At 37.6% G+C, this 243,793-nt stretch overlaps 1 protein-coding gene and 3 pseudogenes across 1 annotated transcript; 3 read left to right on the plus strand and 1 right to left on the minus strand.

Moving 5' to 3' along the window:
* Positions 1-22,442: 22,442 nt before the first annotated feature.
* Positions 22,443-22,543, plus strand: LOC128626227 (uncharacterized; annotated as a pseudogene).
* Positions 22,544-88,507: 65,964 nt separating this feature from the next.
* On the plus strand, positions 88,508-88,585 carry LOC119047168 (uncharacterized; annotated as a pseudogene).
* Positions 88,586-119,201: 30,616 nt separating this feature from the next.
* LOC119047165 (TIP41-like protein) lies at positions 119,202-120,112 on the minus strand (annotated as a pseudogene).
* A 10,722-nt stretch (positions 120,113-130,834) lies between these two features.
* ALG13 (ALG13 UDP-N-acetylglucosaminyltransferase subunit) lies at positions 130,835-238,101 on the plus strand. The gene is given in 30 exon segments (XM_037142524.2): positions 130,835-130,985; positions 131,943-132,105; positions 132,922-133,060; positions 168,859-168,884; positions 168,887-169,011; positions 169,013-169,071; positions 169,073-169,226; positions 169,728-169,811; positions 172,109-172,159; positions 172,885-172,931; positions 174,358-174,430; positions 181,084-181,165; positions 181,353-181,515; positions 185,200-185,275; positions 186,257-186,365; positions 187,635-187,699; positions 188,030-188,130; positions 190,428-190,555; positions 191,476-191,725; positions 192,148-192,261; positions 192,450-192,606; positions 193,655-193,775; positions 196,520-196,552; positions 196,657-196,712; positions 200,189-200,260; positions 201,463-201,628; positions 213,076-213,297; positions 214,155-214,195; positions 215,798-215,978; positions 237,061-238,101. Coding segments are annotated over 30 exon segments (3,405 nt in total). The 5' UTR covers positions 130,835-130,904; the 3' UTR covers positions 237,327-238,101.
* The last annotated feature ends 5,692 nt before the right edge of the window (positions 238,102-243,793 follow it).

Here is a 243,793-nt window from a genome sequence, read left to right on the forward strand (position 1 = left end):
ATGGCTTAAAGATCCCACTTGAGGTTTATGAAATATGATTTTACCATAAAACAGATAAAACATACTAGAGATTTTTAAAGGAGACATATCACTGAAGTCCAATCAGAAAAACCAAACTATTTGAAAGCTATATGAAATAGAGGGAATTTAATACAAGGAATTAATAATGCAGGTGATAGAAGACAAATGGAGATAGTGAAGCAACCTAAATATTACTAAAAGCAGAAAGCTAGCACCAATCTTAGAAATTGAGAAACAATGGAATGAGGCAATGTTACCAGAGCCTGGAAGCTGGACCACTCACTAGTCCCTAGAATTATGGAAGGGACTGCATGGTGGGAGATAAAGCCACAAAAGGGGCTATCTTGTAAAATCTGGGACCTTAAAAGGGTTATCTGACAGGAGCTACAACCATGAAGGGAAAAAATTTTGAACCATTTTTGGTAAAACTTGCTGTGATTGATTAATGCTGCCTTTTATCCTGAAGGGGATAATGGAGACACACCATATATATTTTTCGCTATGGACACAGATCTGTGTAGCATGGAAATATAAAGTGTTAGTATAAGACCTAGCTGGGGGCAGAATTTCTTCGAGAAAGAAAGTTGTATTTATCTGGCAATACACTATAATAGGCCATTTTGATTGTGGAAATATAACTGTCAGAGTATATAAGGGGGGACCTCCCCAAAGTGGAATGTATTTATAAAGATTCTGTATTTATTCTTACATGTTTGAACTTCAGTCACCTTCAAAGTACTCTCTACATTTTCCACTGCCCAAAATAATTTTTAACTTGTAGTTTTGATGTCTTCTAGTACTTCTGCCATTTTCTGTTTCACCTCTTCCATATCAGCAAAATGTTTCCTTTAAGAACTTTTTTCATCCAGGGAAACAAAAAAAGTCACTTAGGAAAAGATTAAGTGAATAGGCAGGGAGGGGCATGGGGGTCATGCCATATTTGGTCAAAAACTGCTGAATAGAATACTCAGTGCAGTGTGGGCAGGTGTGCTCATAAATCATGCATCATGAAATGGGCAAACACATTGAAAGAGTCTTCAGAAACATTCACTGAAGCCACAGGCAGCCTCTCACAACAACACCAGCTAGTGCACTGATACAGATGGGTTCCTGGAATACTTACCTAGCAGGGGAAACCTGTACTACCAGGGGCTTGCCCTCCAGATTATACTTCCAGGTTTATTTGGGTCCACCTCCCATGTAGCTGGCTTGGACTAGAAGCAAGAAAAAGATAAATAAAGTAAAACATAAAAATGAACATATATTCTAACGGTTGTCATACATGAACTAGAAATGAGAAGTTAACAGTACAAAGTAGACAGGGCACCTGGCAACATGGCAGGAGGCTGGAGGCCAACCAAATGAGATAACCAGTGAAGATTCTTCCCTCAGAAGTACTTTGAAGAACAGCAATGTTTAATGTTCAATTTTAAGACTTGCTCTGATGCTCTAAAATATAACTTTCTCCCATGTCCCCAAACTTTCATTAAAATCTACAACCCATGTTGCCTGGAGATATTAGTACTTTGCTAAGTGAAGGGACTATGATGGTGTATTTCATGGTGGCATGGTATAGAAAATGGACTACACACAGAAGACAAAACACAGATCAAAAATGGGAAATTTGACAAAGCAGGAACTTGGATGCAAAGGTAAAGAAAAGAAATATGAGACTCTTCTTTATCCCCAACATGAAATCCTAAAACTTATTAGGTGCCTGGAGACATGATAATTACACATCTAGATCAAATCTTTCAAAATTTAACATTTTAAACGATCAGAATATCCAATACTTATTTACCAATCTAATACATGTATAGGTTATGCTGAAATCTTCTAGCTAGTGCTAACATTAATTATACTCTAGAGTTCTAATTTGTGGGTAGATAATGTTCCAAAGAATAAAAGATATTGATTTCAAACTTTTGAACAATTTCCACAATGAAGTTGTAGAGAGTTAATTTGTGTAGTTTGAAAGGACAGAGAACTAAGACCAAAAGAGAGAAACTAAAAGGAGAAGCATTCATACACAGAGTGTTAGCTCATTGTGTTTCTAGTAAGAGGTTACCCCAAATAGATGAAAGTTTCTTGTAGAGTAAAATATTATTAAAACAGTTCAAGCAGAGGCTGATGGCCATATCCATCAGAGATGATGATGATAATTATCATCAACATATTTTTAAGTCATTATGTGTTAAGATCTATGCTTAATATTCTTTATGTTTTCTTATTTAAACTTAACAAAACCCTACAAAGTGGGTATTGTTATTATTCTCATTTTACCTATAAGAATATTGAGGCTTAGAAATGTAAAATAACTTGCCCAGATCACACAGCTAATGAGTGACACAGAACTGTGATTCTAACCCATAACCAACTTACTTCACAACCCATATCCTACTGTATGTATAAATATGTGTATATACTATACGATCTGTGTGCATTTGTTTGTCTGTGCATATATACATCTCCATGCACAAAACACTAGGAAAAGAAATGCTTTAACCCATGGGAAAAGATGAATAAAATATAGCCCTCTCAAAAGAAAAAAAACAACAAATTTTGAAATTGATACAAACTGAGAGAAGGTTTATAAAATTTTCATTGACGAGACATGTGAAGTAACAAAGTCCTATGAATTTGACCAAGGAAGAGAGGGAGACATATCCTGGAAACTATGAATGAAATGTATTGAAATGTCAACTACCTCAACTGTAATCTAACTGGACCATCTATCTGCTTAATCAGATAAAAAAGAGATCTACATGGCATCTCAAAAAAGAGAGACAAAGAATTGGTCATTGTTTACAAAGCAACCACATTACTTCTTTAAATTATTAAATGTTTTAAGTCTACAAAAAATGCAAAGAAAATTTTAAAAGATAAACCATTTTACCTTTAAACCATCACAAGCCTTTGACAAAACTCAACATTTTAGCATATATTAGCATCAGATTTTTAGGAAACAAAAACATTATAGGCAGACTTGAAGCCCTGTGTACATCTCCTTTCTGAATGTTGTAGTATGAGAGAATGTGCCTATGAAACCTATTCTTCTGCTGTAGAGTTAACTGCTGAGAACCAAAACCATCTACCCCTGCTCTGATTTTTCCCAATGAGGACTGAAATTACCTATCCTCCCCAACCTATAACCTACTCTCTACATTAATGACAATTCTTCCAGGTGATTCTTGTCCAAGCAAATGGCTTGATTGCTCATCAAAATAACTTCCCAAAAGACTCCTCAACTTTTTAATGGAAAGTCAACAATCAGTTTATGTCCTAACATTTCTTGGATACCTGTCCTCAAAATCCTCCCATTGCTGTTTTCAAAAACCACAACCCTTACCCAAAACTTAATCAAGACCCCACATTGTAAGACCCACTTCAGACCAAACTTTCAATTATCAATAAATTCTGACCTTGCTTTTATCCCTCTGAGATACTACCAAAGCTCAGAGGAGGTGCTATTCTCCCTTAACATGGTAAGCAAATAAACTCAGCACATTTCTTTTTATTATATTTGAGGAACCAGCTTTCACTACTACTTTCAATTTGTTATTCATCATTACAACATATGATTTAATTTGCTTTACTAAATATGTATGTATCCATAATTGTATGTAATATTGTTTTGCAATGCAAGATTTTAAACAATATAAATATATCATAATATATATATATATCCTTCTGCAGCTTAAAATTATAATGGTTATTAAGCATGTGACATTTATCATTTTCACCATTGTATTACCTTACATAAATGTACTACAGTTGTCCTATTTATTTTCTTAGGTGGATATTTTGTCTGATATTAACAGAGCTATACCTGCTTTCTTTTGGTTAATATTTTCCAACTATATACATCCTTTTACTTAAAGTATGTGTGTCCTTATTTTATGTATGTACCTTATAAATATAATACTGTTGGATTTGGCTTTCTTATTCTCTTTAAAATCTGTGTGCTTTAATTGGTGTGTTCAGCCTATTTATATTTACTGGAATTACCAATATATTTGGATTTATTATTATCATCTTTTTTTGTTATTTCTCTCAGTTTTTGTTTGTTTTCTCCTATATTTTATTTAGTTGCTTAATATTTTAATTCCCTTTTTATTCCCACTACTGATTTGAAAATTAAGTATTCTATCCTTTTTAGTGATTAAACTTAATATATTAAAATATTTTATAATGCCCTGGCTGGTGTATCTCAATGGATTGAGCGCGGGCCTGTGAACCAGACAATCGCGGTTCAATTCCCAGTCAGGGCACATGCCTGGGTTGCAGCCCAGTTCCCTGCAGGCCAGTTCCCAGCAGGGGACGCACAAAAGGCAACCATACATTGATGTTTCTCTCCCTCTCTCCTTCCCTTCCCCTCTAAAGATAAATAAATAAAATATTTAAAAATTTTTTATAATAATGTGAAAGATAAAGTTCATTAGCATGTCTAATTTTCTCTTTCATAATACAAGAACTGAACTATAGAATTCTTTAAATTAATAATTTTCCTCTCATCTTCTACATTACTTTTTTAGCATCTTATTTCCATTTTTGTTTTACTTTAATTTCTGTTTAAATTAAAATAATATATAATAAATCTTAAAATCCTGTTTCTTACTGCTCCTGTCAACTAAAGGACATTTTTATTGAGGATCTAGGGTCACAAGGGTAAGGCATAAGGTGGTCCTGAGTTCCAAGGATGTGGAGGAGGGGACTTATTTAACTTTCTTGGGGCACAAGTTGTTGGTGTGGCCACACTCCTTCTTGTGTCAGTTGACAGGACAGGGGATGTAGGTGGGGAAAAAAAACTTGCAGTGTACTTGTGGGCAAGCTGGCAGAGGGAGGATTCCATGATGCAACCCTGCAGACCAAGCACTAAGTGCAGGGTGGATGTTTTCTGAATGTTGTAGTATGAGAGAGCGTGGCTATCCTCCACCTGTTTGCCTATGAAAACCAGACACTGATGGTCAAGCAGGATACCCTCCTTGTCTTGGATTTTAGTTTTGACATTCACAATGGTGCCACTGGGCTCAACCTCGAGAACGATGGTATTGCCAGTCAGGGTCTTTCCAAAGATCTGCATCTCTGCATCTACTGGGGAGGCTGCACCACTGCTTCCTCAAGTATCTTAAAATTTTTTAAATATCATACTGAGTAAAATATCTTAGGCAAATGGTATATATTTTATGATCACACTTATATTAATTTCTACAACTATGTAATTCAATGGTAGTTACCAGCTACAGGTGGCTACTAGGTAGGCATTTGATATATGATTAGTGCAAACTGAGACATACTATAAATGTAATTTGCACACTGGATTTCAAAGTCATAATATAAAAACAGCATTAAAATGAAAAAAGAACCAACCATATGGGAAAACATATTTGCCAATGATACCTCACACAAGGGTTTTATTGCCAACGTATATAAAGAACTCACACAACTCCAGTCTAAGAAGACAAGCAACTCAAATAAAAAATGGGCAAAGGACTGGAACAGACACTTCTCCAAGTAGGACATACAGAGGGTCCAAAGACATATGAAAGGATGCTCAGTATCACTACCTATTAGAGAGATGCAAATTAAAACCACAATGAGATACCAACTCACACCATTGAGAATGGCCATCATAAACAAAGCAACAAACAACAAATGTTGGAGAGGGTGTGGAGAAAAGTGAATCCTACTACACTGTTGGCGGGATTGCAGACTTGTACAACCACTGTGGAAAACAGTTATGGAATTTCCTCAGAAAACTAAAAATAGATCTTCCTTTTGACCCAGGAATTCCACTGCTAGGATTATATCCTAAGAACCCTGAAACATCAATCCAAAAGAACCTATGCACTCCATTGTTCACAGCAGAACAATTTACAACAGCCAAGGGCTGGAAGCAACCCAAGTACCCATCAGTAAATGAATGAATAAAAAAACTGTGGTATATCTATACAATGGAATTTTATGCAGCAGAAAGAAAGGAGGAGTTCCTACCCTCTGTGACAACATGGATGGAACTGGAGAGCATTATGCTAAGTGAAATAAGCCAGATGATGAAAGACAAATACCATGTGATCTCACCATTAAGAGGAACCTAATCAACAAAATGAACAAGCAAGCAAATTATAGCCAAGACATTGAAATTGAGAACAGGCTGACAGTGATCAGGGAGAAGGGAGGGGATAGAGGGGGAAAAGGGTAAAGGGTTTACAGGAACAATTATAAATGACATATGGACAACAACAAAGGGGGTGGATATGGAGAAGGGAGGCCGGGAGGGCTGGGATGGTGGGGAGGGGTGGAGAAAGAGGCAAAAAATGTACTTGAAAAACAATTTTAAAATTGTAGTAATAAAAAAATAATAATGTAAATATTTCATTGATAATTTTTATACTGATTACATGTTGAAAATGATAATATTTTTGATATATTGGATTAAATAAATGCATTATTTAAATTAGCCATTTGTTTGTTTTACATTTTCTACCACAAATAATAGAAAATTTTAAATTACACATATGGCTCCATTTTTACTTACATTGTATTTCTATTTAACAATACTATTCTAGAAATAAAACTCTATGGTAAAAAAAAAACATCAGACAAGGGCTTGATCTTCAAAATATATGAAGAACTCATTTGACTTAACACCAGTGAGACAAATAATCTAGTGAAAAAATGGGCAAAGGACCTAAATAAACACTTCTCCAAGGAGGACATAGAGAGGGCCCATAGACATATGAAAAGATGCTCAGCATCACGAGCCATCAGAGAAATGCAAATTAAAACCACGAAGAGATATCACTTCACATATGTCAGAATAGCCATCATTAATAAATCAACAAACAGCAAGTGCTGGTGAGGATGTGGAGAAAAGAGAACCCTAATGCACTGTTGGTGGTAATGCGGACTGGTTCTGCCACTGTGGAAAACAGTATGGAATTTCCTCAAAGAAACTAAAAATGAAACTGCCTGTTGACCCAGTAATTCCACTGCTGGGAATATACCCTAAGAATCTCAAGTCACCAATTGAAAAGGACTTATGCACCCCTGTGTTCATAGCAACACTATATATAATAGCCAAGTACTGGAAGCATGCTAAGTGTCTAGCAGTAAATGAGTGGGTCAAAAAACTATGGTACAATTACACAATAGAATACTACACAGCAGGAAGAAAGAAGGAACTCGTACCCTTCATGACAGCATGAATAGAACTGGAGACTGTTATGCTAAGTGAAATATGTCAGTTGGTTAAAGACCAATATCTTATGAAATCACTTATGAGGAATCTAATGATCAAAATAAACTAATAAACAAAATAGAACCACAGGAATAGAAACATAGAACAGACTGACAGTGACCAGAGGGGAGGGGCGTGGACAATGGTGGAAAGAAGGGAAAGGGTGTAATCCAAAAACATTTGTGAATGACCCACAGGCATGGACAACAGTGTGTGAATTGACTGTATGGAATGGGCATAGGAGGGCAAAGAAGGAAAAAATTGAGACAACTGTTAATAGAATAACAGAAAATGATAAAAAAGAAAGTGATATTTTAAACATATTAAACAAAAGAATCTAAACAGATTTGGAGAGATGAGGGTGGAGGATCACCTGGGAAAGTCAGGAAGAAATTACTTATGGTGATAAATATGATTATAGAGTTTAGCATTATGCAACTTATTAAACCGTAATTAATGATATGCATGCTAAAGTGTTCTGGGTGAATTATATTTATATTTTCAATTTATTTTGAAATGCATAAAAAATTAGGGTAGTTCGATATATGGATAAAAGAATGAATAAATAGACAGTTGTGGGTAAAAGCAACTATTGTAAACTGGTAACTAAAGAATCTAGAGAGTAGGTATATAGTTGCATAGTGTATAATGCTTCCTATTTTTTTATATTTGAAATGATGAATGATATTATACATGTAGATAATTTTAAAAGTTAAGCACACAAAACAATGGTTTTTAAAACACTGGCCACCAGGCAATTAAGTGCACTAATTTGTAGATATGAAAAATAAATAAAGTGATGCTTTTGATTGACCTAGCTTTAAGAAACAGGTATTGAGGCAAAGGCCAGTGGACTGTCTTGGTTGAAAATATGGAGCACAGTCTTTAAGAGATTAATGCAACTAGAGTTAATAGGGAAGAAATGAAACCCCAGAGACCTGCAGAGGTCTCCTCTCAGGTATTCAGCAGAGTACCTATCAAGTACATGTGTGTAAAAAATCTATCTGAGACCAGAAAGAATATATAAAAGAATGAACAGTGCCTGATACAGAGGACCAGAAATAATGCCTATTTTCACCAGTCAGACTGCAAAAACTCACAATTCACAGGTCTGGCCTTACTGGTAGGTAAATCTAGCCCTACACTGAGGTCTGCTTTGGACTTCGCTACGCAATAAAGATAAAACCTGAAAGGATCAAACTATTTCAAATTAAGTTAACTGCATACAAGAACAAAGCTCACAAACAATGACAGGAATACAAGTATATCCAATATTTCCAAAAATAAAATTCACAATTCTGACATCTAGTCAAAGATTATCAGGTACTAGGAGAAAAAATTAATCAGAACTAACCTATAACTCACAGATACAAGAATTAACATGTAAATGCACTAAAACACTTATTATAACTATATTCTGTATCTTCAAGAAGTTAAATAGACATATGAAGAAGACCCAAATTGAACTTCTACAGATAAAAACTACAATTTAGGAGAGGAAAAATTCACTGGATGGGATTAAATGCAGACTGGGTATTACAGAAGAAAAAATAAGTAAACTTGAACTCATAGCAATAGAAACTATACAAAATAAAACACAGAAAGAAGAATACCAAAAATAACATACTTCATTAATTATAACTGTTTGACAACTATGAGTAGCCTCATATATGAGCAATTGGAATGTTGGAAGGGAGTTGGGAACAGAAAATGTTTGAAAAAAATGGCTGAAACTTTACAACACTAATGAAAATATAAGCTCACTTATCCATAAAGCTCAATAAAGCCCCAAGCACAAGAAGTACAAAGAAAACTGCAGTGAGACACATCATAACCAAACCACTGATAAAGAGAAAATCTTAAAAGCAACTACATTTGTTGCATATAGAGGACTAAAAATAATAGCATTATATTTCTTGTCAGAAACAATGTTATAGAAAAGAGAGTGGACATCTTTCAAGTTCTGAAAGAAAAAAAAAACTGTCAACCTAAAATCCTATATATGGCAATATATATTTCAAAAAAAATAGTCATTTTCAGACATATAAAAATCAAAAAAGATCATCACCAGCAGGCTTGCACTATAAGAAACATTAAAAGATGTCCTTCAAGGAGAAAGAAAATGATACCAGAAGGAAATATTGATTTAAACAAAGAGCAAGAAGAAGAGCACCAGAGTTGGTTATATGGGTAAATATAGAAGACTTTTCCTTTTATTTCAATCTCTTCATTTAAAAAAAATAGATTTTATTTATTTATTTATTTTTAGAGAGAGGGAAAGGGAAGAAGAAAAAGAGTTAGAGAAACATCAATGTGTGGTTTCCTCTCACGTGGCCGCCACTAGGGACCTGGCCTGCAACCCAGGCATGTGCCCTGACTGGGAATCGAACTGGAGGAGACCCTTTGGTTCACAGCCCATGCCCAATCCACTGAACTACACCAGACAGGGCCTCAGTCTCTTTGAAAAAGTAGTGCAAACAAGAATAATAATAATGCACTCTGAGATTTAGAGCACACATAAAGGTAAAGAGTATGACAACAATACCATAAATGCTGAGAGGGAAGAAATGCAAAATCACAATAGTAAGATTCGGATGCTATATGTGAAGTGGTATAATAATACCACTTGAAGGTATACTATCACAAGTTAAATGTGCATATAACCTTACAGTACTGCAACTCACCTTTCAAACCAGCTTGACTCATCCCTGTTAACCAAGTCTATCACTTTTCTTGATTTTCTACCCCTCATAGTTATTTACTATTTCCTCTTTGCAATCTCAATGGTTATAATTGCTTATATTCTTGCATTTAATCACTGCATTGTGATTCATTCATTTGCATATATGTGAACTCCTTGAGGGAAAACATTCATCTTTACATCTTCAGTGACTAGCGCAGAACCTGGCACAGAATATATGTTCAGTAATACTGGATGGCTATATGGCTAAATATTATATTCTTTGTCTCATACTTCAATTCCTCTGGTTCCTATAGCTGAATTTCCTCAGTGGGAAGATCTAATTCCATACTCTGGACCACCTACTCTGTTCCAACCAGATGCAGTTAATTCTGGTTACCTCCAACTGGGTCCTGAACTATATGAAAGACCTACAGATACTGTTTGTATTTTACTTGCCATTACTGGAAGAGAGTGTAGACTAGTTTAAGTTGAGAGGTTGCATTTAGTAAACAGGTGGTTCATAAGAAAGCCTGAATATTGTTCTTTATGTATTCATTTACTAAATATTGTCCTTTGTGTATTCATTTACTTAGCAAACATTTTCCTAACTGTACTTCACATGCATGGAGAATAAAAGGTCCACATAATAACAAGCTCAATGGGGGCCTTCATGGCTGGCCTTACACACTCAGAGACCTAAAGTAACCATATACGATAGTCTGAAATTAAAACTTCCTAACTGAAAATGAGTCATGGTGAGTAATCATGTCCTAGGTTGGTATCTTCCTTGACAATGGTTAATCTTTGCTTTAACTGAGCATATCTATTGCCTTTTTGCATCTACAATAACGTACCTTTGGAATGTCTGAGAAATTCACTTTTTCCAGACCTCTCAGGGAAAAATCTCCCACCAGAGCAGAGACCACAGAACCATTCATTATCTTGTTCTCCCAAATACCAGCTCAATAGGCTGTAAATGTTGATTGTTAACCATCTTATACCTACCAATATAAGAGAAGTATGTGTCTCCCACTTTATTCTTTTTTTAGAGCGGGGGTGGGGGGAGTTAGGAAGAAAGAGAGGGAAAAAAACCAATGTGAGAGAGAAACTTTGATCACTTCCCTCTCATATGCACTGTGACTGGGGACCTAAACCACAACCTAGGCATGTGCCCTGACCAGAAATCAAAAATGCAACCTTTAGCTTGGGGGATGATGTCCAACCAACTAAGCTACTCAGGTCAGGGCTCCATTTTATTCTTTACTCTATCTCAGGTATGTCCCTCCTTTTCTTTCACCTGCTTCCTTAATCTACCACTAATGAATTTCATGTTACTCTCTTATATCTCCTCCTTTGATTGTAATGTATAAAATAAGATATAAAACTATCTTCTTTAGAGCACTTTCTCAATTTGTTGAGATTTTTCTTCCCAGCAGTTGTCATCACTTTGGCTCAAATGAGCTCATAAAATTTTTCTACAGGTTTGGAAGTTTTTATGCTCACATATGTTGAATTCTGAAAATGTCTGATTAAGTAGAACCTAAATTAGTGGTATTTTACATTACATGAGGAAAATAGAGATAATAATATATTGAATAATAATAATAAATATTATTCTAGAATAAATATTTAGAATAAATAAATATTTATTCTAAATAATAAATTTAGAACAAAACAAATGCTTCCCTCCAGGATATATAACCACATAGAAATTTCATTTCTTTAATTCAAACTTTTCTTTTTTCTTTCCTTTGATTCAAACAGGCCTCATTCAGCACCCTGACTCACCTGCTTCCTTCTCCCTTGCAAGTCTACTCCTTTAATCATCAAGCCCTCAAGACAATGAGGTTCTGATCAGTATCAAATAATCTATGAAAAAATCCTTGGTCTATGGACCCCAGAGACAGTTCTCAAGTAAAGATAACATCTATGCCTCAGTTATATTTCAGTTCCAGACCCAGCAAAGTGGTGACACCAGAGGAAGCAATGCCATGGCTGAAATCAGGGCCAGAGGCACTGATCACCCACCCTACCCTAGTGATGACCTATCTGCAGATACTGTGATCCCAACCATGACCCCAACTCCCTTAGTCACCATGAATAAAAATTTTCCCCTGAATAACCCACCCCCTAGAAGTTACCCAGAAGCCATATCTTTTTTGAGCATTGGTGCTGGGGTCCAGGTCTCAGAGCATTGGTGCTTGGCAGGTCTCAGAGTCCCCAAAGGTTGGACGGCACAGGCAACAAATGAAGATCCAGACACCCGGTTGGATGCTGGAGAACAGCCAGCCTCAGTGGGTCTGACCGAACTCTCAGAGCTGTGACAGTTGATTTAAGCTTTATTTTTATAGAGATTGTAACATAACACATATATGGCATGACCAATTAAGCAGAAAAGATTAATGCAAAAAAAGTACAGGAAATTCCATAGATCAAGTTATGTTAAACAAAGGTTATTTTGACCAGGAGAGTCATTAATTAGACAATTAGAACTAGCTGTATAAACAGAGCTTTAGATGTCTTATTATTTATTAAAGTTCTTATAATTAGGCATGGGGCAATTATTTCTATGTGCTTAGTTTGTAATAATTAATTAGCTTGTCCTGCTTCTTTTATCTGTCTAATTCAACTTGATATATATTTTTGACCAAGGTAGAAAAGGGGCTGTTACTCCATCAACTTTTAGATGTTCAGGGGCTACTTCATTAAGGGGGACTTTGTTCTTTGGCCAAGAAATTATTTTGTATAACTTCATTGGAATTATGCAGATCATTGGGCCTGAAATGCAGGTGTCTAAAAATCCCACCACCTATTAATTGCAAAAACAAACATGCAAGGAGAGATAGACAGGAAATCCAGCCATGGTTGCCTCTGCTGTGTAGATGCATCTCATCCATCCCAACTGTGTCAAGGGATGGCTGCTGGCCGGCTCCTAACACATTGACTCACCTCTCTCCAGACATGGGCAACATTCTGAAAATAAACCCTTAATTTCTTTGCAGCAAGCTCCTGTTCCTGTCTTAATTGGGCTTTGATGCATGCAGGCAAGTGGACCCATTAGTCCTATAGCACATATACTCCTAATACCACTTTATAATCTTCTTCATTATCTAATAGGAATTTAGGTTTGAATGTTTCCATTTATTTTTAATCAAAGTTTTTTCATTTTGTTTGACAATTTATTAATCAGAATATGTGCTATTGATATCACAGTAGGTTGTTATGGAAATAGTGGAGATGTCACAACTCAGTGTTATAGCACCATTTTGAAGAAAGAATAAATTAAAATGTAGGTAATAAAGAAAAACTTGCTTTGATTCAAATACATACAATAATTAGAAAAAGGACAATATGGAAATTTTTAAAAAGCTCTTTATGCTGATGACTATTTCTTCAAAATTTAATGGAAGGAGTTTTCAAGACAGCTATGCACATTTATGTTGGATTCATGTATATAATCAATCAAAACAAGGTAGTTACACAGTAATAACTGATGTGGTAATGATGAGATTCTGAAGCCAGTAAATGAATATGCATCACTGGCTTTTCATATATAAATTTTATTACTAACAGAGCATTAATGTTTAGTTACATTTCTATATAACACTGTGGTTAATAGGAGTATCATGAGAAAATGATAGAAAAGCTCCCTACATTGCATTTGGAAATTTACAAGAAACAAAAAAAATCCAGATTTAAATTACAGCAACAGATCTTCCTTATCTGGGTACTAAAAAACAGTTCAGCATGAGAATGTGACTAACAGATTTGTATCTAATCTACAATTCAGTTATAATTCTCTGATGGATATTGATGTTTCCTTTACTCCAAGATAAAAATGCACAATTTTTTTAGTAGACATTGTCCCCCAAAGAGCAAGTAGGCTGGGGCCATATATGAGATTCCATCAACTTGGCTAACACTGCTTGACCCACCTTGGTGATCCCCAGGGTATCCGCCCCACCCAATTTACAGGCCCACCCAAGCTGATTTTCCATAAAAATATTTGGTCTTAGCTCCCAAATCCTACCAAACAAGCAATGGTTGACCTAAGTAAATCCTAACAGATTAGACAGCCAGATTGGATTCACAGCTTGGCTTTGCCTGGGAATCTCCAAACCCAACACAAGTAGAAGCCATCTCAGATTACTTCTCAGCTCAGGCAGGGTACCCTGGACAAAATACAGGTGGGGGCTGACCTTGGCCTGTACCACCCAGGAAACTCCAGAGCCCATGGACTCAGTGGACAACTACAGACCACATAAGACCACCACCACCCTGCCCCTGCACAGCAGACCCTTCAAGAAGGATGGTGGCTGGAAGTCAGTGGTAACGGCCAATCCTTACCGCTGACTTGCCTGGATAAATCCTTCCCATTGATCTCCCAACAGCAACCAAAGCTCAACTATAAGAGGAGGTTGTTCAGCCCACAAGAAGGGCACACCTCAATTACCCAGCTTGGGTGATAGGAGAGGCTGTACCAGTGGACCCTACAAGACACCTAGTACATGAAGCTACACTACCATGACATAGAGTCAAAGCAGCTCTACCTCAGACATAGAAACAAAACACAGGGAGGCTGCCAAAATGAGGAGACAAAGAAACATGGCCCAAATGAAAGCATAGATTGAAACTTCAGAAAAAGAGCTAAACAAAATGGAGATAAGCAAACTATCAGATGCAGAGCTCAAAACACTGGTTATAAGGATGCTCAAGGAACTTAGTGAGGACCTCAGCAGCATAGAAAAGACCTTGCGCAAAATGAAGATACACTAATTGAAATAAGAACAATTTACAGCAGGGGTGTACAAACTTTTGGTGCCCCTACACCACACTGGAAGAATAGTTGTCTTGGGCCACACATTAAATATACTGTGACATGTAATCACCAAAGTATCTCATAAGGTTTTAAGTAAACTTACAATTTTGTGTTGGGCCACATTCACAGCCATCCTGGGCTGCATGTAGCCTGTGGGCCACAGGTTGGACACCCCTGATTTACAGGAAATCAACAGTAGAGTAGATGAAGCAGAGATTAAAATAATTGATTTGGAACATAAGGAAGAAAAAACAACAACAACAACCATGCAGAACAAGAAGGAAGAATCCAAAACAATGAGGATAGTATAAACAACTTCTGGAACAAATTCAAGAGGTCCAACATTTGTATCACAGAGGTGATAGAAGGAGAAGAGAAAGAGGAAGAAATTGGAAATCTATCTAAAAAACAGTGAGAGAAAACTTTCCTAATTTGGTGAAAGCAACAGACATGAAAGTCCAGGAAGCACAGAAAGTCCCAATTACAATGGATGCAAAAAGGCCCACTCTAAGACACGTCATTATTAAAAGACCAGAGGTTAAAGATAAAAAGAGACTCTTCAAAGCAACAAAAGAAAAGAAGTTAGTTACTGGAATGTTGCCAAATGGGAGGGGGGAGGGGGATAATGGGTGAAGAGGTGAGGGGATTAAGAAGTACAAATAGGTAGTTACAGGATAGCCATAGTGATGTAAAGTACAGGATAGGAAATGGAGTAGCCAAAGAACTTATAGGCATGACCCATGGACATGGACAATGGTAGGGGGGTTGCCTGGAGAAGTGGGGGACAAAGTGGGAAAAATCAGGACAACTATAATAGCATAATCAATAAAATATATTTTAAAAAAAGAAACAGATGTTCTTTGAAAACATATTTACTCAACTATGCATTAATCAGAATCTTGGTGACAGAATGCATGAAATAAATGATTGTTAAATTGAAGATGACATTCAGTTTTACGTGTATCTCTTTCTTACATCTCTAGTATATATATGTATGTATATATGCATATATGTATGTACATATATAATTTGAATAAAATATATTTTATACTTTAATATATAATTTTTGAAATAATCATAGACTCACAGAAGTCTACAAAAGAAAAGCTATCATGAGCACTCATATAAAGTTTTAGTATGAATGTAAATGTTCATTTCTCTGGGATAAATTTCCAGGAGTGTAATTTCTGGGTTGTAAATTGTAGGTTTAGTTTTGTAAAAACTGCCAAACTGTTTTCTAGAATTACTATACCATTTTACTTTCCTACTGGCAACATATTTGATATTTAATTGTTCTGCATATTCGCCAACATTTGATGTTATCAGTATTTTTTTTCATGTAGTTATTCCGATATGTGTGTAGTGATATCTGATTTGTAGTTTTAATTTGCATTTATTTGATGGTTAATGTTAAACATTTTTTTCTTGTGTATATTTGCCATCTGTATATCTTCTTCAGTGAAATGTCTCTTCATGTATCTTGCCTATTTTTCAACTGTTGAGTTTTGGAAGTTCTTTAAATATCCTGGATATTGTAGTAGCTCTTAGTAAGATATGTGGTTGGTAAATATTTTCTCAAATTCTGTAGTTTATCTTTTTCATCCCTCTTAACAGTTTCTTTTGCAGGGCAGACATTTTAAATTTTCATGGGACAATTTACCAATTTTTCCCCTTATGGATCATGTTTTTGCTGTGAAATCTAAGAGTTATTTGCCTAGTGGTAGTCCCCAAAGGTTTTCTACCATGTTTTCATTTTGTGTGTGTGTGTGTGTGTGTTTTAGGGAGGAGATTTCTCATCTTATGCTTTATGTTTTTTATTATTGTACAATTACAGTTGTCCTAATTTTCCCCTCTTACTCTACCCCATCTTACCCACCCCATCTCCCACCTTCAATCCCCCCCATTATTTTTGTCCATGTGTCCTTTACACATGTTCCTTGACAACCCTTCCCCTTTTTTGTCCTGTTATCCTCCTCCCCTGTCTCCTCAGGTCACTGTCAGTTTGTTCTTTATTTCCATGTCTCTGGTTCTATTTTGCTCCCTCGTTTGTTTTGTTGACTAGGTTCCACTTTTAGGTGAGATCATATGATGTTTGTCTTTCATCACCTGGATTATGTATTTCACTTAGCATCATACTCTCCAGTTTTATCCATGCTTTTGCAAAGAGTAGGAGTTCCTTCTTCCTTTCTGGTGTGTAATATTCCATTGTGTAAATGTAGTACCATTTTTTTTTACAATAACCAAGAGCTGGAAACAGGCTAAGTGCCCATCAGTAAGTGAGTGAATCTACCATGCTTCAAACTAAAAATTGTATAGTTTTGCATTTCACATTTAAACTGGTGTTTATTTTGACTTAATTTTCATATATGGTATGATGATTATGTGAAGGAATTTTTATTTGCCTGTAGATGTCCAATTGCTTTAGCACCATTTGTTTAAAAGGCTATTCGTCCCCCATTGAATTAATTTAGCTCCCTTGTCAACAATTAATTGGATATACTTGTGTGTTTTTATTTCTGGGTTTTTATTCTGTTCCACTGATTTATGTGTCTACACTTCTACCAATGCCATACAGTCTTAATTATGGATAATATGTTGTAAGACCTAGCATTAGAGTGAGAGATTTTTTCCATATGTATATACTGAAAATTGCTCTTTTATAGTAATATCGCTTTGGTGTGAGTTACTACTTGTCTCTAATGTGGGTCATCAATGTGCAAAGAATTATGATACAATAAATATACTTTATTGGTAAATAAATAAATATATTATTGTATTTATAACAAAAATAACATTAATTAGTAAAAATACATTTAAACTATATGAGAGAAATAATTTAATATTCATCCTTGATGGACTGATATAATGGGAAGAGTTTTGTTCTAAGAGTCAGGATACCTAGGTTTCATATCTAGTTTTAACACTGATGAGCTATATTACTTTAAGTATGTCTCTCTGTAACCAGGCAGCCTGGGATCCAGCACCTTGCCACATGTACAAGCATAACAGAAAGATTTGTGAAGAAAGAAAGAGGTTTTTATTAATAAGGTACCCTATTTGTTGTGGGGGTGCCGAAAGCATTCCTGCTCCAAGCCAACCTCCTCTGCAAAGCACAGAAATTCTCATGTTTCCAGAATGACTGAAATCCAAATCCGTGCCCAGAAGTTTCCCTTCATTTTTTGTCTGTCCTTTTGGAGCTCAGGATGGCTACACAAACTGGTCTCCATCCTCAGGCTCTCTCCCTCCATCTCTCTCTGGTACACACTTGTGAATTTTAGTGTTACTGTAACAGGATGCAGCCGGGGGGGGGGCCTTCCTGAAGAGGAATTTGTAATGGGGTCTAGAACTTAAGGTGTCCAGGAAATATTAAAAATACAGGATGTCCTCATCCCCACAAGTGTGAACTGGGTGATGGGACACATGGAATAGGGCCATTGAGACTTGGGCTCATTTTGTAACATTACCATCACCTCACAGCAGCGCTCTCTCTACCCTGAGGTTTGCGATATGCTGCCAGATCAGTCCAGACATAGTCATGCAGGTGAAATTTCATCCGAGGGGCCCTGACACTCAAAGCTGCCTGAGTTCCTGGGGCTGAAAAACAGTCCCAGCTCATACCTCCATGTATGAGGGACTGTTCCTCTTCCATTCTTTGATCACACCAGCCTCTCATGGTCAAAGAATAGAAGCAGTCCAGGAACTGTGCAGTGTTTTTCACAGTATCCCAAGGGCTGGTGCCCAGTGATACACGTCCTAGCACTAAACTCTGCCTCTGCAAGCTGGCTTCTGACTGTTTTAGGCCTAAGTCCTGAGCAGTCCTGGCAGATGCTGGCCCCACAAGTGCTTCCCAACTGGGGGTGTGGGACAAGGAACAAAGCAAGACTTCTCCAAGCTTTGTTTTAAAGTCTCCTCCCCAAATTAGTGACCAGCTTTTCCACCTATGTAGGCCAATGTTGGCCATTTTTGTCACAGTTTTCCCCTCTTCCAGTTATCATTCTGTGGAAGGGAGCAGAAGTTTCCTAGCTGTGCACAGGTGCACAAGTGTCTTGGCCTGGGGTGGGACATCAGTCTCCTGCTGCAGCTTGCTGACCTCCACCATACACGTGTGTTTTAACGTTTTTGGCCCCATACAGCTTCAGTACATGCTCCCTCCATCTGGATCAGGAGCTGCTCCCTGATGGAGAGCTGCTGGAACCACACACACTGACTGTTTACTGTTATTACAGGTAATAGCCTTCGGCCTTGAAGCCCCTCCCCTGCTGGATCATACCGTTCAATTACTGGGGAAATGTGTGCTGGTTTGTTTACAGTTGCCTCAGTCTGCTGCATTAGCATTTCTCCCTACCTTGGCCCTTCTTCCCTTCTGTGTGGAAGTGCAGCCTCTGTGCCTTTTCGGGGTCCCCCTAAATCGAGGTCTCCCCCACTCACCAGCTATCTGACCTGACTCACTCTGCTATAATACTCTCTTAACCTGTAAAAGTCTAAGTTTCCTCATCTGTAAAATGTGTAGAAAGTAGATAGTCCCTACAATATTTTCTAAAAAGATGAAAAAATTTGAGTTCATTTAGTCTACATAAATCATATACGCAAACACCACATTTCATAATCCTGGAGGCATCATTCACACTGTATTCTATGACAGGTGTCACATAAATTCAAGCCTGAGAGACTGTAACCTACTTTTGTAAATGAAGTTTTATTGAAACACTGCCATACTTCTTCATTTACAGATTGTCTATTAGAGCATTCTCCAATATAATGGCAGATCTGATTAGCTGCAATGAAGACTATATAGTCAAGAGAGTAAAAAATATTTGCTTTACAAAAATTTGTCAAATTTTGGTCTATATAAATGCTGTTTCCTGGATGTGTACAATTAAGGTTGACCTAATTACAAGTATATCTTGGAGATACAAGGGACAAGTTCCATTCACCACAATAAAGCATGTACTGATGGGGGAATTCAAGAGTTGGAAAAAAATATTTTCAGGTAACAGTTAATAAGCTTAATAATGAATGCATGTAAAATGCTATTGTTTCAGGAACTGAACCCACCCTGACACCAGACCACAAGCAATTTGACCCTTGTGCCCCAAGGGGATTGCAAGCAATCAAGATGGTATCCAAGGCATTGTGTTACTCAGAGAGACATCCTGCTGCCCAGGACACAAAGAATGACCCAGAACACAAATGCACAAGACACACATGAAGAATCAGCAGGTCAAAGGATGAAAGGATGCTAGGAAAATTGCTGGACTACAGCTTTTACCTGATTGAACATTTTTTTGAGTTCCAAATTGACTTTTTCTGAGTTCCAAACCCCTCACCTACACTTTTTCTTCCTTATAAAAAAGACTGGCTTGGAATAAAAAGTAAGATGATCTTTTACGGTACATAACCCGCCATCTTATTAGATCACTGGACATCTGAATAAAATGCTCCCAAAGATTCAATCTTTGCATCTACTTATTGGTTCTGGTGCTGACAAGCAGCATGAATGCTGATTTATCCAATTTCAGTATCTCAATAAAGTGAGTTCTAATATTTTTGCTTGTGGGGGGGGTCTTGCCCACAATTTGTAAAAAAAAAAAAAATGCAACCTATGTAAAACGCAATAAAGCAGAACACAATAAAATGAAATATGCCTATATTTGTATATCTATAAATAAGTGAGAAAGCACTGATTTGACAAGAATTAAACTCTTTTGTATTATTAATTTAGTACTAGTTAAAAATAATCAAGGCAGCAAAGATAACATTCCTAATTTTAGTGACATCATTATCATATTAATATACAGTAGCTAAGCCTTTTCAAATAGTAGAAGTGTAGCCTAGAAGAAGTAGGCCTTGCTGTCCTATTAATTTACTGAAAGACCTAGGTGGCCCTAGGAGGAGTAGAAAATCACCAGGTAGGAAACTGTACTGTGGGAAGCTGCCTGCTGACCCTATCCAGATGCTCAGGCAAGATGGGGGTCTGGGGTTAGCCATCTGGTGTGACAGGATGCAGCTTTAACCTGAGCCTGACAAGATGTATCAAGAACAATAGTTAGCACAAATGGCATCCAGTAACCAGCTCTAGCCAATTAGACTCTGACATCCCAAACAGTTACCCTTTGTGGGTTTTTATGCTTAAAAACCCTGACCTAAGAACAACCAGGCAAGTCCCAACTTCCCTTGGTTGGCTCCACTTCCTCTCTTATCCCCTCCCCCCCCAATAAATGCTGCTCCTTGGCTCACTGCATTCATATGGTTTCTTGAGCAACTCCACTCTAAAATTTACTTGTTTCTTATCATTCACATGCCTTTCATGTCAAAAATTATCTGAGCACCAATAAGCACCATCAGATGTAATGTGTGCTGCCAGGTAAGAAATGAATAAGACAAGATATTTGTCCTCATGAAACTCACAACTCAAAACCTACTTGGGGGGAAAGGGAATAAACCAGAGAAAAAGCCAACACAAGACACATTGTAAAAAGATACATAAAAGGGGGTCAGTGGGGCTATAGAAACATTAGGGTTATGTTTTCCTTCATTTCGTAGCTTCAATAGCTTGATCATGTGATTACATAGTATAGAAAGACAGTTTTCCTTGATCTTCTTAGGGTTGCTGGATGCATCTGAAAATTAAACTAGCAAAGACAGATTAACAGGAGAAAAACATACAAGTTTTTGAAATTTTTTCATATACACAGGAGCCTTCACAAGAGAATAGGGACCCAAAGTGATCAGAGCAGGAAGATTTTATGTCTTTTACACAAAGAATCAATTTGTGAAGCACTGACAAAACAAAAGAGTTTGGGCTAGAATAGTCAATGGTGAAGAAGTAACTAGGAAAAAAAAGGTTTAGTTTAACAAAAAAAAAAAAGGTTTGTTTATACAGATTTCTCTGGTGCCATTTCTTGGCTGATTAGAATCTGTCTCTAGTAACAGGTGTATTCAACTCTAAATCATTTTTATGTCAAAGTGGTATATTTTGGGGTTATGTATTCTATTTTCCTTCAACATTGTAACACTATTTGTGTTGTTACTAAGCTTGTACTAGAATAGCTCCTTTAGGGCATGCTTTGTATGAGTTCATAGAAACTTAAAAGTGTAACCGGAAAACACACTGGTGTTTGGGCTGCCTGTCACTACCAAAACCCAATAAGCAATGACACAGATTGAATCTTTATCAGTGCTTTATTCAAATGGCGAGGGATCTAAGAAGATGTGGGTTCATACCCTAACGGACCATCTTCCCTTCTCAGGAAAGACCTTTTATAAGGGGGGGGGGAGAATAAACAAGGTGCTGTGAGGGCTTTGAGATTCAGGAGCTGCAACATTCCTGTCCTGGGCAGTTAGCTGCTTCCAGAGCATGGTGGTCATCTGCTCTCCCTGGAATATAAAGGCCCAGATGCCTTAACTTGTCCCCAAGTGGTATTCTCTAGCAGTGCCCGAGGAGGTTGGCTGTTTTCCCAGGAACCAGGATGGGCCTTATCTGTAGTTTGTGGGGAAAAAAAGCTTTAACATACACATTATTACTAGATTTATAAATTTTTACCTTAAGCTAAAATTTTCCAGGTCTTAAGTCCCCTTAATCAAAAAGATTATGCACTCTTGGCTCTTTTGAATTCCAGAGTTTTTAGTTATATTACACTAGAATGTCTGGCCTACATGGATAAAAAAAAATTATTACAGTGCTCACTTCAGCAGCACATATATTAAAATTGGAACAATATAGAGATTAGCATGGTCTCTGCGCAAGAATGACACACAAATTCATGATTTCCATATTTTTTCAAGAGGAACACAAAGAGGCTAACTTCAAGGCCCATTATAATTAAAATGGCAAAATTCCAATACAAAGAGAGAATCTTAAAGGCAGTAAAGGAGAAAAAGAAAGTAACATACAAGGGAGCCCCGATAAGGTTAGCTGCTGACTTCTCAATGGAAACACTCCAAGCCAGAAGACAAATAGCAAGAAATGTCCCAAGCAATGAGAACCAGAGGCCTGTAATCAAGGCTACTTTACCCAGCAAAACTCTAAATCAAGATAGAAGGCCAAATAAAGAGCTTCCAAGACAAAAGAAGTCTAAAAGCATAAACCTCCACAAAACCAGCTCTGCAACAAATACTAAAAGGACTGCTTTAAGGAAAGAAAAGAAAAGAGAGAGACAGAGAGGAACAAAGGTACAAAAATGGCAATGAATAAGTACCTATCAATAGCGACCAGAGGGGAGAGGGAAGGGAATTTAAGGGGAAAAATGGGGAGGGATTTTGAAGAACAAGTATGAAAGACACAGGGATGAGGTCTGTGGGGGGGGGGATGGGAGGGAGGTGGGGAGACGGGGTGGAGGGGGGGTTGGGATGGGAGAAATTGACAAAAAAAACTGTACTTGAAAAATAACTAAATAAAATTTTTTAATGTAAAAAAATACAGAGAGAAATAAATTGAACACGTTTAATAATAATAATAATAATAATAATAATAATAATAACCTTAAACATGAATGGATTAAATGCCCCAATCAAAAGACATAGAATAGGCCCTGGCTGGTGTAGCTCAGTGGATTGAGCACGGGCCTGCGAACCAGACAATCGCGGTTCGATTCCCAGTCAGGGCACATGCCAGGGTTGCAGGCAGGTTCCCTGCAGGCCAGTTCCCAGCAGGGGACGCACGAAAGGCAACCATAGATTGATGTTTCTCTCCCTCTCTCCTTCCCTTCCCCTCTAAAGATAAATAAATAAAATCTTAAAAAAAAAAGACATAGAATAGCTGAATGGATAAGAAAGCATGACCCACACATATGCTGCCTATTAGAGACCCTACTCAGGACAAAAGAACTACACAGACTGAAAGTGAAAGTGAAAGGCTGGGAAAAAAATTTCCAAGCAAATGGACAGGGGAAAAAAAACTGGGGTAGCAATACTCATATCAGACAAAATAGACTTCAAAAAAAGGACCATAAAGACAGACCCAGAAGGTCACTTCATAATACTCAAGGGAAGAATCCACCAAGAAGACATAAACATTTTAAATATATATGTACACAACATAGTAGCAAACAAATATATAAAAAAAATCTTAGAGGACTTCAAGAAAGATATTGACAGTAACATAATTATAGATGTGGATTTTAACACTGCACTGTCAAAAATGGACAGATCTTCCAAACAAAATATCCCCAAAGATATTGTGGCATTGAACAACATCCTAGATGAAATGGACTTAACTGATATATATATAGAGAGCCCTTCATCCCAAAGAAGCTAAATACACATTCTTTTCAAATGCACATGAAACACTTTCAAGGGCAGACCACATGATAGGACACAAAACAAGCCTCAACAAATTTAAGAAAATTGAAATTATACCAAGCATTTTCTCTGACCACAGGAACTGAAACTGGAAACCATCCCCAAGGGAAAAAACCCAAACGACTCAAAATTATGGACATTGAATAGCATGCTATTCACAATGTCCATATAACACTGCTTAATGTGGACAATGTTTAATAGCATTGTCCATAGCATGCTATTAAACAATGAATGGGTCAGGAATGAAATTAGGGAAGAAATAAAAAAGTTTCTGGAAACAAATGAAAAGGAACTAAAGGCAACCCAAAACTTATGGGACACAGCAAAGGCAATCCTGAGAAGGAAGTTCATAGCAATACAGGCCTACCTAAAGAAGATAGAAACATTTCAAACAAACAACCTAACCCTACAAGAACTCAAGAAACAACAACAAAGACAATCCAGAGTAAGTAGAAGGAAGGAAATAACCAGGATCAGAGAAGAATTAACTGACATAGAGACTGAAAGCACAATTCTAAGGATCAATAAATCCAGGAGCTGGTTTTTTGAAAAGATAAAAAAAATCAACAAGCTTTTAAGTAGGCTCATCAAGAAAAGAAGAGAGAGGACACAAATAAACACAATCAGAAATGAAAGAGGAGAGATTACAACTGATACCACAGAAATACAAAGGATCGTAAGAAATTACTATGAAGAACTGTATGCCAAGAAACTTGAAAACCTAGGTGAAATGGACAAAATTCTAGAAAAAATACCATCTTCCAAAACTCAATGAACAAGAAGCAGAAAGTCTGAACAGATCAATAACAGCAGATGAAATTGAAGCAGTAATCAAAAAACTCCCAGCACACAAAAGCCCTGGACCAGATGGTTTCACAGGAGAAGTCTACAAAGCATTTAAGGAAGAGCTAACCCCTATCCTTCACAGACTATTCCAAAAAATTCAAAATGATAAAAGACTCCCAAAGTTTTTATGAAGCCAGCATCATCCTAATTCCAAAACCAGATAGAGACACAACAAAGAAAGAAAACTTCAGGCCAATATTGCTGATGAACATAGACACTAAAATCCTGAACAAAATATTGGCAAACCACATCCAACAATACATTAAAAAAATCATACACTGTGACTATGTGGGATTCATCGCAGGGATGCAAGAATGGCAAAATATTAACAATCAGTAAATGTAATACATCACATAAACAAAAGCAAAGACAAAAATCACACAATCATATCAATAGATGTGGAAAACGCATTGGATAAGTTACAGCACCCATTTATGATAAAAACACTCAGCAAAGTAGGAATAGAGGGAGTATTCTTCAACATAATAAATGCCATATATGAGAGACCTACAGCCAACATCATACTCAATAGGCAAAAACTAAAAGCTTTTCCACTAAGATCAGGAACAAGACAAGGTTGTCCACTTTCACCACTTCTATTCAATATAGTTTTGGAACTTTTAGCCACAGTGATCAGACAAGAAAAGGAAATAAAAGGAATCCAAATCAGAAAGAAAGAAACAAAACTGTCATTGTTTGCAGTCCACATAATAGTGTACATGGAAAACCCTATAAACTCCATCCAAAAACTCCTCGACCTAATAAATGAATTTGGCATAACAGCAGAATATGAAGTCAATATCCAGAAATCAAAGGCATTTTTGTATACCAACAATGAAACAGCAGAAGCAGAAATCAAGAAAAAAGTCCCATTTGATACAGCATCAACAAAAATAAAATTCCTAGGAATAAATCTACCAAGGAGGTAAAAGTCCTGTGCTCAGAAAACCACACAACACTGAAGAAACAAATCAAGGAAGACACAAACAAATGAAAACATATACCGTGTTCATGGATCAGAAGAATTAACATCATCAAAATATCCATACTACCCAAAGCAATACACAGATTCAATGCAATACCTATTAAAGTACCAATGGCATATTTCACAGACATAGAACAGACCCTTCAAATTTTATGTGGAACCATAAACGACCCCAAATAGCAGCTGAAATTTGGAGAAAGAAGAGCAAAGTAGGAGGGATCACAATACCTGATACCAAACTGTACTACAAGGCCACTGAAATTAAAACAGCCTGGTACTGGCATAAAAACAGACACACGGACCAGTGGAATAGAACAGAGAGCCCGGAAATAAACCGAAGTCTCTATGGCCAATTAATATTTGACAAAGGGGGGGGCAACATAAAATGGAGTAAAAATAGCCTGTTCAACAAATGGTGTTAGGAGAACTGGACAGCTACGTGCAAAAAAAAAGAAAAAAAAGAAAGAAACTCGAGCAAAAACTTACACCATACACCAAAATAAATTCAAGGTTGATAAAAGACTTAAATATATGCCCTAACATCATTAAAGTCCCAGAGGAGAACACAGGCAGGAAAAGTTCAGATATTTCATGCAGCAACATTTTTACAGATATGTTTCCTAGAGCAAGGGACATAAAGGAAAGAATAAACAAATGGGGACTTCCGCCAAGATGGAGGCATAGGTGGAGACGCGGTGCCTTCTCACACAACCAAGTTTAGAGACAACTAAATATTAGCAACAGAAAACACAGCCAGAACACAGAAAATTGAACTTTTCGGAAGTCTGTTAACAACAAATTCTTCAGCCTGACTGGTAAGGGGCGAAACCACCAGCTGGTGGAGCGGGGTTGCACAGGAAAACCTGGTCAGACAGACTCAGGTGCACAGAATCCAGGCACAGGTTTGGACCTAGAGAGAGACCCACCGAGCAACCGAGGGGAAACAGCGAGGGAGGAGGGCTGCAGGTTGACTGTGGTTGCGCATTTGTGCGTGGATAGACAAGCGAGGGAGTGGGCGATTGGACCGGGACCCAGGGGGTCCCCACAGCAAGTGGCAGCGGTGGGCGCCGCCATTTCCCCCGCTCTGACCCCACCTCCACATACAGCATCATAACCCAGCAACTCTGAGTGGCCTGACCCTGGGGAACCACCTAAGACTCTGCTCCTCACCCAGCGGCGCTAAAGAGCAGAGGGGTCCGCCATTTCCCCGCTCTGACCCCGCCCCCACATACAGAGTCACAACCCAGCAACCTGGGAGTCCAAGGTTCAGCTCCTCACATTTAAAGGGCACGAACAGACCAAAAATGGCTCAAGAAGATCTCAAAGCCCCAGAGCCTATAAATCTAAGCCATGAAGAAATAGCAAAACTCTCAGATGCACAGTTTAAAACACTGGTGATCAGGATCCTCACAGAACTGGTTGATTATAGCCACAAATTAGACAAACATATGAAGGCAAAACTAATTGAAATGAATGGAATTGCACAGGAAACCAATGGTGATGAAAAGGAAACTGGGACTCAAATCAATGGAGTGGACCAGAAGGAAGAAAATAATGGCCAAACAGAAAAGAGTGAAGAAACAAGAATTCAAAAAATGAGGAGAGTCTTAGGAACCTCCAGGATATCTTTAAACGCTCCAACATCCGAATTATAGGGGTACCAGAAAGGGGAAAGGAACAGCCACCAGTGGAAAACTTATTTGAACAAATAATAAAGGAGAATTTCCCCAATCTGGCAAAGGAAATAGACTTCCAGGAAATCCAGGAAGCTCAAAGAGTCCCAAAGAAGTTGGACCCAAGAAGAAACACACCAAGGCACATCATCATTACATTAGCCAAGATTAAAATGAAGAAGAGAATCCTAGAAGCAGCAAGAGATAAGGGGACAGTCACCTACAAAGGAGTTCCCATCAGACTGTCAGTGGATTTCTCAAAAGAGACCTTACAGGCAAGAAGGGGCTGGAAAGAGGTATTCCAAGTCATGAAATCTAAAGACCTACAACCAAGATTGCTCTATCCAGCAAAACTTTCATTTAGAATGGAAGGACAGATAAAGTGCTTCTCAGATAAGATCAAATTCAAGGAGTTCATCATCACCAAGCCCTTATTATATGAAATGTTAAAGGGACTTACCTAAGAAAAAGAAGTTAAAAAAACATGAACAGTGAAAGGACAGCAAACTCACAGTTATTAACAACCACACCTAAAACAAAAGCAAACTAAAAGGACAGCTATATCAGGAGTGGAAACATAGAAATGAAGATCTCAAGGAGGGTTAGCTACAGGGTAGTGGGAGGAGAAGGGGGGAGAAGGTACAGAAAATAAGTAGCATAGACAATAGATAGAAAATAGATGGGGGGCAAGAATAGTATGGGAAATACAGAATCTAAAGAACTTGAGACACATGGTCATAAACTAAAGGGGGGTAATGGGGACGGGGAGGTAGGGTGGAGGGGAATGAAGGGGGGAATAAAACAACTGTAATGGCATAATCAATAAAAAATAAATAAATTTAAAAAAAGAATAAACAAAGGGATATCATCAAAATTAAAAGCTTCTGCCCCAGCTAAAGAAAACAGTATTAAAATAAAAAGAGAACAAACTATATGGAAAAAAATTTGCCAATAATACCTCAGACAAGGGTTTAATCTCCAAAATATACAAAGAACTTACACAACTCCACTCTAGTATTACAAGCAAACCAATAAAAAATTTGGCAGAGGACTTGAATAGACACTTCTCCAAGGAGGACATACAGAGGATCCAGAGACACATGAAAAGATGCTCTGTATCGCTACCTATTAGAGAGATGCAAATTAAAACCACAATGAGATACCCCTTCACACCAGTCAGAATGGCCATCATAAACAAAGCAACAAAGAACAAATGTTGGAGAGGTCATGGGGAAAAGGGGACCCTAGTTCACTGTTGGTGGGATTGCAATCTGGTACAACCACTATGGAAAACAGTATGTAATTTTCTCAGAAAACAAAAAATGGGACAGCCTTTTGACCCAGCAATTCCACTGCTAGGATTATATCCTAAGAACCCTGTAACACCAATCCAAAAGAACCTATGCTCCGCAATGTTCATAGCAGTGCAATTTACAATAGCCAAGTGTTGGAAGCAACGTAGGTGCCCATCAGTAAATGAACAGATCAAAAAACTATGGTGCATTTACAGAAAGGAATTCTATGCAGCAGAAAGAAATAAGGAGCTCCTACCTTTTGCAACAACATGGATGGAACTGGAAAGCATTATGCTACGTGAAGTAAGCCAGGCAGTGAAAGACATATACCATATGATCTCACCTTTAATAGGAACGTAAACACCAAAACAAACAAACAAGCAAAATATAACCAAAGACACTGAAATAGAGAACAGGCTAACATTGACCAGAGGCGAGAGGGGAGGGAATTTCAGGGGGATAGGGGGTTTACAGAAACAAGTATAAAGGACACATGGAGAAAAACTAGAGGGGGTGGAAATGGTTCAGAGGTGGGGAGGACTGTCGGGAGGCAGTCGCTGGGCTGAGACTAAAATATAGAAACCTATACTTTAACAACAATTAAAATAAAATTTTTAAAAAGATAGAATTTTCTCCTTGTCTGATAGTCCCTTCTTCAATTTTTGTTTTTCTCATTGCCTTTATTGAAGCATGTCCTTTAACAGCTTCTGTTACTTTGTTCTTGTTTATCAAGATCATAGCTGTGGTGTACTGGGACATGTCTGACTGGAGAACAATAACCATCACTTGTTTTCCACCTTTGTAGTCCTTAATCAGTTTTAATCTCATTTCCAGAACAATCATTTGATGTGGCCACTTAGCAGTGGATTTTTGTATGTTCAGGGGTCATGACAAACAAAACGATAGGAGATTAAATCGAGTGCAAGAGACAATGATGCCATCAAGAGATGCAGTAAACCGGAAATGTATGAAACTGCTGGCAGCATGACACAACATACTGTTTCACAACAAACTATTTTTTAAATATTTAATTTATTTATTTTTAGAGAGAAGGGAGGGAGGGAGAAAGAGGAGAGAAACATTCATGTATGATTGGTTGACTCTCACAAGCCCCCAGCTGGGGATCTGCCCCTTAATCTAGGCATGTGCCCTGACTGGGAATTGAACCAGCGACCCTTTGTTTCACAGGTCAGCACTCAATCCACTGAGCCACATCAGGCAGGACAACCAACTATTTTTATAAGTATAAAGATTATACTCTAAAATATCTATTAAAAAGTATAGTAGGGGGGAGTTTGGCAAGATGGTGGGTAGGTGGACACTAACCTCACCCACTCACAAGAATGCATGAAATATACACCTATATTTAGAGCAAATTCACCTGATAGACTATGAGACAATTAAGCAACACTCGCACAACAAATAAGAGAGAGTGCCTCCATGGAATAGGTAGGGGCATCATGACAGCTCTCTAGGAGCTGAGGAAACACTCCAACCCTGAAGGAACTTGTGAGTGCCATTGTTTACATTTCCTCTGAAACTGTACAGCTAGCAGGAATTCTATCCAGGTTCTCTGACTGATCTGCAGGGCAATGTAGCATGTCTGCAGCCACCCCTACTGGAGATAGATGCACCAGAAACAGGATGCTATAGCTTGCATACAAGGAGCCCCTTCATTCAAAGATGGATCCAGCAGGTATGGCAGGATACTGCTTCCTGCTCCCACTGGCCTGAGCACACAAGGGACTCCCCAGCCTAAAGAGATTGCAGAACCAATGGAACATTACAGTACCTTCCTTCTGGGCTGCCAACTCCAGAGAAAGTCCAGAGATAATGGGGTGCTACTGATAATGGGGTGCTGAGTGATCTATTTTTAGATCACTCTGAATAACTATTCTCAAAAAGTCAACAAATAACTTGTGTTGGTGAGGATATGGAGAAATGGGAACACTTGTGCACTGTTAATGGGACTGAAAACTGATGCAGCCCTTATAAAAAACAGAATAGAGGTTCCTGGAGAAACAAAAACAAAAACAAAGTATATTATTTGACCCAGCAATTCCGCTTCTGGTGTTTATCTAAGGAAAATAAGAAAACTAATTTGAAGAGATATATGCACCCCTGTATTCATCTCAGCATTATTTACAATAGTCAAGATAGGGAAGCAACTCTAGTGTCTATCAATTAATTAATGGATAAAGAACAAGTGGTATATACTCGTATATACAATTGGATATTACACAGCAACAAAGAAATAAAAATCTTGCTGTTTGCAACAAGATGGATGGGTCTAGGGTATTATGTTAAGTGAAATATGTCAGGTAGAAAAAGACAAATACTATATGGTTTCACTTACATATGGAATCTAAAAGCGAAACAAAACAAATACATTCTCATAGAAACAGAATCCAAAGGGATATTTACTAGAAGGGAGCAAGTTGGAGGATAGGTGAAAATGGGCAGGGGAATATGGTCAACAATAGTGTAATAAGGTTACACAGTGACATATGATTACTAGAATTGATGGGGTGATCAAATCACACTGTAAGGTACAAAAATGTTGAATCACTACATTGTATACCAGAAACTTATATAACCAGTATTATTATATACCAACTATACTTAAATAAAAATAAGTTTTAACAAGGATGAGATAGTAAATACCCAAACCAGTACATAGTAATTTATTATAATTATCAGGTATTACATACTGTATTATTATGTATTATATGCTATACTTTTATATGATGGGCAGCACAACACTCTAGTTTACAGTAGCATTAACACAAGCACATGAGTAATGCATTGTGCTACAATGTTAAAAAGACTATGACATCACTAGGTGATGAAGATTGTTTAGCTACATCATAATCTTTTCTAAACACATTTTATTTATTATTTTTAGATGGAGAAGAAGGGAGGGAGAAAGAGTGTATGAGAAACATTGATATGTGAAACATCAAACAGAGACCTGGCCTGCAACCAAAGCATGTGCCCTGACTAGAAATCAAACCAGCAAGCTTTTGGTTTGGGGGACAAGGCCCAATCCACTTAGTCACACCAGTCAGGGTGATCCTTTGCAATCTTATGAGACCATTGTCATATATGCAATCCATTATTGGCCAAAAGCTTATTATGTGGTGCACAACTGTACTTAGGAAACTCTAAGGGTTTTAGGAGCTCTTTGCCAGAAGAAGGGATGGAGACCAAATATAGGTTTTTTATTATAAATTATGATATCACCAGTTGTTTCTACCTTTTCTAATTGTAAATAATGCTGAAAAGAACAGTGGCATAAAAATATGAGTCCCTACTTTCAACTTCTTTAGGTATACAACTAGGAATGGAATTGCTTAATTATAAAGTAATTCTATGTTCAGCTTTGTAAGGAACCACCAAATTGCTTTCAACAGCACTTATACCATTTTGCACTCCTATCAACAATTTACCAGGATTCCAATTTCTCCACATTTCTGCCAACGTATTTAATTTCATTAAAAAGTTATAGCCATCTGCCCTGGCTGGTGTAGCTCAGTGGATTGAGCACGGGCCTGTGAACCAGACAATCGCAGTTCGATTCCCAGTCAGTGCACATGCCGGGGTTGTAGGCTGGTTCCCTGCAGGCCAGTTCCCAGCAGGGGACCCATGAAAGGCAACCATACATTGTTTCTCTCCCTTTTTTCTTCCCTTCCCCTCTAAAGATAAATAAATAAATAAAAATAAAATCTTTTAAAAAAATTATAGCCATCCTAGAAGGTGTAAAGTGGTATCTCACTGTGAGTTTGATATGCATTTCTCTAATTGCTACCTTTCAGTTTTATCTAAATGTACAGGATTATATACATATACATACATATACATATACATATACATATATACATGTATATGTGTGTGTGTGTGTATATATATATATATATATATATATATATATATATATATAATGTTGAGTCCACTTGATCTAATGCATTGTTCACTTCCACAATATCTTTGTTGATATTTTGTCTGGAAGATTTATCCATTTTCAACAGTGGGGCATTAAAATCTCCTAGTATAAGTGTTTTGCTGTCTATATCTTTCCTGAAGTCATCCAAGATTTTCCTTATATATTTGGGTGCTCCTACGTTGGGTATATATATGTTTATAATATTTAAGTCTTCTTGATGGATTTTTTCCTTGAGGATTATGAAGTGTCCTCCTGGGTTTCTTTTTATAGCCTTTGCTTTGAAGTCTATTTTCTCAGATATAAGTATTTCTATCCTGGCTTTTTTTCCTGTCCATTTGCTTGGTATATTTTTTTCTCCAACCCTTCACTTTCAGTCTGTTCGTATGTGGGTCTCCTGTTGGCACCATATGTATGGGTCATGTTTTCTTACCCATTCAACTCCCCTATATCTTTTGAGTGGAGCATCTAATCCATTTACATTTAAGGTTGTTATTGATAGGTACTTATTCATTGACATTATTCTCTCTTTGTACCTTTGTTCCTCTCTCTCTCTTTCACTGTTTTTCTTCCTCTTCTTAAAGCAATACCTTTAGCATATCTTACAATGATGGTTTGATGGAAGTGTATTACTTCAGTCTTCTATTCTTTGGGAAGCTCCTTGTTTAATCTTCCATTTTAATTGACAGCCTTGCTGGATAGAGTAGTCTTGGTTGCAGGTCTTTGTTTTTCATTACTTGGAATATTGTGTGCCATTTCTTTGTGACTTATAATGTTTCAGGTGAGGAGTTAGCTGCTAGGCTTTTTGAGATTCCCTTGTATGTAACTTCTTGATTCTCCCTTGCTGCCTTTAAGATTCTCTGTTTTTGAATGTTGCCATTTTAATTATGATGTACCTTTCAGTAGGTCTTTGGGTTCCTCTTGAGTGGGACTGTCTGCGTTTCCTGGATTTGTGTGACTTCTCTCTTCAAATTAGAGAAGTTTTCCATCATTACTTTTTCAAACAGTTTTCCTATCCTTTGCTCCTCTTCTTCTCCTTCTGGTATCCCTATGATATGGATATTATTACATTTCATGTTGTCCTACATTTCCCTTAACCACTTTATGTTATTTTTTAGTCTTTTCTCTTTTTACTGCTCTTTTTGGGAGTTTCTTCTATTTTGTCCTCCAGCTCACTGATTTGATTTTCAGCTTCATTGATCCTGCTTTTGATTCATTGTATTATGTTCTTCAATTCAGAAATTGTATTTTTCATTTCCTCTTAGTCCTTTTTTATTGCTTCTATGTCCATTTTTATGTTGATATACTTTGCAGTAAGTTCCTCGTTGCTTCCCTGTAGTTTTTTGCAATTCACACTGAGCCCATTGAGCTTACTTATAACCAGTGTTTTGAACTCAATATCTGATAGTTGACTTGCCTCTATTTCATTTAGCATTCTTTCTGAGGATTCCTCCTTTCCTTTTAATTGGGGATTGTTTATTTGTCCACCAATTATTTGTCAAACTCTTCTTGTTTGCGTCTGCATCTTAAATTTATCTATCTTTACTGCCTGACTTTGTGGTGTGAACTTCTATGGTAGGAGATTTGTGAGATTCAGTGGTGCAGTCTCCTTGATCATGTGAACTTGATGCTCTTGGGATGCCCTTTATGCCTTTTGTGCTGTTCTCTGGATATAATTAGGTTTTTATTGTTGTTTGGTCTTTATTGGTGGGTTCTTCTCTGCTGCTGGTTGACTGAGGGTCACTTCACCACTATATCTTGTGTGCTTTTGTGCAGGTGCTGCCAGGAAAAAAACCCACAAAGCCCAGGGTATAAACACACATCTTCAAAAATATCTACTTCCCACAATCCCACTATCAACAATAAATGAACCAGTATTAATATGGGTGTAAAGATATTAGGACTATTATAAGAAAGGATAGGGGATATGAGATGACTTACTGAAAGACAAATGATTCTGAGAGGGTAGAAGGAGGAGCACCAATAAAAGTTGAGAGTTGGAGCATTGGAAAGAAAGAAAGAAAGTAAAATTTATATCATGGATATAAAAGGGAATGAAGAATATGGAATGGGGTATGAGAAGAAAAGCATATAGTATTAGGTTTAAACAGTATTAAAATAATACAAAATAAAATAAAGTGAGAGAGAAAAAAAGGAGGAAAATTGTAAATAATTAATGAAAATGTAGGAGCCAATTTTGAGGGAAAGCTCCACCACAGTGCTATCAACAACAAATAAGTTAAAACTAATATAGATGGTATGGGAATGAGAGAGAAAAAAGAAACAAAGAAAAGTCTAAGATGTTTAGAGAAATGGGAAATGATTTTGAAATGATAGAGGGGGAGGGAATACTAAGAGTGAGGAACAAAAACCAGGCTAAGTGAGGGAAAAATTAAAATTTTGGATTTAAGAAAAAAAGAAAAATTAAAAAGCAGGATAAAAGAAAAATAGAAGAAAGACAAAAACAGGCTAAGATGGCAAAATTAAAATTTTAGATGAAAAAAGAATAGAAGGGACCAATAAAATTTGATATTTGAAATACAGAATTAGTGAAGTTCTAGAGATAAAATTGAAAAATCAATGCAACAATAACTACCCTATCCACAACCAACTAACAAAGTGTATTAAACGTGGATAGACAACATGGGTACTTTAAGAGCAGGGAAAAAGTATTTGAGATGACCCTTGACAAGAAAATTGGTTTTGTGTGTCTGGAGTGAGGAAAAATGATAAGAAACAAGTTGTATCAAGAGAGAAAACAAAATTTGAAATGAAAATAAAGCAAGGAAAGAGAAAGGTAAAATGGGCTAGGAGGAGAGAGGGGAAAATATGTGAATTGAAATACACTATAGTATAAAATCTAGTGACTTAATATATACAAAGTTGCTGGACAAGAAATGAATGTTAAAAATCTATGCAGGAAAATAAATATCACAAATCACGGAGACTGCTTGGCTTTCATTTTGGTAGCCTCTTGTGTTTACCACTGTTTTTTTTTTCCTCCTGACTCTACCTCTGGTGATGTCAGATGTTGACCTTGTCTGACCTTAGGAAGCCTATTCCATACTTCCATGGATCTGCTGTCCCTGACTGTCTCCTTCAGTTGTTAATCTGGTCACTGTGAACTTATCAGTCAGGTTTAAGTAGCATAGGGGAGGGCAGAATCCCTCCTTGGGTGGAGGCTATTATTTTCCCTCAGACTGCTCCTGCTCAGAGGGGAGTGGTCTGTCTGAACCAGTTGGTGGCTGCAGTACCGGTGTTGGCACTGGGATTCCAGTGGCTACTCTCTCAGTTCACTCCCCAAGGCCTCTGTCCCCAGTCTCTCTAGTCCACTCTGCCCCCCCTTTTTTTTTTTGCCAGGCATCTACTGTCTGTGGCTATCTCCTTCAGTCAATAATCTAGACACTCCGCACTCAGTAGTCAGACTGAAGCACCACAGGGCCAGGGAAAAGACCCTCCTGGGGTCAAGGCTATTGTTTCCCTTCAGGTTGCTGCTGCCCAGAGGGGAGTGGTCTGCCTGAGCATGAAGGTTGCTGCCATCTGGTGGATGACTCAGCACTGAGACCCCGGCATCAACTCTCTCACTTCTCTCCCCAAAGCCTCAGTCCTTAGTCTCTTCTCAGGCATCACCAGTTCACTCTGCTCCCACCAGAACCCAGGGTAAGTGGCTGCAAATAAAAATTTGTGTGTTGGCCCTTTAAAGGTCTCTGGAATCTCTAGCCATCCGTCTCTACAACCCTGAAGCTTTTTACTGCTGGTTGTTATCTGTGTATTTTGGGGGCTCTGGTGTTCTATGATGGGAATCCTAGCTTAGAGTTTAGACCCCATTCTTTTTAGGAGGATCCAACCAGCCACTTAATTATCCTTCTGGCGCTGCTGCCTGTGGGCACTCAGCCAGTCCTCTTGAGTTTCTACTGCACTCCTCACCAGACAGGTTGTACAGAAGCTGGTTCTTCTGTCTATCTGAAGTTATATAGCTTCCCTCCGGTTGTTTCTCAGTTGTTTGTTCTATGTGGTTTCTCCACAATTGAGTTGTAATTCCAGATTGGCCCTGAGAGTTTAGAGTGAGTTCCATTCACTCCTCTGCCATATTCTCCTCCATATTTTAAATTTTCACCAGTAACTTTATTAATTTGAATATTTTGAGTATGTCAGCTGTCTCCCATTTGGTATAATGTTGGTTGTTATCAATTCATGTCACAAGTTAATTGCTATCCACTTCAACTGATTTACCTGACCACAGAGCATTGTCCAGTGATAAATCACCCCATTTAGTAACTTTAAAAGCTTAACACTATACTACATGAGGTACCAATTTTGAAAAGGAAGAAAGAGAACTACTTTCAGATATTTAAGGACTAATATTTTCTATTTATAATTTTAACACATTTAGTCAACCTCCCATACACTATGATAGATTATTTTCTGCAAAACTGCCTACCTTTACATTACTATGAGTTTTGGATGACTGGCAGAGTTATTATAAATCAGGAAGTATCAGTATGGCTATTTGTGGAAAAAAAAAAAGAAAACTGATAAATTCTTCACTAATTATTTGAGATAGAGCTTATAAATCATCATTTAGTCATTCAATCATTCAACACATATTTAAGTAATAGCTGCAATAATTCAGGAACAGAACTGGGCTATATGGATACAAAAATAATGAGACTTTGCCCATCTCCTAAAAGAGCTCACAACCTAGTAGAAAAAAGAGATGAGGATATTAACCATCACTGTGCAACATCATACAAAACTGACCTAAAAGAACAATGAAAGAATGGTAAATTCAGCCATTTTCCTGGCTTAATTGATTCACACCTGTAACCAATACTGGAATAATTTTAATCTATAATGGAATTATTTTCATATGGGAACAGTTTTGTAAAACTCTGAACTAGGTAGTGTTTCATTTAAGAAAAATAAAAATTTATATTACTACTAGGGTAGTTTAATTGTATACATAATTTTTGAAAAGAATAATTGAAAAATGAATTGTTGTAGAGGGCATATAAACTTAAATAAGGAGCATAATATTTTAGACAACTTTCTTAAGATATATATAATTCATATACCATAAAGTTCACCTTTTTAAATATTTTTAAGTATGGTCACAAGACTGTGCAACTATCACCATTAACTCCAGAATCTTTTTATTACCTCCCTAAAAGAAACCTCATACTTATTAGCAATCACTTCTAATTTTTCTCCAAAGTTCCATTCCCAGCCCTAAGCAATAACTAGTCAACTTTATGTCTTATGGACTTTCCCATTCAGGACATTTCATAAAATGGAATCATGTATATGGTCTTTATGTCTGGTTTCTTTCACTTAGTATAATGTTTTCAAATCATCTATGACAGAATGAATTGGTATTCATTGTTTTCATGGCTATATAATATTCCATTGTATGGGTATACCACCTCTGGTTTGCCTATTCATTGTTTTATGGACACTTGGGTTGTTTCCAATTTGAGGCTATTGTGAATAAGGCTACTATAAACATTTTTGTACAAATTTTTTTAATTTTTTTATTGATTATGCTGTTACAGTTGTTCTATTCCCCCCTTCATTCCCCTCCACCCTACCCCCTTTCCCCACCATTACCCCCCTTTAGTTTATGACCATGTGTCTCAAGTCCTTTAGATTCTATATTTCCCATGCTATTCTTGCCCCCCCATCTATTTTCTATCTACTGTCTATGCTACTTATTTTCTGTACCTTCTCCACCCTTCTCCTCCTCCCACTCCCCTGTTGCTAACCCTCCTTGAGATCTTCATTTCTATGTTTCCACTCCTGATATAGCTGTCCTTTTAGTTTGCTTTTGATTTAGGTGTGGTTGTTAATAACTGTGAGTTTGCTGTCCTTTCACTGTTCATGTTTCTTTAACTTCTTTTTCTTAGATAAGTCCCTTTAACATTTCATATAATAAGGGCTTGGTGATGATGAACTCCTTGAATTTGATCTTATCTGAGAAGCACCTTATCTGTCCTTCCATTCTAAATGAAAGTTTTGCTGGATAGAGCAATCTTGGTTGTAGGTCTTTGGATTTCATGACTTGGAATACCTCTTTCCAGCCCCTTCTTGCCTGTAAGGTCTCTTTTGAGAAATCTGCTGACAGTCTGATGGGGACTCCTTTGTAGGTGACTGTCCCCTTATCTCTTGCTGCTTCTAGGATTCTCTCCTTCATTTTAATCTTGGCTAATGTAATGATGATGTGCCTTGGTGTGTTTTTTCTTGAGTCCAACTTCTTTGGGACTCTCTGAGCTTCCTGGATTTCCTGGAAGTCTATTTCCTTTGCCAAATTGGGGAAATTCTCCTTTATTATTTGTTCAAATAAGTTTTCCACTGGTGGCTGTGCCTTTCCCCCTTCTGGTACCCCTATCATTTGGATGTTGGAGCATTTAAAGATGTCCTGGAAATTCCTAAGACTCTCCTCATTTCTTTGAATTCTTGCTTCTTGACTCTTTTCTGTTTGGCCGTTATTTGCTTTCTTCTGGTCCACTCCATTGATTTGAGTCCCAGTTTCCTTTTCATTGCTATTGGTGTCCTGTGCAATTCCATTCATTTCAATTAGTTTCGCCTTCATATATTTGTCTAATTTGTCGGTATAATCAACCAGTTCTGTGAGGATCCTGATGACCAGTGTTTTAAACTGTGCATCTGAGAGTTTTGCTATTTCTTCATTGCTTAGATCTGTGGGCTTTGGGGCTTTGAGATCTTCTTGCGACATTTTTGGTCTGTTCTGGCCCTTTAAGTGTGAGAAGCGGCGCCTTGGACTCTCAGGTTGCTGGGTTGTGACTCTGTATGTGGGGGCATGGTCAGAGCGGGGAAATGGCGACCCGCTCTGCTGTTTCTCACAGCTGGGTGAGGATTAGCGTCTTAGGTGGTTCACCTGGGCCAGGCCACTCAGAGTCGCTGGGTTATGACGCTGTATGCGGAGGTGGGGTCAGAGCGGGGAAATGGCAGTGTCCTCCACTGCTGCTTGCTGTGGGAACCCACCGGGCTCCGGTCCAACCGCCCACTCCCTCGCCTGTCCACCCGCGCACAAATGCGTGACCACAGTCAACACACAGCACCCCTCCCCTGCTGTCTCCCCCGCGGTCGCTCGCCTGATGGCTCGCTCGGTCGCTCCCTAGGTCCAACCCTGCGCCTGGATTCTGCGCGTCTGGATTCCACGCCTGAGTCCGGCTGACCGAGACCTCCTGTGCAATCCCGCTTCACCAGCCGCTGGTTTCGCCCTTACCGGTCAGGCTGAAGAATTTGTTGTTAACGGACTTCCGAAAAGTTCAATTTTCCGTGTTCTGGCTGTGTTTTCTGTTGCTAATATTTAGTTGCCTCTAAACTTGGTTGTGTGAGAAGGCACGGCAAATCCACCTATGCCTCCATCTTGGCGGAAGTCCCATTTTTGTACAAATTTTTGTGTTGACATATGACTTTGGTTCTCGGGTATATACTAAGGAATAGAATGACTGGGTCATGTGATAACTCTATATTTAACTTTTTGAGGAGTAGGCATACTATTTTCCACAATGGCTGTACCATATTATAGTCCCACCACTAGTAATTTCTCCACATCCTCAATTCTTTTAATTGAGGTATAACTTATATATAACATTGTATTAGTTTCAGGTGTACAACATAATTATTCAATACTTGTATACATTGTGAAATAATCATCACTATAAGTCTATTTAACAACCATTACCATAGATAGTTACAAAAAATTTCTTGTGCTAACTCTAAGATCTATTCTGTAGCAACTTTCAAATATGCAATACAGTATAGTCACTAACTATAGTCACTATGCCATATATTATATCTGCATGAGTTATTTATTTTATAACTGGAAGTTTGTACCTTTTGAACATCTTTACCCATTTTGCCCTCTCCACTCCCCCACAATCACCAATCTGTTCTCTGTATCTATAAGCTTGGTTTGTTTGTTTTTAGATTCCACATATAAGTGAGATTATATACTTGTCTTTGTCTGATTTATTTCACTTAGCCTAATGTCCTCAATGTCCATCCAACTTGTTGCAAACGGCAGAATTTCCTTTTTTATGGCTAAATAATAATCCATTTTCTTTATCCATTCATGTATCAATGAACATTTAAGTTGTTTCCATATATGGCTATTGTAAATAATGCTGCAACAAACATGGGGATGAATATATATTTCCAATTTAGTGCTTTTGTTTCTTTTGGATATATACCCAGAAGTGGAATTGCTAAGTCATATGGCAGTTCTATTTTTAATTTTTTTAGGTATCTCCATTCTGTTTTCCACAGTGGCTACAAAAATTCACATTCTCATTTTGGTTTTAAACTGTATTTACCTGATTACTAATGATGGTGAGCATCTTTATTTATGGTTATCAGTTATTTGTATGTCTTCTTTAGAAAAATGTTTACTCAGACACATTGCCCATTTTTATTTGGGTTTTTTCTCTTGTTATTGAGTTTTAAGAGTTATTTATACATTCTAGATGTAAGTCCCTTAAAATACATATGATTTAAAATTGTTTTCTCCAATTCTGTGGATTGTCTTTTTACATTCTTGATCATATCCTTTCTACTGGGTTGGCCAAAAAGTCCATTTAGTTTTTTCCATAAAATAAAATACACATTTTTCATTTTCACCAATAACTAATGATTTTGGATATTTTGAGTATATTATCTATTCCTGCATGGTATAACATTAATTGTTCTCAATTAATGTCTCAATTTGATCTCTGTCAACTTCAACTGTTCTAGCCCACTGTGGAGCATCATCCAGTGCAAAATCTCTAGCATGAAACTTTTCAAACCACTTTTGACACATTTGATCAGTCACACTACATTCTCCATACACTGCCCAAATCTTTCTTGCTTTTCAGTTGCATTTTTACCTTTCTTGAAATAATAAAGCATAATATGCCAACAATGTTGCATATTTTATTTCATCATCCATATTAAAATGGCGACACAAAAGTTCCCCAATATTGATAAGTTTTTTAATGCAAACTGATGTAACAGCTGCCACAGTACAATCTAACAAAATAGTTCCAAATGACATTAAAGACAACTAAGCACTACTAGAGCCATCTTATGGAAAAAAACAAATGAACTTTTTGACCAATTCAATAGTACAAAATTTTTCATGTTGATTTAGTCTAATTAAGCTATTATTTTCTTTTGCCACTTGTATTTTTTAGTGTCATACCCAAGAAACCATTGCTTAACAGAAGATAACAGCACAATTTTTTAACAACAGGTCAAATACAAACAAGTACTCAAAACAATGGTACCTTCACAACTCCCTTGGTTGCTGGCTGCCTCAGTATCATTACTCACATTTATTTAGAACTTTTACCCTTTCCAAAGTACTTTTTATTTTACCTGAAAACTCAACCTAGCATTTAATCCAACAAAATATCACAGAGCTAATACATGTGAGGTGCTCTGTTTGGTCTCTATGATGCAAGGATGATTAAAACACTATCCCTAAGAAATTGAATACCTACCTACAGTATATTTTGCATAAGTATAATCAAAGAGTCAATATATAGGGTGCTATTAGAATATGGCTGAGGCAATTCTACTTGGGGTGGTGAGGGGAGTCAGGGAAGATTTCCTAAAAATGTTCAGCCAGTCAATCAACAGATAGTTAATGAGCATTTATTTTGTGGCAGATATTGTCCTAGATTCCAGGAATGTAGTAGTAAAAAATTGGATATGGTTGTAGTTTTCAGGGAGCTGACAGTATACAGAAGATATGGTGGCCTGTGAAATAAGAAGAGTATTTCAGTTTTAAAGGGTTTTACCATAAACAGAAAAGAATGTGCAACAACAACAAAAAAGCAGATATGGCCCACAAAGGCCTAAAATATTTATTATTTGTTTTTGTTTTTTTACAGAGAAAGTTTGCTGTTTCTTAATCTAGAGCAGTGTTTATCAAGTTTGGCTACATATTCAAATCACTTGGGAAGCCTTAAAAATTTACAAATGCATGGGTCCCAAGTTGAGATTCTGACTTAATTGGTCTATTGTCAGCCAGAGCTCCAGAATTCTTAAAAGCCCATGATTGATTTCAATGTGTACTAAATATTGAAAACCATTGTTTTAAGTCAATACTGTCAGATAAAGTTGTTTACAATGATAAAATGTTTGATATCTGCACTGATTTACATGGTAGCCACTAATCATATAATTGAATGCAGGTGAGGCTGCCTACTTCTATGAAAGCCAACACTTGAGAGGCAGGTGCTGATGTAAAGGAAAGTGTTTTATTTGCAGATGCTGGCCACCTGAAAGATGGGGGATTTATGTTACAAAGCCCATCTTCCCCTCTCAGTGGAGGCAGAAGTTTTTATAAGGAGGGAGAGGGGAAGAGAACAAACAGATCAAGGGAGGAGGTTGCAAAGTTCTCTATGTGCTGACCAGCACAGTCCCTTACGATTAGGCAGGTGATGGTCTGCTGTGCATCATCCTGGATTCATATCATCCTTATTTTATGTCATTCTGGCTCCATGATCGAAGGTCAGCAAATCTCACAGAGCTGGGATGCCTGAAGGTTGGGGTCTGTATCTTTTTAAACAAGTTCCTAGGATTCTTATACAAAAATAGTGTTCATGGACAAGCTACCTATTAGTTGAACTCAGCATTTCCAGAAACTATGTCAAAAGAATGGAGGGGTGGGTTACAATTTCCCATTAAAATTTTCCACTGTTACAGTCATATGTGGTTATGAGCACTTGAAATTTGGGTACAGTGACTGAAAAAGTGTAATCTAAATTTTATTTAATATTAATCAACTTAAATAGACATATATGGCTAGTGACTACTGTATTATATATAGCAGCTCTGGAGGGAAGGTTGATATTAAAAGATCAAATAATAGAAACATTGGACTTCCTCCAAGATGGAGGCATAGGTGGAGACGTCATGGTTTCTCACACAACCAAGTTTAGAGACAACAAAATATTAGCAACAGAAAACACAGCCAGAACACAGAAAATTGAACCTTTCGGAAATGATAACAATGAATTCTTCAGCCTGACCGGTAAGAGGGGCGAAACTAGCAGCTGGCGGAGCAGGGTTACACAGGAAAACTCAGTCAAATGAACTCAGGCACGTGGAACCCAGGCGCAGGGTTGGAAGGGCTAGACCTAGTGAGTGATCCAGCAAGCGAATGCAGGGAACTAGCAAGGGAGCAGGGCCGAGATTTGACTGTGGTCACGCATTCATGTGCAGATAGACCAGCAAAGGAGTGGGCAGTTAGACAGGACCCAGCAGGCCCCAGCGGTCAGTGGCAGAAGAGGGCGCCACCATTTCCCTGCTCCGACCCCGCCTCCACATACAGAGTCATAACCCAGCCACCTGAGTGACCCTGCCCTGGTGAACAACCTAAGACTCTGCTCGTGACCCAGCAGCGCAACACAGCAGAGGGGGTCGCCATTTCCTCGCTCTGAACACGCCCCCACATACAGAGTCACAACCCAGTGACCTGGGAGTCCAAGGCTCCGCTCCTCATACTTAACGGACGCGTACAGACCAAAAATGGCTCAAGAAGATCTCAAAGCCCCAGAGCCTATAAATCTAAGCCATGAAGAAATAGCAAAACTCTCAGATGCACAGTTTAAAACACTGGTGATCAGGATGCTCACAGATCTGATTGATTATAACCACAAATTAGAGGAACATATGAAGGCTAAACTAGTGGAAATGAATGGAATTGCACAGGAAACCCATAGCAATGAAAAGGAAATTGGGACTCAAATCAATGGAGTGGACCAGAAGAAAGCAAATAATGGCCAAACAGAAAAGAGTGAAGAAGCAAGAATTCAAAAAAATGAGGAGAGTCTTAGGAACCTCCAGGATATCTTTAAACATTCCAACATCCGAATTATAGGGGTACCAGAAGGGGGAAAGGAACAGCCACCAGTGGAAAACTTATTTGAACAAATAATAAAGGAGAATTTCCCCAATCTGGCAAAGGAAATAGACTTCCAGGAAATGCAGAAAGCTCAGAGAGTCCCAAAGAAGTTGGACCCAAGAAAAAAAACACCAAGGCACATCATCATTACATTAGCCAAGATTAAAATGAAGAAGAGAATCCTAGAAGCAGCAAGAGATAAGGGGACAGTCACCTACAAAGGAGTCCCCATCAGACTGTCAGTGGATTTCTCAAAAGAGACCTTACAGGAAAGAAGGAGCTGGAAAGAGGTATTCCAAGTCATGAAATCCAAAGACCTACAACCAAGATTGCTCTATCCAGCAAAACTTTCATTTAAAATGGAAGGACAGATAAAGTGCTTCTCAGATAAGATCAAATTCAAGGAGTTCATCATCACCAAGCCCTTATTATATGAAATGTTAAAGGGACTTACCTAAGAAAAAGAAGTTAAAAAAACATGAACAGTGAAAGGACAGCAAACTCACAGTTATTAACAACCACACCTAAAACAAAAGCAAACTAAAAGGACAGCTATATCAGGAGTGGAAACATAGAAATGAAGATCTCAAGGAGGGTTAGCAACAGGGTAGTGGGAGGAGGAGAAGGGTGGAGAAGGTACAGAAAATAAGTAGCATAGATGGTAGATAGAAAATAGATGGTTAAGGCCTGGCTGGTGTAGCTCAGTGGATTGAGCACGGGCCTGTGAACCAGACAATCGCAGTTCGATTCCCAGTCAGGGCACATGCCAGGGTTGCATGCTGGTTCCCTGTAGGCCAGTTCCCAGCAGGGGACGCACGAAAGGCAACCATACATTGATGTTTCTCTCCCTCTCCTTCCCTTCCCCTCTTAAGATAAATAAATAAAATTAAAAAAAAAGAAAATATATGGGGGTCAAGAATAGTATGGGAAATATAGAATCTAAAGAACTTGAGACACATGGTCATAAACTAAAGGGGGGTAATGGTGGTGATGGGGGGGTAGGGTGGAGGGGAATGAAGGGGGAATAGAACAACTATAATGGCATAATCAATTAAAAAATAAAATTTAATTAAAAAAACAAATGATAAAAACATTAGATAAAGTAACATTTACTGAGAGGTTGGATGTGCTAGGTACTGTTTTATGCTTTACATGTAAAAACTTTGATCCTCACAATAACCCAGTGAGTTATGTATCATTATCATATCCATTTCTCAAATGAAGAAACTGAGAAATGAAGAGGTTAAATAATTTGCCCAAAGACACAACATTTCTAAGTGGTAGAACTAAGATTAGAACTCAAGTCCCTAGGCTCCAAAATTCATGCTATTAATAATTTCACAAAGCTATTATTTAGTTAAACAATAACAAGTGCACAGTGCATAACTATTATAGCTAAAGAGTAATGTAAATAGCTGCAACTATAATTATAAAATCCAGAGAAGTAGGTAGTTGATATAAAGAAATAATGTTCTAGGACTTCCTCCAAGATGGAGGCATAGGTGGAAACACTGTGCCTTTTCACACAACCAACTTTAAAAACAACAAAGTTTTAGCAACAAAAATGCAGCCAAACCACAGAAAATTGAACTATACAGAAGTCGGACAACAACGAACCATTCAGCCAAACTGATAAGAAGGACAGAGCCAGCAGCAGAGCGGGGTCAGGCAGGAAATATCCACCAGACCAACCCAGGCGCGCAACCCAGGCAGCTGTGGGTGGATCCCAGGTGTGGAGCAACAGCGGGCGGACCCACTGAGGGTGCAAGGCAGCGGACCCACTGAGGGCTGACCACAGTCACACATTTGCTCACAGATAAACCAGTGAAGGAGTGAACAGTGAGACGGACTATGCAGGCCCAAACAGCTGGAAGCAGCAGAGGGGACTGCTATTGTCCCTCTATGACCCTGCCCCCATATACAGTGTAACAAACCAGGGACCTGAGTGGCCCTGCCCTGGTGAACAACTAAGGCTCCTCTCCTCATATGTAACAGGTGCAGACAGACCAAAACATGGCTCAAGAAGAACTCAAAGCTCCAGACACCATAAATCTAAGCCAACAAGAAATTGCCAAACTATCAGAGGCACAGTTCAAAACATTGTGATCAGGATGCTCACAGAACTGGTTGATTTTAGCCACAAATTAGAGGAACATATGAAGGCTAAACTAATTGAAATGAAGGGAATTGCACAGGAAACCAATAGTGATGGAAAGGAAACTGGGACTCAAATCAAAGGAGTGGACCAGAAGGAAAAAAAATGACCAAACAGAAAAGGGTGAAGAAACAAGAATTCAAAAAAATGAGGAGAGACTTAGGAACCTCCAGGACATCTTTAAACGTTCCAACATCTGAATTATAGGGGTACCAGAAGGGGAAGAGGAACAGCAACAAATTGAAAACTTATTTGAACAAATAATAAAGGAGAACTTCCCCAATCTGGCAAAGGAAAGAGACTTCCAGGAAATCCAGGAAGCTCAGAGAGTCCCAGAGAAGTTGGACCCAAGAAGAAACACACCAAGGTACATCATCATTACATTAGCCAAGATTAAAATGAAAGAGAGAATCCTAGAAGCAGCAAGAGCTAAGGGGACAGTCACCTACAAAGGAGTCCCCATCAGACTGTCAGTGGATTTCTCAAAAGAAACCTTACAGGCAAAAAGGTGCTGGAACTAAGTATTCCAAGTCATGAAATCCAAAGACCTACAACCAAGATTGCTCTATCCAGCAAAGCTTTCATTTAGAATGGAAAGGCAGATAAAGTGCTTCTCAGATAAGATCAAGTTCAAGGAGTTCGTCATCAACAAGCCCTTATTATATGAAATGTTAAAGGGACTTATCTAGGAAAAAGAATGTGAAAAATATGAACAGTAAAAGGACAGCAAACTCACAGTTATTAACAACCACACCTAAAACAAAAGCAAACTAAGAGGACAGCTAGATCAGGAGCGAACCATAAAAATGAAGATCACATGGAGGGTTAGCAACAAGGGAGTGGGAGGAGGAGAAGGGGGGAGAAGGTACAAAGAATAAGTAGCATAGACGGTAGATAGAAAATAGATAGGGGGAGGGCAAGAATAATAGGGGGAATATAGAATCTAAAAAACATGAGACATGTGGTCATAAATTAAAGGGGAGAATCGTGGGGGAGGGGGTGTGCAGAGTGGAGGGGAATGAAGGAATGGAATAGAACAACTATAATAGCATAATCAATAAAATATATTTTTTAAAAATAAATATAATAAAAAGTTACTTTTAAAAAAATAATGTTCTAGCACACATGAGTTTGTAGATGGTGAATCATTCCCATGATAGAAAATAATCTAGAATAAACTACAGTCCAAAACCTATGTTGAGAGCACTGTAAAAATAAGAGTGATTTAGAGATTTTCAAGTCCAACATCTATTATATAAAGGACAAGGAGAAGCCTTTGGGAACTTTGGCATAATTAATGGGGAGCTGTATCCTGAGCAACTTGGATAATTATGCCTCTGGGGGCCAGTTCTTACACAATGCTTTAGCCTAGGTACAAATTTTGCTGCTGCCTTTTGCTCAGAATAAGTGGAAGTAGTAGTTAGTTGCCATACCTAAATGATAAATTACTGACACACCGCATGCAGCAGCAAGTTATGTTTCTTCCCCACAATTATCACAGGCTTTACTTTACAAAAACAACATCTATAAACTAACTAATAAAATATCTCAACGATAAGCACACAAGCAAGAAGCACCAATTAATATCAGGAAAACAGACATGATGTAAGAAACTTACCAAAATTAATAAACAAATCAATATCAAAAGAGAATTAATGTAGCAAATGGCAAAAGACTTTAAAATGAGTAATGTTCTCAGAAGACTATGAGAATTTATCAAATCCATAAACAAGGAAAATGCTGATGTAAAACAAAACCAATTGTAGGTTTTGGAAACTACATCAATAAAAGATAAAATACAGCATACAATAGGTATATGTAATAGTCTCATGGGACAGCAAAAAAGAAATATTGTGTTATAAAATCAAACCAAAAGATTCTAACAGTGGTGAAAGAAAAAAATATAAATTTTGAGAAAGCAATAAGAAACATGGATGACAGATCTAGAAGTTCAATAGCCATGTGGCAGAATTCCAAGAGAAGAGAACATAAAGAAGAGAGAGGAGGATGTTAATAAATCAATAATAAAAGGTGATTTCTCAGAAATGATAAAAATACTATTCTTCAGAGGGAAAGTGACCATTAAGTGATAAATAAGGTACACAAGAGAAGACTCATGTAGATGTATTGTGGTGAAATTACTAAATATTAAGGCTTAAAAAATGATGGAAATTCTGAAAGCTTCCATAAAAATATATTAGATAAAAGAAACAGCAAAAAGAAAAAAAAATAAAGTGTGTAGTTAAGTCTAAGTTGTAGATGCATAATATCAAAATATTTTTTAAATTATTTGGAAATAAAATTTTAGGAAATATCCAATTGGAGACAACAGAAAAGAAATTGTAAAGTTGCTAAAGTTATTGTCTAATACAAGGGAAAATATGAGTTCTGATTACAGTGGCCTTGTAATACAGTTTGATATCAGGTATTGTGATCCCCCCTACTTTGTTCTTCTTTCTCAAAAGAGCAGCTGCTATTCGAGCTCGTTTATGGTTCCATATAAATTTTCGAAGTGTTTGTTCTATGTCTGTGAAATATGCCATTGGTACTTTAATAGGTATTGCATTGAATCTGTATATTGCTTTGGGTAGTATGGACATTTTGATAATGTTAATTCTTCCAATCCATGAACAAGGTATATGTCTCCATTTGTTTGTGTCTTCCTTGATTTCGTTCTTCAGGGCTGTGTAGTTTTCTGCATACAGGTTTTTTACCTCCTTGGTTAGGTTTATTCCCAGATATTTTATTTTTCTTTTTGCTATATCAAATGGGATTTTTCTCTTTATTTCTGCTTCTGCTGATTCACTGTTGGTATACAAAAATGCCTTTGATTTCTGGATATTGACTTTATAGCCAGCTGTTTTGCCAAACTCATCAATTAGTTTGAGGAGTTTTTGGGTAGAGTCTATAGGATTTTCCATGTACACTATCATGTCATCTGCAAACAGTGACAGTTTTGTTTCCTCCTTTCCTATTTGGATGCCTTTTATTTCCTTTTCTTGCCTGATCGCTGTGGCTAAAACTTCCAATACTATATTGAATAGAAGTGGTGAAAGTGGACAACCTTGTCTTGTTCCTGATCTTAGTGGAAAAGCTTTTAGTTTTTTCCCATTGAGTATGATATTGGCTGTAGGTCTCTCATATATGGCCTTTATTATTTTGAGAAATGCTCCTTGTATTCCCACTTTGCTGAGTGTTTTTATCATAAATGGGTGTTGTACCTTATCGAAAGCTTTTTCTGCATCTATTGATATGATCATGTGATTTTTGACTTTGCTTTTGTTTATATGATGTATTACATTTACTGATTTGCGAATATTGAACCATCCTTGCATTCCTGGAATGAATCCTACTTGATCATGGTGTATGATCTTTTTGATATATTGTTGGATGCGATTTGCCAATATTTTGTTGAGGATTTTAGCATCTATGTTCATCAGCGATATTGGCCTGAAGTTTTCTTTCTTTGTTGTGTCTCTATCTGGTTTTGGAATTAAGATGATGCTGGCTTCATAAAAAGAATTTGGGAGTTTTCCATTCTTCTGAATTTTTTGAAATAGTCTGTGGAGAATAGGGGTTAGCTCTTCCTTAAATGCTTTGTAGAATTCTCCTGTGAAACCAATCAACCCAACTCTCTACAGTCAATTAATATTCGACAAAGGGGGCAGTAACATAAAATGGAGTAAAGATAGCCTCTTCAACAAATGGTGTTGGGAGAACTGGACAGCTACATGCAAAAAAATGAAACTTGAGCACAGACTTACACCATACACCAAAATAAATTCAAGGTGGATAAAAGACTTAAATGTAAGTCATAACACCATTAAAGTCCTAGAGGAGAACATTGGCAAGAAAATCTCAGATATTTCACGCAGCAACTTCTTTACTGATATGTCCCCTAGAGCAAGGAATGTAAAGGAAAGAATAAATAAATGGGATCTCATCAAAATAAAAAGCTTCTGCATGGCTAAAGAAAACAGTATTAAATTAGCAAGACAACCAACTGTATGGGAAAACATATTTGCCAATGATACCTCAGACAAAGGTTTAATCTCTAAAATATACAAAGAACTTACACGACTCCACTCTAAGAAGACACCCAACCCAATTAGAAAATGGGAAAAGGACTTGAACAAACACTTCTCAAAGGAGGACATACAGAACATTCAGAGACACATGAAGAGATGCTCAATATCATTAGCTATCAGAGAGATGCAAATTAAAACCACAATGAGATACCACTTTACACCAGTCAGGATGGCTATCATAAACAAAGCAACAAACAACAAATGTTGGAGGGGTTGTGGGGAAACGGGGTCCTTAGTTCACTGTTGGTGGGAGTGCAGACTGGTACAACCATTATGGAAAACAGTATGGATTTTTCTCAGAAAAATAAAAATCGACCTGCCTTTTGACCCAGCAATTCCACTGCTAGGATTATATCCAAAGAATCCTAAAACATCAATATCAAAGAACCTATGCACCACAATGTTCATAGCAGCACAATTTATAATAGCCAAGAGTTGGAAGCAACCTAGGTGCCCATCAGTAAATGAATGGATCCAAAAATTGTGGTACATATACACAATGGAATTCTATGCTGCAGAGAGAAAGAAGGAGCTACTACCCTTTGCAACAACATGGATGGAACTGGAAAGCATTATGCTGAGTGAAATAGGCCAGGTGCTGAAAGACAAATACCATATGATCTCACCTTTAACAGGAAGCTAAACAACAAAACAAACAAGTAAGCAGAAAAAAAGAACCCAAAAAAACAAAGACACTGAAATAGAGAACAAGGGGATAGTGACCAGAGGGGAGAAGGAAGGGAAGTTAAGGGGAAAAAGGGGGAGGGATTTGGAGGAACAAATAGGAAGGACACAGGGACGAGAACTAAGGGGGGGGGGAGGAAATGGGAAGGAGGTGGGGAGCAAGGGGCAGGGGAGGCTGGGATGGGAAAAATAGACAAAAAACTGTACTTGAAAAATAACTAAATAAAATTAAAAAAAAAAAAGAAAATATGAGTTCTAATGAAATCTAGATTTTTATTTTTAAAAAATATATAATGTAAAAAACAATATATATATATATATATATAGTGAGTTAAGGATACCAACTAGATATATAGAAAGAACATATTCACCTTAGAAACTACAGGAACCAAAGTAAAACAACAAGTTAAATCATCAATCCAACTAAAAGAAAAAATAAACAAGAAAAATGAGAAATAGAAAACATAAAATAAGATGGCAGTACTAAGTCCAAATTTACAATAAATATTAATAGGATAAATTACTGTACTAAGAAACAACTATAAAAATTTTAAAATGGCCCTGGCTGGTGTAGCTCAGTGGATTGAGTGCGGGCCTGCGAACCAGATTGCGCTTGATTCCTAGTCAGGGCACATGCCTGGGTTGCAGACCAGTTCCCTGCAGGCCAGTTCCCAACAGGGGACGCACGAAAGGCAACTATACATTGATGTTTCTCTCCCTCTCCCCTTCCCCTCTAAAGATAAATAAATAAAATATTTATAAATAAATAAATAAATAAATAAATAAATAAATAAATAATGTAAAAATGTTAATTATCAAATAATCTGAATATTACAAAAACTTCCCAAAAGAGTTAAATGATTCAGGTACAGCATTCATCTAGATTCCCAAATGTTAACAAATAAACACTTTCATTTTCTGTCTCTAACATTCCCCTGAAATGTTTCAGAGTAAGTTGCAGACAGGATGTTCTTTCACAATATTACAAAGTTCCAGCTATTGAGACAAAAGGTGAAATTTGAATAAAGTCTACATAGGAGATAATGTTGTACCCGTGTTAATTTCTTGATTTTGATTATTGTATGGTCTACAATTAATATGTAAGAGCCTTATTTCTGCAACTTATCTTCTCCATGATTTTCTGAGAAATTCTTTAATTTCTGGCACCACAGAATATTTCAGAATCATCTTGTACTTCCTATGACTTAGCACTGAAATCATTAATTTCTCCAAAAGCCCTTGTTCTTTTATCAGAAAATGATATTTAAAAACCAAAATCTGGGCACTGAGTGTGCTCATTGATACCAGAATATATGAAGTCTGTACAGAAATGTAATATGAAAAATAGAGACATTTCTAGAAAAAGATACAAGAAACATTGTACATAGGACAATGATTCCTCAGACCCCTTCAAAGTAGTCACCTTGGTATCTTACACAGTTCTCCTAATTGCCATCAGCCGTCCTGTTGCATTTTCCTCAATCTCATGGATGGTTTGAAATCTCTTCCCTTTCAAAGGTGATTTTAGTTTTTGGAAAAGCCAGAAGTCGCAGGGCACCAAACCTGGGCTGTAGGGGTTGCTGGATCACTTAGGTAATTTGATGTTTCACAAAAAACCTGCCATGGGATGTGATGCATGAGTGGGTGCATTGTCATGAGGAAGCTGCCAAACACCAGTTGCCCATAGCTGCTGCCTTCTGAATCATCTAAATAGTTTCCACAGAGAAATATTCAAGCTTAATGCAAAATTTGATGCAGATTTGTTGTTCTACTCAGTCATTTTGAATGTGACAGAAACATAGTACCCATGCTCATTCAATGGCATCTACCACCCCCACTGACTAACTAGTACAGTGAAGTCATCATTGTTCATGCACATGCATTACAGTCCACACTCCTTGGCTGCCAGGTTACATCAATGCCGGGTAAACCATTCTCATTATATTAACAATGGTTGGACTTTTTCAGGACTTATATTCAGAGAAGTTATGTATCACTCTTACATATTTCTTCTACTCTTCCTCCATATTGCCCCCTTTCTACCTTGTCCCCAACCAACTCCTGTAGATAATCAATCTCATTTGTTTCTAGTTTATATTTTCATGTTTGTTTTTTGCACAAATGACCTGATACAGCTATATTTTTTATTTCTCCCCTTTCCTTATGTAAAAGGTAGGATACAGTTTTGCACTGTTTTTTTTTTTTTCACTTAATATATTCTGGAAATCACTCAATGTCAGTTCATAAAGGTCTTCCTTATCCTCTTTTGTATCTGCATAGTATTTCATTGTGTGAAGTACTATACTTAGTTAAGCACTTTCTTGCATGAGGACTTTGGTTGTTTTCAGTATTTTGAAATCATAATGCTTAATGAATAACTTTATGCATATATATTCTATATTGTTGTAAGTCTATTTTCAGGGTGAATTCCTAGGGATAGGATAGTTTTTTTGTAATGACAAATACATATGTAGTTTTGTTAGTTATCTCCAAATATCTCTCCAAAAAGATTTTAGCACTTTGCACTTCTACCAGCAGTATATGAGAGAAACTGTTACCCCACAGCCTTGCTAAGAGAATTTGTTGGCATAGTTTTAATTTTCACCATAAGATGGGAATTCTAGACCATCTATACACTTATGATTCATTAAGAGAGAACCACTGAAATAAATAAAATTGAAAATAAAGAAATAGAAAAAGCTATACTAGACAAATGTAAAGAAAATAAAGCTTATTTATCAATGTTAATGTCACATAAAATAGAATTCAAGGTAAATAAATTTAATAGGACAAAGTAGAATATGCCATGGTTTTATCCACCAAGAAAACAAAATAGTAATGAATCTTTAGGTTTCTAACAAGAGAGCTTTAAAATATAAGCAAAATCTAGCAGAAATGTAAGGAGAAATGTACAAAATCACTATCACAGTAGGAGACTTTAATAAACTTTTAATAATGATCAAAAAAGATCAAGTAGAAAAATAGGAGAAGGTGTCTTGAGTGGGTTACCTATCAATCAGACTTTGAAACAAGGACTGGGTATGGGCGGTTTCTTTGGGAAGTGGTCCCAAGAATCACTTCCAAAGAAACAGGGTGCAACTGCTGTGAGCAACTAGAGATCATTTCTGCTAGGACCTCTCTGAGCAACTGTATGGAACAGACTTCATAATGCCTCTCCACAAAATAGAGAAGCAGGAGCATTTATGTACTGACTTTTATCCTCCTTTGGTGAGAGTTCTCCATCCTTGGGGCATCAACTTCTCACACTTTTAGGTTGCACCAGTACACAGTTTAGCAATCTTCTGTACCTCCCAAGAAAATAAGAGCATGGAGATATCATGACTTGTGGGGGTGGACTCTGCCAATAGACCCCTCGGGCTGCTGTGGATGAGAATAATTCTACCCAGACATAATCAGCTTGGGGAGGAAAGGTAGCTAATCTCTCAAAGGAGAAGGGCCTTGAGCCTGTTCCTCAATGCACTTTTATTAAGTTTAATTTGCATAGGAATACAGGGTATAAAGCTCATCAGTCACTGTCAGACAGTAATGATCAAACAATAGATAACATTCAAAGAACTATGAGGTCTTATTCTGAGTCAGGGTCAGATAGCCAAAGGGCCACAAGACTTTGGGAAACTCATTTTATGCTTGGACCCTTATTTAATTTGAGGGTATTCTTAGCAAAGCAGCTTTCACAGGATTTTATGCATTCTTTCTTAGGCCTGATTGCCCTGGGGAACTGTCCCTTTCAGCACAGGACTCCACCACCCTCTGGCATTGTTTTAGGCTTAAATCATGTGGGGGAAGTAAGGCAGCCAAGAGATTAGGAAACTTCTTACAGATAGAATGAGGACTCAGGCCATGACAAAGCTGAGGGGTGAAGGTCCATCACCCCTTTTCTATCATCCCCTAAGTCCTTCCCTGATGGCCCTTTAGCCACCATGCCTGTCTTAGGTAGTCCCTCCCTTGAGAAATCTTACCTGTCATTGGCTAACTGGTCATCAGCCTGAGGCCAAGCAGGGTGAGGTAAAGGAGGCAGATGCTGTGTCCCTGCCAGGAGGATAAATTTTGTTTCCTTAGTGGGTTATGGTCCTAAGGACTTTTTACTCAGCCTTAAGCATGGGGGATTACAGCTTCTGAAACCAGGCAGGGTGGCTCTCAACCATGACTCATGCTTGATTCCAGATATTTGCAAAGATACATTGGACTTCTACCAAGAAGACCTGAAATTAGGTAGGTTCAAAGATATTTCATGGTATATAAGCACCTGTCATAGTAGGATTATTGAAGGTTTAAAGGATACAAGTAATTTCATATGGTGTGTGGTGGGCTTGTTGTTTGTAAGGTAGGATAAAACTCTATCTGACAAAACTTGTATACCAGACTTTAAAAGTAAATTTTATCACTTTGCAATGGGAGCTATTTCAGGTTTTAAGCCTGGGAATGGCAGTCAGATTGTGCTTCAGTATGTAACTTTTTAAAGGTACAGGATGGTTTTGAGGAAGGAATGGATAGGGCCAGTCTAATCAGTCTATTGCAATAGTCCAGAGGACTGAGGTGAGTAGGATTTGGCTCAGGACAATGAGAAGGGGAAAAAAATGCAAGATAACTAGGAGCATAAAATACCAGAAAGAGAGTTGGGAGAAGAGATGGTAGACGTTGTCGAGGACCTCCACTTGTGGGGTCCACGGCATTGTAGCTGAAACAAAAGAAATTCACATGGACTACCAAATCCTGTGGGGAAAAAGGGTGAGTGACCTCTCTCAAGGGGGAGTGAAAGCCTCAGCCCTTGTATCAATGAGCTTTTATTGTCTTACTGGGTACATTACATGAAGGTCCTCATTAACTATGCACAGGTTCACTTTAGGTGGTTACTTTATACAGAAAACAAAGGAGAGGATGCCAGTAATCACATCTTAGAAGAGGGATATTTGCAAAGGAAAAGGCAAAAGTGGTTAAACCGGTTACACTGGTCCTTGGAAGGTCTGGCATGGTTTTTAGGAAGTTACTTTGCAGTAAATGTTTGCCACTGGGGTCTGGGCCCATGCCACACAGAATGGTCTCCTACAGAGGTAATCATCTAAATTTGGAACATTTTGAGTCTGTCTTTACAGAATTCTAATGAGATAAATAGGAGGTGAAACCATACAGAAACTTCGTTTTTTAATAGAATCTTTTCTCCTTTATTTCCTTTTGATTCAAACAGGCCTCATTCAGATCCATGACTTAACCTGCTCCCTTCTCCCTTGCAAGTCTACTCCTTTAATCATCAAGCCCTCATGACAATAAGGTTCTAATCAGCATCAAATAATCTTAGGAACAAAGCCTCAGGTCTATTGATCCCAGAGACAGACTTTTGGTCAAATTAGTCATAACATCTATGCCTCAGTTTTGTTTCAGCTCCAGACCCAGAAAAGTGATGACACCAGAGAAAGTAATGTCATAGCTGACATCATGGCCAGATGCACTGATCATATACCTCCTACCCTAGCGCTGACCAGTCAGTAGAGACCATGACCATGACCCTGACCACGACCCCTAACTTCATTAGTCGCCATGATTAATGCTTTTTCCCCTGTACAACCCATCCCCTAGAAGTCATCCAGGAGTCAGGTCTTTGATCATTAACTCTAGGCATGGACCACTTCCTCAAGTAATAAACCCTTACTTTCTTTGCTAGAAGCTATTTGTGTCTTATTGGTCTTTGATGCACACAAGCAAACAGACTCCTTTAGTCTGGTAATAGAGAGACATAATGTTGTGACAATTTAAGAAAGCTATGGCCCCTGTATGAGGTTGTGACTTGCCCAAAATTACAGAGCTATTTAGTTTCAGACTGAAAACTAGAACAGACTTCTAGTCTTGAGTTCTCTCATTCTAGCAGTATGTCAAAACAAGCAATTGATGCTGCTGCTGAACAGCAGTTGGGGTCCTGCTGCCCATCTCCACCCTCTAGGCAAAATTCCAGAGGCAAATGTTTAGTGGTAAAGAAAAGGAGTCTTTATTCAAAAGCTTCACAATTTTGGAATAACAGCTTTCCATGTGCATTAGTCATTTAAGCTTATCAATTAAGGCTAAACTCCAACACCTGAGTTCTATAATTTCCCCTTATTAGTTTTAATTATCTTATTTCTATAGGGTTAATTTACAAACTAAAACAACTTAAGATAAACAAGCTACACAATTTTGGAAGAATGGCAGGCTTCTGCCTCAGAGGTTGTCTCCTTTAGAAAATCCAAAGAACAAACCTACCAACCTAAGCCAGACCAGCCTGACACTAGGCTGTGTATGGAGTCTCCTTCCATTCAAAATATTATCTGTTGGGAAATGCAGGCAGCTACAGCACCATCATCCAGGCATTCCTAGAGGAAGAAGAGAGACAGAGCCATGGAGAGCCTATGCCCACCTGTCCAAGAGCCCTTCTTCTATTCCAAATCTTCTTGCCCATAATTCCATGCACTCTGGGGGCATTCAGCTTTGCAGCCAATCCCATCCTAGACTGTTTACCATTGCCTCAGCAAACTCCTCCTAAGGCCACTCCCTAGTTCTCCCCAGTGATCCGATCAGATTACTTTGTATCAATTCCATATTTAACACTTCTTGAACTTTGTGTTCTTACAAAGGCTAATGGATGAATGTCTCATTCTTCTGTAGCCACTTCCTGCTGGCCATGGACATAGTACTACTTATCTCCTGGCCCAGAGATCTGTAAGAGAAAGGGGGTCTGGGGTGGAGGGAGGCCTTCACACAAGGGAAAAGGATATTGCAAAGTCCAGATCAGTTGGCTGTTTCTGGGAAGTGGCATACACAATGTCCAAATGATGGCAAAGTTGGCATCCTTGTTGTACTATATAGGTCAGAAATTTGTCAAGAGTTAGAAGACACAATTAGAACCATAACCACTAAATAACAACAGTATGGACCAATTTTTAAATGTCTCTGTTAATAAAAAGATGCTTTCTTGGAGGAAAGTGTGCAAAGCATGTCATACCTGTCTGAAGCCCTTTTTCCCACTGTACCTAATTCAAGGTCAGGGAAAATATTCTAGGATTCTTTAACACATTCTGCACCCTTTCTTTCCAAACCATTAGGGCAGAAAAGGAAACCAGTTTTAAAATGAGTCCCACAGACCACCCCATACTTCATCAACCCAACCACTTAATCCAGTCAAACCACTGAACCTCAGGAGGCTGCAATGAAGATGGGCTTTTCAAATGAGGCCTATATTGTGTCAACGAACATGTAGGTAATGAGATCATAGGCATAAGCCCCATGAAAAGAGAAGTGAGGACACACAATTTAATTCATACAACAAATCCCAAATCAGAGTCTGCAAGACTGTCTTTTGAGAAGACATCCAGTTGCAAGACCTTTGCTGGAATGACATTAAACAGTGACAATCTGACAAAACTTTCCTGCCTATAAATTGAACATTTCTGATGATGTTACATTACAACTTCAACTTCCAAGTGAAAAGAATCTTTTAAAGACAGCTGTATTAAAGTCTTATTTCCACTATTGAGCATTGTGACTTTCCTCGTTACATGAATTTTCACCTTAAGCTTACCCTCATTGTCCTAAAAGAAACTGAATTAAGTACAGTTTTAATTTTGCCTCTTTGTTTGCATAAATACAAGAGTATCAATTGACCACAGGATATTTAAGTCTGCTTTGCTAGAATTCAAACAAGCAACCTTTAGATTGAGTTTTAGTTTGCCCTTCAGGGAACACAAGCCAAGCCACACTCATGCCACCTGGCTTTTCCTGCAGTATCTATCATCCTTAAGTCCTTGAGGTTCCTATCGTTGTCTTGAGGTACCTCCTAGCATTCTTACAGGAAAGCAACCTTTGTTCCTTCCCTAGAAAGACTACCATGAACTACACAAACAAACAAAATACCAAGTCATTTTTCCAGTGGGCTTTCTTTAGCTTTTAATGTCAATCTTGGTTCCTCAAGGTTTTCTGGTAACAACCAGATTCCAGTCATGTGCTCTTCAGGCATGACATTCCAGTCAAAGTCTTTATTAAAAACACCAATGGCAACCAGACTTGCTGGTTTTATTCAAAGAAACATTATGTCATCATTCATTCCTTCACAATGCCAAATTCTTGAGGGATCAGGTAGGGAGAAAAATACAAAACATGAAGAAAAATCATTGTACTTCTAATATCCCCCTAAAATTGCATTTCCATGCCTTATACTTTTCATTGTTTACTCTCCATGTTATATGAAGTTTTAACTCTCCCTAGGAAACCTCAATTTTCTTTCAGGACATAAACAAAGCAAAATCCAGAACAAAGAAAGACTTCCAATGGAAGAATGAGGACTGGAATTAGCCTTAGAATCTTTTCTTCTTTCTCACTGGTTCAATTAATGGTTCACACAGATGACCTTTCCTAGGTCCCAAATGGTTCTAAGCCTCACTGGTAGAGGCACTCTTTCACCTACCACTGTGTCCACTGTTCCCTTGGCAGAGACATAACCTCTCACCACTGGGTCTCATGGCGGAGACATGCTCTCTTGCCCCAATCCAGATTCCAATGGCATTAAATGACCCTTCTAATGCCCAAATGGCAAAGGCATTCTCTCCAACGAGCTTCACAGAAGATCTCTCCTAGGTCCTAATGGTCAAAAGCAGAGGCAGAGGATTCACAATATACCAAAAAGGCAAAGTTCAAACCATGTCCCTATTTGATCAGAAAACAAGCAAGGAAACAAAGAGAGCAAAGAATAGCCATACCCATGAGTGAGGTTCCTTTCCTCAAGTTTAACATTCACATTTCTATATATATTCACTCATTCAGAAATAAAAGTAACTTACTTTCATTCTTCATTTTTTCCTCACAATATAAAAGACCATACTTTAACTTAGTATCTGGCAGCTGAGAGTCTATAGTTTTCCAAGCATATGAATAAAATGAAAGAAATATTGTCACCCTGTATTGGGGGTCACTATTCATTTCCAGAAGAGGAAATGCAAATCTCCTTCCAGAATGTAGGTCCAGCTTTCCCTTTCAGTATCAACCATAGCACAAGGGTATGTGATCAACACTTTTATCACCATCTATTGGTAAAAACTATTTTACCCATTGCAAACAGTAACTGATTTATTAAAAATTGTTTTGTAAAAAAGCTTATATTATGTTATACTATAAAAATTTTTGGACTGAAGATGCCGGTGAGAGTAGGTGGAAGCTGTGAGCACCAGAATACCTGCTGGAAGAGGAAACCAACCAAAAAAGTACCACCAACTGATAACAACAGAAGAAGGTGAAGGAGGGAGTGGAAACCCTACTAACTCAACCCAGGATGTATCTGGAAGTACAACTAAATGGTGGAGAAATTACCCAGAAAAAACAACTAAACAAGACCAAGAGAGAATCCTCAAAACCTTCTTCACACAGAAGAACCAGCTTCAACACAACCTGCGGACACCTGCAAAAAAAAAATAAAAGAGGTAGTAAACAGAGTGACCCTCAGTTAACTGGCTGGCAGGAAGGACCCAACAACAATAAAAATGAAGACAATCACAGAGCCAACATAAATGACAGTTCAAGACCAGTGAGCTTTGGAGATCAAGGAGACAGCGCCACTGAATCTCAAAGGTATTCTATCACAGAAGTTCACACCATAAACCTAGGGAGGCAGAACAGATAAATTTAAGAAACAGAGGATAACACAAAGACGCTCACAAACAGTAGGGAGACAAAGAAGCAATCCCCAAATGATAGAAAAAGAGGAAGTCTCAGAAAGAATGCTAAATGAAATAGATGCAAGTCAACTATCAGATATTGAGTTCAAAGCAATAATTATTAGGAAGCTCAATGAGCTCACAGAGAATTATGAAAAACTAAAGGGGAATTACAATTAACTCACTGCAAACTACATCAACACACAAAATGAAATAGAAATTATCAAAAAGGGCCTAGAGAAAATGAAGAATACAATTTTGAAATGCAGAACACAGTAGAAGGAATCAAAAGCATGCTAGATAAAGCTGAGGATCCGATGAGTGAGTTGGAGGACACCAAAGAAAAAACACCCAGAATGAGCAAGAAAAGGAAAAGGGGCTCAGAAAGAATGAATGGGGGTTAAGGGAAATGCAGGACAACGTGGAATGTAATAATATCTATATAAAAGGGATACCAGAAAGAGAGAATAAGAGCAAGAGATAAAAACCTATTTCAAAAAAAGTAATGATGGAAAGCTTCCAAAATTTGATGAGAGAAAAAGCCACACAAATGCAGGAAATACAGAGTCCCAATCAGAAGGAACACTAAGAGGCCAACTTCAAGACAAGTCATAATTAAAATGGCAAAATTCCAAGATAAAGAGAGAATCTTAAAGGCAGCAAGGTAAAAAAGGAAGTAACATACAAGGGAGCTCCAATAAGACTGGCAGCTGATTTCTCAATGGAAACACTCCAGGCCAGAAGGGAATGGAAAAAAATATTCAAGTAATGAAAACCATAGGCCTGCAACAAAGAATACTTTATCCAGCAAGGATCTCAACTAAAATTGAAGGCCAAATAAGGAGTTTTCCAGACTAAAGAAGCTTCAAAGAATATACCTCCTCTAAATCACCTCTACAGCAGATATTATAGGGTTTGCTTTAAGAACTGAAAGAAAAAAAAAGGTACAAAAAATGGCAATGAATAATTAACAATCAGTAATAACCTTAACCATAAATGGATTAAATGTCCCAATCAAAAGACACAGGATAGCACAATGGAAAAGAAAACATGACCCACGCATATGCTGCTTACAGGAGATCTGCCTAAAAACAAAAGATCTACACAGACTGAAAATGAAGTGTTGGAAACAAATATTCCAAGCAACTGGACAGGAAAAAAAAAATCCTGGGTACCAATACTCATACAAGACAAAATAGACTTCAAAAAAAGAGCCATAAAAAAGACCCAGAAGGTCACTTCATAATACTCAAAGGAATAATCCATCAAGAAAATATAAAAATAGTAAGTATATATGCACCCAATATAGGAGCACCCAAATACATAAAGAAATTCTTGAAGGACTTCAATAAAGATATTGACAGAAACACAATTGCAATAAAAGACTTTAACACCCTACTGTCAAAAATAGACAGATCTTCCCCCAAAAAATCAACAAAGATATTCTGGCATGGAGCAATGCCTTAGATCAAATGGACTTAACTGATTTATATAGAGCATTTCATCCCAAAGAAGCCAAATACACATTCTTTTCAAACACACATGGAACATTTTCAAAGATAGACCACATGATAGGACACAAAACAAGCCTCAACAAATTCAACAATGAACAAACCCTGAAGGAAAAAAATAAAAAAACACTCAAAATCATGAAGATGAATGGCATGCTATTAAACAACAAATGGGTCAAGAATGAAATTAGGGAAATCAAAAAGTTTCTGGAAACAAATGAAAAGGAACTCATGACAACCCAAAACCTATGGGACACAGCAAAGACAGTCCTGAGAGGAAAGTTCATAGCAATACAAACCTACCTAAAAAAGATAGAAACATGTCAAACAACAACCTAACCCTGCACCTGCAAGAACTCAATGAACAATAAAAAAAGAACCCAGAGCAAGTAGAAGGAAGGAAACAACTAAGATAAGAGCAGAGTTAAATGACATAGAGACTAAAAGCACAATTCTAAGGATCAATTAATCCAGGAGCTGGTTTTTTGAAAAGATAAACAAAATCGACAAGCTTTTAAGTAGGCTCATCAAGAAAAGAAGAGAGAGGACCCAAATAAACACAATCAGAAATGAAAGAGGAGAGATTACAACTGACACCACAGAAATACAAAGGATCATAAAAAATTACTATGAGGAACTATATGCCAAGAAATTGGAAAACCTACATGAAATGGACAACTTTCAACAAAAATATAATCTTCCAAAACTCAATGAACAAGAAGCAGAGAGACTGAACAGACCAATAACACCTGGTGAAATCGAAACAGTAATCAAAAAGCTTCTGACAAACAAAAGCCCTGGACCAGATGGCTTCACAGGAGAATTCTACAAAGCATTAAAGGAAGACCTAACCACTATTCTCCACAGATTATTTCAAAAAATTCAAGAATAGAAAAGACTCCCAAACTCTCTTTATGAAGCTAGCATTATCCTAATCACAAAACCTGATAAAGACATAACAAAGAAAGAAAACTTTGGGCTAACATTGCTGATGAACAGAGATACTAAAATCCTCAACAAAATACTGGCAAACTGCATTCAGCAATACATTAAAAAGATCATACACCAAGTGGGATTCATCCCAGGGATGCAAGGATGGTACTATATTCGTAAATCAATAAAGGTAATACATCACATAAACAAAAGCAAAGACAAAAATAATATGAACTTGTCAATACATGTGGAAAAAGTACTTGATGAGGTACAACACCCATTTATGATAAAAACGCTCAGCAAAGTGGGAATAGAAAGAGCATTCCTCACTATAATAAAGGCTATATATGAGAGACTACAGCTAACATCGTACTTGACAGTCACAAACAAATATTTTTATTTTTATTTTATTGATTATGCCATTGCGGTTGTTCTATTCCCCCCTTCATTCCCATCCACCCTGCACCCCCTCACCCCCACCATTCCACCCCTTTAGTTTATGGCCATGTTTCTCAAGTTCTTTAGATTCTATATTTCCCCTACTATTCATGCTCTCCCCCTATTTTCTACTTACCGTCTATGCTACTTATTTTCTGTACCTTCTCCCCCTTCTCCTCCTCCCACCCTCCTGTTGCTAACCCTCCATGACATCTTCATTTCTATGTTTCCGCTCCTAATCTAGCTGTCCTTTTAGTTTGCTTTTGTTTTAGATGTGGTTGTTAATAACTGTGAGTTTGCTGTCCTATCACTGTTCATCTTTTTTATCTTCTTTTTCATAGATAAGTCCCTTTAACATTTCATATAATAAGGGTGTGGTGATGGTGAACTCCTTGAATTTGATCTTATCTGAGAAGCACTTTATCTGTCCTTCCATTCTAAATGAAAGTTTTGCTGGATAGAGCAATCTTGGTTGTAGGTCTTTGGATTTCATGACTTGGAATACTTATTTCCAGCCCCTTCTTGCCTGTAAGGTTTCTTTTGAGAAATCAGCTAACAGTCTGATGGGAACTCCTTTGTAGGTGACTGTCCCCTTATCTCTTGCTGCTTCTAGGATTCTCTCCTTCATTTTAATCTTGGCTAATGTAATGATGATGTGCCTTGGTGTGTTTCTTCTTGAGTCCAACTTCTTTGGGACTCTTTGAGCTTCCTGGATTTCCTGGAAGTCTATTTGCTTTGCCAGATTGGGGAAATTCTCCTTTATTATTTGTTCAAATAAGTTTTCCACTGGTGGCTGTTCCTTTCCCCCTTCTGGTACCCCTATAATTCGGATGTTGGAGCATTTAAAGATGTCCTGGAGGTTCCTAAGTCTCTCCTCATTTTTTTGAATTCTTGTTTCTTCACCCTTTTCTGTTTGGTCATTTTTTCCTTCCTTCTGGTTCACTCCCTTGATTTGAGTCCTGGTTTCCTTTTCATCACCACTGGTTTCCTGTGCAATTCCCTTCATTTCAATTAGTTTAGCCTTCATATATTCCTCTAATTTGTGACTAAAATCAACAAGTTCTGTGAGCATCCTGATCACCAGTGTTTTGAACTGTGCATGTGAAAGTTTTACTATTTCTTCATCACTTAGTGTTATGGGTTCTGGGGCTTTGAGATCTTCCTGGGCCATTTTTGGTCTGTTCAGGCCCATTTAGTAGGAGGACCAGAGCCTTTAGGTGTTCACCCGGACGGGGCCGCCCACGTTGGTAGATTGTGATGCTGTATGTGGGGGCGGGGTCAGAGCGGGGAAACGGAGGTTTCCTCTGCTGCCTCCTGCAGCTGGGGCCTACTCGGTTGTGTCTCACTGCCCACTCCCTCGCTGGTCTATCTGCACAGGAATGTGCAACCACAGTCAACCTGCCACCCTGCTCCCTTGCTGGGTCGCCAGTCGGTCGCTCACTGGGTCGCTCACTGGGTCTGCCCATTGCAACCCCACCCCTGAGATCCAAGCGCTCAAGTCCGTCTGACCGAGTTTTCCTGTGCAACCCTGCTCCTCCAGCTGCTGGCTTCGCCCCTCTTACTGGTCAGGCTGAAGAATTCATTGTTATCAGATTTCTGAAAAGTTTAATTTTCTGCGTTCTGGCTGTGTTTTCTATTGCTAATATTTTGTTGTCTCTAAACTTGGTTGTGTGAGAAAGCAAGGCATCTCCACTTATGCTTCCATCTTGGTGGAAGTCCCACTAAAATCTTTTTCACTAAGATCAGGAACAAAACAAGGTTGTTCACTTTCACCACTTCTATTCAATATAGTATTGGAAGTTTTAGCCACAGCGATCAGGCAAGAAAAGAAAATAAAAGGCATCCAAATCAGAAAGGAGGAAACAAAGCTGTCATTGTTTGCAGATGACATGATAGTGTACATGGAAAATCCTATAGACTCTACCTCAAAAGTGCTTGACATAATAAATGAATTTGGCAAAACAGCAAGATACAAAGTCAATATCCAGAAATCAAAGGCATTTTTGTACACTAACAGTGAAACAGCAGAAGCAGAAATCAAGAAAAAAGAAAAGAAAAAAGATATAGCAAAAAGAAAAATAAAATATCTGGGAATAAACCTAGCCAAGAAGGTAAAAGACCTATATACAAAAAACTACACAACACTGATTAAATAAATGAAGGAAGAAACAAACAAATGGGAACATATACTGTGTTCATGGATTGGAAGAATTAACATCATCAAAATGTCCATACTACCCAAAGCAATTTATAGATTCAATGCAATACCTATTAAAGTACCAATGGCATATTTTTTTGATATTTATTTATCTTTAGAAGTGAAGGGAAGGAGAGAGGGAGAGAAATATCAATGTTTGGTTGCCTCTCATGAGTTCCCTGCTGGGAACTGGCCTGCAACCCAGGTATGTACCCTGACTGGGAATTGAACCACGATCCTCTGCTTCGAAGGCCTGTGCTCAATCCACTGACCTATGCCAGCCAGGGCCCGATGGCATATTTCACATACATAGAACAAACACTTCAGAAACTTATATGTAACTATAAATGACCCCAAATAGCAGCTGCAATTTTGAGAAAGAACAAAGTAGGAGGGATCTCAATACCTGATACCAAACTGTATTATAAGGCCACTGTAATCAAAACAGCCTGGTACTGGCACAAAAATAGGCACATAGACCAATGGAACAGAACAGAAAGCCCAGAAATCAATCCAACTCTCTACAGTCAATTAATATTTGACAAAGGGGGCAGTAACATAAAATATTGTAAAACTAGACTCTTCAACAAATGGTGTTGTGAGAACTGGACAGCTACATGCAAAAAAATGAAACTTGAGCACTGATTTACACTATACACCAAAATAAGTTCAAGGTGGATAAAAGACTTAAATACAAGCTGTGACACCATTAAAGTCCTAGAGGAGAACATTGGCAGGAAAATCTCAGGTATTTCATGCAGCAACATTTTTACTGGTATGTCCCCTAGAGCAAGGGACATAAAGGAAAGAATAAACAAATGGGATATCATCAAAATTAAAAGCTTCTGCATGGCTAAAGAAAACAGTATTAAAATAAAAAGAGAACCAACCATATGGGAAAACATATTTGCCAATGGTACCTCACACAAGGGTTTACTCTCCAAAATATACAAAGAACTTACACGACTCCACTCTAAGAAGACAACCAACCCAATTAAAAAGTGGGCAAAGGACTTGAACAGACACTTCTCCAAGGAGGACATACAGAGGATCCAGAGACACATGAAAAGATGCTTAATATCGCTAGCTGTAGGACAGATGCAAATTAAAATCACAATGAAATACCCCTTCACACCAGTCAGAATGGCCATCATAAAGAAAGCAACAAAGAACAAATATTGGAGAGGTCGTGGGGAAAAGGGGACCCTAGTTCACTGTTGGTGGGATTGCAAACTGGTACAACCACTTTGGAAAACAGTATGGAATTTTCTCAGAAAACTAAAAATGGAACTGCCTTTTGACCCAGCAATTCCACTGCTAGGATTATATCTTAAGAACCATGAAACAGCAATCCAAAAGAACATATGCATCCCAATGTTCATAGCAGGACAATTTACAATAGCCAAGAGCTGGAAGCAACCTAAGTGCCCATCAGTAAATGAATGGATCAAAAAACTATGGTGCATTTACAGAAAGGATTTCTATGCTGCAGAGAGAAAGAAGGAGCTCCTACCCTTTGCAACAGCATGGATGGAACGGGAAAGCATTATGCTGAGTGAAATAAGCCAGGTGTTAGAAGACAAATACCATATGATCTCACCTTTAACAGGAAGCTAAACAGCAAAACAAATAAGCAAGCAAAATAGAACAAAGACACTGAAGGAGAGAACAGGGGGACAGTGACCAGAGGAGAGAGGGGAGGGAATTTCAGGGGGAAAGGGGAAGGATTTACAGAAACTAGTATAAAGGGCACATGGACAAAAACTAAGGGGGGTGGAAATGGGAGGGAGGTGGGGAGCACTGGAGGGTTGGGCTGGGATGGTAGTAAAGAACAGAAAACTGTACTTGAACAACTATTAAATAAATAAAATTTTAAAAATTTAAAATAAACAAAAATAAATATGAAAATTCATAGGCATGTTAATGTAGGAAGCTTTGGAAAACCTTTGTTCACCCAAGACCCCAGGCGTTATAGGAGAAAGCTAAGGCTGTCTGAGAAAGCAAATAGCCGGATAGTCAGTAGGACTGGAACTAGCACCCCCACTGATAGAACCAATTATCACATTCTGCTTCTGTATCCCGCTTTTGTAACGTAGACAGGAAGACCCCTAAGCTATATAACCCCCCAAGAATCCTTTGTTCGGGGCTCAGAATTTGGAAATTGACTCCTCTGAGCCCGTGCATGTTAATAAAACCTCGTACTCCAGAAACCCTCGGTGTCTGGTTGCTTCATTTTCCTGCAACAATGTTATTGGAAGCTGGTTCTTCTCACTGACACAATAAAGAATTAAAGATGAGCCAGACAAAATTGGATGAGTAAGAGTTTTATTTGTATATTTTCAAGGGAGAGAACAGGCCTGCAGAGGGTGGTTAGAAGGGCTTAGCATAGAAGCAACAGGAGAGCTTAGGCTGGGCTGCTTTAGGTCACTGGGAAGCCAGAGAAAAGGGTCTTTAGGGACAGGTTCAAGGGATTAGCCTGGACAAGCTGCCACTTTACGATTGTCTTAGGCAGTGGTATCCAACACTCAACCTGTAAGCTGCATGCAGTCCAGAATGACTATGAATGCAGCCCAACACAAAATCATGAATTTATTTAAAGTCTTTTTTTTGTCATCAGTTTTCATTAGTGTTTGTGTATTTAATTTGTGGCCCAAGACAACTTTTATTTTAGTGTGGCCCAGAGATGCCAAAATCGGACATCCCTGCACAGAGTGTAGGAGATGTATACCTGTGAATAAAGGAGTGGTGGAAGGGGGAAGAGAGGAAAGGGAGTAGCACTGGCTGCTGCTCATAGGGAGAACACTTGTGTGCTGGGTCCTTTGTCTTGAAGCTTTTATCTCTATCTTGCAAATGGGAATCTTAGGGGTGGTCTCATGAGAGGGTTTCAGTAGAATAGTCATCAGTTTTCCAGGTGTGCTGTTTCAGGGTCATGGTCTCCACTGATTGGCCAGTGACAGGCCAGGTGGTCTTGAGTCATTGCAATTGGTTCTGGCATCACCCAACTAGTTTTGCTGCTCTTCTGGGCCTGGAGCTGAAATACAACTGAAGCCTAGATGTCACCTCCAGGGAGATGACCTTGTGTATCTGGCTGTAAATTGCTTGGCTATTGTGGTCAGCTATCTTACTGTCCCTATTCCACTTGCCAAGGAATTTTCCTAGCTTCTTACCATCCTATCTCAGTCAGACCTTATATACAGCTAATGGAAAATTTTAATCATTATGCAACTACTGTTAGAAATGCACAAGAAATAGAGGTGGGAGGAACCGAGTGATCTGATCCAAGTACCTTTATTTCGTGATGAGCTTATAGTGGGCTGAGTCAGATCGATTGCAGCCCCAGGGGAAGGTAGGAATGGGGCTTTTGAAAGAAAAAGTACAAGGTTTGTGAAAGGATAGGGAAGGGGTTAGTCTCTTGTTCTTCTGGGTGGTTGCCTCAGGGTTCCAGGATGTGAGACCTGACAATGGGTTAGGTAAAAGAGCCAGACTGTTCCCAGGTACAGGAGGGTGTCTGACCACTGGCCATGTGGCTTGGCCATATGTCTATTGTGGGAGGTGGGAGACAGTTTCAATTAAGCCTTGGCTATCGATTGAGTAGGGATGAGTCATGAGCAGGCCATCGGGTTGGAAAACTGGACTGACTGGGTCATGAGCAGTCTGGCGGGATGGGAGCTGGCCTGACCCTTTCGGCTACTACTTACAGTTATAAACTCTACAGACATGGAGACTGATTCAATGAAAATTATTAAAGTGCACAATTAATTCTGAGTGAATTAGCAAACACCTAGTCTGGATCACTGATAAACTGTTAAAAAAAAGTTGGCATAGAACCTAGCAGAGTAACATGCTTAAATGAAACTTCATTATTTAATGGTAGATGGAAGGGGCAACTGAGCTATAAAACCTCTGCAGTCTGATTTTATATGATGAAAAAATCCTAAAAGTGAACTTTAAAGCAAGTAGGCTAGGAATTACCTCTATTTTGCTGAACTTTCACAGGTAGCATCACATCAAAGATTAGAGGACAATGAATGAAGTGTTATACTTAAGGGGCCTTAGATTGTGATCTTAAGGTTCTCCTTGTGACGTTGTCATTTGCAAAACCACCCACAGGGTTCAAAGCATTTTTGAGCTATTGTTATTGGATAAGCACTGGCCAGGAGCAGATCTGCCTCAGTCAGGTCTGTAGTATGTGGGTTCTTGACTTCATGTAGGAAAGATTTCACAACACGAGTCCAAATTTTGAGAATAAATTTATTAAGGCTGGGGACAGTGAAGGAAAGGAAGGACTTAGAGTAGAAGAAGTAATAAAAGAGCTTAAGTGGGGCTGCTTTGGCTCCCTAGAAAAGCTACAGAAAAAAAAGTGAGCCAAGGTGGGGCTGCTGTTAGCTCACCTGGAGACAGGATTGTGGGTAAGCCTGAGTCAAGCTGCCACTTCCTACTGCCCACCTGGCTGCAAGTCTCCTTGGAAACCTTAGAATTTAGGAAGTTAAAAGTTCACATGTGAGAAGGGTCATGGGCATGCTCTACTGTGAGCCTGCACTGTATCTTTGTTCTGAGGACTTTTCATCTTCTTTTTGTGTGTGAGTTTGGGGGGGGAGGGGGTTAGCAGAACATTCCTTAGTTTTCTAGTTGCAGTTTTGATATACTGATGTGTCAGAATAACTGCATGGGGGTTTGGGATATTCTTTGGTCTGCTATGTTGTTTTACTTTTATCTCAGGTCTGTCCAGATTTTAATGGGATTTTTATTATTTGTTTCCTTGACTTCATTTGCCCTTGGTACAGATGACATTATTCAGGTCTTTGTTCTTTATTTCCCAAGCCAGGGAGATTTAAGCTATGTATTCTTTGGCTAGGGAGGAGAGGTACAAGCCATTCACTCTCAAGTGTGCTTGGTTAGGGGAGATAAGGTCCTGAGATTCACCAGCTGGCTGCAAGTGGCTCAAACAATTTGGCCTTGTTTGATTTTCAAGTCTCAGTTTCCCCACTGCACTTGTCCAGGAATTTTCCTGGCTTCCTACAGTTCTGCCTCACTTTCAAGTGAGTCTCCTTTGGCCATAATAAAGTTGTTTTGGAACTAGATAGAATCGGTAGTTGTGCAACACTATAAAAGTACTAAATGTCACTGATTGTATACTTTAAAATGGTTATTTTGTGTTATGTTAATTTTACAACTTTTACCTGAATTTTTTAAGGGCTAACCACTTACTGAACATTTTTGTTTTCTGCACTTTGCTTGATCTTATCATATAGCATCTTACCCTCCTAACAACTCTTGGAGATAAACAGTATTATCTCCTTGTTCAGAGGTGAATCTGAGGTTCAGTGAGGTTAAGATAGTATAGTAGAAGAGTTGGAGGTTCAGATTAAGTCTATCAGATTTCAACTCCCAAGTTTGTACATTAATAGAAACCTATTAAGGGGGTGGTTAGTCACTTAGATGTAAATCCTTAAAGCAATTTAACTGAATATGAAAATAGAAATATACCAGTTGAAAGTTTTCTTCTTCATCTAGTTTTCTTCTTCATAGAAAAGAGAACTAATGTGAAGACTCCTCATGAGTATAAATTAGTTATTATAACTACATTATAGAGTAAAAATGTATTAATAAGAAACAAGGTAAGAGCCCATTTGTTAGTCTAGGTGATTAGGTCAGAAAGGGTTAGAAAGGCTAACTTTATGCTAAGTGACCAAGTTTTTAGTTCAGGGTTCTTTACATTTCCCCTTGCCTAACAGCCAGATTGCTGCTAGAGACTTGGGTAGGGCTGAGCCTGCATGTCTGGGCTAAGTGACAGAAGTTATTAAAACTAAAATGGAATTGATCTTTATACCCAGAAGCTACTTCTAAGAACCTCTCATCTCTAAATGGCTAGTTTATAAATTTCTCATAGGGCAGAGAATTTATACACGTAGTTTCCAACACTTCAGTTAGTTCTTTCCTGCTTCGTTCCCCCATCCTTTGGGTATTTACAATGTCTGATGTAACAGGACTATGTCATGTGCTTCTATAGATTCTGCCACCTGACGTATATATATTCTAATCTAAAAATATTTGATAAAGCTGTGAATTCAAAAAATCATGAAACTTCTCCATGTTTCAATTAAGAATATAATGTTTTCTTAAATATATAGTACAGACATAAATAGGTAGTATTCCTAAATCTCCAGCAAGGGAACACAGTACATAAAGCTTTAGACAGATCTGGATTAAAAATGAGCCTTTAATAGCTGTGTGACTTTGAACAAGTTACCTATCTTCTCTAAGCCCCTATTTCTTCCCCTGTAAAATTAAGATGCTATCTTCTTCAGGGTTATTATTACTTTTAAATAATATTATGCATCATATACAACAGTGTCTAATATATGAACTCAACAAATGTTCCTTCCCTCTCATAACAATATTAGAACATGTCTGATTTTTACAGCAAGAACTCAATAGGAAAATAGAGAAAATATGGCAGGAGCAGATAATGAAATGCTTCTAACGGAAAAAGGAAAAAGCAGCCTCTGACATTCTGGAGCTAGCCTGGCATTCACAACTAGATCTTGGTGTTCTTGTGTTGAACATAAAGAATATTACAGGTCACAGACATCAAAAGAGGCCACTCTTTGATTGTAATGTATTAAGTCAAAAACACTGTTGTGTAATCATGTTTGAACATAGACAAAATATGAATATTGTCCAAGTCACAAAAATGACTAAAGATCCCCTATCTTATTTATGACTGCTACTCTGTATCAAATATAATACCCTCTGGCTACCCTTTACCCTCTGGCTACTCTCCCTTTTTTGGTAAAATTTGTTAAGATACCAATCATGAAATCAACCCACTTCCTGATAGCATTCATATCCAGACAAAAGACTTCTTCCTTAAACTCTTTCCCAAATTACCTAATAGGAACCCAAATAAACTGAAATTTATTTATAAAAATTTGTCTTTTTTCTTGTATTTATTCTTGTATTTATTCTTACATGTTTAAACTTCAGTCACCTTCAAAGTACTCTCCATTTGATGCAATACTCCTATCAAGACTTTTTTCCCACTGCTCAAAACAATTTTTGGACTCATCAGTTTTGATCCCTTTTAGTGCTTCTGACATTTTTTTTGTTTCACCTCTTCCACATCAGCAAAACATTTCATTTTGAAGACTTTTTTCATCCACAGAAAGGGAAAAAAAAGTCACTTGAGTGAGATTGGGTGAATAGGAAGGGTGAGGCACAGGAGATGATACAGGGTGCAGCCAAGAGGGAGAGCCCCAAGAAGGGATTTGGAATGGGGTCCAGAACTCAAGGTGTCTAGGAAATATTGGAGAGACATATAAGATGTCCTCACCCCTTCCCCCACAGGTTTGAGTTTGGGGAAGGGACACATGGAGCAGGAACAAGCAGAGCTGTTTTGTATAGCCACAGTTTTGCAGCTAATCCATGGCATGGTCATTTAACATATCTATAGCCTTTGGTGGGTCACTTAGATATGTTAAATAGCTGTGGCCATGCTTGGATCCAGGGGGATGGAAGTCACTCCCTCCAAAACGTATCACGTAACTGGGGGCAGGTCCCCTGAGTTATAGCACCTGCATGGGAGCTTGGAGATGATTGGTTCCACAACGTGGGGCAACACCTGCCCAGACTCATGATGGCAGCCCAGTAAACTTGGAATAATACAGGAATACTGACAAAGTGTAGGCAATTGTAGGAGAGTTGGAAATGAGGCTGCAAAGGAGGACTGGAGCGGATATTTAAACCCAGACACAGCAGCCATTGAAAGAGAACCATGAGGCTTGGCCAGAGTGGGAACCCCCGCAGCCATGTAAGAAGAAAAAAAGAATTCCACATGGCTTTGCCAGAGTGAGGCCCCCCTCTTGGCTCTGATGGAAGAAAGATAGAACCACGTAGTTTGACCAGAGTGGAGACCCCTGCGGCTTTGGTAGAAGAGGCCCACATGGCTTTGGGGCACTCCCTTTGGCCGCATGGGCTGAGAAGCAGGAGAGACTTTGCCTGGAAGAATGGGTACAAAGAAGTCTTGCCAGTAGACCATGAGAAGGTGCTGGATTAATAAGAGATCCTGGGACTTCCGCCAAGATGGAGGCATAGCTGGATGTGCCGTGCCTTCTCACACAACCAAGATTAGAGAAAACTAAATATTAGCAACAGAAAATACAGCCAGAACACGGAAAATTGAACTTTTCGGAAGTCCGTTAACAACAAATTCTTCAGCCTGACCGGTAAGGGGCGAAACCAGCGGCTGGCGGAGCAGGGTTGCACAGGAGGACTGGGCCAGACACACTCAGGCCCGCGGAATCCAGGCGCAGGTCAGACCTAGTGAGCGACCCAGCGAGCGACCAGGCCAGCGACCGCGGGGGAGACAGCCAGGCCCGGGGCTGCGTGTTGACTGAGGTCGCGCATTTGTGCGAGGGTGGACAGGCGAGGGAGTGGGCAGTTGGACCAGGCCGGCAGGTCCCCACGGCAAGCGGCAGTGGAGGGCGCCGCCATTTCCCTGCTCTGACCCTACCTCCACATACAGCGTCATAACCCAGCGACTCTGAGTGGCCCGGCCCAGGTGAACCACCTAAGGCACTGCTCCTCCGCACCCAGCTGTGAGAAGCGGCAGAGGGGGTCGCCATTTCCCCGCTCTGGCCACGCCCCCACATACAGCGTCACAACCCAGCGACCTGGGAATCCAAGGCGCCGCTTCTCACACTTAAAGGGCCCGAACAGACCAAGAATGGCGCAGGAGGATCTCAGAGCCCCAGAGCCAACAGACCTAAGCGATGAAGAAATAGCAAAACTCACAGACGCACAGTTTAAAACATTGGTGATCAGGATCCTCACAGAACTGGTTGATTATACCGACAAATTAGACAAATATATGAAGGCGAAACTAACTGAAATGAATGGAATTGCACAGGACACCAATAGCAATGAAAAGGAAACTGGGACTCAAATCAATGGAGTGGACCAGAAGAAAGCAAATAATAGCCAAACAGAAAAGAGTCAAGAAGCAAGAATTCAAAGAAATGAGGAGAGTCTTAGGAACCTCCAGGACATCTTTAAACGCTCCAACATCCGAATTATAGGGGTACCAGAAGGGGGAAAGGCACAGCCACCAGTGGAAAACTTATTTGAACAAATAATAAAGGAGAATTTCCCCAATCTGGCAAAGGAAATAGACTTCCAGGAAATCCAGGAAGCTCAGAGAGTCCCAAAGAAGTTGGACCCAAGAAGGAACACACCAAGGAACATCGTAATTACATTAGCCAAGATTAAAATGAAGGAGAGAATCCTAGAAGCAGCAAGAGCTAAGGGGACAGTCACCTACAAAGGAGTCCCCATCAGACTGTCAGCGGATTTCTCAAAAGAGACCTTACAGGCAAGAAGGGGCTGGAAAGAGGTATTCCAAGTCATGAAATCTAAAGACCTACAACCAAGATTGCTCTATCCAGCAAAACTTTCATTTAAAATGGAAGGACAGATAAAGTGCTTCTCAGATAAGATCAAATTCAAGGAGTTCATCATCACCAAGCCCTTATTATATGAAATGTTAAAGGGACTTATCTAAGAAAAAGAAGTTAAAGAAACATGAACAATGAAAGGACAACAAACTCACAGTTATTAACAACCACACCTAAAACGAAAGCAAACTAAAAGGACAGCTAGATCAGGAGTGGAAACATAGAAATGAAGATCTCAAGGAGGGTTAGCAACAGGGGGAGTGGGAGGAGGAGAAGGGGGGAGAAGGGACAGAAAATAAGTAGCATAGACAGTAGATAGAAAATAGATGGGGGGGGGCAAGAATAGCATGGGAAATATAGAATCTAAAGGACTTGAGACACATGGTCATAAACTAAAGGGGGGGTAGTGGTGGGGATGAGGGGTAGGGTGGAGGGGAATAAAGGGGGAATAGAACAACTGTAACAGCATAATCAATAAAAAAATAAAAATTAAAAAAAAATAAGAGATCCTGCCTGGACGGTGACACAGCTGATGGTGCCAGTGGCCTGGAAACACAGACATGTGCTCTTTTCCTGAGATACGGTACCCTGAATCAGGGCAGGGGGATAAGGGAGTGCTGTGTGTGTCTGTGGGTATCTTGAAATACTTTGATATTTTAATGAAGATGTTAGGTCACTACTTTAAGTCTGTATAGACTTAAATAAACATTTCCTTTCCTTTTCATAAATCTTTAGCATTGAGAGATGTCTTTCCAATTGGCAACAGACAATTGAGCCCAGTAGGTGGTCCGGTCAGTATTAGTATACTGCCCTTGGCGGGGGGGGGGGGGCTGTGCTTGTTCTGTAACAGGGTCATGCCATTTTTTGGGGGTCAAAAACTGCTGAACACTCAGTGTTGTCTGGGCAGGTGCACTCGTAAATCACCCAACATGAATGGGCAAATGTGTTGAGTCTTCAAATAAATTTACTGAAGCCGAACACAACTTCTCACAACAATGCCAATTGGTACACTGGTACAGATGGGTTCCTAGAACACTCATTTAACTGGGGAAGCCTGTACTACAAGGGGCCCATCCTCTAGAATATAATTTATTTGTGGGGGTTCTACTTCCCCCAGTTTTTCCTTCCACTGTTTTGGTGACCCATGGTCAACTGCACTCCAAAAATATTAAATTTCCCTAACCATCAGTATCATCTGCTTATAATATCCAAACATAAACATCACCATGGCTCCATGATCCAGGGTCACCCAAAGCAGATGATGCTCCTTCAGAAGGTCAGAAGTAGCCCAAGACTAAGTCACAATACCTAGGTCATTAACCTCACTTTATGTCATCACATAGGTATTTTATCATCTTACATCATCACAAAAAGAAGGGTGAGTACATTACAATAAAGTATTTTGAGAAAGAAAAAGACCACATTCATATAACTTTTGTTCTATTTTATTATTAGTTATTATTAATCCATTAGTGTATCAAATTTATAAATTAAACTTTATCATGGATATGTGTACATATAGGGACAAAGAATATAAATAAAGTCTGGCACTATCTATGGTTTCAAGCATCCACTCCAGGTCTTGGAACATATCCCCAGTGGATAAGGGAGAATACTGTATCCTGCAACAAGCAATAAACCCTACTTGTTCGATTATAGGTGTATTCCCAGTGACCCTTGGGTGGAAGGCATTGACATAACTGATTATGTAGTATCAACACCAAAGTATAAAAACCAAAAACAACCTCCATTTTGGTCTTTCAATATAAGTTCCTTTCCCTTCTTACTCCTGTACATGCTTTTTAAAATTACTTATTGCATTTAATCTAAATATTATTCAGCCCTGGCTGATGTGGCTCAGTGGATTGAGTGCCAGCCTGTGAACCAAAGGCTCACTGGTTCGATTTCCAGTCAGGGCACATGTCTGGGTTGTGGGTCAGGCCCCTAGTTGGGGGCACAAAAGAGGCAACCACACACTGATGTATCTCTCCCTCTCTTTCTACTTCCCTTCCCCTCCCTCTAAAAATAAGTAAATAAAATCTTTAAAAATAAATAAATATTATTCAGAAGTATCAGTTGATTTAATCTATACAGAACATACTAAATGCCTCCTTGAGTTTTGCTGTAGTTTTCTGATTCTTTGCTTACATAACAGATTGATGTCTGAGGTAACTATTATGAAGAAGAGCACACTTCAGGCAACTTAGTATCTTATCAATTAAGTTTAAAGCCACAACCACTGTTTTTTCAGATTAAGTAGTAGCTTCTGACTAGTAGCTCTTTTCCACTGATTACATAATACACAAACCACCTTTCTGATAGTAGTCTAGAAATCTTTGGTGAATGCTTTATATAAAAGCCATTGTTTGTTAATGTAAAACTGTTATGATATCCACTGTACTAAGACTTGGAGAGACTTACACAATCAATATTTATCTTTCCATACATGGGGAAGGGAGAAAAGTGAATAAAATGAAATAAATAGAAAGGATCACATAGGAAGCGAAAACTAGAAGTGTGGTAAAATCCCTGTAAATTTTAGAGTTAGTAATATCTTCAGATTCAAAGAATGAGGAGAATTATGGCAAATACACCATTTCACCTGAATGGGGACAAAGGAACAGAGGGCCACTGAGAGACAGGTGAAAGAAACTAAGGTTTGTTGAGCATCTGCCATGTACCTGGATCCATGCTAGATACTTCATACAACTTTATCCCATTTGGTCCTTACAACAACACCTTGAAATAGATTGATTACCATTTTATAGATAACTAACCTGAGCTACATAGAAGTTAAGGTAACAGTAGTCAAATCTTACTGATGCTTCCCATTTTTCAGGTTAATTTCCTAATATAATGAATGTCACTCCTGGCAATTTCAGTCCTTAAACTTAAGAAACTCGTAACCTAATGGGGAAAGGACAAGTACATATGACAAAATTAGCAAAGGGTGAATTAAAAAGACTGAGTTCAAACATGGCTTAGTAGTAGAAACATAATATTTGCAGGAAGAGAATCCAGACTTCCCTGAATCAGCTAGATAAAATACTTGGGCTAGAAAGGGTTACATTCTGAGACTCAACTGAAAATATAGAACTAAGGACATTTCTAAATAAAGTATGTCCTGTGCATACATTGTTGTTTGCTAACTCAATCAGTTTTTCTTCCTGTTTTTTTTCTTTTTACTAGTTCAAAACTAAGTATAAACCTCTTGTTACATATTGCCATTATAAAATAAATTTGCCATATCACCAGGACATAATTCTCCCTATTTCCCTATGATTCTGACACTGGTTTACTTATTTCAAAAATTGTTTACATAGACAAATATAGAGTATTTAACATTATATGCCTTTGTATTTCTACACTTTCCATATATTTATTACCTTTATTTCATTAGATGTGAACTTTGTTTCTCTTTCTTCCAGTTTTAGCAGATTAATTGGAATATAATTCACATACCATACATTTCAGCTATTTAAAGTATACAATTCAATGTATTTTGGTCTATTTAGAGAACTGTGCAACCATTACCACCATCTAATTTCAGCATATGTTTGTCCTCCCAATAAGAAAGCCCATATTCATTAACAGTCATTCCTCATTTATCCTAACCCTTTAACCCAGCCTTATGCAACCAATACACCACTTTCTGTCACTTTGCATTTGCCTGTTCTATACATGTCATATAAAACAATAGGACGTGTGGCCCTTTGGACTGGCTTCTTACACTTAGCATATTTTAAAGGTCCATCCATGTTGTAGTATGTATCAGTGCTTCATTACTTTTTATTCCTGAATAATATTTTATCTTTTCTCTAACTTTTGCTTGCTAACAGAACCCTAATTTTGATCAAGTATACGACAGGCTTAAGAGAGTATACATCTTCCAGTCAAAATGGTGGCACAGGCAGACATGGGTCACCTCTTCACAAAGCCATGTGAAAATTACAACTAAAATATAGAACAACCGTCGCTCAGGAATGTCAGAAATTGAGCTGACGACTCTGAAATCAAGTTGAATGGAAGTCTCACAACTATGGAATTAAAGAAACCACATCCATTCAGACTAGTAGGAGGAATGCATACATGGAATGGGCTGGTCCAACACCCATGTGGATAAAAATTTGGGAGGAATAGCTTAGGAGCAATGACTCACAGACCCACACCAGGCCCCCAGCCCAGGATTCCTGTGCCAGGAAGATAAACCCCCAAAACTACTGGCTACAAAAACCAGTGGTAATTGAGTCAGTGGAAGAAATTCTGGAGCCTCAAGCAGTTCCTCTTAAAGGACACACACATAGACTCAACTACTCAGACTTACTCCCTCTGAGCTCTGGGGTAGCAGCTTGAAAGGCACCAGTGGTATACAGAGAGGAACTGAAGTGTGTGGCATCGAGGTAAGCAGAAGTCATTGCCCCTTTGCTAAACCTTTCCCTCCATAGACCTGGCAGACTGGTGCCATTTCTGAGACTCCATCAACTTGGCTAACACTGTTTGACCCACCTTGGGGGTCCCTAGAGGCTCTGCCCCACCCAATTTATGGGCCCACCCAAGCTACTTTTCCATAAGAATGACCATAAGAAGATAATGGCTTACCTCCTAAATCCTATGAAATAAGAAGTAGCTGGCTTCAGTGAGCCCTACTGGCAGCCTGATTAGATTCACAGTGTGGCTTTGCTTGGGAATCCCCAAGCCCAGCACAAGTAGCCACCATCTCAGATTGCTTTATAGCTAAGGTAGGGTGTCCCAGGTAAAACACAGGTGGAGCTGATCATGGCTTGCACCACATGAGAAACCCCAGGTCCAACGCACCCAGTGGACAGCTACAGACCATGTCCAAGAACCACCATTCTGCCCCTGCACAGCTGATCCTCCAAGGAGGGCAGAGGTTGGTGGTCAGTGGTCACAGCCAGTTCTTGCAGTTGATTGGGCTGGATAAATCCCTTCCATTCATCTGACAACAGCAACCAAGTCTCAACTACAAGAGGAGGGTGTACTGAGCCCACTAGAAGGGCATACCTTGATTACCCAACTTTGGTGATAAAGGAAGTCGTGACACTGGACCCTGCAGGACACCTAGTACATGAGGCTACAATACCAAGACACGAAGTCATAGCAGATCTACCTAATACATAGAAAGAAAAAAAAACACAGGGAGGCTGCCCAAATGATGAGATAAAGAAACATGGCCCAAATTAAAGCAAATCAAAACTTCAGAAAAAGAGCTAAACAAAATGGAGATAAGTAATCTGTCAGATGCAGAGCTCAAAACACTGGTTATAAGGATGCTCAAGGAACTTAGTGAGGACCTCAGCAGCATAAAAAAGATTCTGTCCAAAGTGAAGGATACACTAATTGAAATAAGAACAATTTATAGCAGGGGTGTACAAACTTTTGGTGCCCCTACACCACACTGGAAGAATAGTTGTCTTGGGCCACACATTAAATATACTGTGACATGTAATCACCAAAGCATCTCATAAGGTTTTAAGTAAATTTACAATTTTGTGTTGGGCCACATTCACAGCCATCCTGGGCTGCATGTAGCCTGTGGGCCACAGATTGGACACCCCTGATTTACAGGAAATCAACAGTAGAGTAGATGAAGCAGAGATTAAAATAATTGATTTGGAACATAAGGAAGAAAAAACAACAACAACAACCATGCAGAACAAGAAGAAAGAAAAATCCAAAACAATGAGGATAGTATAAACAACTTCTGGAACAAATTCAAAAGGTCCAACATTTGTATCACAGAGGTGATAGAAGGAGAAGAGAAAGAGGAAGAAATTGGAAATCTATCTAAAAAACAGTGAGAGAAAACTTTCCTAATTTGGTGAAGGCAACAGACATGCAAGTACAGGAAGCACAGAAAGTCCCAATTATGATGGATGCAAAGAGGCCCACACCAAGATACATCATTATTAAAAGGCCAAAGGTTAAAGATAAAAAGAGACTCTTAAAAGCAGCAAGAGAAAAGAAATTAGTTACTGGAAGGTTGTGAGATGGGAGGGGGATGGAGAGAATAGGTGAAGAGGTAAGGGGATTAAGAAGTACAAATAGGTAGTTACAGAATAGCCATGGGAATGTAAAGTGCATAGAAAACCCCCAAAAAACTTATAAGCATGACCCATGGATATGAACAATGATGGGGAGAAAGCCTGAGGGAGCAGGTGTACTGAGTAGAGAAATACAAAGGGGTAAAAATCAGGACAACTATAATAGCATAATCAACACAATATAATTTAAAAGAAGACAGGCTCATACTCCAAGGTAGGACCCACTGCACACACGCAATCTTAATTGATTCAAGCTGGGATTTTCAAAAGTCAGGTAGTCGCTCATTAATAAGTCATAAAATAAACTTAGCAGGTCACCATAAATATGTTTTTTACTGTGGTAAAAAAACATATAACATAAAATTGACCATACTGTTTTTTTTTTATTTAAATGAGTTTTTAATTCTGCTATATGTCATCAAGAAACTTCAAGGAGTCTGCACCACTGAACTTCACAAGGATCATAACACAGAAGTTTACACCATAAAACCAGGGTTTCAGAACAGATCAATTTTAGAAACAGAGAATAACAAGAAGAGTCTCAAACAATGGGAACACAAAGAAACGATCCCCAAATGAAAGAAAAAGCAGAAACTTCAGAAAGAATGTTAGATGAAATAGACGCTGATCAACTATCAGATAGTGAATTCAAAGCACTGGTTATTACGAAGTTCAAAGAGCTCACAGTGAACTACCAGAAACTACAGGGGAACTATAATGATCTCTCTGCAAACTACAGCAACATCAAAAAGGAAATGGAAACTATCAGCAAGAGACAAGAAGAAATGAAGAACACAATTTCTGAATTGAAGAACACAGTAGAAAGTTTCCAAAGTAGGATAGATGAAGCGGAGGATAGAATTAGTGAGTTGGAGGACAAGGTAGAAAGCATCTCACAGAAAGAGCAAGAAAATGAAAAGAGGCTCAGAAAGAATGAAGAGGGATTAAGAGAAATGCAAAACAATATGAAACGTAATAATATCCGAATAATAGGAATACCAGAAGGAGAAGAAGAACAAGGGATAGAAAACGTATTTGAATGAGTAATGAGAGAAAATTTCCCTAATTTGATAAGAGAAAAAGTCTCACAAATCCAGGAATCACAGAGAGTGCCAACCAAGAGGAACCCAAGGAGGCCCACTTCAAGACACATCATCATCAAAATGGCAAAATTCCAAGACAAAGAGAGAATCTTAAAGACAGCAAGGGAGAAAAAAGAAACAACATACAAGGGAGCCCCAATAAAGTTAGCTACTGACTTCTCAATGGAAACACTCCAAGCAAGAAGAGAATGGCAAGAAATATTCCAAGTAATGAGAACCAGAGGCCTACAACCAAGGCTACTTTACCCAGCAAGGCTCTCAATCAAGATAGATGGCCAAATAAATAGCTTCCAAGACAAAAGAAGCCTAAAAGATTACGCCTCCACCAAACCAGCTCTACAAGAAATACTAAAAGGACTCCTTTCAGGGGAAAAAAGGATAAGAGGGAGACAGAGAGGAACACAGGTACAAAAATGGCAATGAATAAGTACCAATCAATAATAACCTTAAACGTAAATGGATTAAATGCTCCAATCAAAAGACATAGAATAGCTCAATGGATAAGAAAGCATGACCCACACATATGCTGCCTACAAGAGACCCACTCAGGACAAAAGACCATCACAGACTAAAAGTGAAAGGCTGGAAACAAGTTTTCCAAGCAAACGGACAAGAAAAAAAGCTGGGGTAGCAATTCTCATATCGGACAAAATAGACTTCAAAAAAAAGGCCATAAAGAGAGACCCAGACGGTCACTTCATTATACTCAAGGGAAGAATCGACCAAGAAGACATTACCATTGGAAACATATATGCACCAAACATAGGGGCACCCAAATAAATCAAGAAAATCTTAGAGGAATTCCAGAAAGATATTGACAGCAACACAATTATAGTAGGGGATTTGAACACCCCACTATCAAAAATGGACAGATCTTCCAAACAAATTATCAACAAAGATATTGTGGCATTAAACAACACCCTAGATGAAATGGACTTAACTGATATATATAGAGCCCCTCATGCCAAAGAAGCTAAATACACATTCTTTTCAAATGCACATGGAACATTTTCAAAGATAGACCACATGATAGGACACAAAACGAGCCTCAAAAAATTCACGAAAATTGAAATCATATCAAGCATCTTCTCTGATCACAAGGGACTGAAATTAGAAACCAACCCCAAAGAAAAAAAACCCAAAGCACCCAAAATCATGGAACTGAATGGTATGCTATCAAACAACGAATGGGTCAAGAATGAAATTAGGGAAGAAATCAAAACATTTCTGGAAACAAATGAAAATGATCTCACAACAACCCAAAACTTATGGGACACAGCGAAGGCAGTCCTGAGAGGGAAGTTTATAGCAATACAGGCCTACCTAAAGAAGATAGAAACATTTCAAAAAAACAACCTAACCCTACGCCTGCAAGAACACGAGTAACAACAACAAAGACAGCCCAGAGCAAGCAGAAGGAAGGAAATAACCAAGATTGGAGGAGAATTAAATGACATAGAAACTAAAAGCACAATTTTAAGGATCAATGAATAGAGGAGTTGGTTCTTTGAAAAGATAAACAAAACAGAGAAGCCGTTAAGTAGGCTCATCAAGAAAAGAAGAGAGAGGACACAAATAAACACAATCAGAAATGAAAGAGGAGAGATTACAACTGATACCACAGAAATAGAGGGACTGTAAGAAATTACTATGAAGAACTGTATGCCAACAAATTTGAAAACCTAGGGGAAATGGACACATTTCTAGAAAAATACAATCTTCCAAAACTCATTGAAAAAGAAGCAGAAATTCTAAATACACCAATAACAGCAAAAGAAATTGAAGCAGGAATCAAAAAACTCCCATCACACAAAAGCCCTGGACCAGATGGTTTCACAGGAGAATTCTACAAAGCATTTAAGGAAGAGCTAACCCCTATTCTCCACAGACTATTCCAAAAAATCCAGAAGGATGGAAAACTCCCAAATTCTTTGTAGGAAGCCAGCATCATCTTAATTCCAAAACCAGATAGAGGCACAACAAAGAAAGAAAACTTCAGGCCAATATCGCTGATGAACATAGATGCTAAAATCCTCAACAAAATATTGGCAAATCGCATCCAACAATATATCAAAAAGATCATACACCATGACCAAGTGGGATTCATCCCAGGGATGCAAGGATGGTTCAATATTCGCAAAACAGTAAATGTAATACATCACATAAACAAAACCAAAGACAAAAATCACATGATCATATCAATAGATGCGGAAAAAGCTTTCGATAAGGTACAACACCCATTTATGATAAAAACACTCAGCTAAGTGGGAATAGAGGGAGCATTTCTCAAAATAATAAAGGCCATATATGAGAGACCTACAGCCAATATCATACTCAATGGGAAAAAACTAAAAGCTTTTCCACTAAGATCAGGAACAAGACAAGGTTGTCCACTTTCACCACTTCTATTCAATATAGTATTGGAAGTTTTAGCCACAGCAATCAGGCAAGAAAAGGAAATAAAAGGCATCCAAATAGGAAAGGAGGAAACAAAACTGTCTCTGTTTGCAGATGACATGATAGTGTACATGGAAAATCCTATAGACTCTACCCAAAAACTGCTCGAACTAATTAATGAGTTTGGCAAAACAGCTGGTTACAAAGTCAATATCCAGAAATCAAAGGCATTTTTGTATACCAACAGTGAATCAGCAGAAGCAGAAATCAAGGAAAAAATCCCATTCGATATAGCAAAAAGAAAAATAAAATATCTGGGAATAAACCTAATCAAGGAGGTAAAAGACCTGTATGCAGAAAACTACACAGCCCTGAAGAACAAAATCAAGGAAGACACAAACAAATGGAAACATATACCTTGTTCATGGATTGGAAGAATTAACATCATCAAAATGTCCATACTACCCAAAGCAATATACAGATTCAATGCAATACCTATTAAAGTACCAATGGCATATTTCACAGACATAGAACAAACACTTCAAAAATTTATATGGAACCATAAACGATCCCAAATAGCAGCTGCTCTTTTGAGAAAGAAGAACAAAGTAGGGGGGATCACAATACCTGATATCAAACTGTATTACAAGGCCACTGTAATCAAAACAGCCTGGTACTGGCATAAAAACAGGCACATAGACCAATGGAACCGAACAGAGAGCCCAGAAATCAACCCAACTCTCTACAGTCAATTAATATTCGACAAAGTGGGCAGTAACATAAAATGGAGTAAAGATAGCCTCTTCAACAAATGGTGTTGGGAGAACTGGACAACTACGTGCAAAAAAATGAAACTTGAGCACAGACTTACACCATACACCAAAATAAATTCAAGGTGGATAAAAGACTTAAATGTAAGTTGTGACACCATTAAAGTCCTAGAGGAGAACACTGGCAAGAAAATCTCAGATATTTCACGCAGCAACTTCTTTCCTGATATGTCCCCTAGAGCAAGGAATGTAAAGGAAAGAATAAACAAATGGGATCTCATCAAAATAAAAAGCTTCTGCGTGGCTAAAGAAAACAGTATTAAATTAGCAAGACAACCAATTGTATGGGAAAACATATTTGCCAATGATACCTCAGACAAAGGTTTAATCTCCAAAATATACAAAGAACTTACATGACTCCACTCTAAGAAGACACCCAACCCAATTAGAAAATGGGAAAAGGACTTGAACAAACACTTCTCCAAGGAGGACATACAGAACATTCAGAGACACATGAAGAGATGCTCAATATCGTTAGCTATCAGAGAGATGCAAATTAAAACCACAATGAGATACCACTTTACACCAGTCAGGATGGCTATCATAAACAAAGCAACAAACAACAAATGTTGGAGAGGTTGTGGGGAAAAGGGGTCCTTAGTTCACTGTTGGTGGGAGTGTAGACTAGTACAACCATTATGGAAAACAGTATGGAATTTTCTCAGAAAAATAAAAATCGACCTGCCTTTTGACCCAGCAATTCCACTGCTAGGATTATATCCTAAGAATCCTAAAACATCAATTTCAAAGAACCTATGCACCACAATGTTCATAGCAGCACAATTTACAATAGTCAAGAGTTAGAAGCAACCTAGGTGCCCATCAGTAAATGAATGGATCCAAAAATTGTGGTACATATACACAATGGAATTCTATGCAGCAGAGAGAAAAAAGGAGCTACTACCCTTTGCAACAACATGGATGGAACTGGAAAGCATTATGCTGAGTGAAATAGGCCAGGTGCTGAAAGACAAATACCATATGATCTCACCTTTAACAGGAAGCTAAACAACAAAACAAACAAGCAAGGAGGAAAAAAAACCCCAAAAAACAAAGACACTGAAATAGAGAACAAGGGGATAGTGACCAGAGGGGAGAAGGAAGGGAAGTTAAGGGGACAAAGAGGGAGGGATTTGGAGGAACAAATAGGAAGGACACAGGGATGAGAACTAAGGGGGGTGGAAATGGGAGGGAAGTGGGGAGCAAGGGACGGGGGAGGCTGGGATGGGAAAAATAGACAAAAAACTGTACTTGAAAAATAACTAAATAAAATTTATTAAAAATTAATTAATTAATTAATTAACACACATATAATTAACTTATTGTGATCAGTATGAATGAAATGACTTTATTAATATCTGGTTAAATCATAACATATAACTCTAGCCAATAGTCTTGGTGCTTAAGTTATATCATCATTAAAATTATAGCAAATCCAGTTCATACAGACAGCAAACTAAAGATGATTGAATGCATTTTTATTTCATTAAAGTTATTGGGATGACATTGGTTAATAACATTATACTAGTTTCAAGTGTATATTTTTATGATACACAATCTGTATATTGCATTGTGTGCCCAATACCCAAATTCAAATCATCTTCTATCACTATATTTGGTCCCCTTTACTACCATACTGCCCACCTTTCTTCTGATAACCACCATACTATGGTCTGTGTCTATGAGCTTTAGTTTTATAACCAATGGTAAAGAAGGGTGCATTATTCTTCATGAAATAGAGAGATTCATTTAATTTTGCCCAGGAGCAGAAAACAGATTTAAAAATGCTCCAAATTTAATGAAACAAAATTGAGATTATATAAATTAAAATGAGTTGTTATATACCCAATGTTTTTACTTACTCCCAATATAGTTATTATTCCCTAAATCTCCATTATTTTAATGTACTGACTGGTGCATATATCTTTGGAAAGGTGTTGAGAAATGCATAATAATTGGTGTTTTGCAATATATAAAATTTCTGGTAGGAATTACTTCTTTACTGAGGAAGTTTTTTTTTTAAATTGAGGGATTATAGAATATTTAGAAAAATGATGCTTTAAAACCCAGTGGGATGATAGTACTTTAATTAGTATTCATTTGTATTAGACACACCCATGGAGCAAACTAGAAGCTGCTTTTAATTGAAGTTAAACATTAACTGTGAAATCACCTAAATCATATTCTGACTTTAATATCTGAAATGACTGGCCTATTTAATTGTGTTTTAAAAAAGAGCTAGTAGTAAGACTGTACTTTCAGGGATCATTTCTATAGTTCATTACTAAAAAAGAGCTAGTCATCTGACATTAACTGAGCAATGCTTTAACAAAAAAAAAAACAACAACTGGACTTCCAGCCAAGATGGAGGCATAGGTAGACACACTGTGACTCCTTGAACAACCAAAATAAGGACAAAAACAATTTAGAAACAAAATAACAACCCAAACTGAGAGAAACTTCTGCCAAGATGGAGGCATACGTGGAGACGCCGTGCTTCCTCACACAACCAAGTTTAGAGATAATTAAATATTAGCAACAGAAAACACAACCAGAACACAGAAAATTGAACTTTTCGGAAGTCTGATAACAACAAATTCTTCAGCCTGACCGGTAAGAGGGGCAAAACCAGCAGCTGGAGGAACGCGGTTGCACAGGAAAACTCAGTCAGACGGACTCAGGCACGCAGAATCCAGGCGCAGGGTTGGACCAGGTGGGCAACTCAGCGAGCGACCGTGGGGAAACAGCAAGGGAGCAGGGCTGCGGGTTGACTGTGGTCTCGCACCCGTGCACGGATAGATAAGCGAGGGAGTGGGCGATTGGACGGGACCCAGCAGGCCCCAGTGGCGAGCGGCAGCAGAGGGCGCCACCATTTCCCCACTCTGACCCTGCCTCCACATATAGCATCATAACCCAGTGACCTAAGTAGCCCTGCATGGTGAACCACCTGAGGCTCTGCTCCTCACCCAGTGGTAGGAAACAGCAGAGGGGGCCACCATTTCCCCGCTCTGACCATGCCCCCACGTACAGTGTCACAACCCAGCAGCCTGGGAGTCCAAGGGTCCCCTCCTCGTACTTAACGGGTGTGAACAGAAAAAAATGGCTCAAGAAGATCTCAAAGCCCCAGAGCCTATAAATCTAAGCACTGAAGAAATAGCAAAACTCTCAGACGCACAGTTTAAAACACTGGTCATCAGGATCCTCACAGAACTGGTTGATTATAGCCACAAATTAGATATACATATGAAGGCGAAACTAATTGAAATGAATGGAATTACACAGGAAATGAATAGCGATGAAAAGGAAAATGGGTCTCAAATCAATGGAGTGGACCAGAAGAAAGCAAATAATGGCCAAACAGAAAAGAGTGAAGAAGCAAGAATTCAAAAAAGTGAGGAGAGTCTTAGGAACCTCTAGGACATTTTTAAACGTTCCAACATCCAAATTATAGGGGTACCAGAAGGGGGAAAGGAACAGCCACCAGTGGAAAACTTATTTGAACAAATAATAAAGGAGAATTTCTCCAATCTGGCAAAGGAAATAGACTTCCAGGAAATCCAGGAAGCTCAGAGACTCCCAAAGAAGTTGGACCCAAGAAGAAACGCACCAAGGCACATCATAATTACATTAGCCAAGATTAAAATGAAAGAGAGAATCCTAGAAGCAGCAAGAGCTAAGGGAACAGTCACCTACAAAGGAGTCCCCATCAGACTGTCAGTGGATTTCTCAAAAGAGACCTTACAGGCAAGAAGGGGCTGGAAAGAGGTATTCCAAGTCATGAAATCCAAAGACCTACAACCAAGATTGCTCTATCCAGCAAAACTTTCATTTAGAGTGGAAGGACAGATAAAGTGCTTCTCAGATAAGATCAAATTCAAGGAGTTCATCATCACCAAACCCTTATTTTATGAAATGCTAAAGGGACTTATCTAAGAAAAAGAATTTGAAAAAAAAGATGAACAGTGAAAGGAAAGCAAACTCAGTTATTTACAACCACACCTAAAACAAAAGCAAACTAAAAGGACAGCTAGATCAGGAGAGGAAACATGGAAATGAAGATCTCAAGGAGGGTTAGCAACAGGGGAGTGGGAGGAGGAAAAGCGGGGATAAGGTACAGAAAATAAGTAGCATAGACAGTAGATAGAAAATAGATGGGGGGGCAAGAATAGTATGGGAAATATGGAATCTAAAGAACTTGAGACACATGGTCATAAACTAAAGCGGGGTTATGGTGGGGATGGGGGGGTAGGGTGGAGGGGAATGAAGGGGGGAATAGAACAACTGTAATGGCATAATCAATAAAAATAAATAAATAATTTAAAAAAAACTGAGAGAAAATTGAACTGTATGGAAATCCGACAACCAAGGAGTTAAAATACACATATTCATTCAGACCAGTAGGCTGGGTGGAGTCAGGTGGCTGAGCAGAGAGGGGTCATGGCAGAGGAAGTGGCGACACAGGGCGTGCAAGGTACCCTGGGCATACAAGTAGACACTGGGTAGACCCTGGGTGAAGCCTGCAGCTCAGGCTTGGCTGGCAGACCCTGGGCTTGGGGTGGCAATGGGCAGACCCAGCAAGGCGGCGATTGAGAAGCAGGGCACCGTGCACAAGGTGGCTGGCTGATGTGGCAGCGGTCCCACATTTGTACCGGGACAACTGGGGAGCGAGACAGATCATGCAACCCAGGGTCCTAGCACCAGGAAATAAAGCCTCAAAACAGTGATTGGAAATACCTGTGGGAGTTGAGGTGCACGGGGAGACCCCCAGCCTCACAGGAGAGTTCGAGAGACCCACAGGATCCTAGAATGCACACAAGCCCACCCACACAGGAATCAGCACTGGAAAGGCCCAGTTTGCTTGGAGGAAGCGGCAGAAGGGACTGAGTTGCAATGGAGAATGGAACAAAGTGCCACTGTTCCCTCTCAGACCCCACCCCCACTACAGCGTCACAACCCAGTACTTGGGTTGCCCCACCCTGGTGAACACTTAAGGCTCCACCCCTCATACATAACAGGCATGAACAGACCAAAGCATTCTGGCTCAAGCAGAAGAACAGCTCAAAGCCCCAGAGCCAATACTTTTAAGCAACAAAGACATAGCCAACCTATCAGATGCACAGTTCAAAACACTGGTGATCAGAATGCTCACAGAAGTGGTTGATTTTAGTTGCAAATTAGATGAAAAAAAATGAAGGCTACACTAAGTGAAATGAAGCAAAATGCACAGGGAACCAATAGTGATGGGAAGGAAACTGGGACTCTAATCAATGGCATGGACCAGAAGGAAGAAAGAAACATTCAACCAGAACAGAATGAAGACACAAGAATTCAAAAAAAAAAAAATGAGGAGAGGCTTAGGAACCTCCAGGACATCTTTAAACACTCCAACATCTGAATTATAGGGGTACCAGAAGGGGAAGAGGAACAGTCATGAGTGGAAACCTTATTTGAACAAATAATAAAAGAGAACTTCCCCATTCTAGCAAAGGCAATAGACTTCCAGGAAATTCAGGAAGCTCAGAGAGTCCCAAAGAAGGTGGACCCAAGGAGGAACACACCAAGGCACATCATCATTACATTAGCCAAGATGAAAATGAAGGAGAGAATCCTAGAAGCAGCAAGAGAAAAGGGGACAGTTTCCTACAAAGAAGTTCCCATGACTGTCATCTGATTTCTCAAAAGAGACCTTACAGGGAAGAAAGGGCTGGAAAGAAGTTTTCCAAGTCAGAAAGGCAAGGATCTACATCCAAGATTGCTCTATCCAGCAAAGCTTTCATTTAGAATGGAAGGGCAGATAAAGTGCTTCTCAAATAAGGTCAAGTTTAAGGAGTTCATCATCACCAAGCCCTTATTTTATGAAATGTTAAAGGGACTTATCTACGAAAAAGAAGATAAAAAACATGTACAGTAAAATGATAGAAAACCCCAAATTATTAACAACCACACCTAAAATAAAAACAAACTGAGGAAACAACTAGAACAGGAACAGAACCATAGAAATGGAGTTCACATGGAGGGGTAGCATCAGGGGAGTGAGAGGAGGGTGGGAAGGTACTGAGAATAAGTAGCATCTATGGTAGGCAGAAAATAGGGGGAGGGCAAGAATAGTATGGGAAATGTAGAAGCTAAAGGACTTAAGACACATGGACTAAATGGGGGGAATGTGGGTGGGAGAGGGTATGCAGTGTGGAGGGGAATGAAGGGGGGGGAAATGGGACAGCTGTAATAGCATAATGAATAAAATATATTTAAAAAAGAAATAAAGAAAAAAATTTAAAAAACCCTTCTGATGAAAATATAGGCTCAGGTAAAATTGAACAAGCAGTGGAATATTTAAAAATTATTTTCTTCGGCCCTGGCTCATGTGGTTCAGTTAGTTGGAGCATCCTCCCATGAACCAAAAGGTCATGGATTTGATTCCAGTCAGGGCACATGCCTAGGTTGCAGGCTCAATCCCCAGTCTAGGTGTGTACAAGAGGCAACCAATGTCTCCCTCTCTTCCCTTCTATCTATAATAAATGAATATGTCCTCAGAATAAAAATAAATAAAATTGTGTTCTTTTAGAAAATCATATATTTCACAAACATCTCTAAGTTAAATGATATGTTTCATATTTGGGGGGTTTCTTAGCACAAAGATTTAGCCTAATGTCAGACTGAAACCAGAAAAGTTGGTGCTCAGGCTGCCTGTCACTACCAGAACCAATAAGCAGAGGCAGGGATTGAATCTTTATGTGTGCTCTATTCAGATGGTGATGGTGGATTATGTACCCTGAAAGACCACCTTACATTTCCTTTCAAACCAGCCTTTTTTATAAGAGGGGAAAATTGTAGGTAATGAGTTTGGAATTTAGGGGGGAAATGTAGGTAAGGGCTTTGGAACTCAGGACAAAGGTTAACCAGATAAAACTGCAGTCTCGCAATTTCCCTAGCATCTTTTCATCTGTTGATGGTAATTCTTTATCTGTATCCTGGTTGGTGGGATGTCTATCCCTGGAACACAGTGACTTACATACCATCTTGATTGTTTGTGGTCTCTTGGACTCAGAGTGGATTATACCCTCAGTTCCTGAAACAACAACTTTTTACATGCATTTATTACGAAGCTTATTAACTATTACCTAAAACTAAAATTTCCCAACTCTTGAGTTCCCCTATTATTCCCCCACTGTTAGTCTAAACTATCTTATTTCTATGAGATCGGTGTCATATGAAAGTAATCATTTTGCTGTTGAGCATGTATTTTAGCATTAGACAGTCTGCTAGGGGGCTTAGGAATACATTAAATTGCAGATCCACATTAGATACAATAACAAGCTATGATACTTAAAAAGATGAAAAGCATGAAAACAACAAATATCTCTCTGAGACCAGTAATACTAAGCAGCCAGGAGGTTAATTTAGACAAATCAACACCAAAGAAAGCTTCTCTGTTTTATCTTGGACACTACTTCATTTACTTGCTTTACTTTATGCTCTGTAAACTGTGGATTATCAGCCAGATTTAAACAGCAGTGTCCTTTAAATTTCTCACATACATGGTTATGTCTTAAAAGAAGGTAGTCTACAGCTATGCAATCTTCTAATACTGCTTTTCTAACTTGTCCTAGTTCTTGACTGATGGTACTAATGGCTTGAGAGGTGGCATTCAAAGCTTTTGCCATAGTGAAGGCTAATCTACTTACTTCAACATTCAAAGTGGTTGGCATCATGAATATAGTCAAAGATATATATTTAGCAGGGCTAAAAGGTACAAATCACTGTTACAGTCAGATGCAAGGGAGAGGGTCCACTGAGCCCAGGTGATTTGGAGCTTCTGGGGCATAAACATCACGAGTCTTCCCAGAGAAGACTTCCACTGTTTTCAACAGATGACTTTCGGGTCTTCTTGAGGTTCAGTAGTCCTTTTTTCTTCCAGTGCTTTCTTTACTATGGTGTGATGAATCCAAGGTTTTATTCCTGCCCAAATGGGGGTGGTGAGGAGTATATCCCAAGGTCCAGTCCACTTTTCTTCTAGTTGGCTCTCTGGGAATCCTATCTTCCAACTTTTGAGTTCCCTCAGCAAGATGAGCCAGGGTCAAAGCCTGCTAGTGGCACTTAGATTATATATGAACTTCTCATAAGATAAAAAATAGCATATGCTGTGTGGTGGACTCTGGCCAACAGAGTCTGCCTGTTGTGGCTGACAATGAGAATAAAAGCACAGGCAGCAACAATCCTGTGGAGAAAAGGGGAATGGCATTACTACTCTCTCAAGGGGAGAGTGCCTATGGTAGGTACCTCAGCCACTTCTTCAAGAGGAGAGTGCCTTGACCCTGGCCTAGACAGGCTTTTATTGTTTTTCTCAGGTCTTACATCAGAGAAAGATTTATTATTTATTACATAGAATATTATTGTCTATATTTTAGGTACAATCAAGGAAATAAAAATAACATGCAGAGGGGAATGGTGGCGAGCTGATTAGTTCTGTCCTTGGGCAAATTCACACAGGCTTTGGAAATCATCTTGAAGATAGACAATACACATTTGTTGTTTTAGACCAGGGTGATGAAGTTTTAGCAAGAGCAAGCCATAACAGTCTGTATGCATTTTATGGGCTTGATTCCCATGGGAAAACTTGGTTTGAAGGTCTGGCTCCTGCCCACCACTTTGCTTCTGTAAATTTTCCATACAGAGCAGAGTCACATTTGCCAGACCAAAACAAACTGGTCCCCAACAATGCTGGGTAGTCATCTGCTGACTCTGTGTGACAATATAAAACCACATTTAAAATAAATTCTGATAATACTCACTGAGTACAATATGCATGGTAGCATGGAATTTTTTAGGGCAGTCTAGGTAGCATTCACTATACTTGTCTACATAAATCATTTAGATACCTGGAAAACCCAAAATTTCATCATGAAACTGTGTCTTCTAGACTATGTGTTACAAATCAAAGTAACAAAAAAAATCCCTTCTTTTTCACAGTATGTTCATCACAAAAACATATAATTTTCAATAATTTTGTCACTGTTATTATGGTATAAATTTTCATTGACCAAGTGTATTAATTTCTAATAAGAACAAGTGCTAAAAAATGTAAGTTATTTACCTTGGGTCTGGGACATTCCAAATAGTTAAGTAACTGGTAAAATACTATTCATATCATTTACATGAAGAAACTATGGTAGATTATAGACAAGTGATTGGGTTCTTGGAAATAATAAATTCAGCGGAATTTATAATATTTTACATTTATATAATTTTACATAGGACTTCATTCACTTCTAAGCCACCCATCCCTGCAGTCCTTCCTGAGCAATCCCAACCTCCAGGCTCCCTTGAACTTTCACATTCACTTTTTAGTTTTGATTCAGTTTGTTTCAATAAAGATTCATTGAATATCTACTGTTGGCAAATCACTATGCTAAGTACAGATACAAAGAAGAGGTGTTCTCAATAAGCTTAAATCTAGTAAAGAAAAATTATAATACCATATTATAATATCATAAGAGGGAAATAAATATGTTAGCACAAAAGAGGGAAAGAACATTTCTACCACGGCAGAATAAGAGCAGTAATTAAAAAAAATATCACAAACTAAGAAATACTGCAAAAGAGTGAGGTCATACATTTTCAATATCATAAGAAGGTGAAGGCTACCCAAAGAATGTCTAGGGCAATGATCAGAAAATGGTTTCTGTAACGGTCCAGATAGTAAATATTTTTTGGTTTTGTGGACCATATGGTGTTACAAGTATTCAACTCTGCCTTTGTAGCAGAAAAGCTGCCACAAACCTTATGCAAACAATTGAGAGTGGTCAGATTTCACCCACAGGCTATCATCTGCCAAACTCTGGTCTAAAAGACCTAAAATTAACTAATTCAACTCACTGTTTACTATTTATTTATGGTTCCAGATTTAGTGAAGTTACATGTTAACTTGTATTTTTTATCTTTTCTAAATGCAAATAGTTTCTGTCTATAGACACATAACTGCAAAATATTATGGCCCTGTTGACAGGGCCTCTTGATACCCCCAGTTTGTACCAAATTCAGCAATTTTTTCTTCCTATCAATATTCTGTTTTAAAATGGTTTTTGATCTAGTCATGATATCTTAATTGTTCCTTCACTAATTAATGAGTTCAATACAATCTTTGATGTGTGTTCAATTTATTTTGTCTGATTATTACTTGTTTAAAATTTTCACTTTGACAGTTTTGGAGGTTCCATGGTGATACCCAAATTGACTCACTTCATGGAGGCAAGTAAACTGCATTATGAAAGAAATACAACTCATAATCTGTTTAAACCTAAGTAAATTTTTTGGCTGTCAGGATGAATCCTAACCATCAATTAAACTTTGCTTATTCTGTTTCTAGGTTCTATTTTCTTTCCTGTAGTGATTGTTGTGTTTTTCTTTCTTGTTTGTACATGGCAAAAAGTTATTCTCACTTGGTGGTAGTAATAATTATGAATTTTTTAATTGTCTGACCATTTGGTGATTTCTTTTGGATGGATGGTGGAAAGCTATTCTCTGTTGAGTGAGAAAAAGAGAATCTGGTTTGTTTAAGCTTTTTGTTTGTCTATTTGTGAATTCAAATCAATCTATACCATTGTAAAAGAGAAAGGATCTTTAATATCTAAATCTATAAGTTTTTATGTTTCTGTGTACTCGACCTGTGGCAGAAACTGTAAGCACTGAAGTTGTAAGTTCTCCATATATCTATATTTACTTAAATTAGAAAGGAGTTTCTGTTTTATATGAATATGAAATAGTATCCTTCCTATGAATAGTAATAAATTAGATTATAATGTCTCTTTAAGGAGGTCAAATGTAATTGATTTATAAATAAAGGAGTACTTCTATAAATAAATATTCCTATCCATGACAAAAAATTAAATGAACTTGCAATACTATAAAGATGCTATAAATTTGTGAAATCCTTATACAAATGGCTACCTCAGATATATTTTAAGAATTCATATTTACATAATTACGGATCTTTGGACAATTTAGATTGGTTTGATAATTCAGGCTTAAGAAAGAGAAAAAATAGCTCTAGGATTTTTTCTCAGCTGTATCTTAAGTTAATAAAGTGTACATTTTATATTTATAAAATTTTGTCTTTCATGAAAATAACAATGTGAATTTGTTAAATTTCTTATTTTGGTTTACTAATCAAACACACTAATATAATTCCTTTACAATTTTCTAAGATTGTGAAAAATGTAAATTTGTCTTCTAAATTTTATTATTTTGACAAACTTTTTATATCAAGTATAATTATGTTTTATAGTTTGAACATAATTTTAAAGATCCTTAAGTAAATTAAACACTTGGATTAATGTCAAGTAAAATAATCCATAATCTTTGATTGTTAGATAATTCCTAAGTAAAATAGAATACTAAAAAAATGATTACTAAGGATAATTTCAAATTATAATACATTTGCTTATTTTTTTAATAAACTATAGGCTGACTGCCTTTGGTCTTGTTAATGGACACATTAATTTCTAATATTTTTAAAGTATAAAAGATAATGTACAATGGGCTGTACAATGTAGTGTACTCATAGCTTTCCTAATCTGCTGTACAATGTAGTGTACTCATAGCTTTCCTAATCTGCTTAATTATATTGTATAACAGTTTTCAATCACTTACCTTCTATGTTTTCTGTGAAATAGAAGTTAGTTTCTTTGGATAAAGGTTCTACTTAATATGAATATACTAGGAACAACAGTAAGAGAGAAATAAACCTAGGTATATAAGGCAATGCTTGTGTCTTTTTTTTATTAAGGTAAGAATAAAACTATATTTTTCTTTAAAGCATCTGATTATTACAGAAAGTAAAAGTGGACATGGAAAGACAAAACCTTAATGGCTACACAAAATAGTAGAAGGTTTTCGGAAACAGAATATTCTTTTGCCTTGGTTTATAACACTGAATATAAAAAGAAGCAATATTTCTAATCCATTAACATGGTATATGCTTCCATTTATTTCTGTCTTGCTTAATTTCTTCCGTGTTTTCAAAATGTCCATACTACCCAATTCAATTTATACATTCAACACAATACTTATTAAAATATAATGACATATTCCACAGATATAGAACAAACATTTCAAAAATTTATGTGGAACCATAAACAACACTGAATAGCCACAGCAATTTTGAGAAAAAGAAAGAAGTAGGAGAGAATACAATACCTGACATCAGACTATATTACAAGGCCACTATAATCAAAACAGTGTGGTACTAGCATAAGAACAGACACATTGATCAATGGAATACAATTGAGAGTCCAGAAATCAACCCCTGCCTCTATGGTCGATTTATTAATTTATTTGACAAAAATATTTGTCAAATATTTTTGACAAAGGGAACAGGAACATAAAATGGAGTAAAAATAGCCTCTTCAACAAATCATGTTGGGAAATCTAGATAGCTACATACAAAAAAAATGAAACTCGATCACCAACTTACACCATATACAAAAACAAACTCAAGACAGATAAAAGATTTAAATATAAATATAAGTTGCAACACCATAAAAGTCCTAAAGGAGAGCAGAGGCAGAAAAATTTCAGATATTCCAAGCAACAATATTTTCACTGACATGTCTCCTAGAGCAAAAGACATAAAGGAAAGAATAAACAAATGGGACTACATCAAATTAAAAAGCTTCTGCATAGCCAAGGAAAACATTAGCAAAATGAAAGAGGGACCAACTGTGTGGGAAAATATATTTGCTAATTATACTTCAGAAGAGGGTTTGATCTCCAAAATATATAAAGAACTCACATGACTTCACACCAGCAAGACAAACAACCCAATTAAAACATGGGCAAAGGACCTGAACAGACAAGGAGGACATACAAAGGGCCCAGAGACATATGAAAGGATGCCCAGCATCTCTATCCATCAGGAAGATGCAAAATAAAACCACAATGAGATAACACTTCACACCAGTTAGAATGTCCATCATTAACAAATCAACAAAAGAGTGCTGGTGAGTTTGTGGAGAAATGGGAACCCTAGTGCACTGTTGGGAATGCAGACTGGTGCAGCCACTGTGGAAAACAGTATGGAATTTCCTCAGAAAACTAAAAATGTAAGTGCCTTTTGACCTGGCAATTCCACTGATGGGATTATTCCCAAATAATCCTGAAACGCCAATTTAAAAGAACTTACGCACCCCAATGTTCATAGCAGCATTATTCATAGTAGCTAAGTGCTGGAAACAGCCTAAGTGCCCATCAGTAAATGAGTGGATGAAAAAGCTGTGATACATTCACACAACAGAATACTATACAGCAGAAAAGAAGGAATTCCTACCCTTCCTGACAGCATGAAATGAACTGGATAGTATTATGTTAAGCGAAATAAGCCAGGCAGTGAAAGACAAATGCCATATGATCTCATCTAGAAGGGAAACCTAATCAACAAAAGAAATAAGCAAGAAAAATAGAACCAGAGGCATAGAAATAAAGAACTGAAAGTAACCAGAGGGGCAAGGAGAGAGGGCTAATGGGGGGGAAAAAGGGGGAAAGCTCATCCAGGAATATGTATAAAGGACTCATGGATAAAGACAACAGGGGTAGGGGAGGATTGAATGTGGGAGGTGGAGGTGGGGAGGGCAGGGGAGAATTATGGGTGAAAAATGGGGACAACTGTAACTGAACAACAATAAGAAAATAAAAATGTACCCTGGCTGTGTGGCTCAGCGGTTGAGTGACAGCCTGCTAATCAAAGGTTCACCAGCTCAATTTCCAGTCTAGAGCACACGCCTGGGTTGCAGGCCATGGGCCCAGTAGGGCATGTGAAAGTGGCAACCATACACTGATGTTTCTTTCACTCTTTCTCCATCCTTCTTCCTCTCTAAAAATAAATAAAATCTTAAAAAGAAGAAAATTAAAAATAAAAAAAATTTAAAGGAAGCAATAAAGTATGTGAAATTTTTCCTCATGTTTGGCTTAGTTTTGATGTGTGTTCATAATAAAAAAAAGAGGTCCTATATAATTTTACTGCCAATATTGTACAAATGCAGGAGTAGGGTTTGACTTTTTTGTTAAAGACAGGAGAAGGGAGAAGAGAAACAGCAATGTGTGAGAGAAACATCAATTGGCTACCTCTCACACACCCTCAACTGGGGAACTGGCTTGCAAACTAGGCATGTGCCCTGCCTGGGAATCGAATCAGTGACTTTTCAGTTCACAGGCCAGTGCTCAATCAATCCACTGAACTACACCAGCCAGGGTTAGCATTTGACTTTCTTTCTATTAAAATAATAAATTGCAGAGGGATAGACACATAGATCAATGAAACAGAATATAAAACCCAGATATATATCCCCACCAATATTCTCAGTAATTTTTGACAAAGAAGCAAAAGCAATTCATTGGAGGGAGAATGGCTTTTTCAATAAATGGTGCTAAAGAAACTGGGTGTCCATTGACAAAAAAAATAAACCTTGCTCTAAATGATATATAAAAATTAATTCAAAATGGATTATGAGCATCAAATGTAAAATGTAAAACTACAAAACTTTTTTTAAAAACATGGACCTAGGTAGAAATAAGCAAACTTCTTAGTCTTGACACCAAATAGCACAATTGATAAAATCAAAAGTTGACAAACTAGACCTCATCTAAAAGAACAACTTTTTCTCTGTGAAAGATTCTGTTAAGAGGATAAAAAAACAAATTTCAGCCTGTGGTAAAGTATTTGCAATTACATATCCAATAATGACCTTGCATGTAAAAGATACTAGGGACAGCAGAAGTAAGGCCTGTTTGAGTGTGATTGGCAGGGTAATAATATGGGTGTAATAATTTATAGCTTAATTTGAACATTTCACCTAAAATGTCATATGGTGTGTTTGAGTGTGATCTTGTTATGTTACAGAATTACACACCTAAGATTTTATAATAAAAGATTTTTAAATAAAAATGGGGAATTATTTGTACAGTATCCTGTATTAAAAACTCAAAACTCAGCATTACAAAAAAATGAGCAATCCAATTAGAATATGGATAATTGACATGCACATTTTACCCAACAGTATACACAGATGACAAATAAATGCATGAAAAGATGTTTGACATCATTAACCATTAGAGAAATTAAACTAAAACTAAAGTGATATATCACTACACACCTAGCAGAATAACTAAAATTAAAAAAAATACTGGTAACACCAAATGCTGGTGAGGATGTAGAGAAAGTGAATCACCCACACAATGCTGGTGGGATTATACAATCATACAGCCACTCTGGAAAAATATTTTGGTAGTTCTTTTCAAATCTATAAATGGACTTAATGTATGGCCTAATAATTATACTCTTAACATTTATCGCAAAGAAATGAAGATTTATTTTTATGCAGGAACTTGTACATGAATGTTCATAGCAATTTTATTTGTAATAATCAAAAACTGTAGAATACCCAAATGCCCTTCATTTGGTGAAAGTTTAAATAATCTGTGGTACAGCCATACTATGAAATACTACTCAGCAGTAATAAAAGAGTGAATTAGTGATACATGTAACAATTTGGTTAAATCTCAAGGACATTATCCTGAGTGAGGAAAAAGTCAATCTTAAATGCTCACATGCTGCATAATTATATTTATGTAACATTCATGAAATAATATAATTATAGGGATGAAGAAGTTTGTGATTTCCAGAAATTAGAAATGGGAAGCAGATTAGTGTGACATAAATGAATAAAATGAGTGAGTCTTGTGATGATGTTAGTTGAGTATCTTGATTGTGGTGGTAGTTATACAAGGCTACACATGAGATAAAACAGTATGGAGCTACACACACAGTGCATGTGTAACTGTTGAAATCTGATTAATCTCTGTGGATTGTAACAATATTAATTTCTTGGTTTTTATATTGTACTATAATTGTATAAGTTGTTAACATTGGGAAAATTGAGGGTGGGGAGAAGGGTACACAGAATTTCCTTTTATATTTCTTTGCAAGGTCCTGTGAATATATAATTATTTCAAAGTAAAAAATAATTGAAGATGATAAATTGGTCTTCAAACTCTTATCAAGGGATAATATGAGGTTATATTTACCTTCTACATAATCTTGCTTATAAAAGAGATTTAAGTTGTCACAAGAATAATTCTATCTGCATATTATTATCTTTATCATGTTCTTAAATTTTTTAAAATGCACTCAAATGCCAAAGAACAAAGGTGAAAAAATTAAGTTTACTTATAACCATATTGCCTTTCTCTATGATTAATTGAGAATATTTTATCATTTTGATTAAATTGATAACCAAGTATTGTTTTTCAGGTACCCATGTAAATATTTCAAAAATGGTACAATTTATATAAAGACACTGGAGACTTTGCCAATGCCTCTGCTGTTTAATATGTTCTTTTATCTGCTGTGAATATGAATTAATTTTTTTATTCTTACCCAAGGACATGCTTGGGTAATTTTAGAGATAGGGTTAGGGACAGAGGAAGATAGGGAGAGAAACATTAATGTGAGAAAATCATGGATTGGTTGCTTCTCATAGGTGCTCTGACCAGGGACTGAACCCAAAACCCAGCCATGTGCCCTGACCAGGAATCAAACCTGTGACCTTTGGTTTGTGGAATGATGCCCAGCCCACTGAGACACACAAGCCAGGGTGAATTTTTAATTTTTAAAAATTATTTGAATTACAGGTTACATGCAATATTATTTTGTATTAGTTTCAGGTGTACAGCATAGTGGTGAGACAATCATATACTTTACAAAGTGTTCCCCTGATACTTCCAGTACCCAACTGAAACTATATGTAGTTATTACAGTATCATTGACTATATTTCCTGTGCTGTACTTGACACGATACAATCAGGGGAAACACTGATCAAACTCATGAAATAGTTTTGTAGTGTTATAATATTATGATGACTGTAATAAATAAACTATAACCTCTCAGTTACATTATCATCAGATTTCTGCTACCTGATGTATTCCTGAAGTCTCTGCTGTAAGATAGTGGCTGCAATTTGTGTCTCCAACAAAAGAAGAGGTTGTTGAGTCTCCTGGATAGAAGCATATCAGGTACTCTTAACTATAATGGTGCATTTCTTAAAGTTGGGGATGGTAAAACAAAAAAGGGATTAGCAAAGAAGAAGCAACAGGGGAGCCTAAATTGGGGCTGTCTTGGCTCTCTGGAAATGTTATAGGAAAGAAATAAGCCTTGGCAGGGATGCTTTAGCTCACTAGAAGTCAAAGAAAAGAGGGCCTTGGGTAAAGGTTCAGGAGTTTTTTACAGGACAGCCTACCACTGCCCATTATTGCTGCTCTGGTTACAAGGCTTGTGGGGTCCCCCAAAGTTTAGGAGTTGCATGTCTGTGGGTAAACAAGTAGGGGAGAAGGCCCTGGCTGGTGTGGCTCAGTGGATTGAGTGCTGGCCTGTGAACTAAAGGGTCACTGGTTCAATTCTCAGTCAGGTCACATGCCTGGGTTGTAAGGGGCTTGGGAGAGGCAGCCATGCATTGATGTATCTCTCCGTCTCTTTCTCCTTCTCTTCCCCTCTCTATAAAGAAATAAATACAATTTCTTCCCCTCCCCTACTCATAAAAAGATGTGTAGGGGAGGGGGAAACAAAAGGCACAGGCTGCTCCCATGAGGCCTAGGGAGAGTGCACTGGGTAGGGAGAGTGCACTGGGTCCTTCATCCTACTTTAAGAGTGGAGAGCTCAGGGGATCCCCAGGGGAGGATCTCAATAGAGTAACTCATCAGCTTTCCAGGTATGTCCTCTCAGGGTTGTTGGGGTCATTATTCAATGCATCTGGTCCCAAGGTCAGCTGTGGTGTCACTTGTCTGCTTTTACCACTTTTCTGGGCCTAGAGCTAACATACAAGTGAGGTCTAGATGTTATGTTCAGGGAGAAAAGGCCAGGGGAGGAGAGGTTACCCTGGGATGAGGTCCTTGACTTGCAAGTTTTGCCCCTAGCCAGGAAGCCGGGCACCTGGGGGTTTTCACCCTAGTGACCATCTGAATTTGACTGTAAATTGCTCAGCCCGTTTGTTCACCTGTCTCAATTTCTCTATTCCACTTGCCAAGGAATTTTCCTAGCTTATTTTCTTGCCTCAGTTTAATTTGCATCTGCATGATTAATTATGTTGAACAATATTTCATGTTTTCATTGGCCATTTGTATGTTTTCTTTGGAGAAATGTCTATTCAGCACTTTTGCCCAATTTTTTTATTTGTAGTTTTATTATTGAGTTGTAAGGATTCTTTATATATTCTAGATTAAGTGCCTCGACATTTACAAGATTCGCAAATATTTTCTCCCATTCTGCAAGTTGCCTTTTACTTTCTTGATGGTATCCTTTGAAATAAAAATTTTTTGTTTTGATGAAGTCCAATGTATTTACTTTTGTCACTGTCACTGGGGTTTTCAGTATCATATGAGAAAGTTTGTTTAACCGAAGGTTAAAAATATTTTCTCCTAGACTTCTGGCCAAGATGGGGGCATAGGTAGACACACTGTACCTCCTTGCACAACCCAAAGAAAGACAACAACAAATTGAAAAACAAAAAAACAACAACCAGACTGACAGAAAATCAAATTGTATGGAAGTCCAACAACCAAGGAGTTAAAGAAGAAACATTCATCCAGACCCATAGGAGGGGCGGAGATAGGCAGCTGGGCAGAGAGGACTCGCAGCAAGCCTGCAGCTAGTGGACTGGATGAGGTGGCGGATTGCAGACTAGGCAGTCCCACATTTGCATGCAGATAAACTGAGAGGAACAATTGGGGAGCAAGACAGAATGTGCAACCCAGGGTTCCAGTGTTTGAAAGTAAAGCCTCAAACCTTTGATTGAAAACACCTGTGGGGGGTTGCGGCCGCAGTGGGAGAAACTCCCAGCCTCAAAGGAGTTCATTGGAGAGACCCACAGGGACCTAGAATGTATACAAGCCAACCCACCCAGGAATCAGCATCAGAAGGGTCCACTTTGCTTGTGTGCAGCGAGGGGAGTGACTGAAAACTGGCAGAAGGCAGAGCAAGTGGCATTATTTCCTCTTGAACCCCCCCTACAGTGTCACAACATAGCAACCAGGGTTGCCTCCCCAACATCTAAGGCTCCGCCCCTTACTATGTAACAGGTGCAGTGCTACAAAAAAAATGCCCAAATGAAAGAACAGATCAAAGCTCTGGAAAAAAATACAACTAAGAGATAGCCAACCTATCAGATGCGCAGTTCAAAACATTAGTAATTAGGATGCTCACACAATTGGTTGAATATGGTCACAAATTAGATGAAAAAATGAAAGCTATGCTAAGTGAAATAAAGGAAAATGTACACGGGGTAACCAACAGTGATGGGAAGGAAACTGGGAATCAAATCAACAGTTTGGAGCAGAAGGAAGAAAGAAACATCCAACCAGAACAGAATGAAGAAACGAGAATTTAAAAAAATGAGGAGAGGCTTAGGAACCTCCAGGATATCTTTAAACATTCCAACATCCAAATTATAGGGGTACCAGAAGGAGAAGAGGAAGAGCAAGAAGTTGAAAACTTCTCTGTAAAATAATGAAGGAGAACTTCCCCAATCTGGCAAAGAAAATGGACTTCTAGGATGTCCAGGAAGTTCAGAGAGTCCCAAAGAAGTTGAACCCAAGGAGGAACACACCAAGGCACATCATAATTACATTACCCAAGATTAAAGATAAGGAGAAAATCTTAAAAGTAGCAAGATGAGAGGAGAGAGTTACCTACAAAAGAGTGTCCATAAGACTATCAGCTGATTTCTCAAAAGAAAACTTGTAGGCAGGAAGGGGCTGGAAAGAAGTATTCCAAGTCATGAAAGGCAAGGACCTACATCCAAGATTTCTCTATTCAGCAAAGCTATCATTTAGAATGGAAGGGAAGATAAAGTGCTTCTCAGGTAAGGTCAAGTTAAAGGAGTTAATCATCACCAAACCCCTATTATATGAAATGTTAAAGGGACTTATCTAAGAAAAAGAAAATAAAAATATGAACAGTAAAATAACAACAAACTCACAGTGATTAACAACCACACCAAAAACAAAAACAAACTAAGCAAACAGCTAGAACAGGAAGAGAACCACAGAAATGGAGATCACATGAAGGGTTATCAACAGGGGAATGAGAGGGCAAGAGGGGGGAAAAGGTACAGAGAATAAGTAGCATAAATGATAGGTATACGATAGACAAGGGAGGTTAAGAATAGTATAGGAAATGTAGAGACCAAAGAACTTATAAGTATGACCCATGGACATGAACTAAAGTGGGGGAATGTGGGTGGGAGGGGGCGTGCAGGGCAGAGGGGAATAAAGCAGGGAATGGGACAACTGCAATAGCATAATCAATAAAATATATTTAAAAATATTTTTTCTCCTAGAATTTTTATAGTTTTAGATTTTACATTTAAGTCTATGATCCATTTTTACTTTTTTGTCTGTAGTATAAAGAGAGGTTCTAAATTAATTTTGGCATTATGTGAATATTCAATCCACACAGAATCATTTGTTGCCAGGAATGTCCTCTTCTTTTGAATGTCTTAAGAGCCTTGGTGAAAAATCACTTGATCATAAACCTATGGGTTTAGTTTTGGACTCCTAATTCTGTTCGATTGACTGACATGCCTGTTCTTATGTAAATAACACATAGTCTGAATGACTGTAGCTTTATTATAACTTTTGAAATAAGGTAGTGTAAATCCTTCAACTTTGTATTAGTTTTCAAATTTATTTTGGCTATTCCAGTAGCTTTGCATTTCCATATAAATGTTTGGATCACCTAGTTAACTTAGGGAAACTTGCAATCTTAACACATTGAGGCTTCCGACCCATTAACATGGAATGTCTCTCCCAATTGTTTAGGTATTTTAAAATTATCTCAGCCCTGGCAAGGGTAACTCATTTGGTTAGAGTGTCATCCCAATATCCCAAAGTTGCAGATTCAACCTCCAGTCAGAGCATGAAAAACAAACAAACAAACAAAAAAAAACAATGAGTGCATAAGGGGAATAATGAATGAATGTTTCTCTCTCCCCCTCCCCCTTCCTCTCTCTCTAAAAATCAATAAATAAAAAAGAAAGAAAGATAGATAGGTAAATAAAATTTATCTTAACATTGGAGGAGACTTGATTTTTGGGTGGTAAACACACAATACAGTATAGAGATGATACATTATAGAACTGTACACTTGAAACCTATCTAATTTTATTAATCAATGTCACCCCAATAAATTCAACAAAAATCTTTAAAAATTATCTTAACAATATTTTGTAGTTTTCAGTATAAAAATTTATATTTTTCTTAAATTTGTTCCTAATTATTTTCTTCTTTTTGATGTTATTAAGAATGTTTTTCTTTTTTAATGTCTTTCTCTCTCTCTTTCTCTCTCTCTGAAATCTTAGGGAGGTCTCACAGGAGGGTTTCAGCAGAATATTCATGAGTTTATAGGTGTGCCCTTCCAGGGTCATGGTCTCCTCTGATTGGGTCAGTGATAGGCCAAAGGTCTTTAGTCATTGCAGTTGGTTCAGGCATCACTCACCTGGTTTTGCTGCTTTTGTGGGCCTGGAGCTGAATTACAAGTAAGGCCTTGATGTTATCTCCAGGGAGGAAAGGGCATTGGGGGCCTTCTGCCCCAGCAACCATCTATTGGCATCTGGCTGTAAATTGCTCAGTTACTGTGTTCAGCTGTCTCAGTTTCCCTATTCCACCTGCTAAGAAATTTTTGTAGCTTTTTACTATACTGTCTCACTGGACATGTGTTAAAATAATGGTCACTAGCTCCAATGGTCTGAGTAGTACTGAAGGTTAGAATTGCTAGTATTATAAGACAATGAAGCCAAAGCTCAAAATCTATAAAGCGATGTGTGTCTTGAAGGTGGGGCATTGAGACAGACACAAATAAAATTTCAGACATATGAGCCATATTTTCTGACCTTCATTTTTGTAAACGATATGTAAAAGCAAGCATGTTAGGAACCAAAGATAGATGAGCTGCCAAAATGCAGAGTATTTGTCATGTTATGAGGAATGACATCTAACTGTACCATTTAAAAAATATCCAGGAGACTTAAAAGCTCACTAAAAATCATTAAATTGTATACTTGAAATCTGTGAATTATATGTAAAATATGCCTCAATAAATTTACTAAAAATACCCAGGAGACTGAGAAGCATATTTTTCAAATATGGATTTTTGAAAACATACAAATGCACAATATAGTCAATTATAGCTATAAGAAAAGGCAATATATTAGGTATTATAGATATTTAACTCAAACAGATCTCATACACAGCTATACTTTAATGATGTTAAAATGCCACTTTAAAATGGATTTACTAATGAAATGTTAGATGCAATTACAACTATAGCTATTTAGGAATAAAAAATTAAACAAATCCATTTTTTCTTTTTCTGAAACATTTACTATCATCCATACTTTCAGAAATTTGCAGTTCATTTAACCAACTCATCAATGACTTTCACCTTGACCACAGATTTATTTGTATGGAAAAACAAAACAGTATTTGCTAAGTATATGCAATATCTTCCACCTAATTAGTACCTCAGGGCAGGTTGTTTATAAACAGAAAACAATAAGGGACATGTTAAATATCCCCAGCAGTACTCTCTGCATACTATCAGGTTTAGAAATAAGGAAAACTCTTTGCATTTTAAGGAACAAATCAGCTAGTCCACAGATTGCCATCTGACCAGAATAACTTGTAATTCATAAAGAATTAATATGATCTACAGCTTCATACACTAGAGAAAAGAATATGGTTCCTTTTAGATTCAATTTAGAAATATGTTTAGAGTGCAACATGGAAATAGATATGATTATTGTTTATTTTCAAAATTAATTTTTAAAAGAATGTTACTAAAAATATTTCACACATGATAAGTACATCCCAACTCTGCACATCCCCCACTTTCCAACAATCACTGCCTACAGACTACCTAGTATCTATTTACTGGGCTCACTATAGAAATCATCCATTAATCAGGGACAATCTGGTTTAAGGCACCTTTAATGGATGGTAGAGTATTGTACAATATGTTTCACATGAAGATGAGGTTGCCATCTGGTGGATTTTCTCTAACTAAACACTAACATTTATAGGTATAAGCAGGACAATCCTTTTCTAGGATTTGCTGCCACTTTTTAGAAAACATAGTTTATGCTAGCATTTCTGTGACCATGTTATGTTTGCACTGAATGTGCGCCTATTTTTTGTAACTGTGAGGAAAAAATACTAAGAAAGGAAGTATTACTGGTACAGAGAGATCTGATCAGATCACTGGGGAAGGTGTAGGGTGGGGCTATAAGAGGAGTTTGCTGAGGCAATGGTAAACAGTCTAGGATGGGATTGGCTGAGAAGCTGAATGCCTCTAGAGCAAAAGGGCTCTGGGGGTCTCTCTGCCTCTCTTTTTCTCAAGAATACCTGGATGATTGTGCTGCAGCTGCCTGCATTTCCCAACAGATGGTATTTTGGATGAGAGGGAATTCCAGGTGCAGCCTAATATTCAGCTGGCCTGGCACAGGGTGTCAGGGTTATTCTTTGGATATTCTAGAGGGGGTGAGTTGTAAGGCAGACACCTACAGTTCTTCCAAGATTGTGTAGCTTTTTAATCTTTTGTTTTAGTTTGTAAACTAACCTTGTACAAATAAGAAATTAAAAGTTAACAGAGAAAATGATAGGAAAACTCATGTGTTAGAGTTTACCTTAATTGATAGGCTTAAGTGACTACTACTTGTGGAAAGCTGTTATTTCAAAACTGTGAAGCTTTTGAATAAAGACTACTTTCCTTTATCACCAAACCTCTCTTCTGGAATTCTGCTGGGAGGGTGGCAGTGGGCAGCAGTACACTAATTCCTGTTTGGTAACAATACTAAAGCTTCAAATTTTTTTTAAACCTTCAGATTTAAAAGGTGATAAATGTGAGATGGAAACAAGATATTCCATGCAAACAATAAACAAACAAGAGCAGGAGCGGTTATACTCATATCAGATAAAATAGACTTTCAGTAAAGTCAGCTAAAATGTAGTATCTAGATAGTGATAAAGGTGTTAGTTCAGAAATAGACAGCAATACAATAACAGCAAAGGACTTACATATGTCACTTGACATTGGATAGATCTTAATAGAAAATTAATATGGAAACAATGGACTTAATACAACAGTACTAGAATACACATTTTAAGTGCACATGGAACATTCTTCAGAAAAGATCATACGTTAAGCCACAAAGCAAGCCTTAACAAATTTAAGAATATTGAAATCATATCATTTATCATGTCTGACCACAAAGGTGTATAAACTAGAAATCAATAACAGGAGGCAAATTGAATAATTAACAAAAATGTGGAAATTAAACAACATATTCCTGAACAACCAATGGTTCAGAGAAGAAATCAAAAGAAATCAGAAAATATCTTGAGAAAAATGAAAACAAAAATGCATCATACCAAAATTTATGAGATTCAGCAAAGCAGTTCTAAGAGTGTATGGTGATAAATACCTACATTAAGAAAAAAGATCTCAAATAAACAACATAACTCTCCACCTTAAGGAATGAGAAAAGAACAAACTAGGCCCCAAGTTAGCAGAAGGAAAAAAGTATGGTAACAAAGATTATTATTTCAGGAATAAATGAAATAAGAGACTAGAAAGACCATATAAAAATCAATGAAACTAAGTGTGTTTTTTTTGAAAATACAAACAGAAGTCACAAAACTTTAGCTAAACTAATCAAGAAAAAAGAGGACTCAAAATGTAATAAATGTGACTTTTTAATTTGGCAAATTCTTGCTAAACAAAATTTGATACATTAATATTAAAAATATCTAGAAGACTTGTGACATCATATATGCTTTGTTTTAAATATTACAGTGACTTCTGGTGCCATGTATTTCTTTACCTAACAGCTTTAAAATGGGGATTCAGGGTCAGATACATGCCCGGTCTATAAATGACTCCATCTCTAACCTACTGTAATACAAAACACATGTTGATTCAGATCTCACTACCCACCTTTTCTAGTTTTTCTCTTCTCTCCTTATTTTCCCTAATAGGACTCTATAAATATAAAGAAATATCCCATGTATTGAAATATGAACTCTATTCCTTAGAAGATGTGGCAGTCGATAGAAAGTGTAGCATTAACCCACAGTTACTTATTCCATTTTTACATAGAGACCAGTTAACTGAACTCTGCCTTATGGTTATTATTAGGCGGCCATCTCAAAACCATATCCTGTATTACTTGTTAATCATGAAGGAGAATAGGTAATAAAGAACATGGAGTTGGATCTGGATTAAAGCCCTATCTTTGCTGTTTTTAAGTTGTTCTCCTTCACTGAACAGTTTTCTGACACTAATTCCTGAGCTATAAAAAAAATGTGGCTCTGGCTGGTGTGGCTCAGTGGACTGAGTGCTGGCCCACAGATCAAAGGGTCACCAGTTCAATTCCCAGTCAGGGCATATGTCTGGGTTTTGGACCAGGTCCCCATGGGGGGTATGTGAGAGGCAACCACACATTGATGTTTCTTCCCTTGTCTCGCTCCCTTCCCCTCTCTCTAAAAATAAATAAAATATTTTAAAAAATTAAAAATTTAAATGGGGAAAACGACACTGTGGAGATGGTACTTGGATGTTGTAGGGATGAAAGCACTTACCAAACAGTACATTTTTTAATACATCTCAGTTAAATATGAGAAGTTTCTTTTAGAAAAGTATGTACTTTGCTGATGGGGACCCTGGCTGGCAGGATCTGTGTTGTGGTCGTGAGAGACAAATTCATCTGGATGACAAAATTCCTGTGGAGAAAAAGGGATGGCATGGTTGCTCTCTAAGTGAGAGAGAGGGCCCCGACCCCTGCTTGGACAGGCTTTTATTGCTTTTCTGGGTACATTGCATTGAGGATGGTCCTCATTTACTATGCACAGGTTTGCTGTAGGTGATTACCTTTTACAGGTAACAAAGGAAAGAATGTTTCTAATTACTTCAAAAATAAGGATGTTACCGATCTAGGGGAAAAGTGGTTGAACTGGTAACACTCCATACTTGGGAGAATTAGCACAGACTTCAGGAAGTTACTTTAGAGATAGATATGCAGTAAGCAGTTTCTGCTTCAATCCAGGGTGAGGGAGTTTTAGCAAAAGCAAGTCTCATAGCAGTGTAGGTATAATGTAGGCCTGATTCTCCACAGGAAAACCTCTCCATGGGTCTGGCTCCTGTGTGCCAGATCTTGCTTCCCACTGGCCTTTCTGAGTGGGGACTAAGCTACATTCCCACACCACTCTGAATGGCTCCCTACACTTTGCTGCCTTTGTATAGTCATCATGTTAATCTATACCTCTTTTTCTGAAAAAGAAACAAAACAAAACAAGACAAAACCCCGGAGCCCTATCTACTTTCCTGCTCTGAAGATTTTTTTTAAAGACTTTATTTATCTTTAGAGAGGAAGGGAAGGAGAAAGGGAGAGAAATATCAATGTATGGTTGCCTCTCATGTGTCCCCTGCTGGGAACTGGCCTGCAACTCAGGCATGTGCCCTGACTGGGAATTGAACTGCGATCCTCTGGTTCACATGCTCTGAAAATTTTAATCAATGCTACCATGTCTGCATAAAGTAACCTACATCAAAGCTAGTCTAAAAGTTAATCAGGAAACAAATGCATAAAAATATCAATATAAATTTAATATAAATATTAATACAAATGTAGTGACTACCCTGAGGGATACCACATCACAACTGCAAATGTGATATGTGAATGGGTATTTATGACTTGGGATAAACTTTCCTTGATAGTAAGATGGTGCAAATAGTTTTGTATGCAGAAGTGAGAACAATGAGCTCTGAAAAACAGTGAGATGACCAGAATAGACTCTGGTGATGATGCAGATACCAATGTTGAAAATGCATGTAAAGTACTAAACTTATTTTAAGAAATATGAGGGGAAAAAAGCACTACAGCTTAATTAATATATTTATATAATATAGCTTTAGTTTTTTTTTTATTAAGTTGAAAATTTAAATGCCATTTGCATATATTTGATTTATTCATCTATATCCCTAAAAGTTGTATAATCAAATTGACAAGAAAATTTTGTTAATATCTTCTTTTTGAGGTCTCCTTATACCTGAGGATATGTAACACACACTGATGACTACAAAATCTATATTTCTAGCCTAACCCCTTTTCTTTTTTTTTCCAAATTATAAGACAAATTTTATTTAGAAGGCTGCAAAGGTAGTAGAGTTGGCCAGATGGGCTATATTGGCTCATGAAACAAGTTATAGAAGCAAAAGAAGGGTACTTGGAGCTTAGGAGAGAGAAAGGCAAAAATAATGAATGTGTCTAGGGGAAAAGAGGGGGAGTGAACTCTTGAACTCTAGAGTCTCAGGGAGCTAAATATATCCTAGACATCTCCACTAATATGTTCCACAAGAAAAATGGAAGAGTCAAATGGTTAAGAGTGCAGACTAGTGGTTAAACAGACTAGGTTCAACTCCTGACTCCATCATTCACCAACTATGTACCACTGGACAAATTTCTTAGTTTCTCTGAGCCTTGGTTTCTTCATCTGTAAAATGGTGATAAAAATAATATTGACCTGATAGGACTATTGTAAAAATTAAGTGAAATATATACCTAGTGCCCTTGGCTAAATGGAATCTAATAAATAATCAACGAGTTATATATACTCCATTAAAAGAAACACATATGCATATATCTCTTTCAAGCCAGTAAGTTTTTTCCCTAATGTGCCATGGCTGGCAGCTTTTTCTAGACTTGCTGCACTTGAACTGTTTCTTTCTTTTAAAATTTATTTAATTATTGTTCAGGTACAGTTTTCTGTTTTTTACTCCCATCCCACCCCCCCCCAGTGCTCCCCACTTCCCTCCCATTTCCACCCCCCTTAGTTGTTGTCCATGTGTCCTTTATACTAGTTCCTGTATATCCTTCCCCTTTTTCCCCTGAAATTCTCCTCCCCTCCTCTCTCCCCTCTGGTCACTGTCCCCTTGTTCTCTATTTCAGTGTCTTTGTTTTTATTTTGCTAGCTTGTTTGTTTTGTTGTTTAGCTTCCTGTTAAAGGTGAGATCATACGGTATTTGTCTTTCAACACCTGACTTATTTCACTCAGCATAATGCTTTCCAGTTCCATCCATGTTGTTGCAAAAGGTAGTAGCTCCTTCTTTTTTTCTGCTGCATAGAATTCCATTGTGTATATGTACCATAATGTTTTGATCCATTTATTTACTGACGGGCACCTAGGTTAAACTGGTCTTAATGATGTTTTGCAGCTGTTGTCAGAGGTTAGCATGTATGAATTATATACAAAGAAATACATATATTTGAAATGTTAACTACAAAATTAATTTTATTATAAAATCATAGGCATGTAATTCTGTATCATAAAAATATCACACATAAGCACATCATATGAGATTTTAGGTGAAATGTTCAAATTAAAACTATACATTATTGTAGCCATATTTTTACCATACCAACTATACTTAAGCAGGCCTTAACTTCTGCCAAACCCTGTATATCTAGAACAGCAGTACTTTAGAAGGGTAGGTATGGGAGAGGGAAGGAAATAAGAACATTATGAATCTTTGGTGGTATTTTCCCCTTCCCTCCTCCTTACTCATTTGCCCTTCTTTTTTCACTGTTTAAATTTGTCAAATAATCACTAACCACTTACTATGAAATAAATCCTGAAAAGTGTTTTTCATAGTTACTGATGCATAGCAAACACTCAGTAAAGGCTAATAATTGTTAGCAATTATTATTGAGGTGTGCGACCCCATTTTGGCCTTACTTTAACCTCTTTTCCCAAATTTACATATAGGCAGGGTGTGTTGTGCAGGGCTGGAATAGAGGAGGAGTATACAGAGTCTTTTGAAAAATATTTAAGGTCTGTCTGAATCATTTTTACAAAATAGTATATTGAATCTACCCATTTCACAAAATCTACAACATTAAACTCCCTGCTCCATCCTTCCAGTCAGGAACCTTTCCAACTTGTCACTGAATGGCACACTTCTTTAAGGTTCCTTAATGAAGGCAATTAATATCTACAGGCATTTTTCATAAAAATGCATTCTATATCCAAAAGACACTAGATAAGCCCATACATCTTATGTTTATATATCAACCTAAAGTAGCTATAATTTTAAGTATTTGAAAATTTATATGTCAATTTTTTGTAGCAACAGACCTTTTCCTTTGCCATGGTATAGGAATGATCGTATTTATGGCTTACATATTATACGATTATTAATATGTTTACCTGAGATAGATTTTTACTTTCTTGCTGCAAAGTATGCTTATTTTCTCACTTTTAGTGTTATTAGCTTTGGACTGCATTATTTCCCAATATGGAGTGTGTTATAAGACTTTCAGTTAAACAAGGCAGATTAGACACATGCATTTATCACTGCTGCCTCCTGAAGATCCACTAAAATGACAGCAGATTTTTTAAAAGGCATAAATAGAGAAGTAAAATGGAAATAGGAGAGTGAGGCAGGATAGTAAGAAGCTAGTACAATTCCTAGGCAGGTGGAATGGGGAAACTGAGACTTGAAAATCAAACAAGGCCAAACTGTTTGAGCCACTTGCTGCCAGCTGGTGAATTGCAAGACCTTCTCTCCTCTAACCAAGCACACTTGAGAATGAATGGTTTGTACCTCTCCTCCCTAGCCAAAGAACACATAGCTTAAATCTCCCTGGCCAGAGAAATAAAGAACAAAGACCTGAATAATGTCATCTGTACCAAGGGCAAATGAAGTCAAGGAAACAAATAATAAAAATCCCATTAAAATCTGGACAGACCTGAGATAAAAGTAAAACAACATAGCAGACCAAAGAATATCCCCAAACCCCCATGCAGTTATTTTGACACATCAGTATATCAAAACTGTAACTAGAAAACTAAGGAATGTTCTGCTAAACCCCCCAAAATCTCACACACAAAAAGAAGATGAAAAGTCCTCAGAACAAAGACACAGTGCAGGCTCACAGTAGAGCATGCCCATGACCCTTCCCAGATGTGAACTTTTAACTTCCTAAATTCTAAGGTTTCCAAGGAGACTTGCAACCAGGGCACTAGCGTGCTTACACTGCACACTACTGGCCTTACCCCCAATCTTGTCTCCTGGGCCCCCTTTCTCTGACTTCTAGGTGAGCTAACAGCAGCCCCACCTTGGCTCACTGTTTTCCTAAAAGTTTTATAGGGAGCCAATGCAGCTCTGGCTAGGCTTTCTGTTGTTATTTCTTCTACCCTAAGTCCTTCCTTTGTTTCACTGTCCCTAGCCTTAATAAATGCATTCTCAAAATCACCTGGACTCATGTTGTAAAATTTTTCCTACATGAAGTCAAGAGCCCACAAACTACAGGCTGGTCTGAGGCAGACCTGTTCTTGGTAGGTGTCTGTCTGGTAACAAGAAGAGACAACTGCAGACAACTGAAGTAGAAAAATTTTGGCAGTTGGAAAGCAATGGATGAGGTGAACACTAAGTTAACTTAAATTGGAGAAAGCTAAAAGCTAAGGCTGGTGGTGATAAATTTAGCTATAGGATGAAGGGAGGGGTAAAAGAGGATTGTTGGAAAGTACATGTAAGAAGCCCTGTCTGGTGTGAATCAGTGGATTAAGTGCCCACCTGGGAACCAAAGCATTGCTGCTTCAATTTCTAGTCAGGGCACATGTCTGGGTTGTGGGCCAGGTCCCCAGTAGGGGGCACGTGAGAGGCAACCACACGTTGATGTTTCTCTCCCTCTCTTTCTCCCTCCCCTCCCCTCTGTTTAAAAATAAATAAAAATCTTTTTTAAAAAGAAAAATATAAGAAACCAACAGTGAAGGGAAGGAAACTGGGATTCAAATCAATGATTTGAAACCAAAGGTAGGAATAAACATTCAACTGAAACAGAAAGAAGAAATGAGAATTCAAAAAAATGAGGAGAGGCTTAGGAACTTCAGGGACAACTTTAAACATTCCAATATCCAAATCATAGGAGTTCCAGAAAGAGAACAGGAAGAGCAAGAAATTGAGAACTTATTTGAAAAAATAACAAAACAAAACTTCCCCAATCTTGTGAAGGAAATAGGCATACAAGTCCAGGAAGCTCAGAGAGTACCAAACAAGTTGGACCCAAAGAGGAACACATAAAGGCAAATCATAATTAAGTTACTCAATATTAAAGATAAGGAGAGAATCTTTTTAAAAAATATTTTATTTATTTATTTTTAGAGAGAGGGGAAGGGAAGGAGAAAGAGTGGTAGAGAAACATCAATGTGTGCTTGCCTCTCATGTGTCCCCCACTGGGGACCTCGCTTGCAACCCAGGCATGTGCCCTGACTGGAAACTGAACTGGTGACCCTTTGCTTCACAGGCCCGTGCTTAATCCACTGAGCTACACTAATCAGGGCAGGAGAGAATCTTAAAAGCAGCAAGAGAAAACTACAAAGGAGTTCCCATAAGACTGTCAGATGATTCCTCAAAAAAAACTTTACAGGCAAGAAGGGGCTGGAAAGAAGTATTCCAAGTCATGAAAGGCAAGGACCTACATCCAAAATGACTCTATCCAGCAAAGCCATAATTTAGAATGGAAGGGTGGATACAGTGCTTCCCAGATAATGTCAAGTTAAAGGAGTTCATTATCATCAAGCCCTTATTACATGAAATGTTAAAGGGACTTACCTGAGAAAAAAAAGATCGAAACTATGAACAGTAAGATGACAACAAATTCACAACTATCAACCACTGAATCTAAAGAAAGAAAAACTAAGCAAACAACTAGAGCAGGAACAGAATCACAGAAATGGAGATCACAGGGAAGATTATCAATGGGGATGAGGAGGGGGGAGAATGGGGGAAAAGGTACAGAAATAAGAAGCATAAATTGTAGGTACAAAATAGACAGGGGGAAGTTAAGAATAGTATAGGAAACAGAGAAGCCAAAGAACTTATATGTACAGCCCATGGACATGAACTAAGAGGGAGGAATGCTGGAGGATATGGGTGTACTTACTGAAAATAAAAATAAATAAAATAAAACAATCCCTTTAACAATTGCATTAAAAATATTCAGGAATAAATTTAACCAAAGCAGTAAAAAGTTTGTATTTGAATAATTATAAGGAATTGAGGAAAGAAATTAAAAAATATACAAATAAATATAGGCATATACCCTGTCCATGGATATGAAAAACTAACATTGCTAAAAAATTCATGCTATGTAAAGCAATATACAGATTCAAATGCCTATTAAAATACCAGTGGTATTTTCACTGAATTAGAATAAATAATCCTAAAGTCTATATGTAACAACAAAAGACCTCGACTAGCCACAGTAATCTTGAGAAAGAAGAACAATGTTGAAGGTATCACATTACCTGATAGCAAACTATGCTACAAGGTCACGGTAATCAAAACAGTATGGTGCTGGCATAAAAATAGACACAGATCAATGGACTGAATAAAGAGCCCAGAAATAAATGCATGCCTTTATGGTCAGATAATCTATGACAAAGGAGGCAATAATATACAATGGGGTAAAAACAATCTATTCAATCAATGGTGTTGGGGAAATTTAGACAGTTATGAAAAAAATTAAAACCAGACCACTGTTTATTCCATATAAAAGAATAATCTCAAATGGTTTAAAAACTGAAATGTTAGACCTAAAACCAGAAAACACCTAGAAGAAAATATAGGCAATAATGTCTTTGACATTGCTCTTAGTAATATTTTTCTGATTTACCCCCTTGGGCAACAAAAGAAAAAAATGAACAAATGGAGCTATATCAAATTAAAATATCTCTTTGGGGGACCTTCCTGAAATAATATTTCATTTTTTTCCTTTAAAGCCACAGAAAATCTGCACATAGATGAGGTGCAGAATAACTCTCATAATAAAAATACCCCTGTCCACATTGCCAATATCTCCATCAGATTCCATGGTGAGTATATGGTACATCACATTCTATTCCAGAGATGCGTTTTCTTGTGAGTCTGTAAGGTTATGATCAATTCTTTCTGGAAATATTAGTTTCTTACAAACTGCTTCCTTGATTGGTGAATACTGTGATACTTCATTAGGTTCTGTGAAGAGGGAAGGTGAAATATGCATTAAATTAGCACTTTTGCTCTCTTATGACATATATTCCCATAATGTGTAGGTCTTGTCAGCCTCGTGGTAAAGTCTTCTATTATTTATTCTGATAAGCACTGCATCAATTCTCAAAAAAAAAAAAATCCCAAAACTGCAACAGCAGGAAAAATCTGGAAGACATTAGTCTAATTTTCACACTTATGCTTGAAACTCCAAGATCATGAAGTTTATCCTCAAATAAGAGAATTTTATCAAAAAACTTAATCTGTTCTCTGGCTTTTAATTTCTCTGTATCTAATACATGACTTGCTGTAGGTCCAATCTTTAACTTAAGCGATTCTCCAAATAATGTTCCTTTATAACCTGTTATATAGGTCTAATCGTATGGTTTAATAATGTCCTTGCTGTGTTTACCCTTTGTCCTGATTTCCTGCCACTCTTCTGCACAGACTACTTCAAGCATTTTGGGGGTATTTTTTTACACAGCTTAGAACATCTTTGGGAATCCCAAAGGTAGAACCATGCTGGGTTCTTAAAATGTTGTCTCTAAACATTTTGGGGAGAGATGGTATATGAAATTTATTAGCTAACTTCTATACCTCCACTGACTTCATGATGTTGGTTTTAAGCATCCTCAGCTTCCAGATTGAAGTAGGAGTCCTGTGGCTGCTCTGGAAGCCATGGATCATCAAGGCCAAGGGGGAGCCATGTGGGCCATGTGCATCAGGCTGCTGTGGTGGCACACCAGGGACAACTGTTCCCCTGCCCTGCTGTAGCCCACCCTTTAAAGTGCCTGCCCACCTGCCCAGCTTCTTTGAACTAAAAAGATTTTTTTACTCCAAAGAAAATCATCAACAAAATGAAGACAACCTACTGAATAAGAGAAAATGTATTATTTGCTAATGATACATCTGATAAAGGGTTAATATCCAAAATTTATTTTTTAAAAAGCTCAACACCAAAAAAACCCAAATAATCCAATTTAAAAAATGAGCAGAGGACCTAGACATTTCTCCAGAGGACACAGATGACCAACGGACATATGAAAATATGCTCAACATCATTAATCATCACAGAGAAGCCAAATAAAACCACAGTGAGCCCTGATCCATATGGCTCAATTGGTTGGGCATTGTTTGATTCCCAGTAAGGGCACATGCCTGTGTTGTGCGTTTGGTCACCAGTTGGGCATTTATAAAAGGCAAAGAGTCAAAGTTTCTCTCTCACAGTGATGTTTCTCTTCTTTTCTACCCCCTTCCTCTCTAAATCAATCAATCAATCAATCAATAAATAAATAAATAAAATCTTTTAAAGGAAGTATAATGAGATATCACCTCACACCTGTCAGAATGGCTATAATCAAATAACCAACAAACAGCAAGTACTGGCAAGTATGCAGAGAATCTGGAACCTTTACACTCTGTTGGTGGGAATGCAGACTGATGCAGCCACTCCGGAAAACAGTATAGTTTACTGAAAAAATTAAAAATGGAGTGCCTATGACCCAGCAATTCCACTACTGGATATATATCTGAAGAAATCTGAAACACTAATTTAAAAAGATATATGCATCCATATGCTTATTGCAGCATTATTTACAATGGCCAATATATGGAAGCCACTCAAGTGCCCATCAATAGACAGTAGATAAAAAATTGGTGGTACATATATACAATGGAATACTAGTTGGCCATAAAAAAGAGTGAGATTTTACCATTTGCAACAACACGATGGAATCTAATGGGTATTATGCTAAGTATAATAAATCAGACAGAGAAAGAGAAATATTGGGTTGGCCAAAAGTTCATTTGTTTTTTTTCCATGATGGCTCTAATAGCACTTAGTTGTCTTCAACTTCATTAGAAACACTTTTGTTAGATTGTATTAAAAAACATCAAAATTGGTGAATTTTTGTGTAGCCATTTTAATATTGAAGATGGAAGAAAATATGCAATATTTTCAGTACATTATGCTTTATTATCTCAAAAAAGGTTAAAAAGTAACTGAAATGCAAAGAAAGATTTTTGCAGTGAAGGTGCTGTAACTGATGGAACATGTAAAAAGTGGTTTGCAAAGTTTTGTGCTGGAGATTTCTTACTGGACAATGCTGCACAGTTGGGTAGACCAGTTGAAGTTGATAACGATAAAATCGAGACATTAATTGAGAGCAATTAATAACACAGAAGATAGCCAACATACTAAAAATATCCCAATAAATAAAGTTATTAATGAAAATGAAAAAGGTGTCTTTTATTTTATGGAAAAAAACCATATAGACTTTATGGCAAACCCAATACCATAGACTTTCACTTATATGAGAAATTTAAAGAACATAATAAACCAACAAAACAAAACAGAAACAGACTCATAGATACAAAGAACAAACTGAGGGTTCCTAGGCAGGAAAGAGGTTGGGGTGGGGCTGGGTGAAAAATGTGAAGGAATTGAAAAGTACCCATTAGTAGTTACAAAATATTCACAGGGATATAAAGTACAGCATAGGAAATATAGTCGGTAATAACTATGTATGGTGCCATATTCATTATGTATGAATACTAGAATTATGAGGAGTATCACTTCATAATTTATGTAATTATCTATCCACTATGGTTTCACATCCAAAGTAGTACTGAATATGAACTGTAATTGAAAAATTAAAAAGGATATAAAAAACTTCTGATAATTAAAAAACATTTAAAAAATAAATCTAAACAGAATAGTTAGGTTTAAGGCTTCTATACTGTGTATATAAAAGAATAAGAATCAGAGGACTTCCACCAAGATGGAGGCGTAGGTGGAAGCACTGCACCTTCTCACACAACCAAGTTTACAAACAACAAAGTTTTAGCAACAAAAACGCAGCCAAACCACAGAAAATTGAACTATACAGAAGTCTGACAACAACGAACCCTTCAGCCAAATTGGTAAGAGAGGCAGAGCCAGCAGCAGAGCAGGGTTGGGCAGGAAAGATCCACTGGACTGACCAGGGAGCGCAAACCAGGCACACCAGCAGCCGTGGGCAGATCCCAGGTGTGGAGAAGTGGGCGGACCCACTGAGGGCTGACCATGGTCACACATTCGCGTGCAGATAGACCAGTGAGGGAGTGAGTGGTGAGAGAGACCATGCAGGCCCCAGTGGCAGGAAGTGGCAGAGGGGACCGCCATTGTCCCTCTCTGACTCCGCCCCCACATACAGTGTCACAAACCAGTGACCTGGGTGGCCCCGCCCTGGTGAACACCTAAGGCTCTGCTCATCATATGTACCTGGCACAAACAGATCAAAACATGGCTCAAGAACAACTCAGAGCCCCAGAGCCAATAAATCTAAGCGATGAAGAAATAGCCAAACTTTCAGATGCATAGTTCAAAACACTGGTGATCAGGATCCTCACAGAACTGGTTGATTTTAGTCACAAATTAGAGGCACATCATCATTATATTAGCCAAGATTCAAATGAAGGAGAGAATTCTTGAAGCAGCAAGAGATACGGGGACAGTCACCTACAAAGGAGTTCCCATCAGACTTTCAGCAGATTTCTCAAAAGAGACCTTACAGGCAAGAAGGGGCTGGAAAGAGGTATTCCAAGTCATGAAATCCAAAGACCTACAACCAAGACTGCTCTATCCAGCAAAGCTTTCATTTAGAATGGAAGGGCAGATAAAGTGCTTCTCAGATAAGATCAAATTCAAGGAGTTTGTCATCACCAAGCCCTTATTATATGAAATGTTAAAGGGACTTATCTAAGAAAAAGAAGATAAAAAAGATGAACAGTGAAAGGACAGCAAACTCACAGTTATTAACAACCACACCTAAAACAAAAGCAAACTAAGAGGACGGCTAGATCAGGAGCAGAACCATAGAAATGAAGATCACATGGAGGGTTAGCAACTGGGGAGTGGGAGGAGAAGGGGGGAGAAGGTACAGAAAATAAGTAGCATAGACGGAGGTAGAAAATAGATAGGGGGGATGGCAAGAATAGTATGGGAAATATAGAATCTAAAGAACTTGAGACACATGGTCATAAACTAAATGGGGGCAATGGTGGGGGAGGGGGTGTGCAGGGTGGAGGGGAATAAAGGGGGGAATAAAGGTGGGAATAGAACAACTGTAATGGCATAATCAATAAAATATATTTAAAAAAAGAATAAGAATCATTTCTGGTATATCATTATTTAAAATTATGTTGTTCTTTCTTTAAAAGATTTTATTTATATTTAGAGAGAGGGTAATAGAGGGAGAAAGAGAAGGAGAGAAACATCAATGTGTGGTTGCCTCTTGTGTGCCCTCCAGGGGCACCTGGCCCACAACCCAGGCATGTGCCATCTGGGAATCGAAATGGTGACCCTTTGATCTGCAGGCTGGCGCTCAGTCCACTGAGCCACACCAGCCAAGGGAAAAAATTATATTGCTCTTAATGGTTTATATTATGACACAGGTGTCAGTATTGTAGGCTCATCATTAAAGGATAGCTCAGCATAGTATAGGAGAGCTCTGCTATTATTATTAGTTATTATAATCTTGGGACTGGGGAAATCACAATCTTACTCGAACCTCTGTTTCTTGTTCCTAAAATAAAAAGAATGGATTTCATGGTTTCTGAATTCTAAAAGTCCACAAAACATTGATCAACCTATGGAAAACAAGTAATCTACTGTTGGGATAGGAAAGAAAATATGTTTTCTCTTTTTTTATTTCCCACAGGGCTTAGTCAGTACCTAATAATTTAACTCTTTTTAGTTCAATAAACATTTGTTGAGTATTGGCTAGGTTTCGGAGACAGCACTAAAGGCTGGGAATTCACAGATGGCTTAGATATGGTCTCCCCCTTTTAGGATTTTATAGTGCAGAGGAGGAAAGAAGTATATAGGTTATTTAAACATTAAGAATTATGACAGAGTTAGGCAAAGAGTAGTATTTGCACATAATGTGCATACTTTTTGAGGCTCAGAGAAAGGCTTCCTTTGGGAAATTCCACATCTGCTGAATCTTGAAGGATTATTTACCTATATTTATGAGAAGTCAAGAGAAATAGCAACAGCAGAAACAAAAAGTATAAAATTGATATGAATAAATTAATATTATACATTCATTACAATTTCCTTCTGAATATTGAAAAAATGAAACAGACCTTCAGGTATAAAAAAAACAGGATGAAACCACTCTTTTCATAAAGTTAACTCATGCTATTTTATGTTTCGTATTTCCTTTAGTTTCTCAGCAGTAAATAGCTTCATATTTATCTGGGCCAATATGTATATTTCTTCTAAAATGCACGTTAGAAATCCTTGGTTTCATGTGAAAAACTAAAATATTTTGAAAGGGGAGAAAAAAGAATAAAAGGATTACTGGGTATCTTATGGAAGGCCATCCTCCTGGTTATCTGATTCTCTATTAGTCTGCCTCTTTCATTGGATTAAAAAAAAACCCCTGGAAATATTGCCTTAGTCCACTGATACCATCTGAAAGATATGTAAGTGATATTAACTCAGGTGCCTGAACACCAAAGTATATTCTTTCAAGTAGCAATCAGGTGAAGGCCTTTTTTCTTCTTTAAAAAATTGTTGTTCAAGCACAGCTGTCTGCATTTACCCCACCCACTCCCCCACCCTGACACCAGCCATCCCCACTTCCCTCTTCTGATTTTACCCACTCTTGGTTTTGTCCATGTGTCTTTTATAGTATTTCCTGAAAACACTCCCTCCCTTTCTCTGCATTATTCCCTCTCACCTCTCCTCTGGTTACTGTCAGATTGTTCTTAACTTCAATGTCTCCAGTTATATTTTGCTTGCTTGTTTTGTTAATTAGGTTCCAGTTAAAGGTTAGATCATATGGTATTTATCTTTCTCATGAGACTCTGAGATTGCTCTTCTTTGTTGAAAATTAAAACTCTGTCTTGCAGTTTATGGTAGGACCTTCAAGTAAGCTTAGAGTAACATGAGAACTTTAAGAAATTTATTGGCTGTGTTTAAGTTATGCCAATTCTATCATAATAGAAAGGGGTGAAATTCTGTATTGGAGTCCAGTACACAGGCATACATCAGAGACATGGTAGGCCTCATTTCAGACCACAATAATACAGCAAGTATCACAACAAAGCTGGTTATCATCTTTTGGTTACGAATTGTCTTGCCTTCCATTTGTGAAAAAATGCAACACCTGTGGAGCACAACAAAATGAGATATGCCTGTCTGCATAACTACTGGGTTGACCAAAAAGTCCATTTAGTTTTTTTTCTACAAAATAAAAGATACAGTTTTTTCATTTTCACCAATAAGTTTACTGATTTGAATATTTTTAGTATGTCGGCTATATCCTGCTATTGGCTTCTAGCAGGTAGAGGCCAGGGTTGCTGCTAAATATCATTCAATGCATAAGACAAGCCCACAGCAATGAAATATTTGGCCAAACTGTTTATAGTACCAAGAAACTTTGCAAACCACTTTTGACACTTTCCATCAGTCACAGCACCTTCTCTATATACTGCACACATCTTGTGTGTGTGTGTTTCAGTTGCATTTTTACCTTTTTTGAAATAATAAAGCATAACATACCTTTATGTTGGGTATTTTCTTCCATCTTCAATATTAAAAAGGCTGCACAAAAATTCACCGACTTTGATAATTTTTTAAATGAACTCTGATATGACAGCTGTCACAATACAATCTAAAAGATTGTTTCAAATGAAGTTGAAGACAACTAAACACTACTATAGCCATTGTGAGGATAAAACTAAACAGACTTTTTGGTCAACCCAATATTTCATAAGAGTTTTGATGAGGTTTACCTATGAAGGTAAAACAATTATGGACACATAGGGCATCACGAATTGCTAGGGACTTCCCATAAAGCATACAATTACTGAAATGCTCATATTAATAATATTTTACCCCCAAATTTATTTACAGAAGGCTGAGTGTCCCTTCTGATCTGACAACTCTTCCCAATCAACTTCACAATAGTAATGCATTAAACAAACCTAATTATTTCCAATATCTGTTCTTATAAGGTGACAGAGCAAATCTTTGTGATTCCAAAGGCCCTCTGAAAAATCTTAGTTGTTTTATGTATAAAAGTTTGAGTTTTAGGTATAAAATACATCATGATTTTTTTTAGTTCTAAATTTAGGAACTTATCTGGGGAAGGCAAAATTAAGAATTGTCAGAGGAGATCTGTGTACTTGACTAGATAGGAACCTGAATGACTGAGAAACAATACTTCCATACCTATTTACTCAAAGTACAAATAGAGCATTTGAAAAGGACAGATGTTAACGCTGTTGTAACTTAAGAGCCTATGTTCTAAGGGTTTTTTTCACTCAAATAATCATAGACATAATAAAGGAAACAAATCAAATAAAATTATTCTTGTAAGACACAAGAAACTCTGCTATCTAGGCAGATTACATAAGGTAAAGAATAACCATTCTATTGTAGGTAGAAGCATTACTTACTAAATAAAGGAAGCAAGACTATGTAAACTGAGATAGTACTGTAAACATTTTAATATACAGTAGTGGGCAAATGTAGGTTTACAGTTATACAAATAAATAATACAATGATTAATAATAATGCAAGAATAAACTCTGTGATTTGTGTACTCACAACTGTAAACCTATTTTACCCATCCCTGTATTTCATAGCTTCTTTTCAGACTCAGATGTTGTAAACCAAGACAAAGAAAATTCACTTCCTCAGTGTTTTCTTTTTTATAGTCTCTCATAACCCTTTAGATTTTTGGTGGGGTCAAAATGATTTTCATAATAGTACTAAGATATTATCTGTCTTTGGACTCTCATATTCTCCTGAGTATACAGTCAAGGTTTCCAGATGCTATATGATATGTGATAATGCAATGGATTGAATGAGAAGATACAAAGATCCAGCTTACTTCTGTTAGTCCACATAGTCAAAGAGATTTGAAGAAATGTGAAATAACCTATTTTCTTTATGATTTTTTTGTTTTAAAATAATTTTTTGTTACAAAATAAGTTATTTATGTTAACATGTAATGTGCTTACCATTGCTACTTTCCAATGAAACAATAAATATTTTAAAATTTTCTCATTTTTAATCTCTAATATGGTAAATATCAACAGTTATAACTCACATTATCATTCATACACAAAATCTCCTTGAGGTTATCAATTTTTAGGAGTATAAAGGGGTCTGGAAACCAAATAGCTGTTTGAAGAAAAAAAACTATTACTTTTGCTTGGAAAACAAAAGCATACATTGTTGTAATTCTCTGTCATTGCTATTATTCCTTAAAGAATCTCAAGTCCTGGCTGAGTGGCCCAGTTGGAGCATCATCCCATATATCAGAGGTTGTGGGTTTGATTACCAGTCAGGACACATACCTAGGTTGTAGGTTTGATCCCCATTGGGGGTGCATATGGGAGGTGACTGATTGATGTTTCTCTCTCACATTGATGTTTCTCCCCCCTTCCTCTCTCTCTAAAATTAGTAACGATATTATCGGGTGAGGATTAAATAAATACATAAGTAAATAAAATCTCAACCATCCATGTTAATTAAAATTTTGAACCAAAGTAACTAACTTCTAATTTAAAGAGAAAGGCACAGGGTGGATGAATTAGAACTGTCTGGCACATACAAGCACTTTAACAGACTAGCAGAATTTAAGACCCGACAAAATTTTCTACAGTTACACAAATCCTTTTATAACTTCCTAAAGTGGCAAAAATAAACACACTCATTACACAACTTCAAGATACAGCTTCTCTATAGCATTTCAAATAAGAAGCAAATGTATGTAAACCTAAAATTATATTTATGATTTTATTTATTTATTTTCAGAGAGAGGCGAAGGGAGGGAGAAAGAGACAAACATCAATGAGCAAGAGAAACATGGATTGGTTCCCTCTCACATGTTCCCAATGGGGGACCTGCCCCACAACCCAGGCATGTGCCCCGACTGGGAATTGAACCAGTAACCTTCCGGTTCACATGCTGGTGTTCAATCCACTGTGCCACACCAGCCAAAGCAATTATGTTTAGTTGAAACCAAGGTCTCAATGTTCTATTTTACTTAAAAAGTATCTAGCTATGTAATCAGTATACCTTAATTAACTCAATTTCATGTCAGTCCATGATTTTAAGTTGCTTAAAGATCTTGGAAATCACTTTCAAGTTAGCATAGTACAAAGCATTGTTGCTGTTGAAATAGTTTGTCGGAATTCAATGTAGTTGAAAACAAATGCCATCAAGATATGTCCAAACCTGTAGAGGATTTTTATGAATTTATTTGAGTGAAACTGATGACAATTGCTGGGAAACAAAATCTCGGCATTCACAAAATGCTTGGAAGAATGGCGGTTTGGAAGCTTATTTTATACATTACAATTAAAGGAGGAGATATAAGGGAGGAGTTACATGAAATTCATTGGTGGTAGATTAGGGAGGCAGGAGATAGCAAAACTGCAAAATCTCTGAGATTGGAAAAAGAGTAAGCTGAAGAGACACATACTTCTTTTACATCGGTGGGTAGAGGGTAGTTAACAATCAGCATTTAAAGCACATAGAGATAGTATTCAGAGAACAAAATAACAATGAAGGGCTCTGGGGTGGTGGATACAGGGGCAGGGTGTGATTAGGGGCCTGAATAAAGGACATTACTTTGACATTCAAAAGATGTGTTATCTTACTTTCAAAAAGACAATAGACAGCCTCAGTTAAGGTAAAGATTGACCTCTGTCAAAGAAGATACTGGCCTAGCACAAGACTACACACCATAATTTGCCTTTAGAAAGTTTTAATTTCAGACCATCCTATGTGATTGCTTTCAGTCTTTGAGTTTGTAAGGCCCACCATGCAGGCCTTCCCTGAGCTTGTCAGGGTTAGTATGTGGCCCCTTTTTCATCCATGCAAATTTACCTTTTTCATAATTATCACCATTTTTAGAAGTAATGTTAACTTATTTGATCGGTAAGCCTGTATAAATTTAGGGAAAACATACCCAAGTAAATAAAATGCATGCTGGTATTATACTTAACATTAATAAACAGATAAAAGACTTAACACCCAAAATGTTCATCAATTATGTAACCTTGGATTCTTAAAATAGTTCTGGATCAATTTCTGGAAGAGGTTTTATTAAAGTGTAGCACATTTAAAGTAATAGAAGTTGTTTCTCTATTTGGGGGGAATTTAAGAACATTTAATTTATATATGTGCTTATTCTCTCTGTGAGCTAATCAGAACAGTGCTCCTTAAATTTCGTATCTTCCAGACATAGGAAAAGATTTCAGACACACAAGAGGTAAAGGTCTTTCTGAATTACAGAGTATTTTGGAATATTTTTATTTTTGTATTTCAATGAAAAGTTTATTCCTCTTATTGGGCAGAAAACATGATTATGTTTATGATTTATTGTTCAACCATGATCTTTCTACTCTCGCTATAATTATGACACTCTAGTTTCACTGCATCATTAATTTGTGAAATTTGGTACCAAGAGAGGGGTAGCTGGCAGGCAGGTCACTCTTCAGAAAATTACCCAAGCTACACGACTTAAAGGTAAAAAGAGTTTTTTTTTTTCATCCTATGATCTATGCCTAATTCAACTCCAATCCTTTTCCTCTTTTAAAAGAATTTCTTCTCACAGATTCCCTGGTGCATATAACCAGGCAGGCAAAGTATAAATATGAGTCAGTGATATTTTAAGTAGGAGACACAGAAAACATTAGAACCATATAAAGCGGACAATAATCTTAATAGTGGTAGGAGAAAGGAGTCTTGAGAAATCACCACTCCTATACTTGACTGCCTAATTGAAATGTACCTTTGGTAGACAGTCATGCTAATGTATAATTTTACGCTTCATTATAATTTAAATTGATCTTAATTTCACATTTTAAATGGTTCAATGGGTGGTTTCAATTCATTATAGATATAAACTTCAGGCCTTAATGCCTCTATTTTACACAGTGTTTATGGAGGTACCTGATTGTCTTGCTGCAGATTCCAAAGAGAGGGCAAAGAACTCTGGCTTCTTGAGAACCACAGTTGGAAGAGCCCATGTTAATGAGCACTTTTTATTTCACAGGTCCTCCAGAGACTCCTAAAGCCATCACTCTTATGTATATGCCTTGGCAAAACATAATAGCAAATAAAGAATCTTAAACTTCTGTAACATTAAAATTTGTGGTACCCAAAGCAATGAATCAGACATGACTGTTAGCATAAGGTGCGAGGCATCATTATTTTTCAACTGCACTTTTGAAAAAAATAAATCTGTTAATTCCTCACCCTCTTAATGAGAGGGTCCCGCCAGCCCCTTCCAACACGCACACCGTTTCCAACAGTGCCCGACACACAGGACATTAGGCAGTGATGGGCCCCGCCCCCAACCGCGCCGAGTGAACCAACTTCCCGAAGCCCGCGTTAGCCTTGGACAACTTCCGCCTACCGTGGCAGTTCACGTGGCAGTTCACGTGGCAGTTCACGTGGCCTTTAACGTCACATCCGGCGCTTGCGATTCCCGACTCGGTAACCCTCGCGATGAAGTGCGTGTTTGTTACAGTTGGGACCACCAGCTTTGACGACCTCGTTGCGTGCGTCGTGGCGCCCGACTGTCTGCACGTGAGTGGGGGAGGCAGGAGGGTTGGCTCACCACTCGGCGCGGTCGCCATCCTCCGTACCCTTGCTCAGCAGCCGCGCTAGGAAAAAAGCTTCCCAGCACTATCTCAAGTGCCTACACCCCTTTGCTGGCTCCTCCCCGGGCCTGTTTGGGCCCTCCTCCTGCTCCTCCTTGCCTGAGGGTCCTCGGCCCCTGCCGGATCCCGTACGTGCAGCTCCTCCCCTTTCTTTTCTCTGGCTCCTCCTGCCGACCGGATTCTCCGCCTCCTTCTCACTGTTCTCGTGCTTCGCCCTTCCTTCGAGCGGCTCCACCTCTAGGGCCTAGATCCGCCTCCCCGCCTTCTCCCACTGCGCCAGGTGGGCCTTGCACGCTGCATTGGAAACCAGGACGCCTGAGCCGGTTGCGCCAGGCCTGGTTCTCACTCAAACCGGCTGGACCCAGTTCATCTCTTTGGCGTAGCCGCCTTTCCCTCCTCGCCTTTCCCTCCTCGCCTTTCCCTAGGCACCCTGGAGCCTAATCTGCCCCTTGCCTTCGCTGGCGCGCTCGTGGCCCGTCGTTTGTCCGAGGTGGCGTGGCGTCTCTCCTGGGTTCGTTCCCGCAGCCAGACCTGGGAGGCAGAACGGACCTCTTAGTTGCTCTCCCCCCGAGTTTTCAGCGCTTTTTCCAGTGTCCTTACCTGGTCTCAGATTGTTTTGTGGGGCCAGTTCCTAAATGGTTCAGTGAGGTGGGTCGCTTAGATGCATTAGGGCTAGTAGTGAGGTACTTAATCAGGGCCCGGGACAGGAGAAAATAGGTCATTTTGAGAAACACTAACAGAAATCTGCTGCATTTAGACTTTGGCAGCCGGTGTTCCGATCTGAACACCTACTTTAGGGTTTGTTTGTTACTCCGTTTTTACAGTAACCTATTTAAAAGGCTGCTTCCTTTTCTCTTCTCTCTCTGTTTTTACCCCGTTTCAGGTCATCAAGAGCCTTGGTTACAACCGACTCGTCCTACAAATAGGTAGAGGAACGGTGGTACCTGAACCATACAGTACTGAGTCATTCACCCTGGATGTTTACAGGTACAAAGATTCATTGAAAGAAGATCTTGAGAATGCAGATCTAATTATTAGTCACGCAGGTAAAGTGCCTTTGAACCTTAAGATTTAATTTTTTTATAGAATGTAAATAAGAACAGAAGCTTGTACCTTTTGGAGGTAAAATAAAATCACTACAGTAACTTAGTGTAGCCCTCTTGAATAATAATTGAACAAACAATTGAGAATATTATTGGTAGAATTTATCATTTCTGGATGGTAGAAAGATGGGGAATTAATCACCAGGGCCCAACTTTAACCATGGGCAAAATAATTTACTTAATGATTATTTACCCTAAAAGGATTTTTCTGCTGACTTATCTCCTCACTCCCATATAAAATATCAGATGATTTTAGATTTTAAACTTGAATTGACCTAAACATTGTATGTATGCTCATTAGTGGAGATCGACTCTTGGCTATTTTGGGGATGGTACCTCACAGGGAGACTCATAAGGAGTGGTCAGAGTTTTCCTTCATCGGTCCCTGTTGCCATTCTGAAGATTGCTTTTCTACTTTTTGAATAGCTGTGCATGCAGTGCAGTTTCAGGGACAGCATGTTGAACCTGAATCTTACTTGCATTTGAGACCCATGCCCAGGGCATCCTTCTAGAAGGCAAGTAGCAGATCACTGAATTACAGGTTATGATATTGTTGGCAGTGTTAAAAAATGCATTTTTCAAGTTAGGTTTATAACACATACTAGAGCGCAACTGATAACAATACTTTTGGTATTTTGAATGTGTAATTAAAAGTCCTTTCTAGTTTTGCGTACTGAGCTTTTCATCTTTTTTTGAGTTCTACCATAAAACTTGGTGGAACACCTTAACTGTATTAACAAATTTGATGTATTTTTGTAGGTGCAGGAAGCTGTTTGGAGACTCTGGAAAAAAGAAAGCCTCTTATAGTAGTTGTAAATGAAAAGTTGATGAACAACCATCAGCTAGAATTGGCAAAGCAGCTACACAAAGACGGGCATCTCTTCTACTGTACCTGCAGGTATACTAGAGACTAATCATTTGACCTGCCTTAAGTCTTCCCTAGCTGTTCTTATCCACCTACCTACCTCATCTGTTTCTTAGACCTCTCACATTCTCCCAGTTATCAGGCATTCTTTCATTTTTCCTATCAGACTCTCATTTGTCTTCCACTCTGTGATCTATGCCTGTATCATTGCATGTAAATATCTGAGTGTGTGTGCGTTCATGTAAGATATGTTTATCTGAGTGCTCAAATCTCCAAGAATATAATTTTTGAGTTCATTATTTAGATTTTCACTATTCAAGGAAGGCATTTGCTTATTTTTTAAAATGATTTTATTTATCTTTAGAGGGGAAGGGAAGGAGAGGGGGAGAAATATCAGTGTATGGTTGCCTCTCTTTCGTCCCCTGCTGGGAACTGGCCTACAACCCAGGCCTGTGCCCTGACTGGGAATGAACCTCGATCCTTTGGTTCTCAGGTCTGTGCTCAATCCACTGAGCCACACTAGCCAGGGAAGCATTTGCTTATTTTTAATTCAGATTTTTCCTTCAATAAATCCACTAGAATGTCATGTTTGCTGCTTATTCATTAATTCAGCTGTACCTAATATATGGCAAGCATTGTTTTTGGTGCTGTGGGTATAGTGGTAAACATGAGATAAAGTCCCATGGTGCTATGTTCTACTGGTTGGAGATAGTAAACAGTTCATAAATGAACAATCAATATAATTTCACATGGTGAAATGTGCTATGAAGAAAATAAGGCATGGTGGTGTGATAGCTTGAGTGAAGACTAATGAGATAAAATGGCCAGGGAAGGCATGGTGGTATATGACATTTGACCTGAGACCTGAATAATGAGGAAGAGCCAGTTATGTGAAGCTGTAGAGGCAGAAGGAACAGTGGCAATTGCAAAGGCCCTAAGTGAGGAATGAGCTTTGAGTTTGGTGTGTTTGAGGAACAGGGGCGGTTAGTGTGGCAGAAGAATAGTGAGCAAGAGAGAATGTAGTATAAGCTGATGTTGGGCTGGGATAGCTCATGTAAGAGTTCTGATTTTATTCTAGGTTTAGCCAGAAGTCATTGGAATATTTTAAGCAGGGGAGTTACTTTATGATAAGGAGCATTATTTTCTAGAAGTACATTAGAATTCAACAGGAACCGATCATCACAATAGAGCGACGAAAATTGCTTTGTTTTCTATTATTTCTTTTTCAGACACTAGAAGCTTGCCAAAAAGTCAAGTCAGTAATTTCCAATTGTTTGAGTTTAAAAGCTATCTTAATTTGATGTTTTAAAAAGCAAAAACCTCCCTGGCTGGTGTAGCTCAGTAGATTGAGCATGGGCCTGCGAACCAAAAGATCTCGGTTTGATTCCCTGTCAGGATACATGCCTGGGTTGCAGGCCAGTTCCCAGCAGGGGACCCACGAGAGGCAACCGTACATTGATATTTTTGTCCCTCTATCCTTCCCTTCCCCTCTAAAGATAAATAAATAAAATCTTAAAAAAATTAAAATAAAAAGCAAAAACCTCATAGAAGTATTGCAAAATACATACAGGTATAGGCAAAACTAGGTTTATAGTTGTAATACAAATATGTATTATAATTAATAAACAGTAACACAAGAATAAATGTTCACATACAACTGTAAACATACGTTTGCCTGCCCTGTATTTTTGTTAAACTGAAATGAATTAGAAAAGAAAAATAAACTTTAGGAGAAACAGGTTAGAACATAGTTTCTTTTAACTTTCCTGTGTCTATCTCTTAGGCCCTCAGTAAGTACTTACTCATTTATTAAATATTTATTAAGCACCTAGTATATGCCAGGCATTATTCTAGGTACTAAGCAAACATCAGTGAACAAAGCAGATTCCTGCTCTCATTGACAGGAGACAGATTCATTGATTGATTCATGAGCAATTGTTGTCCTAATCCCTATAATGAGGGAGGAGAGGGAATGTCAGGGTGGCTTTGTAATATACAAGCTATTCTTTTATTTTCCTTTTTTTAATTGAGTACACTATTACAGGAGTCTTGATTTTTCCTCCTTTGCCCCCTTCAAACCAGCACCCCCCACTCCCTTAGGCAATCCCCCCACCATTGTTCATGTTCATGGGTCACGCGTATAAGTTTTTTGGCTACTCCATTTACTGTGTTGTACTTTATATCTCCATGGTTATTCTGTAACTACCAATTTGTACTTCTTAATTTCCTCACTTCTTCACCCATTCCCCAATAAGTCCCTTGCATCTGACACCCATCAAAATGCTCTGTATGTGTGATTATGTCTCTGTTCTTATTTGCTTAGTTTTTTAGATTAGTTGTTGATAAAATGTAATTTTGTCATTTTATTGTTCATAGCTTTGATCTTCCTCTTTTTCTTAAATAAGTCCTTTTAACATTTCATGTAGTGAAGGTTTGGTAATGATGAACTCCTTTAGTTTTGTCTTGACTGGGAAGCTCTTTATCTGCCCTTTGATTCTAAATGATATCTTTGCTAGGTAGACTAATCTTGGCTATAGGTCCCTGCTTTTCATGACTTTGAATATGTCTTGCCAATCCCTTGTAGCCTGCAAAGTTTCTTTTGAGAATACAGCTGACAGTTTTATGGGAACTCTTCTATGGAAAATTAACTTCTTTTCTTTTGCTGCTTTTAAAATTCTCTATCTTTAACTTTTGGCATTTTAATTGTGTCTTGTAATGGATCTCTTTGCATCCATCTTGTTTGGGACTCTGCTTCCTGTACTCGTGTAACTGTTTCTTTTGCCAAATTAGGGAAGTTTTCTTTCATTATTTTTTTCAGATAGAGTTCCAATTTTTTGTTCTTTCTGTTCTGGCACCCCTGTGCTGCCAATGTTGGACCTCTAGAAGTTGTCCCAGTGACTTTATACTATCCTCTTTCTTTGGATTCTTTTTTCTTCTTGTTTTGCATGGTTGTTTTTTTTTTCTTCCTTAATGTTCCAAATCATTGATTTGATTCTCTGCTTCGTCCGCTTTACTGTTTTTTTTCCTGTTAATCAGGGGTGTCCAACCTGTGGCTCATGGGTCACATGCAGCCCAGGATGGTTGTGAATGTGGCCCAGCACAAAATCATAAATTTACTTGGAACATTATGACATATTTTGGCAATTACGTGTTATATTGTATTTAATGTGTGGCCCAAGACAACTCTTTTTCCAGTGTGGGGAAGAGACATGAAAAGTTTGGACACCCCTGCCATAAACTGTTATTTCAATTAGTGTACCCTTGGTTTCTGACTGGGTCTTTTTTATCCTGCTGAGGTCCTCACTTAAGTTCAGTGAGCATCGTTATAAACAGTGTTTTGAACTCTGCATTTGATAGCTTGCTTATCTCCATTTCGTTTAACTATTTTTCTGGAGTTTTGATCTCTTCTTTCGTTTGGGCCATGTTTTTTTGTGTGTGTGTGTGTGTGTGTGTGTCTCCTCATTATGGCAGCCTCCCTGTGTTTGTTTCTGTGTATTAGGTAGAGCTGCTTTGACTCCATGTATTGGTAGTGTAGCCTAATGTAAGTGTCCTGTATGGTTCAATGGCATAGCCTCCCCTATCACCCAAGCCGGGTACTTGAGGTGCACCCCTTGTGTGGGCTTGAGTACACCTTTCTCTTGTAGTTGAGCCTTGATTGCTGTTGGGAGGTCAATGGGAGGGATTTACCCAGGCCAGTTAGGTGTAAGGACTGTCTGTGACCATTTATACCAATCTCCACCCTCTGTAGAGGATCAGCTGTGTAGGGGCAAGGTGGTAGTGTCTGGATGTGGTCTGTAGCTGTCCACTGGGTGTGTTGGCCCATTCCTTGTGGTACAGACCAGGTCAGCTCCCACCTGTGTTTTGCCCAGGACCATGCTACCTAAACTCTAAAGGAATCTGAGATGGCTGCTACTCAGGAGAAGTAGCATGGATATTCTCAGGAGAAGCCAAGCTGTGAATCCAGCCAGGCTGCTGCTAATGCTGGGCCTGGGGCTCACTGAAGCCAGCTGTTGCTTATTTGAGAGGATTTTAAGATGTCATAAAACCTGAGCCAAGACCAGCCATCCACATGGAAAGGTAGCTTGGCTGGGCCCCTGAGTGGGGTGGGGTGGAGTCTCTGGGGATCTCCAAATAAGGTGAAACAGTGTTAGCCAGGTTGATGGAGTATCATGTATGGCTGCAGCTTGTTCAATCTGTGGGAGGAGGGCTTACAAAAGGGGGAATGGCCCCTGCTTACCTTAATGTCAGACACTTCATTTTCTCCTAGTATGCTACTGGTGCTTTTCAGGCTGATTCTCCGGTGCTGGATCTCAGAGGGGGTGAGTCTGAGTCAGTGAGTCCATGTAGGGTTCTTCAAGAGGAACTGCTTGAGGCTACAGAAGTTTCCTCCACCAACTCAATCCTCATTGGTTCTTGCAGCCAGAAATTGTGGGGACTTATCTTCGTGGCACTGGAACCCTGGGCTGTGGAGCCAGCCTGGTGTGGGTCTGGGACTCCTTACTCTCGAGATATCCCTTCCAAATTTAACCACCGCATGTGGGTGTGGGACCAGCCCATTCTGCTTCTGTGCCCCTTCTACCAGTCTGGGTGGATATGGTTTCTTTAATTCCATAGTTGTTAGACTTCCATTTAACTCATTTAACTTGATTTCTGATGATTCTGAGTGATGGTGGTTCAGTATTTTAGTCATAATTTTTATGTGTTTGTGCAAAGACACAAGCCATGTCTGCCTGTGCCACCATCTTGACTGGATGTCAAAGCCATTCTTAAAAGTATTATTGCAAGCCAGGAAGAATCTGGATAATCACAATTTACGTGGATCTCAGATAATGGGCATATCTGTTCTTGGGTAGTTTATATTGTTAGGGGTTACCATCATTTTTGAACAGAAATAAACTAATTTTTTAATGAAAGTTAGTTTTTCCAGACACATCTGATGAGTATTTTCATTTTAAATGTCAAATCGTCTTTGATTTTATGTCAGTACATTCAAAAAGGGAAAAACATTGATTTCATAAACACATCCTATCTCTTTATTCAGGCTGAAAAGGAAGCTGTACAAGCTTCTATCTTATTAATTTTTTTAAGTTTTAGAAGTCATTTATTATATTAATTTCAAGAAAGTCACACATATGAATGCCTTAAGAATCAACAATTGGTTGTGTTTTCATCTTAGGTATATGATTTATTTGCACCAAATCTAGACTGGGTGATTTTATGCCCATTCTAAGTTAAGTGGCTGGTTTAATAAAATTACTGAAGTAATATATTTTTAAAATATTTTATTTTATTTATCTTTAGAGGGGAAGGGAAGGAGAAAGGGAGAGAAATATCAATGTATGGTTGCCTCTTGTGCGTCCCCTGCTAGAAACTGGCCTGATACCCAGGCATGTGTCCTGACTGGGAGTCAAACCGCGATCTTTTGGTTCGCAGGCCCGCGCTCAGTCCACTGAGCTACGCCAGCCAGGGCTGAAGTAATATTTTTATATTGTGGTTTGGAACCTTATTTCTAAGACACATGGGAATTGTACATTGATGTTGGATTAATGATAATAAATTACTGGAAAAAGAAGTTGTTTCACAATCTTCATGCATGGTCTAGTAGTCTCCCCAGCTTATTGTTCTTGTCTACAGATTTTTACTTTTGACTTAATTTATTCTGTTTTCACTAATTAATTTTGCTTCAATTTTTATTTGCCCAGTCCTGAGAAGTATTCCAAAGCCATGTGATCACATCTTTCATGAAATGACATTTCTGAAATATTTCATTTGACATATCTTTTGAATTTACGTTGACATGTAGTGCTCTTGTATTGCTTTAGTTTTAGTATGAAAACATATAATATTAAAATACATTTAAATTCATTTGTATAGTTTGAGAAGCTTCAGGTATTCTTGGCAGTTAGATTCACTCATCAAATGGGCAGCAGATGAATTCTGGAAATTTCTCCCGTATTACCTAACATTTTTCTTCTTTTGTTTTAGCACGCTTCCTGGGCTGTTACAGTCAATGGACTTATCAACACTGAAATGTTTTCCTCCTGGCCAGCCAGAAAAGTTTTCTGCATTTTTGGATAAAGTTGTTGGATTACAAAAATAAACACTAAATGCTCAACACTTTAAAAACACCCCCCCTAAATCCAGCCTATGGAATGTGATTAAATCAAATTACATACAAAATATATATTTGCAGAATAATATAAATTAATAAACTTTCTACATCTATAGAATGTTAGAAAATTTTATTCTGTGAATATAAACATTTGGATTCAAATAGTAATTATAGTTCAGTAAATTTATTAGACTTTCCCCAAATCATCATATTTTAGTATTAGAAATATGTCATGAGCATTTACAGGTTTTATCCTAGATTCCCAACTAGAATAGGAATTACGAAAAAAAAGAATTAAATTAGAAACTTTGACAAGCATCTCAAATGTAGTTAGATTTTTCTAAGAAAATGAAACAGTTAATGAACTTGTAAAAAATTTTTGAGAGTCTGCATCTTTAGCTTCATAATTCAAGAAACCAAATTTTTAAAAAGCAAAAATGATGGATTACGTTCAGTGAAATAAAAAGCTCAGTAAATACCTAAAAATATGAACACTTAATCCAGTTGATCCATTGTACTTGGAGAAACTTTTATTCTGAAGATTAGGGTGGAGTGAATGTATTCATTTTTTTGCTCTAGAATATAAATAGTGACAATAATCTTGCCTAATGTCAAAAACTCCACTGGTCTCAGAAGAATAAATCCAAAGGACTTAAGTCAGTAGGATTTGCTGGGGGTGTTTTAAGAAGCCTCCCTCAGTGTTATTTGAAACATTTACTGTAACATCATAGAGGAGTTTGTATATAATTTACTTAAAAATTAGTTTTACAAATGAATATGGTTTTACAATTCATATAACTCAAGGTAGACATACAGTGGGGCAAAAGTAGCTTTATAGTTGTGAGTACTCAGAAAAGTTTATTGTTGTTATTGTGTTATTTTTCACAAGAACAACTAAACCTACTTTTGCTCCAGCCTACTTTCTGAAATTTTGATGACTGTAAGTGGTGTCAAGACCTGTAAAAAAACCTAGATTATCCTTAAGTGTTCATGGTTTTCTGGTAAAGTTTAGATTTTGTTCATCCGTAAAAATAGAGCATTCATTCACTATAAAGAGCTACTTTCAGATACATTTCTCCCAATGTTGAATATTCTAAACATTTTACTTGGGATCTGTTGTATAACATTTCTGTAGATTTATTTTCCTGATTGTGTTTTGCTTAGGCTAATATTAAAATAAATTCTTAACTAATGGTAGAAGATGCTGGCTGAGGAATATTCTAGGTAGCAGGAGGAAGCCAATTTGGATTAAGATTTTGCTGATAATAAAAAGTAATTTACATAGTTGAAAATTCACAGGACCATAATCAAAATTGTGTATTAATATTAATACTAAAGTTATAGGAAAGGCCTTGTTTAAATCCATGGAGAGAATTTGACTTTTCTGGGGTGTCTTTTAAATGTATTTCTCTAACTTGAGGAAAACTGGCTTAAAATGGATGTTGATCCTTCAGGCTTTAGTTATTTTATGTCAAAAGGGACTAACTGTAGAGAATCACAAACAAATGAAAGGGTCTACTCAAACTTCAGACAAATGAAAAACAATATAGAGCTCCAAGTCCTATGCTTCTTTCCCACTAGAATAGAAAACCCAAATTCCATTTCATTTAGCTTCTGCTTAAGCTAGTGGTTCCATTTGTGTGTAGTGACATCTCTTGACCATACTTTTATGAAATATGGGGTTTAAAAATCAGGGTATCTTAGTCATTTTGATTTTGCAGGAATCCTTAAGATCATCTAGTCCAAGCCTATAATTTCTCAAATGAGGAAGGCCAAAGCTTAAGACTTGTATGAAATAAGCCTTTGGCAGAGCTGCCACTGGAAGAAGCTCCTTGACTTCCAGTCCTGTGCTTTTTTTTTTTATTTAGTTATTTTTCAAGTACAGTTTTTTGTCTATTTTTCCCATCCCAGCCTCCCCCGAGTCCTGTGCTTTTTTCCCTACCACACCATAAGGTACATTGTAAACTTTTTGTTTTATTTTTTTGCTTGCATAGTATTTGGTTAATTCAGTACCTTCCAAGGAAAGTTTTTTCTTTCATTTCCAGAAGTTGTTTAATTAATGTAGTAGGAATTACACAATTTGGTTTTCCTTTGGTTTATGACAACCTTAACTCAGACTTAGAAACCTTGATTCCTGAGTTTTTGAAATATAGTAAAATGCCAAGCATTGAATTGATACTGGATTGAATGAATGAAGACTTCAAGACAATTGTAGATTTTTGGAGTTAGAACTAGTTTAAAAATGCCTAGTGAAACTCATTTTACAGATGAGGAAAGAGGCCAAAATAAGTTGATTGCCAAGTTTATGTCTTACTGGTCCTTAAGAAAGATTAATTGCAGTCAAAATTCTATTAACATTTTTTCAGAAAAGTAAAATTTGGTTTTATTATCTGACAGGGCTTTAGGTACTTAAAATCAGTAAGTGAAGTGTAGTTTATTCAGCAGTTTTCTGTTAGAGGTATTTAGATTTCCAGAAATAAGGAAGCAAAAGAGAAAATTCAGTATTTTAGAGAGAACCAAAAACCTGAATACAGTCTGAGAAATGAGTTGTATGGGGAAATTATTTGAAATTGATTTTGGGGAAAGATTTGGAATGCGTGGTCCTCATAGCCATGTGCTAGTTTTCTACTGTACAGTTAGTATATATATTTTATGGGGGACTTGGGTGTGATAAATAACAGTAAAAGTTAACACTGGTTAAATGTTTAATATGTATCAGGTACTATTCAAAGCACTTTATAAGTGTGAACTCATTTCATCTTTATAATCCTATGAAATTGTTACTGTCACTGTTCCATTTTGCATATGAGGAAACAGACCAGAGCATAATGTAAAAAAGGACTTTTATGCTGTTTCAGTGACCAAAACATGGTCTGGGAATTGTAATTGAAACACTGACTTACATTGTATTTCCATCATTTATGGGAACAGGGGGACAGGATTTTTGAAATTGGGACTATTCCAAGAAATTTCAGTTATATGATAGTTACAAGTAAATAACCTATTTCAGTTCTGACATTTCTGTTTCAAAACATACTGATTTCTACTCGTAAAATTCACGTGGAGAAACTCCTAGTTTGTTTACGTGGTTGCAAGTTATTTGCCACATCTTTTTCCTCTTTAAATAATTGTTTTAGATTCTATTTTTGATTCTCTCCTTTATATATTTTTCTTGGTATTTTCATCACTCCTAGACCTTTTGCTTTTGACTTCCCTATGTATGTTCCCCAACTCTGATATGAGTTCCTCAGTGATATTTTCCAGGTGCTTACTGGTCATGTCTGTCAATTATCTAAGCACTTTAAACTCGATGTGCCCCAAACCAAAATTCTATTTTTCCTTTTCACTTTTCTGAGATCCTTATCTCTTAATGGTGTCACCACCCTTTTTATGTGATTGGCTACCAGGTACTTTCAGTTTTACTTGCTAAATATGTCAAACCTACTTATTCATTTAGTCTTTTAATATGTGTGTAATAAAATCTACTTTTGCTATCAGAGGACATAATTTCTGCTGTAGAGCAATTTCTACAGTTTAGTTGAGAAGGAACTCATTCTCGAGTTCTTTGCCTGAAGCACAGTAGGCTTTCCATAAATGATAACTTAGTACTGTTTTCTCTATCTTGTTTAGGATTAGGCATTGGTTCTTGGAAACACTGATTTGTTTCATACTGTCTTTGATTTCAAAGTATCTAGTATGTCTCTTGTTGAGAAGAAAGATGTGACAATGACATTGTACACTGAAATTTGTAGTATCAAGCTTTTATAGGAATGGCACCTAAAACAGCAGTGCTAAGCGTATATAATATCCTAGTGGTATTCTAGGGTTTGTCAAATAATGCTACCTATTGGGAATATTCAGTAAAACATGGTGATGTTAAAAATTAGAGAGTTATTAAAGCCAGTAGCTGTAATGTTTTCCAGTGAAAGATTACATGGAGAAAGGTTTAGAATAACCACCAAACACAATTCCTTGTTAAATGGTTATTATATGAACATTCTAACAATCTTTATATTGTATTGTTCTTTAATTCTTAACAGATTTTTTAGGTATCTAGACAGAAGGTGGGCAAATATAGCTAGCTTCAAACAGGAATGTAGCACATATGCTTCCTAACTTTAATATTCTTGAAAAATATTGTCAGGTGCTTTATACCATTACATATTTCTCTTGGTATTTCACTTCTAAATTTTCATTGCCTATGACTGTTTACTTCCTTGCTGCAAATATTTATATCAGTATTCTATCATTTTATTTTGATGGCTACAGTCCTGCTCTCTTAGATTCTTTGGGACATGGAACGCTTCAAAGTATGTAAAGTATTTAAAACTTACTTCTGTCTTTTTCCCTTTAATCATATATTTATTTGAAATTTGCTTCACTTTCTACTCACACGTATACACATTTTGCCATGAATTTCAATTTCAGTAACTTCATTCTTATGTCATTGTTCATTAATATTCTGGTGATAACTACTAGACTTAAAAATAATTAACCCCTCTGAATAAATACCTTTAAGTTTAGTAATTCCCAGTTTTTATAACATTGTAAACTTTGCTCAAGTTGAAAACATAGCAAATGACGCATTTTGAAACTAACCTTAATACACTATTAACTCAGTATCTGTTACCCATAATGTCTTGTGTAGCACTGTTTCTAATTGATACAGGGAACTAAATGGAATTTTTTTTCATTTATAGTGATTATTTTAGGGTATATTACATTAGGCTGTGTGGTAAGGCAATACATATTAAAAGTTGTTCATTTACTGTCAGGTGTGCTTTTACAAGTTTTCGCTGAACTGATACAGTTGCAATGATGTCTGTGAGAGAACATATATCTTTTTTACTGTGCATTTCCCCTTTTGTATAAGGTTTGTTTGTTTCTCCACCACTAGTATGAAGTCGGTGGGTAGTACCCTCTCCAAAAATTTAGGAGTGAAAAAGATTCCTAAATCCTCTCCCTCCGTATTCTGAATTTAAGTTTTCTCATTTGTCATTTGTAAAACTCAACTTTCCTCATAGGTGATTTCTAAGACAAAACCAGTTATGTGGCATGTTTGAAAATAAAAAATTTCATTGAAATAATACATTTACTTTTGGTTACAGTTTTTGTTTTAAGAAGGAGGAATACACTTAGAGATATTTCCCTAGAATTCAAAGTACAATGCATAGACCTACATGTTACAGAAAGCAAAGTCTTTATTGAATTTCATATTTAATTTCATATTCCATGTCTTATTTGGGGTTACAGTTAGAGAATTATAGTATTATTTAGAGATTTAAGTGAATGGATATTTCCAGTGCATCAAAACAGGAAAGAATGTTCTGGTCTTTATTGCCCCTTACCTCAATCCCCTGTCTATAGACTGAGTAGAAACTGCAAGTCTCTTAAATTGAAAACCAACCAAGAACAACCCTCAGTATTTCTGTGCCAATATGATATATTTTCAAACAAAGTGCTATTTTAATTTTTTCTAATTTATATTAGAATGCTTTAGGTCAAAGAAGGGAAGAGAAGGATATGAAAGCAAGTGGCTGTTGGTAATACTTCTTTAGTTTTGCATCTCTGAACAAGGATCACTGCTCTGGGAAATTCTTTTTCTTTATTGTCTTCTTTCTCAAATGTGAAGAGGTTGAATAGGGTCCTGTGGCCAAATTTTGTTTTAGAACCATTGTGTTTCCTTCATAAATTATGCTTTTCTAATTTTGTTTTCTTTTTTCTTCTTAATCAATTTTTATTAGTGTTCAAATATAGTTGTCTCCATTTTCTCACCACCTCTTTCCTCCGCCTCAGCCACCCCACCCACCCCACCCTCAGTCCTACCCCCCTTTGGATTTGTCCCTGGAATCTTTATACATGTTCATTGATGACCCTTTCACTTCTTCCCTTTGTTATTTCCCTCTCTCCTCCCCTCTCGTTACTGTCAGTTTATTTATTTCAGTGTCTCTGATTATGTTTCGCCTGCTTATTAGTTTTGTTGATTAGTTTCCACTTGTAGATGAGATCTTACGGTATTTGTCTTTCACTACCTGGCTGATTTCACTTGAGAGCATTATGCTGTAGTGAAGGGTAGGAGCTCCTTGTTTCTTTCTTCTACATAGTATTCCATTGTGTGAATGTAACACAGTTTTCTGATCCACTCATTTACTGATGGGCACCTAGGCTTCTTCCATCATTTGGCTATAAGTTGTGCTTCTGTGAACATTGGGGTGCATAGGTTCTTTTGAATTAGTGTTTCAGGATTCCTAGAGTATAATCTTAGCAGTGGAATTGAAAGGTCAAAATGCAGTTCCATTTTTAGTTTTTTCAGGAAACTCCATACTGTTTTCCACAGTGGTTTCACCAGTCTGCAATCTCAGAAATAATGCACCAGGGTTCTGTTTTCTCCACAACCTCTCCAACACTTGTTTGTTGCTGTATGTATGATGGCTACTCTGACCTGTGTGAAGTGGTATCTCATTGTGGTTTTTATTTGTATCTCTCTGATGGCTAGTGATGCTCAGCATCCTTTCATATGTCTCTGGGCCCTCTGTATGTTCTCCTTGGAGAAGTATCTGTTCAGATTCTTTGCCCATTTTTTAAATTGGGTGGTTTGTCTTTCTATTGTGGAATTGTGCGAGTTCTTTATATATTTTGGAGATCAAACCCTTGTCCAAAAGATTATTGACAAATATATTTTTCCACACATTTGGTTTCCTTTTCATTCTGCTGATGTTTTCTTTAGCTGTACAGAAGCTTTTTATTTTGATGAAATCCAATTTGTTTATTCTTTTATATCCTTTGCTGTAGGGGACATATTGGTGAAAATATTGCTGCTTGGAATATCAGATTTTCCTGCCTATGTTCTCTTCTGGGATGTTTATGGTATCATGACTTATATTTAAGTCTTTTATCTATCTTGAGTTTACTTTCACATATGGGGTAGATTGGTGGTCAATTTTCTTTTTTTTTTTCATGTAGCTGTCCAAATGTCCCAACACCATTTATTGAAGAGGCTATTTTTACTACATTTTATGCTTCTGCCCCCTTTGTCAAATACTAATTGACCATAGAGACTTGGGTTTATTTCTGGACTCTCTGTTTTGTTCCAATGATCTAGGTCTCTGTTTCTATGCCAGTACCAGACTGTTTTGACTACTGTGGCTTTGTAAAATAGTTTGGTATCAGGTATGGTGATCCCTCCTACTTTGTTCCTTCTCAAAATTGCTGTGGCTATCCGGGGTCATTTACGATTCCATATAAAGTTTTGAAATGTTCTATATATGAAATATGATATTGGTATTTTATTTTTTAAAGGTTTTATTTATTTATTTTTAGAAAGAGGGGAAGAGATGAAGAAACAGGGAGAGAAACATCAGTTTGTGGTTGCCTGTCACGTGCCCCCCTCCTTGGGACCTGGCCTGCATCCCAGGTCTGTGCCCTGAATGTAAATCAAGCTGGTGACTGGTTCACAGGCCAGCATTCAATACACTGAGCTATACAAGCTAGGCACTGTTATTAGTACTTTAATGAGGATTGTGTTGATTCTATAAATTGCTTTGGGTAGTATGTACATTTTGAAGATGTTAATTCTTCTAATCCAAGAACACAGTACACGCTTCCATTTATTTGTGTCTTCCTTAATTTCTTTCTTTGGTGCTCAGTACAGATATTTTACCTCCTTGGTTAGGTTTATCCCTAGGTACTTTATTTTTCTTCTTGCTATATCAAATGGGATTTTTTTCCCTGATTTCTGTAACTGGTATTTCATTGTTGGTGTACAAAAGTGCCTTTGATTTCTGAATATTAACTTTGTATCCCACTGTTTTGCCAAAATCACTTATTAGGTTGAGTAGTTTTTTTGTGGAGTTTGTAGAGTTTTTTATATAAACTATCATGTCATCTGCAAACAATGACAGTTTTAGTTCCTCCTCTCCAATTTGTATTCCTTTATTTTTTCTTCTCGTCTCATTGCTGTGGCTTAGACATCCAATACTATGTTGAATAGAAGTGGTGAAAGCAGATATCCTTGTCTTGTTCCTGATCTTTCTGTGAAAGCTTTTAGTTTTTGTCCATTGAATATGCTGTTGGCTGTAGGTTTTTCATATGCAGCCTTTGTTATGTTGAGATAAGCTCTCTGTACTACCAGGTTGCTGAGTGTTTTTTATCATAAATGGGTGCTGTTGTACCTTATCAGATGCCTTTTCTGCATCTATTGATATGATCATGTGATTTTTGTCTTTTGTTCTATGTGATATATTATGTTTATTAATTTGCAAATATTGTACCATCCTTGCATCCCTGGGATGAATCCCACTTGATCATAGTGTATGATCTGTTTGATGTATTGGTGAATATAGTTCACCAGTACTTTGTTGAGGATTTTAGTGTCTGTGTTCATCAGCAATATTGCCCTGTAGTTTTCTTTCTTTTTTTGTGTCTTTGTCTGGTTTGGGGAATAGGATGATATTGGCCTTATAAAAGGAATTTGCAGTCTGCCCTTTCTTGGATTCTTTGGAATAGTCTAAGTAGTATAGGGGTTAGGTCTTTCTTAAATGTTTTGTAAAATTTTTCTTTGAAACTGTCTCATCCAAAACTTGTGTGTGACAGGAGTTTTTAGTTTTGTCAGCTGTTACCAATCTTTTCAGGCTTTCTCCTTCATCAGTTTTGGAAGAATATATTTTTCTAGAAATTTTTCCATTTCACCTAGGTTTTCAAATTTCTTGGCATAGAGTTTGTAGTATTTCTTACAACAAAAAATACAAGTCCTTTGTATTTCTGTGGTATCAGTTGTAATCTCTCTTTCATTTCTGAGTTTGTTTATTTAGGTCCTTTCTCTCTTTTTTCTTGATGAGCCTGTTTAAAGGTTTGTCAATTTCATTTATCTTTTCAAAGAACCAGCTCCTGGATTCATTGATCCTTAGAAGTGTGCTTTTCATGTCTATGTCATTTAATTCTGCTCTGATCTTGGTTGTTTCCTTCTTTCCACTTGCTCTGGTCTGTCCTTGTTTTTGTTTCTCCAGTGTTTGTAGATGTAGGGTAGGGTGTTTATTTCACATTTCTGTCTTTGTATTGCTATGAACTTCACTCTCAGGACTGCCTTCACTGTGTCTCATAAGTTTTGTACTGTTGTGAGTGCATTTTCTTTTGTTTCCTGAATCTTGATTTCTTCCTCGATTTCATTATTCATCTGTTTATTGTTTAATGACATGCTATTCAGTCTACATTTATTTTAGTGTTTTTTGAGTTTTTTCCTTGAGGTTGGTTTCTACTTTCAGTCCCTGGTGGTCTGAGAAGATGCTTTCTCTGATTTCAATTTTCTTGAATTTGTTGAGGCTTGTTTTGTGTCCTATCATGTGGTCTATCTTTGAGAATGTTCCATGTGCATTTGAAAAGAATATGTATTTAGCTTATTTGGGACGAAGGGCTCTATATATATCAGTTTAGTCCATTTAATCAAGGGTGTTTTTTAATGCCGCAATGTCTTTGTTGATATTTTTGTTTGGAAGATCTATCCATTGTTGACAGTGGGGTTTTAAAATCCCCTGTCAAGTAAATCCCCAGTATAAGTATGTTGCTGTCTATATCTTTACGTCCTCCAAGATTTTCTTTATATATTTGGGTGCTCCTATGTTGGATATATATGTTTATAATATTTGTCTTCTTGATGGATTCTCCCTTGAGTATTATGAAATGTCCTTTGGTGTCTCTTGTTATGGCATTTGTTTTGAAGTCTGTTTTTTCAGATATAAGTATTGCTACCCTAGCTTTTTTTCCTTGTCTGTTTGGTTGGAAAATTTTTTTCCAACCCTTAAGTTTTAGTCTGTGTAGGTCTTTTGTTCTGAGGTGGTTCTCCTGTAGGCAGCATATGTGTGGGTCATATTTTCTTTCCCATTCAGCTACCCTATATCTTTTGATTGGAGCATTTAATCTGTTTACATTTAAGATTATTTTTGATAGGTCCTTATTCATTGCCATTTTACTCCATTCATACCTATGTCCCTTTCTCTCTCACTGGTTTTCTTCCTCTCCTTTAAGCAGTCCCTTTAGCATATCTCATAATACTGGTTTGGTGGCCATGTATTCTTTCAGTCTTCTTTTGTCTGTAAAGCTCCTTTTTTGTCCTTCCATTTTAATTGAGAGTCTTGCTGGATAGAGTAGTCTTGGTTGCAGGCCTTTTCTTCTCATTACTTGCAATATTTCTTGCAAATCCCTTCTGGTTTGTAATGTTTCTGTTGAGATGTCAGCTGCTAGCCTTTTCAGGGCTCCCTTGTAGGTTACTTCCTAATTCTCCTTTGCTTCCTTTAAGTTTCTGTCTTTGAATGTTGCCATTTTAATTATGATGTGTCTTGCATTGGGATTCTTTGGGTTCCTCTTCATTGGGAAACTCTTGGCTTCATGGACTTGTGTGGCTTTTTCTCTCATCAAATTAGGGAAGTTGTCCATCATTGCCTTTTCAAACAGGTTTTCTATCCCTCGATCTTCTCCTTGTGGTATCCCTATTGTATGGATATTATTCCATTCCATTTTGCCCTTCATTTCCCTTAACCCCTCTTCATTCTTTTTAAGTCTTTTTTCCTTTTCTTGCTATTTTTGGGAGTTTTTTCTACCTTGCCCTCCAGCTCACTGATTTGATCCTCTCCTTCATTGAGCCTGTCTTTGATGCCTTCTGTGTTTTTCAGTTTAGAAATTGTATTCATTTCCTTTTTGCCCTTTTGATTGTTTTTATGTCCTTTTTTAATGCTGATATAGTTTGCAGTAAGTTCGTCATAGTTTCCCTGTATTTTTTGTAACTCGTACTGAGCTCTTTATGTTTCCTTATAACCATTGTTTTGGACTCATTATCTGATAGTTGACTTGCATTCTTTTCATTTAGCATTCTTTCTGAGGATTCCTCCTTCCATTTTAGATTGGGAGTTGTTTCTTTGTCTTCCCATTATTTGTGGGACTCCTCTTGTTTGCTCCTGCATCTTAAATTGATGTGTTTTGACTGCCTAACTTTGTGGTGCGAACTTCTATGGTAGGAGACCTGTGAGATTCAGTGGTGCAGTCTCCTTGATTACCTTAACTTGATGCTCTTGGGATTCCCTTTATGCCTTTTATGATGGTTTTCTGGATGTAATTGGGTTTTTATTGTTGTTGGATCTTTGGTGGGTCCTTCCCTACTGCTGGTTCACTGAGGGTCACTCCTCCCACCATGTCTTATGTGCTATCATGCAGGTGGTATTAGAAGAAAATGAAAAAGCCCAGGAAACAAATACACACCTGTAAATATAACTCCCTCCCACAGTCCCACTGTCAACAGCAAATGAATTAGTATTAATAAGGGTGTAACAAGGTTAAGACTGTTATAAGAAAAGAGAATGGATATGAGATGACCTACTGAGAAAAAAGTGTTTTTGAGAGGGTAGAGGGAGTAGCACTAGTAAGAGTTGGGAGTTGGAGCAATGGAAAGAGAGAAGGTAGAATTTACCTCATGAATAAAGAAAGGAAATGAAGAATGTGGAATAGAGTATGAGAAGGGAAGTGTATAGTCTTAAATTTAAAGAGAAATTAAAATGATATAAAATAAAATGGAAGAGTGAGAGGAAAAGGAAGGAAAAAGTAAATAATTAATAAAAATGTAGGAGCCTAATTGGAGAGAAAGATCTACCACAGTAGTATCAACAACAAATAAGCTAAAATTAATATAGGTTGTATGGGAATAAGAGGGAACAAAGAAACAAAAGTACATAAGATGTTTAGAGGAATGGGAAGAGATTTTGAAATGATGGAGAGGGAATACTAAGAGTGAGGAACAAAAACCAGGATAAAGGAGGGAAAAATTAAAATTTGGGATGTATAGAAAAAGCAAAAAAAAAAGAAAAAGAAAAGGGCAGGATGAAAGAGAAATAGAAGACAAAAAAGAAAAAGGGGTAAGGCAGCAAAATTAAAATTGAGACAGAAAAGTGTAATAGAGGGGACCAGTAAAATTTGATATTGAAAATATAGAATTAGTGAAGCTGTAGAGACAAAAATAAAAAAACAGTGCAACAACAACTTCCTTACCCACAACCAACTGGCAAAGATTGTTAAAGGTGAAAGGAGAACTCGGGTATTTTAAGAGCAGGGCAAAAGGATGTGAAATGACCCTTGAGAAGAAAATTGGTTTTGTGTGTTTGGACATGGGAGAAATAGTAAGAGTACCGAATGGAAAGAGGTTGTAGGTTGAGAGAAAACCAAATTTGAAATGAGAATGCCAGGAAAGAGGAAGGTAAAATGGGCTAAGAGGAGGGAGGGGCAAAATATATAAATTGAAGTGCACTATAGTATAAAAGCTATTGACTTAAAATATACAAACTCGTTGGACAAGAAATGAATGTTAAAAAGTTATTCAGGAAACAAAATATCACAAATCAGGAAGAAGACCATAGTGGCTTTGGTCTCAGTAGCCTCTCGAGTTTACTGTGTTTTTCTTTCTGATCTGTACCTGGTGATGTCAGATGTTGACCCTGTCTTACCTTATGCAGCCTGTTTGATATTTCCAGTGATCTGCTTTCCCTGGCTGTCTCCTTCAATTGTTAATCTGGCTACTCTGCACTCAGCAGACCGATTTAAGCACTGTAGGGCTGGGCGGAATTCCTCCTGGGGTGTGGGCTGTTTCCCCTCAAGCTGCTGCTACTGCTGGAAGGGGAGTAGTCTGACTGAGTAGGATGACTGCAGATGTCTGAGGGATGACTGATCACCAGGATCCTGGTGTCTACTCTCAGTTCTCTTCCCCAGAGGTCAGTCCTGTCTCTCTCACTGGTGTCAGCAGCACACTCTGCCCCCACCTTTGGACCCCCAGAGTCCAGGGTAAGTGGCTCAAGTGAAAATTTGTGTGTTGGTCCTTTAAACAACAGGTCTTGAGTCACCAGCTATCTGTCTCTGCAGCCCCATTGCTTTTCACTGCTGGTTGTTATTTGTGTACTTTTTTGGCTCTAGTGCTCTAGGCTGGGGACCCCAACTTAGGGTTTAGACCCATTCTTTTCAAGGGGATCCAACTGGCCACTTAATTATCTCTCTGGCATTGCCACCTGTCGGAACACAGCCAGCCATCTTGAGTCTCTGCCACATTCCCTACCAGACAAGCTGTGCAAAAACTGGTTCTTCTGTGGTCCAAAGTGTTACGGCTTCTCTCTGGCTATTGCTCAGTTGTTTGTTCCAGGTGGTTTCCCCACAATTGAGTTGTTAATTTCATATTCACCCTGGGAGGAGGTTAGTATGATTTCCATTCACTCCTCTGCCATCTGGAAAAAAGCCACAAAGTGTGTTTAAATGTCCACCATGAAAAGAAGTGACATGTTCTAATTCTAGGATGCTGTTAAAAATGTTTTTTAAATAGTTTACTGTCACAGACTCTGTCTAGCAGAGTCCACCTGTTGTGGTTGATGACGAGAATCAGTGTATAGGTGGCAATAATCCTGTGCGGAAAAAGGGAACAGGCACGACTATTCTCTCAAGGGGAGAGTGCCTATGGTGCCTGGGTCACTCTCTCAAAAGGGAAGCGTGCCAGCCTTTGCCTAGACAGGCTTTTATTGTTTTCTTGGGGTCTTACATCAGAGAAAGATTTATTATTTATTACATAGAATATTATTGTCTATTTTAGGTACAATCAAGGAAATAAAAATAACATGCAAAGGGGAATGGCAATGAGCTCATTAGCTCTATTGGGAGAACTCATACAGGCTTTGGGTATTACCTTCAAGATAGACAATACACATTTGTTGTTTTAGACCAGGGTGATGGAGTTTTAGCAAGAGCAAGCCATAACAATCTGTATGCATTTTCTAGGCCTGATTCCCACGGGAAAACTTGGTTTGAAAATCTGGCTCCTGCCCACCACTTCTCTTCTGTAGGTTTTCCATACAGAGCTGAGTCACATTTGCCAGGCCAAAACAAACCGGTCCCTTACAGTTTACCATTATGTTTTTCAGTAATGAAAGACCATTAAAAGTCGTTCTATGGAGTTGAGGAGCTATTTTTCCCAATTGGCCTCCAGTTATTGTTAATGCTAACAATAGTTGAAATAAATGATTTAGTATTAACTTTTCTTAATATGAATTACCTTTTATAGCAGGTTCTGTCACAAGTTATATACATGTATTTTCTTTATTTTCCCAGTTTTATTTAAATAAAGTTGACATGTAACCATGTATAAGTTTAAGGTGTACAACATAATTTGATATATGTGTATATTGCCAAATAATTACCACAGTAAGCTTGACATTTGTCACCACACATAGTTACAAATATTTTCATCTAAAAATCTAGTTCTGTTTATTTCATTTGGTAAGAGAAGATTTATATTCATTTCTGTATGGGTTAGGCAATCCTACAATTTGCCAGAATAATAGGTTAATCCCTTAAAAGCTATTTTTATGGTTAATCTTGATCACAAAACTGAAGGGAGGGCAAATCTGTTCCTCACCACTGAATCAGAGAATCCCAGTTCTTAGACCTTAAAGAGAGTTTAGAGATCATAGGAAACTGACCCAGAGAGATTGTCATATTTTTGTGGTATCATATAGCTTCTCTGACTCTAAAATGAATCAAAAGCATCATGTTATATATATATATTTACAACTATACTTCACATGTTGCAGATAATGTATGTTTAAAAAGTTCAGGCATATACCTCATTTAATTGGTCGAAACAAAGTTATTTTAGAATTAAAATAATAGAATTATAAGAATTTTTAATTCTTATATAAGAATTTATATAAGAATTTCTGTATGTATTTCTAATATAAAATTAGGAATATCTTATAGTTATCTTAGAATTATTATCATTATATGTTGTTACTACAAGGAATTTCCCCCATTTGATCATCGAAAGAATAGGCAATTCTAGTAGTTAAAACAACAAATCACATTTTCAAATTAAATTACAGTATAAAAAATACTAATAAAATGAAAGCACATCAGTTTTCTGACAGTTCAAATAATATAATTATTTAAATTTATTTTTGTTTTTCTCAATTTATTTTATTTTAATCAGCATTTAGAATATAGTACCTAAAAAAGTCTTTAAGGCAATCTTCTCCTTCCATTATTTTCAGATATTGAAGAGAGGCACTACAGGGTTGGGGGAAATTTTTTCTGAGGACTCAGAGAACTTTGTTTTGATTTCCAATAGAATTTGGGTGAAATTGTTCTGATTTTTATCTCTATTTTTTGACTAAAGAATAATTTCTTAGTTAATCAGCTTTATTTGGCACCTAATATTAGTCAATACTTAATCACTTATTGTACACTTGATATGCAGTGTCTTTGTTATGTAATTATCCCTAAACTTTAGGTATAAGGTCACAGAAAAATTTCTAGATCAACATTTCTCAAATTCTGAAACAGTTTAAAAGCATCTATAGTGCATTAAACACCATTAGTGATATGAATGGTATGAGTTACTTAACTTTGACCTGGCATTTCCTAAACCTTGTTCAACCATGGGAGAGGCAAGGTCAAAGTTAAGCAAGTAAATTTAGCATTATTTAGATCAGGGGTGTCAAACTCATTTTCATCAGGGGCCACATCAGCTTTGTGGTTGCCTTCAAAGGGCCAAATGTAATTTTAGGACTATATAAATGTAACTACTCCTTAAGTAGGGCTATGGAGCTCCTACCCCTACTAGGGGCTGCTGCTGGGTGAATACAAGGTGCCGGGCCAGATAAAACAAGGTGGAAGGCCAGATTCAGCCTGCCGGCCTTGTGTTTGTCCACCTGTGCTTTAGATCCTTTGATATTGCTAATGGGCATTGTGAACCTCAAAGATAGGATTATACTATGCAGTGTTCCTGATAGTATGCATGCAGTGTTTCTGAAATTTTGGCCTTGAAACTCTTTTAGGAACACTTATTAGTAACTTGTGCAACAAATTGTTCTAAAGCATTGGTTCTCAAAGTGTGGTCCTGGACCAGTACCATCAGCAACACTTGAGAACTTGTTAGAAATGTAAGTTCTCAGGACTCAACCCTGACCTGAATCAGAATCTCTCAGGGTGGGGGCCATCTGTGTTTTATGAAGCCCTTTATTGAGAACCACTGTTGAAGTTTATAGGAGTAGAGTAGTTTGCTGTGGGAGAATAGTTAGCCAACTGGGATTTCAAGTGCAATAGATACTTCAAAGGACATTATTATTTAATAACTTTATTTAAAGCCCTATTGTAATAATTTGGGGAACATAATATGTGCTTAACCACCCCTGAGCCTTTGTTCATATCTTTTATTTGGTATCCAGTCCATCTTTATAACAATTGTGCAACAATGTGTAGTACTACTGCTGAATGGATGTGAAAACTTGGACAAGTCTTAAAATTGTTTGAAACCCAGTTTTTTCATCTGTGAAATAAGAGATGCCTTGTAGCTGTAAAATTCTACTTATTTTTTTGTTTATTTTCCTATTCTGTTTCTTGCTCACATACTGAATAACTTTTAATTTTTTATTATTTCTCAAGCTAATACATGAAAATAATATAAAATACTAGTTCTACAAGACTTATAACAAGAAAATAGTTTTATGTCCCACTTCTCTCCATCTCTGATACTGCTTCCTGTAGGTGACCATATTATACTATTATGGATGTTTTATAACTAATATATTCAAATTTGTTTTTGTTTTTTAATTTTAAATCTCATCTAGAGACTTCCTACTGGGGAAGAGGAGGCTTTATCTCTCTCCCTTCCACATTAGGAAGTCTATAGACAATACACAAATTTTAAAAACCAAAACAAATGTATTTTTATCAGTTCCTTGAGATGTTTTCAGTGTTGACATTTTTACAATTACTTAAGTGCAATTTTGATCACATCTGAGCCATGTAGTATGTGTTCATTGATTACAGTTCTTAAAAAACTTTTTCTTTAATTTTTTTTATTTGCTCAGTTTTCTATAGAAACATTCTCAAGATCTCCAACAGAGATGTCTGTCTTTCCTAGTATGATTAAACACATTAGGTTGCCGTGGCTGGTGTAGCTCAGTGGATTGAGTGTGGGCTGCAAACCAAGGGGTCACTAGTTTGATTCCCAGTTGGGGCACATGCCTGGGTTGCAGACCAGGTCCCCAGTGCAGGGCACATGAGAGGCAACCACACATGGATGTTTCTCTCTTTCTATTCCCCTCTCTCTAAAAATCAATGAATGAAATCTTTTAAAAACAAACAAACAAAATACATTGGGTTATCTCTAATTTGTATTATTTATTTATAAATATTTCTTTTGAACTGTCTGCACTGGAGTTCTTTGTCCTTTTACCTGAACTGGTGGTTCTCTTATTTAGTCCTACTAAATGTTTGTCCTGGGGTTTTTCATTCATCCTTATCTAGTAAATTCCTTTGCTTCTCTCTTGTGTTGAATCTTCTGTTTATAAGATTCTATGTGCCCTCCTGCCTTTCTTTTTTTGTGTGGTTTAACTTTTTTATTTTGGTTTCAAATATCCTCCAATAGCTTTCTGAGAAAGTTCAGTAAATTATTTTTATCTTTAATGCTTGAAAACACCTTCTGCTTTCCTATCCGATTGATAGCATGATGTAGAATTCAGGGTTGGAAATTCTTTACCCTCAAATATTGAACTTTATTGTTTTCTAGCTTCTATTAATAGTTCTATTGAGAAATAGAAAACTGTGTTTGAAAAGTAACTAAAAATTTTTAAAAGAGAATAAAAAATAAAATCACTCAGAAAAAAAAGTTCTATTGAGAAGTTTATTGCTATGCATATGTCTGATCTTCTGTATATGACATGTTTTTTCCTCTATGAAAGCTTTTAGAATCTTTATCCCCTGACTTCAGAAATGTTATGTGCATTGCTGATCATCTTTTTTTATTTCACTGTTTTGGTTACTTCATGGACATTTTCAGTCTAAATATAGATATTCATATCCTGCTGAGCTGGAATTTTCCTTACATCACCATCATCATTTCTTCCCGTCTACTTCATCTCTTTTTGGGCCTGCTGTTGGTTAGATGTTGGCTTCCCTGGATGGTACTCTAATTTGCTTGTTTTTTTCTCTCCAGTTGTGTTTGTTTTGTGAGCTCTTCAACTCTAAATTCTATTCCTTCTACTGATTCTTATTATTTTATTTTAAAATTTAAGTACAGCAAAATTAGGATTTTTTTCTTTGTACAGTTCTTTAAGTTTCAACAAATGCCTAATTGTGTAACCACTACTACAGTCAACAGTTCTGACACACACCGCCATACATCCCTTGTTGCCATTTTGTAGTCAACCCTTTTCTGTGACCCTGCCTACTGGTAGAAGCTGATGTGTTTCCCCTTCTTATAGCTTTGCCTTTTCAGTATGTCATATAAATATAATCATGCAGCAGTTAGCCTTTGAATCTGTTGGCTTTCACTTACCCATATTTTTCGGACTATAAGACGCATGTTTTGACCACATTTTTTGCTTCAAAAATTTTTTTCCTGTTTTCTTCCTCTAAAACCTGGGTGTGTCTTATGGTCCAAAAAATAGACACACCTAAGTTTTAGAGGAGGAAAATAGGAAACACATTTTAAAGCAAAAATGTGGTAAGAAAGTGCATCTTATGGTCCAAAAAATATGATAACACAATGCATTCAAGGTTCATATATGTTCTTTGGGTATTCACGCTTCATGTTTTTTATTGCTAAGGAGTATTTTATTAAATGGATATACCTCACCTTGTCCATTCACTAGTTGAAAGATGTTTGAATTGTTTCCAGTTTTAGGTGAACCATGATTATGAAAAAAGTTGTTATACATATTCATATACATATTTTTGTATGAACTTGTTTTCATTTCTCTTAGAGAGATATCCAGAAATAGGATTGCTGTGTCATTGGTAATTCTATGTTTAACTTTATAAGAAACTAGTGCTCAACTATTTTCCCAGAGTGGCTGTGTACTATTTTATATTCCTACCAGCAACATATGAGAGTTCTAGTTGCTCTGCATCCTTATCAACAACTCGCTATTGTCAATTTAAAAAAGTTATTTTAGTTATCGTAAGATGTATGTAATGGTATTTCAGAAAAGATATACAAATGGCCAACAGGCCCATGAAAAAGATGCTCAACATTATTAGCCATCAGGGAAATGGCAAAACCAAGTCACACTGAGATACCATTTCACACCCATCAGGATGGCTATCATCAAGAGATGGACAGCAGTGTTGATAGGATATGTGGAAATGGGAATGCTCAAACACTACTGATGAGAATGTAAAATGGTGCAGCTGCTGTGAAAAATAGTCTGACAGTGCCTCAAACAGTTAAACACATTTATCATGTGATCCAGCAACTGCAATCCTAGGTATTACTCAATAGAATAGAAACCTGTTCAGAGAAAAACCTGCATGTGAATGTTTATAACAGATTATTTATAATAACCCCAAAGTGGAAACAATCTAAATGTTCATCAACTGAAGTATAGGTAAGTAAAATATAGTTTATACAAAGAATTGAAGTATGGATTGATATATGCTACAACATGGCTGACCCTTGAAAACCTCATGCTCAGTTCAAGAAGCCTGTTAACACAGGACCATATATTGTACAATTTGATTTATTTGGAATGTCCAGAACAGGCAAATAATACAGAGACAGAGAGTGGATTAGTGGTTGTCTTGAGTTGCTGGGTGTAGGGAGATTAGAAGTTGGTTGTTATGTACTATGGTATTTTATTTGGGGGTAATGCGAATGTTCTAAAATTGAAAGTGGTGATGAATGCACCACTCTGTTAATTTGAATTGTTCACTTTGAGTGAATTATAAGCTGAATAAAAATCACCAGTTTTAAATGTACAATTCAGTAATTTTTAATGAATATACAGATATTTTTCAGACATGATCACAGATCACTTTTAGACCATTTTTATCACAATAAAAAAGGTCAAATTCAAGGAGTTCATCATCACCAAGCCCTTATTATATGAAATGTTAAAGGGACTTAACTAAGAAAAAGAAGATAAAAATATGAACAGTGAAAGGACAGCAAGCTCACAGTTATTAACAACCACACCTGAAACAAAAGCAAACTAAGAGGACAGCTAGATCAGGAGTGGAACCACAGAAATGAAGATCTCATGGAGGGTTAGCAACTGGGGAGTGGGAGGAGGAGAAGGGGGGAGAAGGTACAGAAAATAAGTAGCATAGACAGTAGATAGAAAGTAGATGGGGGGGCAAGAATAGTATGGGAAATAGAGAATCTAAAGAACTTGTGACACATGGACATAAACTGAAAGAGGGAATGGTGGGGGAGGAAGTGTGCAGGGTGGAGGGGAATGAAGAGGGGAATGGGACAACTGTAATGGCATAATCAAAAAAATGTATATATATATATTTTTTTTTTAAATTTTACTTAGTTATTTTTCAAGTACAGTTTTTTGTCAATTTCTCCCATCCCAGCACCCCCTGCCCTGTGCTGCCCACCCCCCTCCCATTTCCGCACACCCAGTCCTCATCCCTGTGTCTTTCATATTTGTTCCTCAAAATCCCTCTCCTTTTTTTCCCCTTAAATTCCCTACCCTCTCCCATCTGGTCACTGCCCACTTGTTCTCTATTTCAGTGTCTTTGTTTTTATTCTGTTTGCTTGTTTGTTTTGTTATTTAGCTTCCTGTTAAAGGTGAGATCATATGGTATTTGTCTTTCAGCACCTGGCCTATTTCACTCAGCATAATGCTTTCCAGTTCCATCCATGTTGTTGCAAAGGGTAGTAGCTCCTTCATTCTCTCTGCTGCATAGAATTCCATTGTGTATATGTACTACAATTTTTTTATACATTCATTTACTGACGGGCACCTAGGTTGCTTCCAACTCTTGGCTATTGTAAATTGTGCTGCTATGAACATTGTGGTGCATAGGTTCTTTGAAATTGATGTTTTAGGATTCTTAGGATATAATCCCAGCAGTGGAATTGCTGGGTCAAAAGGCAGGTTGATTTTTATTTTTCTCAGAAAATTCCATACTGCTTTCCATAATGGTTGTACCAGTCCACAATCCCACCAACAGTGGACTAAGGACCCCTTTTCCCTACAACCTCTGCAACATTTGTTGTTTGTTGCTTTGTTTATGATAGCCATCCTGACTGGTGTAAAGTGGTATCTCATTGTGGTTTTAATTTGCATCTCTCTGATAGCTAACAATATTGAGCATCTCTTCATGTGTCTCTGGATATTCTGTATGTCCTCCTCAGAGGAGTGTCTGTTCAAGTTCTTTTCCCATTTTTTAATTGGGTTCGATGTCTTCCTAGAGTGGAGTCATGTAAGTTCTTTTTATATTTTGGAGATTAAACCTTTGTCTGAGGTATCATTGGCAAATATGTTTTCCCATACAGTTGGTTGTCTTTTTAATTTAATACTGTTTTCTTTAGCCATGCAGAAGCTTTTTATTTTGATGAGATCCCATTTGTTTATTCTTTCCTTTACATTCCTTGCTCTAGGGGACATATCGGTAAAAATGTTGCTGCGTGGAATATCTGAGATTTTCTTGTCAATGTTCTCCTCTAGGACTTTAATGGTGTCACGGCTTATATTTAAGTCTTTTATCTACCTTGAATTCATTTTGTTGTATTGTGTAAGTTTGTGCTCAAGTTTCATTTTTTTGCAGGTAGCTGTCCAGTTCTCCCAACATCATTTGTTGAAGAGGCTATCTTTTCTCCATTTTATGTTACTGCCCCCTTTGTCGAATATTAATTGACTGTAGAGAGTCTATGTGCCTGTTTTTATGCCAGTACCAGGCTGTTTTGATTACAGTGGCTTTGTAATACAGTTTGATATCAGGTATTGTGATCCCTCCTACTTTGTTCTTCTTTCTCAAAAGTGCAGCTGCTATTCGGGGTTGTTTATGGTTCCATATAAATTTTTGAAGTGTTTGTTCTATGTCTGTGAAATATGCCATTGGTATTTTAATAGGTATTGCATTGAATGTGTATATTGCTTTGGGTCGTATGGACATTTTGATGATGTTAATTCTTCCAATCCATGAACACAGTATATGTTTCCATTTGTTTGTGTCTTCCCTGATTTCTTTCTTCAGGGCTGTGTAGTTTTCTGCATACAGGTCTTTTACCTCCTTGATTAGGTTTATTCCCAGATATTTTATTTTTCTTTTTGCTATATCGAATGGGATTTTTTCCTTGATTTCTGCTTCTGCTGATTCATTGTTAGTATACAAAAATTTCTTTGATTTCTGGATATTGACTTTGTGTCCTGCTGTTTTGCCAAATTCATTAATTAGTTTGAGCAGTTTTTTGGTAGTGTCTATAGGATTTTCCATGTACACTATCATGTCATCTGCAAACAGTGACAGTTTTGCTTCCTCCTTTCCTACTTGGATGCCTTTTATTTCCTTTACTTGCCTGATCGCTGTGACCAAAACTTCCAAAACTATATTGAATAGAAGTGGTGAAAGTGGACATTCTTGTCTTGTTCCTGATCTTAGTGGAAAAGCTTTTAGTTTTTGCCCATTGAGTATGATATTGGCTGTAGGTCTCTCATATATGGCCTTTATTATATTGAGGAATGCTCCCTCTATTCCCACTTTGCTGAGTGTTTTTATCATAAATGGGTGTTGTACCTTATCGAAAGCTTTTTCTGCGTCTATTGATATGATCATGTGGTTTTTGTCTTTGCTTTTGTTTATGTGATGAATTACATTTACTGATTTGCAAATGTTGAACCATCCTTGCATCCCTGGGATGAATCGCACTTGGTCATGGTGTATAATCTTTTGGATATATTGTTGGATGCGATTTGCCAATACTTTGTTGAGGATTTTAGCGTCTATGTTCATCAGTGATATTGGCCTGAAGTTTTCTTTCTTTGTGGTATCTCTATCTGGTTTTGGAATTAGGATGATGCTGGCTTCATAAAAGGAGTTTGGGGGTTTTCCATCCTTTTGGATTTTTTGTAATAGTCTGTGAAGAATAGGGGTTAGCTCTTCCTTAAATGCTTTGTAGAATTCTCCAATGAACCCATCTGGTCCGGGGCTTTTGTCTGATGGGAGTTTTTTGATTACTGCTTCTATTTCTTTTGCTGTTACTGGTCTATTCTGGTTTTCTACTTCTTTTTCATTGAGTTTTGGGAGATTATGTTTTTCTAGAAATGTGTCCATTTCCCCTAGGTTCTCAAATTTCTTGGCATACAGTTCTTCATAGTAATTTCTTACCATCCTTTCTATTTCTGTGGTGTCATTTGTAATCTCTCCTGTTTCATTTCTGATTGTGTTTGTTTGTGTCCGTTCCCTTCTTTTCTTGATGAGCCTACTTAAAGGCTTGTCTATTTTGTTTATCTTCTCAAAGAACCAACTCCTGGATTCATTGATCCTTAGAATTATGCTTTTAGTCTCTATGTCGTTTAGTTCTGCTCTGATCTTGGTTATTTCCTTCCCTCTACTTGCTTTTGGCTGTTTTTGTTGTTGTTACTCGAGTTCTTGCAGACGTAGAGTAAGGTTGTTTGTTTGAAATGTTTCTATCTTCTTTAGGTAGGCCTGCATTGCTATAAACTTTTCTCTCAGGACTGCCTTCGCTGTGTCCCATAAGTTTTGGGTTGTTGTGAGATTGTTATCATTTCTTTCCAGAAACGTTTTGATTTCTTCCCTAATTTCATTCTTGACCCATTTGTTGTTTAATAGTATACCATTCAGTCTCCATGATTTTGGGTGCTTTGGGTTTTTTCCTTTGGGGTTGATTTCCAATTTCAGTCCCTTGTGGTCAGAGAAGATGCTTGGTATGATTTCAATATTCTTGAATTTGTTGAGGCTTGTTTTGTGTCCTATCATGTGGTCTATCTTTGAGAATGTTCCATGTGCATTTGAGAAGAATGTGTATATAGCTTCTTTGGGGTGAAGAGCTCTGTATTTATCAGTTAGGTCCATTTCATCAAGGGTGTTGTTTAATGCCGCAGTGGCTTTGTTGATATTTTGTTTGGAAAGTCTGTTCATTTTTGATAGTAGGGTGTTAAAATTCCCCACTATAATTGTGTTGCTGTCAATATCTTTCTTGAAGTCCTCTAAGACTTTCTTTATATATTTTGGTGCTCCTATGTTGGGTACATATATATTTATGATGTTAATGTCTTCTTGGTTGATTCTTCCCTTGAGTATTATGAAGTGACCTTCTGGGTCTCTCTCTATGGCTCTTTTCTTGAAGTCTGTTTTGTCTGATATGAGAATTGCTACCCCAGCTTTTTTTTCTTGCCTGTTTGCTTGGAAAATTTGTTTCCAGCCTTTTACTTTTAGTCTGTGATGGTCTTTTATCCTGAGGTGGGTCTCCTGTAGGCAGCATATGTGTCACTCATGCTTTCTTATCCATGCAGCTATTCTGTGTCTTTTGATTGGAGCATTTAATCCATTTACATTTAAGGTTATTATTGATAGGTACTTATTCATTGCCATTTTTGTACCTGTGTTCCTCTCTGTCTGTCTCTTTTCCTTCCTTTCCTTAAAGCAGTCCTTTTAGTATTTCTTGTAGAGCCGACTTGGAGGCAGCAAATTCTTTTAGACTTCTTTTGTCTTGGAAGCTGTCTATTTGTCCTTCTATCTTGATTGAGAGCCTTGCTGGGTAAAGTAGCCTTGGTTGTAGGCCTCTGGTTCTCATTACTTGGAATATTTCTTGCCATTCTCTTCTTGCTTGGAGTGTTTCCATTGAGAAGTTAGTAGCTAATCTTCTTGAGGCTCCCTTGTATGTTACTTCTTTTTTCTCTCTTGCTGCCTTTAAGATTCTCTCTTCGTCTTGGAATTTTGCCATTTTAATAATGATGTGTCTTGGAGTGGGCCTCCTTGGGTTCCTCTTGAATGGGACTTTGTGTGATTCCTGGATTTGTGTGACTTTTTCTTTTATCAAATTAGGGAAATTTTCTCTCATTACTCTTTCAAATATGTTTTCTATCCCTTCTTTTTCTTCTCCTTCTGGTATTCCTATTATTCAGATATTATTACGTTTCATATTGTCTTGCATTTCTCTTAATCCCTCTTCATTCTTTCTGAGCCTCTTTTCCCTTTCCTGTTCTTTCTGTGAGATGCTTTCTACTTTGTCCTCCAATTCACTAATCCAATATTCTGTTTCATCTACCCTATTTTTAATGCTTTCTACTGTGTTTTTTAATTCAGAAATAGTTTCCTTCATTTCCTCTTGGTCCTTGCTAATAGTTTCCATTTTCTTTTTCAGGATGATATTGTTCGAGGTGAGATCATCATAGCTCCCCTGTAGTTTCTGGTACCTGATTGTGAGCTCTTTGAACTTCCTGATAACCAGTGCTTTGAATTCAGTATCTGATCGTTGACTTGCCTCTATTTCATCTAACATTCTTTCTGAGGGTTCCTCCTTTCCTTTCATTTGGGGATTGTTTCTTTGTCTTCCCATTTTTTGTGAGACTTTTCTTGTTATCCTCAGCTTCTTAGATTAATCTGTTTTGATACCCTGCGTTTATGGTGTGAACTTTTCTGGTGGGATGCCTGTGAATTTCAGTGGCGCAGTCTCTTTTTTTTATCCTGTCGTTGTCTGCTTCCACCTACTCAAATATGCAGCAACTTTTGGCTTCTCTCCTACAGCAATGTGCAATTTGACTCTCTGACTCTACTATTTGGAGGCCTCTTGTATGGGTCCAGCTCTGGTTTTTTCATATTTTCAAGTTGATTGTGAGTCTTGTGGGTAAAAGAAAGAAATAAAAGGAAGAAAGAAAAGAAATGGTAGGGGAATGGAAGAAAGAGGAATAAGTTTAGAAAGAAAAGAAGAAGAAATAAACAGAAAATCCAAGAAAAGAGGACAAAAGTATCGAAAGATGGAACAGCAATAAAATTTAAAAGAAATAACAGATTAATTTAAAAAAGCAAAAAGGAAAAGAATAGGAATGGAAAAGGAAAAAAAGCAAAAAAAAAAAAAGAAAGAATAAAAATAAAATGAAGTAAAATAAAAAAAATAAGAAACAAGAAACAAAGAACACACAAACAAAAAGAATCCCCCAAAACAACAACAAAAAAGGAAATGTCACTTGTTGGCTTCAAAGTAGCCGAACCGATTTTTCTGGTTGCAGTTGGCTGAGGGTCGATTGTTGTGATTTTTTTCAGCCAGCCCCTCTCAGGATCCAGACACTTGGTGCCTCTCCCCAGCTCCCTACAATGGGGAATTAGGACTTCTTCACAGCACTCCCCTCCCAGGGATTACCACCATGGGCTGGTTTGCGGTGTTATGGGCACCTACACTGGCCTAGTTGCCTGATTCCCTCGGGATTGAGCACAGACCTTCCCCCGTTCTGTGGGGAAGCTCTAGGCCCTCTGCCCAATCTTGGGTTCACTGCCAAGCTGGGTGTGGAGCAGACCAGGCTTCTGTGTCTATTGGATTCAGAGCCCCACGCTGTACCTCTCAGTTCTCCTGGGCTGGCAACCACAGAGTCCTTGGTTGGGGCCCTTTGTCCTCAGCAGCCTCTCTGCAAAATCTATCAAACAAGTCTCTCCTGGCACCCCACCTTGCTTGGCCAGAAAGGAGGGTTTTGAGGGTCTCAGCTTTTTCCCCAGGACCCCTCAGCACCTGGGGCTTCCAGATAGTCTGAAGGGGGTGGACTGGAAGCCGGGAGCCGATCTGAGGACTGGGCGCCGACCTAGTAACTCTGTGTGCACGTCATGGCAAGCTGCATGGTGTGTATCCCTCTGCTCCTGTGTTTGTCTGGGTCCCCTGGCCAACCTCTGCTGATAAAACCTAGGGATGGAGCAGCACCATGCCAGGCGCTGGACCCAGAACTGTGCGCAAGGTGAAATCTCCTCTGCTCCCCTCTGGTTGTGCCTCTTGGCAGGTCCCAGCCCAAAAATCCTAGGGAGGGAGCTTTCCGGGCGCTGAACGTTGGCCTAGGCGCCCTCAGGCACTCGCCCAGATACACTGCGCGTCTGGGCGACTAGTCCCCCAAATTGTGCACAGGCTGAAATCCCTTCCACACCTCTTTGCCTGGGCCACTTGGCCTGCCCGGCCGAAAAATCCCAGGGAGGGAGTCGTCTGGGCACTGAACGCTGTCCCAGGCACGGTTGAGCTCTCGCCACTGGGCGGAGATCCCTGCTGTTTCTTTTTGCTCCGTCCCTGAGACTACTGTACTGCTGCTGTCTCCCTACTGTCTGGTTCCTCCGTGACCATGGAAGTTTCTGGTCCGTTATTTTCATATATGCTTGGCAACTGCTGGCTTGCTGGTTTCTCCTCCTCGGATGAGACAGGTTTCTCTCCCTTTTGTACTAGGAACTGGTATCTGCCCCGTCCTGCTCCATCGCCATCTTGAAAGCCCCCCCCCAAAATATAATTAAAAAGAACAAAAAAAAAAGACTTCTTGTGCCTGTTTGTGGTTAATACCTATTCCTACTCCAACCCCTGGCAACCACAGGTACTTTTTCTGTTTCTATAGATTGCCTTTTTGATACATTTCATTTGAATGAAATAATGGAATAATACTCTTTTTTTCTTGCATCTGGCTTCTTTTACTTAGGTTTGTTTTCACATTTTTTGCTAAACCTTGTTATTGGCGATTTAATAGCCATCCTAGTAGGTGTATAGTGATGTCTCATTGTGGTTTGAATTTGCATTTTTCTAATGACTATTGATGTTGAACATCTTTAAAAAATTTTTGACACTCAGTATTATTTTATATTAGCTTCATGTGTATAGCTGTATAGTGCTTGAACATCTTTTTTGTGTGCTTATTAAGTGTTTTATCTTCTCTGAAATGTGTAGATAATTTTTTGCTCATTTTTTAAATGTGTTGTTTTCTTATTGTTGACTTTTGAGTTATTATATATTTCAGTAAAAAGGTTTCTGTCATAATATGTGATATATAAATATTTTCTCCCAGTCTGGCTTGTATTATCATTGTCCTAACAGTATCATTTGAAGAGCAAAAGTTTTTAATTTTGATAAATTTCAATTAATTTTTTTCTTATATTACATCTAAAAACTGTTTGCCTAACTCAAGGCATTGAAGATTTTCAATTATGCTTTCTTCCAAAAGTTTTGAAGTTTTGTTCTACATTTAGGTCTTTGATCTATTTTGAGTTAATTACTGTGAAAATGTGAGGTACAGGTTGAGGATCAATTTTTTTTTTGCACATGAATATCAGTTTTTCCAGCACCATTTGATGAAAATACCATCTTTTCTCTTAAATTACTCTCGAACCTTTTGTCAAAAATCAGTTGGCCATATGTGTGTGGGTCTCTTTTTGTGTGCTTTCTCTGTGCTACTTTCTTTTTCCTCTTTGTCTCTTTTTGTCTTCCTGGCTCTAATTTTTCTTCTTTAAGAAAATTAAAGAAGGAAAATTTTCTCTCTGTTCTTTCTCCTATTTTTTTTTATTTCTCTCTCTTCTCCCATTTTTCTCTTTATTTCTTTCCTTAAACTTACATATATCAATTAGTATTTATTGAAGTTTTATATACTTTAGTTTTAGTTTAAATGGCAATAAACATGAAGAATTTTCAGTGTTATTTGTGGCCTTGAACAAAGATGACAATTCCTCTTTCCCAAACCATGTTTCAAACTTTTACAAAAGGAATAATTTCCACATGGTTATGGTTTCTTTAAAAAACTAAATTAGTTAAGGTGATTTCAGACTGGCATGTTAAAAAAGAAGTGAAGATTTTATTCTTTATTCCACCATACCTATATTTCATCCCTTAATTATGAAATTGGTCATTTATGCTGTCCCTGTAGGGTACAGTCATGATTACTACTGAATCCATAGGTAAAAGAAAAACAATTTTCAGAGCAGCTGAATCTTGCAACCTCCTCAAACACAGATTTTTATCTATTTTTAACATTTAGAAAAAGTAAAAAAGGAATTGGATTCAGGCATTTAAATAAAAATGAAACACTTGATCATGAACTCAGGTAGTACAGGTGACCAGTCCTGTCTTTGAGCTTTACAAAGCATAGTCATGTTTTACTTTGGTTATCTCATAAGCCAGAGTAGCTTTTTTCCAGGAAAGGACCCTAATAATACATTGAAACATGCCTCTCATGTCTTAACACTTTTAGTACTGTGCCACAGGCTTTTACATGCAGTCTATTAGAAAGCTTCTGGCTAAGTTATTCCTTTCATGATACTTCAATTTGAATTTTCATCTTCAGTATCTAAGAAACACTTTTTGCATATTCTCTTCTTATTAATGCTATCCAGTACTTTGGAGACATTAGTCAAGAATTCCATCACTGTTTCCTACCATAACTAATGGATTTAGTTTCTGTGATCTTAGTAGAGGGTTATTATCTGGGAGAACTGAAAGAAGATTACTTAAACCCCATACCCGAAATATCCATATAACTGCTTTGCTTGAACTGTGACCCCTGTGCCTGTATATTAAGGGTGCCACCTTTCTATGTTTTAAGAAGATAATTCTGACTACAAAAAGTTACTAGTTAAATTAGGTTCAGATCTCCACGAAACCATGAAAGGAGCAGGGAATTTGGGCAGAGACTGTAGTTGAAAATTTGGGTAGAAGTCTTACAGCATTGTAATGCAGGCCAGGCTGCATCATATACACCTGGGTGTTATTGTAGTCCCTTTGCAGCCTCGTGCAGCAGTTGCCCTGAGTTAAGGTGCAAACTAAGCTTCCCTTTGGTCCCAAAGCTCAGCTGCTTGTGCAGACTTCTCAAGCTTAGGCTGATTGGGTTAATTCCTCTCTTCCCCAATAAGGTAGCTCTGCAAGTACCTTCTCCCTCCTGTGTCTTTCTCAATTTGAGTTCTCTATTCCTAGAAGTATTTGTTCTTCCTCTTCTTTTCACAGGATTTCAACTTGTCCTGGGCAAGCCAGCTTTTTGCTTCTGCTCCTGAGAAGTGCCAAGATTCTGCAAGGCTGACTCCAGCTGCCTTCTCATACCTAGACTTTGGGCTGCTTTCGGGATACCTGCATAAGCAAGCCCTTGTCTCTACTACCCATCTCTACCTGCAACCTCCTTTTACCTTCTGGCTATACTTGTGTTAGTTTCTCTCCCTCCCCACCGTCTGGGCACAATGCATAAAGGATGGAAAAAGTACTGCGGCCAGAAGTCTGCGAGTGAGGCAACAATGGATGAATATTTAGGCAGTTTAGGACTATTTCGAAAGCTAACTGCCAAGGATGCCTCTTGCCTCTTTCGGGCTATTTCGGAGCAGGTAAAAGGAGAGCAAATATATCTTCCCATACTGAGATTTCAGAGTTTGAGATGTGGCGTGGTACTGTAGCTAAAAGACCTATGGCCCAACTTGGTGCATACCTTTGCCAGTTAGTCCAAATGTGTTGCTGTGCCTTTGTTATCTCTTCTGTTTTCTCAATATTACTTTGGAATGTAAGAGAAATACGATAATGGGGGGAAAGAAAAATTTGAAATTTATCTTGATCCTTTATAAGCAGCCCCTGCTTCCTCTAAATTTGCCTAAGGGAAAATGCAGCCTGTGTCCATAGGGAGAAGAGAAAGGGGGGCTTAACAAAATCATCTCTGTCCAATCTCACTAGAGGTGACAAGAACAGATTTTAATAATATCAGGACTCAATTTCCCAATTTTCTTTATATGTTCTTAAGGAGGGGGTCTTTAAATGTCCAGTTCATAGTGTTAATTTACAAGCTTCTGTTTTAAATTACTGCTGACAGTAAGCTGTTTTTTTTTTCTTTTTAGTTGTTTTGCAGCCAGGTCCATCATTTGGAAATCAGGAAGGCTTGTGTCTCATATATGAGAGAAAATCAACAAACTTTTGAGTCTGTAAGTAGAATACATACCCAAGGGAAAGTTGTCGTTACAGCACGTGGTAGAGGGAAAATTAATTTTGAGCACCTACATACGAAAATTATATCACGTAATCTCGGTAGCAAATATTTAATTTTCTGCTAACTTCCTTCCCTCTAGCTAGCACACTTCTGGACGTTGTTCCAGAATTACATTGTTTTGTACTCTAAACCTGTATTCTCCCATTATTTTCTTTCCCCACATACCAAAAAACTCCCAAACCCTAAAAAGGTACTTTGACTTCTATTTTGTATTATCTATACCGCTGTTTTCCTGAACAATTAATTATAGTTTAAGAAAGGTTTGGCTGTGTTAATATTTTTAAGTGTATATTTAAAAATATGCGCAGATGGAAACACCCTCTGTTCTCTTGTTTAATTCTGCAATGCTTGAAAAACCTTGTAAAACTTAATTGTAAGTAAACAAATTAGTCCTAAACATCCATCTTTCCGTGTAACAAACTGTGGTCATTGGAGTTCTGCCACTAATGATTGACTTTAAAACAACTTTTAGAAGGCATCTTTCTGTAAGTTGATGTAGTTGAATTCCTGTTAACAAACCAAGGTTTTTATCAAGGTGTAATAGGAAGTGTGCCCTTTCATGCGTCTGTTATATTTTTATTATATCCCAGCCTTCCCAGTACTTTTTTTCTTCTAGCTGTATACTATGGCTATTTGCCTGCTGTTCGAGGTTTACTCGTAATTTTTTTCAACAGGTTTAATTGAATTTTAAAACTATGTAAAGGCTTCTTGACTTTTAAGCTTATTACCTTAAAGTTAATTACAGTTTTTACCACACGTGGGAAAAAGATTGTTCATGAATTACTTCAAATGCAAGACCGTGGTGTAAAGCAGTGCATCTCAAGTATTTTTGTGCATACAAATCACCTGGATAGCTTGTTAAAATACGGATTTTTATTTAGTAGGTCTGAGCTGGGGCCCAAGATTTCTGCCTTGTTAACAAACTCCCAAGTGATAATTGCTGTTACTTGTAGACCACATTTTGAGTAACAAAAGTACATGTGTAAAATTTTAAAACTATATGGATGAATCTTGGAATAATTTTACTGTGTGGAAGAAACCAGACTGCCCCCCAAACATACATACTGTATGATTTCCTTTATATAAAACAAGAAAATGCAAACCAATCTGTAGTGAATAAAGCAGGTCAGTGATCGCTTAGGGGTTAGTGGTATTAGAGAGGGGCACAAGGAGACTTATGGGGATGGTGAATATATTCACCATCACGATTATCATGATGGTTTCATGGGTACATACATGTGTCAAAACTTATTAGATTGCCCCATTTAAATATGTGCAGTTTATTGTATGTTTTGTATACATGGAACAGACTGATAGCTGTTAGAGAGGAGGAGGGAGGGGGATTGGATAAAAGAATGTGAAGGGATTAACTAAAGAACATACATGTATAATCCATAGGTACAGACATCTGTGAGGTGTTGGCCAGAGAGGAGTGAGAGTGAGGGAGAGGGAAGGTGGGCAAAGAGGACATTTATAATAGTGTCAACCATAAAGATACAGAAAAGAAATATTTGTAGTTTATTGTATGTCAGTTATACCTCAATAATGCTACTTTTAAAAGGGATTGAGAAAAATTAAAAATTAATTTTTTAAATTCTAGTTATATTTAATTCTAGCTATACTGGATATACATGGAATTAGATTTATATTTCCTGAGTTTAATTAATTTAATTTTTATTGACGTACATTTTATAAACAATAAAATTCACCATTTTAAATTTAGTATTTTTAGTTTTGCCAATAATAAACAGTCATGTAGCTGCCAGAGCAATCAAGATATAGAAAATTTCCATCGCTCCCAAAAGTTTCCTTGTGCCCTGGCCTTTTTTGAACCTAATGAAATTCCTTTTAAAGTTCCTCAGTTTAGCTTTGTAAATGCATGTCTCCTGTGAAATGTAAAGTGTTGGACTTATAATTATTGGACTTGATTGATTTATGAAAATTGTCAAGTTGGCATTTTAAAACAAACTCATAGGTACATAGCATTTGAGGAAATGCACTGGTGTTTGGGTAAGCCAGGACCAATTCCTAGTATACTTTTATGGTCCAGCTTTTCTCCACTCATAGCTTTTGTGTATGTCCAAATCTTCTTGAGGTGCTGTGCAAAATAGTAATTTAATACCATAATTATTGAGCTGAACAAAAACCCATTGGAGGATAACATTGCAGAATATAATCAGATTTCAGTTATGTTATGTATTTGGTTAAGTCAAGTTTGTTTTATTTTTGAAGTATGTGGAGGGATCTTTTGAGAAATACCTGGAACGGTTGGGAGATCCCAAGGTAAGATAAAATGTGGGGGTTTGATCTTTTCAAAGTATTTGGAATAAGAACCTAAGTAATCATTCAGCTGTGTTGCTTTAGCTAGAGCCAATCTATTTTCCTGAGTAGCCAGCTGTGTTGAATCAAATAGTTCTTGCAAAAGTTTAGAGGCTGGCAGTCAACTTACTGTTTTTTTGTGTTAAATCTTGAGAACTGTGTGTTTAACAATTTTACCATCCATAGATTAGTGAAAGAGTACATGCTGCTTGGGAACAGGACAAGCCTAAGCCTTTTCATTTTAAAGGGGGAGGGGGATAGTAATGAATGATACTAGGAAGTCATTATTATTTTTTATTAAACAATTCTCCTGATTTGTAGTTACCTTTCTCTTAAGTGGGAGTAGAATCCATAAACACACATTTAATTAAAATTTTTATGTGATTAAATTAAGTCCATATTTGGTCTTACAACCCATGTACTAAATATCCTGCTAACTTCGTATTCTTAACACTAATTCCATTTTTATTGTGCCTTTTAAATCTCCCATATTAACTGTCTTTGTTACTTAATGGCTAAGGTCTTTAGGTCCTTTTTTTCTGAATTAAATTTATATTAACGAGTATTCCAAGTCTCAAAGCAAGTTATATTTGTTTCTACAAATTCTGCATCCAAAAAATAATTGATGAACTTGCAAAAACTTGTACTTTCTAATTATGCAATGTTTTTTTAAAACTATTTATGTTTAGGAAAGTGCTGGCCAGCTGGAATTAAGAGCTCTTTCTCTAATTTATAAGTAAGTTGAGTCTCTCTCTTTTTTAAGAGTGTATGTGTGTTTGGTTTCTATTAAAGTCCCTTTAATATTGAGAAAATTTTGAGATGTGATGTATTATTGATAAGTAGAATGAAGAGGTCTAAGCCAAGTCAATTAGTATAATTTTTAGGTGAAGAATCTCCAGCATTTTTGTTTGTTTGAGTGGAAGTATAAAGAATTTTAAGAACTATTATTATTCCTGAGGAAAATTAGGATATTTATCTTAGAATTTTGTTTAAGTTTGTGCTTCTTTTGCATGCATCCCCATTGGGGCATCCTCATTAGGGCTGCATTGCTTCCAGGGGGTAGAAATTGTTTTTTTTTAGGACAAGAAAACTGGATATTACAATGGTTTACGGTGTAGAAAATTTTTTTTTTTTAGGACAAGAAAACTAGATATTACAATGGTTTACGGTGTAACTGTGGTATTAAAATTTCTTAGAGAAATTAAGAAAAGTCTAAAGCTGCTCTTTAGGGAGGCGATAATGGATGAAATTTTGAGTAACACTGTTCTAATGCTTTGGAAGTTTTGTTCTGGTTATTGAATTTGCAGAAGTGGCATATCTGAATGCTGTGGGGATTTGAAAAAGCTATGTAATATACGTTAGAGGCTACTGGGAATATTGTTCATTTGAGAAGTTTGATCTGTGTAAGACTCTTTCCCAAATCTGATGGTGAGATGGCATATATCTTGGTAGTGTTAGAGCCCTTTTCTTACGGGGACTTGTTCAAGTTAGTGTTTTTTGGTCTCCACTTTTCTCACTAAATCCAGCAACAGGTGGAATGGAGAGTCATTGGGAAGGTTGCTTTTAAATCAGGTGCCGGCTCTTAAATTGGCCTGCTGTCAGTTTTTGTATGGCCCTCGAGCTGAGGATGCTTTTCAAAAGGTTAACAAATCAAAAGAAGTATAATGCTTCATGGTATATGAAAGTTATATGAAATTCAAATTTCAGTCTCTATAAGTAAAGTTTTATTGGAACACAGTCATGTGCATTTGTTTAGCATTGTCTGTGGTTGCTTTCATGCTACAAAGTGAAAGTTGAAAAAAGCCTACAAAAGCTGAAATGTTTATTAGCTGGTCTTTTATCAAGAAAAATGTTTATTATCTGGTTTTTTTTACGTTCTCTAAATAAGTGAGAGCCTCCAGAACTCACAAATGTACATATAATTGGTAATCTATCTACTTTATTCCTCCTCCCCTAAATTAAGATACATTTTTAAAAATCCATAGGACTTTACTGGCCAATAGCTTCTGTACCTTGAATTAACATTATTTAATGTTTTAAGCATTTGGATTACTTTATATGAATAAGGTCAGCAGTTTAAAAGAACAAATACTTATTTTTTATAACTATCTCATATGCCAAATTATGTCTTTTCACCCCACCTTTGTTTTCTATTCACGTAGTCGAGATTTCATTCTTTATCGCAATCCTGGAAAACCTCCAACTTGTGTCACAGATAATGGCTATGAAGACAAGGTAAGAAGATGAGTGAATGTTTACTAAAAGAAAAAAGAAATTGAATGATGCTGCAGGCTTACCAGGATATTAAGCAATCATCCTTTTATACCTATTTAGTTAAAAAAAAAAAATAAAGGCCCATTCTGCCCTGGCTGGTGTGGGTTAGTGGATTGAGTGCTGGCCTGGGAACTGAAAGGTCACTAGTCAAGGTGCATGCCTGCATTGTGCGCTGGGTCCCCAGTTAACGGGCATGCGAGGGGCAACTGATTGCTATATTTCTCATACATCAGTGTTTCTCTTTCTCCCTCTCTCCCCCTCTCTCTAAAAATAAATACATTTTTTAAAAAGTAATCCCATTCCAAATACAAAGCCTTTCTGCCACCAGCCTTTTGCTCTCCACTGAATCATTATCACTGTTAGCTACTCTTTGGAACAGACATGATCTTGTCACTCCTTTATAATAGAAAACCTAGTTGGCTCCTCATTGATTAGAAAAGTAAGGTTCAAACTGGGAAGCTACATATTCGGTGCTCTAAAGGGTCGCAGCCTTTCTTTCCAACCTCGTATTTCACCAACATTACTATATCACATTTTCAGATAGACTTTTATACTTTTTTCTTTCCTTTGTATCTCAGATGTGTTAATTCCTTTGAAACTTTTCCAACTCCTCCTGGAGTTATCATACTTTTCCGACTATAAGGCATACTTCCCCCCCACAGATTTGGGAGGAATAATGGTTAATGCTACTTTTGAGTTCTGTTTACACGTACATTGGTGAAATATTATATTGTTTATGTTATTGGATATTTTACCACATTTTTTGCTTCGAAAATTTTTTTCCTATTTTCTTCCTCTACAACCTAGGTGCATCTTATGGTCCAAAAATACGGCATTTCCTTCCTTCCTTTGTATTACCTTAGCATCATCCAAGCAATTATGATATTTATCGCATTGTATTTGTTTTCATATCTGTTTCTCTTATTAGTCTGGAAGTTTCTTGAGGTCAGGGGAAGTGTGCTACTACTGCCTAAGTTAGGTTCAAATAGTAGTAGGCGAACAACTTTCAGCAGGTGAACAAATTTCTTCAGCATAAAATTTTTCTTCCAAAAAGTTTTAAGAAAATTTTTAAATTATTTTTTATTTTAAAAATATATATATTTTATTGATTATGCCATTACAGTTGTTCTATTCTCCCCTTCATTCCCTTCCACCCTGCACACCCCTCCCCCACCATTCCCCCCTCTAGTTTATGACCACGTGTCTCAAGTTCTTTAGATTCTATATTTCCCACACTATTCTTGCCCTCCCTCCTATCTATTTTCTACCTATCGTCTATGCTACTTATTTTCTGTACCTTCTCCCTCTTTCTCCTCCTCCCACTCCCCTGTTGCTAACCTTCCATGTGATCTTCATTTCTGTGGTTCTGCTCCTGATCTAGCTGTCCTCTTAGTTTGCTTTTGTTTTAGATGTGGTTGTTAATAACTGTGAGTTTGCTGTCTTTTCACTGTTCATCTTTTTTATCTTCTTTTTCTTAGATAAGTCCCTTTAACATTTCATATAATAAGGGCTTGGTGATGATGAACTCCTTGAGTTTGATCTTATCTGAGAAGCACTTTATCTGCCCTTCCATTCTAAATGAAAGCTTTGCTGGATAGAGCAATCTTGGTTGTAGATCTTTGGATTTCATGACTTGAAATACTTCTTTCCAGCCCCTTCTTGCCTGGAAAGTCTCTTTTGAGAAATCCGCTGACAGTCTGATGGGGACTCCTTTGTAGGTGACTGTTCCCTTAGCTCTTGCTGCTTCTAGGATTCTCTCCTTCATTTTAATCTTGGCTAATGTAATGATGATGTGCCTGGGTGTGTTCCTTCTTGGGTCCAACTTCTTGGGACTCTCTGAGCTTCCTGGATTTCCTGGAAGTCTATTTCCTTTGCCAGATTGGGGAAATTCTCCTTTATTATTTGTTCAAATAAGTTTTCCACTGGTGGCTGTGCCTTTCCCCCTTCTGGTACCCCTATAATTCGGATGTTGGAACGTTTAAAGATGTCCTGGAGGTTCCTAAGACTCTCCTCATTTTTTTTTGAATTATTGTTTCTTCATATTTTTCTGTTTGGTGATTTTTTTTCTCCTTCTGGTCCACTCCCTTGATTTGAGTCCCAGTTTCCTTTCCATTACTATTGGTTTTCTGTGCATTTCCCTTCATTTCAATTAGGTAGTTTAACCTTCATTCGTTCCTCTAATTTGTAACTAAAATCAACCAGTTCTTTGAGGATCCTGATCACCAGTGTTTTGAACTATGCATCTGATAGGTTGGCTATTTCTTGGTCACTTATTAGTATTGGCTTTGGGGCTTTGAGCTGTTTTTCTTGAGCCATAATCTTTTACTCTGTTTATGCCTGTTATGTATGAGGAGTGGAGCCTTAAGTGTTTACCAGGGCGGGGCCACCCAGGTCGCTGGTTTGTGGTGCTGTATTTGGGGGCGGGGTCAAAGAGGGACAATAGCGGTCCCTTCTGCTGCTTCCCACTGCCGCTGGGGCCTGTGTGGTATGTCTTACTGCTCGTTCCTTTGCCTGGGTTATCTGTGTGCAAATGTGTGACTGAGATCAGCCTGCCACCTTGCCTCCTCAGTGGGTCTTCCCATTGCTACTCCACACCTGGGATCTGCCCACGGCTGTCTGGGTGCCTGGGTCGATCTGGTGGATCTTTCCTTCCTGACCCCACTCTGCTGCTGGCTCTGCCGCTGGCTCTGCCCCTCTTACCAATCTGGCTGAACAGTTCGTTGTTGTCAGACATCCATATAGTTCAATTTTCTGTGGTTTGGCTGCATTTTTGTTGCTAAAATTTTGTTGTTTTTAAACTTGTTTGTGCGAGAAAGGACAGTGTTTCCACCTATGCCTCCATCTTGGCGGAAGTCTGATCAAGTTTTAAGAAAATATTTTATCCTGATTATTTGATTATTTGATTATTGAATGAAGACTATACAATATTTGACTTTCTAAATCATGTTTCACATTGTGGAGCAAAATTAGGCAATGTTTTGATGATGGTAAAACAAGACTAGACATTGGAAGTACTGTTAGGATGTTATAGTAATCTAGACCAGCTTTCCTCAACCCTTTTGGCACCAGAGACCAGTTTCATGGAAGACAATTTTTCCATGGGTGGGAGTTGGGCCAGAGGTAGAGCTCAGGCAGTAATGAGAGTAAAGCTTTCTTCCTGGCCTGCTGCTCTCACCTGCTGTGCTGCCCAGTTCCTAGCAGACCACTTACCGGTACCAGTACTGGTTTGCAGCCCAGCGGCTGGGGGCCCCTGCTGTAGACAAAAGACCTGAACTAGGCAAGTGGCATTAGGATGCAAGAGATAACTTAAATGATAAGTATAAATTGGGGCACATTAATTATTTTACCAGTGGTATCACCATCTAATTTGTTCAGCAAATATTAAGCTCTTGTAGTATGCCAGGTATTTTGCTGGGCTTTGGGGATACCAGAATGAATATAATAAAATTCTTGCTCTCCAAGGGTATAAGAAGCTATGAAAACAGACATGTAAATGTTTGGGAAGTGACAAGTTGAATAATAGAAGTATGTGCAAAGACCATAGAAGAAAAAGCACTTTACTCTGCTTAAAGGAATTTAGAAAGTTTTGTTGTGTTGGTGACATTTAAGTGGAGTGTCAAAAGATGAGTCTCATAAGTATGAAGGGCACTCTACTCATAGGAAACACTATATGCAAAGGTATGGAAGCAAGAGACCCTTTGGGACTCAAATAGTTTGGTGGAGGGAGGGCAATGATAAAAAGATAAGCCAGACTTATATAATGAGAGATGATGTAGTAGGCCATGCTAAGAATTTGTCATTTTTATTGTACAGAGTAGTTAATTGAAAATTTTCCCCAATATTTTTGGAAATTTTCAAACACACAGAAAAGCTAAAGAAAAATCTACAATCAGCATCCATACCCACCACTTACAGTCTACTGTTAATATTTTAGTATCCTTGTTTTATCAAAATATATATTCATCCCTCTATCCACTCATTAATCCATCTGATTTTTATGTATTTCAAAATAAATTTCAGATATCAGTAGAGTTGCTCTAAAACACTCAAAGTTTTTAAATAGAGGTATGATATAATCAGAATTGTTGAGGAAGAGGACCATTAACTTTTGTTTTAGCATTGTGCACAGCATTGCCTGAGATGAGATTTAGACATTTAGAAATTTACCAGGACTCTTTAAACCTGCAGTTCAATATTTTGCCCTGACATTTTATTCTTAAAATTTTCATATAGAGAAAACTTAAAAGACTTTTATAGTGAACATTTATATACCCACCTCCTAGTTACTACAAATTATACAGCTCCATTTTCAAATGAGTCTTATATATCTGAGATATTGATCTAATAAATTCTTTTGGGTGTGTGCAACCATGAGAATGTCATATATAATTACCATCTATACATATACACAGAGCTAATACTTATCAACCATTGGGTATTTCTATGCAAAGGATAGTATATATATATGTCTGATTTGGGAATACATATATAAAGTGGATGTGTTTGTTCATACTGAAATTTAAGTATGGAAAAGCCAGGTGGCCCCAGGTACTTTCCTTATGTATCACCTTGCTTTGCCTAAAACTGAGTTGCTATATCTCAAGTTTGTGTTGTAACATTTATATTTGAATTGTTTGGGTTTTCAAAAATAACTTTACTAAAAGCAGTGAACATTATTAATGAGCCTTCCATAAATATAGATTTCGGAGTCCGTTTTCAAGGAAATAAATTCCTAATGTTCACCTTGGTACCTTTCACCTTCTCTGTTGACCTTGAATTCTGCATTTTGAGGTTATTTAATGTCAAAGTGAATGCTACTGGAAGCTAGCCATCTTTACTCAGCCCATTTGCTCTATCTTTCTAGAACAGACATGAATACTTATATTAAAAACAAAATGAAAATTAGATCAGGAAAAGTAAAGTAAAACTCCATTCATGTTCTTCAATCTCATGTGCTTCATAGTAACAACTATTAAGTTTTGGTGTATATACTTCTATATGATTGTCTTTGCCTTTTTTAATGTAGGTAGGCTCATTTACAGTTAACATTCTGTTACATGTTCTTTTTAGATGTCTGTCCTCAGTAATGTAGATCTGCCTCATTTTTTTAAAACGAATTTACTGCCATTATATCCCACCTGGCACCCCCAACAAACACATCACCCACAGTTTGTGAGATAATTATTATTTTATGTTGAGATACTACCAGGAGCATAAAAGCTATCATGACTAGTTTTTCCTCTTCCAATCAAAATGGAACTGATTGCCAACTGAATAGAGAAATTGTATGGTCACCTGTTTTATTTCCTGCTTCTTTATTCATCAGTTCTGGTTAGCTGAGTTCCTTTACTCCTAACAACTGCCTCCAGTTATTAATCTTTCTTAGCTGGAGTTCCTAGTTCTTGTAAAAAGGCTTCTTTGTTCACATTCTGCTCAGTGTTTGTTGGTATTAATAAACACTTAAATGTGAATGCCCCTTGGGGTGGGTGAAACTTCATAACTTAAACTTTACTGTGAGTAAACCTTAACCTGATACTTGCCCTCAATGCTTTGAAATGGATTATACTGCTGGAGTTGGGATTTCAAAAAAAGAAAAGAAAAAAGAAAAGGCTAAAGAAGAATAATAGTCCTGGTATCAGAGTAATAGATCTAGTTTCAGAGAACTTGATTATTAGCAGAAGTTAGCCCAGGGTAGTATAGGAAAGTAGAAAAATAATCCTTAGTGTAGTTTTCTGCCAGGGAAGCTTTGTGGCAGCACCCTCCCATAGATCACAGAGAATCATCTTTGGTACCTCATGTTGCTGATACCAGAAATGGCTTCAAGTGAAATAAACTTAATCACTAGGGATTACATCCCTTACACAAGACAGAGGTTTTTGAGCGAAAGTTCAAAACAGTTTTGGAGTGTTTAAACAAATTTCATCATGTGGAGCCAGGGAGCATTTTTACTGAAATAATTTGGTTAGTAAGTATTGCCTTGGAATTGTTGTTTGAAAAAACCAGCAATCAAAGGAATCAGCTAAGAAATTGATTTTGAAGCCATCAAGGAAGTCTCTTAAGCAGTGTTGCTTTTATATAGTATACTTATATATTGCTGTTCAGTACAATGGATAACATTTTGAATAAATTGAAGTCTTTTCTTCCATATCAGAGTTTGGGGTATTTGGGTATTTGATTTAATTTGTCCAGTCATTCTTAGAAGTTGAGCTGGGTCTTTTGTCTTCGGTTAGCCTTTCCATTATATTCATTCACTCATTTTATAAAAGTTCCTGTAATCACAATGTGATTGAGGCTCACAGTATAGCCTTAGTGGTTTAATCTCAGCATTTAAAAATCCCTGTCAAAATCTCTTAGGTATAGCTTGCATTTATCTATGCTTAGATTTTAAAATCACTTTCCCTCCAGCTTTATTGAGATAAAATTGATACATTATGCTAAGTGAAATGAATAAGATGGAGAAAAATACTGTATAATGTCACTTATATGTGGAATCTAAAAATCACTTTTTAAATAAAACATTCATTTTAGTAGTTTCTGATTTACAACTTAATTTTAAGTATTTCATAGTTGTAAGATGAATAACATTCATTGTCATTCTTTGTGTTTTTCTTTAGATTCTACTCTGCTATTCAAGTAATGGTCATTATGATTCAGTGTACTCAAAACAATTTCAGTCAAGTGCAGCTGTTTGTCAAGGTATGTGAAGGCTTCATAAATATTTGGGTGTGATTTGTTGCCAGTCTATAAATTGTGGGACCTGCCATAAATAACTCTTTAAAACCTTGAATTGGTACCTATTGAATTTGTATTCTGGGTTATGGCTATTTTCACATTGTTAAATGTTATTTGGATAATTGGAGTTTTAACCTTTTTTTTTCTTCAGCTGTATTGTATGAAATTCTCTATAAAGATGTGTTTGTTGTGGATGAAGAAGCATTGAAGACTGCAGTTGAATTGTTTCGAAGTAGTTCCAAGAAGAACAGAAACAGTGCTGTCACTGGTAGTGAGGATACCCATCTTGCCTACAAGAGTTTAACTCAGGATAGGTAATAAAAGGAAAGGGGATATCAACTATCAGATCATCATCTTTCTGTGTCATCATTTGAAAGTGGAAGAGACCTGGCAAGCTTTTATGACTTAGACCACACAAAGATGCATACACATTCATTGCTCTAAAAAATCTCTTTTGTATGTATGTATGTATGTATGTATGTATGTATGTATGTATAGAGAGATACATTTTTTAATGGGGGAAGAGAAGTTTTGCCCAAAAAGATGTTGTATTGTGAGATGCTCAGGCTTTGGGGGTTCAGTCCAAGTCAGAATCAGGTTGTTTTTTTTTTTTTTTTCTAGAAGAGACTAAAACTGCCAAATCCTGTGATTCTCAAACTTTAGTTGTATAGTTGTATACACATTCTTTAGGGTACTTATCAGAAAGGGTAGATTCTTGGGACTACCTTCACGATATATCAGGTCAGAGTAAGGACAGGGATCTGCTTTCTTAACAAATATATATACTGAAGTATTCTGATGTAGATAGGCTTTGGATCACACTTTCAGAAAAAAGCTGATTCTAAACTAGCACCATAGTTTTGTAGATGATAATTGAAGTTCAGGGTGATTACTTGACACACACATCCAGCTAGTACAAAAAAGTCTCCCCTTTCAGGCTAAGGGGAGTTTTAGCAGCTGAGGGTCTGCCTTTTATACTCACTAGCAGTATGGCCTCTGAGGAAGCAGCTATTATTGAGCAGCTTTAATCAAAAACTGTATTTGAAGTACTTTTTCCCAATTATTCTGCCTGGAAATTCAAATAAGCTTGGTGCCACTCAGGTCTCACCTTGTTTGTTTTTTTTCCCCTTGCTGTTCTATTTCTTGGATAGTTAATGCTTTTGAATTATTTTCTCTTTGGTAGTAGCAGAGTCTTTTTTAATATAGTTTATTGATTATGCCATTACAGTTGTCCCATTTCCTTCCCTTCATTCCCCTCTACCCTGCACACCCCCTCCCCCACCATTCCCCCCTTTAGTTTATGTCCATGTGTCACAAGTTCTTTAGATTTTATATTTCCCATACTATTCTTGCCCCCCCATCTATTTCTACCTACCGTTTATGCTACTTATTTTCTGTACCTTGTCCCCCCTTCTCCTACTCCCCTGTTGCTAACCCTCCATGTGATCTCCATTTCTTTGGTTCTGCTCCTGATCTAGCTGTCCTCTTAGTTTGCTTTTGTTTTAGGTGTGGTTGTTAATAACTGTGAGTTTGCTGTCCTTCTTTTCATCTTTTTCTCTGTTCATCTTTTTTATCTTCTTTTTCTTAGATAAGTCCCTTTAACATTTCATATAATAAGGGCTTGGTGATGATGAACTCCTTGAATTTGATCTTATCTGAGAAGCACTTTATCTACCCTTCCATTCTAAATGAAAGCTTTGCTGGATAGAGCAATCTTGGTTGTAGGTCATTGGATTTCATGACTTGGAATACTTCATTCCAGCCCCTTCTTGCCTGGAAGGTCTCTTTTGAGAAATCAGCTGACAGTCTGATGGGCACTCCTTTGTAGGTGACTGTCTCCTCATCTCTTGCTGCTTCTAGGATTCTCTCCTTCATTTTAATCTTGGCTAATGTAATTATGATGTGCTTTGGTGTGTTCCTCCTTGGGTCCAATTTCTTTGGGACTCTCTGAACTTCCTGGATTTCCTGGAAGTCTATTTCCTTTGCCAGATTGGGGAAGTTCTCCTTTATTATTTGTTCAAATAGGTGTTCCACTTGTTGCTCTTCCTCTTTCCCTTCTGGTACCCCTATAATTTGGATGTTGGAATGTTTAAAGTAGTCCTGGAGGTTCCTAAGCCTCTCATCATTTTTTTGAATTCTTGTTTCTTCATTCTTTTCTGTTTGGTCATTTTTTCCTTCCTTCTGGTCCACTCCCTTGATTTGAGTCCCAGTTTCCTTTCCATCACTACTGGTTTTCTGTGCATTTCCCTTCATTTCAATTAGTTTAGCGTTCATATGTTCCTCTAATTTGTGACTAAAATCAACCAGTTCTGTGAGCATCCTGATCACCAGTGTTTTGAACTGTGCATCTGATAGGTTGGCTATTTCTTGGTCACTTATTAGTATTGGCTCTGGGGCTTTGAGCTGTTCTTCTTGAGCCATAAAATTTTGGTCTGTTTCTACCTGTTATGTATGAGAGGCGGAGCCTTAGATGTTCACTTGGGCTGGGCGACCAGTTGCTAGGTTGTGAGACTGTAGTGGGGGCAGGGTCAGAGAGGGGGACTTGCGCTTGTTCCACGCTCTCTCTCTGACCTCAGTCCCCTCTTCTGCTTCTAGAAAGCTAACTGGTGCTGGTTTCCGAATGTGTGGGACTGTGCACCCTCCAGGACCCTGTGAGTCTCTCCAACAAACTCTTTGTGAGCCTGGGAGCTTCTCCTGGCAGCTCAACCCCAAAAGTTTTTCCAGTTGGTGCTTTTAGGCTTTAATTCCCGTCACTGGGGCCCTAGCGTGCATGGTCTGTCTCACTGCCTGCTCCTTTGCCTGGTTTATCTGAGTGTGAATATGTGGCCACAGTCAGCCAGCTGCCTTGCGCCCCCACTAGGTCTGCCCTTTGCCACCCCACTCCTGGGATCTGGCAACCACCACCTGTGCGCCTGGGTCAGTCTGGCCACTTTTTCCTGCAAGACCTTGCTCTGCCAGCCACTGACTCTGCCCCTCTTATTGATCTGGCTAAATGGTTTGTTGCTGTTGGGCTTCCGTACAGTTCAATTTTCTGTGTTTTGGTTGCATTTTTGTTACTAAAACTTTGATGTCTTTAAACTTGGTTGTGCAAGGAAGCACAGTGTTTCCACCTATGCCTCCATCTTGGTGGAAGTCTGGTTGTTGTTTTTTTTAAAAACTTGGGAATGCAGGGAACAGCACCCTGCATTCCTAAATAAGTTGCTTTGTTCTTCTCTGATTTGTTTTAAAGGACTCAGGCTTACAGAAACTACAGTATTAGGAAGGCAGGTGTATTCTATTTGTACATAACAATGTTACCACAAACTTGGCAGTTTAAATCAACACACATATCTCACAATTTATGTGGATTAGGAATCTGGGCACAGCTTGGCTGGGTCTTTTTCTTAGGATCTCAAAAGACTGCAATGATGGTGCTAGCCACAATTGAGTTCTTTTCTGGAGTTTTGACTGTGGGAAGGATCCACCTCCCCTCTCAGGTGGTTCTTGGTAGCATTCAGTTCCTTGAAGCTGTAGGACTGGAAATTTCAGTGTTTCACTGTCTATCAGTCAGAGGTAACCCTCAGCTCTTTGCCACATGGGATTGGTGATCATGGCTGCTTGCTTCCTCCTTATAATTAAGAGTGAGTGACTAATAATACAAGCGCTACATTCATATGTGAAATAATGATATACATCCTGTTTATTGGTTAGAAGTAAACTTAGAGGGGAATCACACAAAGGTGTAAATGCTAGGAGGGCAGGGAATCATAGGAACCTCCCATCTTAAGCATTGTCCACCCACTAGGAGTTATGAAATATAGGAGATGATCTGCTAAGTGTATTGTAGCACATACTTATACAAAGGAAGCATAAATGCAGATATTGAATGGAAAAGTGTTTGTTTCATTTTTAGAACTGACCTACTTTAGTACTACTAGGTAGTAGGATATTCCTTTAATTTAAGATTTTCTTAACTAGTACATTATATAAAACTCTTTGTTCTAAATCTTTTCAATTAGGACTGATGAGTGGGGTGATTCCTGCAGTGTTGAAAATACACCAGAGGGGTGCAGTGGAGGAGCAGAAGAAGCAAAGGTTTGATATTTACTAGGGCAAAGACTTTTCATAATTTTGGTTTGTAGCTTTATAACTTAAACTAGTTAAGGTCAAATGGTCCATTCTAGTAATATGGGGTCAGGGAGGAGTTTATATTTTCCTTATGGAAGTCTTAATCTGAAAATGTAAAAATATATGCTTAATGTTCTCTGAATTTTTATTTTGGAATTGTAGGTTTTTTTCAAAGCAAACTGAACACTTACATTTCAGAAGCTGTTTGTTTTCAAGTTATATTAACAAACCCAGTAATTAGTTCATCATCAGTTTTACAATACTGAGGTTTCTATTTGTCATTAAAAAAAATATAATACTTAACCTTATCTACTCAAAGAAAATAGGTAATAATCCTGGTTGGAGAAACAGGAGAAATTTTATAATCTGTATAGGCTTAAAATTAAGCAGACCTAAAGTTTGAGGCTAGCTAAATAGGGCAAATATTATTGTATTGTAACATCTTTATGCCCCAAGGGCTGGTAATTTGAGAACAATATTGAATATGGTGAGATTCTAGCAAAGCAGAAGAAAAAGGTAATTCCTTTGAAAATTAGAAGAGATTTTGACCAAAATGAAATACAGTTTTTAGATTTCTCCAGGTGATTTTAGAGTACAGACACCATTGCACCTCTGTGCATATTAATAGGAGACTTGTTAAATAGCTCTGACTGAATCTTTAATCCTGGTCTGTGTTGCATTGATTGACATATGGTAGGTACATCCTGAGTTGTGGGCTGCTTGAGACAATATTTCCCTTCTTCCATCTAAAAACCTTTTAGATTATTTGCATATTGCTTCTTTAGCCTCCCGATTTTTAAAATGCATAGTAAATTTTATTTCTTGCAATAAGGAAAGGGAGGCATATGTACAGTTTTTTTAAAGGAAAAAAGAGCTTTAATTCTTCTTCATACAAGGAAGACTTAAACTAAAGATGGTGAGTTTGTGGCATGATTATTTTTGTTTTAGTCTCCAGAAAATCCATCAAAGATGCTCTTCCCCTATAAGGTGCTCAAAGCTCTGGATCCAGAAATCTATCGTAATGTAGAATTTGATGTTTGGTTGGACAGCAGAAAAGGTAATGAAATATCAGCAGGATGATTTTGAATCCTGACAGATCCAGGAGAATAATTTTGCAAATTGTTTCTAATAAGAGACATTTTCATTATACTAATATGAAAAACAGCCAGGTACTTACTTTTTGCCTTATTCAGTAACATGATTTAAATCCAAAGGAGGACAAATAACATATTTTTTGGACCATAAGATGCACCCAGGTTTTAGAGGATGAAAACAGGAAAAAATTTGAAGGAAAAATGTGCTAAAATATTTAATAACATAAATAACATAATATTTCACCAATGTAAATGTAAACAGGACTGAACAGCAGCATTAACAATCATTATTCCTCCCAAATTGGGGTTGGGGGGAACCAGACGTGCATCTTGTAGTCTAAAAATACGGTAGGTTTAGAAGTGGGAGGGATTGTTTAGAGTCTGATGTTTATTAGGGATTTCAACATAGCAAACTGTGTAGAGACAGTCTTTAGATAACTCACAGTGCGGGAAACATGTAGTAATTATAACTAAGCTCATCTTACATTTAAAGGGTTAAAACTGCCCTCATTAATAAATGAGTCAGTGAAGTGTTGGCAGACTATGGCCTGTGTACCAGGTATGACCTGCCATCTGTTTTTGTACAGTCTGTGAGCTAAGTAAGAACAGTTGTTAAATTTTTGAACTGCAGAAAAAAATGAAAATAACAGTATATTATATGAAATTCAAATGAAAATTATATGAAATTCAAATTTTAGTGTCCATAAGTAAAGATTTGTGACAGTTTAGTAGTTTGGTTAAAGTAGGCCTTCAAGTTCTTAGAGGTAGTCTTTAATGTTTCATATTCAACACATTAAACCACATGAACCTAGGTGTAGTTAACAATATACAATGAGGTTAAGACCTACTGGAACATAATAAGTTGTTAAAAATAATGGCTGCTTTGAAAAAGCTATGTATATTTTTAATTGAGGTGTGTTGCTTTCAAATTTTACCTTATTGGTGTTTGACCAACTCTAAGATTAGGACCTCCTAATTTCCACTTACTTGTGTTTTATAGCACAAAACTGTATTTGCAAGTCTCCTTAAATTGACCACAGAAATAACCCATCAGGAGTGATAGAATGACCCTTTAGGACCCTCTCACCCTGATTTTTACTTATGGAGGTAGCATTTTAAAGATTGTATGGTAAAAGTAAATTAGAATATTAAGTGATATTAAAAAATATATTAAGTGATATAAAATAGGAAAGGAAACACTTTGAGCTTGATTCTTCATTTTCTTTAAATAGAACTTCAAAAAACTGATTATATGGAGTATGCTGGAAGACATTACTGTTTGGGAGACAAGTGTCAGGTTAGTTCCTTCTTTAAAGAATCAGTAATTTGTTTTTCCAAGATTGTGGTTTTAGGAATTAATAAGTGTTCAACAAAAGTAATTTACAGAATTCTAGAAAAAAATTTAGTGGTTGTATTAAATTTTAATTACAAACTTTTGTGAATATATGTAGACTCTTTCAGCATGTACTGCCTCCATTAGACCAGACTGGCAGACTTGATTATCAACTTGCTTTTAATAAGTAGACACTGAACCCCATTTGGGGAAATGTGGTATTTTTGTTTGGCAGAAGCCAGATCTGCCAGTAGACTTGAGACTAGATGTATTCTGTCTCTTCCCCTCTTTCAGGTTCGTTTGGAATCAGATGGAAAATATTATAATGCTCATATTCAGGAAGTTGGAAATGAGAACAATTCAGTAACAGTCTTCATTGAAGAATTGGCAGAAAAGTGAGAATATAATAATATGTTGAATTACTAAAATCTTTGGCTCCTGATGCCTTTTTGTAATGTTAAATTGAGAATTACCAGGATGCTAGTAAGAAAACCAAAGTTACATCTGGTACTAGCCTACGATGACTTATCTTAAACTGTAAAAGTGTATGCTAAAGTATGAAATCTCAGTACAATCATGTGCTGTGTAATGATGTTTCAGTCTATGATAGTGGTCCTATAAGATTATAATAGAGCTGACTTTTCTGATAGAAATGGAAAGATATGTGGTTCAGGAGAAATTCTTTTTTCCTCTGATGGGAGCAATATCTGGAGCATGGTAGTAGATTTCCTCTTACAGCACCTCAGTTTTCAGTGCACAGATCACATCCCCATCAGTCAGCTGTTGACCTATTTTAGCACAGAAAAGCCTGTCCCCCATCACTACATAACGAGAGGATGCTACAGCCCTCCTGGATCTAGCATGATGTCTTCAGTGTACATTGCTATACATTGTTTGTTGAGGACCTAAGATTCTGGAAAATGACACAAGTCCACAGGAGCTACCTTCACAAGTATGAAGTGTCACTGACATTTCAGTAAGAGCTGTCTGTGTTAGCGTGGAGCCACCCTGTCCCTGTACTTTGAAAATATGTTCAGGTTGTAATGTAAAGCATAGATAAGTTTCATTTCTTCCATCCATTCCATGCCAGAGAGAGCCCTTTGTGCCAGGTAGCGTCAATGGAACCAAAAACGAATGTCCAAAGTCAAGCTACTGAGTCTCAGGTCTACACCCTCTCTGTGTTAAATACTCTCTGTTTTATGAATAGCACACAGTTCCTTGATGTTACCACTGCTCCAACATGTGATAGCCCAAACCACATTGCCGTGACAATGCCTATGTTCCTTTATGTCTCCATCTTGCTGTTTCTTCCTGCTGATCCTCAGGCCACCTTTCACTCCCTCCTGAGTCACTATTGTGGTGATCTATGTCTTACCCAGCCAGTTTCTCCTTGATATTTCCAATTAATTCAGCCGACATGGAACTTCATGTTCATGTTCATCCAGCCCACAGAGTTCATGGAGCAGCACTGATAGCTTTGATGCTGTTTCTGACCCTGTTGGAAGGAAGCATGAGCAGCGCTTGTGGGACAGTGTTTATAAACGCTACAGTAGTGCCCTAGGCCTTCACATTCACTCACTGATTCACCGAGAGCAACTTCTAGTCCTGCAAGTTCCATTCATTAACTTCTTTATAGAGTGTACCAGTTTTTATCTTTTATACCATATTTTACTTTTTCTATGTTTAGATACAAAAATACTATCATGTTATAGTTGCTTACCATATTCAGTACAGGAACATAATGTATAGGCTTGTAGCCTAGGAGCAATAGGCTGTACCATCTAGGTTTGTATAAGTACACTCTATCATATTCACATAATGGCAGAATTGCCTAATGATGCATTTCTAAGAACGTGCTTCATATGACTATATATGTATGTACAAAAGTTTATAAATTCTAGGCACTAGCCAACTTATTACAAATATTAAGTACAAAAGAATGCTGTTAAGAAACTGTTCATACTAATTGGAAAGCTGGTTTGCCAACTGAGCCTCTGCCAATATCACAGCAGCCAGATAATTAGATCCTTCTCATACTTTAAACGTACTCCAGAATTGTCTCAAAAGAATGTTAAAGTACAGATTGATGAGCTACACCCCCAGAGTTTTTGATTCAGTAAGACTGTGGTGGGGCTTTGAACTTCTAACAAGTTTCCAGGTGATACTGATGCCATTAGTATACTTTGAAAGCCATTAAATGACATTATACTGCCCTAATGACCAAAAAATCTTAGCAACTTAGAACAATAAAATCACTTCTTGTTCCTTTAGCACATTCATAGTGGGTCAGCAAAGGAGAACCTGGCCAACAAAACTATTATAGGCAGAGAAAAAATTATACTATGGCAAACCATGTGCTGGACCTTAAGCATCTCCTTGGTTACATAGTTTAGCCTTAGGTCAGTGGTCTGGGAAAATATAATTCTCCTCCAAAGAGAGACAACAAATATTTGTAAACTGGTCAACCTCAATCTTTCCTTTGGAACATGATTTGTGCTGTAAACGTCTGTGAAATTGTACAAACCACTCTTAGGTTTTCTAAACTTAAGAAATTGACCTCTACAAGGAAACTAGTATCAATAGTTTTAAGTAGAATGCACTTGAAAATGTAGCAGAAGGGGTGGGGTTTGTGTATCAAATGAGAATTAAGTCTGTGTTGCAATGACTTCATGGTGGTATCATTTCCCTCAAGGCATGTTGTTCCACTGGCTAATTTAAAACCAGTTACTCAAGTGACACCTGTTCCTACCTGGAATGCTGTGCCTCCCCGGAAAGGAAGAGGTTACCAGAAAATGTCTGGGGGCTATTTCCCGGAAATAGGTTTGTATACTGAAGATTTCTAAAAATTTCCCCTTGTTTTACCCTACATTATAATTTTTAAAGGGTATAAATAAGGCTTGTAGGGTAGTTTCTCAGCTTTGGCATTACCGACATTTTGGGGTGGCTAATCCTTCACTGGGAACTGTCCTGTGTGTTGTAGGGTGCTTAGCAGCATCCCTGGCTTCTATCCACTAATGCCAGTAGCATACTTCCCCCAGTTTTGACAACCAAAAATGGCTCCAGACATTGCCACATGTTCGCCAAGGTGTGGAGGGGCAAAAGTGTCCCTGGCTGAAAACCACTCTTTTGAGGTACTTTGTGTACACTTAAGCTGAAGTAGATTTTAGATTCTAAAACTTGAAGGGAAATGATTTCTCAGAGAACTAGGAAAACACCTCACAGAAGCAGCAGCCAGAGATACTAATAGGCATTAACTTGGCATTTTAATGACCAAAGCTGCCTATCCTAAGCCTAGTGCCGGGATATCCATTGTTATAGAAATTAATTGCTGGTTTTGCCCTCCCAAATGAAATATCTAATAAAATCCTTAAAAAATACATAAATTCTGCCCTGGCCAGTGTAACTCAGTGGATTGAGTGCAGGCCGCAAACCAAAGGGTTGCTAGTTCTATTCCCCGTCTAGGGCACATGCCTGGGTTGCGGGGCCAGGTCCCCAGTAGAGGGTGCATGAGAGGCAACCACACATTGATGTTTCTCTTTCTCCCTCCCTTCCCCTCCGTCTAAAAATAAATAAATAAAATCTTTAAAAAATACGTAGGTTCCCTCCCTATATTTTTGTTGTTGTTGTTCCTAAGAAAAACATTTTAGGGTTTTTGGCATTTGTGGGTGTAGTGTGGGAGACACAGGATCTTTTACTTGTGGTTATGAAGCTTATTTGCTACTTCTTTATTTGCCTGAAAGTTATGCCTGAGATGGACATGAAGCAACAGAAGAAGATGTTCAGGAAAGTTAGAGGGAAAGAAATTTATATGTCCATGGCTTACAGCAGGGGAGACACCCTGCCTCCGTCCAGTCTTCAGCACAGTGTTATGCATTACGGGCATGACCCTGTAATGCACTACTCACAGACAGCTGGCAATGTTATGGCTAATGAACATTTTCATCCTCAACATTCATCTCATAGACAAGGTCGGGGATATGGGATGCCTAGGTAAGTTTCAAAATGATGTACATCTCTGTTTAGATATTGGAAGTAATTCCTGGACAGAATTACATTAGAACTTAGAAATATCTTAATTGTTTAGATTCCTTATTAATTTCTGCCTACAGAGAGCACAGAGGATGAAACTTATGTATACTTAAATATTTGTCAAAAGCATTTATTAGAAGATTCATATTCTCACAATCTAGAGAAATAAAGAACAGTTGAAGAGATGCTAAAAGATAAAATGCCATCAAGATATGAGTGCCATGTATATGGTCCTGTATCCATTAATATTGGATCAGCCTAATGACAAGTTCTTTGTATGTGTACATTTTTACAAAGATGTGTTAATTCTATTTAGCTACGAAGACTGACTACTCAAACACTAGTGAATAAAGAATTCTCTTTTCTTTCCCCCTTATTTTTAGGGACTCGTCTCGCTTTCTAAACAGGCCTAACATGGCAGACCTTAAAGTTGGTTTTTACCCTGGCCCAGGGAAAAAGTGCTGCCAGAGCTATGATAACTTCTCGTATAGATCTCGGTAAGTGCATTTTAAGTGTCAAAACTCAGAGGAAATAGGTAAGTCTGGCTTCATTGTTGAGCAACAAATGTATGGACTAAGTTTTTTAAATGTCAACATTGAGATGTTTAAACTGTGATTTAGAAATTAGAAAGAAATTACTACCATATTTTATAATTTTCTCCATTTCATTCTCCAAAATACTTAAGTTCCTTTAGGCGTAGTCACCGCCAGATGCAGTGTGTGAATAAGGAGTGCCAATATAGCTTTGCCCCAGAAAATGGACAGATGCCCCAGGGCTTGGAAGAAACCATTACTTTTTATGAAATTGAAGAAGGGGATGAGACTGCTTATCCAACCTTACCTGTAAGTAGTTAAAAAATATACACAAAAAACTGTTTACTTTCCTCTCTTTAAATAAAGCAGTGTGGATAAATTTTAGTTTATTGTACAAATGACCAGATAAAGCCCTTCCTGAAAAACATGACCTCATCTCAGCACTTTTAAAGGTAGAAGAAGAAAATGTTTTTTAGTTGTATTTAGAGGAGGTAGAGGTGGACAAATACTCTTGCTTACTTAGTAGCATAGGCTAATATTTTCTGGGGTTTTTTTGGTCATTATTGCCCCACATTTTTAATTCTAAAGCACAGTAAAACATATACAGGTATATATGAGGTCGTCCAGAAAGGATCCAGCCATGTGCTATGAAAAATAGAGACATTTCTTGAAGAAGATATGAGCAACATTATACATATGACAATGACACCTCAGTCACCTTCAAAGTAGGCACCTTGGGACTTCACACAGTTCTCCAAATCACCATCAGCTGCCCCTTTGCATTTTTCTGAATCTCATCAACAGGCTGAAATCTTTCCTCTCAAAGGTGATTTTAGTTTTGGGAAAAGCCAGAAGTCACAGGGCATCAGATCTGGCCTGTAGGGGGGCTGAGTCACCTGGGTGATTTGATCTTTCACTAAAAACCTCTGCACAAGATGTGATGTGTGAGCAGGCATGTTGTCATGTTGAAGCTGCCAGTCACCAGTTGTCCATAGCTGCAGCCTTCTGAATCATCCAAACAGTTTCCATGGAGGAATGTTCAAGCTTAATGCAAAATTTGATGCAAATTCATTGCTCTACTTGCTCAGTCATTTTAAATTTGATGGCCACACAGTACACATCCTCACTCGGTGGCATCTACCACCCCCACTGACTAGTGCAGTAAAGTCATCATTGTTCACACATGTGCATTCCAATCCACTCTCCTTGGCTGCCAGTTTACATCAATGTTGTGCAAACCATTCTCACTTTAAGAATGGCTGGACCATTTCCGGACAGACCTCATATATACACACATTTTCCAACTGTAGAGGGAGAACTGCATGTGTGTGTGTGTGTGTGTGTCTCTTTGGTACAGAATAATGGAAGGCCCTTTACAATGGTTCCTCCTACTTCGACATACTGTGTTGCAAGGCGAGGACATAACTCAGGCAAACAGACTTTGAGCTCAGAGGAGGGTGATGGCCAGAGTGACAACGGTGAGTCAATTACAGTTAAATGTTTTTCTTAAAGATGATTCTTGTGGCATTAAAATATCAGGGCTGTGAAGTAGATCTAAAGTTTTTGTTTGGAGGGGTCTCATTCTGTTTTGGTAGCTTGTTTTCAAAGTTATCAGTTTTTGTCTCAAAGCTTGCTAGGTTTTTGAAGATATCTTGCTATTTCTATAGGCCCTCTACATTATTATAACCTATTTTCAGCTTTTTGCATAGCTTTATAGTGAGTTTTGATTTGGTGAGATTTCAGTATGGGAAATATTTGTTTCTTATTAATAAGGTACTATTCATGTTGTCCTCACTATTTCCAATAACTACTTTAGGCTTTTCATGTGACTTATTTTCCAAGACTGCTATGAAATAATTTCATTGCCCAAAGAAGTCTACTTAACCTATAAATATTACTATTAATTGAATTCTATGTCCTAAGTAATTATATTTGCAATTTAATATATAAGGGGAGACCCCCCAAAAACCTGGAATTATCTTCTGAGGGTCGGCCCCTTGTAGTGCAGGCTTCCCCTGCAGGGTGAGTGTTCTAGGAACCATCTGTATCAGTGTATCAGCCAGTATTTGAGAGGCTGTGTGTTCAGCTTCAGTGAATTTTTTTGAAGACTCAACACACTTGCCCATTTCGTGATGGGTGATTTATGAACGTACCTGTCTACACCAAGCTGAGTATTCAGCAGTATTTGACTCAAAATGGCGTGACCTGTGCCCCACTCTCCCTATGCACCTGATCCTGTCCCCAGCAACTTTTTTTTTGTTTCCCTGAATTAAAAAAGTCCTCGAAGGGAAACATTTTGCCAGTGCAGTAGAGGTGAAGCAAAAAAAAAACTGCAGTAGCACTAAAAGGCTTCAAAATAGACAAGTTCAAAACCTGTTTTGAGTAGTGGAAAAACCATCTCATTAGGTGTATTGCATCAAATGGAGAGTACATTGAAGGTGACTGAAGTTTAAACCTGTAAGAATAAATACAAAAATTTTTATAAATAAATTCTGTTTTGGGGGCTTCCCCCCTAATTACTATTCATTGAATTCTATGTACTAAGTAATTATATTTATAATTTAATGTAATACTTAAACTGTATCCCTCTGAGGAATGTAGTATTCTTATTTTATATATGAGGAAATTGAGGTTTGAAGGGTAAATGGCATGGCCAAAGTCATATTTGGTAAGTGGCAGATTTAATTCTTTTGTAACAGCTTTATTTAGATGTAATTTACATACTCTACAGTTCATCTGTTCAAAGTGTAAAAATCGGTGGTTTTTAGTTATTCACAGTTGTATAACCATCACCACAATTAAAATTTCAGAACATTTTTATCATCCCCAAAAGAAATTCTGTACCCATTAGCAGCCACTCCCCATTTCCCTTCCCTAATCCCCAGCCATATGCATCCACCAGTCTTTCTCTCTTAAGGGACTTGCCTATTCTGAACATTTTATATAAATGGAATCATGTAATATGTGGTCCTTAGTGACTGGCAGAGATCAGTTTTGAATTTGGGTTTGTATGACTCTAAAGCCTGTGTATATGTGTGTGCGTGTGTGATATATACACACATACATATATACATATATGCCCTCAACAGTTGTTGTAGTGCCTCTTACCACAGAGTCTGCTTGCTTTTACCATTTTACTGCAAAATCGTATGTGCCTACTTAAACAATTCTAGAGGAGATGGGTGTATTAAGGAGATGTGAGGCAGTCTGAATGACTTAGCTCTACTGGTCAAGTTCCTTATTTTCTTGAGATGGTGTACTATATTTTTTAAAAATATAAAAAAATAAATATTTTTAGGAAAAAATCTAGCACAAGAATAATATAACATTTTGTATGTGCCTGGGCATGCATGTGATTAAGGATGTATATGCTCTGCTCTTTTACTCAACAGGACCCTTTTGTCTTTTCCTTTTTAACATGGTGGGCATCTTCAGATGTACTGCTCACCTGCAGTGGCATTTTCAGAGTAACCAAATCTTTGTTCTCACCTTAAATCCTGCTGTCTGGAGGGGTTAATGCATGTGTGTTTGAAAAGCAATGTGTTTAATAATCAAATCCAGTTTTGACCTGTGTGTTTATTTGGTGAAAAACTGTGCAGTTAGAGATTGACTTTCACTGCATTTCCATGGCGTAACAGTCTTAAAGCAAAGTACTTTAGTACACTGAGCCAATGTTAAACACATTATTTACATGACAGGCTGAAAAACAAATGAGGTGTGGTATACCCCTTTAATGTCCACCTAAGAAAACTATGGATTATAGTCAGATTAAAGTCAGCATTTACTACATGTTAAGCATCATGCTATATTCTTTTCATTCCTCTAGGTACTATTACATCCCTGTTTTATAGTGAAGAAAGTGAGGCACAGAGAATGTTGTAGTTAATCAGAATTCAAATCTAGCTCTAACTCTAGAGCCAGCAAACTTAATCACCATAATCTACTGCCTGACTGGAAAATTGGACACAGCTGGATTTTTCACCTCTCTCTGAACTTTAAGAACTAAGGAAATTTCAAAGGAGAAATTTGTACTGTTTACAGCCAGTCTCTAGCTTCAGTATTTTTTGAGTAATATGAAAGCCCAAATCACTTATTGCAAACATGTATACATTTTAGTTTTGAACATATATATGCATAAAACTTAAGAACAGAGCAAGTGCTGGCCATCTGGCTGAGCTAAAAAGCTCTACCATAAACATACTTCTTCTGTCTTTTTTTCTAGGGGGATATCATGAAGAATATATTTATCCTTCAGGTCAGTGAGATCTAGATAGAATCTATGACATTCATCATTGTTTATAAAATTTCAAGCTATAAAATAATGCTCACTTTTTACTTTACTTTGGCAATATCCTCTAGAACCAGACAATGAAACTTCAGGTGTTTATAGCACAACTGAATCTACAGCAAATTTGGTAGGTATTTACTAATAACAGCAAGCACTTATAGCCACTATTATGTATTAGGGCAGTAATCTAAGAATATATATAAAAATGTATTTAAATCAGAACAAACCTATGAGGTAATCAGGGTACCATTCCCATTTTGTAGATGAAGAAGTTGAGACCCAGAAATTAAGTAACTCATCCAAGTTCACTCTCCCCTTCTGAAATTAATTTATTTAGAGATATTCCTAATATGTGTTGACACATAAGGAAGTTCAAACATTGGCAGTGAAGGTTTTTTAGAGGAATTTATTAGGACTTTTCTATCAGTAAGAAAGGGCCATAAATCTGTTACTTAAGAAAACCTTGCTTCTTGTGTACATTCCATGTCCATTGGAGGTCTATAGGAGTTCTCTGCTCAGGGACTCAGGCTTGTGGAAGCTCTGTCCATGATTGCCAAGGCAGGAAAGTAAAGGTAGTGAATGGTGCACTGATTCGTACATCTTCCACCTGGAGATGACTTGTGTCACTTTTCCCCCCATTTTTTTCCATTGGCAGAGCATATCCCACTAAAGAATCTAATTTCACTGGTCATGGACGTCAAAAAGTTGGCAATATTTTAACAGCACTAAGTTCTACAGCATTCAGTTCAAACTCCCTCTTACAGACAAAATACTCGCTTCCATGTCAGAGGAGACAACTTGAAAATTCCATTCAGTGTAATTAAACTCAGTGCTCAAGGTTTCTGAGAAATGTGTCATACTCTCTGTATTGGGTCCAGATGGGGCTCTTCCTGATCTGGAAGCCTAAAACCAAAGATACAAAGTTATTTACCCCCTACAAACCCAGTTGGGAGTGGTGGAGCAGGAACTACAAAATTGCAGTAAAATTCCCACTCAGAGGGGAGAAATGGGAGAAACACAGTTACTTGCCTGTAGCAGTTCTGACATCATGATGGACAGACATTATGGAGGCCTCCAATCTGAGAACTGTTCCCTGGAGGGGCCTGAGTTGTTTTCTGGGACTTTTGGTTACTTAGTCCCTTCCTTCCTTCCTTCCTTGGCCATGTTAGAAATAGGCGTAGGCTTTGGAGAATAATCCTTTTTGGTAGCTGAGCAGCATTCTTAACCTGCTTTTTACTTACAGAAAATTGGTAAATCCAAGGGTCATTTTTTTTAAATTTATTTATTTACTTTTTTATTTAGTTATTTTTCAAGTACAGTTTTTTGTCTATTTTTCCCGTCCCAGCCTCCCCCGCCCCTTGCTCCCTACCTCCCTCCCATTTCCACCCCCCTTAGTTCTCGTCCCTGTGTCCTTCCTATTTGTTCCTCCAAATCCCTCTCCCCAAGGGTCATTTTATCTCAATTGGATGGTTTTAATTTTGCTCATGGTTTCTCTGGCTGTATTATTAATTTATTATGCAGCTTCTCTGATTTTTATTAGTTTCATGTGCCAATATGCCTACTCACAATTTCTTTTTAATAGTAGATACACTGAACAGATTTGCTATAGTGCTTTACTTTCTTATTGCAATGTTTTCTCTCTACGTGATTGAAAGTACCATGAGTTTATCAGGCACTGATGGAAGAGCCCATACCTTTGGATGCTTTTCCATGAGCCACTTTGTCCAAGTACAAGTATTCACTGGGTATGTGTATCATTAGTTGCTCTCTTGCTTTGACATATCTTAATGTAATCAGAATTTAACAGGGATGTGATTTCTGGCTTCAAGGCCAAGTTTTAACTGCTCTTTGTTCAAAGTATTTATGGACTTTATCTTCTACAGTTTTGGGTAGAAGTAGTTATCTCTTCCATTAGGAACTACAAGTTCATAATCTCCTTCCCAAGTTAGGTTTTTCTTACAGCAATACCCTACTTCTAGTTACCAATTACTGTTTTAATCAGACTAGGTTAGGCTGCAGTAAAAGTCCCCCAAGTGTCAGCAATTTATCATAGGACAGTTGTTCTTGATAGTATTAACATGTCTAGTGTAGGTCTTTGTTCATCATAGTCACTCAGGGACCCAGGCTGATGGAAATGAGCTATCACAATAACCTTGGCACAGAACTAAAGATAGGAAAATTGAATGCTGGTTTCTAATATTTCTGCTTGTATTTCATTGGACAAACAAGTTGCATGGCCATACTTAATTTTAGATGAGGCCAGGAAGAGCAGTTTACCATGTACCCACAAGGAGAACTGGAATATTTGTGAAGAACATGAATAACTACTCTGTATTCCCTAACTGTGATTAAGCCTAACTTTGGTAGCTTCAGGTAGTATATTTTTATTTCTACTGTTTAGGCAATATATCTTAGGAAGGTGAAGAAAACTAATGTGTCATTCTCTCCCTTACTTTTTCTTCACTTCCTTTGCTCCTTCTAGAGAAATAGTGTGTCCTCCCTTTCTTCAATTACTATTCTCATATCACATTACCATTTATACCATTTTTGAAATAGTCTCCCAACTGAAAAAGCAAGTAAAAATCTCACCATCAGACATAACAAGAGCAGATCCTTTAATTTCACTTGTCACACATTCCTCTTTATTCTTAACTTACTTTATCATGCATCCCATTAACTTCCAATTTTTTCATGTTATGTTCCAAATCCACCCTTAGTCATGAAACCCATAATAAGTTTCTAAGTAATTTTCTCAAGGCATTCTGAGGAGAGAGGACCAATGCAGGACTTAAAGATTTCCAGGCACAGAGCCTTCTAAGAAACCATGAACATTTATACCTACTTCTTATTTCTGTGTCCCTCTCTCATTCAAATCCTTCTCTAGAATTGTTTAGTATTTACACTGGGCATTCCGAACCAGGACTAAAGTTTTATAAACATGTGATCTTAAGTTCATGTTAGATTGGGCTCATATTTGCCACAGTATGGTTCCCCTTGTTTCTGTTACTACTTTCCCTGATTCCCTCTTTGTTCTTATCATTATTACTAATTTTTGCTGCTATTTTTTTGTTTGATTATTTGTTTTGCTGTCATAACAATTTGTCATGCATAACTCTGAGCCTATTAAAATCATGTTTGCTTTTACAAAGACAAGGTCTTGAGCCAGAGGGAGTTGTATTTGAATTATACCACATCCTATTTAGATAGGATGTAGCTGAACAACCAGTTATCCACCTTTATCCCAAGCCACATCTTTAGGTGGAATGCTTTCTTTTAACAAAACTTGTTGGTCTACTGATTTTGAAGCTTTTAAAGCAAGAGAGTCCACTGAGAAAGTGTTCAAATTATAATCCACTGGTATATTTTAGTATCTGCATTGGGACTAGAGTTGGATATAGGTAGGAAATAAAGTAGTCACCTAAATCAAGCACTGGAGTGATACCTTTTGGAGTGTTATCTTAGTCACTTCCAAATTTGAATACTTTCAGAACAAATTATCTTTATTGATTTTAGGAAATTTAAAAGTGAAGCAGATGTTTTATTGATATGTTGTTTGGTTTCTTGATTTCCCTGTACTTAACTGTATTTCTATATTCAATAAAGTCTCTTCAGGACAGAGGACCATGTTCTATGTCTCCTCAGGACACAGTTACCTCATACAACTACCCTAAGGAGGTAATTTTTATAGTGTTATTAAGTGGTCAGTTGCAGTGGTCTGAACAGAGGAAAATGATTTTCTCTTCACTCATCATACCAAAGAAGCTGCCTATATTCCTATCTTAAGTAGTATTATACCTTGTGGTACCTTGCACAATTATTGGTAAATTCAATCAACAAACTGTTTGAGCATCTGTCGTCTTTCAGACACTGTTCTTCTACCTGCTGGCATTAAACTACTCATAGCCAGTCTACTCTGAACCTCTTATGTAATGAGTGAGTTAATATAAATCACCTGTCAAGTCAGTGTCACAAATGTAAAGCTCTCCTATAGAATGGGGAATTAGCATTGAAAAGTGTAGCTGAAACCATGAGTAAATAACATCATTGTGGGAAAAGGAAGACATTGAGAGCACCTAGAATAGAGTCCGTGGATCACCAAATTTTAGAAGATGGGTAGAGAAGGAACAGCCAAGGATGGGGAAAAAGCAGGAAAGCGAATTATGGAAAGCCCAGGAGGAGACTGTTTGAAGAAGCAGTCAAGTGTCAGTTGTTCCAAGAGGGTCAAGCAACATAAGGTCTAACAAGAGCGTATTAGAATTTTTTTGCCATGGGGACCACTGGTGACTTTGAATACAGTTTCTGAGGACCACAGTAGGTAGTAGCCACACTTCAGTGGGTTGTAAGGAAATGGAGACTGCAGTGAGGATAATGTATTCAAGAAGAAGAGTCTGTTATTATTTATTGAACACCTCTCTCTGCATAGCCCTTTATTGGATCCTGTGCCCTAATCAGAAACAGAATTTAGAGTCTCAAAAAGTTTTAAACATTCAAAAATCATTTTCTGTTTTTAAAAAAATGTGTATAAATTTCTGCATAATAGTCAGGAAACGTAAAGGTTACCTGCTTGGGCAGAGGGGAACAAGTCAGATAGCCGGTATGGGCTGGAGGTAAATTTCATTGTTACACAATTTTATACTTGATTTTTGAATCATAGTAATATATTATCTTTCTAGAAAAATAATTGAAAAATTAAAGCTTTCAAAGTAATCTGGCGTCTTCTAAAATAAATAACCTGCCTATACAGGGTTTACATAAAGATTGACTTCCCCATGTTTTAGTTATCAAAATACTATTTCCTGAAATTTTGGATCAGAGAAGAGACTACTAATGTTTGAGAAACCAAACTTAGAATTCTAAATTTTCTTCCACACTTACAGGTGATGGTAAATTCTGCAGCAATTGCAACTTCCTGTGCCAATAATGTTCCAGCTCCAGTCTTATCTAACTGTGCAGCAGCTAATCAAGCTAGTAGTACTACTTCAGTTTCCTCACAGAATGCTATACAGCCTCTATATGTATCTTCACCTACACAAGGCAGGCCAGGTAGGTCGTTAGTGGTTCCTTACTTTGGAAGCCTCTTCTCCTATTCATGAACATGCACATACGACAATTCTAGTGATTAGATAGGATTACTTTAATTTCCAGGATTACATTTGTTTAACCTACTTAACAATATATCTTCTATAATTAAGGAATCTATGAGATTTGAGAGAGCCAGGATTTCTTTCTTTTCTTTTTCTTTCTTTCTTTCTTTTTTTTTTTTTTTACAAATGTGGCTTTGACGTGATTTTGTAGCTGTCATTTTGCTACCCCTCTGAAAATTATTTATTTTATTTTTCCTTTTTTATTGACTTTATTAGGATGGCATTAGTTAACAAAATTAATTATACAGGTTTCAAGTACACAATTCCATAGCATATCATCTGTATACTATATTGTGTTTTCACCACCTCAAGCCAAATCTCCATCCATCAGTATTTATCCCCCCATACCCTGCTCCAACTCTCTATTCCACCCCAGCAGTCACCACACTGTTGCCCTTGTCCATGAGTTCTTTCTCTGTTTGTTTTCTTTTTTGCCTGACTCTACCCTTAACTGCCAACCACCGACCCCCACCCCTAACAGCTGTGAGCCTGCTCTCTATCTATGAGTCTGTCTCTGTTTTGCTTGTTAGTTCATTTTGTTCATTAGATTCCATGTATGAGCAAAATCTGTCTTTCTCTGACTAGCTTATTTCACTTACTGGAAATTTAAAGGTCTGTATTACTTGCTCTAACTTCAAGTTAAGCTTTATTATACAGGAATTAAGATAGAGGTGTTTTCATACTTTACAGAGTTAACTCCTGACAAATTGGCTCTTAAATATATTTCTATATATGATGAATCATTTTTTCATGAATGTTATAAAGAATATAGGTGCTAAAATTTAAGAGAGCTAGGTTAGAATCTTGGTTTTACAACTTAACTAGTTAGGTAATTTGGAAAGGTTATTCACCCTGTCTTTCTTATGAGCTAATGGGTACTGATAGTACGATTTATGAAGTGGTTGTGGAATTCCAATGAGATAATTTAATTAAAATTTTTCAGAACTCTGGAAAGGTTGTGGCAACTATAGCATAGCTTTTTGCAACAATAGCATAGCTTTCCAATCTGAGTCTCCAAATAAAAATGTAAATGGCAAAACCAAGACCCAAGGAAAATATTTACAACAAAACTAGGTGACAAAAATGTAAGCAGGTAAGGACAAACCACCAGTTACAAGACCTGCATGCCAATTTGGAAGGAAGGAGCAGCTAAGACTAGCAAGGGATTTGACCTGTCCAATACTAGGTGAGTACTTTGGGTACATGCCTGCAGCAGTTTGACCCTAAGAACGCTCACAACTGACCTTCCGGGTGTCCCTTTTAGGATAATATTCTTTACTGGGCAGAAACTGCTGGGAGTGAAATAAAAAATTATCAGGAAAAGAACAGGCCCAGACTAAAGTTGAGGAGAAGAACATAGCAGTTATTTTTTAGGCTACATAAAAACAATTTTAAAGACAGAGCCCTGTGACATTAGAAAAGCTTTTCTATACTCCACCTCATTCTAAATTTCACCAAAAAATAATTTCACATAAAAATAAACCCATGAAAAGCATCAAGATCAAATCCTATACAAAGATGTTTTTTTAAAAATAACATCCTTATAGACAGTAAAAGCATGTCAAATGTGCTCACTGAAAAGAACTAAACATCCCTCACTGGTGTGTCTCAGTTGGATGGGTGTCATCCCACAAAGTGAAGGATCACTGGTTTGAGTCCCAGTCAGGTCACGTGCCTGGGTTGCCAGTTGGGTTCCTGGTCAGGGTGCATATGAGAGGCAACTGATCGATGTTTCTTTCCCTCCCTTTCCCTCTCTCTAAAAATAAATAAAATCTTAAAAAAAATAAAAGGAACTAAACTAAAAGTAAACCAACAACTATTTCAGAATGAGCTAAAAGACATTAATAAAATAAGACATTAAAGAATAACAAATCAGGGTGAATGATGTGTTGGGGTTTTGCCTAGCAGAGGCAGCCATGGCACCAGAGACATAAGGTTTGGCAGGGCCTCCCCTATGTTTCCGGGGATGGCCACTCTGAGTCCCATAGAGTCTGCGCTCACCGAGGACAACATTGTCGTCATATAAAATATAAACCTCTCAAAAGTGTGTAGCAGAGCTAAAGAAGAAGACAGTCAACCCAAGGCCATCCATCTGAAATTGTAATTGGCTCACTAATAATCCCAGGACAAAGTTAGAGATCACAACTCAAGCCTAAGCCTCCCTTTCCTAAGACCACTACAAAGATGTTTGATACAGAGGCTTGGGTGAGTATGTTGTGGAATGGGCTGCAAAGGACCCATATGGCTTTCTTATAACAGTTATTTTGGCCTTTACTCTATTTCTAGCAAATGCTGTACTGTCCTGGGAATTGGCCAAGATGATTGAGGCCAGGGAAAAGGAAAGACAAAAAATGTCTAGAAAATATTGCAAAAGCTAAATGGCTAAAAAAGTATTGAAGGAATGCACAGGTTCTGCCACCATAGAAAACTTATTTGGGAAATTATGTAGCTTTTGAAGGACCCTCTAAGATAGGGGTGTCAAACTCATTTTCATTGGGGGCCACTTCAGCCTGTGGTTGCCTTCAAAGGGTGGAATGTAATTTCAGCTCCTTAACAGTTAAGGAGTAGTTACATTTATACAGTCCTAAAATTATTTTGGCCCTTCGAAGGCAACCACAAAGCTGATGTGGTCCCTGGTGAAAATGAGTTTGACACCCCTGATCTAAAGTTTCTTTTTGGATTTACAATTAGTAAATGAAGTCTGAGCATATGGAAAATTCATGTTAGTTCTGACCTCTACTATAGCAACTTTTAGGCTTTGGTGTAAGAAGTTTGTTGACAGTTATTATAAAATCTTTATAACTGACTTAGTTGTCATTTTGTAGCTTATGCCCTGAGAGATAAACATCCTGTGGGGGGAAAAATGACTTTAGATTGTGACCTGTATTCAAATACTGGCTCAAAATGGGGTTCTGTTCTGGATGAAAGAAACTAAGAATGTAAAAATGAGAATTGCCCTGAGGTGAAAGTGCGCTTTGACTTAAAAGAAATCCAGTATATTAATTATATCTTTTATCATTACTGCTTATGTCTTAGAACCATTTTTGGCTTTCTCAAAGCAAAATAGTATTAATCAATGAGTACTTCAATTTTCTGCATTTTTCGCATTTTAGCCCTTTGAGATACTGGTAATTACCAGATATTCTGCCTTTTTAAAAGCTAATTCTAAAACAAATTCTCCTATCATCTTGACTATGTAGAATACGACCTATTAGATACAGTAATTTCTGTGGTTATGAGCACTGCCATTACATAGAGATAACTTGTTGAATAGAGTAGCACTATGATTTAAAGCTTGCAATAAAAAAACCAAACCTTGTAGTAATTTGGAACCAATTTAGTTTTACTTGTGCTAAATAGAAATGTAAAGTAGTTAAAATGTCGTATCTGATAATTTGGTGGTTATATGGATACCACTTTTACTTTTTATTCCATTTGTTTTAACTCTGATTTCTTATAATTTTTGATCAAACAAATTCACACTGAAAATTAAAATTTTAAATTCATTTTAAGGAACTCTTAAAGAGTAAGTTAAAAAGTAAGTCATTTCATAAGTGGTAAAGAGAGGCTTAACATTTGGAAAAAAATTTTGGAAGAGTAGTAATTGGGTTAAAAAGATAAATTATGTCAAAATGAGAATGTTATAATTAAGAACAAAAAATTAAAGGATATTTTCTTTAGTTAAGTATAACTGGAACTTTTTTAAAGATTTTATTTATTTATTTTTAGAGAGGGGAAGGGAGGGAGAAAGAAGGAGAGAAACATCAATGCGTGGCTGCCTCCTGAGTGTCAAACACTGGGAACCTGGCCCGAAAACCAGGCATGCGCCCTGACTGAAAATCGAACAAGAGACCCCCCTGGCTCACAGGCCGGTACTCATCCACTGAGCCATACCAGCCAGGTCTATAATGAACTTTTTACTATGAAATATAGCTTTTATAAATGGGTGGTCCAGTAATTTTACTTGTCAGTATTTAATAGCTTACTAATGTTTTCTTCATCTCTGGGTATGAATTTTAAATTACAGAAATTGTCCAAGAACTTTAATTTAAAAATGAAAGTAGATACTGAAATAAATTTGATACTTTAAAAAAATTTTTTTTAATTAATTTTATTTAGTTATTTTTTAAGTACAGTTTTTTGTCTATTTTTCCCATCCCTGCCAAATTTGATACTTTTTTGTTAGGAAAAAAAGAGTAACAAATCAGAATCAGAAAAACTCAGATGAGGTGATAGAACCTAAGAAAGCATTAGAAATGGAAGCAAGTCATTTCAATGAAGACTAAAGAACATGACTAAATGTATATTACACAACAGTAAATGCTCTAAGAAGAATATGTTAAGAAAGGGGTATCTAAAGTGAAGAGAAAAAAAGAACGATTCAAAAGTGACATACTGAAGTTAGGTAAAGGAGATCAAAGACTGACAGAAGCCCCTGAGGAAGAAAACCAAAGTAAGGGAAAACAATTAATACTAAAAATGATAATTCAGAAGACTTGCCCAAAAGTAAAAAAGCTTTAAAAGTACCTACTAAAATACTGCTACTCTGCATACATGAGACTGTTGACCTAGAACAACCAAAACCAGGATATTCTAGAAAAGTGACCGCACTTGAAATAAATAGAAAGTCCTTCGATTACCTATGTATAAGAGCCTATGGGGTATAAAAGAAATAAAATAACCATCATACTTTTACAGCAGTGCTTCATGACAGAATAAAATGCAATAATGTTTAAGATAATGAAAGAATGTGTGAACCAAAGATTTTATATTCAACCAAACATTTTCAAGCCTAATGGGCAATATATAAGAATTTAGAGTATATTATTCACATGAGCCCTTCCTGAAGAATCTACTGAAGTTATACGGTCAAGCGAGGTCATCACTAGCGACACGTGACTATTTAAATTGATATTAGTTATAACTAAATTAATTAAACCCTCAGTTGCTCAGTCACACTAAAGTCATGCCTAGTGCTGAAAGTCACATGTGGCTGGTGGCTACAGTTTTGGAAAGTACAGATAGAGAATACCATATGTTGCTGTGTGCATAGGATTATTATACCCATGGTATGTAATCATACCATGTATAATGTACATCCTTATTTTTCCCTCAAACATTTGGGCAAAAAAGTATGCATTATTATACACAGCAAAATATGGCATTTCTGTCATCACAGGAAATTGTGTTGGATGGACAGTGGTGTATGAGAATGAATTGACTTTTAGACTACTGAAATAATTAGAGACATCAACATAAGACCCAATGGTAAGCATTAAATATATATTTACCTGCAGAATTAAGGCAAAACAAAGGCTGAGAGGTTGAGACTATGCTATGTAATGCACCCCTATGTTTGGACAATGTGGATATAACCTAGCTATTTTTAAAAATAAGAGAATTGAGATACCACGTGTCAAGCATTTTTTAATGTGCTCAATCACACTTCAAGTTCTTTTATCTAGATACTCAGATTATTATTCCAGGACTGTGTAATGTTGGCTAAAACACATAAGTGAGTATTGGATATTCTAATTTTATCCCAGGTTCTTACAAACCAGTAGTCTCAGTGTGGAAGAAAAGTAACACAGATGTGATAAAATGGCGAAGTAAAAGCTTTTGTGGTCTCAATTTTGAACTAGAAGTATCAATATGAGCTTGAGGTATTTTATCTTTAAATATATTTGTATTTTACTTAGCTCTGCTCACTGGAAAGGCCTACAGTGAGTATCTTCAGCACTCAGTTTGTGGACTTGAAATAACATTTCTCTAAAAAAAAAAAAAAAAAAAAAAAAAGAAGCAACAGGTTTGTGGAGAAATTGCTGATTCCAGGTCTGGAGGCCTGGGCAGGAAGTGTTCAGGTGAGCCTGGACCATCTTGTCATGCCAGATCGGGAGGAAGGTTTCAGAGACTACTAGGGTCATGTGAAAAGGACTCAGGAGCCATCTTGAAGAGGTTCCCAGTGGCCAGAAGATGGAACAGTTTGAGCCTCAACAGTAATAATTGTAAGAACATATCAAATATGTTAAATTTAAAGGTTTCTAATGATAACTTTAAAAATTGGTCACCTTAAAAGGATAAGAAACTTTTATTTTCTCAAAAATTGGAAAACAGAGTGAAAGGATCATTTATCCTTCATTTCTTATATGAACTGTATTACTAGGAAACCAAATAGATGAGGGAAAATGTTTCTGTATGTTACTATTCTAACTAATCATTCAAAAAAAAGTGGTAGAATATAATCATTTTGCAGTCCTTACTGAATGGATGGGTATTAAACAGCAAGAGCTGCTAAGATTACAAGGACAGTAAGACATTACCCATATATCTGTCAAAGGAATTAATCCTGAGTTTGATCACACCTCTTGGATTGAGCTGCCTATCCGCAGGAAATACAGAAGAGCATGTTGAAATACATCGTGAATATATATTCAGTAAAATCAGACTGGGAAACTCAAAAGGTCTAAGGGTCCAGATTCTTCCAAAGAAAAACTGAAAGAAAATTAAAGGGATGGAGACAGCACCAATACATTAAAAAAAGATTCAAGACATCAACTTTAAAAAGGTGTCTGGGGATGCACATTTGGGTGACAAAACTCTTAAAAAAAGAAAACCACAGGAAGTAGTTACTGTGAAAGTCAGGGTAATGGTTAATTTTATCGTGGGAAGGACAAGATGCATAATTGGATAGGCAAAATGGAAGTTTTCTGGAGTGCCTGGTTAAGTTTTATTTATTGACATGGGTAATGCCTACCTTAAAATAATTCATTTAGGCCTCGGCTGGTGTAGCTCAGTGGATTGAGTGCAGGCCTGTGAACCACACGATCGCAGTTCAATTCCCAGTCAGGGCACATGTCTGGGTTGCAGGCCGGTCCCCTGCAGGCCAGTTCCCAGCAGGGGACGCACGAAGGGCAACCAAACATTGATGTTTCTCTCCCTCTCTCCTTCCCTTCCCCTCTAAAGAAATAAAAAATAAAAAGAAATTATTCATTTATTTTCTGTATCTGTTTCACTTATAATTTAAAAATTAAATACTTATTAGCACAGTGCCTGGAACAAAAACATGCAATAAATATTAATTAATGACCATAGAAAATTTTCATTTTGAATGTTAATGTAGATCCTGGTTTTACTACTTTGGGACTAATGGTAGGGGAAAGTTTTTACTGTCTACTTCCAGCAAACATCTACGCTTTAAAAAATCAAGTGACAGGTAAATCAAGCATTGTAATTGCCTCAATTATGTAGAATCATTGAACACTTACCCTTTAAATGCTAAATTTGTTTACATAATAGGTATTTCTGAAAATGTTTACTGCCGTCATTTATTTTACTTTTTGTTTTTTGAGTTACATATGAAATTCAGCTATAACTCTACCTGGCCATGGTTGCTTTTTAGTTGCTCTTTATCTGTCCTCTAGATGTAACAACTTAGGTTTTCTGTTGTTATTCATGTGACTGTCTGGCAGCCTCATCCCATCCTCCTGTGAGTCACTTCCTATCTTCCAGGTAACTATATGCCATGATTGCCTTTAATATGAGACTCCTCATAGGTATCAGAACTTGTTATAACTGAGTTTTGGTAACTGTTTGCAAGGCTTTTGCCAGAGCTAGGGCTAGTGACTCACTTCCCCTAAAAAGAGCTTCTATGGGCCAGGTTTAGGGTGAGTTAAGGAAGGTATTCACTCTTTTTTTTTAATTTTAAATTTTCTTTATATATATATTATATATATTATATATTATATAATTATATTATATATAATATAATTATATATAATATATTATATATAATATAATTATATATAATATATTATATAATTATATATTATATATTTATTATATATATTATATATATTATATATATTATATATATTATATATATTATTGTTCAAGTACACTTGTCTCCATTTTCACCCCACCACACCCTACCACCCTACCCCTGCCTCCCACCCTCGAACCCACCTGCTTTGGGTTTTTCCATGTGTCCTTCATACATGTTCCTTGATGGTCCTTCCCCTATTAACCCATATTATCTCTCTCCCCACTCTTCTCTGATTACTGTCAGATTGTTTTTTATTTCATTGTCTGTGATTGTATTTTGCCTGCCTGTTTGTTTTGTTGATTAGGTTCCACTTATAGGTGAGATTATATGGTATTTGTCTCTCACTGCCTGGCTTGTTTGACTTAGCACTTGGCTATTGTAAATTGTGCTGCTATGAACATTGGGGTGCTTAGGTTCTTTTAAATTGGTGTTTCAGGATCCTTAGGGTATAATCCCAACAGTGGAATTGCCGGGTCAAAACTCAGTTCCATCTTTAGTTTTCTGAGGAAATTCCATACTGTTTTCCACAGTGGCTGCACCAGTCTTCATTCCCACCAACAGTGCACTAGGGTACCCTTTTCTCCACATCCTCTCCAACACTTGTTTGTAGATTTGTTGATGATGGGCATTCTGACCTGTGTGAAGTGGGATCTCATCGTGGTTTTAATTTGCATCTCTTTGATGGCTAGTGATGCTGAGTGTCTTTTCATATGCCTCTGGGCCCTCTTTGTGTCCTCCTTGGACAAGTGTCTGTTCAGGTCCTTTGCCCATTTTTTAATTGGGTTTTCTTCCTGGAGTAGAATCCTGTGAGTTCTTCATATATTTTGGAGGTCAAACCCTTGTCTGAGGTATCATTTGCAAATATGTTTTCCCATGTGGTTGGTTCTCTTTTAATTTTAATGCTGTTTTCTTTAGCCATGCAGAAGCTTTTTATTTTGATGAGGTCCCATTTGTTTATTCTCTCCTTTATGTCCCAGGCTCTAGGGGATGTATCAGTGAGTATATTACTGTGTGGAATATAAGGCTTATTCCTGCAGGCTTATGTCATGCAAGTGCAGACTTGTATCCCATCTCTTAGAATTTTGATATTCATCGTGGATTTTTTTTGCATTAATTTTGCGGCTGCTGAAATTTTGTACCTCACTGTACCTTAGTCTTGGCCATGCCCTTTGATCTCTAAAGAAGCCAAGTCTTGCTATATATACATTCACATTTTCTTCTAATACATCCTGAAGCAAACTACACATACATGGACAGGGAGAAATAAGCATTTTGAGTGCATTATGTTAACATTTTGGAAGTTTGCTTCCATTGTGCCAGAGCCATCACTTGAACTATGCCTATTAAGCTATAGAGCCCTATTAAGCCTGTGAATGAGATCCTCATACATCTTTAGAGTAAATGGAAATTATAAAACCTTTTTTTAATGGGGCTTATTGTAATATGCATTTATAAGAAAGGTGAAGTAAGACAAAGTAACCTCCAAATTTGTCTGCCCTTTATTCTTTCATGTCCATGCATAGTTATTTACTATCTCTTGTCTAGTAGTTAGTTTTTACCTACCGATCATGATTTCACTCTGGTATCTTTAGCTAATTAAACTTACTCCATTAGCATTTTAAAAATTAAATTTATTGGGGTAACATTGTTTGTTAACATTACATGAGTTTGAGATGTACAGTTCTATTAGGTTGGCCAAAAAGTTCATTTAGTTTTATTCTATAAAATAAAAGACACATTTTTTATTTTAACCAAAAACCTTATTGATTTGGATATTTTGAGTATGTCAGCTATCTCCCGCTATTGGCTTCTAGTGTGTGGAGGGGTACTGCTAAACATCTTCTACTGCATAAGACTTATTTGGCCAAAATGTCAGTAATATCAAGAAACTTCACAAACCACTTTTGACATGTTTGATCAGTCACACCACCTTCTCCATACACTGCACAAATCTTTTTTTTTTTTTTTGCATTTCAGTTTTGTTTTTACCATTCTTGAAATAATAGGGCATACTATGGTGAAAATGTGAGTCGTCTTCCATTTTCAGTATTAAAATGGCTGCACAAAAATTCACCAATTTTGAGGGTTTTTTTTTAAATGCACACTGATATGACAGCCATCACAGTACAATCTAAAAATTATTTCAAATGAAGTTAAAGACAACTAAGCAGTACTAGAGCTATTGTACAGAAAAAAACTAAATTAACTTTTTGGCCAACCCAATACTTAAGCTATAATAAAATTGCATGTGTATTGGGTAAAGTAACAATGGTTACAGTGTAGGAACATTAAGTGGCTATAGGTAACCTCATATAATGCTATCCTGCTATTAGTAACTTCCTCAAGAATTAAGAGTTTTCACAACAGTACTTTTTTCTTCTTGGAAGTGACACTAATTAACAGAAGTAGAGGGAAAAATCATCGGTGCTTCAATCTCTCAAAAAATGAATCCTTTATTGTACAAAAAGTACCTCCGGTCAGTGTTTAGGGCAGGTTGTCTAAAGAAGTACGTTATTTGTAAGTTGGTTAAGTCTGGAAGTTTTCCAGTTCTAAAATTCTACCTAGGGATCAATTGGAAAATAATTTACATGCAAATCAATATTAGGCTTTTCAAGTGGCTACAGTTTTGATAGTTTAGAGAATAAATAAAGTCAACAAAGATCTTAAGTTTCTATATTTGTGTCTTTTTTAAAGATGCATGGAAGGAAGTACTTGAATTTCTAAGTCTGCTAAAATGTTCAGTTAAATCCGAAGGGTTATTTCATTCATCTTTTGTAAGAAATTAATGACTTATATGGTATAAGTTGTTACTGTGTATATATGGAGATACTTATTTTTGTTAGGTCGGAAGCACATTTCCTTTTTATTATAGAAGAATGATAAAAAGGAATATTTAAACATAATTATATTTGAATTTCTTATGTCAAAAACTGAAACTCTTCAGTGAGTATTGTTTTTAAACTATATTAACAGTTATGGAAAGTTAAAGGGATAACATTTTATTTAGCTTGTTTGTTTTACATTCTGTATGTTCTTAGAAATGGAACTGTCATGATTTAGAGTTTCCTGATATTCCTTTGATGCTATGAAGTATAAACTTTCAAAGATTACCTAAATCTGTAATCTGTGCAAATTAGTCTCTCTTATTAAATAGCTTCTGCATCTTGTGATTTGACTGTTTCAGATGGCTGAAAACATCTTTAACTGTATATTAAGCTAAGTAAAGCTTTTGCTTTAATATACATTATTTGTGTACCTGCTAGCTGATGTTCAAAATCTTGATAGAGCTCTGAAGCTTCATTTTTCCTTCTAAATTAAAGTACTTTGCTTAACTCAAAATAACCTGTAATGAACCAGTTTTCAACTGGCATGTCTAAGACAATGTGGAGCAGTTCATCTTCCAAGTTTTTCTTAAGTCAAGCCATAAGAATTTGAGTCATTTGACCATGTTTGGGACACAAAAGTAGTAGGAGATGAATTACTTACTTTTTGCATTGTTACCATATGTTTTGTTTCTTTTTTAGTGATTGTTTCACCGTCCTATCCATACCTTTCTGCTCCCGTGCCTGCCATTGCTGCCTCTTTGCCGCCGCCACCACCTCCTCCTCCCCCTCCTCCCCCTCCTCCACCACCACCTCCTCCTCCACCTCCTCCTCTTCTTCCTGCTGAGGTGGGGGAGGCTTCAAATTTACCACCACCACCTCCACCTTATTCCTGTGATCCAAGTGGCAGTGATCTGCCTCAAGGTAATTGGATTTTGAGCCTTGAGTGAGGATTATTTAGGTTTGGGTTTTTTTTTTTAAATTGTAGACCATATCTCTGGTTAGCCAATAGGAGTAGGGTGGGGTACCAAATGGAAATTGACTTGAGAATATAATGCTAAGTAAGTGACTAAGGAAGGGAATTACTGAAAGCTAAGACTATCTTCTACATGATGAAGAGGTGGATGGTTGAGCTTACTCATGCTGCTGCTTCTTGGTAGCTACATGTCTGCCTTGGAGAAGATTCTCAACTAGATATCTTTGCACTCTCAAGTATTTTCTTGAAAAGCAGGAGTCAATACAAGATTTTCTCTATTTTCTTAAATTTCTACTATAAATATTTAATATTTAGGATTCCAGGTGAATTTTGAAGACTTGAAAGTTTGAAGACTTGAAAGGTTTTTTGTAGTGGTTTTTTTTTTTTTTTTTTTTTAGGAATTACGGGTCTGATGTGCCTTGGGGTTTCAGCCATGTACAGCCAGTACATGAACCAGTACAACTGCTTATATAGTAGATTTATATTGATGTAAAATTTTAGTTTTGTGACGAGCAAGAAAATACTAGATTCTTCTTAAATATTAGTAGAGTGGAATTCCTGTAACATTTGCTAATATTAAAAATAGAAATAACATATGTATTTGGTGATTAAACCTTGGATCAAAAAAATGATCTTACCTGTAGTGGTAAGTAAATGGTCATTTACTATAAGGGAGAATTGAGCATGGTGTTGATGTGGGAAGACTACATTAGTATCTACCTTAATACTCAAACAGAAAAGCTTTTAAGTAGTAATCTAATTGTTTATATCACCTAATCACTAAAATTAAACATTTTAATTCTAGATACAAAAGTTTTGCAGTACTATTTCAACCTGGGATTACAGGTAAGAGTCCTGTTAAAATTGCTTAATAAACTCTATATTAAAAATATAAGCTATATTGATAATCAGACTCTTGAACTTTAAGAATCAAGAACATTGTAAGGAGGTGAGAGGTTTCATTTCTATCTTTATAAAATATCTCTGAAGGTGCTATAGGTCACTTTTCTATTTTAGCCTCCCAGTGCTTCAGTATTTCTTAAAAAATAGTGGTTAAATTGTGGTAGGTTGAGGCTCTAAGCAGTACAGCTTTAGCACATATTGGCATCCATATTTAACATCATGTGCCAGCACTTCGCTATGTCTTTCTGTCTCAAAATAATAAGTGGGTAATTTATCCTGCTTAAAACATTTTACGACTATTTCTCCATTTCATGTGAACAATAATTTAGACGTTTGAAGAACTGTATTATTTTTAAGCACTCATGTGTTCATAGATATTTGCCAAACACTTGATTTTTCACTACTCCCCTGAGTTGTAAAAGATGGGTACTGACAAATACCTTAATACCACAGAAAGGTGTCTCTGATTTCAGGTAAGAGCTCTTTTATTTTATTTTTTCAGGGATCATTTCCTCCCTGAAATATTCTTGTTTTCTGATATAACAAGATGATATATTTACTGAAAAGTAATGATGCATCTTAATATTTAGCAGCTAGAACCTATCTCCTGAATAGTACTCAGAGTAGTTCATATTCCCAGACACTAATTTCCTTAAAACATTAGACATATCATTTCCAGAAAATTATCTTCCTCAACTGCCACACATCTATAAATTAAGATTAGTAAAGTGTGTTTTTGTTTTTCGAGACTATATTTTATAAAAGCAATTTCAAGAATTGAAAAATAAACCTGCCACTTCAGTTATATTAGTTTATTATAGTCACATGTGGAAACATTGTAACTCATTCCACAGGGCAAAGGCATTTTAAAATATTCCTCCTACATTTAATATCATGAGAATACAAGGAAATAAAGAAAATTATTTTAATACATTTTCATTTTAAAAGTAATAGTATTCATTGTATTACATCTGGAAAATACTAAAGTGTAAAGAAAATCAAAATCACCTGTATAACCTCTGTATATGTTGATAGATTTTTTCAGTATATTTTACAAAATATATACTATGCTATATAATTATGTAAACTTCAGTTAATAGTATGAGCATTTTTCCTTTAAATATTCAACAGCGTGATTTTTTATTGCCTGTATTGTGTTCCATCATAGATATATCATAATTCATTAATCTAGTTCCCTGTTGTTGAATATTCAGGTTGTTCATTGTGTTTTGCTTCTAAAGATAATTCTGTAAAAGTCATCTCTGTCATTGTGTATATCTCTAATTTCCTTCAAGTACTTTCCTTAAAGAATTCCTGGGTCCAAATAAGAAATACAGATGGTGCAAAAGATCTTAAACTTGTAATAGAGAATAAATTTTATAGATGTCATATATCTTTTAGATCAAAAAAATCATTGCTACCCCACTTGAAAATCATGGCCCAAGTTATTTTTTGTTTTTAGAGAGGAATTTAAGAAATGGGCATTAGAGGGAAAATGTCCATTGTTTTAAAGTGTTTGCTTGTTTTTCCCCTTTCTTGTCCAAGTGCTATCACCAGAACTACTGGCGCTCCATGGTCTGTGTGCCACAGATGCAGCAACACCATCTAACTGTAGAGAATTATCCAGTCTGTACTGAGACACCTACTCTGGTAGATCAGACCGTCCCTCTGTTGTACAATGAGGTGGGGAGGCAAGATGACACACAAGTGGAAGCATCAGCAAATGGTATGTGATGAGATTACCTGCAAGAAAGACAATTTGATTTTATTGTGTGCCATTTAATAGTGGCCTTCGTATATTGTATTAGGTCCAAATACTGGCCCAGTGTTTCTCAAAGGATGGTCCATTGGGTCCTGGGTCCTTCAGACCCTCTGAAGGGATCCATGAGGCCAGAAGTATTCATATTGGACAGGTTTTCTTTGTCCCTTTTGCTGTGTTATATTTGTATTGAGGGTGCAATAATCAGAGGTGGGTAAAGCTGCTGGCACCTAAGCACATATTAAGGCACGGGCACCAAACTGTTAGTAATCAAGACTTCCTCACTGCCACACACTCATGATATAAAAGTGACAGTTTTACTTATTTTTGTTTTGTCAAACATATTCTTATTTTTGCTAAATATTTATCTCCGGATAATTGCACTTAATAGTCTTTCTGACAAAATTGGGAAGTAATCATTAGGCACTCTGCATACTGAATATGGTAATTGACTTAAAAAAAAGGATTTGGCACATGCCTGGGTTGCAGGGCAGTTCCCAGCAGGGGATGCATGAGAGGTAACCATACATTGGTATTTCTCTCCCTCTCTCCTTCCCTTCCCCTCTGAAGATAAATAAATAACATCTTTAAAAAAAAGAAAGAAAAGGATTTGTGAGGTTTTGAGTTGGGAGATGAACTAGCTGACTCTTTTCATGGAACATTATTTTTGCTTAAAAGGATAATAGATAATGGTCATTCAAGCTAAGGGATCTGGCAGACATTTTCTCAAATGAACAATAACAGCCTGCCACTTCAAGAAAAACAACTGATAAATATTTGTTGTCATAAGTAAAAACTTTAGCTTTCAAATAAACATTAAAATTTTGGAAGATTAACATCTGTCACCATGACCTTGACAGCTTCTCAATACTTAGGGCTATTAATGAATGTGTTTGTTTTACATCATGTAATGAAATATGTCGGCATTTGGGAAATTATAGGCAAAGCAACCATTCTTATAGTCTCAAACTGTGTAACTTAGTGAAATAATATTTCCCATTTACCAATGCATGGTGTGCATGATTTTATAGAGGATCTATCCAAAATGCAAGATTAAACAGTAGATTTTATTATTAACAGAGTATGAAAAATTCACATTTATACTGATATTTGAGAAACTACCACTTACCTAGTTTTGGTGTAGCATCAAAGAAGACCTACAATTATCTGGAAAGGCTAGTTATTAAAAGACTTCTCTCTCTTCCAAGTATATAACTGTATCATGCCAGATTTTGCTCATGTACTTCAACCAAAACAATATATCATAATAGATTAAATGCAGAAGCAGATATGAGAATCCAGCTATTGTATGTTAAGCCATACATTAGAGATATGCCCAAGTGTAAAACAATGCCACTTGTGTCAAAATTATCTTTTGTTTGTGAAAATAAACTCATTTTGCCTAGATGTTGTGTTAACCTAAAGGTCTTATTTTACATGAATTAGTATTTTTCACTCTCTCAGTTTAATACTTAACATGGTAAATATTGATAGATATAAAGCACACAGAAAAAAGTTATTTGGGATCCTCAATCTTTAAGACTGTAAACAGATCAAAATACCAAAAAAGTAGGAGAGCATTAAAATTATGTAATGGTATAAAAAGCTCACAGTGTAATTAGATAATGAGGAACTTTGAACGACTTAGAATAGGATCTTTGGATGACCCTTCTTGGAAAGAATCAGCAGGAGGTAAGAAGAAATGGTGTGGACTAACCTAACCAATCCTGTTTCGCATTCCAGTGGGGCTACTTGATAGTGGTGATGTTGGCTAAATTACTTAGCTTCCCTAAGCCTGATTTTCTATAAAATGGGAAATACCTGACTTGCCAGGTTGTTATAAGACCTAAATGAGACCTCATGTATACGTATATTATACCTGGTACAAGTGAGAAATGTAAATTTCCCTTCTCTCCCTGCTTCCTTTTTAAAAGTATATTAATGGTTTTCAAATATTAGCACTATAGAATCTTACTCTTAGTATGGTTGTGTGATGTGGTACATGGTAATAAAAATTAAAGTATCACCATTTATTGCATTTTTATACCAGATACATTTTTTAAAGTATACTTTATTGATTATGCTAATTACAGTTGTCCCATTTTTTTTTCTCCCCTTTATCTGTCTCTACCTGGTACCCCTATTCCCTCTAGCATTCTCCCCATTAGTTCGTGTTCATGGGTCAAACATACAAGTTCTTTGGCTTCTCCATTTCCTACACTATTCTTAATCTCTACCTGTTTATTTTGTCCCTACTATTTATGTTACTTATTACCTGTACATTTTCCCCCATTCTTCCCACTACCCCTCCCTGCTGGTAACCTTCCTTGTGATCTCCATTTCTGTGATTCTGTTCCTGTTCTAGTTGTTTGCTTAGTTTATGTTTTTGTTGTTTTTCTTTTTGTGTTTTTAGGTTCATTTGTTGATAGTTGTTTGTTGTCATTTTACTCTTCATAGTTCTTCTTTTTCTTAGACAAGTTCCTCTAACATTTCATACAATGAGGGCTTAGTGGTGATGAACTCCTTTAACTTGACCTTATCTGGGAAGCATTTTATCTGCCCTTTCATTCCATATGATAGCTTTGCTGGATAGAGTAATCTTGGATTACTTGGTCCTTGCCTTTCATGACTTGGAATACTTTCCAGCCACTTCTTGCTTGTAAGGTTTCTTTTGAGAAATCAGCTGACAGTCTTATAGGCACTCCTTTGTAGGTAACTCTCTCCTTTAGTCTTGCTGCTTTTAACATTCTCTCCTTTAATCTCAGGCAATTTAATTATGATGTGGCTTTATGTGGTCCTCTTTGGTTCCAAATTGTTTGGGACTCTCCGAGCTTCCTGGACTTGTATGCCTATTTCCTTCACGAGATTGGGGACATTTTCTTTCATTAGTTTTTCAAATAAGTTTTCAGTTTGTTGCTCTTCCTCCTCTCCTTCTGGCATCCCTATGATTTGGATGTTGAAATGTTTATAGTTGTCTCAGAGGTTCCTAAGCCTGTCCTCACTTTTTTAAATTCTTGTTTTTCTTTCTCTTTGGGTTGAATGTTTATTTCTTCCTTTTGTTCCAAATTGTTGATTTGAATCCTGGTTTTCTTCCCTTCACTGTTGGTTACCTGTATATTTTTCTTTATTTCACTTTGTAAAGCCTTCACTTTTTCCTTCTATTTGCGGCCGTACTCAATCATTTCTCTGAGCATCCCAATTACAATTGTTTTGAACTCTGCCTCTGATGGGTTGGCTATCTCCTCATCACTTAGTTCTTTTTCTAGAGTTTTGATCTGTTCTTTCAGTCCATATATCTTTGTCTCAGCCTACCTGTTACATTGTAAGAGGCAGAGCCTTAGGTATTTGCCAGGGTGGGGCAACCCACTTTGCTGCATTGTGGTACTGAATGTGGGGGAGGGGTCAGAGAGGGAATGGAGCCGTTTGCTTGGCTCTCTCTCTGCTTTCAGTCATTTCCCCCACTTCCCACAAGTGAATTGCATCCTTCTAGGTGCTGCTGTTGTGCTGATTCCCAGGTGGGTGGGCTTGTATATGTTCCAGGACCCCATGGATCCCTCCAGTATACTCTCCTGTGAGACTGGCAATTTCTCTCACTGCCGAACTCCACCCCGTGACAGATTTTTAGAGCCAGAGGTTTTGAGGCTTGTTTTTCTGGCACTGGAATGTTAGATTGTGTGGTCTGTCTCGTTCCCCAGTTGTTCCTCCTAGTTAATCCGCAGAGGAATGTGGGACCACACCTCAGCTGTCCATCTGCACCCTGGCTGTCTGTCTCTGTCCCTTCTACTAGTCTGGATGAGTGTTTCTTCTTTAACTCCTTGGTTGTTGGACTTCCATACACTTTGATTTTCTGACAGTTCTGGGTGGTTTTTGTTTTTAAATTGTTATCTTTCTATTGGTTGTGCAAGAAAGCAAAGCATATCTGTCAATGCCTCCATCTTGGCTGGAAGTCTGTACCAGATACCTTTTATACAGCTATTTTTGTTTTTAGTGAACCATGAAACGGTGATGGTCTTAATTTCACAGAATGAGCTAATCTAAGTTATCCCAAGTAATGAAGTACTCCTTTTTGTTTAATATTTATATAGTTAATATAGGAAGATTACAACAGCATCTATTTCCAGTGCATTTGTGTCATGGTAGCAAACTGTATTTAAATTACATTCACGCCAGGAGTGCCTCATTTGGTCTGTCTCAGCAAGTTGGGCATCATCCCACAAAACGAAAGATCTCAGGTTGAAATCACAGACAAGGCACATGCCTAGGTTTTAGACTAGATCCCCAGTTAGAGACATACAGAGGCAATCATCAGTCCATGTTTCTCTCACATGTTGATGTTTCTCTCTCTTTCTCCCTTCCCCCCTCTCTAGAAATAAATAAAATCTTTTTTTTTTTTAATTTTATTTAGTTACTTTTCAAGTACATTTTTTTCTCTTCCCCCCCGCCCGGTTTCCCCCTCCCTCCCATTTCCCCCTCCGCCCCCAGTCCTCATCTCTGTGTCTTTCATACTTGTTCCTCAAAATCCCTCCCCATTTTTCCCCTTAAGTTCCCTTCCCTCTCCCCTCTGGTCGCTGCCCACTTGTTCTCTATTTCAGCGTCTTTGTTTTTATTCTGTTTGCTTGTTTGTTTTATTCTTTAGCTTCCTGTCAAAGGTGAGATCATATGGTATTTGTCCTTCAATGCCTGGCCTATTTCACTCAGCATAATGCTTTCCAGTTCCATCCATGTTGTTGCAAAAGGTAGTAGTTCCTTCTTTCTCTCTGCTGCATAAAATTCCATGGTGTATATGTACCACAATTTTTGGATCCATTCATTTACTGATGGGCACCTAGGTTGCTTCCAACTCTTGGCTATTGTAAATTGTGCTGCTATGAACATTGTGGTGCATAGGTTCTTTGAAATTGATGTTTTAGGATTCTTGGGGTATAATCCTAGCAGTGGAATTGCTGGGCAATTTTTATTTTTCTGAGAAAATTCCATACTGTTTTCCATAATGGTTGTACCAGTCTACAATCCCACCAACAGTGAACTAAGGTCCCCTTTTCCCCACACCCTCTCCAACATTTGTTGTTTGTTGCTTTGTCTATTATAGCCATCCTGACTGGTGTAAAGTGGTATCTCATTGTGGTTTTAATTTGCATCTCTCTGATAGCTAACAATATTGAGCATCTCTTCATGTGTCTCTGGATATTCTGTATGTCCTCCTTGGAGAAGTGTCTGTTCAAGTCCTTTTCCCATTTTTTAATTGGGTTCGATGTCTTCCTAGAGTGGAGTTGTGTAAGTTCTTTGTATATTTTGGAGATTAAACCTTTGTCTGAGGTATCATTGGCAAATATGTTTTCCCATACAGTTGGTTGTCTTTTTAATTTAATACTGTTTTCTTTAGCCATGCAGAAGCTTTTTATTTTGATGAGATCCCATTTGTTTATTCTTTCCTTTATATTCCTTGCTCTAGGGCACATATCCATAAAAATGTTGCTGCGTGGAATATCTGAGATTTTCTTGCCAATGTTCTCCTCTAGGACTTTAATGGTGTCATGGCTTATATTTAAGTCTTTTATCCACCTTGAATTTATTTTGGTGTATGGTGTAAGTTGGTGCTCAAGTTTCATTTTTTTGCACGTAGCTGTCCAGTTCTCCCAACACCATTTGCTGAAGAGGCTATCTTTACTCCATTTTATGTTACTGCCCCCTTTGTCGAATATTAATTGACTGTAGAGGGTTGGGTTGATTTCTGGGCTCTCTGTTCTGTTCCATTGTCTATGTGCCTGTTTTTATGCCAGTACCAGGCTGTTTTGATTACAGTGGCCTTGTAATACAGTTTGATATCAGGTATTGTGATCCCTCCTACTTTGTTCTTCTTTCTCAAAAGAGCAGCTGCTATTCGGGCTCGTTTATGATTCCATATAAATTTTTGAAGTGTTCTATGTCTGTGAAATACGCCATTGGTACTTTAATAGGTATTGCATTGAATCTGTATATTGCTTTGGGTAGTATGGACATTTTGATGATGTTAATTCTTCCAATCCATGAACACGGTATATGTTTCCATTTGTTTGTGTCTTCCTTGATTTCTTTCTTCAGTGCTGTGTAGTTTTCTGCATACAGGTCTTTTACCTCTTTGGTTAGGTTTATTCCCAGATATTTTATTTTTCTTTTGCTATATCGAATGGGATTTTTTCCTTGATTTCTGCTTCTGCTGATTCATTGTTTGTATACAAAAATGCCTTTGATTTCTGGATATTGACTTTGTATCCTGCTGTTTTGCCAAATTCATTAATTAGTTTGAGCAGTTTTTGGGTAGAGTCTATAGGATTTTCCATGTACACTATCATGTCATCTGCAAACAGTGACAGTTTTGTTTCCCTCCTTTCCTATTTGGATGCCTTTTATTTCCTTTTCCTGCCTGACCGCTGTGGCCAAAACTTCTAATACTATATTGAATAGGAGTGGTGAAAGTGGACATCCTTGTCTTGTTCCTGATCTTAGTGGAAAAGCTTTTAGTTTTTGTCCATTGAGTATGATATTGGCTGTAGGTTTCTCATAAATGGCCTTTATTATATTGAGGAATGTTCCCTCTATTCCCATTTTGCTGAGTGTTTTTATCATAAATGGGTGTTGTACCTTATCGAAAGCTTTTTCTGCGTCTATTGATATGATCATGTGGTTTTTGTCTTTGCTTTTGTTTATGTGATGAATTACATTTACTGTTTTGCGAATGTTGAACCATCCTTGCATCCCTGGGATGAATCCCACTTGGTCAGGGTGTATAATCTTTTGGATATATTGTTGGATGCGATTTCCTAATATTTTGTTGAGGATTTTAGCGTCTATGTTCATCAGCGATATTGGCCTGAAGTTTTCTTTCTTTGTTGTATCTCTATCTGGTTTTGGAATTAGGATGATGCTGGCTTCATAAAAGGAGTTAGGGAGTTTTCCATCCTTTTGGATTTTTTGGAATAGTCTGTGAAGAATGGGGTTAGCTCTTCCTTAAATGCTTTGTAGAATTCTCCTGTGAATCCATCTGGTCCAGGGCTTTTGTGTGATGGGAATTTTTTGATTACTGCTTCAATTTCTTTTGCTGTTATTGGTCTATTCAGGTGTTCTACTTCTTTTTCATTGAGTTTTGGGAGATTATATTTTTCTAGAAATGTGTCCATTTCCCCTAGGTTCTCAAATTTCTTGGCATACAGTTCTTCATAGTACTTTCTTACAATCCTCTCTATTTCTGTGGTATCAATTGTAATCTCTCCTGTTTCATTTCTGATTGTGTTTATTTGTGTCTGTTCCCTTCTTTTCTTGATGAGCCTACTTAAAGGCTTGTCTATTTTGTTTATTTTTTCAAAGAACCAACTCCTGGATTCATTGATCTTTAGAATTGTACTTTTAGTCTCTATGTCATTTAGTTCTGCTCTGATCTTAGTTATTTCCTTCCTTCTACTTGCTTTGGGCTGTTTTTGTTGTTGTTCCTCGAGTTCTTGCAGGCGTAGAGTAAGTTCATTTGTTTGAAATGTTTCTGTTTTCTTTAGGTAGGCCTGTATTGCTATAAACTTCCCTCTCAGGACTGCCTTGGCTGTATCCCATAAGTTTTGGGTTGTTGTGAGATCATTTTCATTTGTTTCCAGAAACTTTTTGATTTCTTCCCTAATTTCATTCTTGACCCATTCATTGTTTAATAGCATACCGTTCAGTCTCCATGATTTTGGGTGTTTTGGGTTTTTTCCTTTGGGTTTGGTTTCCAGTTTCAGTCCCTTATGGTCAGAGAAAATGCTTGGTATGATTTCAATATTCTTGAATTTGTTGAGGCTTGTTTTGTGCCCTATCATGTGATCTATCTTTGAGAATGTCCCATGTGCATTTGAAAAGAATGTGTATTTAGCTTCTTTGGGGTGAAGAGCTCTGTATATATCAGTTAGGTCCATTTCATCAAGGGTGTTGTTTAATGCCACAATGTCTTTGTTGATATTTTGTTTGGAAGATCTGTCCATTTTTGATAGTGGGGTGTTAAAATCCCCCACTATAATTGTGTTGCTGTCTATATCTTTCTTGAATTCCTCTAAGATTTTCCTTATATATTTTGGTGCTCCTATGTTGGGTGCATATATATTTATGATGTTAATGTCTTCTTGGTGGATTCTTCCCTTGAGTATTATGAAGTGACCTTCTGGGTCACTCTTTATGGCTCTTTTTTTGAAGTCTATTTTGTCTGATATGAGAATTGCTACCCCAGCTTTTTTTTCTTGTCCATTTGCTTGGAAAATTTGTTTCCAGCCTTTGATTTTTAGTCTGTGATGGTCTTTTGTCCTGAGGTGGGTCTCTTGTAGGCAGCATATGTGTGGGTCATACTTTATTATCCATGACGCTATTCTGTGTCTTTTGATTGGAGCATTTAATCCATTTACATTTAAGGTTATTATTGATAGGTACTTATTCATTGCCATTTTTGTACCTGTGTTCCTCTCTGTCTGTCTCTTTTCCTTCCTTTCCTTAAAGCAGACCTTTTAGTATTTCTTGTAGAGCTGGCTTGGTGGCAGCAAATTCTTTTAGACTTCTTTTGTCTTGGAAGCTCTTTATTTGGCCTTCTATCTTGATTGAGAGCCTTGCTGGGTAAAGTAGCCTTGGTTGTAGGCCTCTGTTTCTCATTACTTGGAATATTTCTTGCCAATCTCTTCTTGCTTGGAGTGTTTCCATTGAGAAGTCAGTGGCTAACCTTATTGGGATGCCCTTGTATGTTATTTCTTTTTTCTCCCTTGCTGCCTTTAAGATTCTCTCTTTGTCTTGGAAGTTTGCCATTTTAATGATGATGTGTCTTGAAGTGGGCCTCTTTGGGTTCCTCTTGAATGGGACTCTGTGAGATTCCTGGATTTGTGTGACTTTTTCTTTTGTCAAATTAGGGGAATTTTCTCTCTTTACTCTTTCAAATATGTTTTCTATCCCTTGTTCTTCTTCTTCTCCTTCTGGTATTCCTATTATTCGGATATTATTACGTTTCATATTGTCTTGCATTTCTCTTAATCTCTCCTCATTCTTTCTGAGCCTCTTTTCCCTTTCCTGTTCTTTCTGTGAGATGCTTTCTACTTTGTCCTCCAATTCACTAATCCTATCTTCTGTTTCATCCACCCTATTTTTAATGCTTTCCACTGTGTTTTTTAATTCAGAAATTGTATTCTTCATTTCCTCTTGGCCCTTGCTAATAATTTCCATTTCCTTTTTCATGTTGATATAGTTCACAGTGAGATCATTGTAACTTCCCTGTAGTTTCTGGTAGCTGATTGTGAGCTCTTTGAACTTCCTGATCACCAATGCTTTGAATTCAGTATCTGATAGTTGACTTGCCTCTGTTTCATCTAACATTCTTTCTGAGGATTCCTCCTTTCCTTTCATTTGGGGATTGTTTCTTTGTCTTCCCATTGTTTGTGAGACTCTTCTTGTTAGCCTCAGCTTCTTAGATTAATCTGTTTTGACACCCTGGGTTTATGGTATGAACTTTTGTGGTGGAATGCCTGTGAATTTCAATGGTGCAGCCTCTTTTGGTTATCCTGTTGTTCTCTGCTTCCACCTACTCAAATATGCAGCAACTTGTGGCTTCTCTCCTACAACAATGTGCAATTTGTCTCTCTGGCTCTACTATTGGGAGGCCTCTTCTATGGGTCCAGCTCTGGTCTTTTTATATTTTCAAGTTGATTGTGACTCTTGTGGGTAAAAGAAAGAAATGATAAGGAAAGAAATAAAAGGAAGAAAGAAAAAAATGGTAGGGAAATGGAAGAAAGAGCAATAAGTTTAGAAAGAAAAGAAAAAGAAATAAAACAGAAAATCCGGGAAAAGAGGACAAAAGTATGGAAAGATGAAACAGTAATAAAGTTTAAAAGAAATAACAGATTACTTTAAAAAAGCAAAAAGATAAAGAAAAGGAATGGAGAAGGAAGAAAGGTGAATAAAAATAAAATAAAGTAAAAAAAACAAGAAACAAAAAATGCACCAAATAATCTCTCAAAAACAACCTCAAAAAAAAAAGGAATGTCACTTGTTGGCTTCAAACTAGCCGAACCGGTTTTTCTGGTTGCAGTTGGCTGAGGGTCGATTGTTCTGATTTTTTCAGCCAGCCCCTCTCAGGATCCAGACACTTGGCGCCTCTCCCCCAGCTCCCTACAATGGGGAACTAGGACTTTCTCACAGCGCTCCCCACCCAGGGGTTACTGCCATAGTCTGGTTTGCTGTGTTTGTAGGCACCTGCACCAGCCTAGTTGCCTGGTTCCCTCGGGATTGAGCACAGGCCTGCCCCCGTTCAGTTGGGAGGCCCCAGACCCTCTGCCCAGTCCTGGGCTCGCTGCCAAGCTTGGTGTGAAGCAGACCAGGCTGTCGTGTCTACTGGATTCAGAGCCCCAGGCTGTACCTCTGAGTTCTCCTGGGCTGGCAACCACAGAGTCTTTGGTTGGGGCCCTTTGTCCTCCGCACCCTCTCTGTAAACTCTATCAAACAAGTCTCCTGGCCCCCCACCTTGCTTGGCCAGAAAGGGAGGGGGTTGAGGGTCTCAGCTCTTTTCCCAGGACCCCTCAGCGTCCTGGGCTTCCAGATAGTCTGAGGGGGGTAGACTGGAAGCCGGGAGCCGATCTGAGGACTGGGCGCAGACCTAGAAACTCTGTGTGCTCGTCATGGCACGCTGCGTGGTGTGTATCCCTTCTGCTCCTGTGTTTGTCTGGGTCCCCTGGCCAACCTCTGGCAAAAAAAAAACAACAACAAAAAAAAACCCTAGGGATGTAGTAGCACCCCGCCGGGTGCTGGTCCCAGAACTGTGTGGAGGCTGAAATCTCCTCTGCTCCCCTCTCGTTGGGTCTCTTGGCCGGTCTGGGCCCAAAAATCCTAGGGAGGGAGCTTTCTGGGCGCTGAACGTTGGCTTAGGCACCCTCAGGCACTTGCCCAGACCCACTGCGTGTGGAGCGACTAGATCCCCAACTTGCGCGCAGGCTGAAATTTCTTCCACACCTCTGTGCCTGGGCCACTCGGCCTGCCTGGCAGAAAAATTCCAGGGAGGGAGTCGTCCGGGCGCTGAACGCTGTCCCAGGCGCCTTCAGGCACTCTCCCAGACACAGTTCCCACCAGGCGCTGAACCTCCGAGCTATGCACAGACTGAAATCACCTCTGCTCCCCTTTGGTTGGGCCACTTGGCAGGTCCCCGGCTCAAAAATCCTAGGGAGGGAGCTTTCTAGGGGCTGAACGTTGGCCTAGGCGCCCTCAGGCACTTGCCCAGACCCACTGCGTGTGGAGCGACTAGATCCCCAACTTGCGCGCAGGCTGAAATTTCTTCCACACCTCTGTGCCTGGGCCACTCGGCCTGCCTGGCAGAAAAATTCCAGGGAGGGAGTCGTCCGGGCGCTGAACGCTGTCCCAGGCGCCTTCAGGCACTCTCCCAGACACAGTTCCCACCAGGCGCTGAACCTCCGAGCTATGCACAGACTGAAATCACCTCTGCTCCCCTTTGGTTGGGCCGCTTGGCAGGTCCCAGGCCCAAAAATCCTAGGGAGGGAGCTTTTCGGGCACTGAACGTTGGCCTAGGTGCCCTCAGGAACTTGCCCAGTCCCACTGCGTGTGGAGCGACTAGATCCCCAACTTGCGCGCAGGCTGAAATTTCTTCCACACCTCTGTGCCTGGGCCACTCGGCCTGCCCGGCAGAAGAATCCCAGGGAGGGAGCCCTCCGGTCGCTGAAGGCTGTCCCCAGGAACCGTTGGGCTCTCGCCACAGGGCGCTGGTTCCCCTACCCTGCACCGGCTGTTTCTCCCTGCTCCGTCCCAGAGACTGCTGTACCGCTGCTGTCTCCCTACCTTCTGGTTCCTCCGTGACCGATGAGGTTTCTGGTCTCTTATTTTCATATATGCTTGGCATCTGCTGGCTTGCTGGCCTCACCTCCTCCGATCGGATGGATTTCTGTCTCTTTTGTACTAGGAACTGGTCTCTGCTCCGTCCTAGTCCACCGCCATCTTGAAACCCTAAAATCTTTTTTAATAAAAAAAAATGATGCTAGGACCTTAATGATACACAAGAAATGACACTTAAATGTTTAAATGTTCTTCAAAACTATACCTTCAAGTATAGATTGGACTGTACACATACCTGAGTTTTTAATTGCTACAGTAATACAAAATAATTATTTGGATGATGTGTTATGTTGGAAAACTGTTAGATAACTTAATTGTGACCAACTCTTATTAGAACTTCATTGACTAGGAGGACTCTAGCAAATGTTTTTATATGTATTTAGTCTCTTCATGTCAAAATCATCTCAGAAATAATATCTCTCACTATACCTAGAACACATTTGACACTTTATACACATGTATGTATGTGGGGGGGTATAAGTTTTTTAAATTAGGAAATGTTCATATAATCTTTCATTAGCCTGTTTTGATTAAACTTTTATTTTATGTTTTTCCATTGCCATTTAGCACCCTTATACCCCATTCACCCATGCAGTCACCAGATTGTTGTCCATGCCAATGAGACCTTTTATTGTTTTATTTGATCCCTCTATGCCATAAACACCCCCCATAGCTGTCATCCTGCTGTGTATAAGTCTGTCTCTATTTTGCTTGTTAGTTCAGTTTGTTCATTACAAATTCCATTTGTGAGTAGAGCCATGTGGTATTTGTCTTTCTCTGACTGGCTTATTTCACTTAGCACAATGTTCTCCAGGTCTATCTATGCTGTTGCAGAGGGTAATTTTTTCTTTGTTATGGCCAAGTAGTATTCCATTGGGTAAATGTCCCATAATTGTTTTATCCACTTATCTAGTAATGGACACATGGTCTGCTTCCATATCTTGGTGATTGTAACTAACGTGGCAGTGAACATAGGGGGACTTATGTTCTTTCGAAATAGTGTTTTGGGTTTCTTTGGATAAATTCCAAGAAGGATCATTGGGTCAAAAGGCAGATCCATTTTTAATTTTTTGAGGTATCTCCATACTGCATTCCACAGTGTTTGGACCAGTCTACATTCCCAGCAAATGTGCAAATGGGTTCCCCTTTGTCTACATCCTCACCAGCACTTGTTTGTTGATTAATTGGTGATAGACATTCAGACAGGTGTGAGGTGATATTTCATTATGGTTTTAATTTGCATTTCTGTGATGATTGCTGATGTTGAGCATTGGCCACCAGTATGTCCTGTTTGGAAAAGTGCCTACTCAGGTCCTATGCCAACTTTTTAATTGGATTTTTTTGTTTTGGGGTTCACTTTTATAAGTTTTTAATAAATTTTGGATATTACCTCTTATCAGATGTATTGGAGACTGTGTTCCTCATTCTGCTGGTTTTCTTTTTATTTGTTGATGGTATCCTTTACTCTGCAAAACCTTTTTATTTTGATGTAGTCCCATTTGTTTATATTTTCATTACCCTTTGCTTAGGAGATATATCAGTAAAAATACTGCAATAAGCAATGTCTGAAATTTTACTGCCTATATATTTTTTAAAGATTTTTTATTTTATTTTTAGACAGTGGGGAAGTGAGGGAGAAAAAAATGGAGAAAAATATCAATGTGTGGTTGCCTCTTGTGCACCCCCCACTAGAGGGACATGGTCTGCAACCCAGGCATGTGCCCTGACTGGGAATCAAACCAGTGACCCTTTGGTTCTCAGGCTGGTGCTCAATCCACCGAGCCACACCAGCCAGGGACTTCCTGTATTTTCTTCTAGGATTGTTATCGTCTTCACTCTAATATTTAAGTCTTTAATATATTTTGAATTTATTCTTGTGTGTGATGTAAGAAGGTGGTCTAGTTTCATTTTTTTCTGCACATATCTGTTCAATTTTCCAAATACCATTTATTGAATAGACTATCTTTAGCTCATTTTTTTGTTTTTGCTTCCTCTGTTGAATATTAACTGACTCTAAAAGTGTGGGTTTATTTCTGGGCTCTGTATTCTGTTTCATTGATCTATATGTGTGTTTTTATGCCAGAACCATGCTGGTTTTTGTTTGTTTGTTTTTAAGCTTTTATTTATCCTTAGAGGAGAAGGGAAGGAGAGAAGGAGAGAAATATCAATGTATGGTTGCCTCTCGTGTGTCCCCTGCAGATAACTGGCCTGCAACCCAGGCATGTGCCCTAACTGGGAATCGAACCGTGATCCTCTGGTCATAGACCCGCACTCAATCCACTGAGCTATACCAGCCAGGGCAGAACCATGCTGTTTTGATCACTGTGGCTTTATAGTATAATTTGCAAGCAGGTAGCATGATTCCTCCAACTTAATTCTTCTTTCTCAGGATTGCAGTTGCTATGCAGGGTCCTTTGTGGTCCAATGTAAATTTTTGAAATACTTGTTCTAGTTCATTGAAGTATGTCACCGGAATCTTGTTAGGAATTATGTTGAATCTGTGGATAGTATTGGGTAGTGTGGATATCTTAGTGATGCTAATTCTTCCTATCCATGACTATGGTATGTGCTTCTGCCTATTTGCAATTTCTTCAAGTTCCTTCTTCAGTATCGTATAATTTTCAGAGTTCAGGTCTTTTACATCCTTGGTTAGATTTATTCCTAGGTATTTTACTTTTTGAAGCAATTGCAGATGAGATTTTCCCTTTAGTTTCCAGTTTTGTTGGTTATTTGTATGTAAAAATGCAACCGATTTCTGGATATTAATTTTGTATCCTGCTACTTTGCTAAATTCATTTATCAGTTCTAGTAGCTTCTTGGTGGAGTCTTAGGGGTTCTCTCTGTACCTCAAATACATAGAGGTTCATCTGCAAATAAAGACAGTTTTCTTCATTCTCAATTTTGGATGTCTTTTATATCTTCTTATTGTCTGATTGCTGTAGTTAGGGCTTATAGTACTATGTTGAATAAGAAAGGTGAAAGCAGACATCACTGGCTTGCTCCTGGTATTAAGGGGAACACTTGTAGTTTTTGTCTGGTGAATATGATGCTGGTAGTGTTTGTCTTATATTGCCTTTATTATGTTAATGTATAGTCCCTCAAATCTCACTGTGCTGAGAGTTTTTGTCATAAATGACTCTTGGATTTTATCAGATGCATTTTCTGCATCTTTTGATATGATCATGTAGTTTCTATTCTTCATTTTGTTTAAGTGGTGAATCACATTTTTTTATTTTGCAAATGTTGTACCAACCTTGCAATCCCAGAAAAAAATCCCGCTTTAATTCTGCTGTATGATCTTTTTGATGCATTTCTATACTTGGTTAACATTTTCTTGACAAATTTAGCATCTGTGTTCATCAGGGATATTGGCCTGTCATTTTCTTTCTTTGTAGTCTTTTTATCTGTTTTTGGAATTAGAATAATGCCGGCCTTATAAAGTGAGCTAGGGAGCCTTTCCTCCTCTTGAATTTTATGAAATAGTTTGAGAAGGAGAGGTGTTAGTTTTTCTTAGAATGTTTGGTAAAGTTCAACTGTGAAACCATCTGGTTCAGGGCTTTTGTTTGTTGGGAGTTACTGCTTCAATTTCATTAGGTGTATCTATTCAGATTCTCTGAATCGTCCTGATTTATTTTTGGAAGATGTATGTTTCTAGGAATTTGTCCATTTCATCCAGGTTGTCCAGTTTGTTGGCATATAATTGTTCATAGTATTTTCTTACAATCCTTTGTATTTCTTTGGCATCAGTTATTTTGCCTCTTTCGTTTCTGATTTTATTTTTTTTTTCATTGGAACTTCATTTTTATTTTATTTTATTTTTTCAGTATTTTATTTTTTATTTTTTAATATTTTTATTGATTATGCTGTTACAGTTGTTCTATTCCCCCCTTCATTCCCCTCCACCCTACCCCCCATCCCCACCATTACCCCCCCTTTAGTTTATGACCATGTGTCTCAAGTCCTTTAGATTCTATATTTCCCATGCTATTCTTGCCCCCCATCTATTTTCTATCTACTGTCTATGCTACTTATTTTCTGTACCTTCTCCCCCCTTCTCCTCCTCCCACTCCCCTGTTGCTAACCCTCCTTGAGATCTTCATTTCTATGTTTCCACTCCTGATATAGCTGTCCTTTTAGTTTGCTTTCGTTTTAGGTGTGGTTGTTAATAACTGTGAGTTTGTTGTCCTTTCACTGTTCATGTTTCTTTAACTTCTTTTTCTTAGATAAGTCCCTTTAACATTTCCTATAATAAGGGCTTGGTGATGATGAACTCCTTGAATTTGATCCTATCTGAGAAGCACTTTATCTGCCCTTCCATTCTAAATGAAAGTTTTGCTGGATAGAGCAATCTTGGTTGTAGGGCTTTGGATTTCATGACTTGGAATACCTCTTTCCAGCCCCTTCTTGCCTGGAAGGTCTCTTTTGAGAAATCTGCTGACAGTCTGATGGGGACTCCTTTGTAGGTGACTGTCCCCTTAGCTCTTGCTGCTTCAAGGATTCTCTCCTTCATTTGAATCTTGGCTAATGTAATTATGATGTGCCTTGGTGTGTTCCTTCTTGGGTCCAACTTCTTTGGTACTCTCTGAGCTTCCTGGATTTCCTGGAAGTCTATTTCCTTTGCCAGATTGGGGAAATTCTCCTTTATTATTTGTTCAAATAAGGTTTCCACTGGTGGCTGTGCCTTTCCCCTTTCTGGTACCCCTATAATTCGGATGTTGGAGCGTTTAAAGATGTCCTGCAGGTTCCTAAGACTCTCCTCATTTCTTTGAATTCTTGCTTCTGGACTCTTTTCTGTTTGGCCATTATTTGCTTTCTTCTGGTCCACTCTATTGATTTGAGTCCCAGTTTCCTTTTCATTGCTCTTGGTTTCCTGTGCAATTCCATTCATTTCAATTAGTTTCGCCTTCATATATTTGTCTAATTTGTGGCTATAATCAACCAGTTCTGTGAGGATCCTGATGACCAGTGTTTTAAACTGTGCGTCTGAGAGTTTTGCTATTTCTTCATCACTTAGATCTATGGGCTCTGGGGCTTTGAGATCTTCTTGCGACATTTTTGGTCTTTTCGCGCCCTTTAAGTGTGAGAAGTGGCGCCTTGGACTCCCAGGTCGCTGGGTTGTGAAGCTGTATGTGGGGGCGTGGTCAGAGCGGGGAAATGGCGACCCCCCTCTGCTGTTTCTCACAGCTGGGTGAGGATTAGCGTCTTAGGTGGTTCAACTGGGCCGGGCCACTCAGAGTCGCTGGGTTATGAGGCTATATGTGGAGTTGGGGTCAGAGCAGGGAAATGGTGGTGCCCTCCACTGCCGCTTGCCGCGGGGACCCGCTGGGCCCTGGTCCAACCGCCCACTCCCTCGCCTGTCTGCCCACGCACAAATGCGCAACCACAGTCAACACACAGCACCCCTCCCCCGCTGTCTCCCCCACGGTCGCTTGTCTGGTGGTTTGCTCGGTCGCTCACTAGGTCCAACCCTGCGCCTGGATTCTGCGTGTCTGGATTCCGCGCCTGAGTCCAGCTGACCGAGACCTCCTGTGCAATCCCACTTCACCAGCCGCTGGTTTCGTCCCTTACTGGTCAGGCTGAAGAATTTGTTGTTAACGGACTTCCGAAAAGTTCACTTTTCCGTGTTCTGGCTGTGTTTTCTGTTGCTAATATTTAGTTGTCTCTAAACTTGGTTGTGTGAGAAGGCACAGCACATCCACCTATGCCTCCATCTTGGCGGAAGTCTCTGATTTTATTTATTTGGGTCCTTTCTCTTTTTTTCTTGATGAGTCTGGTTAAAAGTTTATCTACCTTGAAATAAAATTTAAAAATTAAAAAAAAAAGTTTATCTACCTTGTTTATCTTTTCAAAGAGCCAACTTGTATATTCATTGACCTTTTTTAATCACTTTTTATAACCTATTTTGTTTATTTCTGCTCTGAGCTTTATTATTTCCTTCCTCTTACTCACTGGGCTTCGTTGTTATTTTTCAAGTGCCTTCAAGTGTGAGGTTATTTTATTTATTGAGCTTTTTCTTGTTTGTTTTTTTTTAGTAGACTTGTAATGCTTTAAATTTCCATCTTAGTACTGCTTTCGTACTGTCCCATAGATTTTGGATTGTGGTGTCCTTATTTTCATTTGTTTCAAGGTATCTTTTTATTTCTTCCTTGATACTGTTGTTGTGCAATTCATTGTTTAATACCATGTTATTTAGCTCCATGTCTCTCTGTATTTTTTTCAGTGTTTTTCTTGTGATTGATTTTTAGTTTTGTAGCGTTATAGTCAGAAAAGATGCTTGATACCATTTCAATCTTCTTGAAATTTTTTAAGACTCGTATTGTGTCTTACTATGTGGTCTATCCTAGAAAATGTTCCATGTGCATCTGAAAATTATGTATATTGTGCTGCTGTGGGGTGAATCACCCTGAAGATATCAATTATAATCCATTTTATCTAGTATGTCATTCAAGGCAGCTGCCTCCTTGTTGATTTTTCTGCCAGAAGTCAGTGAGGTGTTAAAATCCCTAATTATGACTATATTTCTATCTTTCCCTTTATGTCCACCAAGATTTGTTTTACATATCTGGGTGCTCCTATTTTAGTTACAGAAATGTTTACTAGGGTTATATCCTCTTGTTGGATTGTTCCCTTTATCATTATATAGTGTCCTTTGTCTCTTACTGTATCTTTGGTTTTAAAGTCTATTTGTTGGATATAAGTATTGCCAGCAGTTTTTTTTCCTTTCCATTTGCATGTAACATCTTTTCCATCCCTTTACTTTTAGTCTGTGTATATCTTTCAATCTGAGGTAGGTTTCTTAGAGGCAGTGTGTATATGGATCTTTTTTTTTTTTTTTTTAAAGATTTTATTTATTTATCTTTAGAGGGGAAAGGAAGGAGAGAGGAAGAGAACTGGCCTGCAACCCAGGCATGTGCCCTGACTGGGAATCGAACCGTGGTTGCTTGGTTCCCAGGCCCGCGCTCAATCCACTGAGCTATACCAGCCAGGGCTTGGATCTTTTTTTTTAAATTTATTCAGCTACCCTATGTCTTTTGATTGGAGAATTTAAGCTATTTACATTGAAGGTAATTATTAATAGAAATGTATTTGGTGCCATTTTATTGTTAGGCTGTTTTCCTCTTGTTGTTCCTTTCTCTTTTCTTCTTCTAGCAAGTCCTTTAATATTTGTTGCAGTACTCATTTGATGTTAATGAATTCCTTTAGCTTTTTCTTGTCTTGGAATTTCCCTCATTTTTAAATGGATAGCCTCTCTGGGTAATACTTTATTATTAATAATGCCTTGGTTATAAGTCCTTGCTTTTCATCACCTTGAATATTTCATACCACTCCCTTGTGGCCTGAAATGTTTCTGTTGAGAAATCAGATGCCACTCTAAATGTTGCCCCCTTGTAAGTAACTACCTGCTTTTCTCGTGTGGGTTTTAGGATTCTCTTCTTGTCTTTAAGCTTTATCATTTTAATTATGATATATATTGGTGTTGGCCTCTTTGGGTCCAACTTGTTTGGGACTCTCTGTGTTTCCTGGACTTGTGTGTCTTTTCCCTTTACCAGATTAAGGAAGTTTTCAGTCATTATTTCTTCAAATAGGTTCTTGATCCTTGTTCTGTTCTCCTTCTGGTATTCCCATGATGTGGATGCTGCTAGGCTTCATACTGTTTAAAAGGTTTCTTAAACTCTTCATTTTTTTTGTCTCTTTCTTTTTGCTACCCTGCTTGGGTGTTTTTTTCTACCTTGTCTTCAAAGTCCTTGATTCATTCATGTGCTTCTTCTACCCCACTGTTTATTCCTTCCAGTGAATTCTTTATTTCAGATATTATGTTCTTTAATTCTGATTGGTCCTTTTTATGGTTTCTGTGTCTTTTTTCGTACTGTTGAACTTCTTTATAATCATTACTTTAAACTCTATTTGATAAATTGTTTGACTCCATTTCGTTTAGCTTGTCTTCAGGACAATTATCTTGTTCTTTTATTTGGGGCCTGTTTCTCTGTCTTCCTGTTTTGGCTGCTTCTTTGTATTTGTTTTTATATACTTGGTAGATCTGCAAACTCTGGTGCAGACCTATGTCAGACACTGCCTGTGATTGGCCCTGGAAAACCTGTTTGGAGCTATCAGTGACCCACAGCTTGTGGCTCCCTCTGTTGGGCCTGGGTATGTGCAGAAAGAACCAGACTGTGCACGCAGGCCTGCTTTACCAACAACTGGGCCTGGTGGAGGGTCAGCTAAAGTCTCACAGTTCCCAGAGATCTGCCTGCCTTTGGTCTTAAATGTAATCATCAAGATAATAACCTACAGCTGTACTCAGGGGCCTGGTTGAACTTCACGGGGTGGCTCAGAATAATTCTGGTGGATGGGGCTACTGCTTCCTCTCCAGTTGATGCTACTTGGAGAGGAGTGCTCTGCCTGAGAAAGATGTCTTGTGAAGTACAGGGAATAACTCAGCACTGGGATCCTGGCAGCCATTCTTTTAGTTCTCTCCCCAGAGCCAACAATCCCAGACTCTTCTTAAGCGTGTCTAGTCCACTCTGCCCTCCCTCTGCCAGAGCCTAGGGTAAGTGGCTGCAAATGAAAGTTTGTGTTGGCCCTTTAAGAGACTCTCTTCATCTCCATCCATCTCTCTCTGAAGGCAGAAACCCTGCTGCTTTTCACAGCTGACTGTTATCTGGGTTCCTTTCCTGGCTCTGGTGTTATAGGCTGGGGAGCCCAGTTTGGGGTTTAGACCCCACTGTGCTTAGTGGGAACCACCCCTCCAGCTGCTGAAACATCCCTCCAGAACTTCAGTTGCCAGTTGTGGGATTCCAGCCAGGTCTCTCATGCCTCCTCTGCTCTCCCTACTAGTCTCATTGTGGTGAAATGGTTTCTTCCATATGTCCTTGGTTATAAGGCATCTGTCCAGCTAGTGATCAGTTGGTTATTCAGGATAATTTTTCTTTAATTTATTTGTAATTCCAGTTTTGTCCTGGGAGGAGGTTAATATATCTTCCATCTACTCTATTGCCATCTTGTCATATCAGTAGCCTGTTTTAATCACATTTTGTATCTAAAGTGCTCCTGGTACAATTGCTGTAATCTTTCCGACAGTTAGGGCTAAATTTCATATTTACCTATAATAACATCCATTTATATTGGTGTTTAATGAATCTTTGTATATAAAGTGTATTACATGTATTCTTTGTTTCAGGTACTTTTCCAAATGGTGATCCTGTGCCTGTCCCTCATGGAGCAGTGTATTTTCCAGTGATGTCAGATGCCTGTGGGCAACCACCTTTGCCTGGTTTTGATTCCTGCCTTCCCATTGTGCCAGATTATTCCTATGTTGCCCCCTGGAATCCCATTGGTGCAGCATATGGTGGTTCTCCTCAGATTCATGGTGCTGTGAATCCTGGGCCAGTTGGCTATATTACTTCACCTTCCTCAGCTTGTCATTATGTACCTCAGAATATGTAAGATTCTGCAGTGTGATTTGTTCTTGCACTGCTTTTTTTTCTTGCTATTTTGATTTTTTAAAAAAACATTTATGTTAGTATTTAAGTGATTTTTGTGTTTAGAGTGGTTACTATTATATCTGTCTTTAAGACTATTTTTTGATTTAAAATAGTACTTTACAATAAAGAAATATTATTTTGGGCTATGAATAAGGAAATCAAGATGAATGTACAACTAGCCCCATGCTGAGCATACTTTGTTGTATTCAGCTGTCGTCCTATCAGCCAGCCTGTCAATGTTACATTATTTATGGTACCAATTGATAAAAGGAATAAGTTATACAAATAGTTTCCTTGGTTTTGTTGTCAAACATCACATTAAACAACAAAATTCGATTAACTTCCACTTTTCTCTAGAAAATAAAACAAAAGTAAGAGTATTTGTTTCTAGATAACTAACAATATTAAATGATCTCTTCAGGTTTCTTAAGAATTGTCTAAAGTGACTTGCATTCTGTGATATCAGTTTCGAAGGCACATGGTGCTCAGCTTTAGATTTGTCCCATGTGCTTGCTATATTGCTTAATATTGGACTTATGTAACTGATTTACTGCACAGTATTGAATTGGTGTCCTTTGCACAGTTAGCAGTAAATAAACATTAGCATTTAAAATTGCTAAAATGAGTGAAATTTTTTTCATTTTGCTTTGTCATGGCAACAAAGAGTAGCAAACATTTTGATTGTTTTAATATGTTCTTACCCTGGTATTTTGGTTGCAAAAGCACATAATTGATAGAACTGGTGGGGCCAGTTGAAATGTTATTTAATCTCAAGACATTGCGATGCATACTACATATTGGTTCTTTTTTTCTTGAGAATGTTCCTTTTTAGGTTATATTTCTGTTTTTTTAAATTTGTTCATTCTCTTATGGAACTTTAGACTTGTGTTCTTACTGTTCTATACTTTCAATAATTGTCAAGTCTTTCACTTTTTGTTTTTAGACTTATCTTGTATCTCTCAGCCTGCCTTGTCTCTAATTTTCTGTGAGACATATTTCATCAGCCTTTCTGTCTTCTTCCTTTCATCTACCCAAAGAACACAAGATTTTCTGAACTCACCAGTTCTCCTGTGAGGGGTAATTCATCACTAATGCTTTGCTGTAGATCAACAGACAAACAGCTGTTTTGTTTTTTTAGAGAGAAGGTAAGAGAGAAAGAGAGGGAGAGAAAGATCAGTGTGTGTTTGCCTCTCTCACACCCCCCACTGGGGACCTGTCCTACAACCCTGGCATGTGCCCTTACTGGGAATTGAACTGGTGACCCTTTGGTTCACAGGCCCATGCTTAATACACTGAGCTACACCAGCCAGGCAAACAGCTATTTTTAAAGAGTTCTTTCATTGTTACAAAACCTATTACATTGCCTTTTGAAATGTTTATTGATGCTTGTGAATCACTTTGTCCTTTCCACTTGCAGCTATATCCCATGCCAAAAGAATGATTTAATACCTCAGAACTCAAGGTGCTTGAACAGTTGAAAGAACTGGAGTGGACTCCATTGCAAAGAACATACTTTATCTTCAGTGTACTGTTTCGAGATGATTGATATTAATGAGTTCCAAATCAGTTTGATATTAATGAGTTCCAAATTAGTGTGCTATTTAAGGCTTCTGCCTCATAGTAGACACAGAACTGGTTTTCTAAGTACTTGCTCTACAAGTTGGCATGTGACAACTTTGATAAAAATGAAAAGATAAAAACTGCTGATCTTTATAACAACCTTACTGTATGTGTTAATGTTTTCTCTGCTAACCTCCTCTGAGTTCTCAATTTGTGCAGCCTACAAATTGTTCTATGTTTTAAAAGTAAACATTTATTTTAGTCAAGCTTAAAATATGGAGCATCTTCAGCATTTTTCAAATATGCTAACATTTGTGAAATATACATAACTCACAGAAGTGATTGCCCTGTATCTTAACTGTCAATGGTTCACTGATTAGCTTCTAAGGGGTCTTTTAGAAGATTGGGATCTGTCTTGAGAATGTGAGTCTGGAAATCGTTTGGTTTCAAGACAAGCACATTTGCCTTAGACTTCTAGTTGATTTGTTTTTATTTTAAACTTGTAGGTTGCTGCCTTCACTTGAGTTCTATTACTAATGCAATTTAATGAGATGTTCATTATTAATTTAAACTAGAAATTAATGATCAACCTAATTGTTACTGTCACCAGTGTTAAAGTCAACAGTAATAATGGTCTATTTAAAACATACAAGTATAATCCACTTATTTATATATTATAATCAATCTTCTGTACGATATAATCAAGAAGTGTACCCTAACCCTGCTATTGTTTGTGGGGTTGGGCTGATGAAGGTAACCTGTTCTGGTGCAGAAGTTTACATTGTCTTTTGAAAGCATCTTCCACATAAAAAAAGGAAGTGGTTTTTCTGGTAATAAAAAAAAAGCCCTTAAGACTTTAAAATGTTTAATCAACCTGTAGTGTAAACATAATGATAGACTTCTTTTCACATATTACCTCTTCAGTTGCCCGTAATGTTACAAAAGACATCCTGCCTTCTGATATTATAGCCAAATTTCATCCACTTAGAATTGTGGGGGCAAGGAGATATAAAGGTACTTTGGTTTGTTCTGGACCCTTTATTTTCACCCCCTTCCTGAGATAAATATGGTCACATCAGAGGTAGAAAGCTGAATCATTTTTTCCATAGTGAGAACTATTAGAATTCATTTTTATGCTCTGTATATTTATTCTTATAGTTAATTGGGTTTTTCTTCCTTGATTAAGAACAGATGAAAATATTGAATCTGTTTTACTGTTGAAATTCAAGACCTGTGAATTTAAAATATCTTTTATTTCTTTGGGCCCTATAATCAAGGCATAACCTTTTAATTAGCTTTGGAAATAAAAGTACAAACAAACCATGATTTTTATGTGAACACCAGACATTCAGAACTTAATTCAGACATAAATCTTCATGATGAAATAATCCAATTGGGGGAGAGTGGTCCATGTACTTAATCTAGATAACTCTGGGACAGATTTAGTTGATTTTACATGAAACCTTTTGCAGCCCTTTATATTTCCATTTATAATAACTAAGAATTCAGGAGAACAGCAAAAGATAATCTCTTGTTTCTCCCCATCTTACCTAGAATACGTTTCATTCAATTCAGATCAGGTTGATTTAGAACACTTGTCTTCTCTCTAACCTCAATTATCAAAGGCAGTTTCAGGGATGTGTGAGAAGATGTAGCTTCAGGAAACATCAGGTGAACCTGAGTTGAGGTAACTGACCGCAGTTATAATAAAACTGCATTAGAGTAACAAATCTGGGTATTGCCTCAAAATAATCTGGGGGTTTATAAATGAAAGATTAGCTCCATGTTAATAACTTTAATTATAACTGCTGAGGCTTGGGTTCATTATGCTATTTCCTCTATTTTTGTGTTTGAAATTTTTTTATAATAAACAAACTCCCATTGTAACTGGCAATCTGAAGAGTCAGTGTTCATTTATGAATTGAGTTCAGGTTTTTAAACACATAGTCTTGTGCCCTGGCTGGTATGGTTCAGTGGATTGAGAGCCAGATTGGGAAACAAAGGGTCGCCAGTTCAATTCCCAGTCTGGGCACATGCCTTGGTCACAAGCCAGGTCCCCAAGTAGGAGGTGTGTTAGAGGCAACCACACATTGATGTTTCTGTCTCTCTTTCTCCTTCCTTTCCCCTTCATCTAAAAATAAATAAGTAAAATCTTTTTAAAAATAAAAATGTTATCTTGAATCGTGAAAAGAATTAAACATAAGATTTTGGAGAGCCTGTTGCATAAGGTCCATAGGTATCTTGTTAAGATATCTTGGGTTTTAGTCCTGGCTGTTGTGGCTTGAGTGCCAGTGGATTGAATGCTAGTCTGCAAACTGAAGGGTTGCCAGTTCGACTCCCAGTTGGGGCATATCCTGGGTTGCAGGCTGGGTCCCCAGTAGGGAGCATGCAAGAGGCAACCACACACTAATTTTTCTCTCCCTCTCTCCCTCCCTTCCCCTCTCTCTAAAAATAAATTTTAAAAATCTTTAAAAAAAGATATCTGGGAGTTTAGGAAGCCTATAATATAAGGAGCTGATTCTTAAAATTCTGTAATTCTCAAGAATATACAGTAAAAGTAAAATTAAATGTTATTAACCATGACATTTATTTGTAGTTGGAACTAATTGAGGTAAGTGAACCATTTCAGATTTTACTGCTTCACTGTTTCTCTAATAATCACCACCACTATTGAGCTCACTTTTCTTTATATGGCTGCCAGAGGGAAGGTTGGAAACAAAGAAATTACTGTCAAACAGTTATTTGCTTTTTGGGTTCTTTTTTTCCTGGTTGGTGGCTCTTGCCACTGGCTAAACATTTGTGTGTGGGGGGGTTGATGACTCAACAATACTGAGATTAAACTGAGTCCATTCTTATTAATTCAGCTAGTCAATGAATAAAGATGTTAAGATCTATTTTGGCCAAACGTTATTGATTAGTAGTAGTGATTTACTGGTGTTAAATGGGTGGTTAGTACCTTCACCTAATCATCCAGTAAATCTTTTATTACAAAACTTAAACTATATAATACAAGTTTTTAAAATCTTTTTGTGGAATTGTAGAAATTTTACCCTCGTACTGGGGTACTAAAGTTACAGACTTAAAAAAAAGAATGTTTTATTTTTTTGCTGTTATATTAGCCAGATCAAAATGACTATTTTTATCTTGGTAAATTTCAGTTGTGCAAGATGACCAAATTGTAGAGCTCTGCTGTACCAAGGTCACACCTGTAGACAACAGTAGTGTATTGTTGTAGACCACTCTGCCTGGTTCTAGGAATTGTAATTCGACCCCTTGTGGCTAAGGGCTAGGGACAACTTTTGGAGTGCGAGAGCCCCAGGAGACAAAGCTTGTTTCTGGTAGCAGATGCTGCCTCAGTTTCCTCTCCCTACCCCCCAAAGCTTGGTCAGAAGTCAATGATGGATAAGACTCCTCAGAGCCACCTAAGCCAGACTCGATCACTTAGGAGGCTTTCATGGAAGGACTGGGTGGGGGGCTGCAACAAAGAGCAATGGACTCTCGCCTGGGCTTTGAGATAGCCAAGTCCTCATGTTCTCTGGGAGAAGTACTTCCTGGCTCTAATCCCCCTAAGCCTGAATACCTGTTGGGGAGAGGTGCAGCTCCTTGCCTTGCTAGAGTGTGACCTGGGGAAAAATCTGGCATCACAAAGACTTCCTGATAAACCTGGGAAATCTTCTCTGCTAAGAGTGCTTTCATTAATATGTTAAAGGTTCGAGCAGGAAACCCTAAAACTCTGTTCCTGACAGACTGACTCATAGTAAGTCCTCAGATTTCTTTGAAATGTTATCTATTGTTTGATCCTTACTGCCCTGTATTCTTGTGTATTACAACCCAATAAAAGGCCCTGGGGGAGGGAGCTTGAGGCCTTTTTCTCCTCAGAGAAACTGGATGCTGCTGGCCTTTTTCCCCAGAGAAACTGGCCACTGCTCACTTCTCCCCAAGCAGATCACATCATGTTTCGGTCATATTCAATCTCATCCTTGGCACACAGGGGAACCTGTGAGGAAAATTGCCCCCACATATTATATACTTAAAAATGTGGGACTTCCGCCAAGATGGAGGCATAGGTGGATAAGCCGTGCCTTCTCACACAACCAAGTTTAGAGACAACTAAATATTAGCAACAGAAAACACAGCCAGAACACAGAACATTGAACTTTTCGGAAGTCTGTTAACAACAAATTCTTCAGCCTGACCAGTAAGGGGCGAAACCAGCAGCTGGTGGAGTGGGGTTGCACAGGAAAACTATGTCTGACGGACTCAGGTGCGCAGAATCCAGGCGCAGGGTTGGACCTAGTGAGAGACCACGTGAGCCACCAAGCGAGCAACCGCGGGGAAACAGCCAGGGAGCAGGGCTGCGGGTTGACTGTGGTCGCGCATTGGTGTGCAGATAGACAAGCGAGGGAGTGGGCGGTTGGACCGGGACACAGCCGGTCCCTGCGGCAAGCAGCAGGGAGGGCACCGCCATTTCCCTGCTCTGACCCCACCTCCACATACAGCCTCATAACCCAGCGACTCTGAGTGGCCCGGCCCAGGTGAACCACCTAAGCCTGTGCTCCTCACCCAGCAGCACGAAACAGCAGAGGGTGCCACCGTTTCCCTGCTCTGACCACGCCCCCACATACAGCTTCACAACCCAGTGACCTGGTAGTCCAAGGCTCCGCTCCTCACACATAAAGGGCACGAACAGACCAAAAAATGGCTCAAGAAGATCTCAAAGCCCCAGAGCCTATAAATCTAAGCAATGAAGAAATAGCAAAACTCTCAGATGCACAGTTTAAAACACTGGTCATCAGGATCCTCACAGAACTGGTTGATTATAGCCACAAATTAGACAAATATATGAAGGCAAAACTAATTGAAATGAAT

Source organism: Artibeus jamaicensis, unplaced genomic scaffold (assembly GCF_021234435.1).
Source record: "Artibeus jamaicensis isolate MK-2021 breed Jamaican fruit bat unplaced genomic scaffold, CSHL_Jam_final scaffold_461, whole genome shotgun sequence".
Taxonomy (NCBI): Eukaryota; Metazoa; Chordata; class Mammalia; order Chiroptera; family Phyllostomidae; genus Artibeus; species Artibeus jamaicensis.